This window comes from Jaculus jaculus, chromosome X (assembly GCF_020740685.1).
Source record: "Jaculus jaculus isolate mJacJac1 chromosome X, mJacJac1.mat.Y.cur, whole genome shotgun sequence".
Classification (NCBI taxonomy): Eukaryota; Metazoa; Chordata; class Mammalia; order Rodentia; family Dipodidae; genus Jaculus; species Jaculus jaculus.
In genome coordinates, this window is record NC_059125.1 from 74,515,559 (window position 1) to 74,803,916 (window position 288,358).

Below are 288,358 nucleotides of genomic sequence, written 5' to 3' on the forward strand. Positions count from 1 at the left end.
TATTGTATATGATGTTTTTCTGAGGTGGTAAATGTTGATAGTGGTAACTGCTGGGAAAAGGGTTGGGTGATAAATAGAAGTTTCAATGAGTTCCTAACTCCTAGGAATTACATGACTTTCAACTGCTTCATCTCCCAAATGTATGTAAGTCCAGGTCCTTGCAAATAATTCTAGATGGACAATGAAATTGGTGAAATTAACAAGAAAAGAGAGTCAGAGTGCAAGAGGTAAGGAAAGAAGTGAATAGAATACCAAGATGAATTCTGCAAGTTGAACACAATAACATTAAAGTTATAAACCACACAATGCTAACAAGAGGACATAAATAAAATGAAACACACATTTATGTTCACAAGTATAATAATTAGCAAGTGAGTAATTGTACTTTCCACATTTCCTTAAGAGTAGATTATTACAATAAAGCCATACTGCTGTAAATCTAAATATGAGGGAGTACTCATTGCTGGGCCCTCTTTGAGTTTTCTTACCTTAAATCTCAAGATTATTTTCAAAGAAAATGTGATGTTTGAAGTAATTTTCACAAAGTCAGACAGATGTTTCACTAAAGGTCAGACAGAATGTCACTCTAAAATGTGACTAACCTTTTAATATTTCATTCAAGTTCAAGTAAAAATTTCATATGCCCATGAAGTGAAAGCTCTGAAAGCATCTTTGGAAGACCTTGGGATTGGTCAGGAGCTTTAAAAAATATTGCTATGCCTGGAATGTGCTATATTGCCAACAGGCTCATGTGTTTGAACACTTGGTATCTGGCTGGTGCTGCTGTTTTAGGAGGTTGTGGAAGCTTTGATAAGTGAAACCTAGGTGGCAAATGCAAACTAATGGGGGGTGGACATTGAAGTTTATGTCTATCTTTGCTCTTATCCTCTGCTCTCTCTTTTCTTGTGAACAAGCTGTAAACTTCCACTGACATGAATGTAGACCCAATCACCATTCTTTCCCTATATAATTGTGGATGGCTAGCTTCCAAAACTGAGTCAAAATAAATCCTTCCTCCATTAATTTTTTTCTGTCAGGTATTCTGTCAGAGTGACAAGAAACGTAACTAAGGCAAACATGACTTCATCTGCATATTTCACTTATGGTGCATGCAAATAAAAATACCAATTAACAAGAGCATTTCACAAATCATGCTTTGACCAATCTTTGAGATGAATAGGGCACAAAATTCTAGGCTTGCAAAGACATAACTGTGATCAATTACTCACTATCATCATGCTGGCCTTTTTAAAGGTTGTAGGTAGATGGGGATATCAGATTGGCTACTCTGTCTGGAATGATAGATGAATTGAATCATCCAGACAAGGAAGTTGACAGATTCTTTTTACCTAAGTGGCAGAATTGATCGGTCTTTTGGTAATCAGTAGATTCAGCCTTGTTATAACAGGGCTTCTTTCTTAAAGGAAGTTTATAAAAAAAATTGTTTCAGTTTATGCAGAGAAAGAAGATTTTTAGAGAATATAAGGCCTTACTTTATGCATATACACAATATAAAATTAAATCAGCACCATGACATAATATTAAATTTATAACATTGTATTTTTCAGTATGTGCTATGTATCAATATCAGTTTAAGCATCAATTCTTTAACATGATCACTCCCAAGTCAGCAAGTTGTCAAATTCTAGATCACTGGTGGTTAATATAAAAGAAATTTGATATAACAGTTCAAATAGGCTGGGAGCTACTTTTGTATTAATTAATTAATTAATGAAAGAGAGAGAGATAGAGGAAGAGGTAGATAGAATGGGTACACCAGGGATTCCAGCCACTGCAAATAAACTCCAGATGCATGTGACATCTTGTGCATCTGGCTTATGTGGGTAATGGGGAATCAAACCTGGGTCCTTAGACTTTGCAGGCAAGTGCTTCAACTGGTAAGCTATCTATCTAGCCCTTATTTTTTATTTCCTATTTTTTTGATGTAAGCACAATGGTCTTTTTAAGAGAGAGAGAGAGAGAGAGAGAGAGAGAGCGCGAAATTGGTGCATCAGGGCCTCCAGCCCCTGTAATCAAACTCCAGGCACTTGTGTGTATGTGCAAACTTGCACATTTGTCACCTTGTGTGTCTGGCTTATGTGGGATCTGGGGAGTCACAGGCAAGCAGGTTCACTGCTAATGAGAGCTATTTTAACTCAGGATTCAATCTTCTGAGTCATGCATGCATGTACCACTTCTTATGTTGTTTTATTTCTTTTCATTTTTATTGTTCTATGGTAGAAGAACCCATTGTGTAGCACAAGCTGGACTGAAACTCACTATATGACCCAGGCTGGTATTGAACTAATGACAATCCTCTTGCCTCAGCTTCCCAAGTGCTGGGCTTACAAGAATGAGCCAGAAAATCTGGCTTGAGTCATTTATTTATATTCTTTATTATGATGCAGAGCAAACTCAATATATTATTGCCAACTACCTAACAACTAGAAAGAATATTAAAGTAATATGGTCTAGTTCTTTGAAGATCTAGAAAGTAATATTTACTATGGGATTGATATATAGTTCTCATCTTTCAGTCATGCATCAGTAAAATGAGGAAAATAACATGCATAGCAATATTTTTTTAGAAAACTTTTTCCCCTTTGTTTATTAAATTTTTATTTATTTGTTTGAGAGTGACATACAGAGACAGAGGCAGAGAGAGAGGGCAAAAGGGCATTCCAGGGCCTCCAGCCATTGCAAATTAACTCCAGATGCATGTGCCAACATGGGCATCTGGCTTATGTGGGTCCTGGAGAATTGAGCCATGAACTGGGGACTTTAGGCATCACAGACAAGCTCTTAACCACTAATTCATCTCTCCAACCCAACAATATTTTATCTTACCAGTTATGTACATAATTTTTATTGTTAAATATAGACATACTTTTAAAATAACGTGCCAGTCCAAGCTACACAAAGAGTTCTAGTTATTTCATGAAATCCCTGTCAGAATTCCAATGATAGGTTTTGCAAAAACAGAAACAATTTTAAAATACATGTGGAATCTCAGGAGATCCTTAACTGCCAAAAAGTCAAGAAAGAGAACAAACTTACAGGTTTTCTACCATATATATATATATATATATATATATATATATATACACAATTTATATATATATAAAATTCTGTGTTATCACAAAAATGTCCTAAACAATTTTGTATACCCCTTTTAATACAAATTGCTCTTATGCTTGGGCAATCTGTTTTATTTTAGAGGTGGCAGAGAAAATGTAGGAGATACCCACTTATCAATGGATGCATTGATAGGACAAGATTTGATTACTGCCAACCATAAGAATTTCTACCTCTACCACATCCTCCATGGCCCAAGAAAAAATCCAGAGAAAGTGATGTCATGAATGCTGTTCTTACTGCTAGCCTGACAACCAGCCCCAGGTTGATAGTGATAGACACTTGGAATAGTCAAAACCTATGAAAGCAGAAATCCAGAGACTACAACACATTTAACATTAAAACAGACTGCCAACAGGCCTGCCATGGCTCAGGAAATATTGCAGAAGAGAGGGCAGAAAGATTGTAAGAGTCACAGAATGGATAAGAATATCCTGAGGTTACTCCCTACAGGGACTGACTGAAGCCTTCATGGACCCAGAGTGAATACCATAATCCCACCAAGGAGAACCTCTGTATATCAGGAATTGGGGCAAGGGGATAATAGAATATAACCTGTTATGATTTATATAACAAAACAAAGAACCCAGAAAAAAATCTTACACATTGTGGTGGCTTGGTTCCAGTGTCCCCCATAAACTTAGGTGTCCTGAATGTTAGGTTCCCAGCTGATGCAAGTTTGGGAAAAAATGCCTTCTGGAGGCAGCTTATTGTTGGGGGCAGGCTTATGGATATTATAGCCAGTGTCCCCTTGCCAGTGTTTGGCACACTCTCCTGTTGTGATTGTCCATCTGATGTTGACCCTCTGTGTCATCATTTTCATCTGCCATTATGGAGCTTCCCCTCGAGTCTGTAAGCCAAAATAAAACCTTTTTTTTTTTTTTTTTTTTTTTTTTTTTTTTTTTTTTTTTTTTTACCTAAACATACTTTTGGTCGGGTGATTTCTGCCAGCAATGTGAACCTGGCTGCAACACACATATAGTCTATGATGCAAGAGTGGCAGGACCACATAATTAAGAAAGGTCAGTTTTATTGGAAAAAATGGCATTGGTAAGAGTGGATATACATACATATGAAAAAAATAAATAAATAAAACCTTCACTTCATAGTACATATAAAAAGTGAAAATTAAGATCAGAAACCTAAACAAAATATAGCTAAATAATAAAACTCATAGAGGGAAATGTAGTTGGAAACATAGAGATGAAAGACTGAAGGAGAACATCGATTTGACTGTGCTATCTTGGATATGATACCAGCATCACAGGTTATAGGAGCAAGAGTAGATAGGTGAGACTGCATCAAGCTTAAAAAATATCCTTAAACCAAAAGAAACAATCAAAATTCCATAAAAAGGCAATCTATGGAGGAAGAGGAAAACTTGCAAGTCAGATTAAGGGTTAACATTAAGAATATATAAAAGAACTCACAGCCCTGAAGAGTCTGAGGTGGAGAATCATCAATTTAAGGTCAGCCTGGACTATGTAATGAGTTCCAGGCCAATATAGGCTACAGAATGAGATCTTGGCTCTCTTCTACACCCCACAAAGTACCTTCTATGCCTCAACAAGAAGACCAAATAACTGGAATAGATATTTCCTTAAAGAAGTAAAAATATTCAAGAAGTATATGAAAAGGTGTGTCAAATCACTGGTCATCAAAGAAAAAATGGGGAAAATAAAACATTGTAATGTGATGCCACTTTCCACTCATTAGGATGGGACACAATAAGAAACAGACAACAACTCAAAAGTGTTATATGTGAGAAAAGCTGGAATTCTTGTGTGTTGCTGATAAAAATGTAAAATGGTTGATCCACTAGGGAAAAGTAAATTAGAAGTTCTTTTAAAAAGCCAGAATTACCATAAAGATCCAGATGTTACCCTTCTCTATATATATCCAGATGAATTAAAGACAGATGTTAAAGAAGAATTTGCACACCTATGTTAATTGTGGCATTATTCATAATAACCAAGAGATAGAAATAATTCAAGTATTCATTTACAAATAAGTAGATAAAAGAAATGTGTTATACACATAATGGAATATCTTTTAGTCTTCACAAAGAAGAAAAGCCATGACAATATCAATGACCCTTGAAGGCATTCATGGTATGTGAAATAAACCTAGTACAGAAATATGAATGGGGCAAGAATCCACTAGATGATATATATCAAATACAGTTATATCTCCTTATCTATGGAAAACATATTCCTAGAAACCCAGAAAATGCTTAAAACCTTGCATAGTACCAAGCCCTGTGTACTCTGTAGTCCTGTACATTCATACTAATGGTAAAGCTTAATTTATAAATTAGGCACAAAAGGCTGAGTGTTTATGTTTTTCTATTCAGATAAAGTCTCACCTATGTCGCCCAAGTTGACCTAGAACTTGCTTATGTAGATAAGGATGACCTTGAACTTGTGGCAATCCTACTGAGTGCTAAGATTATAAGGGTGTGCCATCACGTTTGGCTACAAAAAGAGACTAACGTCAATAACTAACAATATAATAGAACACTTATAAAAATATAACAAAATTTCCAAAACCACTACCCATGTACATTATGGTCATTGTGAAGTAAAATAGAGGTTTCTTAAACACAGCAATACCACAACAGTAGTTAGACTGAGTACTAAGACCATTGCAAGTATGTGGGTAGTATGTACAGTGTGAATATGAAAAAATGAAAGAATAATTCACTTTCAGGGCAGAATGTAGTACAGTAGGACAAAACTTCTTCACACAAATCAAAAAGGCACACAGTTTTAAAATCTATACATTGTTTCTGGAATTCACCATTTCCCATTTTGGTCTACAGTTGACTATGGGCAATTGAAACCATGAAAATAAAAACAAAGATAATGGAGAGCTATGACAGTCAAAATTACAAAAGCAGAGTTGAATAGAGTTGCCAAAAAAAGAAGGGAAAACTCAGTTGCTGTTCCATGGGTATAGAGTTTCAGTGCTACAAGATGAAAGATTCTAGAGATTTCTTACATATATAGTTGATGCTGAACTGTATACTTAAAGTGATGAAGAGGAATACATTTTATATTGTATTTTAACCCAAATTTTTAAATATTCTTGAAAGAATGCTCATATAAAATGTTTTTATTAGTGATTAATTAAAACATTTTTACTAGATGTCATGCTGCCCGCTTCCAAAGTCATTTAATTAGCCATTTAAAAGTTCAAATCACATCTTTGCATACATTTCAAAGATATTACATTTTAATATTTAAAATATGACTTAATTGCGACATTTGTCTTAGCAACACGATCTGTGTAAAACTATTTTATTTCTGTAGTTTAAGCTACTGTGGCTAAAGAGCTATAGTGTAGCTCACTCAAATTCCAATTTTTTTTTTTTGAAGAGCAACTTAAACAAGGCTTTATTAGAAAAGAAAGTAAAAGTAGAAAAGTTTCCAAGCTGGAAGGGGTCCAGAAAAAGTAGCCTTCAGAAATCTTTTTAAAAATACTTTGTTTAGCCAGGCATGGTGGCACACACTTGGGAGGCAGAGGTAGGAGGATCTCCGTGAGTTTGAGGCCACTCTGAGACTACATAGCTAATTCCAGGTCAGCCTGAGCCAGAGTGAGACCCTACCTCAAAACACACACACACACACACACACACACACACACACACACACACACACACACCATTTATTTAAGAGTAAGAGAAGTACTCAAGAGAAGGGAGAAGGCAGTGTAGTTAAAGACACTTGCTTGCAAAGCCAGATGCTTCAGTTTGATTCCCAGTATTTATATGCCTGTCTCTTTCTGTCTCTCTCAAATAAATAAGAGTATTGAGAGAGAGAGAGAGAGAGAGAGAGAGAGAGAGAGAGAGAGAGAGAGAGAGAGAGAGAAAGCACACCAGGACCTCCTGCCACTGCCAATGAACTTCAGACACATACACCACTTTTTGCATCTGGCTTTCTGTAGGTCCTGGGGAATCAAATCCAGGTCAGCAGGCTTTACAGGCAAGCATCTTTAATGCCTGAGATGTCTTTCCATCCCTCAAAATTTTTACCTTGAATTCTCACTCTAAGTACTCTTGACTTTCTGTCTCTTGGGGCTCAGGAACAGTTATTTAGGAAGATCTCAGGAAGTTATCAGGAATCTCAATTGCTCTGTTATCACAAGTCAACCCACAGTATTCACCATTTTTTCTTTAAAAGATCACATCATTCATCTAGAATGCTGCCACTATATCACCCTCATCTCCAGGTATATGAGGCAAACTTATAGGGGAAATACTCTTTTTGTTTTTTAATATGAAAAAGTGGAGTCTATTGTTGTCACTATAAAATTGGAGTTTTTTCCCTTCAGAGTATTAACTTGCAAAAGCTATACTTTTATTTTAATGATGCCATTTTCTAAAACAGTACAAGAAACTTGTGTGGAACACCCAGTAGAGCCAGGGATAATGTATAAAATACTACTGTCATTTCTCTTAAGGAGAAATCGTGTGACACCTCCACAACGCTATTATTAATGAGATAATTTGTGTGTGTGTGTGTGTGTGTGTGTGTGTGTGTGTGTGTGTGTAGATTTGTCTACACAAATGTGGAGGCCAGGACATAGAGTGTCCTCCTTTGTTACTCCTCTAAGTTATTCCTTGAGACAGTTTCTCACTGAACACGGACCTGCCATTTTTAGTCAGTCTGGCTGACTAGAGAGCTCAGTTGTCTAATCTCTACTCCCCACAGGTCTGGGGTTACAGGCATCTGTGGACATGCCTACCTGTTTTACTTAGATGTGGAGGAATCAAAGTCAGTGTGAACCAGGCCCTCTTGGGTGCTCAAACTTCCAGAGCAAGTGCCCACTGAGCTATCTCCTTGGCTCCAATGAGGGAAATTTATGAGCTGTCTTAAGTGTTCAGCTAGTTCAGCAAAGTTTTCCTATTGACCTCAATCACTATCCCTTCTGTGATCACAGTACAATAGTGATGCCTTTGTTGAGGCATTGAATTCATTTTGCTTTGCAGTTAATTCTACATCTTTCCCACCTTTAACACTAAATGTTTTAAGAGAATGTCTCATTTAAGTTTATATGCCCCTTGCACAGTATATCATTAATAAGTATTCCCTGAATGAATTAATAAGTGGAAAGTACTTTGTAACACTAAATTAAGAAGCTTCCTGGGTTTTAATCTGACTCATATATGAAATAGAACACTAGCAGTTATATTTAATCAAAATGTTGTGAGGATAGAGTAAGAAGTGAAATCAATAATTGCAATAAGAAAGGTGAGATGTTATTAATACAATTTTTGTTAAAATGGAAACTATTCCAAACTCACCACATTTATTTATTGGACATTATGGTGAAATAAAGATGAATGTGACATTTTCCTTGTATTCTGTGTTTTCAACCATCGTTTTTCATTATTATTTCCCTCAATTATATATTTTTGTCTCTTCCACTGTAATAAAAGTTTTAAAAAAGAAATTTCTGTGGTACTCCAGTGCTGTATTCCCATTAAATATGTGTTGAGTGGATAAAAGAATGGTTGCCAATATGTAATGGAAAATATAAAATCTTTGACAGTGTTCATCAAGCAGCTATTGATTTCTTACTATGTGCAAGACACTGGTGCATGCAAAGGTGAATAGGCAATGGATGACAGAAGACAGTAAACAGAAAGGCCATAGTAGTAATGTTCTGTGGAATCTCTAAGACTTCATGGAGTGGCTGCTTGATTGGGTCTTTGAAATATAGATAGAATGTAAACAAGTAAAGATTCCATGAAAAGATTCTAAGCAAAAGTAGCAGTATGAGGACCAGAGAGATGGCTTAGCAGTTTAGGCACTTGTCTACAAAACCAAAGGACCCAGGTTTGATTCTCCATGAAACATGTAAAGCTAGATGCACAAGGTGGTGCATGCATCTGAAATTTGTTTCCAGTGGCTAGAGGTCCTGGTTCTCTCTCTCTCCCTTGCTCATTCTCTTCATCTTTCATGAATAAATAAATAAAAAAAAAATTTAACGAAGCAGCATGAGCCGAGACATGGAAGGTAAGGAAGTCTAAGTACCCTGTGGAATTCCAGAGTCCAATGTAATTAGAGTATATGACCCAGGGGAAATCAAAATGGATGAGTCCATGCTATGCAGGACTTTGAAGTCAGGAAAATTGAGCCAAACAATACTCTTTTCTGCAGCAAGGGAGCTTTGTCCAATATTGCCAGGAATCAGGGTAGACTTGGTGACTCATTCATCCTTGACACCTCGTGTTCTAACTTTTGAATACTGTTACTAGTTTTGTTATTTCAGCTCAAATTCAAATTGTAACATAAGATGTGGTTTTAAAGGTGGGTGGTATTTATATTTTTTCTGACCCAGTAGAAAATAGTCTTGGTATATTTGGAGAATCTCAGCTTTGGCAGCAGTAGAATATCTGAGGTTAAATAAAAAACAAGCAGTAGATATATTTCCTTCTGTTGACTGCCCTGCCCTTCACACTTCTGACCAATTATTTGCTGATGTTTTACCTTGTTTTATTTTCCATAGAATAGTCCAAATCAAATAGTATCAAACTATGGCTTACAAAATGCAATTGTGATTTGAGCAAATGTCTTCCCAACATCTAAAGATCAGAATAAAGATACAAAGAGGTCATTGAGGTCAGGTTTAGTAGGTTGCACAATTTTAGCAGTAGGAGGGATACCTTCATACAGGGATCAAATATATGAACCCAAGAAATGTTATTTTAGTTGGGAGAGTTCATGAAAGACTGTTTTATTTTCCTCATTTTAGTTTGACTTGAATTTCACATGGCAGCCTATAAAATATTACAGAATACAACTGTTGCTTCACTTCATTATCACTAAGAATGAAAGCATGGGAAAAACAATAAAGTAAATTACTTCCAGCCTAGAGATACAGTTCAGCTTATAGAGGTTTACCTAGCATACTCAAAACCTTGGGTTTGATCCTTTAGTAAAACATAACACTGGTTTGGGTAACCCTCAGCACTTGGGTGATGGAAGGAGTAAAATTTGGAGTTTAATTTTGCCTATGGCTACATAGCCATTTAAATCCAGCCTAGGAACACAAATTCCTGTCTTTAAAAAAAAAGAGTAAAAGAAAAAGTTCAATCTTCCCTTTACAATTACTGGTATAACACTAAATATTTGATATCTAACATTTCATTCATCTAGCCTTTTCATATAACCAGAAAACCTGCTTTACTAAGTATGAACTCATTTCCATATACTGTACTAGGTATAATTTTCTGTTATTCAGGAGATTTATACTAATTTACAGAATAATTATATGCAGTTTATCATGGGTCTATAAAACTGATGTGCTAGCCTATAGAAAGAGCTATCAAAAATTCTTTGACCTTAAGCTGGGTGCGGTGGTGCAATGCCTTTAATCCCAGCACTTGGAGGCAGAGGTAGGATTGCCGTGAATTTGAGGCTACCCTGAGACTCTATAGTGAATTCCAGGTCAGCCTGGGCTAGAGTGAGACCCTACCTTGAAACCCCCCCCCCACAAAAAAAAATCTTTGACCACTTAAAAATATGATGTTTTGCTCTTATTCATTGGTAATTTCCAGTTCAACAAATATATTTTGAAAACAAGTTTTATTGAAGAGCTCTGGTATACATTAGATGAAATATTTCTTTAAATGTTAAGTACAAGAATTTTAGCCATGGACAGAACCTTGTAGTCATATCATTTAAAAGCTCATTTATCTCCCATTCTTACTAAGGAAGGTGAATTGTATTTATTCTTAAACATGTGATGGAATTTTTTACTAGAGAATAGTAGTTGGCTGTAGTATAATATTGCATTTTTAACTGACACAGTGATGGCTAATGATAAGAACATTGAACTTGGAGAAAGAATCCTGAATCCTGAATTTGGCACCTAAAACTTCACAAAACCTTCTCATTTACAGTAATGAATTAAGCAGGCCCCCAAATCAAAGTGTGTGTCTATGATTCCTATATTTTATTTTTATTATTATAATTGACATACAGAAATTTATGAATCACTCATTCTTGAATTTTAAAGTACAATTTGTTTTCATTGATTCTTGCCCCCATTCTTTTCCCCAGTCCCCCTCTGCAGTATATTGGGTACAACACAGACAACCTGGAGTGTATGCTCTGGAAACAGTTGTAACTAGCAATTGTTCCTTAGAGTTCAGTGTTCTTTTTTATTCATTAAGGAGCCAAAATGCTTCTTGTTTGACCTACATAACAAATGCTTGAAAATTTAATTTAATCTTTAATATTCCTTTTTGATGAAAACAACTATTCTAAAGGAATCTAAAGCCTACAGTTTTTTTTAAAAAAGATATTTTTTGGCTTACATAAGACAGCCCATTGTATACTCTTGTGTACTTATAGTTGGAACCAATAGTAATCTGCTTTATAATATGGACATAAGTCATACTATTGAGGTTTATATCTTTTAGTACACTATCCAATATATAGATATGTATACCAATTCATTTTGGCCTTAGATTTGTGTATATCTCAGCAGTAGACATTCAAATATGAAAACATCCAGCCTAACAAGTTGTACACAAAGGTGCAATAGTGGCACTCAGCCTATGTGGGTAACCACTGGCTCAGTGGAAAGGAATCCTTAACTGGAAATGGGAACCCAGTAAGCATCCTATGGTGATCAGGATAATGGACTTCAACAAGAAGCTTCTATTAGTCTTTGGCTAAAAGAGAGGCTACCCCATCATACTCTCTCTAACTTAATTATGCCTATCCCTTTTAACCTATGCTGATCTCACTCTCACCTGTTTTTCTTTTATAGAATGTAGCAAGAACTGAGGACAACCAAACTCTATCAAGAAGACAAGGAAAGATATCGGACTCACTATTAGGAGATGAATCACCCCTTGCACATCAGTCAGGGCCCAAGGAAAACCACAGAGAAACTGGCAAGAGGAGCAAAAGTGCTTCATTCTCAGTGAGCCTGACAACCTGTACCAAGGTGATGATAATAGTCACTGAGGTTACTTAAAACATACCAAAGCATAAATCCGGAAGTTTCTGGAAGATCAACATTAAAGTAGACTTAAAATACACACATCAAAGCTCAGATATAATTTTGCACAAAAGGGAGCATAATTATTCTAAGAGCCACAGGATGGGAGGTAATATCCAGAGGTATTGTCTCCCCACCACACATAATGACTGACTGCTACTCTCACAACTTATAACCCACAACCCCATGGGGATGGGAACATGGAGGAGGGAAATGATACCAACATATGATGTGTCCATACAAAGTTTCTACTTAATAAAAAATACGTTTTAAAAGTCAAACTAAATGTCTTCTGAAAATAGAATCCTTTTCTGTTGAGCAGTTCTTTCTTTTTTTTTTTTTTAAATTTTTTTTTTAAATTTATTTATTTGAGAGCGACAGACACAGAGAGAAAGACAGATAGAGGGAGAGAGAGAGAATGGGCGTGCCAGGGCTTCCAGCCTCTGCAAACGAACTCCAGACGCGTGCGCCCCCTTGTGCATCTGGCTAACGTGGGACCTGGGGAACCGAGCCTCGAACCGGGGTCCTTAGGCTTCACAGGCAAGCGCTTAACCGCTAAGCCATCTCTCCAGCCCAAGCAGTTCTTTCTTAAAATTGAAATATTATTTGTTTTTTCTACTGTTTCACTTTGTTGTTTATACAAAGCATCATGTAACCCAAGCTAGCATCAAACTCTTTGTGTAGCCAAGAGCAGCCTCAACTTTGTGATCCTTGTCATTCCCTTACCAAGTATTAGGATTGCATACAGGCTGGTGCCATCACCACATCTGGCTATTTAGTTTTTAAGACTTTTCCTTAGTAGCTCTATTTTATTCCTGACCAGCTACATTTCCCAGGGAATGTTATTTTCTTTTGATTGCATCAATCTCAGCTATTCATCATATAAGCCAGCCTGGTTTAAAATTTGTTGGTGAAAATACATGTAGCATTGGAAAGAACTGAAGGAATGTGCTTCACATTGAAAAACTTCTCACTAGGGGAGGAAATAAGGCTATACTTATGCTTATTACTGTCAGCTTTTTGCATGGATTGCACATACAAAAGGGAGAAGAGAATTGTGCTGTTTCACTTTAAGAGAGCACAATTTGAATCAACAGGTAGAAGTGACATGAAGTATGATGTTACTTTTTAAGGTAATTCTTTAAGGAATTTCTACACAGTGAATGTCCCATCACCTAAGGTGCTCAGCTAGAAGCTGGAGGATTATGTGCTAGTAATGTCAATAGAGATTTCTTTGTCATTATGAATGTTGGTCTGAAAAAGCTTAAAGTATGTTCTTTCAGACTATAAATATTTTCTTTGGTGAATTTTGTCTCATAGAATCAGTACTTGTGGAATAATATATCATTATTGAAAAACATTTCTTAGTGACTATCATATATAAGGTTCTGCATTTGTTCCAGCTATCTGCTCATTGCTGGGACAAATATCTGACCAGAAACAGCTTAGGAAAGGAAAGGGCTAATTTTAGGTTTACAGATTCCAGGGGAGCTTCATCATGACAGCAGAGGAAGAAGCTGGCTCACTTCAGCATACATGCACAACAAAGAGAGAAAAGCCAAAACTAGCAAGCACAAACAGCCAGAGATCAAGCTGGCTCTCAACACACATAGTAGGGTTGGACTCAAAATCCTCTTCCAGTAGGACTTGGCATGCTAGAGACTCAAGTAGAAAGCTTAATATTTTCATTTCTTTAAAATATTTTATTTATTTGAAAGAGAGGAAGAGGCAAATAGAATGAGAGAATGGGTGCATGGGGACATCTAGCCACTGAAAATGAACTCCAGATGCATGTGCCACCTTGTGCATCTGGCTTACATGGTTATTTGGGAATCAAATCTAGGTCCTTAGGCTTCTCAGATAAATGCCTTAACTGCTAAGCCATCTCTCCAACACAGGATGATTAATATTAATTTATATAAATATAAATATGTATGTATGTATGTATGTATGTATGTATGTATGTATGTATGTATGGTGGAGAACATAGCTTAGGCTAAAAGCTTAACACTCTCCTATCCTTCTAAGAACTTATCAGTCATACCAGTACAGGAAACTAAAAAGATGTGCATTAAAAGATGTAACCAGAGAGAAGTAGATGATATTTTTGACATCTAGGTTCATGTAACAAGGATAGACGGAAGAAGAAAAGGGGACACAGAGAGAGAGAGAGAGAGATAGAGAAGCAAACATCACTGTTTATCAGTGATAGTTTTACTTACTTATTTACTTGGAGACAAGTTATCCTCAAACTTCCAATAATTCTCCTGCCCCTGTCTCCACAATGCTGGGATTATTGGCATTCAGCTATTACACCTAGGGCAGCTGTGACATTTTTATAGTTATCTCACCCATGTAACCTAATTATTATTCTAGCATTTGATACAGCAGCCCATGACACTCCCATTTGTGGATTGCTATTATATATGTGGTGCATGTGCTGTTTATGTGCTTTTATAGGTGTTGTGGGTAGATCTATGTTGGCTTCTATTTTCTTTTTCTCTTTGTAGGGCTGAAGATTACACTCAAGGCCTTGTGCATGCTATGTCAATATTCTACCATACAGCTACATTTCCACCCCATATGTATTACTTTGTATAGAATCTTAATGTCCCTTTCCTTGGGGGCCTATATTTACTATCATTAAGATATGATTCTAGATTTTGTAATGAGTAATAGGTATTGTGGTATAATATAATTCTAATTTTTTTGAAAACTTCAGACAGCTATTGATTCATGAGTGTCTAATTTAGCTTGGGCTCATTTCCATGGCAGTAAGTATATAAGATAGTCATATTTAATAGAAAACTATAAAGCTTGGTGGGAGAGATTGCTTAGAAGTCAAATCACTTGCCTTTGAAGCCTAAGGACCCAGGTTTGACTCCTAATGACCTATGTAAGCCATATGCACAAGGTGACACATGTGTCTAGAGTTTGTTTGCAGTGGCTAGAAGCCCTGGCATGCCCATTCTCCCTTTGTCTACAAGAAAAGAAATTATAAATCTCAAAAATGTAGAAAATATCAGTCTAAATTTGAGATTTTTAAAATTTGCCTCTTTTTATATGCAAAGGTAAAGGCTGACAGACATCAATGAAGTCTTTATTATCATGATGGTCATGAACTATCATGCAACATCAAATCACCGAACACTGGAACTATATATAGTGATCACTTGAAAACTTAATATCAAGTTTCTCTGAGTATGATCTGAGGAAGACTTTTATCACAACCACCTAGGATAATCATATCACTGGGAATAAAGATACAAGAATTTCCAATATAAATTTGGCAAGATTTCTAGGTATGAGGTTCAAGAATTTACATTTTATGCAAACAGCCTCCCTCAATGATTGTCATGTTCTTTTAACATTCAGAATCACTGCTATAAAGATTGTATCAGTAAATTTCTCAAAGTCTCTGGCCTCAAGTTTCTTATCTTTAAAAGTAGGACAAAAAAGTATTATGAGTATAATAGACTATAATAATTTATCAAGCAAGTACTCAGCACTTAATAACTATAATGTATTTGTTAATAAAATCAGAGTGTCTCCTCTCCCCTGTATCTCTTTCTTCTTCTCTCTCACTATCTCTCTCTCTTCCCCCAACTCCTTAGATTTTTTGAGTCAGGGTCTCACTATAATCCAGACCCACCTGGAAGTCACTTTGTAGCCCAGGCTGGCCATGAACTCATGGCAATCATCCTATTTCAGCCTCCATAGAATTGGTATTAAAGGCATCAGCTACTATGATCTGGCAAAAAAAAAAATCTCTTTTTAAAGCCTTTATTCTCATGTGTGTCTTTTCTACCCACTCATTCAGATTTCCTTGTTTTAGTTTCTTTGTAATAAATTTCAAGTGACAATATAAAAACCTGAAATTTCCATTATTATCAGGCATTTAAGATTTTCTTTCCATGACTACCTATCACTGAGACTGAATAAATAAATGGCATAATGATATGGGACTTTTGGCCTAGGGAGGGATTATGCAGCAGATTCCAGGCTGGTGGATCCCAACTTTTGGATCCATATCCTATTTAGCAAAGAATTGAAACAAATGGACTCCAAGAAGGGTAAATAATGATTTATAAGGTTTTTCATAGTGTGGATTAGGATCCAGGTAAAAGGCTAGCTGAAAGACTCAAGCCAGAGGAGAGTATCCCTGCCGCCAGCCCAATTGGAAAGGGAGAAGGGAAAATGGAGAGACCTTCACATAAGAGGAATTTGCAGCCAGAGAATGCTGTGTGCAGCCATCTTGGATGAGACTGGCTCAGCCAAGGGTTCCATTCCTGTCAAAACAGGCAAAAGGGCATCTATGTTTTCTTGGGGTCTTTGTCCTTGGCTGCTTATAAAAATTTTAGTCCTATTCCTCCTTCAATAATATGAAAAATTGGTAGTGACGTGGAACATTGAGTTTCTCTGAAGGCAGTGGAGCCACTCTCAACTCCTGGGTGTGCTTTTAAGTCACAAGTTAGTGTTCTTCATGTTCTGTCACACAAAAGTTTTACTGAGTCCCAGTGGCTTCTAATTTGTTGTCTCATGAATTAAACAAATTAAATCCATGGTGAGGTTTAGAAAAACTTTATAATAGAGCTTAAGAACAGAAAAGAAGGCAGAGCTTCTCTATAGCTGGAGGGGGTCTCCATAAATGGGATACCATTAAACAGGATTTTGAAAAGCAGAAATCTCCTGAGTCAGGATGGATCCCACATGGGTAATCTTCATGGTGACTCAAGTGAGGATTTCTTATAGGAATAGGGTTAATGGGCAGTAGCATGAGTTGGTTGGTCCAGGTCCTTTAGCAGGTGTCCAGGAGCCTTGCAGTCTTAGTTACATCTTTACATCTGGTTTTTAGGAAAGGATAACTCCTCAGTGAAAAAGTGATAAGAAAAATAACCAGATAATCCCTTGTGGTATTTCTTGTCTTCAGCAAGATGGAAGCTGTTGGGTCCTTTTCTTCCCATTAGCTACCTCCTAGTTAAATGCTGCTTCTGTACCTACAGATAGAGTTGCCTCTATCTATAAAGTTATTGATTTCATGCGGTATGATCAATGGTTTTATTTGCAGGTGTTTTATCTGCATATTACAGGTGAAAAAGCTGATTAAATCAAGTTCGAAAATTGCAAGGCTGGCAAGAGGAAGAAGCAGATCTGTGTGTCTGAACATCTTTTTTTAGATGTTTATCAGCTATTTGTATTGTTTTGAGAACTCTCTGTTCAATTCAACACCCAGTTTTTTGAAGGGGTTGATTGATTTATTTTTATGGTTTTATTTTTTGAGTTCTTTATTAATCTAGACATTAAATCTCTGTCAGATGTCTAGCTTGTGAAAAGATTTTCCAATTCTATACGTTGTCTGTTGACTCTGTTGATGGATGATTTAGCTCTACTATAGGCTTTAAGCTTCATGAGATGGACAGTTTATCTTATTATCTGGGCTACTAGGGTCTTATTCAGAAAGTTTTTCCCTATGCCTATTACACAGAGTGTTCTCCATAGTTTTTCCTGTAGTAGATTTAGTGTTTCAGGTCTTATATTGAAATTCTTGATCCAACATTTGGAGTTGATTTTCCTGCAGGGTGAGAGAAGAGGGTCTAGATTCATTCTTCCACATATGGTTATTCAGTTTTTCTAGCAACATTTGTTAAAAATGCCCTTTTCTCAGGTGTGTTTTTGGTCTTTTTGTCAAAGGTTGGGTGGCAATAGTTACTAGAACTTATACTTGATTATTCTATTCTATTACATTTATCTATGCATTGCTATTGTGTCAGTACTATGTTGTTCTTATTAATATGGCTTTGTAGTATATCTTGAAATCAGGTATGGTGATACTACTAGTAGTATTCTTTTTGCTGAGGATATTTTTGGCTATCTGAGTCCTTTTTTGAAGAGGAACCATCCATGTGAATTTTGAGAATGATGGTTCCTTTTGGTTACCTAATTAATTAAATGTTCTAACTTTCTGAGATAAAGAGTTATGATATAGGGCAGAAGTATCCTACAGTGGTGGATAAAGCTTTCCTTTAACATCCTAAAATTATATGTTATTGCTGAGTTTCTGGTAAATCCAAGTGCCATAATTGTGTTACCTCTCACAGTGAGCTGTTTGTCAGGGAGGCCCATGAGGTCCTCAAAACAATGCAGGCTATTGACATAGATATTGGTTACTCACCAGAGCTAAATGGTAATACCCAACTGCTGAAGAGACTGTAGGCTAAGGTCATTGGACAGAAGGAGACCATGCTGGAATTGAGATGGAAGCCATATTCCTGTTGGGGATAAAGGTAACCGAAAGCATGAATAATAAGTGTATTCTGCAAACTACAAAATTAATCAGCCAGGAAAGATATAACCACCAATGAAATGGAGGCACACAGGGTATGGGGGTGATCACTTGTTCTCTGAGTGGATATGAGACATATTCACTGAGAGGAAATTCATACTTGCTACTGAGAAACAAGTCAGAAGCCTATGACTTCACAGGTTTTATACCATAGAGGGAATCTTCTAGTGTTCTTAGGCTAAAACTAGAAGCTATGCTCATCAACACTTCTAAATGTCTATGTATATCCTCTTTGATCCATTCTGGTCCCAGTCATGGATGAAGAATGTGCTTCTTACAGATAACAGTGAATACCTGGGAGATCCAAGATCCATCAGTATGACAAGAAAAGAAAGCAACTGCTTTGCATGAGAAGAATCACCCTATAACAGCTGCTAGGGCCTGGAAACAATACAGAGGAATTAAACAATTAATTATGATTGGTACTCTCATTGCTAGCCTGTGAACCTCAGAGAGAAGGAACAGACACCAAAGAGACTCAAATCTCATCAAAGATGAGTATCAGTGGCTACTGAGAGCTCAACACTAGTGAATACTTATAACACAAACTTCAGGGTTCAAGGAACATTGTTGAAGGTGGGGGGGGGGGGCAGAAAGAATGTAAGAACCATAGGGTTGGAAGGTGTACTCTGAATCCTCCCCTACAGAGATTTACTAGTGGAATGAGGGTGGGGGGAAAGGCATATCATGTATAATCAGATGAAACTAAATTGCAGTACATTTATAATGTTCTTAATAAAAGACAAATAAAATACCTTATATTTTTAAAAAGTAGCAAAAGGGAATATGACAATAAGGCCTAGCATATTTTGATTTTATTACTAGTATGTGAAGAACACTACTATTTGGTTACTGATATTATTGCATTTCAAATGACATTTTCTTGGTTCTATAGCATTCTAAATTTCTGTCCCTACAATCTTTTTTATTTTTTGTTTCTGATTTCTAGTAATCATTTTTATCCAAATAGGTTGTTCTTCTGACAGAACTCAGGGTTTCTTAACTTTATATTCTTGTTCTTTTTTTCTTCAGTTGAAATGTTTGCTAATTATTTGGAAATGGAAGGACACAAAAACTTCTGAGTCCAAGTACAAAAATAAACATATTCATATCTTCATTTAATTTTCCAACTCCTCTATTAGATCTAGTTAAAGAGCATTGAGTATAAAATTGAACTTAACAAAGGCCATGTTTCTTGATCTAGTATGTCAGTGGGGTATGCAAGTCTCCATACAGGGATGACTCAAGTATTTTTAAATAACATATAATTAAAAAGGAAATCCTTAGAAAAGAAAATAAGTGTCCATGACTACACTAGGAGGAAAGATGCATGCAAATATGAGATATTCAGTTAGAAAAACTGTAATGATTTCCATGATAACTAAGTAGGATAATGAACTTCTAGGCAAGATGGTGGCATAGGAGACATGTGAAACTAGCCTAGGGAGAGAAATAAGCAAAAATATAGCAAAATACACTCTTCTTCTGAAAAGTGAAGGTATATTAGTTATTATCAAGCACAGCACCACAGGAGAAACACTACAAAATAAGAAATGTGAGAATAAATACATATGCTTAATAATAACTCTTAATATCAGTGGCCTCACAGCACCAACTAAAAGGCACAGGTTTTCAGATTAGATTAAAAGGCAGGATACTTCTGTTTGTTGCCTCCAAGAAACTCACCTCTCAATAAAAGACAGACACTATCTTAGGGTGAAAGGATGGAAAACAGTATTTCAAGCAAATGGGCCTAAGAAACAAGCAGGTGTTGCTATCCTAATATCTGAGAGGATAGACTTCAAACCAACATTAGTAAGGATAGATAAAGAATGTCACTTTATATTGATCAAAGGAAAAAAAAAATCAAGAGAAAGATATTACAATTCTAAACATATATGCACCAAACATGGGTGCTCTGAATTTCATCAATCAAATGCTATTCAACTTAAAGTTACAGATAATACTATGCACAATTGAAGTGGGTGTCTTCAATACCCCATTCTCATAAATCAACAGTTCATTTCAGCAACAAATAACAAGTGAGACATCTGGATTAAATGATCTCATAGAACAAATGGACCTAACAGATATCTACAGAACATTTCACCCAAATGTTGCAGAAAGCACATTTTTTTCTCAGCAGCACATGGAACATTCTCTAAAATTGGCCATATATTAGGATACAAAGCAAGTCTTTACAAATACAGGAAAACTGAAATAATCCCTTGTCCTCTATATGATCACAATGGAATTAAACTACAAATCAGCAACACAAAAAACTACATAGAATACACAAATTCATGGAGACTAAGCAGTACACTACTGAATGATGAATGGGCCATTGAAGAAGTAAAAAAGGAAATAAAAAAAATCATAGAATCAAATGATAATGAGAACACAACATACAAAACCTTTGGGACACAATGAAGGCAGTTCTAAGAGGGAAATTTATAGCTTTAAGTGCCTATATTAAGGAATTAGAAAGTTAGCAAGTAAACAACTTAATGCTTCACCTTAAGGCCTTGGAAAAAGAACAAGGTCAACCAAAAATCAGTACATATGAAGAAACAGTGAAGATTAGGGCAGAATTAATGAAATAGAAACCTAAATAAATAAATAAATAAAAACAATCCAAAGAATCAAAGAAAAACAAGATTGATTAAACCCTTAGCAAATCTGATCAGAAGAAAGAGAGAAGAGACACAAATTAATAAAATTAGAGATGTAAAAGTCACCATTACAACAGATATCAATGAAATTTAGAAAATCATAAGGACATACTTTAAGAATATATATACTTCTAGGGCTGAAAGTGTGAAAGAAATGGATGATTTCTTTGATTTATATGACCTCCCAAAGTATACCAAGAAGAAATAAACCATTTAAATAGAACTATAAAAAGTGCAGAGATCCAAGCAGTTATAAAACAGTCCCCCAGCTGAAAAAGTCCAGGACCTGCCGGGCGTGGTGGCACACACCTTTAATCCCAGCATTTGGGAGGCAGAGGTAGGTGGATTGCCGTGAGTTCAAGGCCACCCTGAGACTACATAGTGAGTTCCAGGTCAGCCTGGACTAGAGTGAGACCCTACCTCGAAAAACCAAAGAACGCCCCCCCCCAAAAAAAAAGTCCAGGACCAGATGTATTCACTGGTGAATTTTACCAGACTTTTATGGAAGAATTAATACCATTGATTCTCAAACTTTTCCATAAAATAGAAAAGGAAGGGATTCTACCAAACTCCTTCTATGAAGCCAGCATCATGTTCAGACCAAAACCAGACAAAGATAGAACAAAAAAAGAAACTTATCGTCCAATCCCCCTCATGAACAGAGATGCAAAAATTCTTAACAAAGTATTGGTAGACAGAATACAAGGATATATCAAAAAGAATCTTAACCCTGTCCAAGTAGGCTTTATTCCCAAGATGCAGGATGGTTCAATATATGCAAATCAATTCATGTAACATGCTATACGAATGAACTGAAGAACAAAAATCACATGATCATCTCAATAGATGCAGAAGAGGCGTTTGACAAAATCCAACATCCCTTTATGGTAAAAGTCCTACAGAAACTGGGAATAGAAGGAACATATCTCAACAAAATAAAGGCTGTTTATGGCAAACCTACAGCCAACATAATACTAAATGGGGAAAAACTTGAAACTTTTCCACTAAAATCAGTAGTAAGACAGGGGTGCCCACTATCCCCACTTTTATTTAATATAGCGCTGGAAGTCTTAGCTATAGCAATAAGACAAGAGACACTCATAAAAAGGATAAAAATTGAAAAGGAAGAGATCAAATATTTGATTTTGCAGACCATATATACATAAAGAACCCTAAAGAATCTACCAGCAAACTGTTAGAGCTGATAAATACTTTTAACAATGCAGCAGGATACAAAATTAATACACAGAAATCAGTAGCTTTTATATATGCTAACAACAAGCATGCAGAGGATGGAATCTGGAATCACTCCACTCACAATTGCCTCAAATAATATAGTACCTTGGAATAAATCTAACCAAGGAAGTAAAGGAGCTTTATAAAGAAAACTTTAAAACACTGAAGTAAGATATTGCAGAGGACATTAGGAAATGGAAAGGTATCCCATGTTGTTGGATTGGAAGAACCAATATTATGAAAGTGTCAATCTTATAAAAATCAATCTATACATTTAATGTAAACTCTATTAAAATTCAAATGACATTCATTACAGGAATAAAAAAAATCCTAAAATTCATTTGGAAGCACAAAAATCCTCAAATATGCAAAACAATTTTGAGCAACAAAAGTAAGGTGGGTGGTACCACCATACCTGACTTTAAGCTATATTACAAAGTCATAGTAACAAAATCAGCATGGTAGTGGCACACAGACAGACACATAGATCAATGGAACAGAATAGCAGACCAAGATGTAAATCCAGGTTGCTACAGCCATTTGATTTTTGACAAAAATACCAAAAACATGCATTGGAGAAATGTCAGCCTCTTTAATAAATGGTGCTGGGATAATCAGATATCTATATATAGGTGGATGAAAATACACCCTTCTTTCTCTCCATGCACAAAAATTAATTCAAAATGGATCAAAAACCTTAATATCAGACCTGAAACTCTGAAATTGCTAGAGGAAAAGGTTGGGCAAACCCTTTCACATATTGACATAGGAAATGACTTTCTGAGTATGACCCCAATTGCTCAGAAAACAAAACCACTTATCAACCAATGGGATCTCATGAAATTACAAACCTTTTGTACAGCAAAGGCACTGCGAATAGAGCAAATAAACAACTTACACAATGGGAGAAAATCTTTGCCAGCTAAACATGTGACAGAGAATTTATTTCTAGGCTATACAAAAAAAATGAGTAAAAGAAAGGTAGGGAGAGGGTTAATAAAAATTCAGGATATTGTAACTAAGCCATATGATACCCTACTTTTTGAATGAAATATGGAGAAGACACAGACTATTACTAGGAAAATTTCAGTGCCAGATATGGGAGACCTTCCCATGAGTTGTTGGCCAGGCAGGTCTCTGATGCCTCTAAAACATTTTATAGGCTATTTCCAAGGTTCTTGGTTTCCCTCCAGGAATAGATGATATAACCCTGTTGCTGAAGACTCCACATGCCTGTGCTACAAGGTCAAAACTAAGAATTCTAACTGGGGCTGAGCTAAAAACCTCCTCCTTGTAGACCAATTGATGGAGAGCTGGAAAAAACTGCACTGCACGCAGTCCTATGGGAGACAGAAACCATGAGTGGTGAAAACAGTGGACACAGAAATCCTCAAGTTTGGCCAGCCAGGCCAAATGTGCCAACAGGTGCAATAGTAGCATGGCTCTTGTGGGGCAAAACCAGCTGGTCTTTAATTGGAATGGAGGCCTGTTCTATGGAAGGGAGTATTACATGCCTGGTACTAAAAACCTAATCAGAAGCCTATAGCAGGGGAGGTCATGAGCCTTAGGAATATAATGCTTGTCTTGTCTGGCTAAATGAGTATGTTATGCTCACCAAACTGCCCTGTAAGCACTTAATGTTCATGCCCATATATTAATGCTACTCTCACATTTGGTTAGAGAACCTTCTCTTTTCAGATGGAAGTCATTTTGGGATAACTCAGGAGGCACCATGTTTCTGAGAAGTGACAGAGGAGTGCTCAGCACTGAAACATCTCAATCACACCTTCTCAGGGTCAAGGCCCATTGCAGAAGAGGAGGCAGAAGAATGTAAGAGCTGAAGGAAGGGTTAAGAGTGCTTACAATACAATCGTCCAGACAGAAATTGCCCTTGATATCCATGACCTTTCAGTGCCTAGCACTACCTTCACAAGACCCTCATAATAGGAGAAAAAGATTATAACATCAAAATAAGAGACACCAATGGAGGGAGAATATGAAGGAGTGTAGAGTTGTGAAAGGGAAAGTGGGGGAGGGGAGGGAATTATGTTTATTGTTTGGAAGCTGTCAATTGAAAAAAATAGGATGGCGTGGCTCTCTCCTTAGGATCTGCATCTATCTGAAAAAGAGAAGCAGATTCTCCAACAGAGAGTAAGTTAGTTCCAGGACAAATGAAATATGAGGCCAAAAATGAACCCAACATGGCTCAGGGAAATTTTGCGGAAGAGGGGGCGGAAAGAATGTCAGAGCCACATATTGGGTCATGATTTGCAGAGACATTTATCATACCAATAACTGGGGGCTAACTCCACAAGGCTGACCCATATACCTCAACAAAGAGGGGCCAATGGGAAGGGGTAGGTCATGGATGAGCCTAATAATGGTACCAAACTGCCTGTATTTGTTGAATTGAAAACTAATAAAAAAATAAATTTGCATAAAATAAAAAATAGGATGGTCTACCTATTTCAAAACCAGTAATAACTGACTAGAATTCAAATTTCTACAAATAACTTCAAAAATATATTTTATTTTATTATTTTAGAGAGAGCAACAGAGAGAGCAAGAGAGAGAGAGAAGGAGAGACTGAGATTTGGCCACCAGGGCCTCAGCCACTGCAATCAAATGCAGATGCTTGTGCCACCTATTGGACATTTGCAACCTTGCACTTGCCTATTCTTTGTGTGTCTGGATTAAGGCATAAATGGATCTGGGATTTGGAGAGTCAAACATGGGTCCTTAGGCTTCGCAGGCAAGCTTCTTAACCGCTAAGCCTTAAAAATTCATCTGTATACATACATACATTAAACTGCAGGTCATGATTTGTTATTTAAACAGTAAAATGAATTTGTGTATGTACAAGTGTATGCGTGGTACCCATGCATGTGTAAGTGCACACAGGTGGCAATAGAGGAAAATCTCTGGCATTAGACTCAGGAATGCCATCCAGCACTTTTGAGAGAGACATTTACCTGAAACACCAAGTAGGCTGAACTGGCTGGCCAACAAGCCCCATGGATCTGTTTTTCCCCATTGCTGAAATTACAAGTATATGCTTGGTTCTGGGGATCAAATTCAGGTCCTCATGCTTGCAAGGCAAGCAATTTACATAAAGAGACATTTCAAGCCCTGAAATTAATTCTTAAAGAAACAGATTTTTGCTCAGTGGGTTTTATTAATACATGATTATCAAACCCATGTATATTAAGAAATAATATATTAGTGAAAGTGGACAAAATACTATATAACATTGATAACTTATTCATTGAATCATAGTGAACCAAATTCATTCCAATTCCTATAGCATCTTTTTGATAAGAAAGAATAAAAATTAAATTTTAAGGTGGAAAGAAGACCATGGAAGGCACTGATAGTAAGTGCATGTTGCTCTTTGAATGTGATAACTCTGCAAGCAAACATGAGCCTTTAACTGCTGAGGCATCACATTGGCTGAACATAACAAGTCTGTTAGTCAGATAATATGTGTAGATGGAACTCTTCTGAGTTGTTTTAATTGTCCTACATGCTTTAAATTGAAACACCTCTAACAAGGACAAATTTCTTAGATGAGATTTGTCCTTGGTTCTTTTCAGTCTCCTTTTCTGAAAGCATTGATGACATTATTAGCTAACATTTACTGAGTATATACTGTGTTTATAGAACTTTGCAAAGTACTTTATAACAAGTATCATTTTCCTCACAACAACTTTGTGAGGTAGGTATTATCATTGTTTGGTGCATAATGAGACCGGTCAAATAAGTTGTATAACATCACATATCCATAACTCTTATACTTGTTTTTTTTTTTAAATAATTAATTAATTAATTTTCAAGCAGAGAGGAGACAGAGAGACAGACACAGAGAAAGAAAATGGGTATGCCAGGACCTCTAGCCACCGCAAATGAACTCCAGATGTATGGGCCACTTTGTGTAGCTGGATTTACATGGGCACCAGGGAATCGAAGCCAGATAGTTAGGCTTTGCAGACAAGTGCTTTAACTGCTGAGGTATCTCTTCACCCACCCTCCTTTTGAGACAGTCTTCTATAGCCCAGTCTGGCCTCAAACTTGATATGCAACCTCGGATGATCCTGAATTTCTGATCCACCTCCTTCTACATCCCAAAGGCTAGAATTAGACATATATCACCACAACAGGTTTATGCAGTGCAGAGGATTGAACACAGGGCTTTGTTGATGCTAGGTAATGATGCCACTAACTGAACTATTTCTGCAGCTTATTTCATACAATATTTAAGTCTAACACCCAGACTATAATACTATACACATCTTTAGTCCTCTATTCTTTTGAGTCTAAAGTCCTGCTCCTATTTCCATCACTCAGTTACTAGAACTCATTTTGACTAGCTCAAGACTTCTTTGTGGTATGGATTTATCCATCTTTAGCTTGAATCACCTACTATTCTCTCACTTCTCTGGCTCTTGACCCAAGGATGTAGAGAATGCACTTGATAAAGCGAATGTCATTATGGTATGAATGAATGCCCGATAGGCCCATTTGTCTGTGAGTGATGACTGCATTAGAACAAATTGTCCCCAACAATGGAAAACTAAAAATGAACTTTCAACATAGGCACAAAATAGATGAGAATGAATAGGGAAGCTTTCCAGTATCGACTATTTCATTCATTCAAGCAACCTAAAAAACTTACTCTATCATTCCTTGATAGTAAAATTTTGCTTTTTCTTTGATAAAGCTATTGATCTGAATGGAGTTCAAACCTGTGTCCTGGATCTTATAACTACCCAATTTAATCTCACAAACATTATTGATACTAAATTCAATATTATTGGAGACATAAACTTCAATGGTCTCTTAAAAGCTTTAAAGAATTAATAAGCTTCCTGATGAGTTCTGGATGTGTTGTGCTCTGCTTGGAATTACTCCGAGTTGTGTAAAACAGTAGTTTTTCAGACTGTACCATTCCATGAGAGACTCCATTTTTAACTATTTTATTTTAATTAATTTATGCATTTTAGAGAGAGAGAGAGAGAGAAAGAGAAGAGCAGAGCAGAGCAGAGCAGAGCAGAGCAGAGAAGAGAAGAGAAGAGAAGAGAAAGAATGGGCATGCCAGGGCCTCCAGCCATTAGAAATGAACTCCAGATGTGTATGCCCCATTGTGCATCTGGCTAACGTGGGTGCTGGGGAATTGAATCTGGGTCCTTTGGCTTTGTAGGCAAATGCCTTAACTGCTAAGCCATCTCTCCAGCCCTCCATTTTTTAAAATAACAAACATTAATTGGTTTAATTTATGGTAGTTAAAAGTTCCTATACAACATATGCATGACCCAATTGTTAAATAAAACATTTCTGAGGTGAACACACACCCTTACCCAGCTTTTTCACTTAGTTTTAAAGATAGTCAATTCTTCCTCCCCTTGCCCTGCAAGCAATTGTTAATGAAGAGCAGTAAATAGCTAATTGGGTTATAGCATTTTCAACTCCACCCTGAGGTGAAGATTCCAATTACATTCGAGACTTAGGTTCTCTTAATTTTCTCCTAAGGAAAGTTCTTGAATCCATTATTTACAATATTACAACCCTAGCAGATCAGTGTTCACAACTCATCTTTTTCTGCTGTGTCCTCTTTTTTACAGAGAGTGAAAGAGTCAGAAAGAGACAGAGAGACAGAGGAATGATAGAGAACTGGCACACAGGGCCTCAGACACTGTAATGGCACTCTAGACACTTGCCCAACCTGGTGGGCATGAGCAAACTTTCACTTGCTTCACCTTTATGTGTCTGGCTAAGGTGGGATCTGGAGAGTAGAACATGGTCCTTAGGTTTCGCAGGCAAGCACCTTAACCGCTAAGCCATCTCTCCAGCTGAGACACTATTTTATAAGCAGAATTTGACTCCATTTTGATGGTGGAAAATGACTGTGCCTGGGTGGATTCACGGCTGGCACTATCTGTCTGGCTCCACCCACAGGCACATGTTGATGAATGGTTTATTTAAGGAGGTAAAATGAGTGCCAATTGGCCAGGCATGGTGGTACATTCCTTTGATCCCAGCACGTGGCTGGCAGAGGTAGGAGGATGACTGGGAGTTTGAGGCTAGCCTGGAACTACAGGGTGAGTTCCAGGGCAAAAGTTAGAACCTAACTCATGAATAAATAAATAGGAAGTCTCATTCACTGGTGGTGGGAATGTAAGATGGTACAACCACTATGGAAAGCAATATGGAGACTCCTAAAAAGGATCATTATAGAGTTACTAACAGACCCAGTTATTCCCTTACTGGGCATTTACCCTAAAAGCTCCATGCCTCAGTTCAGAGAGATTTGCTCAACCATGTTTATAGCTGTTAAATTCATAATAGCTAAGAGCTGGAATCCATTCATATTTCCATCATTAGATGAATGGATAACCAATATACAGTATATCTACACAATGGAATTCTATAAAGCAGTAAGGGAAAATGATACAATGAAATTTGAATAAAAATTGTGGAACTTGGAATAGAACATTCTCAACAAACACCCAATCACAGAAAGATAATCATCTCATGGTCTTACTCATCTGAGGCTTGTAACTGGAATCTGCCCAAGATGCTGACATACCTAATAAGCATCTTGAGGACTAGACAATAGGGAGGGTGGGGCTGGAGGAGAGGGGGACACAAAACTGGACCCAAATGGCAATGGTACTATAAATTTATACATACCAAAATACAGATTAAATGGTTGAACCTTCATCAGGTCCTTAGAGGGAATACCTGAATCACAGGGCCCTGGAGAGGGTACAATGAAGACTAACATTAATTTCCTGTTTTTTTTTTTCTCTCTCTTCCTCTTCTCTGTCTTCTCTCTATCTATTTTGTATTACCTATTTTTTTCTTCCTTTTTTTCCCCTTGGCATTGGCCTGTAACTCGCACTACCAGCATGTGGTCAACATCCACAATGAGCTCTTGATCAAAGAGACCTACATGGTTTCCCAAAAGAAGACAGATTTCTGTCAGAGTACTTGATGATCCACCAAAGGTTGATGGTAAGACCCTACTGCTGAAGACACCATATGCTGTCAGTATAGAACATGGAGTAAGCTGGCTGGAATCTGGAATATAGTTAGTCCCCAGAGAGTTATCTTATCTAGTGCCAGAAGGTGCTACATGAGTGACTGGGGGAAAATGACCAACATCTGTCCAAGCAACTCTTGGTCTAAGCTACTCAGCAGCAAACAACCTGATGTAATGCTCACACAAGTACACTCGTGGCACATAGCCATGGTGAGTAACCAACTGCTGTTGATTTGGCCAAGCTGATATACTCAGGGGAAAGTAACCCATAGTTGCATCTGGGAAGTTAAGTCAGAACCATATCCAAAAAATGAGCCCGCTCTCCATTATTAAGCCCTCAACAATCATGACTACAAGAGGGACTACACCTACTAAATTCCCTCTAGTAAAATAATAATGGTTAGCCTATTTATCCTGAGCTGACATCCCTTTCTGTTGGAGAATTTTCTTCCCTTTATCAGATGAACACAAATCCTGAGGAGAGCATCACCCATCACACCTCACCAAGGCCCCAATTGAAACCAAGTATAATTGGGGAGATGAACAAGAGTTCTGTTTTCTTGGTGAACCTGGCACCAGTGCAAGGTTGAAGGAGATAGACACAGAGAACATTCAACTCCTACCAAAGCAGATATCCAGAGGCACAGAGGCTCCCAAGACCTCATCACTGAAGTAGACCTAAAACGAACCCATCATGCCTCAGGGAATTTGCAGAAGAGGGGGCAAAAGAGCCACATGTTGAGACATTATGCACAGAGACATTGCCTCTTACCCATAACTGATGGCTAACCCCACAATGCACAAACCACATTCCCCAATGAGAGGGAGGACAGGGAAGAGGCTTATTATGTTACCAACATGTCTGTATACACATTGTGTACATAACTAATAAACAAGATTAAAAACAAATAAAAAGAATGCCACTATATAAATTTAATCAAGATTCATTGGGACTATAGAAACATGTAGGTATATTTAAAAATGGTGACAGTCACATTTGAAAAATAGGACACATTCAGCATCATTTCATTTTTGCTAAATATGTTTGATATAAAGAAGGTATGATTAAAATGCAATATACTAAGGAGGTCATAATCATTATTAGCAGGTGAGGAAATTACAAGTGCCTTCTTTATTTTTATTTATTTATTTATTTGAGGTAGGGTCTTGTTCTAGCCCTTGATGACCTGGAACTCACTCTTGTAGCCTCAAGCTGGCCTTGAACTCACAGTGAGCCTCCTACCTCTGGCTTTCCATCACGCTCAGCACAAGTGGGTTCTTTAATTTCAATAATGAAAATCTATTACTTTTGAGCCAGATATGGTGACACATGTCTGTTATCCCAGCATTTAGGAGGCACTGCTGGGAGGATCATTATAATTTTAAGGCCAGCCTCCCCTGGCCTAAATAAAGAGTTCCGGGACAGCCTATGATATATAACAAGAACCTGCTTCAAACAAACAAACAAACATGCAAAAATCCAAAACTGTAACTTTTATCAAATATATTAACAGAAATATGGAAACTCTTTTAGAATTAGAGGATAAAAAATATAGTCATATGAACATCCATGGACTTGTTTTTTAAACAGACCCATAGTGATCCTTCTTCACTTTTATAAATTCAAATGATTTCACCATCTTATGACAAAGCTTTTTGCAGATCTTAGAAGGACTTAGGTCTTTGGAAGTGCAAATTTTATGTGATTTTTCCCCTTGAAACATTCTTGAAAATGCATCAATTTGAAGAAAAGAAAGCTGGTATGCATTGCTTGAAACTTGTTTTTCCATCCTTTCTTTATTTCCCCACCAGTTAGGTAACATGAGAAGTTTTCATCAGTTTAAGGGGTTAGTAAAGAAGTCATGGCCATATTTCATTTGAAGTAAAAACATGTTCAAGTTGTATCAAAAGATGACAAGTAATGTTAGATGTCACATCAACACCTAAAAATAAAAAATCTGTGGTAAAAATACCATTCTTACAATGGCACTGGAGGGGTAGATAAAGGAGGATAATGTGGGAAGCATATGATCCAAATGCAATATATATGTATAAAATGTCGAAACAAATAAACATTAACATTATTTGGTTATACTGACATAATGTATTTGCTGGTTTTATCACTTAATTATGGTACTGTGGAAAAAGTCATTGTCTGTAATAGAATATTCACTTTATCCCATTGTTTTGGGTGTAGTTTTTTTTCTAAATGTAATTCTTTCAGGATGATAGACATGTGGGCTTGGAAGTCAACCAAATTTTCACTTGGGCTTGCCATGTTCTTCCTCCTTTGACCCCCAACACCTTAGTAATCTCTACATTTTCTTTTTACCAGAACACTATCTGAGAGAGAAATTTCAAAGTTCATTACAAAGACAGAAAAAATGAGCACTGAAAAGAAGAACTAGGTGTCTATTGGAAATCATTTATTGCCTCTATAAAAGTTTAAATAAAAAACCTACAAAAATTCACATTACAATCTGATGTGGTTTTAAGGTGATAGTATGCTTAAGAGGTAGTACCAGTAAAATGCGATGCAGAGTTGCTAAAAGGAATTACTTAGAAAATTAATGCAAAATAAAATTTCAATGAGGAACAATATATACTCAATATACACTATAATGGAACAGTCATAGTTATATTTGCATGAAAATATCACTTTATTCTCTTTTCCCTCTTGGCAAATCTGTTCTTAATAACGGCTTGTTTCAAGCAATGCTATGTCAACTGCAGTTTCACAAGTTAATAGGCGCCTCTGACACAGCTTACATAGCATAGCCTGCTGAAGAGCATGATAGAGTACTGTGTGCCAAGGATAACCCCAACTTCAAAAAGAAATCTACCCATCATTTAGATTAAATGGCACTGGTAACTCTCTCACATGGGCAACACAATTTTATATTTTTTAGGATCTGAATAAAATTCTAATAAATTAAAAAATCCACAATATTTCCAGTATTCTATCACTACCTCACAGAGAAAAGGCAGCAGAAAAATTTCAGGATTTCTTTGAAAGAAAAAAAAAAAAGATCATAAATAATCAGGCTAAGATGAGGGGCTGAATGACCCTCCATTAAAAAGAAACAAAATCAAATTTATAGTCCAGGACTCTTTATTGACCACTTACTTTTTCTCCTATAAATTTATAAGACTATTTAATATCAACAGGCCTCAAAATAGATGTTCCTGTCTGTAGAAATACCCTTGGAAATCTTTTAAAGTTTTGAGAGTATACAAAAATCAGGTGGCTCAGCTGTAGCCTTTTCTTGCTTCAACAGTCACAAATATTTCTATCATTGACTGCAATAGCAATACTGAAGTCTTGCTGTTGATAACTGACCTGACAAAAAAACATCCTCAGTTTCCATAAAGAGGCCAATTTTCTTTTAAAGTTTTCCTTGCATGTGTTAGTTTTCCTATTCTCCAGGGTAATTGCAATTGTCATGTTCTTGTGACTAATTTTAGCTTGACTAAAATGAGAAAGGTACTTTCCTTTTGTAGTTGTTTCATTTGTTTAGCTTGAAGGTAAGTGCTCTCAGATATACATTTTCTGTAAAGAAATTGATTATCTATTCCAAGCTTAAAACATACGCTTAAATGTAGCTAATAAAGAAAAAATGTGAAAATATATGTTCCTTATAATAGTTCCTTATTTCCTCGCTTCAGTATGAGGGATTGAACCTAGTGCTTTGTATGTATGTTAAGTAAGTGTTCTACACTCAGCCTTATAGTTGTTTTTTTTTTTTTAAATACTTGACCCTGACATCTTCAAAACCTATGCTGTATAATTTAAATCTGCCAATTATGATTTTTATCTGAATACAGTTATGTCCTTTGGTTCCTTCTTCGGAATATCTATGCTTTAGTTTGAAAATATTTTAATTCCAACATTGGTAAAGTATATGATTCTGTGACTAAAATATATATTCCAGGATAGAGGAGTCCTGAGTGCACTGTTTTGACTGATAGTTCCTATTTGATTTATTGAAAGTTTAAACAGGGATAAGCGAATAATCTACACTTCCTACCAAAACTTAAGAGAGAGATTCCTTTTACAAATCACATCTATGAGGATCATTAAATCAATTAGAAATTGTAGTTAAATATCTTCTACTAATATCCCTGAAAAAACATTAAAAAGTATTATTTTTTCTGAAAGAGGTTCTCACTATGTAGCCCAACCTGCTTCAGCTTCCCCTGGGATTACCAAAATTAAAACTGGTTTTTATATTTGTTGTATATACTGGGGGACTTCACTTTCATAGAGAAATTGGTGAGAATGATAGTTTTAATCCCAACATCTGAGGTTCTGACACTGATCTTTCCTCTAAATGAAATTTAATTTTTCAGAAAGGTATGCTAAATATTATTTGCAAAGAGCCATATGACTCTCAACTAAAAGGAACATAGCTGAGTACCAAAATGCTTCTGCCAACAAAGAAACCATTAATGTATTGTGGCAGTATTGTCAAGTCAGTTAACAAAATGAAGGCCTATAAAAACTCTTTACTTATATGTATGTAGTGGAGTGATATTTTAGGATGAAAGGCCTTTCTATATTCATAAACTGATATCGCTGAATTCCAAGATAAGAATGGGCTCAAGTGATTGTTTTAAATCTAAAACTTGATGACTAAAACAGGCATCAAGCTAACTCATTACTCTTTCAGGTATGGATAATAATTTAACCATGTAATACAAAACCACACTACCAAATCACAAACACATGACACTGTTAGTGTAGAGAGAAATGAGTATTTTTCCTTTTGCAGGTCTTAGTAATACCATCTGGAAGGGATGATCTGCAAACAGCAGTCTATAGTGTGCTGCCATCTGGTAGCTACTAATAGAACCAATTGGGTACAATGCCCATTTTAGGTATGTATTCATAGAATAGCATCCAGGAAATTCAAAGGACTATGATTTATAACCAAAGTAGTGTAACTCTTTTTGGATATTATCCTTGGCTGATGGCTCTGTACAGGCCTCACATATAAATGAAGTAAATTCTATGGCAAAGCTCAATGACTGGACAAAAAAAATTCTCAATGCTTACCTTAACTTCTGTTTCATAAAATGTAAAAACTGAAAAAAAATATTCTGAAAGATGGGTGATAAAGTTGAAATTTTGTGCAATACTTTATCTAGCTCAGTTACACACATTTACTAGAAAAATGTGAATTTTCAACATTTGTGATTTTCAGTAATGAAGAATTCCCATTCAGACTACTCTTTTATTATATTTTGTTTTTTTGTATTTATGAGTTATTTTATATTATGTTGGTGAACTGAATTTTCCTACTATTTCTCCTTCCTCTGAAAATTTGGGTTAGACAGTAGAAGAATAGCAAAAAATTATAATTACATAGTATTAGTTGCTTAAATCAATGTTTTCAAACATTATCATAAATCAAATTATCATAGGGGTTGAAAAATAAATCCCATTACCCAGCAAGTTAAATATATTTCTAGCTTTGTCTTTTCAATTTTCAGTCCACTTTCCTGAGTAAAAGTATATATGGAAGGTAGGAAACTGAAAGAAGAAGAAAGAAGATCTAATGGCTACAAAAATAAGACTAATCAAGCTTTAGCAACTTAGTAAGAAAAGTTGAAATATTTTTTTGTGTTTCTAGTTAAAACTATTACTAATATTCTTGTGAAAAGCAAACAACAAACTTTCAGAAATCATACATAAGTTTCATAGCTCATTTGCTCAAAATTAAATGTTTTTCCAAGACTTTCTTCTGTTTGAAAAAAAAAGAAAAAGAAAACTTCTCAATGCTTTTAAATGTTACATACATCTTTTTGCATTGTAGCCATTATTTCTTGTCCTTCCTTCACAGAAAATGTCTGTTTAACAATACTTTTTTTTTCCAGTTAAAGATTACTGAGACATTAGAATGTAGTTGTCTTGGAATGCACACCTGTCAGGCAGCCAAAAAAACTACATCACATATCCCCACTCAAATCACAAACTGTCTGAGGCATTTTTCTCTGATAAAGAAGACACACTGAATGAGGTATCATCAGGATCTGGTGAGACATGATTGAAATCCATCTCTTCTAATTCAGGAGGTAAATCTGACAGCAGTGCCTAAGTATAAAAGAAAAAGAAAAAGAGAAAAAAGAAATAAAACACATTTTTGGATTAGTGTGGAGAGATTTTCCTCCATTTTTGTTAATCATTATAAGACCCCCATTTTAATTTACTATTATGGACTTGGAGGGGAAAAACACATGGTTTTTAAGAAGATCTTATATAATACCTTACGTAAATAAGTCTTCATACAATATTATGGAAGGGGCAAAAATATTAGATGCTCAGTGTGGAATATATGGAGCAGAACCTTACACAAAGGGGAAATCAGGAGAGGAATGAACAGTTTTCTTTCTTTCTTTCTTTCTTTTTTTTTTTTTTAATAAGGCCAGGTACATTCACAGTGGTATGGTTTTAGACCCAAGCAACTATTCAGAACCAAGTGCTTTCAAGAGTTTGAGTTAAGTGATGTTTTTATACTAGTGTGGTAGTTTGATTCAGGTGTCCCCCATAAACTTAGGTGTTCTGAATGCTAGGTTCCCAGCTGATGGAGATTTGGGAATTAATGCCTCCTGCAGGGAGTGTATTGTTGGGGGCGGGCTTATGGGCTTTATAGCCAGTTTCCCCATGCCAGTGTTTGGCACACCCTCCTGTTGCTGTGGTCCATCTTATGTTGGCCAGGGGGTGATGTCCACCCTCTTCTCATGCCATCGTTTTCCCCTGCCATCGTGAAGCTTCCCCTCGAGCCTGTAAGCCAAAATAAACCTCTTTTTCCCAGAAGCTACTCTTGGTTGGGTGATTTCTACCAGCAATGCGAACCGGACTGCAACAGTAAAGTGGTACCGAGGAATGGGATTGCTGCAAGACACCTGACTGTGTGGCTTCGGCCTTTTGGAGCTGATTTTCAAGAGGAATGTGGGAGGATTTGAAACCTTGGCCTAAGAGATGCCTTGCAGTGCTGTAAGTACAGCTTGATGGACTATTCTGGTCTGAGCTGAAAGACCTGAAGGCAGTAAGAACTATGGGCTGTGAGGTTTGGCTTATGAGGGTGAGAAAGAGCTTTGCTTGGACTGGGCTAGCAGTTTGTGTGAGAAGCTTGCTCTTATGCCCATGTCCTGAGAAACTGTGCAGGGTTGCTTTGCGTAGAAATGAACTGGTGTGTGCAGAGGGATATGGCACAGAAAGAAAAATCTTTGGGTGAACTGCTGCCCATTCAGCTGCAACTGAGAGATTACAACCTTTGAGACTGGGCTAGCTGACCTGCGCTGGGGCAACAAGAAGAATGTCAACTCTTTTGAAGGGGTCTGAGTGCTCAAGGAGTGTCCTGTTCTTCAAAGTCTGCTTTAATCCCCCCTGGATTAACAAATTGGCACCCTACCTGGTATTGTGGAGTATAAGAAATGCTGGAAAGAGGGTCATTGAGTTTGCAACACGGTCTTGTGTTTTGGAAATGGCCATGGGCATTGTGAAGCAGGTTTGCTGGTTGCCTGCATAGAGACCCCATGGGGCCATGAAGATGAACCGTGGCTTGCAGTGGAGACCCAGTGGAGATGCCGGGACCATGAGATGGCTGCCGAGGAGCTGCCGGCCCCGGTGAAGTTTCCCAGGACTGTGAGTAGCCTAGCTGGAGGGGCGGAATTGGAATGCCAGAGACTTTTTGCTGGTTAGAATTATGGGACTTGAAGATTTGTCACTGGTTTGAGTTGCTGGACTTGAAGCTACAGTTTGATGTTTGCCCTGGTTGTTTTAAATCTTGTATTGGTTGAATGTTTCTTTGCTATGCCCAATGCCATCTATTGCAGTGTGAATATTTATTCTGTGCCATTCTGGGTTTTTTGAGGTTATATTTTGGTATTATGGCTCAGTTAAAAGATCTTGAACTATGGGGATGTATATGAACATCATTGAGATTGATAAAAACTATGGGGACTTTTAAAGTCAGACTGAATGCATTGTATTTTACATCATGTATGGATATCAGTTTATGGGGGCCAGGGGCGGAATGTGGTAGTTTGATTCAGGTGTCCCCCATAAACTTAGGTGTTCTGAATGCTAGGTTCCCAGCTGATGGAGATTTGGGAATTAATGCCTCCTGCAGGGAGTGTATTGTTGGGGGCGGGCTTATGGGCTTTATAGCCAGTTTCCCCATGCCAGTGTTTGGCACACCCTCCTGTTGCTGTGGTCCATCTTATGTTGGCCATGGGGTGATGTCCACCCTCTTCTCATGCCATCGTTTCCCCCTGCCATCGTGAAGCTTCCCCTCGAGCCTGTAAGCCAAAATAAACCTCTTTTTCCCAGAAGCTACTCTTGGTTGGGTGATTTCTACCAGCATGCGAACCGGACTGCAACAACTAGTTTTGAGTGTTCACTGATCACTGCCAAAGGACTTCAATATTGCATTCTTTACTAACATATCAATGCTTAGTTATGCTATCCTTTAGAGAAATTCACATTTCACTGAGGCTATTCTGTTTTTCACTGGAAGAATGAATTTAGCTGTTAGAAATTCTACTAACCTACTTTACTGTTCCAGCAAAGTATAAATATCTGCAAATAAGGATATATTGACTTTTCCTTGTCCTATTTCTGTTCCTTTTATTTGCTTCTCTTGTCTTACTGCTATTTAGATAAGTTTAACAACTTGAAAAGAGCAAGTGATTTTTTTTTTTCCTTTCCTCAGGCTATGCCCATATCTACAGATGGCCAAACATCCACTAGGGCCAGATGAATCTATGCATTTAGCTGTTGTTATGGTATAGCTGCAGGGCTGTAAATTTCCCTCCTGGAGGAATTACAATAAACTAGAATGTTTAACTCAGCTTGTTGTGATCTAATTGTTTCATCTGGTATTGTAGAAGGTGCATTTATACTAGAGAAATAAAAAGAGTTATCAAGTTTTATAAGGCTGATAGTGTTCTTGCTCACTTGACCATCAGAAATTGGAACTAAATGATTGATTTTTTTATGTTCCAAAACTGTGGCTTATCAGGCAATTTTTAGACATCATTACTTGTACTGTGGCCTGTGGGTTTGGTCATAAACAATGTCCAATGGAACAGGAACAGATGAAAGGTGGACAGTACCCAATTAAGGAACAAAAAGACAGAGCATGTTTGAGAATATATAAAATCTTCTGTTGAAATAGTCTTCTCCTATTCATTAAAATAAATGACAGCTATATATCCTATGCCTTGTAGCACAGAAATAAGATTACAACTTTCTCCTATTTCCCAGATTGTATAATAAAAGACTGAAATATTTGAAGCAAAAGTTGTTACTTATTTTACATCATTAAGTTACCCATGAATTCCTTGCTGAAATTGAGTATATTTACAAAATAAAGTAACATAATGGTACTACATGCTTTGTAACTTGCTGGGTTGTAGCAACAAGACAAAACATTTTCTTCTACAACAATGGGCTATTGTTAATTCAGTCTAGGTGCAATGCAGCCCTTGCTGATATCGACTAGAGTATGAGTATTACATCACTGGATACAGTTAACCACTGTTTTGAATATACTACACTAAGGAGAAAAAGAAGTTTAAACTAATACTCATTGAACATGTGCTTAGGGTAGGGAAAGTCAATTACATTAGTAAATGATACTCTAAATTCTAATGGATAGATCCACAAGCTAGAGGAAGCATCATTATTTATTTTTGTCATTGCATGACATGAAGTCATTGACTATTGTTGAAGAAAATTATAATATATGAGGCAGTATAAAACACTGTTGATGGATGGAATCCACTTCAAAATTCTTCTTTAAGTAGCTTATTGAGTTGCAATATTGGGACACTATACAAAATTTTGAATTAGGCCAACTGTTCCAACTGCCTTTCCCAGAAAGACTAAAATGAGCATAACTAACTTACTTTTCTTTTTCTATTTTTTTTTCTTGTGTTAGGGATTGAACTCTGGGCCTTATGCATTGTAAGCAAACACTCTAATGTTGAGCTACAGCCTCAATATTTTGTTACATATTTGTTACACTCCACCAATAACGACTATTTTGGGTATCTGATCAAGATTTTTTCTTCCCAAAAGTTAATTAAAACTTATCCTAAATACACATAATCACTAAACATTTATTATATTCCCATAATTTTTTAAACAAATTCAATAATGGTAATTATTCTTACCTTCCTTGCAAAGTACAGAAATTGGAGTTTAAGAAATTAGTTGATCTCAGATCACATACTGAATTATCATGGTAAAAAAGACCACAAGTAATGACTTAGAAGAGTATGGGCAATATTATTTGTAAGTGTGTGTATGTTTACGCATGTTTGCACATATGTGGGTACATGTTAGTGCAGTTTTACACCTGCTGTGGTAAGCAGGTGATGTTCACCCTCTGCTCAAGCCATGCTTTTCCCTGCCAATATGAAGCTTCTCCTCCAGACTATAAAACAAAATAAATTATTTCTTCCCATCAGCTGTTTTTGGTTGAGTGTTTTGCCCTGCAACACAAAGGCAACTACAAGTAACTACAACAATGTGCATGCATGTAGTGGTCAGATATTTACATCAGGTGTTTTTCTGAACTGCTTACCATTACATTTATTGAGACCGGATCTCCTGCTGATCTGAGAGCTTAGTGATATAGCTAATCTTGTTATCCAGCTGTCCTGAGGATCTACCTGTCTCTGCCTCTCAACCACTGAGATTGCAGGTATATGGTATATGCTGCCATACCCAGCATTTATGTGAGTTCTGAGGGTCTGAACTCAAGTCTTTATGTTTGCATAGTAACTGCTTTATGATCTGGCTGTCACCTCAGGATCAGTAACATTATCTTCATATTGAAATACCTATTTTTTAACAAGAACATCCTTTGGGTAAATTAATGTGTCAGTCTACAAGCATCATACATATTTTTGAAAATTCTTGTTCTTTATTTGACAAAATACTTCACAAACCCTTATCTAATTCAACATATCTAAGTCAAGATTAATGGGAAAAACTGCATTATTTTAAACAATATAAGAAACTAATGACCTAGATATTTATCCAAAGTCAACCTATAACAGAGATACTAGCACATTAATGTCCACTATGGTACAATTTAAAATAAGTAAGTTATGTAACCAATGTAGGTGTCCAATAACAGAGGAACTGAAAAATGTGGTGCATATATACAAAATGAATTTTTTCATGTACAAAGAATGAAGTTACCAGCCTAGATGTCCCTCAATTGATGAGTAGATAATGAAGATATGGCACATTTACACAGTGGAGTTCTACTCAGCAGTAAAGAAAGATGAAGCTATAAAATTTGAAGAAAAATGGATGGATCTGGAAAGGATTATACTTAGTGAGGTAAACCAGCCCCAGAAAGCCAAATGTCACATGTTCTCTCTCATGTGTGGATCCTAGCTACAAATGATTGGACCTCTATGTGAGTAGGAATAAAACTCAGTAGCAGAGGCCAGTAAGCTAGAAAGGAAATATAACAGGAATATAAAGGGAAGGAGGAGGGACTTAATAGGATGGTATTGTATATATGTCAGTAGAAGAACAGATGAATGGGGGTGAAAAGGCCTAAGTGAGGTCAGGGGAAGAGACTGAGTAAAGGAAAGGTGGAGGAAGGGCTAATTAAAATCTAAGAGGATACAAATAAGTCATATAGAAGCCTACTTTTTTCACAATGGAACATTCAGAAGTCATAGATTGTTCCTAGAAAATTTTCAGTGCCAGGGATGGGATACCCTCCAGTGAGTTGTTGGCCAGGGAGGTCCCTGATACCCCCAGAACATTACAGGCCATTGTCGAGGCCCTTGGTTTCCTATCAGGGATTGATTGTAAGACCCTATTGCTGAAGAGTCCACATACTTAGGCTGCAAGGTTACTGAGAACTCCTACTGGAGCTGAGCTGAAAACCTCCTCCATGTAGATCAGCTTACAGAAAGCTGGAAAAAGCCACACGGCATGCAGTTCAATGGGAGAGAGAGAAATCACCAGAGATGATACTCAGCAGTGGATATTGCAAGACTTAAATTGGCCAGCCAGGCCAAATGAGCCAATGGGTGCAACAGTGACATGTCTGTTATGGGGGAAACCAACAACCCTCTAATTTGACTGGAGGCCCACTCCATAGGACATCCCTGATAATGAAAACCTACAACAGGGGTAGTCATGAGCCCTAGGGGTATAATGTCTGCTGGTATCTGGCTAAATGTATATACTATGCTCACCAAACTGCCCAGTAAGCACTTCTTATAATGTTCATACCCATGTATTAATGCTACTCTTACTTTGATTAGAGAACCTTCTCTTTTCTGATGTCAGTGACCTTGGGATGACTCAGAAGGCACCATGGTGCTGAGAAGAACTGACAGAGGAGTGTTCAATACTGAAATATCTCTATCACACCTTCCAAGGCTCAGGGTCCATTGTGGAAGAGGTGGCGGAAAGAATGTAATAGCCAAAGGAAGGGTAGGACTCCTTACAATGTGCTCCTCCAGACACAAAATGGCCTGGATATCCATGACCTCACAGTACCTGACAGTACCCACACAAGACCATCATAATAGGAGGAAAAGATCATGACATCAAAATAAAAGAGAGACTGACTGAGATGGGGAGGGCATATGATAGAGAGTGGAGTTTCAAAGTGGAAAGTGGTGGGAGGGAGCAAATTACCATGGGGTATTGTTTACAATTATGAAAATTGTCAATAAAAAAAAGAAAATGCTGGGTTGGAGAGATAGCTTAGCAGCTAAGGCACTTGCATGCAAAGCCAAGGGACCCACATAAGCCAGGGGACTTAAAAGGGGCTGACCTGTCTGGAGTTTATCTGTAGTGGCTGAAGGCCCTGGGATGCCCATTCTCTCTCTTTCTCTCTGTCTATATCTCCCTCAATAAATAAATAAATAAATTAAATATTTAAAAAGAAAAAAAAAGAATGAAGTTATATCAAAAGCAGGAAAATGGATACAGGAAATAAATATAACAAGTGAACTAAGCCAATTGTAGAAAAAAATCATGCATTTCATGCAACTTTCCCTCAGTTGTGGTTACTATATTTTATATCATGATATATACATATATGCATATAGACATATATATCATATATTTCATTAATTTTTCTCATATGCTGTTCCTAGAGCTTATATCAACAAATGTATATATATATATATATATATATATATATATATATATATATATATATGATGTCATCTTGAAAGTAAAGCTTTCTAAGGGGAAAAAGGAGACCAAGAAGAGGGATGACTAATGAGAAAAGGGAGGGTAGGCATGTATGTGAGGGAGTATATTCAATATATAATATACACATATATGAAACTTAAAAAAAATTTTCTTAAAGCCAGGCGTGGTGGCGCGTGCCTTTAATATCAGCACTCGGAAGGTAGAGGTAGGAGGATTTCTGTGAGTTCGGAGGCCACCCTAAGATTCCATAGCGAATTCTAGGTTAGCCTGGGCTAGAGTGAGACCCTACCTCGAAAATCCAAAAATAAATAAATAAATAAATTTAAAAAAGAAGAAAAGCATTTAAATGGAGGCACTTAGCATGGTAGAAAAAGCTACTCCAGATTAAGGTTATTATAGCAAAATCCAAGCACCAGAGTTGGAATACCTGTCTAAAAGTTGACCCTGAGGCTCTTGATTGCTGTCAAAACAAAACAAGCTATTTCTATTGGTTATCCACAAGAACTATATTATAAGATCCTATTTCTGACACAAACACATGTATTTTGCAGGTATTTTTTTTTCAGAAATAAAGCTGGAATTTAGTTGAACTTGAACCTGAACTCCCAGTAGCTATGTTACCTTGCACAAAATTGGACTCAATAATAAGCTGTCAGGGAGGGGGAAGTGGACCAGGAGGTTGTACAACTTTCTGGGGATATATATAGGCAGCTAATGGTTGCTGATGGAGAGCCATTTTCTTCAGTGCTATAGCCACTGGTAAATTGTCTATGTTCCTATAAATCACTTCCCACTCTTGCTCCTGTGAGAAACCTTAATTAAAATAATTGGTTCACCAAAAACAAAAGAAAAATATGAAAAGAATAAGGAAAAGAGGACATGGAAGTAGGAAGGGAGTAAATTAATCAGTGAGGGTGGGACAAAAGACAGCAATAGGGTAGTGAATATGATCAAAGTTGTAAACATTATACACATGCATACATTACAGACATGTATGAAAATGTCATAATGATACTCATTAATATGTATAATTATTGTGCTAACAAAAACTTTCAAAAGAGACAAATAACAAAATGGTTCTCTTTAATTAGTTAGGATCAAAATCACTACCAGAAATAAACCTCTGAATATGTGCTATTCTCAGATGTCAAGAGACAAAGATAGCTACTAGTTAATTGGCCTTAGAACTGAATTAAAAACAACTGTGCTATGATTTTTCAGACCAGAAACACATTCCAAGTTATTCCTGGACTGGTGTGTGTGTGTGTTTTCTATAGTTACTTAAAAGTTATTGCACTTTTAGGAACATGTTAAAAACTATAATTGTTATTAACTTAAAATCTGAATTCTGTTTCCCTACATACAAATACATTTTCACTTTTTCCTGTTTTGTTTCCTTGTTTTGAGACAGGATTTTTGCGGCATAGTCCAGAATGTCGTTAAACTCGCTATATAGCACAAGATAGCCTTGAATTTACAGCAATCTTTCTGTGTGAGCTTCCCTCCTGCTAGGATTAAATACATACACTATACTGCCTGGTTTATAAACATATTTTCCACAGGTCAGTGTTGGTCAGTTTCATGCAGTTTCTGGGTACATTCATGGTTGAAGGAAAACAATTCAGGATCATGGACACACATAATATACATGTGGGTTTTAACACACTGGGTCAATTCTTTCAGTATAACATTTTTTTGTTTCAGGGTTGGAGAGGTGGCTTAATGGTTAAGGCACTAGCCTGTGAAGCCTCAGGACCCATGTTAAACTCTCCAGATTCCATGGAAGAAGCACAAAGGTGAGGCAAGTGCAAGGTCACAAATGCCCACTAGGTGGCGGAAGCATCTGGAGTTTGAGTCTAGTGGCTGAGGCCCTGGTGCACCAATTCTCTCTCTCTTCCTCTTAAATAAAATGTGTAACAAAAATTGTGGTTCAACATATTAGTAAAATATATATTGACATTTTCTTTCCTTTGAGAATGGGGACAATTTATTATGCAATATTAAGATATTAATCATTTCCCTGAATATATCTCAAAAGTGTTATATTTATAAAGCCCTGCCTCAGTATAAAACATCAATTTTTTGTTATTTTGAGGGGTTTTTTGAATAAAAATGTGAAGTTACTTCCTAAATTACGGTTACCTCAACCTCACATTGCTCATATGGATTTCCTCTGACAAGGAATTAATATGATGGCATATAACCTGTCAGCAAATTTGGTATAGCATTTAGTAATAATGCAGTAATGATGACTATTTTTCAAGCCCAATGATTATGCAGATTTCTCAAGAAAACTTATAGGTGAAAGCATAATTTGTATGCAATCTGTGAACATGTTTTCATACCAACAAACAAAAGGCATTTCATCTCTATTGTGGAGGACTCAATTTTACTTAAATTGAGAAAGGACGTATTGGACTATGGATGGTCACAACAAATTTCATATTTCATTCTGTTTTTCTTGATAAGCAGCATATCACAGGATAAAATATGTCCAAACATTTGTGAGCTCTCCTTGGAGCATGTAGATATAACCAAGACAAAAGGTAAATCAATGCCATTTTCTTTTCATTTGCAAAATGGTTCCATAACATGACCTTCTTATTAAGGACTAGGGTTGCCATATCTCTGCAAACATTTGACAAATTTCTTTCTTTTTTATTTGCTTAGTACTGTGTGTGTGTGTGTGTGTGTGTGTGTGTGTGTGGTGGAATGTATGTGCCCTTTTACCTGGCCTGCAGCAAGGTGTTCTTGCTTGCCTGCAATGGCCAGAGCAGAATGTTGGGTGTCCCACTCCACTGCTCTTTCAGCCAGCGTCTCTTGCTGATCCCAGAGCTTGCCAGGTTTTTGTTTGTTTGTTTGTTTTGTTTTGTTAACAAGCTTTAATGATTCTCTGGCTTCTATTCCCCAATGGAACTAGGGTTATGGACATGCATTGCCAAGTCCAGTTCTTTAATGTGGGTTTTGCAGATTCACATGTGGATTATAAAAGACTTCCTTAGGCCCTAATGCTTGTGCAAGAAGTGTACTTAACTAGTAAGCCATCTCTCCAGGATAGAATTTCTTTAAAATTGATTGTAAGACTTGGTTTCTGTACTTTAGCTTGAAATTAATAGAGCAATCTAATTCATTATTTTGATGTTCTACACAAAATATCTAAACACAGTTTTAAAAAATCATAAAACAATACAACTTCTTTCATGAAATTCCAAACAGGAGTGAAGAACACAAAATATATTAAGAATCCAAATGTGATATGTCATTTTTCAACATGATTCCTGTGGCTTCCTAGATTCTTAGGGGACATACCTGCTGTTGTTCCTTGTCATCAGCTTTCATTGCTAGTATCAGGCTTCTGACAAAAGTCTGGAGTTTAAAGTATTTTTGCTTTTGAATCTCTAGTTCATTTTCAATGAATCTGACTTCTTCATTCTGAAGGAGAAAATGTCAAATCATAAAATTATTCCATGTAAACTTAGGTGTGTGCATCTTTGATATACAATAATATCCTAAAAAGCAAGCATATTATAGGTGAATAAAAATGACCATAAACATATAAAATACAAGAGTAAATTATCTTGTTATTCAAAGTTTGCCTTTTAAGCAAACAATCAGTAGGAAGCAGTGTGTGTGTAAATAAATTCCAGTAAGAGTAAAAATGAGAAACAGTTCTTTTCTTGGAAATAACTCTCCTATATCAAATTTAATTGGCATTTGGATTAAGATTAAGGACAAAGTCCAATTAACCCCAAGAACAATAGAAGATATAATAAAGCAAAATATATTATTCAGAAAGTGTAATACTGAAAAGTAGAAATTATTTTGTATCAAGAAGTGACTGAAATTGTTAAAATTTTAAGTCCTTTGTTGAGCTCCCCACAATTATGTGACAATCAGTTATTTAGAAAATGCCTCCAAATATGCCAGTATATTTTCATATATTTGTATATTTACAACACAGTTTTTCTTCAATATTGTTATTACTTTGGGTAAGAAAGATCACTGAACTAGGATTTAGGAGTTTTCAAGTGCCAGTTCTTCTGATAACTGTGAATTTGGCTAGGCCAATTAAACTCTCTATGACTCCATTCACTGTATAGTAAAATGGACCCACAACTCTTAATCCAAAGCTTAAACTTGTAGTTTTGAGGGTTGCAAGACTCAAAGAAAATAATGTCCATGAATTTGAGGTCACCCTAATACTGAATACAGAAATCCAGGTCAGCCTAGGCTAGAGTGAGATCCTACCTCAAAATACAAAAAAAAAAAAAAAAATAAAAAAGATTATCAATTATCAATTATTAACCCTTACTTCACATCATATACATAATTCAATAATAATAGATCATATAACACAGTATAAAACATAAATTAATACAACTACAGGAAAATGGGAGAAAAATTTTCAAACCTTGGGTAAAGCAAAATTTTATGATACAGGACACAAAAAAGCATGAAACTTAAAAGAAGAAAAACTTCGTTTGCTTTGGTGCATGGAGAGATGGTTCAGTGGATAAGACACTTCCTTATAAAGCCTAATGATCTGGGTTCAATTCCCCAGTGCCCACATAAACCCAGAGGCACAAACTGACACATTCATCTGGAGTTCATTTGCAGTGGCTGGAGGCCCTGGGGCACCCATTCTCTCCCTCTTACTCTTCTCTCTCACTCTCTCCTTGCAAATAAATAAATTAAATATATTTTTTAAACTTGGCTTTTCAATATAGACTGTAAAGAGCTGGGCGTGGTGGCTTATATTCATTGCAACAGCATTTGAAAGCTGGAGGCAAGAGGATCAGAAGTTCAAGGTCATTTTTGGCTACATGTTGATTTTGAGACCACTGTGCGCTTCATGAGACCTTGTCTCAAAAAAAAAAAAAAAAAAACTGAAATGGAAAAAAAATAAATTAAGAAAAGAAACAAAAGGGATTCAAAGTTGGGGCTATAGAGATGGCTTAGCAGTTAGGGTTCATGGCTGGGAAGCTTAAGGACCCAGGTTCAATTCCCCAGTATCTATGTAAACCAGATACACAAGGTGGCGCATGTGTCTGGAGTTCGTTTGCAGTGACTAGAAGCCCTGGTGTGCCCATTCTCCCCCTCTCTCTTCTCTCTATCTGTTTCTGCTCATAAATAGATAAATATTAAAAAATATTAAAGGGTAGCTGGAGAAATGGCACAATAGTTGCTTAGAAATCCTGACTGTCTGGGTTCAAATTCCTAGTACCAAGTAAAGCCAGACACACAAAGTGGCACATGCATCTGGAGTTTGTTTGCAGTGGCAAGAGGCTTTGGTGCATGCACATGTGCACCCCCCCACATTCTCTCTTTCTCTCTTCCTGCCTCTTTCTTTCTGTTTTTCTGTCTCCCAAATAAATAAAATTATTTTTAAAAGATTAAAGAGCTACTCTTGAAAAAATCCTTAAAATACAAACCACATTTGGAAAAAAAATCCAATTAGTACAGAAAAAACAACCTCATCATATACAAAGAACTCTTACAGCCCAGTTATAAAAGTAAAAACAGAATAAAAAGAAGGGACAGACAAAATATCTAATATACACTTCAAGAAAAATGCATGATATAAAGATAGTTAATAAAATTTTTATTATGAAAATATAAATTGAAACCATGGTGAGTCAATATTACTAACATAGTACAATGGCTAAAGTCACATAGATTTATAAGCCCATGTACTGGTGAGAATATAGAGCCATGCTCTTCAGTAATGTCACCACATATTAGATTACACTCAAACCAAACCATGCTCATAAAAGCAACCCTAATTTAACTCAGTGAGTCACGTAAAAATGGCATGAAAGTAGGAAGAGGACTAGGTGAGAAGTTGAAGTTTAGCAAGGGGGCGGGGGGAGAAAAGGCAATGGATATGAATATGATCAAACTGTTAAAATGTATAAAATTGTCAAAGATAAAAGTATTAAAAAATAGATTCCATTAAAAGTCTCATACATTGGGATGGCGGTGTAAAATAATGCAGCCATTTTGGAAAGCATTCTGAGTTTCTTAGGAAATTCAGTAAAGTCTTTCTTAATAATCTGACACTTCGTTACTTACTTACTCAAGAAAATGAAAACTCATATGTCCTGAAGTTATTTATAAATGGATAATCTTTGCAACTTTATTCATAATTATCTCAAAACTGAAATAGTCCAAATTTAATGAATAAATTGTGCTTTGAATGCGAAATATCTTCCATAGGTTCTTGTATATGAAAACTTGGTCCCTAGCTGCTGGTGCTATTTTGGAAAGCTTTGGAACCTTTAGGATGTGGAAGCTTGCTGAAAGTTGGAAGTCACTATTGGCAGGTCTTAAAATTTCATAGCCCAGCTTCACTTCCTGATCTTTCTCTGTTTACTGATTCAAAAGGTAATGTGACCAGCTACCTCATGATCCTGCTGCCCTGCCTTCCCCTATCATGCTGGGCTCTATAAATGTTAGCCAAAATAAAACCTTCCTCAAGTAAGTTGTTTCTTGCCAAGGATTTGATCACAGTTACGAGAAAGGCAGATAATAGAAAAAATGAATAAACAGTTTGTCAAAATTCATCTGATCTTATATTTAAAATGCATTTTGTTGTATGGAAAAATTTTTTTTTGAGGTAGGATTTCACTGTAGCCCAGGCTGACCTGCAATTCACTATGTAGTCTTAGGGTCGCATAGAATTCATAGTGCATGATCCTCCTACCTCTGCCTCTTGGGTGCTAGGATTAAAGGCATGAGCTGCCACACCTGGCTGGGAAGTCTTTATTGTTTGACAATCATATCATAGTACACCAATTAAATACAAAATATATAGTCAGGCATGGTGGTGTGTTCTTGCACTTTCAGCTACAAAGGTTAGTTTTAGGCTAGCCTGTGCTACATAGTAAGGCCATCTGAGAAAAATAAGGGGACTGGTAGTGTAGCTATATGAAAAAGTTCAAGGTTGAAGGCCTGGAATCAGTCCTTAGCATTGAAAATTTAAAACTACAAAACTAAAGCTAGAACTGGGAAGATGCTTCAATGGATATAGTGCTTGTGGTGCAAGTATGAGGACCAGATTTTTGGATTTCCAGCACCGACATAAATTCAGGGCAGGCAAAGGGCCTGTCTATAATACCAAAATCCAGGAGACAGAGAACATCTAGGAAGCTAGCTATTTATACTTGTTGAATTGGAGAGCTATGAGTTCAAGTGTGAGACGTTGCCTCAGTAAATAAGGTGGGGATTCATTGAGGAAGACACCCAAAGTCAGCCTCTGATCATCACACTTAAGAGCACAAACATGTGCACTAACATACATGTATGCCCACATACTGACAAACACACATTCATACCAAACACATATACACATCAAAAAAAGCCCTAAAATAAGCCCAGAGCATGACTCAAAGCAAAAAGAAATACTATTTTGGCATAATGGTGCATGTTTGTAATCCCAGCACTCAGGTGTTTGAATTCATCCTAAGCTACATACCAAAGCTTTGTCCCAAAACTAACACCCCCCCCCAAAAAAAAACCTTAATTCCTACCTGAAGCTTTATATACTAGGGCTGTCAATAGTCTCTCTTTCTCTCACCCTCAACCTTGGATAACCACCATTCCAACTTTTGTATTTGAATTCAATTTTTCTGGATCCTTCCTATAATGAGAACATGCAGTACTTGTCTGCCCCTGGCTCATTCCACTTGTCATAATGTCCAATTCTAGCCATACTTTCACTAATAAAAATATTCATTATTTTTTAAAGCTGCATTTTTATATGGAGAATAGTGTAAAAATGTATATTCCAAAATCATTTTAAAGAACAAATTTCAAAGTTCCTACCATAGAAAATAAGTATGTTAGGTGATGGATATGTTAATTAGGTTGATTATCGTACATTTTATTCAAAATCATAACTTTGTACCTCATGAATATATAAAGCTATAATCTATCAAATTACAATTAAAATAAAATAATGAAAAAATAAAAATAAATAAAAGATTAAACTATCTGCCACCCTTCTTGCCAAAAACTATGAAAGTAGACTGTGAATATTCCAGCTGGAGATCTGATCTCAGGACAGCAGAACTTTTTAAAGCATTTGTTCAAAAAGCTGTATGGAATGCATTAAAATTACTTGATTTGATGGGTATTTTTGTTGTTTCAATTGAGTGGATTCTGTGGTATTAATCACATTCAGTCTATGAGCATGTTTATTGTATCATTTATTTCATCAGCTCAATTTAGATCTTATTTTACACCATAAAACTGCTTCCTTTCCACACCATTTAATAACAAGTAAAACATCTGCACAGGCTAAATTTCTATTTCAAATCACTCTATAAGTTACAAGTATGCATTACTTCAGCCATGTTATGGTTTACTAATTCTTACCCTTTGTTTTTATTAATAGTCATTGTCTCAGCAATAGCATTACTGAAGTGCTAATAAGAAAGTAGGTTTTGCAGTAGTTTTTGTTATTTGGATTTTTTTGAGACAGGAGTTTACATAGCCCAGACTGCTCTCAAACTTGTTATGTAGTCAAGGCTGGCTTTTACCTTCTGATGTTTTTCCCTCAACTTTCCAAGTGCTGGGATTACAGGTATGTGGCACCATACCAGGCAGAAAGTATAGGACATATCTACCATCATTACAGTCTCTTGATTGAATGTACAGTCCCTTGGAGCTGCATTCATAGTGCACTCGAAAACATTTTAAAACATAGTTCATATTTGCGCAAGTCATATCTTTTCATGTGTGCATTCTCTATTTTTTTCATGGAAATATTTCTTTCTTGGTACACAAGAAATGTTTGAATATCATAAACAACTTTAATAAAATTTAATATGTAGATATATTCTTCTTAGAGATGCTTTCTAGATCACAATCAGTAATTTATAGATTTTCTTAAATTAATGGGGGTGTTGGTGTAAGAAAAGGTATGGTAACATCATACAATTCCACAAAACAATACCTATCATATTTTTGTTAAAATCATCCCTATGTTCCCCACAAACTTTGACAATATTTCTCCAAGATGGTTGTTGTACATGTACAAGGTTGTAAGTAGATCAGAGCTTTGATGTATGAGCAGGCTATTAATGTTTACCAAGCCTGAGATCTTGTTTTATGATATAGTTAGTGATTCTTCAGATATTATGTCCATCAATTTGGTTCCTAAGCACTTGGGGTTAGTTAAAACTCATAGAAATATGGATTTCTAGCTATGATTTTCACTAAGAAACTCTACTATGTCCAAATTGTATATTAATAATTATCAAAGCCATTATAGAAAATGTTCTTACAGTTTTCTGCAATAAATCAAAGCTGATACAATATTTTATTCATTTATTTTGAAAGACAAATTAATTAATTTGCTTACTCAGCAAATAATCCAGCCAGGTAATAGAGAGGTGAATAAGGTAAGTTTCTGCCTCTGAGAATGTCATAATGAATATACTGAAGAAATGAATAAGCCGGGCGTGGTGGCGCTCACCTTTAATACCAGCACTTGGGAGGCAGGCGGAGGAGGATCGCCGAGGTTCAAGGCCACCCTGAGAGTACAGAGTGAATTCCAGGTCAGCCTGAGCTACAGTGAGACCCTACTTCGAAAAAGCAAAAAGAAAAAGAAAAAGAAAAAAGAAAAAAGAAATGAATAAAGTATCTCCAATGACAACTCCAACTTCCTAAAAGACAGACCAAATGGCTGAACCTTCACTAGACCCTTACAGGAAACACCTGAACCACAAGACACTGGAGAGGGTAGGATCAAGACTAACCTAAATCTTCTACATCTTCCCTCCCTCCCTTTCTCCCTCTCCCCTCTATCTCTCTCCTCTCTAACTCTTGTATATTAGTTATGTTTTTCCTCAATTTCTTAGTGGGCACTGACCTGTAACCCTCACTTCCAGCTTGGGGCTACCATCCACAATGAGCTCTTGATCAGAGAAACCTACAAGGTTTCCCAAAACAATGACAGACTTCTGTCAGAGTACTTCATGACCCACCAAAGGCCAGTGGTAAGACCCTATTGCTGAAGACTCCATACACAGCTGACAGGTAAAATGGAATGGCATGGCTGGAAGCCAGGAGAGAGCCAGTCCCCAGACAGTCAGCATGTCTAGTGCCAGAAGGTGCTACATGGGCGACTGGGGGAAATGACCAATATCTGTCCAAGCAACTCATTGTCTAACCTAATTAGCAACAAATAACCTGATGTGATGCCCACACAAGTGCAATAGTGGCACACAGCCATGGTGGGGAACCAACTGCTCTTGATTTGGCTAACTGATCCCCTCAGTGGTAGGGACCCATAGCTGGAGCTGGGAAACAAGTCAGAACCATACCCAAACATAAGCCCACTCTCCAATATCAAGCTACCATCAATCATGGGGTACAAGAGGGCCTACACCTATCAAACTCTCTATCAAAAAAATAAATGTTATCTCAATTTTCCAGGTGCGAACTTATTCTCTGTTGGAGAATCTGCTTCTCTTTTTCAGATAGATGCAGATCCTAAGGAGAGAGCTGCCCCAACATACTTCAGAAGGGGCCCGACTGAAACTAAGGACAATTGGCAAAACAAGCAAGAGTGATGTTTTCCTGTGAACCAGACACCAGCACAAGGGGGAAGGAGATCAACACAGAGAAAAATCAACTCCTACCAAATCAGAGAGCCAGAGCCTCAGAGGCCCCCAACACCTCAGCACTGAAGCAGACCAAAAATGAACCCAACATGGCTCAGGGAAATTTTGCTGAAGAGGGGGCGGAAAGAATGTCAGAGTCACATGTTGGGTCATGATTTGCAGAGACATTTATTGTACCAAAAACTGTGGGCTAACTCCACAATGCACGACCCATTTACATCAACAAGGAGGGTCCAATGGGAGGGGATAGATCATAAATGAGTCTAAACAATGGTACCAAACTGCCTGCATTTGCTGAAAAGAAAAATAATAAATTAAATTAAAAAAAAGAACCCACAAAATATACTCTAATTGTGATACTCATGAAATTTGACATTTGCTCAATATATGATTTAATGGAAGTTATAGAATCACTCAAACCGTCATGGCTTCATTTAAAAACAGAATAATGGGAGGCAGAGCTACGAGGATCACTGTGAATTTGAGGCCACTCTGAGACTCCATAGTGAATTCCAGGTCAACCTGAGCTACAGTGAGACCATATTTGAAAAAAAAAAAGATAAATAAATAGAATAAAATATCATAAGTGTGTGTTAAGGGATAAATGAAATAAAGCATATAAGCTTTTAGTCACAGGCATAAGTAAGCTGTGCCCTGAATAGCTCATAATGACTACTAATATACTGCTGAAGGTAGAGAACTAATTTCAATTTTAAAACAAGTAAATAAAAGTAAAATAAGCTATTTTTAAAGACTGCTAAATAATTTATGGATGACACTTATCTGTATAATTTCACTTAAATTTCAAAAACATGCTTGAAATGTTAATTCTAACTAAAACACAGAAACTAATAGCATTTTCAGATGGTGAATTTTATATAAATTTGTTTCTTTTGCTTCTTTGTTTACATCAAAGGTGACTAGCTAAAGGTTTTGAGCAGATATTTACCATACATATTTACAAATATAAGTTAATGTTTACTAAATTGATAAATGTAATTTGATGGTCTACCTTTACCTTGATTTAATTCTGTGCATCCTGTATAAATATAATGTATACATTTATACATTGTTATAAATAGTATATTGATATATACTATTAATAGTGATAATTGAGGCTGTCATTGAAATTAATGAATATACACCACTCATACTTTTCTAGGAAGAACAAAATATAACTGTGAAAAATAGTACAAAGAGAAAAAAAAAAGAAAAAAAGAAATGTATAAAGTATCTCCAATGACAACTCCAGATAACAAAGCCCACAGATGATGAAAATTGAAGCGTTATTAAATAATGATTATAAAAGCACACATTTTTTACATCTGTGAACATTCTTGAGAATTAAAGAAAAAAGTTGATTTAGGGGGTTATGTGTTAAAAGGATATCCTTAATGAGGTAGTGAGTGAATGATTCTTTATTACTGCAGCATTTACCACAATGGAAAATGCTGGCTTACTAAAATACTTAAAGTTCAGTAAAAGTATTCATTGGCATTTCTGGACTGGACACTGTGCTCTGCCCTCCCTGGTCTTTAGCTCCAAACCTTCTGAAATGGATTGCTACCACAGAGGAGAGAGGTCTTGGAAATAATCCTCTGAGTCCTGAGCCCAACTCTATGTGACCTGCTGCAAAGTGCTAAGTGGAGCACACTTAACAGCTGTGCAATCCAGTCCTTTCGCCTGGACTTTCCATAGCCTGTGCCAAATAGTGGCCTCTAGAGACATTTTAATCCTGAGTTGGATATTTAGAAATATTATATGACATGGCCATTTAGGAGATAGTAGCATGATCTCTTCTATTTCATGACTAGCAACATATAATTCTGTTAGTTGGAAATACAGTATATTTTTGTTTAGATGTTTATTTACTTATTTATCTTTTAAAAGACAATGCCTTGCTATGTAGCCCACATTGGCCTTGAAATTGTGGCAATTTTCCTGCCTCAGCTTTCCAACTTCTGGGATTACAGTTACAAAATACCATATCTGGGTGTAAATACAGTTTAAATACAGAATTCTACTGTGTTGTGTGACCATTTAGCAAACAAATTTTAAAACACAATTTCCTTCTGTGTTTATAATATCCAATATTTTAAAGCCTGCCATCTTAAAAAAAAAAACATTTGGAAAACAGAATATGTTGAATGACATAAATCTCAATTATAGTAAAACTGAAAAGATTTGAGAGAAAATGACAGCTGCTTTCTATTCTAGTTAAATAGTGTTTTCTGTTACTATATTAAGATTACGAGTGTCTTCTTTAACACTTAAATGATATCGCACAAGAAAAACTCCTGTATTTTGAAAGGAAGACTATGTGGCTAAAATTTCAGATGGTCCAAAGTAATCTACCAACATAAGATGCTGATTAACAATGGGAGAACATTTATACATCTATACAGAAAGCATATTGACATGCTGAGTGACTATTTGTCAAAATGTAATAAAAACAAAATTATGTATGGAAGTTTGTCAGAGGAAGTCTTTCAGTTTAGTAATAAGGGTCATTAAAAAAGGTCATCTCTATTCATATTAATTCTATATTTTCTTTGGGCATTGTCTTAAAAATTCATATTGGCCGGGCATAGTGTCACAAACCTTTAATCAAAGCATTCCAGAGGCAGAGGTAGGAGTATCACTGTGAGTTCAAGGCCAGCCTGGGACTACAGAGTGAGTTCCAGGTCAGCCTGGGCTAGAGTGAGACCCTACCTCAAAAACAAAGAAACAAAAAAATCTCACAGAACAAACATATTAAGTCTTAAATGTTGTCTTGGAAGAAATTGCAATTCAAAAAAATCCCATTTACTATTTACTATCTATTATTCTTTTTGGAGGCAAGGTCTCATGTTGATAGTATGCCTAGTTTAAAACATCTAGACTCAGTTAATAATGTTTATGCTCCATCCTCCTGAGTAGTGGGGACTCTGGGTGTTTGCAATTTCTTGTAGCCTCTTTACCATTCAAAAAAGAACACTTCCTTTCAAAAGAGTTTGCAATAAATTTCACATTAGCTACTAATATGCATCCCCCCCCCCTCAGTTGTACATCAATACTAAGCCTGCTTCAGCAAATGTTCTGCTTAAAACTATAACCACTAGACCGGCCAACAGCTATTAAAATGTCCAGCATTCTAGCTGATTTTCAAGTTGCCTGAGAAAAATCTGTGCAGAGCTTCAAACTGCTTAATCTATTGGCTAAGAAAGGCAGGCACTGTAAAATTCTGTTTCACTCAATACCTTCTCATAATGAATTCAGAATTTGAAATTACATTTACCTTGTAATCCAGGAGAGAATTTACTTGTTCTACCTCGGAATTACTTATCATGTCACTTTCTTCATCGTCAATAATTTCTATTTTCTGTAACACAGAGAAAATTTTCACAAATATGTATCAGCATATTGACTCAATATTTAGGTTTGGTGATTGAGTGATCTAGGTTACTTGGAATAAATCTGGTAATTGGTCCTTCAGTGTAACACAGTGTGTTTCTGTGCCATCCCTCATACTTTTAATTGATGATTTCTTATGAAATGGGAAAAATCCCTCATTTAAAAAAATTATTTTAAGAATACCCTTAATAAAATACAACCATGTTTAAATAGCGCCCTCCAGTGATTGGGAACTAGCTTTCAGTAAGGGTAGTAAACACATAAATGATAGCAAAAAGTTTCTTTTTATTTATAAGCATGTTTGTGGAGGTCGTAGGAGTTGTCTTTGTGTATCTTGATACAACTAAGGAATCTGGCTCACAAACAGCTTTACAGGGTGTAGGAGAACTCAAATTGGGCCAGTAGGCTTTGCAAACAAGTGCCTTTAACAGCTGAGCTATCTCCCCAGCTCCAAAAAGGGCTTTCTTTTTTGTTTCTACATTCCCTTTTCTTACTTGTAATAAAAATTTTCAGCATGTGGAAAATAGGAAAATAATTTTTTTAAATATTTTATTTTTATTTATTTGCTTGAGAGAGAGAGAGAGGGAGAGAGATACAGAAATAGGCAGGTAGACAGAATGGGTGCGCCAGGGTCTCCAGCCACTGCAAAGGAACTCCAGACGCGTGCGCCCCCTTGTGCATCTGGCTAACGTGGGTCCTGGAGAATCGAGCCTTGAACCGGGGTCCTTAGGCTTCACAGGCAAGCGCTTAACTGCTAAACCATCTCTCCAGCCCTAGGAAAATACATTTTTAAAATTCATATTTTTTTCTTTTTATTCATTTATTTATTTTTATAAAGAAAATATTTTGTATGAATATGTCATGTGTTGGTACCATGTTTTCCCTCCTCCCTGCCTCCCTTCTGCAAGGGGCCCTTCTCAGTGGGGTTGTTGCTATTGCCCATGGGCTAATGGGTAATGCATTGTGGAAGCAGTGGCCAGTTATTGGGGGGGATGCCTCTGGACGTGACTTCCCAACCTGTGGCTCTTAAAATCTTTCCGCCCTCTCTTCTGCAAAATTCCTTGAGCTGTGGTGGGTATGTATTAGGTCTACTTCAGTGATGACCTCTTAGGAGCCTCTGGATTTCTGCTTTGGTATGTGCTGAGCATCCTCAGCATCTGCCTCATTTACCCTGGCACTGCTTGTCAGGCTCACCATAGAAGTAGCACTCTTGCTCATCTCCACACTTTCTCTGTGGTATCCTCTGGGCCTTCACTGAGATGCGAAGGTGGTTTATATGTTAATATTTTATTTTTACTTGTTTATTTATATGCAACAGAAAGGGAGAGAGCAAGAATGAGAGAGAGAGAGAGAGAGAGAGAGAGAGAGAGAGAGAGAGAGAGAGAGAGAGAGAGAGAGGGAGAGAGAGAATGGAGAATGGGCAAGCCATGGTTTCCAGCCACTGCAAACGAACTCCAGATGCATGTGCCACATTGTCCATGTGGCTTATGTGGTTCGTAGAGAATTGAATCTGGGTTCATTGCCTTCATAGGCAAGCACCTTAACCACGAAGCATTCTCTCTAGCCCAAAATTCACATATTTAATGCACTCAATTAGCTAAACAATTAAAAGCTGACATCTATGATGAGTGATGAAAATTACACTGTGATTTATTTTCTTCACTGGACAGTAATAAAGAGAATGAGAACAGGAGAGACAGAGAGTTTAAAGTACCCTTAGTTTTGAAATTAAGATACAAGGCTTGTGAATTATTTTTGCACAGTTGGCTTAATATCTGTCAAAAGAATAAACAAAATAGCTCAATGCTTATGAAAAGAATGACCAAAAATCTCCAACTGGGAGAATGACACAAATTCTTTATTCCTTTCTTTTGCATATAAAGAACATATAAGGGGAAAACATATTCATCCACATCTCTTTATACATTTAAACCCTGCCAACCAAAAAGAAAGTTTTAAAAAGAGAACAGCTAAACTGGATTTAATTACTAGCCAGACTTTGAAAAACAATCACATTAACAGCAGTATGTTAGAAGCAGAATTTGAAATTAGGCTTCCTATCATGCAATATATATATATATATGGTGATTATAAAGTCACAAGCGAACTTGGAATGATCACATTTTATATATTTTTATGAGGATATGGTACCATCATAGAGTTTCTGACCAGGGCTTCTGAGTCAGAAGGACAACTGGAACAAAACTGCTATCACTGCCTAGAAATTAATCTAATGCTTTGTTATCTAATATAACAGCTATAAACGTGAGTCTTAATCATGTTGACTGTCCCTAGACCTCAGACATGATACTTCACTTTTAGATACTCTACCTATTTGGGTTGGTTCTGAGAAAAAAAAAAAAAGGTAGGCATTTAAGGACAGAAGGCACAAAAGGCCACTTTATAGATCTGTGTGTATAAATAGGTCTTATATGTCTGTGTGATTTGTCATCCATGAATAATTGGGGGCACTCAAAAGTTACAGGCAGAAGAGATCAACCTTTAAAAGTTTGGAGTTTGTCTCTGGAAATCAATTGTTCTTGAAAAATTAGGTGCCTAAGTAACTATGAGTCATACCATGCCATGACTTCATTTATTATCTTCAAATGTGTACTTCAGGGGAGATTTAATGCAGAGAAACCCAGACTAAAAGTAATTAGAGGAAAAGAGAGTTCAATTTGTAAATAATTATATATAAAGTTTTATTCTAATTCAAATATGTAATAGAAGGAGTTTATTATTTGTGAGATTTCAATTATAAGCACAATTGACAGATGAAAACAATTATTACTAGGTAACTGTTGAAAACATGACCTTCACTCAAAAATAAAAGCTTATTTTCCAATATGCTTGTTAAATTTCAGTGTTTTGAAGGGTCAAACATGGACTTCAACCAGGACTGAAATAAAAAAAAAAATCAAAAAGTGTGATCCTAAACTCTATATGTAAGGAAAACAATGTTAGATAATATTGATATTTAACAAATATGAGCCAATATGTACAATTTATGCACTCATATTTTTTTAGAGATGAGTTAGAATTGTAGTATGAAAGAAATGTCTGTAATGTAATCCAGAGTAAATTTTAATATCACAGCTACTTTGTAACAGAAAAATCTACTATAAGGGCCAGGCTTTAATGGTAAACAAATACAGCATATCAATTGAAAAGAAAAAAAAAAAGAAATATGATGGTGTTTTTCTTTGTGTCTGACTTTTGTTTAACACTACCTTGAAATTTATATTATTTTAAGGGGTTAAAATATTAAAAAAAAAATACAGCTAAGACAACTGCCAAGGGATCATTACTTTAAGTTTACATTTTCACACAACCCAGTTTAATCCAGAGTCTGCCCTTGCCTCCTATTCAAACTCTTATAATACTGCTTTTCCACATTTACTCCCATTTTGAAGATGATCAATAGAGTCCAATTTATCCAGGAGAACGCAGAAATAAAAGCTTCCTAACACACAGGTATGTTCTAAACAGAGAAATCAGAGTCATAAATCTTTGGATGCAAACACCACAACAATGTTTTCCTTTATGATCTTAGGCTGAACTTCATTTAATTCTGACACCTGTCAAATGAGAAATTTGCTTCTTGCTCAGTGTGTTGAGGAAAAATAACTTGTTATATATAAAATAATATATTTGAACTATGTATTATATTTTATATTTGGATATTTGCTAAGTAAAAATGAGATGTTTTCAATTTATTAAGTACTGAAATATATATTAAATTCATTGGGAAAAGTACTAGTCTGGACTACAAAGTGGAATAAGATTTTATTCTGGAAATTTTGATGTTGTCACCAACTGCCACCATATCCTTGAGACACAATCATCCTCTAATAATGAAGAAATGTCAAAGTGCACATACCACATTATCTGCAGATACTGCATGGTCTTCATCCTTATGAGCCCTTGTTTCATTCAGAACAGCTTCATTGGGCTCTTCTATAGAAAAAAAAAACGTGAAGATTTTATTTCTCATATCTCAAAACTTTATTGAGACTATTTCTTTTGAGATCACTTAGAGTCAATACTGTAAAAACACAAGTGGAAAATTAACATCAAATGTGCTATGATAAGCAATTTTATTCCTAAAAATATAACTGAGTTAATAGAAATCATTTAGGATCTATTACTATCATCACACTGTGAAGTCACTAAAATTAGTAGAATAGTTAATAAAAAGAAAATATTCATGATTTGCTTGAAAATGAAAAAAATACTGGGAAGATGGCTTAGTGGTTATGGCATTTGTCTGCAAATCCTAAGGATCCAAGTTCAAATCCCCAGTACCCATGTAAAGCCAGATGTACAAAGTGGCACATGCATCTGGAGTCTGTTTGCAGTGGCTAGAGGTCCTAGCACATTGATTCATTCTCTCTCCTTGCAAATAGATAAATAAATTAATTAAATACAAAAAGAAAATTTTAAAAAATGAAGGGGACAAAGTCGACTTTGTAGATACACATAGCCTTAATTTTGTAAAAGAAAAAAATACACTTTCATGGAGAGAAAATAAGGTGGCACTATTTATACAGTGTGTTTCTGTTATCTATCTATCTATCTATATATATATATATGATATTGAGACAGTTTCTCTATATAGCACTGGATTATCTGGAGATTACTACATAGACCATAGACCAGGTAGTGCTCCTCAAACTTGCGTTGATCTTCTTGTCTCTGTCTTTTGAGTTGGCATTACAGGCCTGTGATACCAATTCTGAATTGATTGATGTAATAAGACAAAAATGATAAAGTATTTTTAAATCTATGGTATGAAATAATAAATAATGTATTCCTAGTTTTATAAAATGGCAGAAATATTTCATTGGAATTCTTGTACATCTACAAAAAGAAAATATTTGCAAAAACATCTCTTTTCCCCTGTTTTCAAATGGATTGTTTCTGAGGATTATACCGCTTTTTAAAATTCTATTACCAAATATTTTCTACAATGAGCATATGTTTGTATTCTGATCAAATTTAATATTTTAAAACAGAGGAAGAGAAAATATGAATGAACTAAATTATGTTAGAGATAACAGTCTAGAAAAAGCTCTCTGTGCTTAGCTGGGAGGTGGCTGATTCAAGACACAGGATGTTAAACATACAAAACCTTGTGGATTTACATTATTCTCACTCCTATCCCTTAGGAAACCTGGGCAGCAGAGTTTTTCTTTTTGTCACTCTTCTCTTCCAAGCAATGTTATGGCTACTATAAATACTAGAAAAATTACTCAGTTCCTTGGTAAATGACCTTTTATTTCATATTCAAAAGCTGGATGTATAAATATGGGGGGGGATTTAAGAAGAAAATAAGGATAGTCCATAATTAAACTTAAGAGAATGCTAGCATTTTGGTTAAAAGTTTTTTTCTAAATAAATTCAATTTAATTCTTATCCACTGTTTTTTTGTAAATAAATTTTATTTATGTTATAGAATATAAATATGTAGTAAATGGTTACTATGATGAAACAAATTAACACAAACTCGCTCTGTTGTGTACACACACACACACACACACACACACACACACACACACACTTCATCTCATATAGTTTTCCCACCCACTGGGCAATAGTAGCTATCAACAATTAGCAAAATCCTGAAAACAGTGTCCTTAACTATAGTCTTCACGTTCCTCATGGGTACTTTCGATTTATTTATGTTACACATTGTCACATTGTTGTCTTTCACTTATATCTCCCCAAACTCCCCTCCCCATCACAAATATGGAAACTATAATTTTATTCTGTTTTTGAACTTTCTTCCCTGCCATTTGTTACAACATGAATGAACCTGGAGGATGTTATACTAAGTGGAATAAGCCAGAAAGGAAAAAAAAAAAAAAAAGGAAACATTATATGACCCCATTTGTATGTGAAATGTAAGAAAAGTCAATTTAAAATTTTACAAAAGGATGGTTCCTAGAAAGAAGAATCTTTACCTATCCATTATTCAGATGTTTCAATTCCTACATAATAAGCAGCTAAATGAAATGGAAGGAGAGAAAAATTGTCATCAGCTTTTGCTGTAGTTCTGATATTACAACTGGTGGCCTCATCTGCAAGATCATTATCCACACCATTCCTCATAGGATTGCCTTAAATTCCTGTTCTCACTTACATATTACTTTGTACATAGTTTTGCTTTACTGGCAATGTATTTTTGAATGGTTTGATTATTTTAGACAATTTCAATTAGAAATATTTTGAAGCTTCTAAAATAGAAAGGTGTGAAGAGATATGCTTTCTTCTGCTTCTAGACAGCTTAATGTAAAGAAATGTTTGAAAGCTAAACATTCTGTGTGTCCATTAATTATTCAAGAAAAGCACCTTTGCTCATTGGAAAACAAAAAGCAGAATTCCTAATCAGGTAAAACTCTAGAGGGCACTCTATGTGATGGCAATGTTGCTCACACTAAATAACTATATGTCAAATTATCATTCATGTGCACACCCATGGAATAAGAAACAGCTGTAAAAGAGGAATTAATGTAAAATCAATGTTAAAATTTATGCTCTAAACACTTTGCTTATCAATGTAGTGAGAATATTTAAAAGCGCTTAATTATCAATATCTTCTGGTAGACAAAAAACTTGAAATTAAGGAACTCAAGTTATCCACATGTTACTTTTGCTGACATTTGTAGTTGTGGAAAAAAATAAAACTGTATACTTAAAAAAAAAAAACTAGGATAATAACATTGTAGTATCAGAATGTTATCCAGCTGTATATTGTTTACTTTATTGCAAATAATGGTGAACAGTGGTCAATAAATAGTTTTATATTTAAATAAAAACAATCCAACCACACCTATGTTCTCTTCACATCCACTTGGGGAAAAGGAAAGGAAACAGGGGAGGGAAAAGACAGAGGTGCAAGGTGGGAGTTAGAAGTAAAGTTAGAACCTCTGTGCCAGGAAAGGATCTGTCTGCTATTTGGAAACAGAGGACTGTATGTAGAATTGTTGAAAGATTCAGTACTTTTTGTTGTCTCTGGCTAAAGATGCCTCTTACTACAAATTGCAAAAAGAATCTGTATTTTATTTTTATTTTATTTCATTTTTTGTACAAATGCTGAAAGAAAATTCTGAGATTTTCATTTGTTTATTTTTAACATGTAATATATAAACCCTGGTTTAAAGATATTTCCCCATTTAAACATTTAGAAGACACTCTACTCCTGTAAATCAACAGCTGTGTTATAAGGACTCCAAATTACAGCTGTTAGGCTTTTGAAATAGTATAATTGATCTCACTACTCTAATTATTCTGTCTCTACATTTCTAAGAAGTAATTAATGGAAATCTCAAAGTAAACATAATCTAACTACATTTTCATAAATTGTAAGAGAATATGGTTAGCATATTTTAAAGATAGGGCATTCATTTAAGGCAGGTGATGATACAATTAATCATTACAAAAGGTCAAATCAATCAGATTAGTACACTACATCACTGAAATGCAGAAAAGAATAGGATAGAACTTGTAGGAAACTGCAGAGAAAAAGCAACTCCTTTCAGTATTAGAAAACACTTTTCTGAGGCAATTTCTGATGAGAATGAAAAGGTTACCATGCAGCTGTGAAAAATAAGCCACCAAGAGAAATTCAAGGCAATTGTATTTTTCAAGTTTTTATTGATTCATACATTAAATTTTCCCTTTCTTTGTTCTCATTAGGTCTTGATTAGTATGCCAGCTGTCTAGAAAACGCATTATTATATGACAAAGGATACCAGTGGTTTATTAAAAGTGGACCATTAAAATGGACTTTAAAATTAATATTTTATGGGCTGGAGAGATGGCTTAGCGGTTAAGCGCTTGCCTGTGAAGCCTAAGGACCCTGGTTCGAGGCTCGGTTCCCCAGGTCCCACGTTAGCCAGATGCACAAGGGGGCGCACGCGTCTGGAGTTCGTTTGCAGAGGCTGGAAGCCCTGGCGCGCCCATTCTCTCTCTCTCCCTCTATCTGTCTTTCTCTCTGTGTCTGTCGCTCTCAAATAAATAAATTAAAAAAAATTATTAAAAAAAATTAATATTTTATTTTCCCATTAAGTACTTATTTTCTAAAATTCTCTTTCAGGTGGGAAAATATAAGTTATGGAATGAAACTCTACTTACAGGCTTAAGTGCTTTACTTTATCAGGATATTTCTTCAATCTTTCCTGCCCTCTGAGAAAAACACATAAATCCTTGCTTCCCTTTCACTTCCCTCCCAGCTACCTGCTGGACAGCTCTAAAAATCTTGGCAGTGTTATTGGGAATTACCTACAGATTTCCAGGCACATACAATTTAGGAAAGACTAACAGAAGACAAAAACATATTTATAGAACAAAGTATGAACAGAAATCATGAAATACTTCTTTCTTCTTGATGATTTTTAAATCTGCCCCATAGTTCTTCTATACACTTTTATCATTTGCATCAATATTAATGAGAGAGAAAACAGAGGAAGAGAGGGAAGGAAGGAGAGAGAGAGAATTCACACTTGATAATATTTGAAATACTTGGTCTTAACATTTATTGTCCTTCCAATAGTGGCAGTTTTTCTATCCCTTTCATTATTCTAGCTACTATAATCTGCCTGTTTCCCCCATGGGCATGTAGTTAATTGCTTTTGTAACGAACCTGTTTAACACTGATTCAATGGCCTCTCCTTTCTACTCAATTTCTCTGAAATCATTGAAATAATGACTCCTTTCTAAAATTTTTTCTCACTTCTTGGTTTTAGGAATAGCATACTATCATGTTTCCTGGCTTCCAAATGTTCATTCAGTGGCCATTTTTATACCCTAACCTCCAAATCCAAATATTTCCAAAAACATAGTGCCTGTTCACTGTCTTTTCTTATTATTTTTTGAAAGACTTCTTGATTAAACCTCTATTTCCATGCCCTCAGCTTAGGGAATTACCATAGTCTCTGGTCTATAGCTCTCTTCTGAGCTCCAGACCCATATAATCCAAAGCCTTTACATGTATGTCCTGCTATCATCTATAACTCAGCATGTGCAAATTTAATTAATTTTGAGAAGAAAGTTGGGAAAAAGCATAGCTAGCTAAATAATTCCAAAGTTTATCTAGCAGTGCTGGAGAAATGGCTCAGCAGGTAGGAGCATTTCCTATACAAGCTTGAGGACCTGTGGGGGTTTGAGACTGCCCAAGTTCAGTTCCCCAGCACCCATGTAAACACCTGGGCATGAGCATGCATTCCCATAACCATTTTCTTGTAGAAAATAGAGATTATAGAATCACTGGAGGCTCAAAAATCTGAATGATCGAGAAAGACACTTGGCATTCTCTGGCCTCCACATGTACATGCATCTTCCCACATCACACAAATGTTCCACACCGAACATAATATACACATACAAAAATAGTTCTTCTAGAAGAATCAATGTAACACCAAAAAAGCATAATAAGAACCTTACCAGATATTAAGACATTTCAGAAAGCTACAGTTGCAAACAGTCTGATCAGTACAATGTAATCCATCTGCATGTTTGCATGTATTTATCTATCTGTGTATAATTAACTTGACAAAGAAAGTATTTTTAACAATTAGTATTATAATTTTGTCCTCACACTTCAAGCAAGATATGTTTTTTTGAGGAAGGGTCTCACTGTAACCCAGGCTGACCTGGAATTCACAATGTAGTCTCGAAGTGGTAGTGAACTCTCAGTGATATTCCTATCCCTGCCTTGCAAGTACTGAGACTAAAGGTGTACACCACCACTCCCAGATTGATCCAAGGTTTTTATTGGTATCACATTACACTAATAGGCTGTTATAAAGGAAGATGCATTCCATTTATACATATTGAGGTTTAGAAGATAGCAGGGCATACATACAGAACCACTGGAATATAGGTCTGGAACTCAGAAATGGTTAACTATTTTGGAAAAGTAAATTTTAAGTATTTTCCTAATTACGATATTTTTGCCTTTAAGACAAATAAATTATAGATGAAATCTGCATGAAATTATAAAGCTATGGACATATAAAATGGGTTTATTTTCATAACTATAGGACAAGGAAAGACTGTAATTATGACACCATAGTCTGAAAGCATTGATATATTAGAAAACAGGAAGTAACAACAGGAGGTTCAGGAGTAATGAGGAATTTTTTTTTAAATTTTTTGTTACTTTTTATTTACTTATTTGAGAGCGACAGACAGAGAGAGAAAGAGGCAGATAGAGAGAGAGAGAGAATGGTCATGCCAGGGCCTCTGGCCACTGCAAACGAACTCCAGACGCGTGTGGCCCCTTGGGCATCAGGCTAACGTGGGTCCTGGGGAATGGAGCCTCGAACTAGGGTCCTTAGGCTTCATAGGCAAGAGCTTAATGGCTAAGCCATCTCTCCAGCCCTAATGAGGAATTTTTATCCAAATTAACCAACTTCAAAGAAGAACACTCCAATAATATATCTTGTTTTTCTATATTATATTAGTTTGAGTAAGGGTGTTCTTTTCACATGTTAATTTATTTATTTCCCTAATGTAGAAAAGTGGAGTTGTCACTCACCCTGGTTCCCAAGAATTCACCACCTGTGTAGTCTGAGCTGATACCGAATGGCAGAGTCCTCTCAACATATGAACTTTTGAAGTCTCTAGTAATGGATAAAATTATAGAGCTCACAGAAAGACACAGAACTTTTATACTAGCACTAACCCACAATTTGCATAAAAAAGCTACCTCCAAATTTGATTATTGTCCTAATTACTAAATATTATTATGTATTTTATGACCAGTATTTATACTAACATACAATTTATATAGTAGAAACAATGTAGTTCTTAAAACTGACTAATACAGTCAAGTATGGTGGCATATACCTGGAATCCCAGCAATTCATAGGTGGAGGCAAAGGGATCAAGAGTTCAAGACCACCATGGTTACATAATGAATCTGAGGCCATTCCTACCTCAAAAATAAAATCATACACACAAAATTAAGAGGCAAAAAAACCTAGAATTAACATATTGAATTAAGATCAATGAAAAAGGTATTTAAACAATTGAAAATGTGGTGCTGGAGACATTGCTGAGTGGTTATGGTACTTGCTTGTGAAGCATGACAGCCTGGGTTCTATTTCCCAGTATCCACATAAAACTAGATGTGCAAAATGGTGCATGTGTGTGGAGTTTGTTTGCAGTGAAAGGAGGCTCTGGTGTATCCATACTCACTCTCTGTCTGCATCTTTCATTCTGTTTCTTAAATAAATATTTTCTAAGTGAGAAAATGCATGATTAGTGTGCATTGAAGTTTATTTTAGAATGGGACAATGACTAAATATGGTTCTGAAGAAATTTGAGGGATGAAGAGATACACTCAGTGGTTAAGGCACTTGCCTATAAAGTCTAATGATATTCAGTTACCCAGTACCCACATAAAGGCAGATACACAGAGTGGTGCATCTATCTGGAGTTCATTTGCAGCATCTAGAGACCCTGGTATTTTCACTCGTTCTCATTCTCTAATTTTCCCTTTCTAATTTTCTCTCTCTCAATTATTTTCTTTCATTCATTCATTCATTCTTTCGTTCTTTCTTCCTTCCTTCCTTCCTTTCTTTCTTTCTTTCTTTCTTTCTTTCTTTCTTTCTTTCTTTCTTTCTTTCTCCTTCTTTCCTTCTTTTTTGTTCTTTCTTTCTCTCTTTCTTTCCCTGTCCGCTTTCTCTCACCCCGCCCCCCACCCCACACCACTCAGGACTGGAGGTGCACACATTTAGCCTTTAATCCTAGCATACTGGAGGCTGAGATAAGATCCCTCTGAGTTTGAGGCTAGCCTGAAAGTCCAGGTCAGCCTCAATGACAGCGACAGCCTACCTTGAAAAAACAAACAAACAAACAAGCAAAATCTAGGATCAGATTTTTGTGGTGATGACTGCCCAATTCTGCAAAATTTACTTAAAAAGTGTGCATTTACAATAAATGTTATGATACATACAGCAAACATTAATGAAAGTGCTAATAAATCTATATCAGAATGGTTTTTATGCTTGAAGTCAAATGACATATACTTCTCATGTCAAACAGTATTGATTGTATTAATCCACTGATATTAATATCATTTGCATTCTAATTTAGGGAACTACTGAAAGGAATTAATAAATGATCCAGTCTAATTTCCTTCAGTAAGTGAGGATACCAGAGTACATTGAGTTAAATGATTTGCCTAAAGCCAGATAATCAACTAGTAGAAAAGCTGTAAGTTGTATGATTTCTCAGACTAGAAGGCTATTGTTGAGGATATAGCTCAGTGGTAGATCATTTGACTACAGAAGTCTATTGCTCATCACATTATACCATATTCTCTTTGATTATAATGGTGCACACAGGGCTCTAACTTAAAACAATTAGCATTTCAAAAATAACCACTTAGTTATAAATATGGACTGTTGTAATGACTAATATTTTAAGTGTTATCATAGAGGAACACTTCTTGGAATGACTTGGTATGGGAGACTGCTTAGGTGGAAGCATGAAAAACAAATTACTTTTCAAAGTTTTGGTCACATGTTTTGAAAACCCTAGATTTGAAGTGCAGTGTGCTGAAAAGCAAGTAAGACTACATCAAATTTCCTGAGGCTATTATTAGGACATACAACATATAAAGTACCTTGAGAGCTTCCTTCGGACAAACAGATGGAGACTTCATCATTTCTGTCATTATCCTCTCCTACTTCAGGGCCAGCTTCCTCTCCTGGTGTGAGTGCAGACAAAGAACCAGACTCAGGCTGCTCAGAGAAATCAGCAGGACCACCTCTTGGAGGTGGAACTTCAATTCCCATTAAACGATATTTTCTTCTCCGATTCCCAATCCAAGTCTTTGTAAGAGAAATATAAGATAAACTTTTGTAAACAGAAAACTCAGATGTTCTAGGCACTAAAATGACAAATGGATGTAGCATAAATTATGATTTAAAAGAATACATAGGTAAAAAAGTTGAAAATTTTAGGGCAGTAAGCAAAAATGAACACAATTATGTTTTTATTCTAATCTTATTTATTGGCAGAAAGGAAATTTATTTACATATTCAGACTTTTTAGCTACATTCAAGCCATTGCAGATTACCTTTGTTCCTGTTTTTCTTTTGTTTCTGAGGAAAACAGTTCACCAAACCTTTCACAAGATGAATCAGTTCTTTTTCCAAAGCAGCTAGGTACACAACTATAACAATAGTTCACATTTGATGTCTAAGCTTGTTCTTTGAAGCTAAAAATGTGTCCTCTGTTTGGTTCCATAATTAATACATTGGTGTTTTCAGAAGTCTAAATTTTCATTTTAATTGAATTTACAACCAATTAAAATTTTAAAATATGTGCTTGAGGTGGAACCCAATTAGGTAAGTGTACTACCACTGAGCTACATCTTTAGACTTGAAACATTTTTGGTGATAGGGGTGTGTCTTGAGAAATGATATCATTCTGTAACTAGCTCAAGTTAGCAAGAAACTCACAAAAATTCTCTATCTCAGTCTTTTAACTGATGCAATAACAAATGTAAGATATCATGTCCAATTCTTAAACTTTTATATTGAAATAATTCTAGAGTCACAGCAAAATACAGGGGCAAGCTTATGTATTCACTTTCTTCTAACTCATGCTTTCCAAGATGATAGCACAGTAACAAAAAAAAGGCCAGGTATGGTGGCACATATGTGTAATTCTGGTAGGAGGACTGCTGTGAGTTTATGACTATCCAGGGCTCTACAACATGACCCTGTTGAAACAAACTATATGTACATATATATGAAAACATGCTATACCTAGTTGTTTTGGCTATTCCAAAGCTACTATGAAATGACATGTATAGGTTTTAGTGTAGACTTAAGTTTTAATTTCTCTAGAAAAAATTCACAAGTATGTAAATGCATATGATTATATTTTAAGTTTTACAAGAAACTGTCACATTATTTCCCAGTAAAATAGTGCTATTTTATCATTATTAATATATATATATATATATATATACATATATATATATACATATATATAATATACATTTTATTTATTTATTTATTTATGAGAGAGAGAAAGACATGCAGCTAGAAAGAGGCAGACAGTGAGAGAGAGAGAGAGAGAGAGAGAGAGAGAGAGAAAGAGAGAGAGAGAGAGGGAGGGAAAGAATAGCCTTTCCAGGGTCTCCAGCCACTGCAAACAAACTGTAGACACATGTGCTGACTTGTGCATCTGGCTTATGTGTGCACTGGGGAATCAAATCTGGATCCTTAGGCTTCACAAAGAAGTGCCTTGGCAGTTAAAACACCCCTTCCATCTGCCTCTTCATTTTCTAATTGAAGTATGTGATGAAACATATAAGATAGTGTTTTGATAGTGCTTCATATACTCTATATATGAATTATTTGTCAGTATGCACTTAGCAAATATTTAATTCAAGTTTGTAGGTAGGTTGAAATTCTTTTTTAAAAACCATATCTTTTTAATTTTATTTTATTTACTTATTTAAGAGAGAGAGAGAGAGAAAGCAAATAAGAGGATAGGTACACAGGGCCTATACTCTAGCCACTGCAAATGAACTCCAGATATATATGCCACCTTGTGTATGTGGCTTATATAGGTACTGGGGAATTGAATCTGAGTCCTTAGGTTTGCAGGCAAGCACCTTATCTACTAAGTCAGCTCTCCAGCCCGAAGAATTTCTACACTTGGTTTTCTGCAGCAAAACCACAAAACTTTTTAAAATGAAGCATATATTATTTTTAAGTGTGTCTCACACCTTTAATCCCAGCAGTCAGGAAGTTGGGGTAGGACAATTTCCATGAGTTTAAGGCCAGACTGGGCCACAGAATGAGTTCCAGGTCAGCCTGGGCTAGAAAGGGATACTTCCTCATAAAAGGGGACTGCAGATATGGCTCAGTGGTTACAGGTACTTGCTTGCAAAGCCTGATGGCATGCGTTCAGTTCCTCCCTACGCACATAAAGCAGGTTACACAAAGTGGCGCATGCATCTGGAATTTGTTAGTAGTGGCAAGAGGCCCTGGTACACCCTTCTCATTCTCCACCCCCTCTCTCTTTCTTTCCTTGCACATAAGTAAAAATATTTAGAAACCACTCCCCCACAAAAGTGTGTTAATTAAAATGAGCAGTGAAGTTGAAGTATATATAGCAAGAGTGGCAAAAAAATACCCAAGCTATTAATATGAGGAATGAACAAGAGTATATCACTATTGACTTGGCAGACATGAAATACATGAGGGTAAGAGGATTAGATACACAATTCTATATAAAAATTGTATAACTTAAAATTCCTTAAAAATAAAAATTAATGCAATATAAAATAGAATACTTGAACAGCCTTAAAACTACTGATAAAATTTAATTAATCATTAAAAACTGCACCTCAAGAAATCTCTAGGCCCTCAAAGCCTACATCTTGATGGTGAAATACAGCATGTAAAATATTTTAAGACCAAGAATAAAAGAAGATATCCATTTATATATATAGCACTCATATTCAACATAGAAGAGGCTTTTATACATGCAGTAATTAGCTTGGGTAGGAATACCCTGAGTCATGGTCTCCCTGCTATCCCACAGGGACTGAGGCCTTCATGAGCTCACAGTGAATACTATATAATACCTCCTCATGGTAATGGGAGGAGAAGGAAAATGAGGTATACAAATAAGAAAGGAAGATATAAAACTTTCCCTACTTGTATAACATGTAATTGTCTATGGAGAAGATCTCAGGAATTATTCATGCAATAAATGACTTCACCTAGATCTCGGAATACAAATTAATATATATAAATCAATTATTTTTTCTCGATGGTAAAAATGAACATTGTGAATCTCTAATCAAAAAGAAAGGGTACAGTGACAGTGAGAGATAATGGAGAGTAATATGGGGTGCATAATACCAAAATGCAATATGTGTGTGTGTGTGTTTGTGAAAAATGTCAGAAAACAAATTTAAACAATTTAAAAAGTTTACCTCTCTCTCCTCATCCTCTCTCCCTTTGTAGTGCTAAAAATCAATGACTGCATGCAAGGCAAATTGCATTCTTCTGAATGTCATCCCCAGCCCTATTCTATTTTCAACCCCAGAAAAATACCAAATACTTAAGTGAAAATTTAATAAAATAGGCATAGGACTCTAATAATAAAATCTACGATTGATGAAGGAAATCAAAATGATTCTAAATAAATGCTCTATAGTTTTGAATTAGAAGATTTGACATACTAAAGAAGTAAATTTTCTGTCTGTAGGGTGCTGACTTGATTCCCAGTATGATATGAGCTCTCTCCCTCTGAATGGGCTTCATGTCGAATCAGAAGGAAGTTGGTGACTGCCATGGGTTCTGTGCCACTATTGCATAAGTTTGTGCTTCTTGTCCATCTGGTGGATTGTACACTTTGCAGGGTCTCCTGCTTACTTGTGTTGTTGGAGACCATTGTCACATAGTAGATCTCATAGCACGTTCCAGCACCACTATGGTTTATCAGGAGAGGACTGGATTTTTTCTAAGTCCCCACATGGTCTTTCAGTGTCCTGCGATGGCAGCCTGTGGTGTATTTAGCGATAAGGTCTACAGATAGGAAACACAAAACCCCCAGAGAGAAGTCCCCATTGTTCTCTGGACAGGATTTTTGGATATCCTCACCAAAGTGGCTCTCAAAATTATATGAATATCCCTTCCTTAGTCAAAGTAGCCCTCAAAATATTTACAGAGATTACTTGTTCTAACTTGACTAACTTTCCCCATATGAAGAAGACTAGTTTAAAAAGTAGTTTCCTTTCAATTTCCTTTTACATTGTCTCATTGAAAATGGACAGCTAGACTTCAGAAAATAATTGAATAAATGGACCTTCTCATTAAATCTCTATTAAATTGTTATTTATGTATGTAGTTGTACTATTTCCTATGAATATGGATGCTTATCAAATTGTAATATAGAAGCTTTTTTGTGTATGTCCATGGTAAATGCTTATATAAGAATGTGTGTGAGTACATATGTGCTGCATATGGAGGTCAGGGGTCAATGTCATGTGTCTTAATTAATCACTCTCCATCTTATTTTTTGAGACAGTCTCTCAATGAGCCTGGGTACAGTACTTGTATAGACTTCTGGTCAGCTATCCCAGGGATCCTTGGACTTCACCTTCCCCATGCTTTCATTACAATTCCTCATACGAGATATTTATGTGGATGCTGGGGAGGAACTTAGCTCCTCATACTTGTGGGGCAAGCACTTTACTGATTGACCCATCTCCCAAGCCCCTAGAAGATTTTCTTTTACAATAATACTAGCTATTGTGCAAATGATGATATGGGAAAAAAAAAAAGGAAGAAACCACTCTCCCTAGCTTGTTTCTTGTCTCATTTGAATCTTAAAACCTGGGGGAAAGACTTCTTGAACAAAACCCCAGTAGCACAGGATCTTAAACAATCACTCAACCAATGGGATCACATGAAGCTGAAGAGTTTCTTCATAGACAAATATACAACAAGCAAAGCCAATAGATTACCCACAGAATGGGAGAAAATATTTGCTGAAAATCCAACTGACAGAGGCCTAATTTCTAGAGTCTACAAAGAACTCAGAAACCTAAACAATAAAAAGTCAAACAACCCATGCAGACAATGGGGCAAAGTGCTGGACAGGCAGTTCACATAGGAACAAATACAACTGGCAAACACACACTTAAGAAAATGGTCAGGCTGGAGAGATGGCTTAGCGGTTAAGCGCGTGCCTGTGAAGCCTAAGGACCCCGGTTCGAGGCTCGGTTCCCCAGGTCCCATGTTAGCCAGATGCACAAGGGGGCGCACGCATCTGGAGATCGTTTGCAGAGGCTGGAAGCCCTGGCACGCCCATTCTCTCTCTCTCCCTCTGTCTGTCTTTCTCTCTGTGTCTGTCGTTCTCAAATAAATAAATTTTAAAAAAAAAGAAAAAGAAAATGGTCATCATCCCTCATCATCAGGAAAATGCAAATTAAAACAACTATGAGATTCCACCTTACCTCAGTAGCGATAGCAAACTTCAAAAAATCAAATGAAAATAAATGCTGGCGAGGATGTGGAGGTATAGGAACCCTCATTCACTGTGGTAAGAATATAAGATGGTACAACCATTTTGGAAAGCAATATGGAGACTCCTAAAAAAGCTGAGTATAGAGATATCAACAGACCCAGTTATATCCTTACTGGGTATTCACCGTAAAACCTTCAAACCTCAGTCCAGAGAGATTTGCTCAACCATGTTTATAGCAACTCAATTCATAATAGCTAGGAGCTAGAATCAATCCAGATGTCCATCATTAGACAAATGGATAACTAAGATGTGGTATATCTACATGATGGAATTCTACACAGAAGTAAGAAAAAATGAAACAATTAAATTTGAAGAAAAATGGTTGAACGTGGAACAGATTATTCTCAGTGAACTTACCCAATCACAGAAAGCTAATTGCTGCATAGTCTCACTCATCTACAACACCTAACCTGAATCTACCCAAGATGTCAATATAACCAGCAAGCATCTCAAGGACTAGACAATAGGGTGGGTGGCAAGGGAGGGGAGGGCAAGGGAGGCTGTGGGGGACACAAATATGGACCCAAACTGCAATGGTACCATGAGATTCTATATCCTAAATGGCAGACCATATGATTGAACCTTCACAACGCCCTTAGAGGGAACACCCGAGCCATAAGACACTGGAGAGTGTATGATGAAGACTGACCTTAATCTTCTACAGCTTCTCTCTCTTTCTCTCTCTTCTAACTCTTTTACATTACTTATCTTTTTCTTCCTTCTCTTCATGAGCACTGACCTGTATGTAACTCCCAGTACCAGCATGTGACTATCATCCACAATGAGCTTTTGATCAGAGAGTTCAACAAGGTTTCCTAAAAGAATGACTGATTTCTGTCTGAGTACTTGATGACCCACCAAAGGTTAGTGGTAAGACCCTACTGCTTAAGACACCATATGGGGTTGACACATAACATGGAGTGACATGGCTGAAAGCTGGAAGAGAGTCAGTCCCCAGACACTCAGCGTGACTAGTGTCACAAAGTGCTACATGGGAGAATGGGGGGAAAATGACCAGTATCTGTCCAAGCAACTCATGGCCTAACATACTTAGCAGCAAATAAACTTTTGTGATGCTCACACAATGCAATAGTGGTGCACAGCCATGCTGGGAAACCAACTGCTCTTGATTTGGCTATCTGGTCTGCTCAGTGGAACAGAACCCATAACTGGAGCTTGGAAACAAGTCAGAACCATATCCAAACATGAGCCCACTCTCCATTATCAAGCTACTACCAATTGGGGGCTACAAGAGGGCCTACACCTATTAAATTCTCTATAAAAAAATAAGGGTTATCCCATTTATCTGGTACTAACTTTACTTTCCATTGGAGAATCTGCTTCTGTTTATCACATAGATGCAGATCCTAAGGAGAGAACCACCCCATTATACCTCAAAAAGCCCCCAGCTGAAACTAAGAATAATTGGCGTAACAAGCAAGGGTGCTGTTTTCTTGGTGTACCTGGTACTAGCACAAGGGTGATATCCAGATATCCAGAGACACAGAGGCTCCCAAGACCTCATCACTGAAGCAGACCTAAAATGAACCCAACATGCTTCAGTGAAATTTGCAGAAGATGGGGCAGAAAGAATGTTATAGCCACACACTGGGTCAGGATACACAGAGACATTTCCTCCTATCCATAACTGTGTGCTAACTCCACAAGGAGGGACCAGGTGGAAGAGGGAGGACAGGGAAGAGGCTAACAATGGTACAAACTTGGCCATATTCACTGAGTACAAAACTAATTAATTAAAAAAAAAAAACCTGGGGAATAGTAAAGCAGAAACCAAGTTTCTTATATCTTCACTTTTGGTCACATCCTTCTTGAGAGAGGTGAGTGATTGTGGCATGTACAATGACAAAGGCAAAATATGCGATGTGAATATTGGGACATGTTGAGATTTCATTACATATTAAGGTTAAAATCACTTTAAATACTCCACAAAACTAAAAGGGAGTACCTCAGGTGGTGGCATGCACATATAATCATGAGTTGTAGGCCATCCTGGGCTACATAAGGAGATTCTGCCTTAAATAAACACTGTAAAAGGAAATAGAAAATGAATTTATACATTAATTCAGTATCAAACACTTTAATACATTTATGCAAGCTCGGAAGAAAAAAAATCTTAGCAGCTGCTGTGGTATGAATATTAATGTCCTCTCTCCAATTAGTCTGTTGAACTTCTAACCCTCAAGGTGACAGAAATCCCACAGGGCCATTGAGATGACATTAGGTCATGTGGGTCAAACTCTTATGAATGGATGTAGTGCTTTTTTGAAACCAAACCCCAGTGAACTCTTATCCTTTCCACCATGAAAAAACACAACACAATAAAAACAAACAAACACAGCTGTCTAGGAAGGAGACTTATCTCAGACATTAAATCTTCTAGCACCTTGACTTTGAATGTGCAAGCTCTCCAAATTATGGGAAATCTCTTGTGTTGTTGACAAATATGTATTCTGCATTATATTGCTATAGCGACGTTTGATGGTTTGTGGGCCTACCTAACTCAGGAAAGAGATGTTCAGACAACTAGTAAAATATTATTTCATGTGTATTCAAAGAATGTTTGCAGTATAAAAATCAGCTGAGGAAGAAACTTCTTATCAATGTGGGTTTGCAAAGTCAAATCCAGACAGTCTCAATTTTCCAAGTAGTCTTTGTATAAAAAAACTTGAAGAATTCTACAACAATTCCTAGTCCTGGTTTTTCTCCCGAATATTCTTCTTTAAAGTAAATCAGTATCTAGTTATTTATTATAAGCATTTTGTCCAATTCTTTGCTCCAGGTCTTTCTCACCCAAAAACTTCCCTTCTACATTCTAGGTATTAAATATGTAGAAGGCAGTTTTTCTGTATTTCAAATTAAACATCTTTAATTTTGAAATACCAAGTTTTTAAAATCATTTTACATGACCCAATGATAAGTTATTTTATTATGAGGCCTCAGATTACTTGTGTCCAAAAATAACTCTTATGGCTTATGGAATAAAGGTGATGTAATGAAGATTCTCAACGCCTGTAAAATTTTAAGTATATGTCTTATCTTACAAAATTTATATTAAATGTATGCTGTTGAGCTAGAGAGATAGATTCGTGGTTACGGCACTTGCCTGTGAGTCCTAAAGTCCCAGGTTCATTTCCTCAAGACCCATGTAAACCAGATGCACAAGGGGGCAAATGCATCTGGAATTTATTTGCAGAGGCTGGAAGCCCTGGTGTGTCCATTCTATCTGCCTCTTTCTTTCTCTCTCCAATAAATAAAATATTTAAAAAATGTGTGTTGTTGAGGCTAGCCTGGCATACAGTATTTGACATAGAACTTGATTATATTATCTAGTAGTTGTGTATGTGATAAGTAAACAGACAAATAAATATAAACAATTTCTTTTGACCAAGTGTTACAAAGAAAAATAACTTGCTGGATTACTTAACCACATTAACATATTGTAGTGAAGTATTCAGATTTACCTAAATCCTTCAATCTATTGGGGAGGAGAAAAGCAGATTACTAGGTTCTCCTTTAGATATTCTGATTGAGTGGCCTAAGATTTTTAAATAAGTGTCCAAAGTAATTATTATAATAAGGCCTACTCTGGTGCGGTAGAAATGGAAATAATGTTATAATGGGAGCAAAGAGGTCTGGTCTCTAATAACCAATTGGTTGTTAAACTAAATTGGAACACGATCGCTATTATCTATCTATCTATCTATCTATCTATCTATCTATCTATCTATCTAATTAATATGATCAGTGTCTTGGACTCAGATTCAGGGTATTCACTCACTACTACCCCTCTCTCTCCTTTTTGAAACATAGTTTTACTTCTGGTTGGCCTGAAATGTTCTAGATAGATGAGGCTGGCCTTGAACCTACAGTAATCTTTCTATCTCTACCTCCCAAATGATAGGATTTCAAGTATAAGTCACCACACCAGCCTATAAAATGTTATCATTTTTTAACATTTTAACTTTTTTTAGTGCTGGGGTCAAAAACGTAGGGTCTGTGTTGGAGAGATGGCTCAGTGGTTAAATGTCATTGCTTGCAAAGCTTAACAACCCAGGATCAATTCCCCAATACCCACATAAAACCCAATGCACAAAAGGGGTGCATGCATCTGGAATTCGTTGGCAGTTTCTAGAGGCCCTGGCATATCTATTCTCTCTCTCTCCTTCTCTTTCTCCCTTCTGTTTGCAAATAGATAAGTAAATTAAAAAAAATAATAACTCAGGATCTAATTCATAGTAGGCAAGCACTTTATCACTAAGTAATAAACCCAGTCCCTAAAGGGAGTTACATGCATTTTTTTCCCCACTGCTGTGGCTTTGCAAATGGTAGGTAAATCCTGTGCCTCAGCTCCCCACCAACTTTAAATCAATGTCTGTGGGAAATGATAAAAGTCAGTATAATGGATTGCACCAGTACTCCCAACCCTCAAGAGACTGAGGCAAAAGGATCATTCTAAGGTCAATGCCTTTTGAGCAACATAGTGAGTTACAGACCAACCTGAACCATTAAGTGAGATTTTGCATTAAAAAGTAGGTACTATAGAGTCTATCATATAACTGAAACATATCATTTCATTTAAACATACTTCAAATCTAGCCACCATCCTTTGATAATAAAACATGCATTTGTTTTCCATGAAATGTACTTAAATCATTAAAAATGTATTTTAAACATTCAAACATATATTGTTTATACAAGTATTTGGCCACACAGGAATATATTTTGACCATATATATATAAAACCAAACACAAATAGAAAGGGTAGGCATTAAACAGAATGGGAACAAGACAGAGAACTAATATTTTTTGAGGACTTAATGGTGACTTAAACCTTATTTATATATATAGTTTCTTAGAACAGCTCTGTGATATATTATCCCAATTTATGGGTAACTGAAGCCTACAGACTTTACAAGATCTAAACATGGTAATTTGAAAATTCCTTGGGAGAGTTACAGTTTTATTTATTTGTTTATTTATTTTATTTTTTTTTTTTTTAGGTAGGGTCTTACTGTAGCCCAGACTGACCTGGAAGTCACTCTTTAGTCTCAGGCTGGCCTTGAACTCACAGCAATCTTCCTACCTCTGTCTCCCAAGTTCTGGGACTAAAGGCATGTAGGCCACACCAGGCTAGAGTTGCAGTTTTCATATGGTACCTCCAAGAGCTCCGGCACATAATAGGTATTCAGTTCATACATGTTATATGCATAAGTCAGTAAATCAGTGAACAACAGACAATAATCTAAGAATAACATTTCAAGATAAACAGCATGCATATAACTCATAATAAAATCAAAGGAAAAGTATGCCAACTTTTCTTCCTAATCTCAGTTTTCCTTCTGGTCATTTTATTTAATTGTGGTTAACTATGGTATGAAAATATTAATATTTGTCTTGACTTTCAACAGAAAAACCACATTTACATAACTATAATTATAAGATCTAATTATATTATTTATTTCTAGTAATTTCTGTTCAATTTTTATTGTGCCTAATTTAGAAATTAAAGTTTTTTCACAGACATGCATATATAAGGAAAATACAGTATATACGATGTTGGCCACTACCCACTTTCCAGAATGCATGGCAGACCTTGGAATGTGTTTTCCATGAATGAAGTTGGTAAATGAATGTGATGTAACAAAGAGAAAAAAGATCTGATGTTGCCAAATTATACCATAAGTAATGATTAATTAGATATCCTGAGGCAAAATTCTTTTGGGAAATCAGTAATGAGAAGGACTACTGTTCTTATAACATCTACTGAAATCTCAAGAACATATTTATATTTATATAATAAATGTGCTTCTTTAAAGTGATTTACCAAATATTACAGAAAAAGTCATTTGAAAACACAGCATCTGTTCATATTTCCCCCTGCCATGAACATGCTGGAAATTCATTAGTAAAAAATAGTAGAAGGTTCCCCATTTCTCCATCTAGTAGAACTCTTACCTAATTATCTTTCATCTTGAAATTGATGTTTTAAAAAACCTCCATTGAGCTGGGGTATAACACAGTCAGTAGAGCTCTTGTCTATCATGCTGAAGCCCTGGGCTTCATTCCAACACTGATCCCCAACTGTCAGGGTGCATGCCAGTAATTTCAGTGCTTGAAAGGTAGAGGCAGGAGTATCAAAGGTTTAAGATCATCTGTTGCTACAGCTGGAGCTATATGTGATGATCACAACCTCATAGTGCCTAATACTAGCTGCATAAGTAAATATCGTAATAGGAGGGAAAAATGATGACATCAATGTAGAATAAAACAAAGTAGAATAAACTAATTGCAAAGAAGAAATGCATTCAGTGGAGGGTGTATTTGGGAGGGGTTCAATGGGAATAGTGCAAATGTTTATCATCTACACTGATGTACGTTGTCAATAAAATGTTTTTAAAAAATAAGGGGCTGGAGAGATGGCTTAGCAGTTAAGCGCTTGCCTGTGAAACCTAAGGATCCTGGTTCGAGGCTCAGTTCCCCAGGACCCACATTAGTCAGATGCACAAAGGGGCGCACGCATCTGGAGTTCGTTTGCAGTGGCTGGAGACCATGGCGCACCCATTCTCTCTCTCTCTCTCATTAACTGCCTCTTTCTCCCTCTGTCACTCTCAAATAAATAAATAAAAATACACAAAATATTTAAAAAAAAAAAGAAGTAAGCTACCAGCAATCCCACTAAGGGGAGCCCTCAGTGGAGTGGGGACAGGAAGGATGGGTACCAACACCTGGTGTTTCCATACAGTGTTTCAGTGTAAAAAAAAATAATTAAAAAAACCTTAAAAATAAGCAAGGTAGATGTGGTAGTGTGCACCTATAATCTCAGCATTTTTAAGGCTGTAACAAAAAGACTGGCCAAAGTTTGCAACCACCCTGGATTATATAGTCAGTATTAGACCAGCCAGGGCATAGTAGAACTTTGTTTTTAAAAAGTGGGGAGTGGGCTGGAGAGATGGCTTAGCAGTGAAGCGCTTGCCTGTGAAGCCTAAGGACCCCGGTTCAAGGCTCCATTCCCCAGGACCCACGTTAGCCAGATGCACAAGAGGGCGCACGCATCTGGAGTTCGTTTGCAGTGGCTGGAGGCCCTGGCGTGCCCATTCTCTCTCTCTCTCTCTCTCTCTCTCTCTCTCTCTCTCTCTCTCTCTCTCTCTGTTGCTCTCAACTAAATAAAAATGAACAACAATAAAAAGTGGGGAGCTAGAGATATAGCTCAGATTAGTAAAGTGCTTGCTACACAAACATGAGGACCTGATTTCAGATCCCCAGCAGTCACATAAAAGCAGGGTATGGCCATGGAGGCCTATAATCCCAGTGGTGGGTAGAAATGGAGAATGGAAATCCTTAGAGTTTGCTGGTTACTTAATCTAGCCAAATCACTTAGTGGCCAAAGTTCAGTGAGAGCCCTTGTCTCAAAAGATAAGGTGAGCCATGTGTGGTGAATCATGCCTATTATTCCAGCACTCAGGAGTCTGAGGAAGTTGGATTGCCATGGGTTCCAGGTTGGCCTAGGCTACATTGTGACTGCAAGACAGCTTGCAGAGTGAGGTCCTGTCTCAAGAAAATAAAATGGAAAATAAAATAATGTAAGGAGAGTGTGATTGAAGAAGACATTTAGTTTAAACCTTTGGCATCCACATGTACACACATAACAAGCATGTGTCCACATACATATGAACATGCATACACCTACGACACTCTCTCACACACACACAGTCAATACACATACAAAGGCAAAATCCAAAATTTAACACCAAACAAACAAAAAACAAAACTAAGTAACTCATGAACTCATGAATTGCAGGAGACTAAAATAATATGTTGAAAAGGAAAAAAATCATATTGCACTACATAATTTAAAGTTGGGAAATATTTACATAGTAAGAACAATGTTATTAATAATTAAAATGAATTAATGTTAATATTGATTATCATACTAACCAAGACTATGGAAGGACAGAAAGGGAATATGAATGTTAGTATAAAGACCAATGAAAAATCATTTTTAAAATATGTATTCATTTGAAAAAGAGAGAGAGAAAGAGAGAGAATGTTTACACCAGGGCCTCTAGGCACTGTCAATGAACTCCAGATGCATGTGCCTCCTTGTGCATCTGGCTTATTGGGAAGTCAAACCTGGGTCCACAGGCTTTGCAGGCGAGCACTTAAATGCTAAGTCATCTATCCAGCCCAGCAATATTTTTAAATAAATTAGAAATTCATAGTGAAAATTAAATACACAATCTGTAACACAGTAAAATCAAAAAGTATCAATGTGAACAGATAGTTACTCTCTATTTTTATTCTCACTTTTTTCAGAATCATAGCAGTTTTATCTGGTCATCTTATTGTCTAGATTGACTATATTTGTAGCATCCCTTGTCATTTGGATGATCATGTGACCAATCTTTGGTCGGTCTCAAGGAAGTGAAGATCAAATGATTGTTTCTAGACCCTCTCTTTAAAAGAAAGCTACTATACACCCTTTGATATTTCTCCTTCCCTCTTTCTGGTGTACTGCTTGGACCACACAGACCATCCTTCTGGGCCTTTAATATGGGCTGCAACATAAGGGTGGCAGAAGAGAAGATGTGAGACACTAGACTCTGAAGCCTTCCTCCCCTTCCATGATAGGTACAGACAGCATACCAGTTGGACTTACAGATGGAAGTGAAATCACACATGTAAGTCAATGTAACTTTGAGGGTTTTTGTAGCTCACAGTGAGTTCAAATTAAGACAGCACATTCTCCATATATGGAAGTAATTAGAAAATGGAATCATCTAAAAGTAAAAGTGTTTGACTGCAGCTATTGGCAATTATAGGAGGGGAAGAGTGGAAATTATAGGAGGGGAGGAGTGGGGAATGCTCATTTTTAAGGAAATTCTATAGAATATGACTCCCTAAGCTATGAACATGTATAACTTTGACTTTAAAAAATAACTGTGGGTTGAAGAGATGGCTCAGTGGTTAAAGGCACTTTCTTCCAAAGCTTGACGGCCTGGATTCTACTCCCCAGTACCCATGTAAAGCCAGTTGCACAAAGTGGCAAATACAATTACAATTTGTTGCAGGGTCAAAAGGCCATAGTGTGCCTAATCTCTCCATCTATCTATCTATCTATCTATCTATCTATCTATCTATCTATCTATCTATCTATCTGTCTATCTATCTATCTATCTATCATGTATCTATCTATCATCTATCTATCTATCTATCTATCATCTATCTATCTATCTATCTATCATCTATCTATCTATCTATCTATCTATCTATCATCCATCTTTCTATCTATCTTCTATCTATTTCTTTCTCCCTCTGTATGCTTGAAAATAAATAAATAAATAAATAACATATATGAAAAAACAACCATGACAGGGCTGGGGAGATGGCATAGGGTTTACAGGTGTTTGCTTACAAAGCCTTGTGACCTGAGTTCAATTCTACAGTTCCCATGTAAAGTGGTTCATGCATTTGGAGTTTGTTTACAGTGGCAAGGGGTCCTAGTACATCTATTATCTCTGTCTTTGTCACTCTTAGGTAAATAAATACGAACATTTAAGAAAAGAAAAAAAAAAACTCTGACAATACTAAGAATACATGCTCCCCATTTTCCTACACTTGGGTTATACTATGATCACACTCCATTTCCTCTTCAGTCATTTGAATTCTTGTGTTATCCCTCTTGCTAGACTCTAAGCTCCTTAAAATTAGGAAGTGTCTGGTGCATTTCTCTTTCCTTGTTAGTGTACACTAACACATAGCAGCATCCTCATTAAACACAGGATTGAAATTGATTTTCCATCTGGATCCTAACAAGAAAAAAAAAAAAGCAAAGCTCTGAATAGAACAGTAATTATTTTTAGAAGAGTATTTTTTAAGAAAACTTTATCCCATATCTCCATACATTGCTTTCTCTCTGCATGTATGAGAAAATATGTTGTCATCTAGTAGAGCTTTGTGTTTTGAAATTGTTCTTTAGTAGTATTTCCCTCTTGATTTCCTGAGATGATTCTCCAATATGTGCTGAAGCCAACTCATACCTGTTAACAGAGCCAATTGTTAGTTTCTCTTCCAAACTCCAAGCTGAATGAGACATGTAATAAGCTATGGTAGAAATCTTTATACCATGGAAATCAACAAATGAGATAAAATGAAGGTAACATTTTTCTTAAAGAATTGATTATTGAATATTCACAGCACCATCACTATCTACACCTCATATCAACATCTTTCAAATGAAACAGAAACTACTATAACTTTACTTGATTAGCATGATTATTTCATCTATCATTTATTATGTGAATGTGACACATAGACCACAGAACACAATTTTTAAATAATATTATTTAGTTGTAGTTGTAGTATCAAACAAGTTACTTGTTCAATGTGTAAAATTAAGGTATTTTCTATACTTTCACAAAGTAAGCATGAACCAAAACTAATTCCAGAACACCTACAAAATACCAGAGAGAAATCCTATATCCATAAGCAGCCATTTCTTTTTCCAACTCTTAGCAACCACTAACCTATTTTCTGCCCATATATGTGTGTGTAGTATGTGTGGTAGTCACAATAGATTCAGGAATTTATTATAACTTTTAATTAGATCTCCAGCTGCCTGGCTGGAAGAGGTGTTACTAGAGGTAGATCCGAGGGTGTACTCCTAAGATGTGTTTGGGGGATGGATCTGGAATTCCAGACTAAAGGTATGCACAGTGTCTGAGCTCTGCCTGGGGTTCCTAGAGTATAGTTGCTTGTGGTACTTGTGGTCGAACTTCTCTCTGTGTGGACCTGTGAAAGGGTGCCAGCTTCTTCTGCCATTATGGAACTTACACTGGATCTGTAAACTTCAATAAATCCTGTCCATCCCATAAGCTGTGCCTGGTATGGAAGTTCATTCCAACAACATAAAGTTGACTATGACAGTATATCAATACTGCACATTTGAGATATATATATATATATATATATATATATATATATATATATATCAAATAATAACATGTGATATATGTGATATGTTAATTGCTTCTTTCCCTTTGACCAATGTTTTTAAGGCTTATACATCTTGTCACATGTGTCAACATTACCTTATTTTTATGCAGTGATAATATTCAGCTATGTACAAATACCATATTCTGTTTATCCATTTACTTGGAAGACATTTATGTTATTTTAACTGAGGATAATACTGCTTTGCATATCTGTATATAAGTTTTTGGCTAAACATATACCTTGCATTATCATAGCTAAAAGTAGAATTGTTGGCTCATATAACCCTAGGTAAAACTTTTTGAAGACTGTTTTTCAAAGTGGTTAAAACATTTTACATTCTAACTAGTAGTGCATAAGGCCCCAGTTTCTATACATTCTGACCAATACTGTTATTATCTGTTCTTCTTTTATCATAGCTACTATTATAGGTGTTATTTCATTTTATTTTTGATTCCCATTTTTATAACTAGCGACATTACACCTGTTGTCTTAAAGACTCAGCTGGAAATTCCTTTGCCTTTCTACACTTATTTATTTATTTAAGAGAGAAAGAGGGGGAGAGAGAGAAAAAAAATGAATGAATGGACTAGGGCCTCTAGCCACTGGAAACGAACTCCAGCCACATGTGCCCCTTGTGCACCTGGCTAATGTGGGTCCTGAGAAATCGAATCTGGGTCCCTTGGCTTTGCAGGCCAATGCCTTAATCATTAAGCCATCCCTCCAGCCTGGCTATTTATATATTTTTGAGAAATCTTTGTACAGATCCTTTGCCTGTTTGAAAATTGCTTTATTTGTCTTTTCATTATTGAGTTGTTTTATTTATATATTCTGGACATAAGTTATTTATCAAATACATAATTTAAAAAATGTTTCCCATTTTATGGGTCTTTTCACTGCATTAATGGTACTCTATAAAGTATCTCAAACTATTTTGTAAAGCTCTCATTTATGCTGCTCAATAACTACAGCATGAAAATTATTGAGAATGCCTTACCCGAACTATTTCACAGTCAACATTTAACTCAGTTGCAACAGCTTCAATCTTTTCTCTGCAAACAGAGCCCAAGCTGGTCATACCATTGTCCCAGTACTTCTTAAGCATGGCTAAGTCTCGGTCACTGAACTGAGTGCGGTCCTGTAGCTGAAAAATAAATTTTAAAAATTAGTATAATCAATGAAAGCAGTTTTGTAGAGAGGATCACCAGGGTGAGAAGTACCAAGTTAAATTTGATGTATAGTAATATAGCCATGATTCTATGCTGAAGTTTATGCAATAGAGGTATTCTAAACAGAGATATTTGTGCTCTTCTCTTTTTGGCAATCAGCCATCACCCATTTTTCAGTTACAAATTATTGTGATTAAGGGGCATGAATGGAGGATGCAGGAGCTGAAACTAACCTACCTACAGAAAGGACACAAAAGGCTGATATTCTTCACTTGTCAAACAATGGACTTGTGGACTATGATCTAAACCAGGCCTGGGGCAGGTGGGAAACCTACATTCCACAAAACCCTAGTTTCTCTTTCCAAGTGGGGAATATGTAAGATTTTGTCTACCAAAACCTGAGAAATAAACTATCTAAGAGACAACCTAAGGCCCAGATAATAGACCTATTATCCTATCATATGGTAAAATTCACATATGTTTGCCTTTTTCTCTGGTTTCCCATAAATTTTGACATGACCACAGACACAGTGAGGAGTAAGTTAGACTCCCTACCCTTGTTCAGACTACAACTAAATCCACTTTCCTTTAACAATTTGTTTCCTAATTTCTTTGGAATACAAGGAAACTGATAGCAAACTTATGAACCTACATGTCCAGTAAAAATAGCATATACATGTATTTTGCAATTCTTAATTGTGACCCTCTGTTCAGAAAATGTATATTTAAGTTGGTAATATAGATCAGTTGGTAAAATGCTTGCCTAGTATGTATGAAGGCCTGTGTTCAATCCCCAGAACCACATAAGCCAAGTGTGGCAGCTCACACAACTATTCCCAGCACTTGCAAGATGAGGACAGGAAAATCTAGAAGTTCAAGGTCATTCTTTGGCTACATAGAATTAGAGACCAGTGTAGGATACATGACATATTCTAAAAAAAAAAAAAAGGTGGTTACAGAACTATGCAAGTTTATGTGTTTTATAGACAATGGTTGGAAATATATATTTAAATGTTAACAAGTATTAGTCCAACTTATTGATTTAAAATTCTTGTTTATATCTTCTATAATGAACATGTATTGCTTGTGTAATTAAGGCCATTTAAAACTAGGATTTCTGGGCTGGAGAGATGGCTTAGTGGTTAAGCGCTTGCCTGTGAAGCCTAAGGACCCCGGTTCGAGGCTCGGTTCCCCAGGTCCCACGTTAGCCAGATGCACAAGGGGGCGCACGCGTCTGGAGTTCGTTTGCAGAGGCTGGAAGCCCTGGCGTGCCCATTCTCTCTCTCTCCCTCTATCTGTCTTTCTCTCTGTGTCTGTCGCTCTCAAATAAATAAATAATTAATTTAAAAAAACTAGGATTTCTACATTGTTGTCAATTAAAAACAATTCTACTTGTTTCATCCTAAAACACTGTATTTTATCATGGAAATTATAAACCATGAAATGCACAGTTATTTTTCCAATTGATTTATTTGAATAAACACACACATACACACAGTCCAGAAATACCACATGCATTTTTTTTATATTTTGCTGTATGTTTTTGTTATATTTTTATTGACAAGTTCCATAATTATAAAAAATATGTCACAATCATAATCCCCTTCCATCACCATCCTTTTTCCCTCTTCCAAATATCACCTCCACTGAAACCCTTATTATTTATAACTAGTCTCTTTTCTATTTCTATGTAATTATTTGTTTCTCTTCTATTATGCACGTCTTGTGAAGGTAGAGTCAGCCACTGTGAAGTTATGAATAGGCCTTGTGTCTGGAAGATACCATTATAAGCACTTTTCCCTATCCTTTGATTATTGCATACTTTGCACCACTCTTCCACAGTGGTTCTTGAGCCTTGGAGGATATGATAGATATGTCTCATTTAGTAATCAACACAACATTGTAATTTTAGCGCTTTGATGAGATATAGCATTTAATGTTTGTTTTCTTGGCAATAGTCATTCTGATGGAGTGAGATGATGGTATAGTTCCCTTCTAGGTTTTATGACAAACACATGACTGGAAACAGCTTATGGGAGGAAATGTTTATTTCAGACTTAGCATCATAATGCATCAATAGCAGAGAAGTAACAGCCAGCACCAGCAGCATGAGCTTAATCTAAACGCACACCTATGACTCTGACTCCACCTGAAGATCCAACCCCTCCTCCAGCAGGGCTCCACCTCCCAAATGTTCCAAGCTGAGGATTTAGTAGGAAACTTAATCACAAATGAAGGAGACTATGGGGACATTTTACATTCAAACCACCACAGATGGAATCTCAATGTAATTCTGTGTGTGTGTGTAATTTGTTATGATGTGTGTGTTGTGTGCATATGTATGAAACCAATGCATGCACAGTGGCTGACCCTAACTTCACAAGATGTAGACATTTTTCTCCTAATGTTATTGAAACCACCCTGGCAGAAGTGAAGATATTTGAAAGAGAGATACTTGTCATCCTTGCTTTGGCTATCAAACAACTTAAATAACCGACCCTAAAAGAATAAATTTTTCCCACAATCCTGTGCTAGAAGAAGGTAAAGGCTGAAGACTGGGAGCCAGCCAGAGGAAAAAATTGCCTCTCAGAAAGTGACTTCCTAAAGTACTGACAAATTAATGCATATTTCCTGGTTTCCCCCCGCCATCTTTTCTATAAAACATAAAAGTACAGAAAATGTGGAAACTAAGAGTATTTTACACCCATTTTGGTCATATATAAATAAATCCATTTGCCTTTACCACCGTTTGTTTTTTCCTTTACCAATTGGTTTCCTAATTTCCATTAAGAGATTTCAAGTATGGTGGTTCAAATGCAAAATTTCCTCATAGGCGAATGTGTTTGAACACTTACTGCAGCTATTATCAATGTTTGGAAAGGTTGTGGAACCTGAGGAGGTGGAGCCTTGCAAGAAGTGGGTCACTGGGGGTGGGCCTTGAGGTGTTATAGCTCAGCCCCACTTTCTGTGCTGCTAAGTGATGAGCTCTGCTTTATGAATCAGTCTGCCTTATTTTTCTCCCTTGCTGTGAAATAAATAAATTTTCACTTTTGTCCTATAATTGTTTCTGGCCAGGTATTTGTTCACAGCAATAAGAAAGTAATTGATATAGCAAGTTTATCAATTTAAAGTCCCATGGCAATATAATGATTAATTTATAAAACAAATAAGTGAAATGTAGAAGGGTATCATAGTTGTATATAATCATTTATGGATTCAGAAAATTTTCTAATAAGCCTAACCTTTTCTTCTTAGGCTTTTATAAAATCCAATAAAGTATGAACTTTATAAATTGTTCTAATTTGGTGAGGCTTTGAGGCATCCCTAGGAAGTAAATTAGAAATATGATAGAATAATGACTTTCATTTTGTTGATTATGGTATCAGGCAAAGAAAGGTCAAAGGACTCATTCCTTAGAGCAGAATACAAGGCAGAGCTAGGAATAGAACTACCTTTGATTTTTTTTTCCTAAAAGCATTATGTCTATGATGTCTCCAATTACCTCAAGTAGTGGAGGAAAATCTAAAAACGTTATTTAATTAAAAATAAGGGGCTGGCTGGGCATGGTGGAGCACGCCTTTAATCCCAGCACTGGGAGGCAGAGATAGGAGGATCGCCGTTAGTTCGAGGCCACCCTGAGACTGCATACTTAATTCCAGCTCAGTCTGAGCCACAGTGAGACTCTACCTTGAAAAACCAAAATAAATAAATAATAAATAATAAAGTAAAATAAAAAATAAGGGGCTGGAGGGATTGCTTAGTGGTTAAGGCATTTGTCTGCAAAGCTAAAGGACCCTGGCTTGATTCCCCAGGACCTACATTAGCTAGACTCACAAGAGGGAGCACACATCTGGAGTTCATTTCCAGTGGTTGGAAGCCTTGACATGCCCAATCTCTCTCTCCCTCTTTCTCTGTCAAATAATTAAATATTTAAAAAAGTAAGGGCTGCAGAGATAGCTTAGCAGCTAAGGCACTTACCTGTGAAGCCTAACGCCCCTGGTTTGATTCCCCAGTACCCATGTAAGCCAGGTGGCACAAGGTGGTACATGTATCTAGAGTTCATTTGTAGTAGCTAGAGGCCCTGGCATTATCATTCTCTCTCTCTCTCTCTCTCTCTCTTTCTCTCTCTCTCTCTCTCTATCTATCTATCTATCTGACTCTTTGTCACTCATTCTTTCTCTCAAATAAAATATATAAATATATGTATATGTGTGTGTATGTGTGTATGAGTGTTCCAGTCTAGTGTTTGAATGTGTGTTTGTGATGGAAGAAAAAGGCAAGTGGTAGGCACTGAGGAGAGATGAGAGTGGAACAAAGGAAATAAAAAGAAAGAGAAAGGAGAGAGAGAAAGAAAGGAAGTGGGAGAAAGACTGAAAGAGACAGAGTGAGACAGGTTGAGTGAGCCAGTTAAAAGAAAATATTACAAATCATTGCTTGGGGTATAAGGTTACTATAGTATAACTTTGTCCTCTGAACAACATGAGTGAGGCAGGCAAGCATAGGGAATAATTTAGCCACCAGGGATATTGCTTGGCTTGAGAATCAAACATACTATTTTCCTATACAATGTACCCAGCAACCTGTTGGCAACCTGAGACCCCTGCCTATACCAAGCTGAATGTTCACCTGCTCCAGATTCAAATAATGTGCTAGGTTTCCCCCCCAACCTTAGTGACCATTATTAGTGAACAGTTCCTATTCAAATATGTTCTTAGATATATCTGGGATAAGGACATTAGGGATATATCTAACCTGGTTTTGGTGCATGTGAAATTAGGCAAACTGTGGGCTCAAAAAGTTAATTTTTAGGGAGGAAGCCCTAGTTAGTATATTATGCCTGTGTATAACAGAGTATATATATGACTAAAACAAACTGCATCATGAGAAGGAACATGTGCAGTAGAAAAATATATTTTATAACCCAAGCTTGTCAATCAAACTAGAGGACCACCCGCACTAAACCCATAAAAATCTGCCCATCCTTCTTTAAAAATTCTATAAAGAGAAACCCATGCTACTTCTTCGTACCCTTGAATACTCTGCACTGGCATGGTCTACTGCACATTTGCAGTGTGTTTAAATATTTACTATTTTATTGCTCTTAAGAAAATGCCTTTCTGCACAACTACTTGTGTAAGCCTATTATAGGTACCTTCTCATTAGGGGACAAATACCCAACCAGAAGCAGATTATGGGAGGAAAGGGTTTATTTCAGTCTTATAGAATCTAAGGGAAACACCATCAGTAGCAGAAGAAGCTGGCTCACTTCCAAAGATTCACAGGAGAGAAACATCACCAACAAACAGCAAATACTAATAGCCAGAGTTCCAAACTGCTCTGAACACACCTTAGGGCTACACTATAAGATCTGCCCCCAGTAACACTTCCTCCAGCAGGCTGCTGCAGATGTAAGTTGCAAGATTAATCAGAAATACCTCAGGCTATGAAGGACATACATTCACATTCAAACCACCATAGAATGCTTCTTCAATTATTTAAGTAAGACACTAAGAATCAATAAATCCCAGACACTCTTGGTGGTAACATGATCACAAGCATGGAGCTTAGCACCCCTCCTCCAGTCAGCAAATAAATAAACTGATACCCTGATAGCTAAAGATATAGTAATGAAGCTATTAACATTCTGTAGCAGACAGCTTTAGGTTTGCTGAGATGAACTTTTAGATCAGGCACAGTTATGGTGGAAGGGATATTTATTGAAACTTATAGATCCAGGGGAAGTTCCATAATGGCAGAAGATGCTGGCCCACTTTCACAGGTACAAACAGAGAGAGTGAGAAAGAGAGAAGCCAAAAGTCAAAAAACAAAAGCCACACAGTACATTTTAGAAACTCCAGGTGGAACTGGGCACTTTGTATATGTTTAGATTGGAATTTTAAATACATCACCATGCTTTAGGGCTGGACGGTAAGATCCACCCAGTGACACAACCTTCAGCCAGGTGGCTAGAGATGTAAACTATAAACTAATAAATATTGAATATATTGGGGGCCATCTATTTAAACTATCACACACTCCAAAGTAGGATGGGGGAAATGAACAGGACCCTCACTGGAGAATAAAACTAACGTTCCCTCCTGCCTTCCAACTGAATGTATTAGGAAATGCTAAAGCATACAGGAGGTCACAGGTTAACTGAAGTCAGGGTTTCATGTGACAGCTTCAGTGAAGGCCTCCCTTACCCATGATGGGGCGAAGCATCTATGTTTTGCAACTATTTTAGATTTTCCCATGCTCCTATGAAGAATAAACCCAATAAAACTGCTGGCTCACCAAGCTGGACTTGGATGGAATTATTTTCTTTGCTCGGTTTTTGGTGTTCTAGCTGATGAGGAAAAATATTTGTTTACATCTCCCAAGGAAAAGTAACTCAACAGAGGCTCTGCTGCTGTCTACTGGCTAAGATTATACAAGTTGGCCCACATTAAGGCTACCGTTCAAATGCTTCTTAAACATACACTGCTTTTGACATGTCCTTTCTAACTGAAACTTAAACTGGAGCATCTCCTAAATTAAACTAAAGTAACCTTAGAAAATTATATACAAGACATAAACATTACTTAACAAAAAAAAAATGGTTATCATAGTTCATGCACCACTGACCAATAGAAACAAATTTGTTATAAAGGTACAGCCTTTTGAAAAATCAATTTTAATTCTCAGTTTACTACCAATAAGGATCGGTGTATGTCACTGAAGTTAATTATCAGGTAATTTTTTTCCCTACTTAAAAAGCAACCTGGTGTAATACTTATTATAAGTATTACTACTCAATTGCATGTTCCCAATAAATGAATAAGATGACAACCAAGTTTTCTTTAAATAAAAATATACTGTGTATATTACTTGCAACACAAAAATCATATTCATTGCACAATAGATATTGAGCTAAAATTCTCAAAACCATAAAAAATAATGATATAAGAGTCTAGGAAGATACACATAATTCATTATAACAGCCAGCATAAATATTCCCATAAATTTCCATAGCACCAAATTCTCCAGTGTAGGTTTCCCAGCATTACTGTCAGAATGGAAGGAGTAATGAACCGAACACTGAATACACTCAGCCAATTAATTTGTAATTCATTTAGAGAACATCCAAGGCTGATTCATTCTTTAATTGAACTAAATAAAACTTGATTTGATTTGCTAGAAATGTGCTGGGGTCTTAGCATTAGCAATGCTAAAGGTGACCTATTATGACAATGCCTATTAAGTAGAAGCTTATGGGAGAAGAGCAGTTATTTTTAAAGCTCCTAAGAGCATATTTTAACTAAGAAAATAAATAAGGTAATAAAAATCAATTAGTATTAAAACTGCAAATACCCAGTCAGAGAAGGGAAAAAAAGTGGACATTTAAAAGGAGAAGGTAAATTCACCATGAAGGAAATCTGAAATTGAAGTCTTTCTATTGGACTCACAAGTCAACTTTATTTTATGATACATACTGTAGCAGCTTAAACCTTTGGCTTAGGCCAGCAATGGTTTTGTTGATTTTATGTAAAGAGAAGCATTCCAGTAAGCCTGACAATCTTGGAAGTAAATGCTGAGGCTTGGCTCAAGTACGTAGGTAATAGTGTGGCCTTGTTGGTTTCCATCGGAAGGAACATTACAAGCAGAAATATTCTGTACTTTTCATTAGACTCGAGGACAGTTCAGGATATTTCACTCTTTGCTTTCCTTTTAAAAATAACACTAGCTGATAAAACCAATGTAAGGGAGCAGACTTTTCCATTCTTAATATACATACCTTAGTTAAATGTGGAACTGCAACCAGATATGGTGTTACAAGCACTCAGAGTGCTCAGGGGAAGAGGATTAAGGGTTGTGAGCCAGTCTTGGCTGTACACTGAAACCCTGTCTCAAAGAAACAGAACTAGGTCACCCTATCTCTTGAGAACATTTCCCTCAACTCCCTTCTTCAGAATTCCACAGGTATTCACTACACATTATGTATATAACAGTTTACACATAGGATGCAGATAAGAGTCCTGTACTTTAGTTATATGTATATGAAAATGCAGTGAAAGAGTTGAAAGACAGAGTCTCACAAGGCTTCACAAATGTTCCACTGTTGAACCATATCCACAGTCCCTGGTTTTTAATTTTTTTTAATTTATTTGAGAGCGACAAACCTGGTTTTTAAACTACAGTTGGTTTTCTGTATCTGTAGATTTCCACCCATAGATTCACCTGACATGATTTAAAATATATATATAAATATGTTTAATTAAAGAAGTTTTAAAAAGCAAAACTTGAACTGCCAGTGCTGAGTGCTCTGCTGACTCCATTAGCATGATTCTTTGCTGAAGCATCTACTTCTGAGATTACCAGTCTCTCTCTAGCACTCATCTGAGGATTGTTTTTCTGTCTTACTCATATACTATGTAGTTGGGTCCATCATAGTTGTGTCTTTAGTGGACATACAGACTTTTTTTGTTGTCATTATTTCCTAAGCAATGCTACATAAATTTACATAGCATTTGCAATGTATTAGATATTATAAAATGTTATCTAGACATACTTCATGTATGTAGAAGGATGCATGTGTTATATGTGAAAACTGCAATTTTGTATGTGGGAATTCAGCATCTATATGTGGTGACCATAAGGAGTTCGAAAGTCAATGCCCTGCAGATATCAAGGGAAGATTTCATTGTACGAAAAACAAAAACCTTAGGATAAGGAGAGAAATGCATAATGGTCCCTATTTTGCTATTTTCACCAATGAAAGGATTTGACTTTGTAATATTTCCAGTTCAGCACCAATTCTGGTTTTACATATATTGAGTATGGTTAATCACATTTATTTTATTTTTATTTATTTTTTTTAATTTAATTTATTAGTTTTCTTTTCAGTAAATACAGGCAGTTTGGTACCATTATTTAGGCTCATCTGTGATCTACCCCCTCCCATTAGACCCTCCTTGTTATTGAAAATGGGTCGTGCATTGTGGAGTTAGCCCCCAGTTATTAGTATCATAAATGTCTCTGAAAATCATGACCCAACATGTAACTCTGACATTCTTTCCGCCCCCTCTTCCGCAAGATTTCCCTGAGCCATGTTGGGTTCATTTTTGGTCTGCTTCAGTGCTGAGGGGTTAATCACATTTATATTTATGGACCATATTTATATTGATATTTATTGGCTTTCTTCTTTGTTTTTTAACATTGTTTAAACCTACTGGCTAAAATTTTATAAGTCATGTGATAGAGTTACGTTTTATGTAAATAATACATTTTATTGGTATGTGTGCATGTATGTATGGTATCTGAGTGGAGTGGGCAAAAGTTTGGGTGTAGATAGATGTGTATTCTCTTTGTGCACACAGGCAGAGGCCAGAGGAGAAAACTGGATTACCTCCTCTATCACTATTCTACTTTATTTCCTTGAGAGAGAATATCTCATTAAATTTGGAGCTGACATATTTAATTAGTTTTTGTTACTATCTCCAGCAATTTTCCTGTCTTCACTTTCTTCAGGACTAGAGTTATAAATGCATGTGGCCATACACATCTTTTTGTGTGGGTGCTGGCAATCAAACACAGGTCCTCATGCTTGCACAGCAAGTGCTCTTACCTGCTATGTCCTTGCACCATCCTAAGCAATACTTTTAATCCATGCTAATACATTTTTCCTAGTATTATCAATTTAATACATTTTTTATTATTTCAAGGTTTTTTATTTTCTCCATTGTTTTTTAATTTTTTTTGGTTTATTTTTATTTATTTATTTGAAAGCAACAGACAGAGAAGAGGGAGAGAGAGAGAGAGAGAGAGAGAGAGAGAGAGAGAGAGAGAGAGAGAGGGAGAGAATGGGCGCGCCAGGGCTTCCAGCCACTGTGCATCTGGCTAACGTGGGTCCTGGGGAATCAAGCCTCGAACCGGGATCCTTAGGCTTCACAGGCAAGCGCTTAACCACTAAGCCATCTCTCCAGCCCTATTTTCTCAATTTTTATTAACATTTTCAATTATTATAAAAAATATACCATGGTAATACCCTCCCCCCCCACATTTTCCCCTTTGAAATTCCATTCTCCATCATATCCCTTCCCCATCTCAATCAGTCTCCCTTTTATTTTGATATCATGATCTTTTACTCCTCTTATGATGGTCTTGTGTAGATAGTGTCAGGCATGGTGAGGTCATGGATATGCAGGCCAGTTTATGTCTGGAGGGAGCATGTTGTATGGAGTCATACACTTCCTTTGGCTCTTACATTCTTTCCATCACCTCTTCCACATTAGACTCTGAGCCTTGGAAGGTGTGATAGAGATGTTACTCAGTATTCCAGTCACTTCTTTCCAGCACTATGATACCTTCTGGGTCATCCCAAGTTCACTGCCATCTGAAAAGGGAAGATTCTCTACCCAAAGTGAGAGTAGTGTTAATATAAGGGTATAAATATTAAGAGAAGTGTTTACTGGGCAGTTTGATAAGCATAGCATATACACTTATCCAGACATCAGCAGATGTTATACCCCTGGGGCTCATGGCTACCCCTGGTTTAAGTTTTCAGTATCAGGGATGTATTCCTCTCCATTGAGCGGGCCTCCAGTCCAATTGGAGGGCAGTTGGTTCCCACCATGCCAGACATGCCACTATTGCACTTGTTGGCTCATTTGGCCTGGCTGGCCAATTATAAGGCTTGCAGTGTCCACTGTTGAGTATCTTCACTAGTGGTATCTCTTTCTCCCATTGAACTACATGTAGAATGGCTTCTTCCCAGCTCTCTGTCAGCTGGTGTACATGGAGGAGCTTATCAGCTCAGTTCCAGCAGGATTTCTCAGTGGCCTTGCAGTCCAAGTATGTGGAGTCTTCAGCAATAGGGTCTTACCATCTATTCCTGGTGGGAAACCAAGGGCCTTGGCAATGGCCTATAATGTTTTGGGGGCATCAGGGACCTCCTTGGCCAACAACTCACTGGAGGCATCCCATCCCTAGCACTGAAAATTTTCTAATAACGATCTATGGCTCGATGAGAATTTAATACATTTTTTTGAGGCAAACCCAACATACTGGACTTTTCTTTTCTTTTCTTTTTTTTTTTTTTTTTTTTTTTTTGTTTTTTTGAGGACGGGTCTTACTCTAGCCTAGGCTGACCTAGAATTCACTATGGAGTCTCAGAGTGGCCTCAAACTCATGGCAATCCTCTTACCTCTATCTCCCAAGTGCTGGGATTAAAGGCGTGCGCCACCACACCTGGCTCAGACTGGACTTTTTTATGAGAGAGGGAGAGAGAGGAGAATTGGTGGCCAGGGCCTCCAGCCACTGCAGGCGAACTTCAGATTTATGTGCCACCTTGTGCACATGTGTGACCTTGAAAGCTTGTTTCTGGAATCTGGAGAGTTGAACATGAACCCTTAGGCTTTGTAGGCAAGTGCCTTAACTGCTAAGCTATCTCTACTTTTCAATTATATATGATTGTTTGACAATCATTTGCTAGACAGAGATATCATTCGCAGAAGTATTTATTTTTATATAAGTAGTTTATTTCACCTAGACAAATATCCAGAAATTTTATACATGTTGCAGCATGTATTAGAATTTCCATTTCTAAATGGTAAATGATGTTCTACTACATGTAGATACCTACCTGTGGGTATCAACTTTTCATTTATTCATTGACAGATACTGGGTTGTTTCTATCTTTGAGTTATGATTTGGTATGTGCACTATTCAATTTAGATGCATCATAGGAAGGGGCATGCACAGTAAAGAAAAGGCTTTCAATCAAAATAGAGACTGTCGCAAGCCTTGGGAACTGACCCTTTCTTCTTTTGGACTCTAAACAGAAGCCCTAGAAAACAACCAGGGCCCTTGAGTACTGAAATGGGAATTTGGGGATGTCTTTAAGAGCAACAGAGGCTTTACTGCTCTTGGGTGGGAAATGACTCAGGGGTTTGGGTGCTGGACTGTTAAGATGACAGAAAATTTTTACTGAATATGAAAATTTCAGGTCCTTGTCTTCAAAGATTTAGGAAGATTTCACAATGATGATAATTTGAGAAAGAAATAATATAGAATTCCTGCCCAAGAGGACACTAGATCAGGGTACCAGGAAATGGGAAAACCCACATTGAGACTCAGATTGGGATTTGCGATGGATTTGATGGGTCCTATACTAACTAGCCCTGATGCCAGGTTTTCAAATAGGGGATCAGATTTTAATCATCCAGGAAAGGAATTGTCCTTCCTATTTTCTTTTTCTAGTAAAGGGTAACTCCTTTAGGGAAAGATAGATCCAGTGAAGGAGTCACATTTAAGGAAAAAGAAAACTAGGAAGGAAACTCCTTTAGGCAGAAAGAGATAAGCAAAGGCCAAGGCCTTTTATTTCTGACCTCTAGGAAAGTGGAGACTGCAAGAACATTCCTCACTTTCACTTTTGGAGAACCTTGTTACAACTACACTGCCTCAGTACTTTCCCTTCCAGGTGGCTCACTGCCCTTGGCAGTGTACTATCACTTTGCACTTAATAAAGTTTCATTTTGCCTTGCATTTTGTGTGTGCATGTGTTCCAATTCTTTGAATAAGGCACTTAGAACCTGGATATACCCAGAGATCACAGGTAAAATGTACAAATCTTCTCAAGACCTTTCTTTCAATTATTTTTTTGACATAGTCTCAGAAGTAGAATTGCCAGATCATATAATTCAGTTTTTAATTTCCTTATTTTTTCCATGCTGTAAATTGGATCAAAAGCCTCATTCATGTTAAGCACTCTACCGCTAAGATACACCCATTATTTTTACTTTTTTGAAATCTCTATGTTGTTATTGTATAGCAGCAGCACTATTTTACATTTCTATCAACAGTTCACAACGTGAGAAAGCTTAGGGTGACTGGGCCCCATAGTTAAAGCCAGAAGTGTATTTGAGCCTGCCCTTGCATCCTGCACTTTGCTAAAGGTCAGAGAAATTGCTGGCTAAAGGAGTTCCCTAGATCTGTTTTTCCATAAAGTCAACCTGAGTCCCTCCCTAGGTAGGAGTTCCCCTTTCCTAGAATTAAGATTCTAGGAAGGACTAAACCTGAACCTAGAGTTGTGTTTGGTTAGCTCAGCCCTTACTCAGAACCTATAAATGAGCCAGTTTGAATCTGTAGGTAAGCTTTACCCCTTCCTTCCTTCTCATGAGCAGGAGCTTACAGTGCTTGCTCTTCTTCCTTCTCTTAATCTTATAAAGTCTCTAAACTATATACCCTCTGGCTTGTGTATATCAATTCTTTGACTTTATAAGACAATAATCTGGGGACATTTCAAAATTATTGCTGTGTTAGCTTACATTGGGGTATTTTGCAGAGGAATCCCACTTCCTGTTTCATATTTGTGCATTGGTGAGGAACTCTAATGTTCCTGTATAAAAAGCTTATAATTTCCCCATATCCTCTCCAATAGTTGTTATTATTTCTTTTACAGTAGATATCTTAATTGATTTGAGGTGCTATTATATTATAGTTTTGATTTGCAAATCTGTAATGATTACTGTTTGAAAAATTTACACCATTTGTATGTATTTTCTGATAAAACATGTTCACTTATGTCTATTGACCATAGCTTATTTTCATTTTTGGTTACTGAATTGTACACATTTAAAACATATATTCCATGGGCTGGAGAGATGGTTTAGTTTTGCACTTGCCTTCAAAGTCTAAAGACCCAGGTTAGATGTCCCAGTACCCACATAAACCAGATGCACAAGGTGGCACATTCATCTGGAGTTCATTTGCAGTGGCTGGAGGCCCTAGTGTGCCCATTCTCTCTTTTTCTATCTGCTTCTTTCTCTCTCTCAAATAAATAAAATTAAATTAAACATTTTAAAATAAAAAAATATTCCTGATATTAACAATTTTCAACAAGATATATTTTACATTCTGATAATTTCTTGTCCTTACATTTTGGAAATATATTCCAGTCACAATCTGTCACCTTGACTAGACCACGATGTAGCTAGATATTTGATCAAACATTGTACTGAGTGTGATTGTGAAGGTGATTCTTGGTGATATTAACATTTGAGTCAATAGAATGTGTCCAGCAAATTGTCCTTCGTGGTAATCATTAGTCATGCAATTAAAGATCTTAACACAACAAAACCCTAAGTACGATGAAATTCCTCCCATTTGATTTTTAAGTTGAGAGAGTTTTATAATCTAGCCTTTGGATATAATCTAGCCTTACAATAGAGAGATGAGTTTTCTAGTTCTCAGGATGCTGGCTTTGACACTGAGACTTAACACCATTAGTTTTCCTAATTCTAGGATGCTGGATTAGAAAAAACAAGTACAAAACATCAGGTATCCTTGGCTCCAGCTGGCAGATTTGGTGGCCTTTCTGTAAGATTAAAATGCCTTTATAGCATCTAACCAATACAGGACACCTTAATATCAAGCTGTTTACCTTCCTAATTGCATGGTTAACTGGGAACTGTGGCCTGCTGTTGTTACGTGGCATTGAGAATATTGTGCCACATATTGTTAGACTGTGAAAAGATCAATATTCCAAATTCCGGGCTGGAGAGATGGCTTAGTGGTTAAGCGCTCGCCTGTGAAGCCTAAGGACCCCGGTTCGAGGCTCGGTTCCCCAGGTCCCACGTTAGCCAGATGCACAAGGGGGCGCATGCGTCTGGAGTTCGTTTGCAGAGGCTGGAAGCCCTGGCGCGCCCATTCTCTCTCTCTCCCTCTATCTGTCTTTCTCTCTGTCTCTGTTGCTCTCAAATAAATAAATAAATAAAATATTTTAAATATTCCAAATTCCAAACATGCTTACTCCTGAATATTTCTTGTGTACAAAAGTAAAGTAAAAAGAAAAATTGTAAGTTGAACCACCATAAGTAAGAGACCATACTGTCATCTAAATTTGTGTCTCAATGCTCCTCTTCAAGCACAATATGTGAGAACTTGTCAAGTGGTTTCTGTGTCAAAATGAGAAGTGAATTCAGAGCTTTTGCTAATATTGTGCTAGAGCTCAAACATTGACGTACATACCCAGCCTATAGCCATAATTTTTAGTTTAGGCCTTCTTTCTTAAAAAAATATTTTATTTATTTATTTGAGAGAAACAAACTTTAGATTGATGCACCACCTTGTGAATCTGGCTATCTGCCAGGGGAATCAAACCTGTGTCTGTAGACTTCACAGGCATGTATCGTAACCACTGAGAAATTGCTCCAGCCAGTAATCTTTCTTTCTTAAAAGAGTGAATCTGGGCAGGAGAGATGGCTTTGTGGTTAAGGTGCTTGCCTGTGAAGCCTAAGGACCCATGTTTGACTCTCCAGATCCCACATAAGCCAGACACACAAAGAAGGGGCAAGCACAAGATCACACATGCCCGCTAGGTGGCACAAATACCTGAATTCTGATTACAGTGGCTGAGACCCTGCCATGCCAATTTTCTCTCTTTCACATTCTTTCTAAAATAGAAAAAAAAAATTGAAAACTCTTTATTAAAGAGCGAATTAGCTCAGCTATTTGGCTATGGTCAACAGTGAGCTCTACAATTGCATGTGACTTCGTACAGAAATTTGATTTATCTCAAAATCAGTGCCTGTCAAAATCCTCTGCTAAGAGAATATAATATAAACAGAAGAATGCACTGATGAGCAGAAGTGGAATAAAATCCTTTATTATACCTGGGCTTACAGGTATTGAGATTACTAGGTTCTTAAGTTGGAAAAAATGCTGTCTTCACCAGTGCTGATCAGATAGTTCAACAGTTAAAGGTTCTTGTTTGCAAGCCAGCCAGCCTAAGTTCATATCCGAAATCCTAATGCACTTACTAAAATGGATGATGGAACTTTCAGAAGCCAGAAGCTTGCTGGCCACCTAGACTAGTGCATGAGATGTCAAGACAAGAGAGACTCTCTTCAAGAAGGTGGAAGGAGTTAATTAACATACTGACCTTTTCCTCTGACTTCCACATGAATGCCATGTCACATGTTCACCCATACACACATCATACACGTACACACACCATACACATGCATGCATATATATTCATACAAGTAAATAGAATATAGTCTCATCCTCTTTAAGTAGAATTAAGTGTTTTTCTTCTCTAAACTTAGTAGGCAGTAGTGTCAATAAAAATGGAAATTGATCTGGGAATGTACTTCAGTTGGTAGAATGCTTTCTTAGTATGCCCAAATCCCTGGGTTCAATCCTCAGCATTTGACAAACCAGGCTTGGATGTCACATGCCTGCAATCCTAGCAATCAGGAAGTAGAGACAAGTGGATCAGGAGTTTAAGGTCATTCTTGGTTACATAATGAGGTTGAGGCAGGCCTAGCCTACATAAGACACTGTCTAAAAAAAGGAGGGGTACTAAGGTAATGACAAAGAGGGCAAAAATGCTTGTGACGCAAGCATGACTACTTGAGTTTTCATCTTGAAAATCCATACAAAACTAGACCCAGATGGCAAGGGTTTATAATCCCAGCCCTCCTACAGAAAGATGGGAGGGTAGAGACAGGAGAATCTAGTTAGGTCATTGTGGGATAGATAGCCCGTCTTACACAGTGAGGAACAACAAAGAAACCATGTCTCAAAAAATTGGAACGTGAGGACTGACATCCCAAGTAATCTTCTGACCTCTGTATATGCACCATCATGCATGCACCCTTACTCACACACAAACACACACACATACATCGTACAATGAGATTTTTAAGAAAGAAAAGCTGTTCTTTGTATGTGTCCAAGAGCAAGCTCGTAAAAAAATATCCCAAAACATCCCCATCTCTCTCTTTCTCTCCCTCTCTCTCCCCCCCCCCTCTCTCTCTCTGTCTCTCTCTCTCTCTCTCTCTCTCTCACACACACACACAGACACACACACATACGAAACTTCTATTTTCCATCAAGAAATGTTAAAAGATGTATATCTCTTACTTACAATAAGCATCTAATGGGGCTTAAAATTTGTAATAAAAAGTAAGCCGCATTTTTTAAGTGCCAAATAGTTGGAATCTAGAAAATCCTAAATTTGAATCTTAGCTCTGTTATCTTCCTAATTGTGGGCAAGTGACTTAATCTTTGAGGCTTATTTTCTTTATATTACAATGATGAGCTTAATACTATCTTCCTTAGAGCATTTCTAACAGGATTAAATGAGAAATCCTATGCAAAAGAAATTAAGCTCCTAGTTATAGTGGTTTAATAAATGCTATTCTCCTGACACCTACATCTACTACATAGTTGGTTCTATTCTAAATAAGATAAAGGTACAAAATGTTATTAGGGATGAACTTATTTCCAATGAGAAGCATAGATACCTCAGGGGAATAACTGCTCTTTTAGAAAAACCAGTGGTACCTACAAATGCTTGGAAATTTCCCACCATTTTTTGTAAAGGCCATCTCACCTCTCCTACTTTCTTTCACATTTTCAATATTACACATTTGTATACGATCAAAATGGGAGTGTAACTTTCATATTTTCCTATTTACATTTCAGTCACTCCCAGTGTAAAGCACAGGTGTCACTGGGATGATGATTTTCCTTTGTTTTCCCATTTATAAGAACAAAGACCCGTTTGCTCTCCTAGTGCTCTTTCAGTGGCTGCAGTTCAGGTTCACAATTGATATGGCCTGCTGCTGTGTATTCTTTGAGGAATCTTATTTGTTGACTAACCTAGATCTTGGAGACACTCTGCAGTGAAGTTCTGAAGCTGAAGGCGAAGCTGCTGCAGGCCCCCGCAATATGGCATCTTGTCAGCAACCCATTTCTATTACATCTATTGTTAATTCCCTACAGCTTACAGGCTCTGGCTGTTTTACTTAATTTATCATTTAGAAATAGATAAAATAAGAAATAGATGGTGTAGTGGTTTGAATAGAATAGATGGCCCCCAATATATTCAGTTGTTTATTTGTTTGTAGTTTACATCTGCAGCCACCTGGCTGGAGGCAGTGTCACTGGGTGGATCTTAAGGTGTGGTGGTGGGTTTCAAATTTCAGTCTAAAGATATGCAAAGTGTGCCTAGCTGGAGTTTCTGAAGTGTGTTGTGGCTTTTGACCTTTAGGCTTGTACTTTTCTGTCTCTGCTTGGTCCTGTGAAAGCAGGCCAGTTTCTTCTGCCATTATGGAACTTCCCCTGGATTTGTAAGCTTCAATAAATATCCCTTCCTCCATAACTATGCCTGGTCTGGAAGTTTATCTCAGCAAACCTGAATCTGTCTGCTACAGATGGATTAAAAATAAATCAGAATGGAAAACCCACTGTGGTAGCGTGAATGTAAAGGTTCCCATAAAGCCTCAGTGTGTTTTTGATTAACCCTCATATTCAATCCCCAGCTCGTGAGGATCTGAGAGATTGAGCTTTGCTGGAGTTGGTACACTGCTTGGGGAGGACTTTGGGGTGTGATAGCCCAGCTCCCTCTTGCCAAAGGAAGCTCACTCTGACCACTTCCTTCCTTGCTGCCTTGCTCGTGCTATGATTTGTTTCTCTTCCAAACTCTAAGCCTGAAATAAAATGCTTCCTCCCATAGTTTGCTTATGGTGAGGTGTTGTGTCCCAGCAATAAGAAGGTAACACCTATATTGCAATGTAATTTGGAAGAATTAGTTTGTTGATGCAATAGAATGATCCTGAAGATGCCTTGGAAATATATAAATAAAATATTTAAAAAATTATACATCAATAGAGTAAGTATAGGAGCAAATTAAGCAGTTGAGCACTAAGGAAAACTTACATAATATTACATATCTCTCAAAATCTTAATCCAACAACAATAATTACTGTTATATCTTTTTATAAAGCAGATTAGAATGTCATGAATTGGTATTATCCTTATTTAATATGAAATTTTAAGACGTATTTAGGACCTCAGTCACTACAATCAAACTCCAGATGCTGTGTTACCTAGTGGGCATATGCAACCTTGCACTTGCCTCATCTTTGTGACAAATGCTCAACTGTCAATTTTTCATACCTTGAAAGAATGAAACTAAAATTGATAAGGAATTGCAGTTGACTCTGAGCAGCCAAAAACATCTCAGGATAAAAGAGGAATGTTGGAGAACTCATATTTTTTAAAAGGGTCTCATGTAGCCCAGGGGGACCTCATTCTTACTATGTTTCCAAAAATGACCTTAACCCTTTAATCCTCTTCCTTCTACCTCCCACTACCAGATTACAGATGAGCACTACTACACCTGCCTCTGATCATCTGATTATTTAGAATGATGGACAGACCATTAATGGAGAATGCCACCAAAATTAGATAGCTACATACAATAGAATGAAGCTGGATTCCTACCTCATAAATATGTAGAAATTCACTCAAAATTGATCAACACCTAAATGTAAGAGCTAAACTATAAAATTCTTAAAATAATATAAAGTTATGACCTTAAATTTGGTAAAATTGATTCTTAGCTTTGACACCAATAGCAAGGTGACAAAGGAAAACAATCAATTAACTGAATTTTATAAAGATTAAAATAACTGTCTCATAATTTCAGACTTATATTAATGTCATTCACTGCAACATAATATATACATTTCTGAATAGGGTTCCGATAGGTATGGAAAGAGTACTAAGAATTGACATGGGATTGCAAGAAGTTACACTTCTGTACAACAAATGAATCAATTGCCAAAGTGAAAAGCAACACAAAATGGAAAGAAAAATCTTTTCCAGCTATTGTTTCAAAATATTAATCTGCAGAATATATATAAGAATTTTTGAAAAAAGCTAAACATAAGAATAATAGATAATCCAAGCAGTATAGATAGTTCACAAAAGAAAAAGTACTAATAATCAATAAAAATATAAAACTGGGCTAAGGACATGGCTTAATGGTTAAGGTGTGGACCCTAAGGACCCAGGTTCAGTTCTTCAGATCCCATGTAAGCCAAATGCACAATGTGGTGCATTTATCTAGAGTTCATTTGCAGTGGCTAGGGCCCTGGCATGCCCATTCTCTCTCTCTCTCTCTTTCTCCTTTACCTCTGTCTCAAATAAAAATAAATAAAAACAAAAACATAAAGCTTTCAGGGCAATAAATACTCACCCCAGTGAGAATGGCTATTGTAAAGAAAACAAAGAACAACAAATACTCATGAGGATGGGTGATGAAGAGACCTTTATACATTGTATGAACACAAATTTATAGAGTCACTGGAAATCAGTGTGGATTCTTATAAAAGTGGGAATATAATAATTATAAGATCCAACTATACCATTCTTAGGTATATAACTAATATATCTGAAGGTATTAAACTCTATATGCACTAGAGATACTTGTATACCTATGTTTATTGTGATATCATTCACAATAGTCAAGTTATGGAAACAGTCTAGGTACCATATGTGGATGAATAAATAAAGAGAATATCACACACATGTTAGTCCTAAAGAAAAATGAAATTATGCTGTTTGCAGGAAAATGGATGGGACTGGAGGTTGTCATCCTAATTGAAATAAACCAGATTCAGAAAAACAGATATCATATTTTTTTCTCAAATAAAACAAAAAATATGCCAGTAATGTGGAGCTTATTTTGAGTAAAGGAACAGAACCAGTAGAAAACTGAATGAGGACCAACGGATGGTAATTAAGGGGATGAATTTGAAAAAAAAAACAAAAAACTATAATACACACATATGAAATGGTTGATAAAGACCATTATTATTTACACTTAATATATTATGTATGCTAAAAACCCATATTATAATAGAGAAAATTACAAGCTCAAAAGGAAACAAAACACTAGGTCTTGTATTCTGCTTTCTATCCATCATAGGGGTGAAGAGCCTCCACCTGCACTCTCCAGCTGTCAGCTAGGTTCACAGTGTAAGTAGAAATCACCCAACCAAGAGCAGCTTGTAGGAAAAAGAGGTTTATTTTGGCTTATAGCCTCAAGGGGATGCTCCATGATGGCAGGGGAAAACAGTGGCATGAGCAGAGGATGGGCATCACCCCCTGGCCAACATAAGGTGGACAATAGGACAGAAAAGTGTGACAAACACTGCCATAGGCAAGCTAGCTATAACACCCATAAGCCCAGCCCCAACAATACACTCCCTTCAAGAGGTGTTAATTCCCAAATTTCCATCACCTGGAAACCTAGCATTCAGAACACCTAAATTTATGTGGGACACCTAAATCACACTACTACATTCCTCCCCTGGCCCCCCAATAAACTATTAAACATTCATGATGTAAAATGCAATGTGTTAAGTCCAACTTTCAAAGTCCCCATAGTGTCTTATCAATTTCACTAATGTTCATACATCCCCATAGTCCAAGATCTTTTAACTGAGCCATAATACCAAAAAATCACCAAAAAACTGATAATGGCACACTGCAAAAGATGAAATTGGGCATAGCAAAGAAATATTCAACCAATACAAGAATTAAACAGGGCAAACATCAGACTCTAATTCCAAGTCCAACAACTCTAACCAGTGACAAATCTCCAAGACCAGTAATTCTAATGAGCAACAAGTGTCTGGAATTCTAATTCTGCTTCTCCAGCTAGTCTACTCACAGTCCTGGAAAACTTAATCTGGAGCCAGCAGCTTTCCCTAGCAGCCATCTTGTGGTCCTGGTAATGTTTCATCCTCAAGGCCACACGGGGTCTCCATGCATGTATCCAGCAAACCTCCTTCACACTGCCCATGGCCATTTCCAAAACACAAGACCATGTTGCAAACTCAATGGCTCTCTTTTTCAAGTATTTCTTATACTCCACAATACCAGGTAAGATGCCAAATTTGTTAATCCAGGGGTGGAGATAAAGCCATCTTTGAAGAACAGGACACTCCTTGAGCCCTCAGACCCTTTCAAAATAGTCTACATTCTTCCTGTTGCCCCAATGCAGGTCAGCTGGCCCAATTTCAAAGGTTGTAATCTCTCAATTGCAGTTGAACAGGCAGCAGTTCACCAAAAGGTTTCATTTTTTTTTCTGTTCCATATCCCTCTGCTTATACCAGTTCGTTTCTGAACAAAGGAACCCTGTACAACTTCTCAGGATATGGGCATAACAGCAAGTCTCACACAAACTGCTAGCCCAGTCTAAGCAAAGCTCTTGCTCATCTTCATAAACCATACCTCACAGTCCATAGTTCTTACTGCATTCAGGTCTTTCAACTCTAACCAGAATAGTCCATCAAGCTGTACTTACAACACTGCAAGGTATCTCTTAGGCCAAGGTTTCAAATCCTTCCACATTCTTCTTGACAATTAGCTCCAAAAAGCCAAAGCTACACAGTCAGGTGCCTAGCAACAATCCCATTCCTCGGTACCACTTTACTGTTGCAGTCAGGTTTGCATTACTGGTAGAAATCACCTGACCAAAAGCTGCTTGTGGGAAAAAGAGGCTTTTTTTGGCTTACAGATTTGAGGGGAAGTTCCATAATGGCAGGGGAAAATGATGGCATGAGCAGAGGGTGGACATCACCCCCTGGCCAACATACGGTGTACCATAAGAACAGGAGAGTGTGCTATATACTGACAAAAGGGAAACTGGCTATAATACCCATAAGCCTGCCCCCCACAGTACACTACCTCCAGAAGGCTCCAATTCCCAAATCTCTATCAGCTGGGAACCTAGCATTCAGAACACCTAATTTAATGGGGGACACCTGAATCAAACTACCATACAAACTAATGTGACTCTGTTTTGCTGCAAGCCAAAACCATGGTGACATGTGACCATGGAGTTATTTGGCCACATTGTATGTCTTTATTGTTCATTCTTATCAGTCACCGAATGGTACTGGTTGTATGGAAGTGTCACAGTTTATTTATCCACATATTTGCTGTTCCCTGTGTGTGTGTGTGTGTGTGTGTGTGTGTGTGTGTGTGCATGCATATGCCAGCATATGTGCATAGGTATACATGCATGTTGAGGCCAGATGTTGACATTGGACATCTTTTTCAATAACTCTCCACCTTATGTACTGAGGCTGAGTCTCTCCCTTGAAACCAGTGAAACTCCAAAGTATTTTAACTGTGTTTTACTTATTTATTTGAGACAGAAAGAGAGAGAGAGAGAGAATGTGCATAACAGGGCTTCAAGCCATTGGAAATGTATTCTAGACACATGTGCCACCTTGTGCATCTGTCTTATGTTGGTACTGGGGAATCAAACCTGGGTCCTTAGGCTTCGCAGGCAGCACCTTAACTGGGAAGCCATCTCTCCAGTCCCATTTCCACTTTTTGATGGCTATAAATGAAGCTATTGATACTTGCAGTAAGGCTTTGGATTGACATAAATTTTCAAATTAGTTGGGTAAATCTGGAGGAATGCACATGTGCATCATATAGTAAAGCTATCTGAAACTTTTTAAGAAACTGACAAAGTCTTCCAAAATAGCTATGCCATTTTGTTATCATACAGCAATAAATGCAATTTTTTCCTCATCAGTAATTTGGTATTGTTAATATTTTGAATTTAGACTTTCAAATAGGTACATAGATTTGTGAGTGTGCAGAGCACATGCTTGTGGGTGCACGTTTGTGCAGGAACATATGCACATGTGTGTATATTTGTGCAGTGGCTAAAGAACAAACTTGTGTGTTGAAACTTTCAAATTTTAAAAATCTTCAGTTGTAATTTTATTATTTTGAGCTTAAAATGTATTCATGTTCACTTAAGAATGATTTTTTAAAGTCTGGAATGATTTGCTCCAGTATGTCTTTGGGAAAAATTACATTAACTACATCATTTCAATGAATAATTTTAGAATATAATTTATGTTATTGGCATATAGAAAGTGCTAGAGACTGATTAAACTTTTCATCCACCTTAATGTTGAAGCATAAAATAATTCAAAGCTAGAATAAGGAATTTCTGAAATATTGATGCATAAAGTTGCATGGAATTGCTCTTTGCATTTTTATAAGACTTTTAAAAAAATCTCAGGGTTAAGGATATCAGGTTTAAAGATACAGCTTCATGTTATTAACACTTGCCTAGCATTTTCAAGGCCCTGGCTTTGATCCTCAGGAGCATAGAGGTAAACAAGGGCTCAAATTTTTTTTGGCTGTCGTCAAGACAGATTATATACATCATATACATATACATACACACACATACAGATATAATTTGAAATAATGTGGCAAGCGATTATATATGACATAACCAAGGAAACGTGCAGCTGTATCTTGGTAGTTATGTCTCCTTTTTAAGACAGGGAGTTAGACGTGAGGGTACCAAGGAGACTGCAGCTGTATCTTGGTAACTGTCTCCTGACAATTGGAATGCCCCTTTGTGGCTAAATATTCTTGAAACTGCAGTTAGGTTCTTCCCACTATGTTAGAAACCAGGGAGTCAGAGGAATTCTAGTTTCCATTCATGTACAATAATAAAGGGTTTGCATTATGAAAAGATCCTAGATTCATTATTATATTATGCTTTTAAGTTCCCTTTGTGGGCTATACAAGAGGATCATGGGAAGAAATACCTTAAGAGAAAGATCTTCTAATCCACCATGATTTGGCAGGGGGAAAGTGTCAACTTACCCTCATGAATATGTTATCCATCTCATAAATATTTATAGAATCTTCTTAAAAATCCACAACATAGAATGCACTCCTTCAGGTCAGCCTACTCTAATCTCCAGTCTCTTTCAATCTCTCCCTCTTCCTTTCTCTTTAGTGTAATATTTTCTTTGTTTGGTTAAATAATGTCCATTTAAACTGTCTGTGTATTTTGTTGATTCTTTATTCCCTTTGAGGAGAAAGGAGATAAAAATTTAACCAGTAACAGAGTATTGACACATATGTTGTTCAGGCTGATCTCAAACTCCAGAGCTCAACTGATCTTCCCTGTCTCAGCTTCCAAACAGCTAAACTACAGGTATGCACCATCACAACCTGTTACTTGTGAGCCTTGAAACTCTTTTTTTTTTTTAAATGTTACACAATTTTTTTTTCTTTTAATTCTTGTGTGCTATGGATGTCATTTAGGAAAGAAACCACTTATAGCCAATTTGTAAGCAGGTCAAGATAGATTCATTCTTTACAGGGTATGTAACTAAATTTAGGGCTTATCCTTCTCTCTGTATCTGATGCATGTATCTAAGAGTTTCTCTCTCTCTCTCTCACTCTCTCTTTATACAGGTCTCATCAAATAGTTTATGCAAGCCTCAGACTGGAGACCTATCTGCATCAGAGACTGAAGAAGTTATGAGTACACTGATGCCCCTCAAAAAAATTAATTTTAATTTAGCTTTATATATATATATATGTATATATAAAATCAAAGTATTATATATATGCATGTATATGAAACTTTGATTAGATGTAGCCTACTTTCCTCTTTTTCACTCCTCTTTGTTCCACTGTACTCCTCATTTTTGCCATTAGTTCAACAGGAAGGGGACTGGTCCTTAAGCCTTTTCATTGTCCATAACAGAATGATGAGACAACCAATCTTTACATTTTTTTTCTCTAGTCCAGTCTGGAATGGCCTCAAAGTCACACCGATCCTTCTACCTAACTCAGCCTTCCAAGTGCTGGGATTAAAGACATGAGGCACCATGTCTGGGTGAGACTATATGAATTTAGTCACCAGAATCTACCTTATATTGAAAAATGACAATGAGTGAGTAAAAGTCTTTAAATTGTAAGTACGTTAAAATTAGTGTACTGATTTTGTATGGATCTTGGTTTTCATTAAATTAAATATATTATAATGGAAAAGATACATGTACCTTAATGAAGATGTTCTAATTTTCCAATAGCTCACAATTTATACATATTATAATTTTACAATGTACTAATTATATTATATTAAGATTTTATAATAGTACAATTTGTAGACTTGGTCACTAGCCTAAGTGATTGTTTTTCTGGGGTATATGACCAGATAGGCAATATCCTTTAAAAACTATAAATAACTTCTGGGCTTAGGGGAGATAGCCCAGTGGGTAAAGGCACTTATTACTTGCAAAGCCTGGAAGCCTGGGTTCAATTTCCCAGTACCCATGTAAAGCTAGGTTCACAGAGTGTCACATGCATCTGGAGAATTTTTGCAGTGGCAAGAGGCCCTGGTGCAGCCATGCTCTATCTTGCTGTGTCTCTGCTTTCAAATAAATTTTTGAAAAAAATTGTGCAAACTTAGTTATGTGAAATTAATGTAAACTTCCTCAAACTTAAACAAAGTCTGCATACAGGTAGACATTTCAAAAGGTTTATCATGAAAATGTGATGTGCCAAAATTTCATTGCTTCATGTGACACCCAAGTGCAGATGGATGTGCTCTGCACTTAAGTCAGAAGTATGCTAACTTGGTACAAAGTGGGGGGTGGTGAACAGTAAGCTTTTACTTTTTTCTTACTTTAAGGGTTTCACATAGTCCAGGTTTGCCTTGTACTACTATGAAGCTAAGTATGTCCTCCTCCCTCTAACTCTCAAGTGCTATGATTACAGGTGATCACTACTACCCCAGTTTATTTGGTGCTGGTTATCAAACCCAGTGCTTCCTTTTTGGTAGGAAAGCACTTATCAACTGAGCCCCATACCAAGTCCAACAGAGTATTTTTTCATATATATAATGTATGTGTATTTCAAGTCATTGTGCATATGTGTGTTCAGGCCAGAGGTCTAAATTTAACTTAACTTTTAAAATGTTATACTCAGGCTGGAGAGATGGCTTAGCAGTTAAAATGTTTGCCTGCAACAGGATATTCCTACCCATCTTCCACCTTATTTTTGGGGACAGGTTTTCTCACTGAATCTCCAGCTAAGCAATTCAGTTAGACTAGCTGTCCATTGAGACCCATGGATCATCTCCTATCCATTTCTCCAGCACTGAGACTACAGGCACCACACCTGGCTTTTGTATGGGGGTTTGTGATCCAAACACAAATCCTCATGCTTCTGCAACAAGGATTTTTATCAACGGAGACATTGCCCTAGTCTCCAATAGTGTTTTATTTATTTATTTTATTTATTATTATTATTATTTTTTGGTGTGTGTGTGTGTGTGTGTTTGGTATGCTATGTATGGTATTTTACACATGGTAAATGTACATTGGTGGAAACCAACTGCCCTCCAATTGGACTAGAGGCCCGCTCCATGGGGGGACACATGCCTGATACTGAAACCTTAAAACAGGGGTAGTCATGAGCCCTAGGGGTGTAACATCTGCTGATGTCTGGAAAAATGTATATACTATGCTTATCAAACTACCCAGTAGGCACTTCTCTTAATATTTATACCCTTATATTAATGCTACTCTCACTTTGGGTAGAGAATCTTCTCTTTTCAGATGGCAGTGACCTTGGGATGACTCAGAAGGTATCATAGTGCTGGAAACAAGTGACTGGAGTACTGAGTAATATCTTGATCACACCTTCCAAGGCTCATGGTCTAATGTGGAAGAGGTGGTGGAAAGAATGTAAGAGCCAAAGGAAGGGTAGGACTCCTTACAACGTGCTCCGTCCAGACATAAAATGGCCTGGATATCCATGACCTCATAGTGCCTGACACTACCTACACAAGACCATCATAAGAGGAAGAAAAGGTCATGACATCAAAATAAAAGAGAGACTGATTGGGATGGGGAGGGCATATGATGGAGAATGGAATTTCAAAGGGGAAAGTGGTGGGGAGAGGGAGGATATTACCATAGGATATTTTTTATAATCCTGGAAAATGTCAATAAAAATTGAGAAAAAAAAATGTTACCTAATCTTCTTGGAATTCCCCTGGCCCCTGCCCACAAGCTTTGCCCACCAGCATCCTAAGCCTATCAGAAAAATACAGGTGCAGTTACTGCTTAACTTAACCAATCATGTAACCATTCCTCTACTTCTCCCTACTTCTTTGTTCAAATCCTTATAAAAGCTCTGCCCCCTGCTGCTCGGAGCTCTTGTGTGGATCCACTGCGCTGGTGAAGTCAAGAGTCCTAGCTTAAGCCTGAAATAAAGCTCCTTGGTTTTGCATGTGAAAAAATATATATACAGATGCTAAATATAGTATAGAAGCAATACTGAGCCCCTTCTACTTTGAAATTAGAGTAGATGAAATATGTAAATTCTCATTATTAAAGCAAATCTTAGTAGATAAGCATTAAATTATCAAAAATACTTGTGGTGGCTTGAATATGAAATTTCCCTCATAGTTTCATGTGTGTCATTAAGGCTCATACTTCTTCACCAGCTGGTGGAGCCTTTGGAGGTGGACCTTTGAGGTAAGGTGTATGACTGAGGGCAGGCCACTGGGTGTTCATAGCTTGCTCATACTGCTTCTTCCCAGCTTGTGAGCTGTGATGCCTGGAAATCTGTTCCTGTTAATCTTTCCCCGACATAGTGAAGGTTCTCCTTGAAACTCTAAGCCAAAATAAACCCTTTCTTTTCATAAACTGCTTTGGTTGGGTGTTTTGTCCTAGCAACAAGAAGGTAATTATTACAGTCCATATACAAGTAATACATTTTGTTTAATCCTCCCCCTTGAATTCCATAAGAGGTAACAGTAAAGGAATGAAAAAAAAATTGCAAAGATGGAGCATTTGAGTAATGAAATAGTCAAGTATCAACATGTACATTGAAATAAATACTCTTCACTGCTGAGGCATATTTAATACTTTAATCCCCTATTCAAACTTGTGATCCTTCTTATTTTTTCCAAAGTACTTATAACTGTTTAATATTCCATTTGTTTGCTTATTATATTCAATTGCTTACAGTTTGTCTCCTCTTGACTGTAGGGGAAAGTGAGCTGCACATTGTCAGGGATCTTTGTGTGCCTAATATAAGCCGAGCACCTAGAGATCAATGCCTGGAATATAGTAGGAGCTCCACATAAATATTTGTTGGTGGATAATTAAATGAAAAGAGACATTTAGAGGATTTATTGGAAAAAAATTGTAATACATTTCATTCTCAGTTGATGGAAGTGAGATATGAATGATTGTTGAATATTTTTAATTTAATTTAAATTTATTTATTTGAGAGAGAGAGAGACAGGGAGAAAGACAATGGGTATGTCAGGCCCTCTAGCTAGTGCAAATGAACTCCAGACACATGTGCCACCTTGTGAATCTGGGTACTGGGGAATCAAACCCGTGTCCTTTGGCTTTGTTAGCAATGTTGGCAAGCGCCTTAACTGCTAAGCCATCTCTTTAGCTCTGAAGAGTTATTGAAAATGAGTGAAAAGGAGAAAGCAGGAGATTTCATGTTAATTGTTTTTCTTTTAACTGTGTTTATCATCAAAATTTCTTGATTTAAATACTTTAATTTCAGTGGCATGCCTAAAATGTGAGGTATGTGAATTATACAGAATAAAGATAATTAAATATTCTTGCTGAAAATTTATGAGAATTCTTTATTTGCAAAGTGCATAGTATCACTTGTTTTCTCAGTATACACAGACATGAAGTAGGTTGATAATGAAACTCACCCTTACTCCATGGAGGTTCATGTTCAGATACATATTACATCAAAAATTAATGTAAGAATATTACATTTTAATAAATCTTTTTTGAAATATTTATTTATTTGAGGGAGGTAGAGAGAAAATGAGCATGCCAGGGCCTCTTCCCACTGCAAACAAACTCCAGATGCAAGCATCACCTTGTGCAACTAGCTTTGCATGAGTATTGTTGATGTGAACCTAGGCCATCAGGCTTTGTAAGCAAGTGTAACACCGGAGGCTGAGCCATCTCCCCAGCCCTGAATTAAAGTTTTATATGTTGATTTCATATAAACATGAAAAGAATAAAACAAAAATAGATTGCTTATTTTTCTTCTTTCAGGCAACATTCTAAAGAAGAAAAGTAAGAATTTTTAAATCAAGCATCTACCTACCCACATCTATTTTTCAGACAAATTCAATTCTCATGAAAATTGCTATTTGACTTCAAAAGTATAAATACTCAAAATAATTTATTTTCCTTAGAAGTCTTTCATCCTATAGAAGATAAATTTAAAACCCCTGTAAAGCAACTGGGATTTACTTTTTCCAGTTTTTTTATTTTAGATTGTGTGTGTGGCAGGGGTGTAGGCCAGTTGAAACCTAAAAAAAAAAAAAAAAAAAAAAAAAAAAAAAACTATGGACGGGGTGGGAGAGAGGAGACAAAGAAGGTGAGGGAATATGATCAAATTAGGGTATGTTAATGTATTACAAGTTCTCAGACTGGAGAGATGGCTTAGCAGTTAAGGCACATGCCTGTGAAGCTTAAGGACGCCGGTTCAATTCTTCAGGTCCCACGTAAGCCAGATACACATGGTGGCACATGCATCTGGACTTTGTTTGCAGTGGCTAGAGGCCCTGGTGTGCCCATTCTCACTCTCTCGTACTCTCTACTAAATAAATAAATAAAATATTTTTTAAAAATTAACAAAATTTCTCAATTAAAAAAAAAGAATGGATGAAACTGGGCACCATGGCCCAGGTCTACAATCCTAGTACTTGGAAGGTTGAAGATTACTGTGAGTTCAAGGCCATCTTGGGATACATAGTGACTTCCAGCTCTGTCTGGTCTACAATATGAGATACTATCTCAAAGAAAGAAAGAGGAAAAAACAAACAAACAACACCTAAACAGAAATGAGTAAACAAAGCTGCACCTAAAAAGTGATATTAAGCTGACTCAATGATCTTTTAGCCACAGTTTTACTTTGTAATGATTAAAGAACATTTGCTTTTTAGCCATGGTAGATGGTACTGTCCCACTACTTTCACAAAGCCTTAAATTGAGGACTATATTGAAATGCTACTTACCATTACTTGATTTTCACTATTCTTCTATTGTTTCCCTATTTGAAACTATGAATCAGGACCCTGACAGTCTATACATATTTAAAACACTAGGTAATATTATTCATCGTTTATAAAAATATTTTTTCAGGGATGAAGAGATGGCTCAGCAATTAAGGAGCTTACCTGCAATGCATAACCATCTGGGTTTGATTCTCCAGTACTCATTCAAATCCAGATGAACAAAGTGACACATCTTCCTGGAGTTCATCTGCAGCAGCTAGAGACCCTACTACACCCACTGTTCTCATTCTTTCTCTCTCTCTCTCTCTCTCCTCTTACATATAAATTAATCTATTTACAATATTTTTCTGCTCTTGGAGACAATTTGGTATTAAATATCAAATATAATCCATTTTAATAAAGTGTCCTCTAATCCAAAATCATGATATATAAATTTATTTTTAAGTATTTTATGTATTATTTTTGCAAGCAGAGAGACAGAGAGATAAAAATAGAAACAGAATAAGGAGAGGAAGAGAGAGGAGGGAGAGAGAGGCAGAGACAAGAGAGAGAGGCAGAGAGAGTACAGGTTTACCAGGGCCTCTTGCCACTGCAAACAAACTCCAGAGGCATTCACCACTTTGTGCATCAGGTCTTACCTGGTCACTAGGTTTCTGAACCTGGGTGATCAGGGTTTACAAGCAAGTTCCTTTAACCACTGATCTATCTCTCCAGCCCAATGATTGATAAATTTAAAATATATTTAATAACATACCTAGATGTGGTGGCACAAGCCTTTAATCCCAGCACTTGGGAGGCAGAGGTCAGAGGATCACTGTGAGGTTGAGGCCAGCCTGAGATTACCAAATGAGTTCTAGGTCAGCCTGGGCTGCAGTGAAACCTTATCTCAGAAACGAAGAAAGCAATACTTGCTCTACTTATTACAATACATTGTTATAAGGCTCAGAATGAAATATTCTCTGAAGCTGTTACAAGTAAATATATAGGAAATACTTCAGGACTAATGTTCTTTGAATTACTACCCCTCAAAACAAAGACAACAAAATAAAAAGTAACCAATGGTATTAAGTCAATATAAAAGTTCTGGATAACAAATAAACATCATAAAGGGACAGCATAAAATTAGAGTAAATATAGCAAAATATCCCCCAAACACAGGGTTAATAGGGAGAAAATATTAAAGAGCTGAAAAAATTCTACTAATCAAAACAAAACAAGAATAACCCAAACCTACAAGTTATTGGATTTTTAAAGGGGCAAGTGATATATAGATTGACATTTCCCAAAGGTGCCACACAAATGGCCAGCAAACTTCTACATTATCTTGTCTTGGGAAAATGTACAAAATGTCTATTCACTCCAGATAGGGCACTGATTAGAGATCACAGTAAAGTTTATTCCAAAGATTTACTTGGTAAACCACTGAGTTTACTTGGGATACTTATCGAGTATGTGTGAAGGCCTATTTAGAGATGTGTGAGTGACCAGGAAACAGCTTCATTACTGCATAGTCCCACATCAATATAGATGATGACCTCATGAAAGCTACATTATGCAGATTGCCCTTGACTTAACCTCCTACTTTCTAAATACTCTAATATCTCCCATGACCACCTGTAGCTGGAGTGGGGGGACAGAAAGGAGTAATAGCAGGGATTCTGTATGAGGGTCCTTAATTCTCCCCTCTTCCATCCCAGGGGAGCACCAATAGCTCCATTTCTATTATCACAGACCTGACTATCACTGTACTGTTCTATTCAGTGACCATGGTTACTGAGACAAGGGGATATCTACTCTAAGAAGGGGGATCATGTTATGGCCAGAGGCTAAAGCTAAACTATCACACAATTATATGAAAAAATGTTTGATATCACCAATCTTTAAGGAAATGTACTTCAAAACCATAGTCATGCTGGAAAATAGTTTGAATGTTTTCTTAATAAACTAAAAATACAATGATCATATAACCCAGCATTATCACTATTGAGTTAATATCCAACAAAACGAATCAGTATGACAAAGAGATCTGCAGCCCTATTTAGTTGAAACTCTATTCACAGTAATCAAGAAGTCAATTTAGGTGTCCATCAATGCATGGTTGGATAAAGAAATTTCTATTCAGTCATATAAGAATGATGTCCTGTTATTTTCAGCAACATGGATAAGTCTGGAAGATATTACATTAAGTGAACAAAACCGTGGCAGAAAGCTAAAAATATGAATACTCTCTCTCCTATGTGGAAACGATAACATCAATTCTTTTTTTTTTAATTATTTATTTATTTACTTGAGAGTGACAGACACAGAGAGAAAGACAGATAGAGGGAGAGAGAGAGAATGAGCATGCCAGGGCTTCCAGCCTCTGCAAACGAACTCCAGCCATGCACCCCCTTGCGCATCTGGCTAATGTGGGACCTGGGGAACCGAGCCTCGAACCGGGGTCCTTAGGCTTCACAGGCAAACGCTTAACCGCTAAGCCATCTCTCCAGCCCGATAACATCAATTCTATCCATAGGAGTAGCATAGAGATTGCTAGAGTGTGACCTCTAACCCCCACTTCCAGCTTGGAGCTACCATCCACAATGAGCTTTTGATCAGAGAAACCTACAAGGTTTCCCAAAACAATGACAGACTTCTGTCAGAGTACTTGATGACCCACCAAAGGCCAGTGGTAAGACCCTATTGCTGAAGACTCCATAGCAGCTGACAGGTAAAATGGAATGGCATGGCTGGAAGCCAGGAGAGAGTCAGTCCCCAGACAGTCAGCGTGTCTAGTGCCAGAAGGTGCTACATGGGCGACTGGGGGAAATGACCAATATCTGTCCAAGCAACTCATTGTCTAACCTAATTAGCAACAAATAACCTGATGTGATGCCCACACAAGTGCAATAGTGGCACACGGCCATGGTGGGGAACCAATTGCTCTAGATTTGGCTAACTGATCCCCTCAGTGGTAGGGACCCATAGCTGGAGCTGGGAAACAAGTCAGAACCATACCCAAACATAAGCCCACTCTCCAATATCAAGCTACTATCAATCATGGGGTACAAGAGGGCCTACACCTATCAAACTCTCTATCAAAAAAGTAAGTGGTATCTCAATTTTCCAGGTGCTAACTTACTCTACGTTGGAGAATCTGCTTCTCTTTTTCAGATAGATGCAGATCCTAAGGAGAGAGCTGCCCCAACATACCTCAAAAGGGGCCCGACTGAAACTAAGGACAATTGGTGAAACAAGCAAGGGTGATGTTTTCCTGATGAACTGGATACCAGCACAAGGGGGAAGGAGACCAACACAGAGCAAAATCAACTCCTGCCAAATCAGAGAGCCAGAGCCTCAGAGACCCCCAACACCTCAGCACTGAAGCAGACCAAAAATGAACCCAACATGGCTCAGGGAAATTTTGCGGAAGAGGGAGCAGAAAGAATGTCAGAGTCACATGTTGGGTCATGATATGCAGAGACATTTATCGTACCAATAACTGGGGGCTAACTCCACAATGCACGACCCATTTACATCAACAAGGAGGGTCCATGGGAGGGGGTAGATCATGGATGAGCCTAAACAATGGTACCAAACTGCCTGTATATGCTGAAAAGAAAACTAATAAATTAAATTAAAAAAAAAAAGAGTAGGGAGGAAAGGGACAGTGAGACATTATCATTTTCCAAGTCCCAGTTATATGAGGTAGCTTCTGGTGTTCTTCATTATAGTTAATGATAATTTTTTTGCAAATTCAAAATAGCCAGAAAAGAGAATTTAGACTGCACTTGTAACAAAGAAATGACAAATGTCTGAAGTGTTAAATAAGCTGATTATACTAACTTGGTTATTATTAATTATATATGTGCATCAAAATACTCTGTGAACAAAAAATACTACAAGCATGTATAAGTCAGAGTCAAAAATTAGAAATAAAAAAATGTTACATTCTGAAAATAACAAGTATTGAAGAACCATGGTAAAAGTTGAGTATCATAAACAGTTTGTTACAAGAAAAAAAGATGCTATCCAGGGCTGGAGGGATGGCTTAGTGGTTAAGGTGTTTGCCTGCAAATCCAAAGGACCCAGGTTCTATTCCCCAGGACCTATGTTAGCACATCTAGAGTTCAATTGCAGTGGCTGGAGGCCCTGGCACCCCCTCCCTCTCTCTTTCTCAGTCAAATAATAAATAAATAAATAAATAAATAAATAAATAAATAAATAAAATATTTTTACCCTCTCTCTTTCTCAGTCAAATAATAAATAAATAAATAAATAAATAAATAAATAAAATATTTTTTAAATTGCTATCTAGTTGAATACAATCAATAAGTTCTGTAGTCCATACAATATCCATTTTTTGTGTGGTTAACATATGAAATAAAGGCAAATGAAATCCTCATTTCTTATGTACTAATGATTAAAGCACTACTTCTCAGTTCCAAGTGCAAGCTTACAACCTTTCTAAAGGATGGGTGGAGAGTACAAATATTTTAGCTTTAACTAAGGGCATTATGATTAAATTCTCCAAATAGTAGACCATAGAGGGGTCTGGAAGGCTACTAGTGCCAAGACACTCGCTCCTTCCTATTTTGCTTGTAGTTCCTCAAACTATCATCCAGAAAGAGACCTCTATCTGGGTGGCTGTGATTGGAAATGCTAACAATTAGTTCCTATTTTCCACAGTCCTGCAACCAGTCTTCCTGTGCTCCAAGAGGTACCAGTGTGAACTTGCATTTGCTCAACTCAGAAAACTAAGCCCTACCTCAGCAGATCTCATTCTAGAAGTTTGTAGAATTTAAAAATCCAAACTTATTTTTGTATTTCCCTATCCCCAGGAATGGTAGCTGCTTCCTACATTTGCATTTTTGATAGGGTTTCACTATGAAAGCCCTGGCTAACCTGGAATTCTGAAAGCTGCTATGAAGACCACACTGGCCTCCAGCTAACAGTGGTACAACATAGAGAGAGACAGGGAAAAGAGAGAGAGAAAGAGAGAGAGAGAGAGACAGAGAAAGAGGGAGAGAGAGAGAAAGGGCAAGCACCAGGGTCTCTAGCCACTGCAAACAAACTCTAGTGGCATGCACTACTTTAAGAATCTGGCTTTATATGGGTACTGGGGAGACAAATTCTGGTCATTAGGATTTGCAACCAAGCAGCTTAACCACTGAGCAATCTCTCCAGAACAATTTTTCATTTTAAATGTTTTCAATCCTCTGAAATATGTCTGAAGTATTTTTTATTGACAACATCTATAATTTTAAACAATATCCAATGGTGATGTCCTCCCTCCCTTAACTTTCCTCTTTGAAACTCCACTCTCTATCATATCCCCTCCCCCTCTCAATCAGTCTCTCTTTTATTTTGATGTATTTCTTAAGTACTTGTTTTCTTGCTCAGAACCTTAATTTTATAGACCAAGCATTTAACAATCATTCCACAAAGATAACCTGTTAGAATGATGTGAATAATCAGTGACTTTTATAGGTATGGACTGAATGCTACAAACAAGGTTTATAATGACAGCGGGAGATATAAATATTTTTAAAAAATCAACTACTATTGACAACATGGATTTCAGGTACATAGTTAGACTTAAATATGTTACATGTTGGCACTCAATAAACAGGCTGTAATGTTTATTCTTGCTGGGTGTGTATAAAGACTATAGTCAATAAAATGACTAGCATTACACTGAATGGAAAAATGAACAGAATGTTTTCTCTATAAAATATGGAAGAAAACAATGATTTTATTTTCCCTCATTTCATTCAACATATTTATGGAAGTCCTGGCAGAATAATCATACAAGATAATGTAATCAAAGGAATCCAAATTTAAGAAAAGACATGCAATGTAACTAATTTAAAATGGCATGATTTTATATACAGAAAAACCCTAAATGTCCCATAAAAATGCAAAAGAAAAAATATAAGTAAATCTAGCAAAATTAAATTATGCTAAAAGTGGAATGTATGTCATTTAATGTCGATCAACATATATTCCATCAATTGTGATTCAGCTATATGATTGAATTAACTATAGAAAACGTAGGCTACCTTATGAGTTGCCTGCGAGTGTTTTTTTTTTAAAGCAGAGAAAGACCTGCCCACATATAACTTAGCGTGTTGATTAATATATTTTAATTAAAGTTACATTTGTAGTATAAATAAAGTTAATGATCTTAAAATATATGTTCTTTGAGAAAATTCAGTCTTATAAAGGCTGTTTTGCTAGCTTTATATGAATCATAAGTATTAATGACATTTCACCTAACAACATGAGAGTAAACCTATTGTTTCAAATAAAAGATTACTTACTGCTCTTTTTCTAGAACACCCTGTAATCCAAGGCACAGTAAGGTTTCCTGAAATCTGTGAAAACAACAAATGTAGCATTAACATCATGTGGAATGTTGATCAACACCAAAAATATTCATAAACAGTATCAAGATAAGTCTGCAATCAGAATATATTCAAGAAAGAAAGAACCTAAATGCTACACAAGATCTCCACCTCCAGCTCCTAACCCATTTCTTTTTTTTTTTTAAAGTATAACTTTTTATTTATTTATTTATTTGAGAGTGACAGACACAGAGAGAAAGACAGATAGAGGGAAAGAGAGAGAATGGGCACGCCAGGGCTTCCAGCCTCTGCAAACGAACTCCAGACGCATGTGCCCCCTTGTGCATCTGGCTAACGTGGGACCTGGGGAACCGAGCCTCGAACCGGGGTCCTTAGGCTTCACAGGCAAGCACTTAACCGCTAAGCCATCTCTCCAGCCCCCCATTTCTTTTTTGAAGTAGTGTCTCACTGTAACAAGTCTGAGTTGGAACTCATTCTGTAGCCTAGACTAGCCTTGAATTTAGGATGATCCACATGTGCTGGGATTATAGATGTGAGGCATCAAGCTATTTTATTTCTGTCTTTCTTTTACAATCTATGTTTTCATGTAGCCCTGAGCTAGCCTACAACTCACTATATAGCTGCAAGTGACCTTGAACTCCTGGTAAGTATTAGGATTACAGCAATGTGCCACTACACCAGGCCTTTTAAAACATATGTTTTACTTATTTATTTATTGGAGAGAGAGAGAGAGAGAGAGAGAGAGAGGGGCAGAGAGAAAATGGGCACACCAGAGCCTCTAGCCACTGCAAACAAACTCCAGATAAATGTGCCACTTTGTAAATCTGGCTTACATGGGTCCTGGGGAATCAAACCTAGGTCCGTAGGCTTTGCAGGCAAGCTCCTTCATTACTAAGACATCTCTCCAGCCCCCCCTGCCGTGTTTTAAACATTCTTTCCTAATCAATTTAAAGGGCTTTTATGGGAAAAAACCTAGAAATTGTACAATAGTCCCCTTGATGATCAAGAAAGTTATTAGGGCATTATATAGGACATATAAGACTTTACAATTTTTAGGGATCTGAAGATTTTTGAAGTATAAAATTATTTAAATAAAAATTAATGATTTGTGGAACTGGTGAAAAGGTATACATATTATAGAATAAGACATTTATAAATAAAGCATCATCAAAAACCAAGAGATGACACTGTAATGAAAGATGTATGCTATAAATTAAACATATTATTTACACTTACTTTGAAAACTCAGCACCAGCCAATACAATCATTACTATGGGTGTTTTCTTAATATGAATCTTAATACATACAGTGCAAATCTCTGAAACCTAGCTTTAGAGCCTTATTTAATGTCTATCCTCTATGGCCTCTAGCCTTTATTACAAAATGGTACAATGTAGATTTATTTATAAGACTGATGATTCAAAGGAATGGTCTTTTGTATAAATTATGTATGAGTGCAAAACATATCATCTATACATAAGCCTCTCAAAAAGGAATGTGTCCAATAAAGTCTGTTCTTTGTGAGTTATATTTCAGTGTTTGATGTTGATAAAGAAGCAATGCAATATTGCAACCTTGAATAGATATATTTTGTAGTGTACACAAGTATCTCATATTTCTGTAAATGTTTGCTAACAGCTTCCCAAAAATGTTGAAAGATTTTGACTTTTACAAGTGGAGAAGAAAAGTAATCATAGTGAAAAATTTACTCATTTCAACATTTTCTCATCTAACTTTGTGTGCATATCTTTTATAAAATCCCACTCAATAGAATGACTAATGTTATAGTCAACAACTGTTTACTTCAAGTGTACTTTTTAATTCCTTGTGCTTCTAATAAAACTCGGGAACAGCTAGTCAGAGCAGCAGAATTTTCTGACTTTTTAAAGAGGCAGTATCTCAGTCCAATCCAGGCTGATATTGAAGTCACTCTATAGCCCAAGATGGCCTCAAACTCATGGTGATCCTCCTACCACAACATCTTGAGTTCTGGGATTACAGGTATGAGATACCACAATCAACTTAGAATTGAAAAACTCTTACTAGAGATAAATGTTTTTCCCAACTCTGAGAGGTTTTGTTTAATATAATATTGAAGACTCACTAGAACATATAAAATACAATAGTAGTAAAGAAGTACTCCAATGAGAAGGGCAATACATTTCTCATTTAAATGACCCTTTAAACATTTTGGTTTGGAAAATTACAAAATGAAAATCTCCAAGAAGACAAGCCTGATTAAAGACAAATTTTAGAACTTACACAGCAAAATGGGTGATGTATTTTGCAAAGTAGATAATTTTAAAAAGTTATAAACTCATTACAATGATAGTCATTACTGAAATCATTTGGGGAATTTGGAACTGTCAGCTCATGCCTCATGAAGAGATTGTCTCATTACTTCACACATCTCACACTGTAACTGAAAAATACAGCCCAGATTGAACATTCATATTATTCACTAGCGTGGCTCAGAATAAATTTTACTTTCCAAAATCAAATTTTCCCTAAAATGATGATGATTTGTCATGACTAAATGCATTTAAAAGATTCCTAAAGCAATAGTAAGACAACTTCAAAACTTTTTTGCATATTGAACATTATTAAAATAAGTATATATAGCTTTCCAAGGTAACTAATTTAAATTCTGTTCAAATGTCTATCATGTATCTCTTGTATATGAGGTATCATTTCATTTGTTATAGGAAATAAAAAAGATAGATAAAATATAATTTCCTGGATGACAAGGAGTATGATTTGAAAGGAAGAGATAAGACAGATACATGAAGGACTTTAATACAAAGAAAGTTATAATAAATGTTATAATGGATGTCTAGTAAATGAAGTGTAATAGTTCAAATATGGCAAAATTACACCCACTTGTGAACCAATATCTCAGCTGAACATTAAAAATGACTAGAATTTTGATGGGCATAAATCAAAAAGAGACATTCCAGGGAAAAAGAATACCATAACCATCTTGGAATAAAAGAATAGGATGTGTCCACAAATCTGTAATCCCAGTATTTGGGTGGTGGAAGCAGGGGGATTCAGAATTCAAGCTCATGCTCATAATTAGTTTAAGGCCACAGTGGGATACATAAGACCCTGTCTCAAAAAAGAAGATTGAAGTGTTTTGAGTATGGCCACTTTATTATTAATTATTATTATTATTATTTGCTTTTTAAAATATTTTCTATTATGAGAGAAGGAGAAAGAGAGAGAGAAAGAATATAAAAGAATAGGCACCCTAGGGGCTCTTGCTGCTACAAAGAAACTCCAAACACATGAACTACTTTGTGTGTTTTGGCTTCACGTGGGTTCTGGTTACTGAACGCAAGTGGGCAGGCTTTGAAAGCAAGTGTAGCAAGCATCTTTAATCACTGAGACATCTCTCCAGCCCTATGATCACTTTAAACTACTATAAAGGTAGGATTGAGTCACTTTGCAAAATCTAGGACTGCCACATATGCTTAGATATAGTTCTGTCAAAACCATGGAGTTATCAGAGGTTCTCAAATAGATGTGTTATGTGAACATAATTGCGTTTTTATACATTAGGAAACTTAGTATGTCTATGTGTGTATAATGGATTGAAGAAGTACAAAAGGCAGTCTGGGCTTGAAACTAGGATAGGGAAAGTAGGAAATAAGATAATAAATGTCAAAACAGACAGAAAAAGATAGGTCTTATGTATGAGACATAAGATAGTTAAGCAGATAGGAAATAATGGAAATAGGTTTGTTAAAAATATTTTATTTTATTAATTTATTTGAGAGTGAGAGACAGTGAGAAAGAGAAGGGAATGAGAATAAATGGGCACACTTGGACCTCTAAGACACTGCAAATGAACTCCAGACCTATGTGCCACTTTGTGTACCTGGCTTACATGGGTCCTAGGGAACCGAACCTGGGTCCTTAGGCTTTCCAGGTAGGCACCTTAGCTGGTGAGCCATCTCTCCAGCCCAGGAACAGCTTTTCTATTTTAATGGCCACTAATAATATGTTTTGTTGTTTGTCCAAAAATGTTAGCACTGACAAATGGTTTGTAAATGCAATCTAGTTCTCAAATCCCTGCTAGAGACTTGAAGGGGTAAAAGTGGAACCTCTTTTATATGCATTAGAACATCTTCCCTTTTTGCTTAAAAAACACATTGTTTTCAGTCGAAATAATATATTCATTCTCTTAATCCAAAGTTTTTACCCCATTCAATATTCACATGGATAGTACCACACTTGGCCTTTTGTTGAATTTCAGAAAAGCATAGCAAGTGATTAATGAACCAAAATTAATTCAAACAATCAACAAATAGTTATTGACTACCTATCACATTCCCTGTAGCACTTTCTATGCTGTACACATCATAATTGAAAAACTATTTAGGGCATTTTGCACTGAGAAACTGTAGTGACTGATAGGTACTGATTCTCAGCTAGTACCAAAACAACTGATGGAAAGCTAAAGCACTAATTTATGACTGCCTTACTGTTGAACTTTGTTGGGAGATCCAGTTATCACCTGGCTGTTTCAGTTCTTCAAATTCAATTTAATAAAATGCTAATTGGGGCTGGAGAGATGGCTTAGCGGTTAAGTGCTTGCCTATGAAGCCTAAGGACCCCGGTTCAAGGCTCAGTTCCCCAGGTCCCACGTTAGCCAGATGCACAAGGGGGCGCACGCGTCTGGAGTTCGTTTGCAGAGGCTGGAAGCCCTGGCTCGCCCATTCTCTCTCTCTCCCTCTATCTGTCTTTCTCTGTGTGTCTGTCGCTCTCAAATAAATAAATTAAAAAAAATTAAAAATAAAAATAAAAAAATAAAATGCTAATTGATAAAATTCAATTATCCAAGCTCACATAAATATAGCATATTTTAGCTAATAGATTTCAAGACTCATTAATTGATCAGAACTTTTAAGATAGGGTATTATTATGTGTATATAATTCTTTATGATAAATATTTTTGAAATAAAATCAATGTGCATATATATAATCCTTATGTGAATATTACAACACAGTCAAAGGTAGGATCTAATTTTTTAAAAGAAACATAAAAATCACATTAAAAATACCTTAAATTGACCTGCACAAAAATGAGCCCTTAACCTTCCATCATGCAGGTAAGGAGGGATTTAAGAAGCCCAGTCCCTCCCTGAGGAGTTATAGGTAGCTGATAACGGCTGAGGGGGAGACATTTTCTTTATCTGGTTACCTACCAGTGGGTGTTAAAAAATAAAATTGGAATTTCAGTATTTTTAAAGAAAAATTTTAAGGTATTCAAACATAACAAAACAAACCTGATTTTATTCCTGATTCTTAAGACACTGGTTGTAAAATAATGAAACAATACAAATTAATATGTGGAGAGATTGTTGTCTGATACAAAGGCACTGGGTGATAAACAAATTATAAATTTGAATCTTGTGAAATTATGACCTTTAGAATATTTCAAAACAGTATCAAATTTTGATCACAAAAGGCTGACCCTTGAGAAAATATAAAAAAAATCTTTACTGGGCTGGAGAGATGGCTTAGCGGTTAAGCGCTTGCCTGTGAAGCCTAAGGACCCCGGTTCGAGGCTCGGTTCCCCATGTCCCACGTTAGCCAGATGCACAAGGGGGCACACGTGTCTGGAGTTCGTTTGCAGAAGCTGGAAGCCCTGGCGCGCCCGTTCTCTCTCTCTCCCTCTATCTGTCTTCTCTCTGTGTCTGTCACTCTCAAATAAATAAATAAATAAATAAATAAATATTTAAAAAAAATCTTTACTAATTTCAGAAAAAAATGGCAATTGTTAGCATTAATTCCTTAATATTTTTTCTAACTAAAATAAACTCATTTATAACATATTCTGAGATGAGTTTTGAGCATCAGATATCCTAGGCAGCAAGACAACTCAAGAAATGGAAAGAGACTGAAGTCATGTCATATGTATTCCCAATGGATTGAGATAAAGCTAGAAATCAATAATGACAGAAAGTAGAAGACTTATAATTATTTGGAATTTAAAACAACGTACACCTAAACACAAATAAATCAAAGAAGAAATAAAATATGAGACAAAAAAAGGATAAGTTCAACATGCCAAAACTTAAGGGATTCAGCCAAAGAACTTATTGCCAGATGTGAATATTCAAAAGAAGGAAATTACAAGTTCACATGTTAATGGATTTTGATGTGGGGCCTTTGGGACTCAATTACCAATAGATGAAAGATGGTGGGTGGGACTTCCTGTGGTTTTAAGAGGAATATTGGAAGCTTAAGTAAGCATACAAGTTAGCACTGCCTCATGGTGATGTCCTGTGCAATATTATAAGGGGCTGGTGTACTGTTTCCAGTTGCTGATCAGATTTTTATGCCATGTTCTCAGATCTACCAGCCTCCCGAGGTCTTCCTGAGTCAAATTCATGTCCTTTTTCTGATAAATTATGTAAGTCTCAAAGTTTTCTCATAGCAACAAAAAAAGAACTTATACAATTCTAAAAGAGAAGTTCATGACAATAAATGAGTGTATTAAGAATAAAAATCTCAAATTAAACCTAAAGTTATCATAATGAAGGAAATAAAAAATAGAGGAGAAATAGATGAAGAAGAGAAAAAAATAGTAGAATAGAACAAAACCAAGTTGTTTCTTTTAAAAAGATAGAATTGATAAATCTTTGATAGACTAAACAAGAAAAAGAGTGGACCAAAGAAATTATAAATGGAAGAGGAGATATTACAACTTATACAATAAAAATATAAAAGAGCATCATATGTATGTTACTATAAATCATATATAATGAGAAACTGGTTAATCTGGAAGGAACTGATCAATTTCTAGACACAATCAACCTTCTATGACACAAGTATGAAGAAAAGGGAAATGTGAACAGACTGAAGAGTAAAGAGACTAAAACAATACTGCAATATCTTCCAATAAGAATGCAATGAGCTAAAATTCCAATGTGATTAACAAAAAGCTAATTTTGTCTATTAAAATAAGCAAAACAAAACAAATAGAATCAAGAAACATCTTCATCATCATAAATTATGAGTAAAATATGAATAAAATTATAAAACAATTCCATTTAAGCTAGCATGAAAAGCGTAATGCACTTTTGAATAAACTTAAAACAGGTGCAAGCTTGACTATTGAGAATACCTTTTGAAAGAAAATAAATAAAGGGTCTGGAGAAATGGCTTAGTAGTTAAGGTGCTTGCCCTTGAAGCCTAAGGACACAGGTTATTTTATCCTAAGGACCCAGGTTCTCTCCTCCAGTACCCACATAAACCAGATCCAAAAAGTAGCACATGCATCTAGAGTTTGTTTGCAGTGCCTAGAAGCCATGGTGTGCCCATTCTCCCTCTATCTGCCTTTTTCTCTCTCTCTCTAATAAATGAATAAAATAAAATACTTTAAAAAAAAATTAAGAATCTTGGGTTGGAGAAATGGCTTAGCGGTTAAGCGCTTGCCTGTGAAGCCTAAGGACCCCGGTTCGAGGCTCGGTTCCCCAGGTCCCATGTTAGCCAGATGCACAAGGGGGCGCACGCGTCTGGAGTTCGTTTGCAGAGGCTGGAAGCCCTGGTGCGCCCATTCTCTCTCTCCCTCTATCTGTCTTTCTCTCTGTGTCTGTCACTCTCAAATAAATAAATAAATAAAATTAAGAATCTTGTAAGATCGTGTTCCTGGATTAGAAGACATAATATAAACATTATATAAAGAAATAATAATAATAATAAATAATAAATAGTAATATAAATAATAAACATTAAAACACAGCACAACATTGGTAGACCAAAAACATATGCTAATTTAGAAAATCCAGTAACGAGGTTTTCTTTTATTTTTCTTCCTCCTTACTTCCTGTCTTTCTTTCTTTCTTTTTTGAGGTAGGGTCTTCCTCTAGCCCAGGCTGACCTGGAATTTACTATGTAGTTTCAGGGTAACCTTGAACTCAAGATCTTCCTGTCTCATCCTCCCAAGTGCTGTGATTAAAAGCATGTGCCACCACAATCGGCTAAGATTTTCTTAATATAAGTACCAAGAACAAGTAAATACACAGAGACAGAAAGTAGGTTACTGATTGCTGGAATAGAAACTGTGTTATGTTGCTGGATGTGGTATTTTTTGAGATAATAAAATTTTATAAAATTATAGTGGTGTTTTCACAATTCTATAAAAATATTAAAACCCACTAAATTTGTATTTTAGTGTTGAATCAAGTGTATTTATAAATTTCTATAGTAAACTTTATAACCTGTGAACTGCACCTCAATAAATTTTTTTGAAAATGATCTGTGCTGACTCCATCCATTCAGCAGATTACTATTACTTGAGTATTTTTCTAAGAATTATTTTGACCAAGTCTTTCAATCTTTCTGGTTATCACTTTTGTCAAGTAAAAATATCATTTATTTTCATGTACTATGAATGACAACTTAAAGTTTCTATGATGATCAAACTTTCATATTTATTTTAAATTGTTTAAAGTCCACATGTACTGACAGAAGTTAGAGAAAACTATCATAGTACACTTACTTCATGAATGAGTATGCATTACACTTATAACATGGTGTTTTGGTATTTTTTTTTAACATCACTATGTAGCACAGACTGACCTTGAACTCACAGCACTCCTCCTATCTCAGTCTTCTGAGTGCTGCAATTACAGGCATGCATCACCATGCCCATCTTAACCATTTAGTGTTTTGTAGAATTTCAACATTTTGTACTAATTCTTCTAGATAGCTTGGAACTAATGATTCTATCCTCTAGAAAGAGGATATTAGCTTGAAGATAACTGGTGTATTTGAGAGCAGAGGCGATATCTCAATACATATTTCCAGGATCAGAAACTTAAGAGAAGTTTGCTTGCATACTTGATTTCATAGGTAGAAATATTTTCAACATGTCCCATAGGTACTATATAGTAATGATCCAAGAGTTGGTAAGAGCTTCATCAGAACCATGAAGTTTAACTTCCATAGATTCTACTTAATACTGAATCACATCTAATTAAAGAAAAGTGGGGAAGCTGGAGAGATAGTTTAGTCATTAAGGAACTTGCCTTTGAAGCCTAAGGACCTAGATTCGACTCCCCAGAACCCATGTAAGCCAGATGCACATGGCAGTACATGCATTTGGAGTTCATTTGCAGTGGCTAGAGGCACTAGTTTGCCCAATTTCTCTCTCTCTCTCTCTCATTCTCTCACTCTCTCTTTCTCTCTAATAAATAAATAAAATAAAATAGTAAAAAAGAAAAGTGGGGCAAAGAGAGGTGGCAAGAGTTCTCTGAAAACAATATTCACCTGTTTGTCACTGGTAGTTTGCAAGAAGGACTCTGGTATTATATGCTTAGGAATACATGAGGTTTTAATTTTTATGGTGAGAATGAGAGCTAACTTCTCTTTTCTCAGTCAGTACTAAATAGTATTTCTTCCTCAATTATAGACTCTCAAATATTTCATTTCATCTAGAATATCAGAGTTTTATTAACTTTCCAATTATTAGTTCATATGTATGGAAAGGCTTATTTTTATTTACTGTTTTTCTTAAAATATGTAGACACTTATTATATAGCACAGGCTAGCCTGGGCCTCACGTTTGGTAGGCCATCAACAAATGGCAAATGTATTACCATTGTTACAATTAAGAAGTTCACTGCTGGGAATGGTGGCACATGGTTGTAATCCCAGGATTTGGGAAGCAGAGGCAGGAGGAAATTTCTTAGAGTGGCGATATATTGCCTTAGGCAATGTTCTGAGTTAAGATAATGTCACACTGAGAAGACATTATTTAAAGCACACCTAGGACTTGAATAGATGGAATACTAAAGAAATAACACTTGTTTATTGCAAGAATGAAAGATTGTGTTGTTCTGTCTTAACATTTTACAAAAAAACATTGATTAATGCTTGACTTAAATTTTTTAAATAGCCATTTTTTGAGAAAGCTGTTGGTTAAGTTATTACAGCCTCTCAGTTCTTAGCCACTGGCATCTAGAGCAATGATTAACTTGCATGGCTATCTACCCAAAGAAGGCAATTGGATACATGGTGAATTTAATCCTATTATAGATATGGATAATGTTATGCTTCCCATAAAGCTACCAGGTTTTGAACATGCAAATTTTAAATGTCAGAGAACTTCAAAGTATGAATTATGACCCACATCCTAATATAACTGGCTACAAACATAAATTTTATAACTGTATTTTTAACACCCGCCCCTCAAAAAAAAGCAATGGGGATGAGGGTTGTGGACTTCAACGACAAACTCCCTTTTGTCTTTTCCCAAAAGAGAGGCTGCACACATCAAAATAAATCAACTCCTACCAAATCAGAGAGCCAGAGCCTCAGAGGCCCCCAACACCTCAGCACTGAAGCAGACCAAAAATGAACCCAACATGGCTCAGGGAAATCTTGCGGAAGAGGGGGCGGAAAGAATGTCAGAGTTACATGTTGGGTCATGATTTTCAGAGACATTTATCATACTAATAACTGGGGGCTAACTCCACAATGCACGAACCATTTTCAATAATAAGGAGGGTCTAATGGGAGGGGGTAGATCACAGATGAGCCTAAATAATGGTACCAAACTGCCTGTATTTACTGAAAAGAAAACTAATAAATTAAATTTAAAAAAAAAGTCTCTTAAATAATAATCCTTATCCCCTCTAACACATGTTGTTCTCATTTTCCAATGGTGAATCTCTTTTTCTTTCACAGAAGAAAACAAAAAGAAAACCGGCGATGACCAATATCTACCCATATAAGAAAAGATAGCTGACTTCCTATCAGGAGATGATACCACAGAGGAATTTGGAGAGTTAAGCAAGAGTGCTGATCTCACAGAAGGCCTGACAACCTGTGCCACAGTGATGACATTAGACACTGAGGACACTCAAAATGTATCAAAGCAGAAATCCAGATGGGGCTGAAAGCTTAACACTAAAGCCAACTTTTACCACACCCACCAAGGCTCAGGGAAGATTGCAGAAGAGGAGGAAGAAAGATTGTAAGAAGCAGAGTTGAAGTGAATATCCAGAGACATTGTTCTCCCCTACTCCCTTACAATGAGTGACAGCTGCTCTCACAACTCATAAACCACAAGTCCATGGTGAAAACCAGCATCCCACTGAGGAAGGACCTCAGCGGAATGGTGGCAGGGAGGAGGGTACTAACACATGATTTGTCCATACAAAGTTTCTTCTTTAAAATAACTTTATACCTTACCTGGTAATTGTTTTGGCTTTGTGATAACCTCAATTGGTTTGATGATGCAAAATGAGGAGAAAAATTACCCCGTGATGCATTTGAATTACTGTATATTGTACTAGATGCTGTATGTAATGAGGTCCGTGGTGTCAGATGGTAGTCTCTATTCTGATACAGTACATTATCTGACAAATCTCTAATATTCACCATTTGTGAATTTGGTAGGTTTCTTCCTGGTCCAGGCAATGTTGAACTTTGGTTTTCAGCTCGAAGGGAACTGCCACTTTCATAAAACCTTGAGTAGCTTGTGATCTGTGCTCCCATCGATGCCAACTCTTCCTCCCTGGCATATTCATCCTCTGCATTGCCAGTCTCCATTGCAATGGACAAACAAGTCCCTTCTGCAGAGCTAGGCTTCTGTGTGGTATTTCCTCCCAGAATTCTCTGAGGGTAATCACTGACTGCCAATGAAAACACTTCACGAATTTCTAAGTTTTGTGTTCTACAGTAAGGGTCTCTAATAGTTGACTTTTGCCCACATAAGTTATGTGATGCCAGTCCTGTATGTTCAGGCTTATAGGACTTCTGAATCCCAGCTGGTTCAATTTTGCAAGGTCTGTGGCACACAGATGGCTTTTGAGGTACTGTCATTTCAGAAGCATGAACTGGAGAGCTCCCGTAGTTTTTTTTTGTGTGATTGTACACTGAGTTTCCAGTATTTAGTACACTTGTCTGTCTTGACAAAATAATTGTTTTTTCTCCTAGGAGCAGAGATGCATTTTTACAGTGTGCTACCTGTCTTTGAACAGGCATGTGCAACTGAAACTCAGTGTCATTTTTACTGGCTGCTTTCTGAAAAGGGTTTTTCTGTGCTTCTGTAATTTGTGTATTTGTATGTTTGCTTGCCCCTTGTCTATTTGAAGAAGTTGCTGGACTATATATACCAGTTACAATGACATCATTATTGGCTGAACTCCAAGAAGACTGTTGACTTGAGGGGTGAGCAATATTAACTGCATTTCTGACTGTAATGTCTGGACCTGCCAATGAAGTACCAGAAACAGTTCCTGTTGTTCCTGATTCAGAGTTCTTACTACTCATTTTTCTTCGCTTATTGCCAACCCACGTCTGAAAGGATAAAAAACAATATTAAAAAAAATTATACCAAGCCTAGATAAACACATTTTTAAGTGATACATTATATTGTTGTCATGTAACTAAATTTTACACAAAGTTAAAAGAAAAGATAAAGTAAAAGGATAGTACTAGAGCAAAGATTTACCCACAAAATATGTGAACACTTTAAAAGCAGATAGTGTCACTGTTACTCTCTGCCAAAAGACCCATCCAATTACTGCTTATCAAGAATTATAAAGATGTTTAAGAATTCCAAAAATGTTTACATCTTTTAGACATTAAATGCATTTCTAGAAATACATCTTAAAATGTAAAAGCCAACATAGACAAAGATAAAACTAATGATATCCTTTCATATTTATTTGTAATAGCAAAAACTGAAAGCATACAAAACATACGATCATTAATATCATTCAAAAATAGTCATTGTGGGCTAAGAAGAAGGTTCAGCAATTAAAGCCACTTGCTTGCAAAGCCTGCTGGCCCAGGTCAATTTTCCAGCATCCACATTAAGACAGATTCAAAGTGGCACATGTATTTGGTGATAGTCTAACATCCATTTGCAGTGGCAAGAGAAACTGCTGTGTCTGTAAAAAGAGATATGTGCAAACACACACACACATAAATAAGTGAAATTAAAAAACAATAACACAAATTTTTTAAAAAAAGAAAAATGGGGATGGGAGGGTGGCTTAGAGATTCAAGGCTCTTGCTTACAAAGGCTACAGGTCTGTGATCAATTCTCAAGCCACCCACATAAGCCTAAATCAAAAAGTGGTACAAGTGCTTATTTACAGTGACAAGATTCTCTTGTGCATGTACACACATGCGCGCGCGCGCGCACACACACACACACACACACACAAACACAAATAGAGAAGAAAGAAACAAACAAACAAAGAAGGAAAGAGAGAAACAAAGAAAGAAGAAAGAAAATGCTTATTGTATATTCAAGTATACATTCACATTCTTCAGGCTTAATGACTTCTGTTGTATAGGTATATATTGTAATGGTCAATTTCATATTGTTTAAATTATGTTCTGAAATATTCGTTAGCATAAACTGGGTTGTAATACACATCATTGCATATTCATCTTTCTGTTGGCGGTTCATTAGAATGAAATTTGCTAGGATCTGCTATTTTCCAAGTACCTTTCAACATATGAAAATTCTGTTCTCCTCCAACCCCTAGTTTGTATTTTTTATAGTTTATACTACTCTGGATGTTAATAAAAGGTAAGTGATTGCTACTTTGATTGAATTGTTTATGGTTACTATTGTACTTTGATAGAACTAATCATGCATGCATTGCCTTTACCTATTTTTTTTTGTAATATTGTGGCATTTGTCTTTTTAACTGATTTGTAAGACTAATTTTCTACTAAAAAAGAGGTCTTTGTCACGCAATGTATTTTTTGGTCTGTCTTTAATTTATAGTAGTCATTTTCTTGTTTATACTTTTTTCTACTCAACAAATTTTATACAATGAATATGCATTACTTCCACCAACCAAAAATTACTAATAAAGATAATATTAGAGGTTGACATTTAGGATTTGATTATAGAATATAATTCTTCTATATTTGTAATTTATTGTAATTATCTTAGGATCATTACCTTGAATCATGGCTCTTCTTAAACTACACATTAAGAAATATTGGATTCCAAATGTGATTATGGAACTTTATATTCCAAAATGAATATTATATGATAAACTGCAAAAATACACTAATCTATTAAAAATTAAACAGAAAAAATGAGTAAATAAAGATATTAAATAAACTAGTTTGCATAAACAGTGCAGGGTTTAATTGTTTAAGTTCTATAATGTTCCTTTGAAAACTATGTACGTTATATGATTTTTTTCTAGGTACAGTCTCACTCTATTCCAGGCTGACCGGGAATTCACTATATAGTCTCAGGATGGTCTTGAATTCACAGTGATCCACCTACCTCTGCCTCCCTAGTGCTGGGATTAAAGGTGTGTGCCAACAGGCCCAGGTTAAATTATATGACATTTAATGTTTATATTATGCACAATTAGATATAACATCAATGTTGCAATAATACTGTAAATACAAGGTAGCATTATTGAATCCTTTATTACATACTCTTTATTTATGTTAGCTCCTTTGTAAGGTGCTGTTTTTCTAACTGTAAAAATGAGGAAACTGAGGCACAAATAGCACAGGAAAGGAAGTCCTCCCAGCAATTAGCAAAAAGACAGTCAATTCTTCTTGAACTCAAAATACATTCCTCTTCCATTACTCCATGCAACGTGACTAGAAATTCTTGAACTATTGGTCATTGTTACATATTTTAGCTTTTGAATTATTTTTACTCATAAAGAAAATGTATCACAAACTATGATGCTTTTTTGCTTCACATGGCATAGTAGGAATTTAAAACACACCGGTTTAATTGTTTGAAAAGTAGAAACAGGAGTTAAAAGCCAAAGAATGCATAAATGTAAATATTACAGTTGACAATGGCAAAAAGCTAAATGTAATGTCTTTGGATAAATATAATATCCAAATAGGTGAATTCCATAAATATTCATAATGTTTCCTGGTATGGATTTTCATGTTAAAATGCGTAGGAAGGGGCTGGAGAGATGGCGTAGCGGTTAAGCGCTTGCCTGTGAAGCCTAAGGACCCCAGTTCATGGCTCGGTTCCCCAGGTCCCACGTTAGCCAGATGCACAAGGGGGCGCACGCGTCTGGAGTTCGTTTGCAGAGGCTGGAAGCCCTGGCGTGCCCATTCTCTCTCTCTCCCTCTGTCTTTCTCTCTGTGTCTGTCACTCTCAAATAAAGAAATAAAAAATTTAAAAAAATGCGTAGGAAGAATGATGTATTGATAAATTACATAAACCATGTAAGTATTACCTTTAAAAATGTCAGTTGAAAGCATAGAAAATTGGAAAAAATTGAATTCATGAACTAGTATAAAAGGAGGGTTTCTCTCTGGACCATATTTCAAAAACTGCCACAATGTATTATGTTTACATCATTACCAGCCTTACCTCAGAAAATTTAAGTGTTATCTTAGTGCATTTCAAATTTATGGCTTACTTGAGTATTTTTATTGCTTATACATATTAGATATTACCCCAAGTATACTATGCTAGTTACATTATGTATAAAACAAAAAGTGAAATGGAGTAGAATATTGTGTACATATTGAAATTCAGCCAACTAGCAACCCTATTTACCTAGAACACAGCCAAAACAGAAAGTGTACTTCAGTATTTTGGTGGTATATCACCTTATAGGCCACTTTCTCTGATTTATAGGTATTTTGAACATATCTGCTATCTTTTTTTTTTTAACCACAAATTAGAAATAAACATACAAAATAGCCAGGCATAGTGTCACACACCATTAATCACAGCATTCTGGAGGCAGGGGTAAGAGGACTGACTCTGTGAGTTCAACGTCAGGCTGGGACTATAGAGTGAATTCCAGGTCAGTTTGGGCTAGTTTGAGAACCTACCTCAAAAAGAAAACAAAAAAGCAATAAGAAAACAAACAAATAAACAAAAAAAAACCTCAGAAGGCAGAAGGGGAATTGGTTGTGATAAACGTTGCTAATGGAAAGTACTCCAATAGTACTTAAAGTATAAATGTGCTCTAAACATTGCTCTTTCAACAGGAAAAAATAGAGCTAGATGTGGTGGCACACACCTTTTATGCCATCAATCAGGAGGCTGGGGTAGAAGGATCACGGGGAGTTCAAGGGCAATCTGGAGTACAGAGTCAGTTTCCCCTCAGCTTGGGCAAAAGTGAGACCCTGCCTCAGATAAAAACAAAACTCAATAAATAATAAATAAGAAGAAAAAGAAAGGATGGAGTAGCCACTGAAGGGGAATGAACTGTATTTGTGTGTGTGTGTGTGTGTGTGTGTGTGTGTGTGTGTGTGTGTGAGAGAGAGAGAGAGAGAGAGAGAGAGAGAGAGAGAGAGAGAGAGAGAGAGTCGGTGGAAGCAGTGAAATTAGAGTCTTAACTCTCTGACTGCATTTGCTATTCTTTTCTTTCTTCTCCACACCGATTTGGTGGTAGGACAATTTCTATCCATTTCTGTTTCATTCATTTCTAAAAGTTTTAGGATTATGGGTATTATGAATGACAAAAAAGGGAAAGGAGGGGAGTAGTTAGTTACAGATGAACAGGAGGAAGAATGTGTGGAGATGAAGAAGATTAACCTGGAAGAAGAAATAGAGAGCCCTGAGGGAATTACAAGGTTAATCTTGAGAATTGCTTGTGTCAAAGGGAAAACTGAAGGTATGAATGACACTTTTAAAGAATTACTTTATGTTTTTTGGAATGGATAAGAAGGTATTAAGTTCATTGGTTTGCCTTCCCAGCTGGGACTTATTGACAATGTAAGTTCTGGAGGAAGTACTGGCAGAGAAATGTCTAGATCCCGTACTTCAATTTGAGTAGAAACAGCATCAAAGATTTCAGCACAGTAGAAGCTTTGTAAAATCTTAAACTCTTGTAGAGTCTTGTTTAACTATGATCCCTGAATCTCAGTGGTTACCAAGAACGTGTTTTGTAACTGCTGTATATAGCATACTTTGGTGGATTTGATCAGGGGGATAATGTCAAACCAGACTTAGCAGTGAAGAAAAAGCAGGTGGAGATAAAATGGTGAAGCTGAGAAATAAGATGGAGCTGATCCATTTGAATGACATGAGGAGGGGGAAGATAAGAAGGAAGACAGGGCATTTTCAGAAATTGGAGAGGGAGAAGAAATTCTATGTTGAGTTAGATTGAGAGGCAGATGAGTAGATATTTCTAAGATCAGATTCCCTACAGAAGATAGCATGTAAATGTACACAGGAAAAGTATAGTTTGACTATTTTTGCCTTACCACTCCAATTAGGCTTGACTGGCTTGTTAATGATCATAATATACATAGATAATATTTTTCATTACCTGGCCTGTGAAATTCCCTAGCAATGTATTTAGTATCTTAATATTTCTCATTTGTGCTCACTGTATTAGACATTTTTAGCCCATAATTAGAACATGTTTGGGGGCTGAGAAGAGGGTTTAGTGGTTAAAAGAACTTGTTTGCAATTCCTGACACCCCACATTTGATTCCTCCATACCCATATAAAGCCAGATGCACAAAGTTGCACATGTGTCTGTAATTATTTTGCAGTGACAGTAGGTTCTGGAACACCCACTGGCATTACATTTATCCCTGTGTCTCTATCCCTCTCTCTGCATGCAAATTAGTAAATAAAATATAAAAGACATAAATCATGATCACTTCTACAAAGGTGTATTTTGGTAAATTACATTTAACAGGTTTTAAAAACATAAAGTTATAAAGTAATTGAAATTACAATCCACTGTAACATGAAATGACAATGGTCTCTTGAAAAATAGTATTCTTTAGGAGATCCAGAAATCCTTAACTTGAAGGTAATTTGGGGCAGTGTTAAGGGTGCTTAGGAGTTTTGTCATGGTTAAGCTGGAATGTAACAGCAATAACTAAGGTTCTATACAGTGGTATAGTTTATGGATTTGGGGATGATATATTCAGTAATATGTTCATGGATGTTTTGGTGGCTGAAAATACTTTTTTTTTTTAAAGCTTGCTTTCTTTTGTTCATTTTTTTTATTTATTTATTTGAGAGCGACAGACATAGAGAGAAAGACAGATAGAGGGAGAGAGAGAATGGGCGCGCCAGGGCCTCCAGCCACTGCAAACGAACTCCAGACGCGTGCGCCCCCTTGTGCATCTGGCTAACGTGGGACCTGGGGAACCGAGCCTCGAACCGGGGTCCTTAGGCCTCACAGGCAAGCACTTAACCACTATGCCATCTCTCCAGCCCTGAAAATACTTCTTATTTTTAATATTTCATTTATTTATTTATATATTTGAGAGAGAAAGTTAGAGAGAGATAAAGGCAGATAAACAGAAAGACAATGGGCATACCAGGGCCTCTAGCCACTGCATGTCCCACCTTGTACATCTGGCTTTATGTTAATACTGGAGACTAGTACCTGGATCCTTTGGCTTTGCTGTCAAGCTCCTTAACTACTAAGCCATCTCTCCAGCCCTGTTTTTTTTATTTTTTGAGACAAGATAGTGCTATATTAACCTTTGGTGACCTGGAACTTTCAGTGTAGACTAGGTTGCCTACTAACCTGTAGTTATCCTGGACTGACTCTACTTCTCAGGTACTAGGGTTAGAGATGTGTAAGGTAAGAGTTTTTTCTATTCCTTCCTCCCTCCATTCTCCCCCTCACCTCCTCTCTGTTCCCTCTTCCTTCCTTCATTTCTTAATTTCTGTCCCCATCTCTCTCCTTCCCCCTCTCTCTCTTCTTTCCAACCTTTCTCCCTCCATCCCATTTCTTTCTTTCTTCCCTTTCTTCTTTTTTTCTTTTTCTTCTTCTTCCTCTCTCTCTCTCTGAATGACATTGAAACTAGAGCCTCGCAATTGCTAGGCAAGGGCTCTAACGTTAAGCTGTATCCCTGTCCAAGAATATATTTTTTAAAATCTTACAAAAGTCCAGAGATATGCCTTCTTGCTTCATTCCTCTCCTCCATTCCAAAAATAATATTGGCAATCTTGTGAATACCCAAGAATCATTTTGTTATATACTTCCATAACAGTTTTTGATCTGAGTTTTAATACAATTTTATGCAAGAAACATTGGAAATGTTTCTTCATTGACATCATGTAGCAGAAAGAAGTAGCAACATTGGCATTTATTTCTAAGAAGTGAAAATGACTGCTGCTGATATTTAAAGATACATTCAGGACAAATTTTTAAGTTGGCTTCCAAAATTATTTTCATATTACCTCTGTGAAATATTTATATCGCTGAGTGGAAACATAAATTATTTTTCCTATATTTTTGAACCATTATCAGGATATGGCATTCAATTAGAAAACAGTAGGCAATTGGAAGAATAGTGGAATGAAATAAATATTAGAATTGAAATTTATTTGCAGGTGGATAACTATTAAAATAAGAAAAATTTGGAAGAGGTGTATGTCTTTGTTTATATGACTACTAAATAAAATACAGTGAATAGACAACCACATCTACTTTTTTGTCATGGAGGATCCATGCTCAAGACATTATTTTTAAATCTTGGCTATTTAATTTCTTCCTGTTATGCATATTTGTAAATTTTTAAAGGTTAGTATCAGCAAAGTTTTTAAAGTTATGCTTCTTTACTGGGTTACATTTAAATATTGTAATTACTTTTTAAATTATTTTTTGCATGTGTGTGTGTGTGTGTGTGTGCGTGCCCACAATGCACACACACACACACACACACACACACACACACACATCAGGACTTGCAGCTGCAATAAAATGCCTATCTAGCTTTCTGTGGGTGACCTGGGAATTGAACTGAGCTCTCAGGCTTGGAAAATAAGGGCTTTTAACTGCTGAGCTATCTCCCCAGACCCTTGTCATTGTTTTTAAACTCTAATTTTTTTGTTTGTAATTATATATATATATATATATATATATATATATATATATACTGCTTTATTACTTGAGATAGAGAGAAAGAATGGATGCACCAAAGGCCACATGCCACTGTAAATAGATTCCAGATGCTTGTGCCACTTTGTGCATCTGGCTTTATGTGGGTACTGGGAAATCAAACCCAGACTATCAAACTTTGCAAGCAAGCTCCTTTAACCACTGAATAATCTCTCCAGTCCCTTGTTTACTTTTTGAAACTGGATCTCATGTTGCCTTCAAACTCACTTTACAGCCAAGGTTGATAGTGAACTTCTGATCCCCTTGCTTTGACCTCCCAAATCCTGGGATTACAGATTACTCCACTGCATCTGGCTAGGTATAGTGTTTTAAAATTACACACACACACACACACACACACACACACATACATGAAGTTTTTGTAAGGAAATTAAAAAATATGACAACTTACTGAAATACGACTCTTTGGATAAATTTAGTGGGAAGAAGTTGGAATCTCCTAAATACTAAAATTTTTCTTCTAAAGTTATTTGAAATGTCTTCATTAGTAGCTAAGTTTCTCATTGGACACTATTATAGAATATAAAACTTTTTTTTTCTTTTGGTGCTTTATTTTTGCTTTGAAACAGGGTCTTATATAGTCCAGAATGGCCTCAAATTACTGTATAGCTAAGAATGACTCTACATCTCAATTGTGGAGATTACAAGGCACAACCCATCATGGGCAACATTCTTATAAAATATGTTTCTTTCAATCATCTTCTTATACAATCAAAATTCCAGTTCGCCCATGGTATATGTGCTTAATATATAGTATGTGTGTGGTGTATGTATATACAGTGTATGTGTGTGTATTTGCAGACATGGGTGTGCCTATGCACACTTGGGCAGAGGCCACAGGAGAAGGTTCAGTGCCCTTTATATTGCATAATCTCTCTCTGAACCTGGAGGTATGGTTATTGTTCAGAATGGCTCATGAATGAGCAATAGATTCTCCAGCCCCAAATTTCAGTTTTCTTTTTTGGCTTAAGAGCAATAATCAGAGCCACAATATAACTTTTCAGCTTGTTAAGCATTATGTATATTTTCATGAAAATAAGGATGAGTTATATAGAAGTTTGAGAACCTCCTGCTTTAATGTTCTTTGTAAGGAAGTGGGTATTATCTTTAAAACTCTGAAGCTAATGCTTTTCTGAAACTTTTAATTTGGCTTTTTAAAGGCAAGAGCTTGTTATGTAGATCAGGTTAGCCTTAAATTTATAGGGATTATCCTACTCTGCTTCCCCAGTGCTGGGGATACCAGGTACCACTTTATTCAACTGTATGTTGAATAAAGTCATTGCAATGCTAAAAACAAATATTTAAAATATAGCAATTCTCATCCAAGAAAAAAGAAAAGCTAAATTAATATAGGAAATCATTAAACGGCAGTCTGAGTTTTCTTAATAAAGGAGAATATAACCCTTACATACTTTATCAAGTTGTGAATATTATTATTTCATTGCACATTATAACAAATGGTTTCTTCGAAGAAATTCTTGAGCCAGAAAGTTAAGAGTTTAATTATTTTCTATGTTATATACTGGAGAAAATTACAAAAGTATATACATCAAAAATATGTGCACCTATGTTGAATATATATATATAACTTTAATTGTACCCAGACACTGAATTCAACCTTACCCAAAGTTCTTCAGGAGTAAGATCTAAAATTACCAGCACTTATCAAATTTAAATATACCCATAGTAAATGTCTCACTAGTCAATAAGGAAAAGAAAAATAGGTCAGCCAAAAATAGTGAATGAGAATTTAGAGTGAGGAATTATCTAACTTACTGCATATGAAAAAAAGTAAGATATTTGAGCCATCAGTATTTGGTGATCATAAAATTAACTTCTGTGCTCTATTAGAAATTCAATCTCTGAAGTTTTCTTTTTTCCAACTCAGTATTTTTTAATATGCTCAGCATCCTATCACCATTACCAACAATAAATTCTTGGGCAATTTGTTTATTAATTTTTAAGGTGAGCATAACATAACAGTTGTCATTCATGTCATTTCCATAATACGTGTTCAAAATTTCTTCTCTGCTTTTGATACCTCATTCTTTGTTTTTATTTTCTTTTTCCCTTACCCTATTATATATATTTATTTTTCTTGGTTGTTTTACCATTTAAGTTCTTTTTACATAGGGATCAAATACATAATGTAGCCGGGCGTGGTGGTACACGCCTTTAATCCCAGCACTCGGGAGGCAGAGGTAGGAGGATTGCCATGAGTTCAAGGCCACCCTGAGATGACAGAGTTAATTCCAGGTCAGCCTGGACCAGAGTGAGACCCTACCTCGAAAAACCGAAAAACCAAAAAAAAAAAAAAATTCATAATATAATGAAACTTGAATTCTTTTGAGGAAAATCACAATACATTGAAAATAATAAACAAAGGCCTCCTTGAATGGAACACATAAACCTAGCAATCTGCAAAGAGGGGTTATATTTGGATATGTTTCAAAAACTTATTTTCCACTGAATGGAAAAACAATCAAACTCTGTTGAGACATAGGTTAGATATACAGAATTTGTGTGCAATTGATACTTTTCTGGGGCTAAAATAATTAATCTGCTTATCACAACATATAACATTATACTACTATACTTGTTGTTTTGTTTTTACACTTTGTCGAGTATAAATATAAGTACCTATATCTCCATAATCTCAAAATCAAACACACTCAAGTGCAATGAAAGGAAAAAATTGTAATAACAAATTTGAATTTACTACAATGTAGCTACCTGGAAAGGGTCTTTATGGTAATCGTAAAAGGAAAAAAAATCCAATGGAATTATCGTAAAAAGGAAAAAAGAGTTTATAATTATAAAATGCAATCATATCAACTTGAAATCTTTATATTACTTTTTCCAATGCAACTGAAAATTTTTCCTTGATGTTTAGTAAGGGTAACTTTAAATACTTTATTTAGAGCTATCAATCAGCAATTTTTCTAGTTCTTTAACAAATATATATGATAGTTAATCTCAGAAAATAAGCAACAAATATGGATACTTTACCAAAGAACTCATGGCATAATTTCCTATTTGAAAGTGAATTGATTAGTTTTTAAGAAACAGTTCTGAAATAATTCTGCTTGTCAAAAGTCTTTTTTATTTTATTTTTTTATCTCTAGGCTCTTTGAAGGTACATGGAATAGCAAAAGAATGATAAAAGGATATACTTTTTCCTTCCCAAATTAACCTACTAAATGCTATGTATGAGAAAGTTGTTAATCTTTGTGTCATTAAGCTTTCACACCAGGTTGACTTGTAGGATGTTTAAATAAATTTGAATGGGCCAATGCAGTCAAAAAAATCCATCACTAGCTCTGTTAGATTTATCCCTTGCCCCCTCTCTATCACCTTCTCATTGTCTTTCAGGAGTGTATAGGAGCTTGGAGTTTTACAGCTGAATAAGTATGGCTGTTAATTTCCTCCCCTGGGCTTCCCTGTCTCTTCTTTGCTACGCATTAAAATGCAAGCATTTTGTTTAGAAGGAAAATATACATTCACAAAACACATTAGAGTTTCCTAAAAAGATAAAAATCACAAGCATCTGAGAAAAAGTTGTAAATAAAACAACAAAAGGCTAAGTACTTGTAATTCTCTCAGAAAATCTTTGTTTTGCTATCATTATGGAGGCTGTATCTAGATTTAATGAAAGTTTCAAGACAGCATAAGATCAACAATTAATCTTACAGGTATTTGTTCAAAGAACTTGGATATTTAAAAGAAATGCTTATATTGCAAAGGTCTTAGTGTTGTGAAGGTATTGATAGAAATAAATTATACTAAATGTTTATCTGTATTTGTACACCAGGGAAATGAAGCTGTTTATATAGATAAGACTTCATACCCTGAATAGTTTTTCTCATATTATGCAAATATCACTTGTAATAAAAAGCTATAAATTCAAGTGTAAGACCTCAATACTTACCCTGACTACACTGAAGTCCAGCTTAGTCTCCTGTGCACACTGTAATATGAGCTGAAAGCAATTTTTACTTTGATTTGTCATTCCATTTTCATAATAACGCTGTAAAATCCTTTGTTGTTCTACAGTAAATACAGAACGTAGATTCATCTAAAAATAAAAGAAGATACTCTGAAAATTGGGATAAAAATTTTGTATGTGTAGAATTTGTACACTTCTGGTTTGTTATACCATCTTAGTACTTTCAAGCTGCACAATTTCCTTAAATGAATTAATCTTCCATAATGGGCAATAATTTGTGTGCTAAAAGGAGACAGCTTCTTTCTGGAAAAAAAAAATGTATGCAATAAAAACACTTAATGAATTTGCTCAGGAAAGCACCAAAGCATTTTGAGCTTCAAAGTGAAAAAATAGAAAACAAAAAATAAAGAGAAAAGGGGGAAATATCTTATCTGGTTAGTGTCAGTACATCAGGGGAAAAAGTTTCTTTCACTGAAATAAACATTTATGGCTACTAAAGCCAGAGATGGTGGTAGCCATACGTGGTGAATTATCAACAGGGGTGCTCACTGTTCTTTGTCAAGGGAGGCATCTGGCATATGTCTTCGCAGTCAGAAGCAGTGCTCTGGAACAAAAGGTTGCTTTTATTTCCCTCATTATGGGATAAAGGGATTATTTTTATTATTAAAACAAAACATCTCTTTTTTGGTATTTGTTTGTTTGTTTGAGACAGGATCTCATCTATCCCAGTCTGGCCTCCAACTCCTGATCCTTCTACTTCTGTCTCCTAAATTCTGGGATTACAAGTGTGCACAACCACACTCAGCTTGACAAAATATTTCTTTAAAGGGTTAAAAATAAACAAAAAGCATTAGTGAATGTTAAAGTGCCTTGACTTTATACAGTACTAACCAAAATAATTATTTAATATCTATGGTATGTAAATAAAATCAAAAATAAGTACAATTTACTAAACTATGTAGAAACTATGTGCTTTTTAATTAAATTGACACCACCAATAATTAAACAAGATTATAAAGTTTATAAAGCTGTTTATTTTTCCTACCCTTAGGTAAGGTCTTTAATATCAAGAGCAAAACTCTGTATTTCACAAATATCGCAGGATTTTTTTAAGATTAAATTTATAGTGGTGCATTTTTATGAATAACACTTGTAATTTGATTTAGGGAATTTCAAGTTCTTGCTGAAACCTGTCACATTGAAAGCATTATTCTTAAAAGTTGACAGACAGGAATTCTCTTCCAAGGAAAGTGTCTCTTTGAAATCAGAGGAACACAACAAAGCACCATATGCCAAACTAAACATATTTTCTAGTATGTAGTATATTAAAACAACCTAGCACATCAATATGGAAATGAAAAGTAATTTCTGTTCCTTTGAGTACTTTGAAAAATTAATGAACTGAATTAAGAAATTAAGGTTTCATATAACCATATCCCGAAACTTCATTTGTATACCTGACCTGTCAAGAGATCTGATTAGAAAAAAATGCAGAAGAGGGCACAGGAAAATGAGAGTAGAATTTCTCTTGAAAACTTTTAGAAACAACTAACTTGGTAGAGGAGGTTCAGTAATCTGGAAGTCAAATTTCTCCTCTGCAACCTGATCAAATATTCACCGATATTTAGGCCAGAAGTTAGGGATTGTGTTCATCAAAGCAACTTTTACTATCATGGCGCCACCTTTCGTAGTACTTCCTAAATGGTTCCACAATAATGAGATTTAGAAGATGGAAGTCAAATACCTGAACTACCCCATCAGGTGTGTATTTAGAAACAAAGTACTTTGAGATAGATGTGAGAGTGGCACACTTTCAATTTGTGAATATATAAGCAGGTCCATGGCTCCTGGCTTTCCTCTTCTTCATGGTTGTACATATTGTAGAAAGCCTAGACTGTAAGATATAGGTGTTCACTAAGTGTGAGCATACCTGTCCTCATAGTATATAGCAGACAATTTTTTACTGGCTGGCTACAGCCATGACATTTCCCAAAACATGCTATGACTCTTAAAAAGCACAACAGGCCCTGCCTCACAGATAACCACTAGTCAAATGTAGATGAATGAGTATTAAACAGAATCTGCAGTCCTAATAATATGCAATGCCAAGGACTTTTTAATTTTCCCCTTACATTCAATAGCAGCAGCAAAAATGTCACACTGCTCAAGAGAGTAACTATTTTTCGATTACATTATATCAACTCATTATTTACCACAACTAAATCTGTGCAAGGTGTCATTGTATTTATCTATCCTAGCTATCTTTGCCTATATTAACTGACTTCGTAGACAAATTTGTTAGCCATCTAGAATTTTTTTCTTACTTTTAAAGTTGAATTCTCATTTTTGTGGAAGATAAAACCACATGCCATTGGTGCCATGGAAACAACAAGATTTCTTCTCCTAGTACTCTGTGTGTCATACTACCCATGCTGCACATGACAGCATATAGGAATAAGATGACCTGAGTACTACTTCAGATGCACTGTTATATGGGGAATCAATTTCCTTGAGCATCCTTTTCCTTGTATCTAAAATGCTAAATTATATAGCTTGTTTTTCCAGCAATCTTAGTTGCTACACAATAAGAATATATGTATTCATTTTTTCCAAATTCAAAAGTATGTAATATTTATATGGATATATTTTTTTTTAGCATAAATGGATCCTTAAGTTTATCTATTATTTTCTAGGTTGGAATTTCTGAAGTTTCCCTCTGGGTTAGGAGTCAGTATTTTAATTAGGACAGTAAGCCACTGATAAAGGTAAATTATGCTCACTTTATCCTATTAAAGCAAGCAGAGTAATGAGTAAAAGTATTAAATTTGTTTAGAAGTATGTAATGCCTACAGCTTCTAGGAATGACTACTTCCTTAGTATTCCAGCTAGTCAACACCATATATTCACATGCTAATATTTCAGATAAATTTTGAAATCATACTGTTCTTATATATTTGATGTTATTCTTAAATGTAGCTCGAGGCTTTAATAATTTCCTAGCTGGTTAAGTAATTTGAAAAGTACCACCCACCCCAAAGTTACAAATATTCATTCTTTGAAAGCATGAAATTGCAATCTATTCAAGTCTAACACATTCTTGAGGTTTTTGTCTACAAAGTGTGAAACTGAGAATAATGCAACATCATAACTATATCATAATCCCAAACGACATATCTGTATTAACAATACCCCTTTTAGCTATTATCATGCGATTTTAAATTGGCATTCAGTAAAATTTACACATTTTTATTATTTTTACAATATTTTTATTTGAGGCAGAGAAAGAGGCAGATAGAGTGACTATAGGTGTACCAGGGCTTCCTGCCACTGTAAACTGACTCTAGATGCATGTGCCACTTTGTGCATCTGGCTTTATGTGGTTACTGGGGAATTGAACCCAGGCAGTCAGGCTTCGTAAGCAAGTGTCTTTAACCACTGAGCAATCTCTCCAACTCCTTCCTTGACATTTTTTGGTTTAAAGACTTTTAATTACTCCTGTATTTGGTTTTGGTACTAGGATAATGAGTTAGGAAGGGATGCTTGCTTCTGAAACAGATTATATAGAATTGATATCTTTTTTCCTTAAATCTTTGTTTAAAATCAACAATACAAACTATAGAGTTTTCACCATTATATAATCTTATACTATAGATCATACTTCTATATTACTCAAGTTATCTTATCTTGAGTGAGTTTTGGTACTTTGTGTCTTTCAAAAACTTGATCCATTTCAACTAAGTTGCTGAATTCTAAGGTGTGAAGTTGCTTATTACACTTCCTCATCATTAATAACTACACAGTCTATGGTGATTTATCTTTTTCCTTTTTGAGATTGGTAATTTGTTTCTTCTTTGAACTTGTCAAGAAACTTATCACATATTGATGTGAAAGTAAAGCTTTTAGTCTCACTGATTTTTGTCCACAACTTTTATGTCTAAATTTTCATTGATTTCTATTCTTAGGTTTAATATTCCCTCTATTATGGTTTGTTTGTATTTAATTTACTCTTTTACATTTTCTGAAGATTGGAGTCACACTGATGATTTGAGAGCTGTTTTATTTTTCAAATGAAAACATTTGACCTCATGTTTTTTTTTTCTTGAAGTAGGATTTTACATTAGTGCTGGCTGACCTGGAATTCACTACTTAGTCTCAGGGTGGCCTCAAACTCATGGCGATCCTCCTCCTTGGCCTCCCAAGTACTGGGATTAAAGGTGTGCACCACCATCCCTGGCTCATGATTTTTTTTAAATAGTGATATTGCTGAATTCTGAAAGCTTTATTAGAGATCTTAATTTTCATTCAGTTAAAAGTCTTTTTGAATTCACCTTATTGTTTAATTAAAATAATTGTTTCCCAGATATGGGTTTTCTGGTATACATTTCCACATTAGGTTGTTTCTGATTATAGAATATAGTTTGTATGATTTCAATTATTTAAAAATTTGAAAGTTTGTTCTATGCCCTATTATATAGTTTCTTTTGATCAGTGTTCCATGTACATTTTGAGGGAATATATTCTATTGTTAGGTAAAAAGCCCTAGCAGTTAGATTATGTTGGTATATAGTGTTGTTTGGCCTTTCTTTATCCATAGTGATTTTCTGACAAATTGTTCTAGAAATTCCTAAAAGAATTATAAATGCTCAAGTATAATTATATATTTGTATATTTCTGTCTTCATTTTTGTTAGTTTTAGCTTATGAATCTTGAGCTCTTGCTATACACATTGAGCATTGTTACATTTTGGTTGTAGTGATTTTATATATTTCATATATACTCTAATATTAACATTTATTTTGTTTATGTATTTGAGAGACATATACATACACAGAGAGAGAGAGCACACACCAGGGCCTCCAACAACCTCAAAAAATGCCAGATGCATGTACCACCTTGTGCATCTGGCTTACATGGGTACTTGGAGATTAAACCTGGGTCCTTAGGATTCACAGGCAAGTGCCTTTGTCTCTAAGTCATCATTCCCACCCAGCGTTTATTCTTTTTCTTTCTTCATGCATGAAATTCTAAGTTTTCCTGTGGTATCATTTATGCTCAACCTAAACACCTCACTTTACCACTGTAGAGCAGATCTGCTGATGAAAGATCTTTTTCTTTACATCTTGGAATATCTTTATTTCATAATTATTCCTGATATATTTTCACTAGCTGTAGAATTTAAGGCTGGCAGTACTTCAACTTTTCAAAAGTTATCATTTAATTTAATTTATTATTTATTTTTTGGTGTCTTTGGTCTCTATAATTTCTCATGTGAAATCTGTAAATTTTCAAATCTATTATCTTTGATTATCAGCTGCTTGGTTATGATGTATCTAAGCTTGATTTTCTTTGTCTATCTTGTTTTAAACTCCTTAATCTTTTTGAAATTGTAAATCTGTCTCTTTAACCAAATTTGGGGATTTTCATCCATTATTGTATTGAAATAAAATATTGTACATCAATTTCCTTCTATGCCAATTTTCTCTGGTCTTTGTTATATCTTTGTATCAAATTGAATCATTTATTTGTACTTATTTATCTGAAAGTTCACTTTTTCTTCCCATCATCATTACCATTGTGATATATAGCCAATATTTAAACTTTAAAAATCAATTATAGATTTTTTTCAGCCATAGCTTTTTAAAAAATTTTTATTTATTTATTTATTTATTTATTTATTTATTTATTTGAGAGTGACAGACACAGAGAGAAAGACAGATAGAGGGAAAGAGAGAGAATGGGCGCGCCAGGGCTTCCAGCCTCTGCAAATGAACTCCAGATGCGTGCACCCCCTTGTACATCTGGCTAACGTGGGACCTGGGAAACCAAGCCTCAAACCGGGGTCCTTAGGCTTCACAGGCAAGTGCTTAACTGCTAAGCCATCTCTCCAGCCCTCAGCCCTAACATTTAATCTGATACTATATTCTCAATTTTATCATTCTCCTCGAACACTTCTAATACTTTATTCTTTTCAGGTTGTTTATTTTAAAAATATTTTTATTTATTCTGTTGAATGAGAGACAGAGAGAAAGAGAGAATGGGTGCACACCAGAGCCTTCTGCTCTTACAAATGTACTCAATATGCATGTGCCACATTGTGTCTTTGGCTTTACGTGGGTATTTGGGGAATCAAACCCAGGCCCTTGGGCTTTGCAAGCAAGTTTCTTTAATCTCTGAGCAATCTCTCCAACCCTCAGGTGTTTATTTTTATGGAAAATAACGTAGTGAAAACAGCTGCTTCAAAACTTTAGTTATATCTTGATTTTCTAGGTAATATTGGTTCTGATAATTCTTATTAAGGCTGCAATTCTGAGCCAAAGGGTCACTTTTATCTCTTATAAAAAGCCTCTTCTCCTGGTCATCTGTGCCACTGACTTTACACCCACAGGGGTGTTCTGGCAGGAGGGGCCCCTCTTCTGGGTCCATTTACCCTCCAAAAGTTAAAAATGGGGGATTTATATCCCATAAAAGGCTCTCCAAGAAATATCCTTCATCATGCCTTGTTTGTCCTAAAGTTTTTAACCCTTGATACTCAGGGAAATTCAGCTGATGATCGCTTTTGGCACACAAATACAAAAAATACCTTTGCCAAAGCCATGTGGAAAGATCCTTTAACCTTAAAATGGAATGGCCCAGACCCAGTACTCATTTAGGGCCGAGGATCAGTATGCTTGTCTGACACCAAAGAAAATGCTGTGAGATGGCTGCCAGAGTGACTTGTAAAACAAGCTGATGATCCTCCAGTGACATCTCACATATCCAGGGAAGAAACACTTCCCTGAGAGAATCTCCTTTTTACACTAACAGGACAAAACTGGAAGGACCTCTACTTATCTTAATCCTCTTACTCACAATTGGACCCGTTATTATAAATAAAATCATGTCTTTTGTACGTCAACAGATTAAAGCCATTAAGATGCAGCCTTTACAGGTCCATTATCACAGACTGGAGCTGGCGGATCAAGGTGTTGCCACTAAAGACCTACCACCTGCAATTGTCACTCTCCCTTGATCTTACATTCTGTACTCATTTACTATACTGCTGTCCTCTACACCTCTGCTATCACGGTGGTCTACCTGTCATGACCAAATAGCTACCCCTCCTACAGGAGCTGCATGAGGATCCAGACCTATGCATGTCGGCTCAAAATGAAGTGAGTGTGATATGGGCACCAACATGGGTGTGAGACAAAGCACTGCAGGGGAAGGGCCTTATCTGACCACTTCTGGATTCCCTGAGAGGTATACCTGGCTTGCATGGAGATTGGTACCATAACCATTATCACTAAGGCCGTGCCTCACTCTCCAGCCTCATAGGCACTGCCTCCCCTCCCCAAAAGGTACCAAAGGCCAAAGATTGTGGGAAAAAGACATCCCTCGGGAGGAGTCGGGTCCCTACTCCCCCAGTTGGTTAATGCCCACCACTGCAAAGTGGGCCTTCCCCTCTTTTTGTATAAAAGAAGGGAGGAGATGTTGGGAGCTATGAATCAAACCTTGGCCATGTTAACAGAAACCTCCATATAGCAAGTTAAGTTTCTACTTCCTCACCTAATATTCAACTACCAAGGGATTGTACGCTTGGCTAAATACTCCCCCATGCTGTCGGTAGCTGATGAAGAAACAAAGGCATTGCAGTCCACCACTGAATAGCGGGCCTCCCCCTCTTTTGTATTAAAGAAGGGAGGAGATGTCGGGAGCCATAGAGCAAAAACCTCTCCATTTGCCTGGGCCTGCTCATAAGCTGACTCATTACTCAGAAAGCTGGTCCATCCAGCTTTCTGTTAGGTACTTCTGGAACGTCGGTCAGCAAACTGCTTACAAAATTTTATCTTTTGCAAAAGGCCAGTTTATGGTCAGGATGTGAAGCCTGGTGCAGTCAGGATGTTAAGCCATTGGGGCAAGACACGATGAACACCTGATTACATCCCCTCTAGGTTTCCTGACAAGTCCAAAGCCCTAAATCATGTCAGCCAGCTTATTCCCCCACCACTTCTTCCCCTATATAACCACTGTGTAAAAAATAAAGACTCTGAGGCCTTGACAAACATCTAGCATGGTCTCCTTCTTGTGTCTGTTTGCCTTTTCTCATTCAGGTTAATTTCCCCTCAGGCCCTTGTTCAACTCCCCGCTGGCTGGGGCAACATATTATTTCTTCAGCAGCAGGGTCTTCCCACTAAACTTTAGTGGGTCATCAAGTACTCTGACAGAAATCTGTCCTTCTATTATTAAACCTTGTAGGTCTCTCTGATCAAAAGCTCAGTGTAGATGATAGCCACATGCTGTTACTGGGAGTTACAGGTCAGTGCACACTAAGAGAAGGAGGAAAAAGATAATTAATATAAAAGAGTGAGAGAGAAGAGAGAGAGAGTGAGGAGTTGTAGAAGATAGATTATGGCCAGCCACTCATTTTACACTCTCCAGTGCCTTGTGACTCAAGTGTTCCCTCAAAGGTCCTGGTGAAGGTTCAACTATGTGGTCTGTCTTTTAGGATGTAGAATTTTATGATACCATTACCGTTTGGGTCTCGATTTGTGTCAACCACCCCCTCCTTTGCCCTCCCCTCCATCTCCACCCACCCTATTGTCTAGTACTCCAGATGTTTTCTGGGTATGTCGCCATCTTGGATAGATTCAGTTTAGGCACTGTAGATAAGTGAGACTATGTGGTGACTATCTTTCTGTGATTGGGAAAGTTCACTGAGAATGATCTGTTCCATGTTCAAACATTTTTCTTCAAATTTCAATGTGCCATTTTTTTCCTACTGCTGTGTAAAATTCCATCATGTAGATATACCGCATCTTAGTTATCTGTTCTTCTAGTGATGGACATCTGGGTTGATTCAAGCTCTTAACTATTATGAATTGAGCAGCTATAAGCATGGTTGAGCAAAATTAAACAGGTATAAACATGGTTGAGCAAATCTCTCTGAACTGAGGCTTGAAGGTTTTAGGTTACATGCCCAGTAAGGGAATAACTGTGTCTGTTGGTAACTCTATAGTCAACTTTTTTAGGAGTCTTCATATTGCTTCCCAAAGTGGTCGTGCCATCTTACATTCCCACCAACAGTGGATGAGAGTTCCTATTTTTCCATATCCTCTCCAGCATTTATTTTCATTTGAGTTTTTGATGTTTTCTATCCTTACTGGAGTAAGGTGGAATCTCATAGTTGTTTTAATTTGTATTTTCCTGATGATTAGGGATGATGAACATTTTCTTAAGTGTATGTTTGCCAGTTGTATTTCTTCCTCTGTGTACTGCCTGTCCAGCTCTTTGCCCCATTTTTTGAGTGGGTTGTTTGACTTTTTATTCATTAGGTTTTTGAGGTCTTTGTAGATTCTAGACATTAGGCCTCTGTCATTTGGATATTCAGCAAATATTTTCCCCCATTCTGTGGGTAATTTATTGGCTTTGCTTATTGTGTGTTTGTCTGTGAATAAACTCTTGAGCTTCATGTGATCACACTGTTTGACTGACTGTTTAAGATCATGTGCTACTGGGGTTTTGTTTAGGAAGTCCTTTTGCATTCCTATATCATGGAAAGTTCTTCCTATATATTTTCCAGTAGTAACCGAGTTTCTGGTCTTATATTGAGGTCTTTGGACTGAGTGTTGTGCATGGTGAGATGTGTGGATCAAATTTTAATTTATTGCATGTGGTTATCCAGTTTGTCCAGCACCATTTGTTGAAGATGCTGCCTTTTTTCCAGCCTAATATTGTTAGGGCCTTTGTCAAATATGAAGTAGTAGTAGTTGCTTTATCTAACGTCCGGGTCCTCAATTCTTTTCCATTGGTCTATAGTCCTGTTTTTTATGCCAGTACCACCATGTTATTTTTATTACTATGGCTTTGTAATATAGCTTTAGATCAGCTATGGTGACAACTTCAGATGTATTTCTTTTTTTTAATTTTTTTTAAATTTAATTGTTTATTTATTTGAGAGCGACAGACACAGACAGAAAGACAGATAGAGGGAGAGAGAGAGAATGGGCACGCCAGGGCTTCCAGCCTCTGCAAACGAACTCCATACGCATGCGCACCCTTGTGCATCTGGCTAATGTGGGACCTGGGGCACCGAGCCTCCAACCGGGGTCCTTAGGCTTCACAGGCAAGCGCTTAACCACTAAGCCATCTCTTCAGCCTGCAGAGGTATTTCTTTTGCTGAGGATATGTTTGGATATGTGAGGCCTTCTGTCTTCCCAATTGAAATTTGAGATCATTTTTTTCTATCTCTGGAGAATACTGTTGGGATTTTAATTGGAATTGCATTAAATCTGTAAATTGCCTTTGGTAGGATTGCCATCTTCACCTTGTTAATTCTGCCTATCCAGGAGCATGGGAGGTCTTGCTGTTTTCTCAAGTCCTCCTCAATTTCTTTTTTGAGTGCTTTTTTTTCATTGTATAGATCTTTCACTTCCTTAGTTAAGGTTATTCCAAGGTATTTTTTTTGGGGGGGGTTGGTATTGAAAATGGGACCATGTCCCTTATTTCTTTCTCTGCATCTTTGTCATTTGTATATAGAAAGGCTACTGAATTTTGTGCATTGATTTTGTATCCTGCTACTTTGCTGAAGGAGTTAATCACATTAAAGACTTTTGGGATGGACTCTCTTGGGTCTCTTACTTAGAATCATATTATCTGCAAATAGAGCTCACTTAACTTCTTTCACAAATTGTATCCCTTTTATTTCCTTCTCCTGTCTTATTGCTTGAGCTAGAACTTCCAGTACTATATTGAAGAGCAGAGGTGAGAGTGGACACCACTTTCTTGTTCCTGATCTCAATGGGAATTCCTCCAGTCTTTCTCCTTTAAGTATTATTTGGGTTTAAGATCTTTGTCTATAGCTTTTATTATGTTAAGATATTAACCAACCATGCCAATTCTCTCCAATATTTTTTTTCTTCAATGTTTTGATCATGAAGTGAAGTTGTATTTTGTGAAAGGCTTTTTCTGCATCAATCAAAATTATCATGTGGTTTTTATGTTTAACCGTGTTTATGTGGTGTATTACATGGACAGATCTCCATATGTTGAACCACCCCTGCATTCCTGGGATGAATCCCACTTGATCAAGTTGGATTTTAACGCTTTTAATGCGTTGTGGGATTGGGTTTGCAGGATTTTGTTCAGGATTTTTGCATCTAAGTTCATAAGGGAAATAGGCCTCTAGTTTTCTTTTCTTGTGGCATATCTGCCTGGTTTTGGAATAAGGATGATGCTAGCTTCATAGAAGGTATTGGGGGAGCTTTCCCTGTTCTCCAATTGTGTGGCACACTTTGAGAAAGATTGGTTTGAGTTCTTCCATGAAGGTTTGATAGAATTCAGCTGAGAAGCCATTTGGTCCAGTACTCTTTTGGGGGGAGGTTTTTTTTTAATTACTTTTTTCAATCTCAGTGAGTATGATAGGTTTGTTTAAGAGATTAATCTGCTATGAGTTTAGCTTTGGTAGATGGTATGTGTCCAGGAATTTTCCTATTTATCCATATTATCCAGTTTTGTGGAGTAGAGGTTTTTGAAATAAGTCCTGATGATTCTCCCAATTTAACTTATGTCTGTTTTGATCTCTCCTTTCTCATTTCTAATTTCATTAATTTGAAGCATCTCTCTTTTTTTTTTTTAATTTTGCTTCATCAAATTGGCCAGTGGTTTGTCAATCTTGTTTATTTTTTCAAAGATCCAGCTCTCTGTTTTGTCAATTTTCTTAATTGTTTTCTTAGCTTCCAATTCATTAATTTCTTCTCTGATATTAAATATTTCTTTCCATCTGGAGTTTTTTGGGTTGGATTCTTGTGCTTTTCCAGTGCCTTTTGGTGGATGGTTAGGTTATTGATTTGGATCTTTCTGTCTTTGTTATGAGGGCATTTAGTGCTATGAATTTTTCCCTGAGGACCACCTTCATTGTGTCCAATATATTTTGGTACAATGTGTTCTCATGAACATTCATTTCTTGAAATTCCACAATTTTATTTTTTATTTAGTCCACTATCCATTTATTGTTCAAAAGTGTGCTGTTCACTTTCCAGGAGCTGATGGGACTCTTGGTGGGTCTTTCATTGTTATTTTCTAGCAATATAGCACTGTGATCTGATATCATGCAGGGAATTATGTCAATCTTCCTAAATATATGGAGGCAGGCTTTGTGACCCAGTATATGATCTATTTTAGAGAATGTTCCATGGGATGATGAGAAGAATGTGTAGTCTGTGAATTTGGGATGGAATGTTCTGTAGATGTCTGTTAGATCTAAGTATTCTGTGGTTTTGTTGAGCTCTCTTACTTCCTGTTGAGTTTCTGTTTGGATGATTTGTCTATTACTGATAATGGTGTATTGAAGTCCCCATCTATGATGGTGTTAGTGGTTATTTCTGTTTTATTGTCAAGTAGGTTTTTTTTTTTTTATGAACTGTGGTGCTCCTGACTTTGGTGCATAAAGATTTATGATTGTGATATCCTCTTGATGGATCATTCCCTTGATAAGTAAAAAGTGACCTTTTTGTCTTTTTTGGTTATTTTTGGTTTGAAGTCTATTTTAACCGATATTAATATAGCTATGCCTGCTTGTTTCTTATACCCATTTGCTTGGAATATTGTTTTCCACCCTTTTTGATTGAGATTGTCTATCTTCAATGGTGAGGTGGGTTTCTTATAGACAACTGATTGAGGGGCCTAATTTTCTGACCCATCCTGTTAGCTTGTGTCTCATGATGGGTGAATTAATGTTATTCATATTTAGGGTAATGTATGTGAGATTCGATTTGTTCCCTGCCATATTGTGTTTGTACATGTGGTTTGGTGTTTTCATGGAGTTTGAAGTTTTTTGTGTCTTCTCTGTGTTTGGTTATTGTGATCTGCTTCTTATAGGCACTTGAGTTTGATTATTTGATTCTTCTGTGTGGAGAATTTCCTGAAATACTCTCTGTAGGTTTGGTTTTGTGTTCATATAATTGTAAAGCTAAGTTTTGCCATGGAAAGTTTTTTACCATCTGTTATGAGGAATACTTTTTGGGGGTAGAGTAGTTTGGGTTGGAAACTATCTTCAAGCAAGGCAATCAGTAAATCCATTTTTTCCCCCTCTGCACCCTCTATTGGAGATTGATCTCCCCTAAAAGACCCAGTGAACCCTTAAAGCCTTTCTTTCATGGGGAGATTCAATGAAGTTAGGTGGTTGCCCTCTTGAACAGATGTCCAGCCCATGACTTAAAATATATATGTATATATGCCATTCAAATCTCTTGCCACTGCAAATGATCTACAAATTCATGTGCCCGCTACTTTGTGCCTCTGGTTTTACATGGGTATTGGGAAATCTAACAAGGGATGACAGATTTTGAAACAAAGCACCTTTAACCACTGAGCCATTACTTCAGTTCCAGATCATACAAAACTGTAAGGAATTTTATTCCAAGTCATATGAAGCATATACTTGTGTGACTTGGTGAAAACTAATACTTTGAGACTGATATTAGTGATTGAGAATGCAAAAAGGAAAACAAGTTTAAAAGCCCAGAAGAATCACTTTCCTTTCTCAGAATCTCTTATAAATGAAAATAAAAATGACTATATTTCAGGATAAATTATTATCTCAAAAATTTTGAGGTAAATGAGATATATTAATAATATATCACAAGCATTTTTCTTTTAGTGTTTACATTTTCTTGACCATAACAATGCAAGGTACATATGTAATTGTGCACTGTCTGGTTGCCCTGAATAATTTGCAGTGAAGATATTTGAAATTTTTTAAATTATCACTATATTTTATTTTTATGATATCTTGGGAAATGAGTCATTCTGGAAACCTCAAATATATACTGATACAAGCAATAAAATTTATGTCTGTTATCAGGGAATGGTGCACATTCCTTTAATCCCAGCACTTGGGAGGCAGAGGTAGGAGGATCACCATGAGTTCGAGGCCACCCTGAGACTACATAGTGAATTCCAGGTCAGCCTGAGCTGTAGTGAGATCCTACCTCAAAAATATTTTAAATGGAAACACTTCTTCTCTACAGTATGTAGTCCCCTAATTTTTTGAGCATGCAGTATGAAAAACAATTATTTTATAAGATTGTGTCATGATGATACAAATGATATGGTGATATAGTATTTGTATAAAAGTCTTTATCCCCTCATTAAAAGACGTCATTCTTATATCTGCTTTTTGTAGTTTTTCTCCTACTCCTGGTTATATGCTGTCATTTGTTGTGCAGCTCCATTTTGATGGTCTATTTCTGGATTTTGGTGTTATTCATTGATTTACTTCCCATCTGATGAAAGACTAGAGATTTTACAGAAAAGCCCAAGAAGCTCATCATTTGGGCTTCACCATGTAGCTTTGAATCATTTATTTTCCTTATGGTTCAAGATGAAGTTCATATGGTAGTTAAATGGATTTTTAATTTTGCACCCTATGAACTGAGGAGTAGTAGAATAGAAAGTTCCATTAACATCAGTCCCTCTGATGACTAAATGTGGTGGTACACAGTTTTAAATCCAACACTCAGGAGTTAGTTTCGTGTTACTGAATAAATACCTGACTAGAAACACCTTACGGGAGAAAAGGAGTTTATTTGAGGCTTAAAGAATCCAGAAGGGAAGTTCCATCAATGGTGGAAGAAGCTGGCTCACTTCTAAAGATACAACCACAGGAATCCTAGCTACAGATGTTTGGGTGCCTGTGTGTGAAGGAAAAAGCTTAGTAGCAGAGGCCAGTAAGCTAGAAAAGAGATATAAAGGAAGGGAGGGGGTACTTAATAGGATGGCATTGTATATATGTAAGTAGAAGAATAGATTCATGGGGGTTAAAAGGCCCAAGGTGAGGTCAGGGGAAGTGTTGGAGTAAAGGAAAGGTGGAGGGATGGCTAACCAAAATCTAAGAGGATATAAATAAACCATATGAATCCTACTTTTTTGGACAATGGAACACTCAGGAGACATTGATTGTTGCTAGAAAATTTTCAGTGCCAGGGATGGGATATCTTCCAGTAAGTTGCTTTCCAGGGAGGTCCCTGATATCTCCAAAACATTACAGGCCATTGCTGAGGCCCTTGGTTTCCCACCAGGAATAGATGGTAAGACCCTATTGCTGAAGACTCCACATACTTGGGCTGCACAGCCACTGAGAAATACTGCTGGAACTGAGCTCATAACCTCCTCCATGTAGATCAGCTGACAGAAAAGCTGGAAGAAACCATTCTGCATGTAGGACAATGGGAGAAAGAGAAATCACCAGTGAACATACTAAACAGTGGACACTGCAAGCCTCATATTTGGCCAGCCAGGCCAAATGAGCCAATGGGTGTAATAGTGGCATGTCTATCATGGTTGAAACCAACTGTCTTCTAATTGGACTGGAGGCCTGCTCCATGGAAGGGAATACATCCCTGATACTGAAAACTTAAAACAGGGGTAGCCATATGCCCTAGGGGTATAATGCCTGCTTCTGTCTGGCTAAATGTTTATACTATGCTTATCAAACTGCCCAGTAAACACTTCTCTTAATGTCCATACCCTTATATTAATGCTACTCTCACTTTGGGTAGAGAATCTTCTCTTTTCAGATGGCAGTGACCTTGGGACGACTCAGAAGGTATCATGGTGCTAGAAGGAAATGACTGCAGTGCTCAGTACTGCAATATCTCTATCACAAAGTTCCAAAGTTCAGGGGCTAATTCAGAGGAGGTGGCAGAAAGAATGTAAGGGCCAAATGAAGGGTAGGACTCCTTACAATGTGCTCCCTCCAGACACAATGGCCTGGATATCCATGACCTCACAATGCCTGACACTACCTACCCAATACCATCATAAGGGGAGGAAAAGATCATGACATCAAAATAAAAGAGAGACTGATTGAGAATGGCAGGGGATATAATGGATAATGGCATTTCAAAGGGGAAAGTGGGGGGTTATTACCATGGGATTTTTTTTTTATAATCATGGAAGTTGTTAATAAAGAGAGAAAAAAGAAAACAAGAACAGCAAGCACCAACAGCCAGGAAACACCAACAGCAAGAGCTCAAAATGATTTTTTCACACTTTGGGGTTGGACTAACAGATTCACCTCCAGTTACATACCTCTTCCCCAAAAAGGGTTACATCAGCTGGAGACTCCAGTTGCAAGATCAATCTCAATCAAAAATTCCTGATTCTAGCTGGGTGTGGTGGCACATGCTTTTAATCCCAGCACTAGGGAGGCAGAGGTAGGAGGATCGCTGTGAGTTCAAGGCCACCCTGAGACTACAGAATGAATTCCAGGTCAGCCTGAGCTAGAGTGAGACCTTACCTCAAAAAAAAAAAATCCTGATTCTATGGGGCCACACACTCAAACTACCAGCGCTGGTGAGTTTAAAGTCAGCCTAGGTTCCATAATGAGACCAAATTTCATGTTAGCATATGATTGTGAATTATAATTTATAACACCAAATATTTCATAAACAAAACAATTGAAATATGTGATGAAATATTAAACTGATTTTAACAATACAGAAGAAGTAGTGTTGGGGTTGAGAGAAGGATAAAGTTCAAAGTTGTAGAGGGTTTTTATTTTTGGGAAAAGGTCTTTTGTAGCATAAGCTGGACTCTAACTAGCTATACAATTGAGAATGGTCTTGAACTTCTGATGCTGCTGCCTCCAACTCCCCAGTGCTGGAATTATAGGTCTGTGCCACCATACTCAGTTTTATGCAGTATGTGGAAATATCACACCCATGGCTTTGTGAATGATAGTCAACCACTCTACCTAGTGAGACATTTCACAGACCCATGTAGTATAGTTTGGAGAATCTGGAGTATTCTACTCTTAGATTATTTTATCAGTTTTAGTATACCATTGATAAAGAAAAGAAGCCAGTAGACCAAGTTCACCACTGCTAATTTTACAGAGGAATTGTTTTATTCTCGAATGTCTGCATAAAATGCAGGCAAGTCTTCTCTTTCTGAGTCAATTACAGAGGACAAAGAATATGGAAGAGGGAAAATTTATTTAGCTCATTTAATATACACTATGTACTCCACGAACACATGAAGCAAATTTTCATCCTTTTTATTTTTCCAGCTTCCAGAAAAATAACTGGGGACATAATAAGGACTCAAATGAGCTGTAGTGTATCTACTCCAACATCTACTTTCTTAATATTTTTTTATGAATTTTATATTACAGGGTGATTACCCTTAACCTGAAAACTTGAATTTCCCCAAATTCTGAAACGTTTTAGGTGCCAACATGATATCCAAATTAAAAATTCCTAATCTGAACTTGAGTAACAAGTTGCAGTTAAAACACAGGTGCATTAAAATACTAAAAATTACCTTCAGGCTATATGTAAAAGGAATATAGGAAACATAAGAGAATTTGGTTTTACCCTTGGTTCTCATTCCCAAAATAGCACAATTAGTATATGTAAATGTTTTTTAAATACAGAAGTAAACTCATAAATCAGAAGTACCTATGGTCTCAACTGATGTCAAATACTTAATGAACAATACTTAACCTGTATTATGTTTTATGTTTGTTTTGTTTTATTTTCCAAGACCGTTTGTTGGTATGTAGCCCTTAATGGCCTAGATCTCACTCTGTTGACAAGGCTGGCTTTCAAATAATGAGTCAGGCATCTTCCTGTCTCTGCCTCCCAAGTGATGGGATTACAAGTGTACACCACGACAATTGTCTATTTCTTTTTCTAAAAAGAACACTAATGAAGCAGTTTCGGTCTGATGATTTCATGAAAGGAAAAAAAAAAGTGAAATTTAAACTCATTTGATTAAACGCATACAGTAAATTATTGTATTTGCTCCAAAAGGGATATTGGTTATTTTTATCTTTCAAAAATTTGGTCCAATTATTTTAACTTGCTGAGTCTTAATAATGTCAATACTTTTAAAGTACATGTTTTAGCATCTTTAAGACCTGTTGTTGTGATGCCCTCTCCCTTATTCTTCATTTGGACAAGGTTTTTTCATTTCTTTGGCTATATAGATGTTTTTCAGAATTTTTGCATTCTTTTTTTTTAATTTTTTATTTATTTATTTGAGAGTGACAGACACAGAGAGAAAGACAGGTAGAGGGAGAGAGAGAGAATGGGCGTGCCAGGGCTTCCAGCCTCTGCAAACGAACTCCAGACGCGTGCGCCCCCTTGTGCATCTGGCTAACGTGGGACCTGGGGAACCGAGCCTCGAACCGGGGTCCTTAGGCTTCACAGGCACGCGCTTAACCGCTAAGCCATCTCTCCGGCCCAATTTTTGCATTCTTAATTGTGTTTTTCTGTTTTCTATTTCATTTAACTCTTCCATTAATTATTTCTTTCTTTAACCTTGTATTGGGACTATTTTTCTCCTACTTTGGTTTGTCAAAATAATGCTTAAGTAATACGTTTTCAAGCTTTCAATTTGTCTACTATATATGTTTTAATGCTATTATTTATTTTTTAAGCATAAATGTAAGTGATTCCCAGTTACTTTAAAATTTTGCCATATAATTTTCACTAACAATTAAGCACTTTCTAATTTCCATAGTGATTTTTTCTTTGAACTATTGATTACTTACAAATATGTTGTTTAGTGTTTGAGTATTTGGTGATTTCCTAGACAGTTCTCTAGTTATTCTTAGTTTCATAGCATTATAACTAGAGAACATCCTTTCTACTATTTTGAATTTTAAATTTGATAGCTTAATGTCTCCAAATATAATCCTTGTAGATAAAACTACTGTGTGTGCCTTGGAATAATGTGCATTATTCTGTCACTCCATGGATTGTACTAGTTAATTATGATAAATTGGTTGGGAGAGACATTAAGTCTTAAAACTGTTACAGGTTATGTATGTATGAATGTGTGTGTGTATGTCTGGGGAGAGAGAATAGTTTGGTTGCAAAGTTTTATATCTCCTATTCCTTATATTTTTTTGAAAATTTTTATTTATTTATTTAAGAATGACAGAGAGAAAGAGGCAGATAGAGAGAGGGAGAGAGAGAGAGAATGGGCACGCCAGGGCCTTCAGCCACTGCAAATGAACTCCAGATGCATGTGGGTCCTGAGGAGTTGAGCCTCAAACAGGGGTCCTTAGGCTTCACAGGAAAGTGTTTAACCACCAAGCCATCTCTCCAGCCCCTATTCCTTATTTTATACCATACCTAGAAGAAAAATTTCCAGTATGTAAGATGCTTTTTAGGAGTTAGGACAAATTTCCCTAAGTTCACCATCTAGTGGTAAGTAGGTAATACTGTATATTCACACACAGGCATATAGTGTAGAAACACTACACAAACATATGTATTTAATTAACTAAAGGGTGAAAACATAAATTTATTCACCACAGAGAAAAAGGAAATATTGTAAACTATTGATAAGCCTTTAAATGAAGAGAGGCATTATATAAAACAGCATTAAAGTTCCTCAAAATTTAAAATAGTGCTATCATATTTTTTCCAATATCGTTACTGAGCATATATCCAAAGGAACTGAGTTTTGCAAGGTAAAGAGATCTGCATTTCTATGTTCAATGTGCCATTATTCACAATAGCCAAGTTATATTGAAATCAATTCAAATGTCTATGATGGTGACTAAATAAAGGAAGTATGTTATGGATACCCACTAACACATTATTTAACAATATCTAAGAAGAAAATCTTATCATTTGCAACAACATGGATGAAAATAGAGGGTATTTTGCTAAGTGAAACAAGCCAGATATAGGAAAACAAACTCTGCATTATCATGCTTGTGGTGGTTTGATTCAGGTGTCCCCCATAAACTTAGGTGTTCTGAATGCTAGGTTCCCAGCTGATGGAGATTTGGGAATTAATGCCTCCTGGAGGGAGTGTATTGTTGGGGGCGGGCTTATGGGCTTTATACCAGTTTCCCCATGCCAGTGTTTGGCACACCCTCCTGTTGCTGTGTCCCACCTTATGTTGGCCAGGGGGTGATGTCCATCCTCTGCTCATGTCATCATTTTCCCCTGCCATCGTGGAGCTTCCCCTCAAGCCTGTAAGCCAAAATAAAACTCTTTTTCCCAGAAGCTGCTCTTGGTTGGGTGATTTCTACCAGCAATGTGAACCAGACTGCAACAGTAAAGTGGTACCGAGGAGTGGGGTTGCTGCTAGACACCTGACTGTGTGGCTTTGGTCTTTTGGAGCTGATTTTCAAGAGGAATGTGGCAGGATTTGAAACCTTGGCCTAAGAGATGCTTTGCAGTGCTGTAAGTTCAGCTTGATGAATTAGATTATGACTTCACAAACCAAAAGTTAACAATTTCTGAAGTAGGTAGAATTATGCCCTCTCCGCTTCTCACATATGTTTGTGTTCTAATTCCTAAAAACTGTGGTTGTTAGGTTATATGGGGAAAAAATGTTAATCAAGATTGCTGGTAGAATTAATGTTCCTAATCAGGTAACCATAAAATAAGATTGTTACGTATTATCTGATCAGGATCATACAATCGCAGAGTCCTTAGTCATGCAGGTAGAGGCAGATAAGCTAGCATTAGAGTGATACAATGTGAGAAGCTTTCAGATATTGCTTATTCTAAAGATTGAAGAAGGCCATAAGACAATGTGGGTATTCTCTAGAATTTCAAAGAGGCAAGGAAATGGATTCTTCTCTTGAGATTCTAGGAAAGAGCTTATGAACTGATTTTACCCCATGAGACCCATTTGATATTTCTGACTGCCACAAACATAAACATCTATTATCACAGCTTTTTGAGATAAAGTATTGTTTTATAGCCCACACTCAGTTAAACTTGTGATTCTTCTGCCTCAGCCTCCCAAGTGCTGAGGTTATAGGATAACCCACAATACTTGGCCAAATTTATGTTATCTTAACCAGTAATTGTGTGGTAAATTGTTCCAACAGTGACCAGAAAACCTTAAAAAAAAACTGTTTTATTTCTTTTTGCCATGATAGTGACTGTGCCCTAGTATGTATTTCTGTGACACTTTGATGACAAATCAAGTTAATTAGGATAAATGTCATTTCAATGTTGAGGCCATTCCCAAATTCATAAATGTTACCTATAACATAGCTGTAGCTATTCTTCCAATAACAATGTTGACTCCACAACGGAGCAAAGCTAATCTATGTTAGTCAGAAAAAAAACACTATAGTTACACATGTGTGAAAGTGAAATAAAAAAAAGCAAATTCAGTTTTATCTAGGACTATCAGCTTGTAAAAGTCAAGGCTGCTCAGGAAAGAAAGATTTCACTTTTATCAGTGTTTCTAAGAGATTAATGTGCATATAGACATACTGAGGATCTCACTAAAATGCAAATGATGATTCAGTTGTCTGGAAGAGAGCCAGAGATTTGCAGTTTATAAACACCTCTCAGGAGATTTCTATGCTGTCACTCCATAGAAAAATTTTGAATATCAAAAATTTAGTAGATACAAATGCACCAAACACAAGCAGAATAGTAAATTGCTTCCACAACACGTTCACAAATAAATTTTAAGAATGAATCTTACATTATTACTAGCTAAATTATAAAAACCTTCAAACTTACCTCCAGATTCTTTTAACCATTTATCAGTGATAAACTCAAAAGCCTAAACAATAAAAAGTCAAACAACCCACTCACAAAATGGGGCAAAGAAGTGGGCAGGGAGTTCTCAGAGGAAGAAATACAAATGGCAAATACACACTTAAGAAAAAGGGCATCATGCCTACTCATCAGGGAAATGCAAATTAAAACAACTTCCACCTATAATTAAAACAAATTCCACCTATAGCAAACATTAAAAATCAAATGAAAATAAATGCTGGTGAGGATATGGAGAAATAGGAACCCCCATCCACTGTTGGTGGGAATGTAAGATGGTACAAACACTTTGGAAAGCAATATGGAGACTCCTAAGATGGTTAACTATAGAGTTGCCACAAGACCCCGTTATTCCATTAATGGGCATTTATCCTAAAAAACTCCATGCATTTGTTCAGAGAGATTTACTCAACCATATTTATAGCTGCTCAATTCTTAACAACTAAGAGCTGGAATCAACCCAGATGTCCATCATTAGACGAATGAATAACCAAGATGTGGTATAGCTACATAATGGAATTGTACAGAGCAATAAGGAAAAAAAAATGACACATTAAAATTTGAAGAAAAATGATAGAACCCGGAACAGATCATTCTCAGTGAACTCAACTGATCACAAAAAAATAATCACCACATAGTCTCACTCATCTACGGCTCCTAACCTGAATCTACCTGAAATGCTGAAAATACCCTATAAGCATCTCAAGGACCAGACAATAGGGTGGGTGGGGAGGGAGGGGAGGTTAATGGTGGCCATGGGGGCCACAAAACTGGACCCAATTGGCAATGGTATCACAAAATTCTGCATCCTAAAAGACAAACTAGATGGTTGAACCTTCATCAGGCCCTTAGAGGGAATACCTAAATCACAATGCCCTGGAGAGAATATGATGAAAATTGACCTTAATCTTTTCTGTTTCCCCCACACCCTGTTCCTCTTCTCTAAGTTCTCTGTATTTCTTTTATGTTACTATCTTGGGCTGGAGAGATGGCTTAGCGGTTAAGCACTTGCCTGTGAAGCCTATGGACCCCGGTTCGAGGCTCGGTTCCCAGGTTCCACGTTAGCCAGATGCACAAGGGGGCGCATGGCTGGAGTTCGTTTGCAGAGGCTGGAAGCCCTGGCATGCTCATTCTCTCTCTCTCCCTCTATCTGTCTTTCTCTCTCTGTGTGTTGCTCTTAAATAAATAAATAAATAAATAAATAAATAAATAAATAAAGTATTTATATTACTATCTTTTTTTTCCCTTCTCTTCTTGGATGCTGACCTGTAATTCCCAGTACCAGAATGTGGCTAACATCCACAATGAGCATTGATCAGAGAGGCCTACAAGGTTTCCCAAAAGAAGATAGATTTCTGTCAGAGTACTTGATGACCCACCAAAGGTTAGTGGTAAGATCCTACTGCTGAAGACACAATATGCTGTTGGTAGGTAACATGGAGCGACCTGGATGGAATCTGGAAGAGTGTCAGTTCCCAGAGAGTTAGCTCATCTATTGCCAGAAGGTGCTACATGAGCGACTGGGGGAAAATGACCAACATCTGTCCAAGAAACTCATAATCTAAACTATTCAGTAGCAAACAACATGACATGATGCTCACCTAAGTACAATAGTGGTGCACAGCCACGTTGGGAAACCAACTGCTCTTGATTTGGTTAATTGATCTGCTCAGTGGAACATAACACGTAACTGGAGCTGGGAAACAAGTCAGAACCATATCCAAAATGAGCCTGCTCTCCAGTATCAAGCTCCCACCAATCATGGGCTACAAGAGGACCTACACATATTAAATTCTCTCTAAAAATTCAAAGGTTATCCCATTTATCTGGTACTAACTTCATTCGACATTGGAAAATTTGCTTCTCTTTTTCAGATGGATGTAGATTCTAACAAACAAACCAGCCCATCATACCTCAAAAGGTCACCAGCTGAAACTAAGAATAATTGGTGAAACAAGCAAGGGTGCTATTTTCTTGATGAACCTGGTTCCAGCACAAGAGTGAAGGAGACAGACACAGAGAACAATCACCTCCTACCAAATCAGATATCCAGAGACACAGAGGCTCCCAATACCTCATCATTGAAGCAGATTTACAATGAACCCAACATGACTCAGGGAAATTCGTGGAAGAAGGGGTTGAAAGAATGTTAGTGCCACACATTGGGTCATTATGTAGAGAGACATTGCCTCTTACCCATAACTGATGGCTATCCCCACAATGCACAACCCATATTCCCCAAGGAGAAGGATCCCTGAGGAAAGGGGAGTACAGGGAGGAGGCTAAAAATGGTGCCAACATGACTGTATACACTGTGTACATAATTAATAAAAAAAGGATGGAGGTTCTAAACAAAATGATAGAATGATACTTTAATAACTAACATATATGTTCAAAAACATCTCATCATACACTTGACTTAGAATAGAGGCTTAGTCAAGGCTAAGAAGTCAAATACCTAATGTAATACTAACCACTAACACAGAAAACATTATTTTAGGTTTACTTATTTACTTATGAGAGACACACACACACACACACACACACACACACCCAGAGAGAGAGAGAGAGAGAGAGAGAGAGAGAGGGAGGGAGAGGGAGAGGGAGAGAGAATGGGCCTCCCAAGGCCTCTAGCCACTACAGATGAACTCCAGACACATTCATCACCTGTGCATCTGGCTTTATGTGGGTACTGGTAAATAGAACCTGGGTCCTTTGGCTTTGCTGACAAGTGTCTTAAACACTAAGCCATCTCTCCAGCCAAGAAGACATTTATTATTCCACATTTCCCAGTGCCCCAGGTCTCTTCCAGCCATTACTCTTTCAAGATTTCCAAACAAAAAGTTGTTGGTATAGGAAAGAATGCAGCTAGTTTGAAGAAGGGTCTCACACAATTACATTCTCAAATGGTGCACCTATTCCTATCCATAATACTGATAACAGTAGATGTAGCTAACCAAATAAGTAGGGATTCAAGCAATAAATTAGTGCAGAAGAAAACATATAGTCTTACAATATACTGGTTTATAAATCTTACTGAGGAAATGTTTTCAACACTGGTTGGTTTGACATTAGGAAAGGATATGGGTCTATGTATCTCATTCCCTTTGAAGCCAGTGAAGGTTGCCACAATGCTCTCTTTCCCCTAAACCTCAGATATTTTTGGACGTCTTTTTTTGTGGGGGGCTGCTTCAAGGTAGGGTCTCACTCTAGCCCAGGCTGACCTGGAATTCACTATGTAGTCTCAGGGTTACATTGAACTCACGGTTGTTGGGCCTTGAGGGCCAGGTCATGAGGCCTAGTGGAACTTCCTGAGCCTAGCTAAAGTTTAGTGATCTGCCTCTTGCCAGCTAGGACTCAGCCTAAAGGCTCCTTGCCTGCTACTTGCGTGCAGGAGTTGGAATTATCATTTCAATAGTCACAGTTTACTATTGGCCCTTTAATAACTAACATATATGCTATGCTAACATCTGGGAGGAACCAGCGGGATTGGTCCCTCCTCTGCACTACCTACCCACCAGGGAGGAGCCTGGTCTCTGGGGCCTAATGTGGGGCTCTGGGAACCCACCAGACTAGTGGCCCATGAGAGGCATTCATTGAGGAGGTCAATCGTGTGCAGGTGAGCGTACCCTCATAAGTTATGAGGCAGTCTTCATATTTAATGGGCTAAACTTTGCTTCAAAAACCTGTACTTGTTTGTCAACATCTCTTCATTCTCTTTCTCTTTCCTTTCACTTTCAGTTCGCAGGCAAGCTGCATCTGCAGCTTTTGTTTACCTATCTTCTGGATCCTTGTGGTTGTGTTGTACTTGTGTGTCTGTGGTTTGCTATTGCCCAGATTTTATGGACATTTCTCTCTCAATTTTATAATATGGGACAATTTATCTCTAAATCCAACCCTGCCTTAGAATCTCTCAGAGCACTCCTAAAGACTAGAGGGCTTAATTTGACCGATAATCAGGCTTGACAGAACTGGGATTGCCTTCTTAAGCTGGTGCCATGGCTGCCGGAAGAAAATCTCTTTGATTGGGACACGTGCAATAAGGTAGAGTCCCTTGTTTGTCGGGCACATGTGGAGAAGGGTCAAATACCCCCCTCAGGGGTCCTCCCTACGATCTCGCCCTTCAAGGACTGCTTCCCTCCAAGGCCAACCAAACAAACAAAAGAAAGAGAAAAAAGACAGTATACAGCCTGATCCGGCTACTCCTCCTGGAGATACAACTTTAAAAACCCCAGAAAAGGGTACATCTTTATACCCTTCACTTGAACCCTTTGAGAGTGCTCTCTGGCCTTCCAGGGAACCTCCTACATCGACGAACCCTTTCTGGAACCTCTCAGCCCCTGATTCATATTTGGCTGCCAAGCTGCCAAAAAACAAAGCTACTTTTTTTATTTCCCATCAATCTAAATCCTGAGGGCAATCGCCCTGCTGCCTGATATCCGTGGGAAGCTCAGGACCTTAAGGAGCTTTAAAAGGCCATCTTGGAGGATGGACCCAACTCTCCTTGGGCTGAGATCCTATTACAGGGACTTGCCCATAAACCTTGTACAACCCAAGAATAGACAAATCTAGTCTGGGCTGTCTTGTCGGGTCCCCTGTACATTAAGTGATGTGCCTTTTTAAAAGATGAGTGCCATACACAGGCAGAACAAAACCAAAGTCAACAGACGCCTGTGCTGATAACTTTGGGGATGCTTTCTGGTACCTCTGATCAATATGCTACAGGCACTCAACAGGCGGCTATCCCTGACCCATATAGGGACCAGGTAAGGGCACTGGGCTCAGCAGCATGGAAAAGGCTTGATGAGGGACCCTTTAAAACCCCCTTATGGATATTACTCAGAAACCATCTGAGGACTTGGCTACATTTATAGATAGAGTGGAAAAAAGCCTCCAAAGAAAATTTCCCCCAGGTGCATTATGGGATCAGTTTACTAGAATGTTGGTCTGGGATGGGATGATGGCTGATCACCGCCTTGCCTGTGTGGGTCTCAAGGACAACTCCATGAGTAGCTGGATTGTAGCCACCAAGGATGTTGGCACTATCTCCCATCAGGCTAGGGCCATGGCTGTCACCCTTCAGGAAAATAACCACAGAGATTTGGCCACTATGATCTGCACATTACAGTTAAATCCTAAAAAATCAACATGTTTCAGGTACAGGAACGAGGGCATAAATCAGGAATCGTCCTGGACAAGATTAAGAGGCTCTAGGAAGACATGGGGAGGAGGCGGCGGGACCTCCAGAACAGCCCACTGTGGACGGGCTTACATGGCTTCTTACCGTACCTCCTCCCTTATCTTAGGCCCCTCCTTCCCCTCCTCCTTATCCTCATTGTCAGGCCTTGTGTAATTAACAAAATTACACAATTCATTCACCAATGGCTAGAGGCAATAAAATTCCATCAGGTAGAGATACATTACCACAGGCTGGCAACTCAGGAATTAAGTTCCTCATATGACCCACTGCCACCTCCTCTGCCCTCCATGTGTCCAATGACGGGTAAGATCTCAGACTGACTGAGACAACCTAAGACAGGCCATGGAGTGGGTTCTCAGCAAGCTAAACACCTGGTACCCAGTGATGGGTAAGATCCCTAGAGGGGGACAATTTAAGACAGGGGCCATGGTGACTAATGACCTTACAAAAACAAAAGGGGGAGATGTTGGGCCTTGAGAGGCCCAGGCGTGAGGCCTAGTGGAATGTTCTGAGCCTAGCTAATGTTTGGTGATCTGCCTCTGGCCAGCTAGGACTCAGCAAGATGCCTAATGGCTTCTTGCCTGATACTTCCGCACAGGAGTTGGAATTATCATTTCAATAGTCACAGTTTACTATTGATCCTTACCTTTCCCCCATCCTAGAATCCCCAACTTCATTCCCAACATTATGTAGGCAACTGCTTGTAACAATAAAGTGAGTTCCTGCTTCGACAAGACTCCCGACTCAGTGTGGTTTTTCTCCGGTGACTAGGAGAGGTTCTGAGTTGTATGACGTTCATCCTTCTCCTCAACCCCTTGGGAGGAACCAGCGGGCCTGGTCCCTCCTCAGCACAACCTACCCACCAGGGAGGAGCCCAGCACATGGTGATCCTCCTACCTCTGCCTCCTGAGTGCTGGGATTAAAGGCATGCACCACCATGCTTGGCACTACCCTCAGATATATTTCTTGAGGTCACAGATAAATGTTTTTGTATGTGTCCTTAACCTTTTGCATTTTTATTTTTTTCTCAGCATTAAGATTTTTGTAACATATAAAAAATATCTGAGGTTAGTGCCAAGCATGGTGGTGCATGTCTTTAATCCCAGTGCAAAAATTTGGGGGAAATGAAAATAGATTCTATTCCACCTCCCTGACTTATAACCTATCAGCTTAGCAGTCAAGTTCTAAGAGTTAAGAATTATTTCCTGCATTTCCAAGCTCTGCCATTTCCCAGTTGTGTGACCCTGCACAATAACCATGCCCAAATACTTGTCTGCACGGAAACAAAATGTCTATTAAGGGTATGTAAATCACATATTTGCAAGGCTGTGTTAAATACTTTAAACTAAATTGTCTTCAATTCCAAGGAAAGAGAAGCTAAGGAGACTTTTCCTGATATTATTGTCACACTGACAAATAAGAGATTTAAATATAAGCATTAACTCAAGTAGAGATGAATCAAATTTTGAAATAATAGGAGATCTAGGAGCAGGATAGCTACTATGGTAGATTTTTAGAGATGGCAGATGTAAAATTCAGTAATTTATTTACTGTTGTATATCCTGTTGCAGTAACCCTGATTGCATGATCCAACACAGGCAGTGGTTCTATTAGTTGTGCCTAGGACGACTGTACATACATGTTTCACCTCTGGTCTTTACATTTGTTTTTAAGACTGGAAAGGTTTCAGGGTGTCAGTGTCAGTTTCTAAACATGTTAAAAGTTTCCACCTGAGTGAGTGTGTATGTGTGTGTGTGTGTGTGTGTGTGTGTGTTGCTAGGGAACAAAGGGTCTCATTTTACTAGGCTAGTGCTCTGCTGTGCACTACATCTCTAACCATTGTACTCTCAGCACCTTTCTTAAATAGATTTAATCTGTCTAGAATTATCATCTCTTGCTTCAAAACCAGTGTGCCTAACTATAATGTATTCTTTGTGACACCACCTATTTAGCTGACTCCACCTCAAAAAATGAAAACCAACAATTTAAAATTTTGATCCTATTGGGGATTTTATTGTTTAAAAATATAATACTCTCTATATAAAACAATTTTAAAATCAGAAATAATTAAATATTTATTTATTTGACCGAGAAAGGGGGGGGGGGAGAGAGAGAATGGATGCACCAGAGCCTCCAGCCACTGCAAAGGAACTCCAGATGTGTGCACGCCCTTGTGCATCTGAGCATCAAGACTAAAGAGTATTTGAGAAAATACTTAACATAAATGTTACTATATATGATTTCATCAGGCTTAGAAATGGCTGACTCTGTAGAAGTCAAAGGTTTCATGAAAAATAGTACAGCATAAACACACACACACACACACACACATACACACAGAGAGAGAGACAGAGAGAGAGAGAGAGAGAGAGAGAGAGAGACCACTGAGCTAGCATTCTGAAGACATAGATACTAGCTATATCTCTACTAAAAACCTATTATATTACTTAAGCAGAATTTGATGATCAAGAGTCAAACATATCTACATTTGAGTCCTAACTATGACCACTGAGTCTTAGCCATATGGTAAGTCAATAAAGGTGAGCCTCTGTTTTCTCATAAAAAAAAAAAAATTCTTTATAGGCAAGCAAAGAGAGATAGAATAAAGAGAGAGAGAATGGGCATACCAGGGACTCCAGTCACTGAAAACTACAGATGCATGTCCCACTTTGTGCATCTGGTTTTATATGGGTACTGGGGAATTGAACCCAGGTTGTTAGGCTTTGCAGGCAAGTGCCTTAACCACTGAGCAATCCCTCTAGCCCTGTTTTCTCATTCTTTAAGTGTGAAAGGATTAGAAATAATTAGAAAATGTGTCCCAGACATGTTATAATGTTGAAATGTGGTAATGTTTATAAAGATGTTAGCTCAATGCCTTTGCCTCTGAGACATAGACTCCCCATACATAAAATGAGAAAACTGGCTTATCACTCGACAATCCATTCTAGTTCAAACTCTGCAACCTAAATAAAGCCAAACAAGCAATGTTTTCCTATCTTTTACATAGGGATTATAACTTTAAAGGACAAATTCCGCATCCTCATCTTTTATTTTAATCTTTTAATATGTACAGAATATTCTTAAACATCACATTCTTTTTAGTTACTTAACTGAATCATTTTGTTTACTGGTGGGCATGTAAATGTCTAAGAAAATCATATTAATTACTATATGAGCTGGCTACATGCTAAACAGCTTTGCAGGGACTCACATAATTTACATAATAAGAGAAAATGTCAAGGTGAAAGGATTTTCCCTCATAATAAATACCACTCAGAGTTCACTTACATTAATCTATGACAATGACTTTCAAATCTACAAATTAAAATATCCTTCCAGACTGTTTTCTGCCCATATTCCCAAACCACAAACCTTCAAATAATGAGTGAAGAGACAGCTATAGAATCCTCTATATTAAACTATGATTCCATTACTATTCAAGTAAAGCTTGAGCTCTGTAGAACAATAAAGATTGAAGCCCAAGGGTTAAGTAAGTGACAACCAATATATGTAATAACAATTATGGCAATTTTGATGATTAGTTGTGATTCAAGTGACATGCAAATGAAAACTATTAAGGGAAGTCAAAGTAAAACAGCAATTGAAGGTATAATAAAATTTTTAAAAAGTGACTGAGTGGATATCAAGAGAAGATCCATGATGCAATGTCATCAAGGAGAAGCCTAGAGCAATAGGATATTTCTAAATGGCATATTTCAAACTAAGAAAATTACAATGATGTTATGATCTGATGTTATGGCCCCTGGTCTTGTTTATGAGGACCTGTTATGTTTGGAAGCCACACACTGTACAAAATTCTCCATCATATGTTCTCCCTGACTTATAATCAGATATGCTTATTCACTGAAATAACTGTTCTCTGACCCATGATGAGTAAGTATCCACATGTGTTTCTATAGCAATATTACATTGCACCCCAGGGAATTGTTTTATAGAAACAAAAAGAATTTAGATGTTTATAGTTGCTTTGATTAGTCAACCAGGCACTATGAGTAGATGAAAAAGAAGTGAATGGCATGTTCCCAATCCTTAAAGAAAGGTATGAAATCCAGTTATGTGGTCCAGTACAAAAACAACACACACACACATTGGTGTGAGAATTCTAGGAAGGTGATCTACATAAACACTGGGTTAAACTTAGAAGGCACTAATGCAGAGGAATAACTGGAACAAACCTTGCAAAGTAAGTCAGATTTGAATTATGTAGAAGGAAAGGTGCAAGGTAACCTAGGTGAAGAAGAGGGCAATAGTCTAAGAAGAAAGGTTATGAAAGTAGATTATACAAGGAACGTGAAGGAAAGGAATGCCCTAAAGAATAAAGTAAAATTAGTAAAGAAGTATTAGTTGATAAGTAGTCTTGTGGAATGTATTAAGGATGGAGCACAAGTGAAGGAACACTTGCAGGAATCTCCTTTTCTGATTGGAGGGGTACTAATGAGAGTTCAGATTATACATGAAATGAAAGAAAATGACCAAGGTTTGAAAAGTTCTTAGTTGTAAAAACTGGAGAAAAATCCAGATTGTCCTGTGAAATACGAATCTGATCACACTGTGAAATTATAACCATACTAAGCAATTTATCCACCAATGACAGATAGTTTGGGCCTCAAAATTGCTGAGTAGCACAGTTCCTCTCAATAAGGGGATGCTGGGCAAGGTCCTGTATAATAGGTTTTTGACTCAGGTGATACTAGCAGGAAGGACAGCACCAACCGTGAAACAGGAGCTAAAGATTTATGGGCCGAGAAATGATGAAGAAAAGACAAGTAAAATTTATTTCTGAGTCGCCACAACAGACTTCAAAGAGGCTCTCTAAAGTTTAAATATTCAACATTACTGAATGTCATCTGAAAACAGAGTTCCTTGAAGGTTCAAAGTTAAATTCCTCAGAATATCGCCTTGCACCCATTTCAGTTTCTTATCTGTAAACTTTCTATTCCACAAATTCAACTTCTTTCTATCACCTCAAACCTTAATATTTGGAGATTAAGGATTTGCTTTCTCAAATTTATTAGACCCACTCTGTTGCTGGTGCACTCATCATGCCAGATTCAAAGTAAATGGCAAATCCTTCCCCATCAACTCACACTGGAACATCCTAAGGCCAACTCCCTAACCTCTCTCAAAATCAGTCCAAGCAAAGCTCAGCCCCACCCCCTCCAGGGAAACAGAAAAAGCGCCTGCGCAAACCTCCACCCCTATTCTCCTGGTTGTGGGCCTCCCCCTCCAATCCCCCCCCCCCCCCGCCAGATGCTTATGCGCAGGCGCAGAGCTCTAGGTGCGTTTGAGTTAACGCTGTGAGAAATCTACTGTCCAGTGAAATGTAGAAGTGATAGAATTCAACCCGGTCCTTTCTTGGAAAGCAGAGGCGCCTGTTCTCCTTTACTACCCGGCCCAAGTGCATTCCAGACATCTCCCTCCGCGGGAGCCAGGTCCTGCGCTCTATGGCAATGCCCATGGTATCCCCATCCTCAGCTCCTTTCTAACCTCACGTTCCAGCCAGTCTTTGCTCGGAAGGCTAAAGCAGTTGGCTCCCCAGAAACCGCGCTAATTTGTTGGCTGCTTCTTTAGGCCACAGAACCTACGAGCCCCCTATTGGACATAGCATTATCCCTGTGACTTGAAAGCCTCCTTCGCCCTTCACACCCACCCAGGTTTGGCGCCTACCTCGGGCGTGGTGCGGTCACAGAAGAGATCAGAGGATCCAAGATCAGGCCAGTAACTGGGGCAGGAGAATTCCGCGAGATTTTTCGTGGGTCTCCACTGCCGCCTCAGACAATGAAATCAGCGGGTCCTATCATCAATTCTCATCATGATCGTGACGTCACGAAAGACAGCGGCCAATGGGAGCCCGAGATCAGCTCCGGACAGTCCCTGGCCTCAGCCCAGAACCCAAGAGTGAGGAGGAGGGAGGAGAGATGGCTTCCCTTAGTGGAATGCCTCTTCCAAGCACTTACCAGCTGTATCTATGGTCGGGCCTTTCTAATTCTCTCCTTTAATAGCTGTGAACATTCAGCATCCCCATAACTACAGTAGTTTCTTGACAGTCAATTTGAACAGGTGTTACCTGTTCTTCCAACTTCAGATTTGGTTTCAGAAAAATTGCACCATTGTCATTGCCAAATCAAATCATAATATATGGGGTCAATTGACATATATGTGCAGGCAGTTTTGTTTAAATTAGGAAGATTCCCAAGTACCCTTTGTAACTTTTCAGTAACAGAAAATATAGTCATATATGACTGATTGGCTGTGGTGACTAAAACAAGAAAAGATGGGCTCCATCCAACTAGTCTCAATGCCTGTTCTGCCAGAATTTATTTTGTTGATCATCATTACAGGTTAGAAAAAAAAAATGAATGTCCGTCTACATGTTTATTATTCAGTACTCACTTATCCATTCCTCAAATTTACTAGATGCCATGAGAGCCCTAGAATTTTTGGTTGTTGCTGTATAAGAATTTGCAACACCATTTGGAAGATAGAATTAGCCCGCAATAATTCCCAACATTAAAATAAAGTACTGATCATGTGCTCAGTCATGAACTATATATAAGAGCAACATTATTTTTTGAATGGAGGCATGTGTAAATGCGAAACATGGAGAATTATTCTGTTACAACTGTGGTTTGAAAGATATTTAAGAGGCCTATTAAAGCAGCTGTCTTAAAGAGGAAAGAATAGACAAAGGCAGCATCATGTAAATAGAAATAAAACTAGTTTTCAATAATGGGCATGTGTTGAATAGTTGAAGATTGGATACACTGGTAATAAAAGCTTTTAAAAATAGGCAGAAAACTTGATTCAATTAAAAGCCACTGAAAGCTTTAGTTCAAGAAACCTCAATCTTTTTCAGCCTCTACAGAGAGCTTTCATGAATTTTTCAAAAATCAGATTATGCCCAGCTCCAGATTGCTCAATGGTTTCTATTCTCATATACTACAAAATGCAAATTCTTATGTTTCCCAGACACTAAATTAGCTGGGCTTGTCATTATTCTGAAATTACTTCCTGTCACTTGTCACCAATTTATTCTCCAATTACACCAGCATTCTCTCCATTTCTCACACAAGTAAAGCTCACACTCATATTACAAACCTTGTACCATTGTGCCCTTTTACCCTTTAATGATTCATCTCCTTACTAGATTGAATTCTCTAGTCCAATGTAGCCTCTTGGAAGATATTTTCCTTACTTAAAATTGTGACCTTGTTAACACTCCCTATATTTGTGTTTTGTTTTACTTCATAGCACCTATAACCAATTGCTTTCTGTACTTCTTAATTATTACAAAGTCAGGTTCATGGGGGCAAGGATTTATTTTCCAGGCTGCTTTATTACTTGACATCTAGAAAAGGCATCAACACAAGGTAGAATAAATAGGTAAATACTTTTATTTCTGTAGTACAGGAGATGGAATCCAGGACCTTGAACATGCTAGGCAAACACTCTGACACTGAACTACATCCCCAGCCTAGTAAGTATTTCTTGAATAAATGAATGAAAGCAAATGATTCAAGTCATTTTTTTTTAGTTTTTTTTTTTGTTTGTTTTTTTAAGGTAGGGTTTCACTCTAGTCCAGGATGACCTGGAATTCATTATGTAGTCTCAGGGTGGCGTAGAACTCAAGGCAATCCTCCTACCTCTGCCTTCCGAGTGCTAGGATTAAAGGTGTGTGCCACCATACCTGGATTAAATAAAATTTTTAATCAGATTAGGAGTATGGGATTAGGAGAAACCAATTCCTTACAGAGGTAACATAGTTATTTGTTGAATGTAGGAGAGATCAGTATGTGAAAAGCAGGAATAAAAATAAATATTGGAATGTCAGACAATTGAAAGAAGGGAGAATAAGAATGAAGATCACATGTTATAAAATAATCTAGATGTGACTAAGTATTTATCAAATATTTGGTATATATTTGAAACCATGGTAATGAGAGACAAAAACGCTTACTCTTAAAAAGGTTAGGACCCAATTGAAAAAAGAAAATGTATGTCAAACCAAGTACTCAATTTACTTTATCACTGTTATTTTCCACTCATTATATAACTAAGCCAGTTACACGGAAAGCTCTTCCTTAAAAATGTGGCCCAAAGCTGCATGCTCTGTGTGCCCTCATTTACTATTATCTCAAAGTCACTAACACCTCTACTTTGAATTATTGCAAAAGCACAGTATGTTGTTTCCTGTTGTCTATTATCTATTTTCTATTTCTTTTGAGATAGAGTATCTCATAGCTCATGCTCATTGTGTAACTGAGCATAACTTCAAATTACTGATCCTCCTGCCTCTACTTCCCAAGTGCTAGAACTAAGATCAGTGTCTGACATTACCTTCTACTCATATTCATATTTTTTTGTAATTATTATGAGAGAGAGAAAGGGAGAGAGGGAGAGAAAATTGGTGTGTCAGGGCCTCCAGTCAGTGCAATTGAACTCCAGATGTGTGTGCCATCCTGTGCACATGTGCAACCTGCACAGTTGTGTCACCTTGTGTGGCTGGCTTATGTGGGATCTGGAGAGTCAAAAATGGGTCCTTAGGCTTTAACCACGAAGCCATCTTTCCAACCCCAATTTCAATATTTTATCTTAAAGTCAAACAAAATATCCTTTAAAAGATGTAAACCAAATAAAATCACTCTCTAACTGAAAGAGAGTCAGATGAATCCAATTGAATTGAAAATAATCTCAAGCTTTTGCTATGACATGTAGATAGAGCATGTATTATTCCTTTCCTGGTTTACTATGCTTTACCAGCACACACACACACACACACACACACACACATACACACAACCTTTCCCCTTTTCAGGAAAGTCTGTTCTTCAGAGATGCTGAACTTGTTTTGCCCTGATATCTTTACCAACAAACCTATGTAGAATACCACGCTTTTATGGTAAATTTTGATTGTATTAATGAGGCTTATTTTGGGTATGTCGTGGGGGGGGGGTGCTTAAATGAGGAAGGCAAGATCTATCCTGAATGTGGTCAGATCATGCCACGGGCTAGGGTCAGAAATAAAACATTTTTCACTTAAAATTGGGTTAAGTTCACTGGAAGAACTGAGTTTAATCCAAACTGAGTGATATCCTCTCTTTGTTTTTGCAGACAGTGTCTTGCTCTGCAAACCAAACTAGCCAGGAATGTACTATGTATTCCAGGTTGGCCTTGAAATAATGGCAATCTTCGGTCTTCCCAAAGCTGGTATTCTAGGAATGTGCTATAACACCTGAAGTGGTGTTCCTTTTAAATGATACCAACTGAAAGAATGAAGGAAATAATTGTGGAAGGAAAGCTGAATGCTAAATTTCTGTCTTCAGCAGAATTCAATTATCTGCTACTGCTGCAATCTTAAGATTTAAGTTGTTAAAGAGGTACCAACTGTAAGAACATTCCTCATTCTACTTTGACCAGTTCTAGTCAACCTCATAGAGAAGAAACAGAAATGATTAGCATAACCTCTCTTCTTCTAGTGGTTTTCAAAATCATTCTCTTTTTTATGAGCATATATTAACTGTCCATAATAATGGGATTCATTATGACATCTTCATACTTCTGAAGGTTTTGTTTCATAACTTTTATAGCACAACACTGAATTACTATTCTGTGTTTCACTTTTTTCTTCATTTTATGAAAAATGTATTAGTGAGACTTAATTGTATACCTAGTACATTCCTAAAATGAATTTCAGAGCTGGTATTTAGATGTGATGCTACTAATATCCTATTCTCTACTTAAACTAAGACAATGATTTTCAACATGATTACCTTACAGCAGCAGCAGCAGCAGCAGCAGTCTCACTTGAGAAGTTGTTAAAATGTTAACTCTTGGGTTTCTACTGTAGATTTAGACATTTGTGTTCTAGCAAGACTTTTAAGAGTATTTTTGCATTGTGTTTGTTTACTTGTTTGCTTCTTGAAACAAGGTCTTACTATGTAGCCAAGGCTGGCTTGGAACTGGCTATATATCTCAGGATTGTCTCAACTCTCCATCCTCTTGTCTCACCTTTCTGAGTGTTGAGAATACAAATATGTCCCAGTACACCTAGCCCCACTAGAAAATTAGCATGTAAGATAAAGGTTGAGAATAACTGCATTATACTGTAACTATAAGGAGTAATAATAAACACAATTTATACCATAAGCATTTAACTTCTATTCTATTATGTGCCAGCAACATTTCATTTATTTAATTTTTGTCCTAAAATATTCATAGTATGGCTGAAGAAATGGCTCAGTGGGGGAAAAATAAAACCTGCCGACCAAGCTTGTGTACCTGAGTACAAATTCCCAGAACTCACATAAAAAGCAGATCTCTTTAGTAATAACATCTATAATCCCAGCATGGTTACCCCCAGAAGGGGGTCAGAGACTGGATAATGGGCCACACACAGGTCAACTAGCCTGGTAAATGCATCAGTGAACAGTTGGAGACCCAGCTTCAAGCAAGACAAAAAAAAAAAAAAAAAAAGCCAGGTTTGATTCCCCAATACCCATGCAAGCCAGGCACATTTGTCTGTAGTTTGTTTGCAGTAATGATAATCCCTGGCACAATAATTCTCTCTCTTTCTCTCTCTCTCTCTCTCTCTCTCTCTCTCTCTCTCTCTCTCTCTCTCTCTCTCTCTCTCTCTCTCTGTCTCTCTCCCTCATTTTCTCTTGAATAAATAAATTATGATAAAGGAATTTCCTACAGATTATCAGCAAACATTTCAGAATGAGTACATTCTATGTGAATGACTCTCTTGTTGAATTACTTGACATTATGTACAAATTGAACTATCCATTCACAAGAGTGTTGAGTATAGAGAAATTGTCTGGAAAGGAACTGGTTGTTTGTTAAGTACTACAAAGTATGAGCCATCCAAGAATGCTCCAAATCATCACCTATTCTGCATAAATATATCAGGTTAGTACCCATAACTTAATCTGAAGGTTGAAGTATTCCTACAGGAACTAAAGGATTTGAATACTTAAAGGAAACAGTGATCCTCTTTTAAAATAAAAGAGATAGATTGAAAATACCTTTGGCTAGAAACCAAAATATATCTTAAGAAGTACACAGACACTTTATGATTCCTTTGGGTAAGAAAAAATATAGAAAATCCTACTTGTGCTAAATGAATGTATGGGAGTGGTAAAATCTAGAGACCAAAAATAAAACAAAAGTAACTGCTATGGATCTAAACTAGCACCTTGCACAAGCTAGACAAGAGAAAATTGCTATACCAATGATCTACTCCCCTGTTTTCTTGGGACAAGATGTATCTGTGTAGCCCAGGTTGGCTCTTAAACTCTCAATCCTCCTTTCTCCACCTCCCAAATACTAGGATTATAGGCCTGTGTCATCTCAAAAAGCTAAAAATGAATTTTTGAAGGTGAAAAATTGCTTGACAAATTTTAGGAAAAAAGCACACTGAACTCCAAATATTAAATGTTGGAATGTATTTTAGGAAAAATTGAGAAAAACTATCATATCTTTTGCTTATGGGTAAGGGAACAACACAGGAAGTACAAAGTGAATTCCCTAATGTTGCTGAGTCAACAGTTTACTAAAATTATATTCTTTTGATCAAATAGATTTCATGATCATTTTAAAAAGACTATTAACAACCAAATAATTTCCAACTTTTAAGTAGTTAGGGGAAACCATAAGAGGTCATACATGTGGCCATAGTCAGAGCACACAAGGTTATGGATCAAGAAGTGTTCTGGCTGGGTTATAGAAATTAAGACCGAGTTAAAGAAAATAAGCATCAGTAAGTAGGTAAATTATTGAGACAAAAGCATTAGGATTTAAACTGGCAGGCAAATGTTAGGTAGTCATAAATACTAAGGTAAAGACAGAAAGAAGAGTGTCAGAGACCAAAAAGTATAAATGCAGGCCAGGACTGTCTGACATATCAATCAAGAAAGTGAGTGGTGATGACTCAAGACAAATTTCAAACATGGTGAAATCATAGACATTTACATAAAGAAAAGAAATTGTGTAAGTAAAAAATGACATATTGATACCAAGGTATATCTGGATGAGAAAGGAAACTAGTCAGATTTGGGCTAAAGGTATAATATTCCTAATGTGGCCAGACTTGTCCTTGGAGGTGGGAACAAGTAATCAATAACACCTGGCTGCAATGAAATGTATGTGGGCAGAAATCTAATATCTTCTGGTAGTCAGATTCCAGCAACAAAACCCAGAGGAAAACAATGAAGTGTTTTGAATATCTTGTTAGAGTTCAAAAGATAAAATATTTCTTTTAAAGTTGATTGAGTACCATTGTTTCCATTACAGTAGATTTTCTAAATGATATATAGCGAAAATAGTTGGCAATGAAATTTGCATAAATTTTTTTTCAGATCTTTGAATAACATTATTTTACTACTAGTTCTATTGTCCAAACTGTGTGGAAATGTTATGTAGTCATTTTATGAACCTGACTTATAAAACATAGTTTAATTATTTCCTTCAATAAAAATTTTCTTCAGCTTCAGAGTATGGAGCCATATTGTCTTGTATAAATAAATAACCCTTTGTTGATCACTGTAATTGAGTTCCATTTTATCATCCCAATTTGTTTGGCAGCAGAATAAGCAGGAAAGGAATTATAATGAGTTGGTTTGAGCTGTGAGGCAATATAATTAATCTTTCCCCAAGTGGAATGATACATGAGATGCTTCTATAGGTTCTAAAACTAAATCTACACTGTTAATAACATAGATTTCTTATGAGGATTCAGAAATTATTATGACAAGAGTAATTATAATGTTTAACAGATTCAGTTGGTAATTTATACACCTTTGTTTACAGTAACCCTCTTCAATTTTTATCCTTTGTTGCCAAGGCTTTAATATCTTATGTCACAATTTGATAAGTGCAGTTCTTTACATCTTTAAAACTTGGAAAATCTGCCACTTTGGCTAAATTGCTACTCCGATTTGCCTTACATAGTAAATATTTTTTAAATTATTTTTGAGAGGGAGAGGGAGGGGAAGAGATAGATAATGGCACACCAGGGCCTGCAGGTGCTACAAATGGACTCCAGATATATGCACCACATTGTGTATCTGGTTTATGTGGGTCCTGGGGAATCGGACCTGGGTCCTTTGTCTTTGCAGGCAGGTGTCTTAGCTGCTAAGCCATCTCTCCAGCCCCATATTAAGTATTAATGCCATTTTTATCCCTCATTTCAAATTTTCGACAGTACTGGGGATAAAATCCAGCTACTCATCACACACTAAGTAAGTGTTCTACTACTGAGATACATCCCCAACTATGTAGTCCTTCTTTCTACACTTCAAGGAGTTTTATCCAAAGACACTTTTTAATAGTAAAAGAAAGCACATTACATATTAGTCTTTCTTGGAATAAGGTGTAGAAATTGAAATAGAGTAATGTTGACAGTTGTGTGCTTGAGCCTGCTAACACTTGCTCAGGAGTATTGATTATGAATATTTCTTCCCAACTTTAATTCCAGTAACCTCACAGTAGTATACTCAATGATGGTTGGGACAATAACATAAAAATCAGTAAATATAGCAGTAGAGATGGCTTAACGTTTAAGGTGCTTGTCTACAAAGCCAAAGGACCTAGGTTTGATTCCCCAGGACCCATGTAAGTACAAAGATGTGTACAGAGTTTGTTTGCAGTTGCTGGAGGCAATGTCACATCCATTCTCTCTCTCTTTCTCTCTCTCTCTCCCTCTCTCAAATGAATAAACAAAAAAGTAAAATAAAATATTAAAAAAGATCAGCAAGTAGTACAAATGATGACCTGCCTTTCACAAAACAGTCAGTTGTTAACTATTTACCAGCACACCACTGAGCATATGGGATAGCAGATTGTGAGGACAGAGTATAGAAGTATTGAAGCTAAACGGAATGAAATAGTTAACTTTAACTAAATATTATTAAAATATGAGGTACAAATGAAAAAGAGTATATGTTTGGAAGGATCAAAAAGATTTCACTGGGTTTATGTCATATAAGTAACTTTTAAAACTTTACTAATAGACTCAAAAATTAATTGAATCAAATGTACACATTTGGAGTACTGCTACTAAGTAGCTAAGCTATTGGTAGTAATAATTATTTATATTTCTATAAGTTCTATTTATGTCTTATAAAAAGAATCAAAAACATTCCTGAATATTATAAATTCAGGACTAGTAAGTATATCTTTTACTTTATTTTTAGTTGGCATACTGAGATTTAAGTATCCATCATTCTGGCATTGTGTGTATATGTTTTTTTTTTTTTTTTAATTTTTAGAGACAGTGAGAGAGAGAGAAAGAGAGAGAGAGACAGAGAGAGAGAGAAAATTGGCCAGGGCTTCAACCTCTGCAATTGAACTCCAGATACTTGCACAACCTAGTGGGCATGTGTGACCTTGCCTCACCTTTATGTATCTGGCTTACATGGGATCTGGAGGGTCGAACATAGGTCCTTAGGCTTCTCAGGCAAGTGCCTTAACCACTAACCCATCTCTCCAGCCCAGGCATCCAGGTATATCTTTAAAAAAATGATTTATTTATTTGCAAGGAAAGACAGATGTGAGAGGGAGAGAGAGAGAGTGAGTGAGAGGTAGAATGAGAATGGGTGTGCCAGGGCCTGTAGCCACTGCCAACGAACTTCAGATTCATGTGTCACTTTGTATGCCTCACTTTAGGTAAGTATTTGGTAATTGAAACCCAGGTTGTTAGGCTTTGCTGGCAAGTGCCTTAACCACTGAGCCATCTCTCCAGTCTTGTGGGTATTTCTTTTAATAAAGTTGATTTGAGTTATTAATGGCAGAAAATATTGATCAAAAGTGTTTTAAATCTCAGTTGATCATGGCAAGTGGGGCAGGGTTCTGCCACCAAATTTAAAGCAATTTATTTTCAGTGTAGGAAGGAGGTTCAGAAACAGAATGTTGGAATTCACACAATATGTGTAATATGGAACTGAAAGCAGTCTTAACCAAAAGTAGGTGTTAATATTTTAAGTGTGCATGATAATGTCCTTTTGGTCCTCATGGATTAGATTTGTCTACAGATCAGTGTCTTCTTTTACTGAGACTATTATAAATATTCTGAACAAGCTCATCAGGATATAGTAGCCAATGCTCTAAAACTTTAAGACAGTCTTTATCTGGACAAGGGAAGCATTCATATTTCAAAATTCTGTAGAAACCCAGTCTATATAATTTACAGTTACTGAACATACAAGGATGCAAAGTTTCTAAGTAAACATGTTCCTAAGCATCTCCTCTGTAATATGTTTAATCTGTGTATGTCATAAGCAAATAATTATGAAGAATCACCCTGCATGAATAATTTAGCGTAAGGTTACAAAATAAAAGCTATGAAGTCAAATATGTTAAACCTGAGTTTAATTGTTAAATTTGCACAATATTGAGTACTATAATGTATATATTCACCTGCATAATCTCACTTAATTTTCATAATTCATAAAGTAGGAAGTTAATTTTGTTTCAAAGTAGGAACAGGAATATTAATAATAATTCTGACAATAAAGGCAAAATTAGTAAATATTTCATATAAATGACTTTACTTAGCATTAGTTTTGGATAGACACAAAGAATTTATACTTTTTATGCTTATTGCTTACAAAAGGCATTTTTTCCTATTTAGAATGTACTTAATTTCTCCTTTTCTTTACTTTTTAAAATATTTTATTTATTTGAAAGTGGGCGTGGTGACACATCTTTAATCCCAGCAGTTGGGAGGCAGAGGTACAAAGATCACTGTGAGTTCTAAGCCACACTGAGAATACAGAGTGGATTCCAGGTCAGCCTAGACTAGAGTGAGCCCCTACCTAGAAAAAGCTACACACACACACACACACACACACACACACACACACACACATACACACACACATATATAATTGAAACCTGGCTTTCAATTACCTAGTACCTACCTAAAATGAGGCATACAAAGTGGCACATGAATCTGGAGTTCCTTTGCAGTGGCTAGAGGCCCTGGCACACCCATTCTCATTATACCTCTCACTTACTCTCTCTCTCCCTCTCCTCTTACACCTGTCTTTCCTTGCAGAGAGAGAGAGAGAGATTTAATAAAGAGAGGGATGCACCCAAGTCAAGATGTATTTTGTCCATCTTGTCATTTGGACATTTGGATATTTGAGGTCCTAAGCAATTGAACTCTTAAGTGCCTCTCAAATGTGGTATGCTTTTCATCTCTTTGACAAACATTAAATTTGTAGGGTGAAACAAATTTTTAATGTATGTATATAAGGACATTTAGAAAGGTTAATGCATAGAATAGCCTGAAGTTTGGTTGAGCACATTACTGATAGCATAAGAATGCTAGCACAAAACAGGCAAAGTTCCCTACAAGTGAGGAAAAAATTAAAATTCATATGCAAGTTGGGCTGAAGAGATGACTTAGTGGTTAAGGTGCTTGCTGGCAAAGCCAAGAGACCCAGATCCAATTACCCAGTATCCATGTAAAGCCAAATGCACAAGGTGGCATATATGTCTGGAGTTTGTTTGCAGTGGCTGAAGTCCCTGGCTCTCCCAATTTGTCTCTTTCTTTAGCCTCTCATTCTCTCTCTCTCTCTCAAATGAATAAATAAAATTAAGAAAAATGTATGCAAGTAGATTAACTATGCTTCTTTTAAGTATCTGGAAATGCAAACTTATTTAGTAATTAAATTATTTAGCTTTAAATTACACATTCTATGTGTGTAGACTTTATTTATCTGAACTACATCATTACAATTTTACAAAAAAATCATGTTTTAACAAGAGATAAAAGACAAGGATATTTTGGGACTTCAAACATGTGTTAAGGAATATCTAGAAAAAAGAACAATTTATATGAAATAATGACTAAAAATAAATTAAAATTTAGAAAAGTGCTGAGGTACTGGGAGTGAATTACTAACGGGAATTACAAACTTTCATCTTACATGTAATTGCTGAAATACAACAATTTGCTTAAGGGACATGAAGTTATCTATCTCTTAACAGTAGTTATATCTAATAATTTAAAATTTCCAGTGCATATAAAAGCATTAATGTGGGCTGGAGAGATGGCTTAGCGGTTAAGCGCTTGCCTGTGAAGCCTAAGGACCCTGGTTCGAGGCTCGGTTCCCCAGGTCCCACGTTAGCCAGATGCACAAGGGGGCGCACGCGTCTGGAGTTTGTTTGCAGAGGCTGGAGGCCCTGGCGCGCCCATTCTCTCTCCCTCTATCTGTCTTTCTCTCTGTGTCTGTTGCTCTCAAATAAATAATAAAAAAAAATTAAAAAAAGCATTAATGTTGGAAGCACATTCTTCTTAGAGGAATTACATACTTAAATTTCTAAACCACCACACAAAACTACTACCCACCAGGAATTTAAAAAGGAATTACCACTATATTATAGATGTGACAAAGTTAACACTCTAAAAGTAATAATTTATGCCTATAATTTAAAAATGTAAATGAAATGAGTAAATGGTGAAAAGGATAAATTTTTCAAACTTAAATCAGAAATAAATAGAAACCTTATTAGTAATATGAGCATTAATATAATTGGGTAAGTTATCTTTTTTTCACAAAGAAAATATCAAGTTTATGGAAATGATGTGGCAATTTCTAGACAAAATGTGCAGCATTGTGTGCTGTGGTTGTATAAGTAGTATTAGTGATATGTAGCATATGCATATGCATGTACTCCACACACATATGTGTGAAGACCAGAGAAGAATTTCTTTCCTTGGGATGCAGTGTCTCATTCAACCAAGAGCTGCTTTCAGTCAGTGATCCCAATCATTCTCTGGTCTCCACCCAACAGATATGTGTGGCCACACCTAGACTTTGTCTTTTTGAATGTGACTTATAGGAAGGTAAACTTGTGGATCTCTGCCTGAAATGCCTTCATTTTTAAGCATTTGAGCCATCTTGTCAGCCCCTGGAAAATATATTTAAAATAAATAATTTTATTACATAAATTCTATTATTGACTAGGAAAAAGATGAAACATTACTCAACTCATTTTAAGGAAATAATACATCAATGATACAGAACAAAACAGTATGAATAAATGTGAAATAGTACTACTAAATATCAAAACAAATTTCCTGAACAAATTGTAAAGAGTACGGCAATAGATAAATATAATAATATGTCATGACCACTTGGGTGTACACATAGAAGGCAAAATATTCCTATTATTAGAATATTGAATAATGCAATTGAGAGAATTATCAAATTGTAGAGAAAACTCATAAAATCTATCTTCATAGATAAAGAATGATAGATTTCAACATTCATTAATGAGCAACAGCATACATTTAGTAGAGAAACAATAGGAGTAAATTTTCTTAATCTCATTGTACATATATGGCAAAAACCACTACATAGGATTTTATATTTCATGATGTAACATTGAGAGTGTCATCTTTGTTATCAAGATAAACAAATATATACTGTCATCATTTCTGGTCAACAATTTGCTTAAATCTCAGGACAGTAAAACAAGAATAGAAGAAAAACTATAAGGTTTAAAGGAAGAAAATAAGCTCCTAGATTTATAAGTATTACAATTGTCTACATAGGAAGTAAAAACGGACAAGTTTTTAGAATTACCACATGAGCTTAATATGTTTCTCTATTAAAAGTCAATTGTAGTTTCATATGCAAGCTCCAAAATTAAAAATAAGATCAAAAGGTTCTTATCTATATGTACCTATGTATTTAAGGATAAATATAAGGCAATATATGCAAATTTCTTTCACTAGGGAAAACTATCAAATAAAAAATAATGGAAGTCTATTCAGCAGTATGAAAAAATAAAATTTTGAAGATTGTAGGAAAATAAATCAACCTGGAAAAAGAATCCTATTAAGTGACCCAAACTCAACAAGACCCAAATCACATGTTCTCTGATAAGCATGTCTTAGCTTATAAGATATATAAATATTTATGTTAAGGAGGAAATGTGGATAAAACCTATATAAGTACAGCTGGAGCCAAAAGTGAGTACAAAGGGGCTGGAGTGATGGCTTTGCAATTAAATCATTTGTTTGCAAAGCCAAAGGACCTTGGTTTGATTCCCCAGGAACCACTTAAGCCTGACGCACAATGGGACCAAGCATCTGGAGTTTGTTTGCAGTGGCTAGAGCCCTGGTGCGCCCATTCTCTCTCTGTCACTTTCTGTCTGCCTGTTTGCTTCTCTCTCCCTCTCTATCTCCCTCTTTCCCCATGCCAAATAAATACATAAATAAATAAAAATAAAATATTTTTTTTTAAGTCTGTACAAGCCGGGAGTGGTGGCAGAGGTAGGAGGATCACTGTGAGTTCGAGGCCACACTGAGAATGCAGAGTGAATTCCAGGTCAGCTTGATCTAGAGTGACACCCTACCTCAAAAAACCAAAAAAAGTAAAAAAAAAGTGAGTACAAAGAAATGATGGGGAAGAAAGGTGAGGAAGGGCAAAAGGACACAGGTGATATGCAAACCAAAGGGGTGAAGATACTGGAAGAAGGGATATTGAGGGTGAGGGTGGAGGGGGAGTGAGGAGAAGAGAGAGGAGGAGAATCAATAAAAACAAACTGTATTTGAAAATGCCAGAATGAATGACACCTAAATCTCTGTGTGCTTACTATTTTTTTTTAATTACACTAAGTTAAAAAAAAAATACCAAAGCTAGGTGTGGTGGTCCATGTCTATCATCCCAACACCAACTAAGGAGACTGAAGCAGGCAGACTGTCATAAGTTCTAGGATAGCTAGAGCTACCTAAGGAAGTTCAGGACAAGTTGGGCTAAGGAATAAGGCCCAGTCTCAAAAATCAATCCTATAAGTTAGAATATGGATACTGTGTTTTAAGGGAAAAAATAATTTTTAAAAGGTCAATGTGAATAAACCAATTTGTTAATTTTGATAAAATGCAAAACAATCTACAAAAGGTGACTCAAGAATAAGGATAAAATTTTAATAGAACTATATTTAGTAAGAAGATTGTATCAGTAATACATTAAATCATAACAAAACAAAAAATCCTCCCAACCAAGAAATCTTAGAACAAAATTTCATCACTGGTGAAATTTACCAGGTACTTGAAGAATAATTAAGACTGGAGAGATGGCTTAGCTGTTCAGGTGCTTGCCTGAAAAGCCAAAGGACCGAGGTTCGATTTCCCAGGAACCATGTAAGGCAGATGCACAAGGTGGCATATGAGTCTGGAGTTCATTTGCAGTGGCTGGAGGCCCTGGGGGTGCCCATTCTCTCTCTCTTTCTCTGTCCTTCTCTTCCTCCCTCCCCTTCTCATGAATAAATAAAAATAAAAACTAAAAGCAATAAAGGAGAATTAAAACAATTTCTTTCAAGGGTTTCTAGAAATTTGAAGGGGAAGTATCATTTTATAATTTATTCAAAGATGCAGATAAACAAAGACCTTATAAGAACATAACAGAACAATCTTTGTTATGAAAATTGGTTCAAAATGCCTCAATGAACTACTAGCAAATAAATTCAGTACCACATTAACAAGAGTATGTTGTGGTCCCTAGAGGAACAGAACCTATAATATTATATGTATATATGTATGTTTACATCATCCAGCAATGTTTGGATAAATGAAAAATGAACACACAACACAAAATATGTTTTAAAGGAGGGTCAGGGGATTCCCTGGAGAAAGAACCCCATACTGACTGTATTTGCAGCATTTATTTAAGATTCATCATCCGGCTGTAAAGATGGCTTAGTGGCTAAGCGCTTGCCTGTGAAGCCTAAGGACCCCAGTTTGAGGCTCGCTTCCCCAGGACCCATGTTATCCAAATGCACAAGGGGGCGTATGTGTCTTGAGTTCGTTTGCAGTGGCTGGAGGCCCTGGCGCACCCATTATTTCTCTCTGTCTGCCTCTTTCTTTCTCTGTCTGTTGCTCGCAAATAAATAAATAAAAATAAAAATAAACAAAAACTTAAAAAATAAAAAAAGAAAACTATGGGGAGCTCAAGCCAAATTGAAAGAATGCTTATAATTACTGACTTATGACAAATCACAAGTTGATTGACTCCTGTATGTCCTGAGAGAACACAAGTTGCTTGCCTTGTGATTATCAGTTTAGATCATTTATGAGTTGTTTGGTTCATGATCACTTTTATTAGGAAATTTTATAGAAGCACTGAGATCCTGTCTTTAAGTACTCCACCCAAGGTGCACAGCCTTCAATGAACTCATGCTTAGCTTGTGCAAAGGTTACCCTGTTGTGAATTAGCTTGATGCTCACATCTCTCCAACTTAGTTTGATATTCACATATGTATATATGTACATTGTATGTATGTATCTCTGTATGTATGCATATTTATATTATACAATAGGGGCTGTGTAGTCCAATATCCATCTGTCCATCTGCATGCTGGAGATGCAGAGAACTTGGTAGCTGCTGAGTCCATGAAGCTGAATACCTAAGCACTTCCAATGTGGTGCTAAGAGCTTATAAATTCCCTGGAATTCACTTTTATTGAGTCCACATTGGAAGGATGAAGAAGCTGGAGGAGTTCAATGGCAGAATCAATAGCGATAGATGTACTTTCTCATGAATACGCAGAGGCAGGCTGTTGTATACTGCTTTATCTTGGTCTTTGGTATTGCTGAGTCTCCCATGTGAAAGTATCACTCACTTTGAGCACAATTCTTCCCTACTCAGTCTTATCTGGAAACATCCTCAGTGACATACCCAGAGGTGTACCTCTGAAGTAATTATAAATCCTATCAAGGTGACAATCAAGGATCCTCTCTCAAACTTCTAGATCCAATAAATAAATGTAATAATTTTGCAGACAACATCAACACCTAGTGCAATGAAATTTTATCTATTGAAATTTAATAATTTGTAAAATAAAGTATAAAATGTTATATTTAAAACATCACTCAAAAGCTATTCATTCTTTGCTATATAATGAGTTTAATGTCATCCTGAGCTACAGGAGCTCCTGTCAAAGTGATGAAAGAAAGAAAACAGATACCCTCAAATACCAAAACACAGTGAAATATTGGGTCACTCCATAGCATTGACAAAAATATAAGTCTGGCAACAAGTGATAAGAAAGAGTCAATAAGAACTCTCACAGACTAGTGTCAGGAATATAAAATGAGACAAATCTTTAAAACAATAAATTTATAGTAAAAAACAATAAAGGGATGAGTGAAATGCAAGAGCAGTAGGTAGAATCAATTGTATAGTGATGCTTTCTTTAAAAATTTGCATAAAATTAAATTGTTGGGCTCTGAAAGGCCCAAGCATGAGGCCTAGTGGGACTTCCTGAGCCTAGCTAAAGTTTGGCAACCTGTGTCTGGCCAGCTATGACTCAGCAAGACGCCTAATGGCTTCTGGCCTGTTACCTCCATGCCGGTAATTGCCATTTCAATAGTTAAAGTTTACTATTGGCCCTTACCTCTTCCCCCATCCTAAAATCCCCGCCTTTGTCCCCAACATGATATAGGCAACTGCTCAGAGTAATAAAGCGAGTTGTTTCTGCGAGTTCCTGCATCGAAAAGACTTCCGACTCAGTGTGGTTTTTCTCTGGTGGCCAGGAGAGGTTTCTGAGTCCTCCGACATTCATCATCCTCCTTCAACCCCTAGGGAAGAACCAGTAGGCCTGGTCCTTCCCTCAGCACTACCTGAGCGGGAAGGAGCCCCACATCAAATGATCAATTATTTTTTTCTCTGGTGTATTTCACTACTTAAAAAGCAAAAATCTGCCTGGCATTGTAGTGCACGCCTTTAATCCCAGCATGTGGGAGGCAGAGGTAGGAGGATCACTGTGAGTTTAAGGCCACTCTGAGACTACATAGTGAATTCCAGGTCAGCCTGGGCGAGTGAGATCCTACCTCGAACCCCCCCCCCAAAAAAAAAGCAAAAATCAAGTTGGAGCAGTAGCTCAGTGCATAAAATACATTCCATACAAGAGTGCATACCTGAGTTTGGATTCCCAGAAACATCACAAAATTAGAGGCTGTAGCACTAACAGCTATAATCCCAGATGGCCTAGGATAGTAAGGGAGGTAGAGACAGGAGATTGACACAAACTTGCAGGTGAGCTACTGTAGTGATCACAGTGGTAAACAATGAAATGAGAGACTGCCTCAAACAAGGTGGAAGGTGATGAATAACAGTCATAGTTGTCCCTGAAGTCCACATGTGCATGCACACAAACTCTCTCATGCACAGATGAATTGGTAAAGTCATTGAGGCAACATATGAATATTAGACTTTCAGCAAACACTTATAATGTGACTTAACTTCAGATATTGAGGAAAAAGGGCTAGATTTATATATATAATTTATTTTCTTTATTTAAGAGAGAGAGAGGCAGATATATAGAGAGAATGGGTGTGACTGGGATCCAGCCACTGCAAACAAATTGCAGACACATGTGCCCCCTTGTGCATCTGGCTTATGTGGGACCTGGGGAGTCAAACCAGGGTCCTTTGGCTTTGCAGGTAAATGCCTTAACCATTAAGCCATCTCTCCAGCCTTAGATTAATATTTTTCAAAATATAGATACTCTAATTTTTAATTAATTTATTTATTATTAGATATATAGTTTTTATCAATTCCAATGATGTTCAAATATCCCCATAATCCAAGATCTTTCAACTGAGCCATAATACCAAAAGATCCCCTTAAAACCCATAATGGCACAGAATAAACATTCACACTGCAAAAGATGGCATTGGGCACAGCAAAGAAATACTCAAACTACATGATTTAAGCAGGGCAAACACAAAACTCTGTAGCTCGAAGTCCAGCAACTCTTGTTAGTGACAAATCTCCAAGTCCAGTAATTCTAAACAGCAACAAGTCTCAGGTATTCCAATTCCACCCCTCCAGCTAGGCTACTCAAAGCCCTGGAAAATTTCATACCGGTCAGCAGCTTTCCTGAGCAGCCATCCTATGATCCCAGCATCTCCATTGCAATCCACAATTTATCCTCACAGCTCCATCAGGTCTCCATGCAGGCATCCAGCAAACCTGCTTCACACTGCCCATGGCTGTTTCTTAAACACAAAATCATGTTGCAAACTCAATGACCCTCTCTTATCTGCATTTTTATACTCTATAATACCAGATAGAGTGCCAATTTGTTAATCCAGGGAGGGATAAAGCAGACTTTGAAGAACAGGACACTTCTTGAGCACTCAGGCCCCTCCAATGGAGTCTACATTCTTCCTGTTGCCCCAGTGCATGTCAGCTAGCCCAGTCTCAAAGGTTGTAATCTCTCAATTGTAGCTGAATGGGCAACAGTTTACCCAAAGATTTTTATGTCCATGCCATATCCCTTTGCTTACTCCAGTTCATTTCTACACAAAGCAACACTACACAACTTTTCAGGACACAGGCATAAGAGTAACCTTCTCACACAAACTGCTAGCCCAGTCCAAGAAAAGCTCTTACGCTCATAAGCCAAACCTCATAGACCATAGTCCTTCTTGCATTTTGGTCCTGCACCTCAGACCAGAATAGCCCATCAAGCTGTACTTACAGAACTGCAAGACATCTCTTTGGCCAAAGTTTCAACTCCTTACACATTCCTCTTGAAAATCACCTTCCAAAGGCCAAAGCCACACAGTCAAGTGTCTAGAAGCAATCCCACTCCTCGGTACCACCTTACTGTAGCACTGAGGTTCACAGTTCTGGTAGACATCATCCAATCAAGAACAGTTTGTGGGAAAAAAGAGGTTTATTTTGATTAACATGCTCAAGTAGATGCTCCACGATGGCAGGGAAAACAATGGCATGAGCAGAGGCTGGACATCACCCCCTGGCCAACATAAGGTGGACCACAGCAACAGGAGGGTGTGCCAAACACTGGCATGGAGAAACTGGCTATAACACCCATAAGCCCACCCCCAAAATACACTCCCTCCAGGAGACATTAATTCCCAAATCTCCATCATCTGGGAACCTAGCATTTAGAACACCTAAGTTTATGGGGGACATCTGAATCAAACCATCATACTATCCTTACTGGGGTAAAGTGGAATCTCATAGTTGTTTTAATTTGCACTCCCCCAATGTTTAGGCATGTTAAACATTTTCTTAAGTGTGTGTTAGCCATTGGTAATCCCTTCTCTGATAACTCCCTGTTTAGCTTTCTGCCCCACTTATGGAGTGGTTTGTTTGATTTTTTTATTGTTTAGATTTTTTGAGTTCTTTGTAGACTAGATATTAGTCTTCTGTTAGTGGTATAGCTGGCAAGGATTTTCTCCCATTCTGTGGATAATTTATTTGCTCTGCTTATAATATGTTTGTCTGTGCAAAATATTTTTAACTTAAAGAGAGCCCATGGGTTGAGTATTCCTTTAATTTCTGTGGACACTGGGGTTTTGTTCAGGAAGTCTTTTCCTAGTCCTATATCATATAGTATGCTTCCTATTTTTTCTTCCAGAAGGTGAAGTGTTTCAGGTCTTATAATGAGGTCTTTAATCCATTTGGACTTGATTTTTGAGTATGGCGAAATGAGTGGGTCTACTTTCATTTTTCTACATATGGTTGTCCAATTTGTCCAATATTATTTGTTGAAGATGTTGTCTTTTCTCCAGTCTACACTATTGGCACCTTTGTCAAAGATCAAGCAGCTGTAGTTGATTGCCCTAAGGTCTGGGTCTTCCATTCTGTTCCATTTGTCTATGTTTCTGTTTTTTGTGTTTTTTTTTTAATTTAATTTATTTATTTGAGAGAGAGAGAGAGAGAAAGAGGCAAATAAAGAGAGAGAGAGAGAGAATGGGTGTTCTAGGGCCTCTAGCCACTGCAAACGAACTCCAGATGTGTGCACCCCCTTGTGCATCTGGTTAAAGTGGGTCCTGGGGAGTCGAACCTCACAAGAACCAGGGTCTTTAGGCTTCACAGGCAAGCGCTTAACTGCTAAGGCATCTCTCCGGCCCTGTGTCTCTGTTTTTATTTCAGTATCATGCTGTTTTTGTCCCTATGGCTTTGTAGTATAGCTTTAGATCAGGTATGGTGATACCACCAGAGGTGTTTCTTTTGCTAAGGATATGTTTGGATATCCGAGACCCACTGCCATTCCATATAAATTCTGAGATCATTTCTTCAGTCTCAGTAAAGAATGATGCTGGTATTTTTATTGGTATTGCATTATATCTTTATATTGATTTTGGTAGAATTGTCATTTTCACAATATTAACTCTACCTATCCAGGAACATGTGAGGTCCTACCATCTTCTTAAGTCCTCCTCTATTTCTGTCTTGAGTGTTTTTATATTTCATTATATAGTCCCTTCATATCCTTTGTTGGTGTTATTCCAAAGTATTTAATTTTTTGTTGTTATTGAAAATAAGACAGTATTATTGATTGCTTTCTCTGTATATTTTTCCATTGAATATAGAAAAGCTACTGATTTCTATGCATTGATTTTGTATCCTGGCACTTTGCTGAAGTAATTTTTCACCTTTAGAAGTTTTGGGATAGATATCTTCAGGTCACTTATATATAGGATCATGTCATCGACAAATAGGGCTAACTTAACTTCTTCCCTTCCAATTTGAATCCCTCTTATTTCTTTCTCCTGTCTTATTGCTTTGGCTAGTACTTCTAGTACCATGTTGAAGAGCAGAGCAGTGCTGAGAGTGGCTACCCCTGTCTTGTTATTGGTCTCAGTGGCAACTCCTTGAGATTTTCCCCATTAAGAATTATTTGAGCTTTAGGGACTTTATATTTTTTAATTTCATTTATAGAATTTTATTTCATTTATCTAAGAAAAGACTTGAAATAAATGTAGCAACATTTTAGCACTTTCTTACTTCTTGGTGGTATATGCCTGTTTTATTCACATGTCATTCCATTTTTTTTAAAATATTCAATCTTTTTAAATGGTTCAACATGTATGAATGAATAAAAGAATAAAAGTGAAAAGCAACATGCCAGTTTTCTGTCTTTAGTCAAGAGATGGGTTATATTAGAAAGTGCAAAACAATTGAAGTTGAAATTTTCTGCAACAGGACACTGCTGTCTAATCATGTACAAGTTGGAACAAGGATTTTCATCCACATCATAAATTACGGGTTTTCTTTGTAAGGTTTTCAAAACCTTACAAAATATTTTCAGGGAGAGATAGAAGATTGTAGTGAAAAAGTGAATCTGTCTTATTGAACTTTCAGCCAAGAAGATACCTTGTGATGATTTGTCTCTGCCCTACATATACCTAGGTCTGCCTCAGGCATTTCTCAACATGCTCAGTTTCACTTTGTTCAGTCAAAGATAGGGATTATGAAGAAGGATTAGCACATGGAGAGGCCTGCTGATATGCTCATCTTGAAATATATATATGTAATGCATTATGCATATAAAATGCATCTTGCCTATACAATAATTTAGAAACTTGTATAAAAACAGGCTATGTCACAGTCACATTAGGCCCCATGCTTTGCAGGGCAACAACCCATGGCAACTCACTCATCTGCTTTGGCTGCTCCAGTGTGCATTACCCACCTCCTCAACCCACTTCACACAGACATTAACTGGCCCTTCTAGGAATTTGAGCACAGTGCCATCACATAGAGTAATTGTGTGAGAGGCAATAGCTAAGACTTTGCAACAGACTGTGACCATCTTTTACAGAAGTGCCAGCAAAGCATTGTACAAGAAATTTCATTTTTATTCCCCACTGTGCCTAATTATAAATGGTTAGAATAATTAAACATGCCACAAATGCATGGCCAGAATCTTAGCAGTAGGCAATTCTCTGTCTGGCCTAGGATTAAGTAACTGACATTTCCTATCTTTAATTTCTATAAATTAAACATGGTCCTTATCCATGGAGGCTTTATATTTGATAACTCCCATGGGTTTAGGATCTGATCTATATATACATTACCTAAGTATGCCCAGTGGTAAATGTCCGGGTGGCTCTTTTGCCTGCTTGTTGAATGGGAGTACCTTTTATTGCAAACTAAGTTCAATTATAGGTATAAGAAAAGAAACAAATGAATATAGTTAGGATATGGCTAAGAGTAATACAAAGTTTACATTTTCCTTTTTTGGCTTTAGGAACTTTATATATAGCCTATTCTTTCCAGGGTTTTTTTTTTTTTGTTTGTTTGTTTGTTTTGTTTTGTTTTTCGAGGTAGGGTCTCACTCTAGCCCAGGCTGACCTGGAATTCACTATGGAGTCTCAGGGTGGCCTCGAACTCACAGCGATCCTCCTACCTACCTCTGCCTCCCGAGTGCTGGGATTAAAGACGTGCGCCACCACGCCCCGCTTCTTTCCAGTGTTTTGATCATGAAGTGGTGGTGTATTTTGTCAAAGGTCTTGTCTGCATCATTTGAGATGATCATGTGGTTCATATGGTTCAGTTTATTTATGTGGTGTATTACATTGACTGATTTACATATGTTAAACCATCCCTGAATCCCTGGGATGAAGCCTACTTGATCAAGGTGGATAATGCTTTTGAGGTGTTGCTGATTTTGGTTTGCAAGGATTTTGTTCAGGATCTTTGCATCTAAGTTCATTATGGATATAGGCGTATAATTTTCTTTCCTTGTTGCATCTCTTTCTGGTTTTCGTATTAGGGTGATGCTAGTTTTGTGAAAGGAGTTAGGGAGGATTCCCTTGACTCTGATTATGCAGAATAGCTTGAGAAAAGTTGGTTTCAGTTCTTGCATGAATGTTTCATAGAATTCAGCTGAAAAGCCATCCAGCTCTGGACTTTTCTTTTGTGGGAGGGCTTTGATTATTTTTCTATCTCCGTGGATGTGATAGGTTTGCTTAGGAGATTAATCTGCTCTGAGTTTAGTTTGGGTAGGTGGTATGTGTCTAAGAATTAATCCATTTCTTCCAGATTATTTAATTTTGTGGAGTAGAGGTTTTGTAAGTATGCCCTGATGATTTTTCCAATTTCATTGATGTCTATATGATCTTTCCTTTTTCATTTCTGATTTTTTTTTTTAATTTGAGACTTCTCTTTTTTGTGCTTGATCACTTTGGCCAGGGTTTTGTCAATCTTTTTATTTTTTCAAAGAACTAGCTCTTTGTTTCATTGATTTTAAAAATTGCTTTCCTAGTTTCTAATTCATTAATTTCTCTTCCAATCTTGAGTATTTCTTTCTGTCTGGAGTTCCTGGGGTTGGATTCTTCTTGTTTTTCTAGCACCTTTAGGTAGACAGTCAGGTTATTGATTTGTAATCTCTCTATGTAATGAAGCCATTTAGGTCTATGAATTTTCCCCTTATGACTGCCTTTATTGAGCCCCGTAAGTTTTGGTTGGTTGTGTTTTCATTATCATTCAAACCTACAAATTTTGCAATTTCTTTTTTATATTTTTTCCATGGCCCATTCATTGCTTAAAAGTGTGCTGTTTAGTGTGCAGGAGTTGGTGGCATTCTTGATGTGCATCTTGTTGTTAATTTCTAGCTTTAGTGTTGTGACCTGACATGGTGCAGGAAGTTACTTCAATTTTCCTAACATTATTAAGGTATGCTCCGACTATGATGCCATTGGTATTTCTTTCTATTTTATTCTCAAGTAGATTTTGTTTCATAAAGTATGGTGTCCATGTGTTTGAGGCATAAATATATATGATTGTGATGTGCTCATGTTGGATCATTTCCTTGATGTGTAAGAAATGGCCTTCTTTGTTCTTTTTTATTACTTTTGGTTTGAAGTCTATTTTATTAATAGATATTAATGTAGCAACACCCGCTTAGTTTTTTAATTTCCATTTGCCTGGGACATCATTTTCTAACCTTTCACACTGAGGACATGTCTACTTTTAGTGGTGAGGTGGGTTTCTTGAAGACAGAGGGTAGAAGGGTCCAGTCTTTTGATACTGATAGTCTGTGTCTTTTGGCGGGTGAGTTAAGACCATTAATATTTAAGGTAATTAATGTGAGGTTTGAATTAATCCCTGACATGATGAAGTATTTTATGGGGTTGGGTGCTTCCTTGTGTTATGTATTGTTTTGAGCTTGGTCTGTTTTGGTCATTGTGATCTTCTTCTTGTTGGCTCCTGAGTTTGGTTGTTTGACTGTTTTGTGTGGAATATGTCCTCAAGCATTCTCTGTAGGTTTGGCTTTGTGTTCATACAATTATAGACTTGACTTTTCCATGGAAAGTTTTTCTTTAACCATCTATTATGAGGGATACTTTTGCTGTGTATAGTTACTTGGGTTGGAAGCCATAGTTTTTCAGAATTTGAAGTGTTCCATTCCAGGCCCTTCTAGCTTTCAGGGTTTCCATTGAGAAATCTGATGTTATTCTAATGGGATTACCTTTGCATGTTGTGAATTGCTTCTCTCTTGCTGCTTTTCATACTCTCTCTTTGTATCTGTTGTTAAGGGTTTTAACTATGATGTGCCTTGGAGAGTTTTTCTTTTGTCCTGCCTGTTTGGTGTTCTGTGGGCTACTTGTATCTGGGTGCGCTGCTATTTTGCCAGATTTGGAAAATGTGCTTCAATAATTTTGTTATGTTTTCTATGCCTCTGGTCTGGATTTTTACTATTTTAGGTATACCCATGATCCAGATGTTAGGTCATTTTAGAGTGTCCCACATTTCCCTCGTATTCTGTTCACTCCAATTTTTGAACTAAGCAAAGTTTTTTGCCTCCCTATCAATTTCTTCTGTCCTATCTTCAACATCAGAGGTTCTTTCCTCCCCATGAGTAACTCTGTTGGTGAGTGGTCCTAGAGAAGTTTTCATAAATTCTAGTTGATTTTTGTCCTTTTTTTATTGTGATGTTTTGTATAGTATCCACCTCTTTTTGAGATATGATTTCAATTTGAATTCTGATTTTCTTGATGCATATTGTAGTTCATTATTGCATTTGATCAAGTCTTCATTAAGCTTACTCAAGTGGTTGTTGAGGTCTTCCATTTCTTGACTTACCTTCAATTTATTCATATCTCTTTGGAGGGTTCTAACATTTTCTTCCATCAAGTTAAGCCTGCTGTCAAAAGCTGAAAGCTCTAGGAGATGACTCTGTTCAATTTCTTTGATACTATTTTTGGTTCTTTGATCATTTACTTCAAGTTCAGTGATTTTTTTTTTTTTTTTGGTATCAGGATCTCATTTGTGAATGAATTTCTGTTGATTTCTTTATGGTTTCATTGGAGGTTTCATAGTAGGACTAGGCATCCTTGGTGGCGATCTCTCAGTTTTCTGACTTTCATTGGCTTTTTTGCATTGTTGTCTACCCATTTTAGGAAGACTCTTCATTTTGTTGAGGAGGAAGCAAGTTTGTGTCCTTTGGCCCATTCACCCTTTGACTTTAGTGAACAGGGATGTTGGTTCTTAGTGTCCAGTAAAGATACCAGAGCAAAAGGCCTGATCCCACAGCTCACACAGGTGTCAGTCATCCACAAGCAAGGCACAATGAGACCTACCAGGACCAGGGGACTAGGAGGATTAAGGGAACAGGGATCTGCCCTACTTCATGCTGAGCCCTCCAGGACATGGACCAGTGCAGGCAACCTAGACTGTGGAGGTATTAGGAGCCCACACACTAACCATGCAGGAAACTCAGACCCAGGCTGTGGAGGGGACCACAAATGGGTCTAGCCTACTCACTCCAGACCTCTTAGCAGGCGTACACACTGATGGTGCAGCAAACTCTAATGGTTTTTATAGTAAGTCAATTATTAGAAGTAAAGCCAGTATCACTGTCTAGATTATGAAATATTTAACTATGTTTTAATATAATTGATTACCTATTTCCTTGGATGTTTAAATCTATCAACTGAATCATTAAAAATACACTAAATGTTATAATGGAACCCATAATTTTGCATGTCAACTAAATGAAAGGAATTTCCTAAACCTAATGGTAGGTATGTGTCATAAGCTCCACCTGAAGGAAACATGAAATAATTTAGAAATGTAAATCCTTAGGGTATTCTGGTTTATACTTTATTTAAGTAATTTATTTATTTGCAAGCAGAGACAGAGAGAAAAGAGAGAGAGAAAGAAAAAGAGTAGGAGCACCAGGGACTCTAGCACTGCAAATAACCCTCCAGATCCATGTGCCACTTTGTGCATCTTGTTTTATATGGGTACTTGTTGGGCCTTGAGAGGCCCAGACATGAGGCCTAGTGGAACTTCCTGAGCCTAGCTAAAGTTTGGCGACCTGTCTCTGGCCAACTATTACTCAGCAGGAAGCATAATGGACTCAGGCCTGCTACTTCTGCATAGGAAGTTGGAGTTCTCTCGCGTGCGTTTAGAACCAATCATCTCAAAAGTTGCAGTATGCTATTGGCCCTTACATCTCACTCCATCCTAAAATCCCCACCCTCGTTCTCAAAGCTACATAAGCACCTGCCTTTTATAATAAAGTGAGTTCCTGCTTTGACAAGATTCCCGGCTTGGTGGTTTGTTGCTGACCTTCGAAACCCACCCTCCTCCTCAACCCCTTGGGAGGAACCCAGGGGCCTGGTCCTTCCTCAGCACTACCTGCTGGGGATTCCAAATGGGATCATTCGGATTTTCAGGCAAGTGTTTTAGCTGCTGAGACATCTCTTCAGCCCTGTTCTGGTTTTTATTGTTGCCAGATTCACTAAAGCATAAGCAGTTGCTATAGATGAAATAAGTATATTTTGTTTCCTTTGACAATTTATATTTTCAAATTTTACATTTATTTCTTTTTATTTTGGTGCTTTGAGGTAGGATCTTGCTGTAGCCCAGGCTAACGTGGAATTCACTATTTAGTCTCAGGCTGGCCTTGAATTGATAGCACTCCTCCTACCACAGCTTCTGGAGTGCTAGGATTAACATAATGCAAGACCACACCTGGCTTACTTAGCTCTTTCATATAATTATACTTTTGAGTCTGAGTACATAAGGTAGAAATTAAAGTCTCTTTATGAAATAGTTGTGATAATGGCATTTCTCGAATAACTGTCCATCTTTTTCCTACATGTTGTTTTAACACTTTTTAAAATCTATGGCTGGGATTCTTAATATTTTATTTTATTTTTGAACTTTCTATTGAAAACGTCCATAAATATAGACAATATATACAATATACCATGATCATAATGCCCTTCCACCACTCCCCCTTTTCCTCTACCAAATGTCCCTTTCACTGAATCCCCTTTCCTTTCCAATTAGTATCCTATTTTAATGCCATCATTTTCCCCTCCTATTATGCAGGACTTGCTTATGTAGCATAAGTCACTGGAATGTCATGAATATCAAGGTCACTTTGTTTCTGGGAGACAGCATTGTTAACAGTGGACCTTTTCCTTTAGCTGTTACATCCTTTCTACCACCACTTCAGCAATGGTCACTGATCCTTGGAGGTTGTGATAAAGATGTCTCACTTAGTGGTGACCACCTCACTACCATTTCTTCTCAGCACTTTAGCTATTTTTGAATCACTCCAGTGGTCACTGCCACCATAAAATAGAAGCTCACTGACCAAAAGTGAGAGTAAAATTAATATTTCAGCATAAACACAAGTGTTCATAGGGCAGTTTGGTGATTATAAATTTATCTACTTGGCAATACAACAGTAGTAGTTTTGCCCTTAGGGCTTATGTCCTCCCCAACCATAGGCTTTTAACTAGGTTTTCAGTAGCAGACATGAATTCCTTCTCATGGAGTGGGCCTCACTTCCAATCAGAGAGCAATAGGTTTCCCTCAAAACAAACATGCCATCATGATACTAGTTGGTACATTTCACCTGGCTGGCCAGCCTTAAAACTTGTAGGGTCCGGTGCTTGTTAAGATTGTGGATGAATTTTCTCCTCCTAATGGCTTAGTGCTGCATGGCTTTTTCCAGCATCCTAACTAGTTTGTTTTTATAGTTTTCTTTTGGTCTTGCATTAATTCTTTTAAGTGGATAATATATTTGTAGTTTGATAAGTCTAACAGGAATATCAGAGGTGCCAATTGGTTTATCTCAGGTCTACTAGCTCATTAGTAATATAGCCCAGGTTATAATTCAAGGGGCCTAACTCATATGCAGATTATTTTACTTTATCACTATCAGAAATGATCACACATTTCAAAGTATTTGGAATAGATCACATTTCAATCCATTTATAAGCTTATAACTATAGATAGTAGTCTTCACATTTTAATAACTTAAATCACTAAAATACATTTATTTATATTTACTAAACTCAACAAAAACAATGTGGAAACAATATAGTCAATTAATATCCAATTCCCAAATAAAAGATGCTTACTGACATTAGAACTTATTTTTTTGAATTCTACCTTTATTCAACTCTGATACTATTACTGCATATGTAATGAAACTCATAACAGAAAGATTCAATATCTTGTATTTACACATTTAAATGTCGTTTGGTTCTGAGATGATGATGCTAGATAAAGATATTGTAGAGATTCATGTTACATAGGCCAATGGCACTGAAAATTGATCTCAACCATTTTGTTGTTATGGATTTTGATATATAACACAGAGGTCATATGGAATTGGGTTTTAAAATAGGACATTCTCATTTTAGGGAAAAACATATTTTTTTGCCTATGATGTCTAAAACTGAAGTCTGAGAACCACATAGGTGTGATGATTTTCCTGCGCTGACTCACAGTAAGAATGCTATTATCAGGGAATGCATTGTTGTGGTCACTGCAGAGCAAAGGTCTGCGAAAGAAAATTCAATTTCCATTTCTGCCCTGTTCTCATAGAAGCATGACACTTTTTCTTATGTTCTCATTTACACATGAAGGCAACAGATACAGACTTAACTTCTTATATAAAAGACCGCGAGGTTTTTCTCAGTTACTAACACCTTTTTCTTTTTTCTAATTTCTCTCACTATTTCCTTGGAAGCCACAGAAGTGTTTCATCGCACCCAACACCATGAGCATAATTCTGCCAGCAATTTTATTTAACATAAGCTATCTCTAGGCATTGACATTTGAGTCCTGTACACATATACAGGTTTAAACCATAAGATTGACTGAAAACTTAGAAGAAATATAACTTTTAATAGAAAGGAAAACATGCTTTGGAGTTAAGCATTCAATCTTACTCTTGAAATGAAATCAATTAAAAGGCAATGCAATTAACTAGATCCTAAAAGGATCTTCCATGAAACATTTACATAGCCACTTTTTATTAAACAAAATATGCTTTTAAACTTTTAATCTAATATCTGGTCCATTATTGAAAATGTCACTTACTTTAAAGCCATTTTGATTTCTTTTTCTCATGTAAGAAAGTATGGTCATACCCTGGTGCAGACACTAATGAATACTTGTTAGAGATGGCAGCTGTTATATTTCATGTTATATAAATGCAAGTTCTTATTATTTCTTCTCCTAAAACATAAAACCAGTGATTACATTTAGAAGCAGATAATTTTCCACAGGTTTTACAAAAACTTTCTTTTAAAATCATTGATGTTTTCATAAAAGAAAAACAAAATACTTGGACTGGAGAGATGGCATAGTGGTTAAGGCATTTGCCTACAAATCATAAAGACCCCACTTTGATATTCCCCAGGAACCACATAAGCCAGGTGAACAAGGGGGCACATACATCTGGAGTTCATTTTCAGTGGCTGGAGGCCCTGGCAAGCCCATTATCTCCATCACTATCTCTCTCTCTCTTTTTCTCTCTCTCATTTTTGCCTCTTTAAAAAAATTATAAAATTTGGGCAGGACAGATGGTATAGTGGTTAACACACTTTCTTGCAAAACCAAAGGACCCAGGTTTGATCCTCCAGGATCCACATAAGACAGATGCAAAAGGTGGTGCATGTGTCTAGAGCTCATTTGCACTGGCTGGAGGGCCTGTCACATTCTCTTTCCCTCTTCCTCTTTCTCTCTTTTAAATAAACAAATAAAAGTAAAATAAAACCATAAGACTCTACACATGTCATAGAAATAACAGAATTTACCTTTGTAGCATAGAGGCAAACATGTTATGAAATGACATTATCTTTACCTTCTTCTAGTTTCCTACATAAAGTCATACATATAGTCCTACATAAAGTGTCCATCTAGGAAAGTATTTTATAAAGCTTTTTATTGTCATTAGTTGTAATAATAATAACCACAGTTGTTTCTTCTTTCACACTGTGGCTTATTGTCTTATTCTATAGATATACACTTCCAATTTATTTCTGAATATATATTGGCACCTCAAATTTAACACATCAAAAATGGAATTCTTTTTTCATGTTTATCTTTGTCTGCATCCATAAACCTATTAAGGGAATTGCTACCTTCACAGGAATCTAGAACTACTCTACACTATATTCATTTTCCACTATTGAAATAGTTGTAAAGTCCTTTTGACTATAGATACTACAGTGTTCCTAACTGTCTTCAATGCCATTAATTTCTTTCTTAATATGGTAACCACAGGGCTGGGGAGGTGGCTCAATGGATAGAGCACTTGACTGAAGAAAAAGTTCAATCTAAAACTAAGGCCATACTTATACATACATACTCTGACAGTAAGGTTTCTTTACTATGTGCAGCATAAAGCCCATGTTCCATATTGTTCAATACTTAACACTATAAAAGCCCTACATAATCTGTTCTTCATCTACCTATTAGTTTCCCTCATTTAAATATTCTATTTGAACACCCACATATTTTACACTCAATCTATATCACACAGCACATCAAGATTAAATAAGCCTTCATTCCAGACATGTCAATTTATATTGTATTCCCATCCTATTGTGCTCTCATAGTGCTCTGTACTACAGTAACGTGTTTGGTAGTTTAATATGTTCCTTTTGGTCATCAGCACAATGAACTATGTGACAATGTATTTTCTGTGAAATCCTGCTTGAGACTTTGGGTATTTAAAATAGCCTAATGAACACAATGAAGATGAAGTCCTTTAGGGTTTATAAGCTATATTCTTATTGAATGTTGTAACTCAAAAAACTATTTATCCAAAGCAAAGTAGTTAAATTCCTCAATGATGTTTTATAGAGCTACATGTGAATAAATATATCCAATATTCAAAATGTGGATTGCATGTAAGAAAGACATAGAAATATTTTTGTATTCTCAGCTATAACAGCTTATCAATTTCTGTTTTTGATAGTTTGCATATATGAACATTTTTCCTTCTACCTTGCAAATCCTGGAGAACAGAGAATATATCTTATTTATGTGATTGTGTGCTGCATTTTTCTTCATATAGATATCATATCTGAAATGATTTGAAGTAATAATTAAAATATAATATTAAATTTCTCCTTGAATTCTTAACTCTAGGTTTTTAGATTTTAAGATAATTTACTAAGTATTATTCAAGTTATTTCAGATATGATTTCTCACATGCATCTATCTTCACATCTAAAATTCAAGAATCATTTCTATACAGTAGAGAAATATATTTACACAAGATATAGGGTTAATCCATTTTAGAATGATGGCTGGATGACTTGGTGCTTTGGATTACCCAGCTATCCATTCCTTTCTGTTAAGCAGGTTAATATAAAATGAAGGATTTGGAGCCCTTATCTGTAGCATTCTGGTACTGCCTAAAAAAGCAATGGTCCATGCATAATTGAAAGTTTTAGGAAAAATTCATAATCTGTGCCTCAAGAATAATTAATAAATACCTCCCAAATAGTATCTTTTGTTGGATGCACATTTTAAAAATGTGGAGGATTTTTTTTTTCATATTTGTTTTCGGGTAATATACACTTTAGGAATATTGGTTTGTTCTTTTGGTTTTATTGATAACAGAGACTATCAAATACAGTATGAAGAAAATAATGCACATTCATAGTCTCCCAGAATACATTCATGAGCAGCATTATGCTAGCTTCTTTCCAATGTTGCAGCAGAGATATACTAAGCCTACCTGAAACTTGAATGCATGAATGAATATCCAGCCATATAACAGGAACACCAATTTTCTAAACCTATTTTTCCTTAAGCCACCTCAAGCTTGATGCTTACATTAAAATCACACTGATAAGAACAGTTTAACATAGCAAAATAATAAATAGGAAACGGAAAGATGACATAAGTTTTAAATAAGTATCTGTTTTAAGTCAAGGGATGGGAGAGTAGTTCAATGGTAGAATGCTTGTTGTAAATCTGCCAGTCTCTGGCTTCCCTTCTCAGCGCCAGAATTTACTGAAAGTAATGTTAACATTTGCCTTTAAAAATAAATTCTGAGGGCTGGAGAGATGGTTTAACTGTTAAGCGCTTGCCTGTGAAGCCTAAGGACCCCGGTTCGAGGCTCAGTTCCCCAGGTCCCACGTTAGCGAGATGCACAAGGGAGCGCACGCGTCTGGAGTTCGTTTGCAGAGGCTGGAAGCCCTGGCGCACCCATTCTCTCTCTTTCCCTCTATCTGTCTTTCTCTCTGTGTCTGTCGCTCTCAAATAAATAAATAGATAATTAAAAAAATAAATTCTGAAAGTTGTAATTTCATTTTAGCATTTTAAATGTGTACTTATGTAGTAGAAATGATTGTATTACTACAATTTGTTTTATATGATAATCATTTACTTATTTGTAAATAAAGTCTTAAGATTTACAACTAACATCAAATTATGTAATAGTAAATCACTTACATGATGATTATTTTTATTAGATGTAACACATGATTCCATATAGATATTATGAATTAAAAATGCTTTGTAATAGATTTCATGTGAAGAAACATTTTATGTCAAATATGAGAAAAATATTTTAGGCTAAGTATCTGAAATATAAATCAATTGCCTTTTTCAAATACGGAGTCCTAAAGCAAATAACAGGGAAGGTCTGACAAATATTCTCACTTTTTTCTCCATTTGCCTTTCTAGTTCTGAAAAATCACCTTTTCATTTGAAGCCCTAACTTAATAGCCTTTCCTGAAATTCTGCAGCTAACACTGATTTTTCTCTGTTTCCTGAACTTGTATTGTACTAGAACAAGCACCACACAATATTGCACTTAATTGTTATAATAGTTTCATGAGTCAGTCTTCACAACTAGATTGTAAGCTCTTTAACTACAGAAATCATGTCTTACATTTCTTTCTTTTTCCTGACGCGAAATTGGATAATTGTTGATTAATAAATGTAGCCCTCAATTTTCTCCTTTAAGAACGTTTCCACTCCTCTCATCTGATGCTGCTTAAGAAAGGTTAGCCTCTTCCAAAAAAAAATTACTTATGTGCTCAGCAATAACTTGTAGTATTAAAGCAAGATAACTAGAACCTCAAGGGCATGCAGATAGTTATTTTATATGGTGCATTGGAATATGCCTTCTGAAATAAGTTTGTAAAATTGGGACATTTTGTATTGAGAAATTATCCAGCAACATGTTTTGGGTAGCTATGACAGATTAGATAAAAAAAAATGATGTACAAGTCTTCTGCCCAATAAATCAGATAATTTATTCACAGCACTATGGTAGTTGCTTCACACAATATGGTTTTCTTTTCATCCATGTTATAATAATGACTGAATCATGTTCAGTTTAGAGGTAAATAAACCGAGGCTTAGAGAAGTCAGGTCAATTGTCCAATGTGTAGTAACAAAATGCAGCCCATGTTTGTTTATCTTAAATGCCTGAGATTATAATTTTATAGGAGTACGATCATAGGAAGAAATTCATGTAATGTGGTGAGTGGTATACTAATGTGTATCTTATCATTACATGTTATTAGCTGTTATGAAATGTCAGATGTATTTACCTCTCTCTGGTAGCCATCATAATATGTGACATTCAGAAGGCATATTCCAATGCATCCTATAAAAATAAGTGTCTGTATGCCCTTGAGGTGGTAATTATCTTGCTTTATATACATACATATATATATATATATATATATATATATATATATATATATATATACACACATATATATATTGCTTTATATATATGTATATATGCACATATATTTGAACATATAAACAAAAATTAAAACGAATATATTATGATAAATATATGCAAAATAGGAAGGAACATGCATCACAAATGATATGGGTACACAGGAGAGTAAAAGGTAATATTGCTATGGAAAAATGAGGCAAAATTTTCCAGAGTCACAGAGAAAATATTTCTAAGCTTTCAGAATTTCAGTAATCACAGTTATTTTATATTTTATGAGTAATGGTTTGATTGAGTCTCCTGATAAACTGCAAATTCTATGATTTCAGACATTATGCCCAATTTTCTTCATCACAATACTATCACAGTTCATGGCACGTATGAGATAATTAGAACCATTTATTGAATGACTAGATAAGTGTGTACTGTAACATTTGAGTTTTGTTGTGAATGAAGAATAGAATGGTCCAATGTGGGGAAAAAAAAAGGAGAAATAGATCCACAAGAAGATATAAGACAATGAAGTTCTATAATGATTGAATGAACTCAAATAACTATTTGAAAAGTTGCCATCCTGAATCTAAAGGAACTAAATAGTATTCTTAATAGATAAAAAAAATACTAAATATGAAAGAATCTAGGTTTTAAAAATCATTCTTATTCTTATTTATTTATATGAGAGAAAGAAGCAGATAGGGGGAGAGAAGAGAATGGGAGCACTAGGGCCTCCAGCCATTGCAGACAAACTCTAGATAATACAGCACCTTGTGCATCTGGCTTATGTGTGTCCTGGGGAATCAAATCTGTATACTTTGGCTTTGCAGACAAGCTCCTTAACCACTAAGAAAACTCTCCAGCACAGAATTTAGGTTTTATTTGCAAGATTTTGTCTTGCTATGGATAAGATTTTGAAGCAAACCTGTGACAATTGGTAGCTTTGCAAAGCGCTGAGAAGAATGTTTCATCAAGTACTTTCAGACCAGAGTATGATATTTATACCTCCCATAATAGTGACTGGCAGCCATCAAAACATATACATGAATGCATTTTAAAATAGCAACATATCCCTTTCACAGAAGTTGACACCAAAAATAAACATGGAGCATCAAGGTAATGAAGTAGCTAAATGATAATAAAGATAATAACAAAACTTTTACAAATTTATTTATTTATTTATTTATTTTACTTTTAAAACATGGAGTGACATGGCTGGAAGCTGGAAGAGATTCAGTCCCCAGACAGTCAGTACATCTAGTGCCAGAAGGTGCTACATGGGTGACTGGGGGAAAATGACCAATATCTGTCCAAGAAACTCATGTTCTAACCTACTTAGCAGCAAATAACCTGTTGTGTTGCTCACAGAATGCAATAGTGGCACACAGCCATGGTGGGGAAACAACTGCTCTTGATTTGGCTAACTGATCCACTCAGTGGAAAGGAACCCATAGGTAGATCTGGGAAAAAAGTCAGAAACATATCCAAAAATGAGCTTGCTCTCCATTATCAAGCTACCACCAATTGTGGGCTACAAGAGGGCCTACACCTATTAAATTCTCTATAAAAAATAAGGGTCATCCCATTTATCTGGTGTTAACCTTACTCTCTGTTGAAGAATCTGTTTCTCTTTTTCAGATAGACACAGATCCTAAGGAGAGAACCACCCCATCATACCTCCAAAGGACCCCAGCTGAAACTAAGAATAATTGGCAAAACAAGCAAGGGTGCTTTTTTCTTGGTGAATCTGGTACCAGCACAAGGGTGAAGGAGATTGACACTGAGAACAATCAACTCCTACCAAATCAGATATCCAGAGACACAGAGGCTCCCAAGACCTCATCGCTGAAGCAGATCTATCATGAACCCAACATGGATCAGGGAAATTTGCTGAAGAGGGGCCAAAAAGAATGTGAGAGCCACATGTTGGGTCATGATACACAGAAACATATTCTGCTACCCATAACTGAGCTAACTCCACAATGCATGACCCATATACCTCAACAAGTAGGGTCCATGGGGAGGGGGAAGAACAGGAAGGAGGCTAACAATGGTACCAACATGACTGTATTCACTGAGCACAAAACTAATTAATAAATAACTTAATTAATAATTAATTATTAAGTAATTAATCAATAAATTGAGAGAGAGATACACAATTAGGCAGGGAAAGAGAGAGAATGGGAGTGACAGGACCTCCAGCCACTGCAAACCAACTCCAGATGAGTGTGCCCCCTTGTGTATCTGGCTTATGTCAGTCGTGGGGAATCAAACCTGTGTCCTTTGGCCATGCAGACAAGCACCTTAATGGATAAGCCATCTCTCCAACCAGGCAAACTTATTTAATAATAATAATAATAAATTCATGTAGGCTGGGCATGGTGGCACATACATTTAATCCCAGCACGTGGGAGGCAGAGGTGGGAGGATCACTGTGAGTTCGAGGCTACCCTGAGACTACAGCCTGAGCTAGAGTGAGACTGTACCTCAAAAAAACAAAAAGAAAAAACTGTGTATGGGCTGGAGAGAAAGCAACTGAGGAAAAAAAAAAATACCAATTCTGAAATCTCAATCCATATTCTCAACATTGTCTGGCATTGATGGAAAATAAGTCCTATTGGTCACCTAAACAGTGCAAGACTTACTTGTTCCAACAAGTCTTTTCTGACTTTAAATTTCAGTGATCACTACCTCCAAAGATATATTGCAACTCTCAATATATCTACCACATTTTTAGTTCTTGCTGTCTTTTGTATTTCAAAAGAATATACTAGTGTATGTCTATGAATAGACCATAAGCTCCCAGATGGCAATAATTGGTTTTTAAGATTCTCCTGCGAGAGGCCAACTCCTAATAGATTGTTAATCACATTTTGACTAGATGTTCCATAAACATTTACTCCAAGACTGAAGCTTATCTAATTCATTATTAAAGAGCCATACCAATAGCTCATTGACATGCCTGTAAGGCTTGGGAGAATTGTTGCAACCCGTGGTGTACTCAGAGATTTTTACTATGAATAAGAAGTGAAGTGGCTAGTTTAAGCCTCTAAGTATAAAATCAATGTAAGTGACGTTTTTGCTAGCTGTGAGTGGCTTTCAATGATTCCACAATAACCCGATTTAGGAGGACAAGCCAGAAAACTCAAGAAGAGGTGGGAAGAAAAGTAATGTCTTCGTAATACTGGTGACACAAGAGGAAGTTAAGTACAATTACCCTCACCACTGGCTTAGTTATGCATAACCACTAAATCACAGCATGACCAATGTGGATAAAGTTTTCATTGTGGATAAGAATAAATATGGGCAGATTATTTTTATACAGGTGGGTGCATAGTCATTTAAACAAATACTGTAGGAATATGTTTTGAAATGTAGATATATCTTTTCTTTCTTATAGATTCTAACAAAGTACATACCATAATACCATATTAGGGCACATTTTTTAATCATGTATATTAATTGGAACTAGAAAAAGGACTTCAGCATAAGCACCTTTAATTGCTGCCCCGCAGCTATAGTTGCTCTAAACTCCAATTGTTTTAAATAAGTGAGCTTCATGGAGTGTGATGGTTCTGAATTCTGTCAAAGTAAAACCATAAAAAGATTCTACTAAGACATCATCTTGCATTTCAAAATTTTAACTTCTCTACAGGGCTGGCATACAAATTTATTCTGACATGATGAGCTTTGTAATAAGTGAAGTACACATTATAACCATCTGGAGAAACAAACATTCGTTATTAACTTTTAGTTCCCCAAGAAGTATTTTTGTTAGGTACCATGAAAATAGGTAAATTTTTGAAATAGTTCTGAAATAAAAAAAATAATTAGAAGTAGTGTTGCTGTCAATCTGTATCCTTAGATAAAATGATAGTTATTACTAAGAAAACTACAAAATGAGAGGACATTTTATCACAATCAATAAAATTATCTTCAGTCTGATGTAGAATTATCAATTAGTTTCTCTGAATCTCATGAACATCCAAATGTCCCTGCCTTTTGATTGTTCTATATACTTCTACTAATATAAGAGAAAACAAGAAGTCATAGCTTCGTATTGGCACTTTGGGTGATTTGAAGATTGCACTGAGATGACAACAATGAAACCACTTGTAAATTACGTTAGAATAGTTGTATCCATGTAAGAAAAATAATAATGAGTTTAAACCTGTCAAAATTGGAAACGAATATAAAAAGCTACAGTTAAATTCTTTTCCCACATGAAAAATTTACAAATGCTTCCATTTAATTTTTACTTCATAATTCCATATGTCATGCTAAAAGTCTCCATAATTAGAAAGATCAAAACACTCATGTGAAGAATAATAAATAAATAAATCACCTATATTTGAAAACCAAAGAGTTTTTTTATCCATTTTAACACGTGTCTAATTAGGCACAGAATTCATGTCTTTGCCTTTTGTTTAGCCAAGGGTAAGATAGCACTGAGTTATTTCAATATAAATTCAGATCTCCAGGATCAGAGTAGGCCTATTTACTTCCTGGTACTTTTCCAAGGATGTTTAAATCTCATGGTAATTTAAAAATGAATGATGCTTTGTTGTGGTCTGAGTGAAGTCCATCACCATAGCTTTTAGAACAGTTGACTCTACATTTAGTTCATCCCTAGAGTCATGATAGACAGTTAAGAACATCCTACTTCCTCATCCATTTCAGTAGAATTTAGGCAGTTAAGACATAGGGTATAATAGGTATAATGACATTGGGAGAGAACCCAGATTTCTAGAGCACTAATTGCTGAATTCTGACTTCTCCACTATACCAAATTCACCAGAGAAAACAGTTGTGTGTGGGAGTTAGTATGTGCAGTGTATTTTGCATTGCAAAGATGCACACATGGTTAGAGGCCAGAGAAGGATATCATATGTATTCTTCTGTGTATCTTCCTTATTTCTTTGATCTAGAGTCTCCTATTAAGCATGGAACTCCTCATATTTCAGTTAGGCTGGCCAGGAAGCCCCAGGGATCATCCTGTCTCTGTTCCTTTCAGGGTTGAAGTTAATAGCATACATGACCACACACCTTTTTACATGGATGCCTGGTACTGACCTCAGTTCCTCATAATTGAGCAGCAAGCACTCTTATCCACTGACCCATCCCTTTGGCCTTGAGTAAAAACTTTTAACACAAATATTTCAGAATCGTATTTTTAATGTGACTAAAATTCTCCCACATGTCCTAGTACCTCATTTTGTTGATGCTTAGGCAGAAACTTAGCATAGCTACTTTACTTGCCAGATTTTTGATATTTTAGATTTGACATTGTTGTCTTGATATCTCCTCTAGACTTCTGAGTGGGTGATAATAACTGTGATATCTTTATTGTTTCCTTACAAGAAACATGCCAGCATTTAAACTCACTAGGCTGGAATCCATAGAGAATTTTCTCTCATTTGAACAGGAAATCAGATGGTCAATTAGGGATGAGATGGCAATTTTCCAGGTCTCTATATATTTTTTCACTTGTTCAATCACTAATTATTTATAATCTTCTACGTTATAGGCACTTTTCTAGGTACCAAAGACACAGACAGCATCTTTGTGCTGAAGTAGATTATATTAGAGTAGAATAAGCAAGTGATAAAGTAAACATGAACAGAATAAATGCTATGGAAGTTTGGAGACTGCTACATTACATAGGGTATGTAGAACGATCTTTCTCTAGAAGTTACATTTTAACTGGGGCATGAATTATAAGAAGGTAACAGAGCCAGAGAGATGGGTTAGCAGTTAAAGCACTTGCCCTGAAGCCTAAGGACACATGCTTGACTCTCCAGATCCCTTGTAAACCAGATGCACAATGATGAGGCAAGCACAATGTCACACATGACCACTAGGTGGCTGTGCCTCCCCCCGTGCACCAATTCTCCCCCCACACTTGTTTGCTCTTGTTCTCTCTAAAAGAAAAAAAAAAAAGAAAAGATAAAATGAAGGCACTAATCATATGTAAGACTCTGATAGTACATAACTTAATGGGTTAGAAATAATAAACTTCACTTGTTTCAAAACATACAAAAATGTAAAAACAGTGTACAGAGAACAGTGAGCAAAAGAAAAAGATACAGAGGGCTGACATCAAAAGTTCTATCGTGGAGGGCTGGAGAGATGGCTTAGTGGTTAAGCGCTTGCCTGTGAAGCCTAAGGACCCGGGTTGGAGGCTCGGTTCCCCAGGTCCCAAGTTAGCCAGATGCACAAGGGGGCGCAAGCGTCTGGAGTTCGTTTGCAGAGGCTGGAAGCCCTGGCGCGCCCATTCTCTCTCTCTCCCTCTATCTGTCTTTCTCTCTGTGTATGTCGCTCTCAAATAAATAAATTAAAAATTAAAAAAGAAAGAGTTCTATCGTGGAAATGTTAAATTTGGATATCAATTCCATGTGAAGTGGAGATATAAATTGTACAGTAGATAGTGCACTTAGAGTTGAAGGACTAGAGGAGATACAGGTTGGAAATATTAACTGTGTAGCCATCAAAATGATATTTTGAAGATCTGGAACTATATGAGATCAACTAGAAAAGGTATAGCTAAAAAAGAGTTTCTCATTTTTTTCTACCATTTCAGTGGTCACTGCCTTACTTTTCATCAGATTTTCAATCTCCTGGGTTCTGGCTCACCACCCTAATTTTTTTTTTTTTTTTTTTGCTTCTTGATACTTTGATAACAAACATATCTTTATTAATTTCACTCACTGAACTAAGACTTTTACTATGACTCATGACTCACTTAGACTTACCTTATGAAGTATTCAGGTGTGGGCTTAGATATTTTGTATCAACTGTCAGTATTTTCTCTGCTCCCAGCCACTTCCTTTAAATTTAGAGCCAGCTACCTAAGCTCTACAGGAGAATTTCCAATTCACACACCAATAAAGGTACTATGGAAGTAGACAGTAACTAGTAACTATATGGAAGCATGAGTGTGTGAAACACAAGACTGTAACAACAGGAAGCCATATGGTCCTTTAAGGCTCTTGATCAATGGGCTTACCTGACAATAACATCATTGTTTTAATTATCTGGACTTGTGAACCCTATAACAAATATAATTACTCAAATGCTTCATCATTAATGAATATATTCTGCTTTTGTTCATGCAATATTGATTAGATGCTAGTAAAGACAAAAAATTATCAATGTACAAGTGGAAGCAAGGTTGCCATTCATACCCACCACCAGCTTTCCACATTTTAGAGAAGATACTATATCCACAGACATACAAAATGATGCATATCAATGCCTTTTTCCTTTTATTTTAACCTGTAACACATCAGACAACTTAGAATTAGCCATTGTTGTCCATGCATTGAGGCATATAATCTCAAGGAAGAAAAAAAAAACTCTAAGTATAAAAAATGCTTTGTTAATAAAGATTTTGTTTGGTTGTAATTTAGCATTTTATACGTATGTGTAAGAAGAAATTAGGTATGTCAAAACCATGAAACTATTTCCACTACACTTCTGTCCTATTAAATGGAGGTAAGTGACTGAATTATTACACACTAGATAAAATTAGGCTGAGAGCATTATATATGAATTTCTGAACAAAAATTTGGAAGAAGTCATAGTAGAAAACATTCAAATCTACATTCATGAGTATTCCACAGAATATTGTTTTCCTCATAAATAGACAACCACCACAGTGACCTGAAAATAGTCTTCAGCTACATTTTTTTCATTAAATTATGAAATGTTGGAGCTGGAAGGAATCACAGAAGTTGTATTCTGAGATAGAAAGAGCCATCTTCAAGGTAATTAGCTTTTAAAATAGAACAACCGTTTTTATTTTATTTTATTTGGTTTTAGATCTCTACTCTAAATTCTCTCCACTCTACTCTATTGTCTCAGTACTAAGAAATAAAGGAAAATATATTTTTTTGTGATGAACTTCCATTACTACTTTTGCAAACACTAAGAAATTAAATTTCTTACTTGTACATAACAAATGCATGGATATTCAATCCTTATTAGCCAGTATTGTTCAACAGATGATATATTATGTCATAGAGTACATGGTGTAATATATTTACTAAAACATGTGGAAATGGTGTAGTAGGTTTTAACTTAAATTGGCAGTTATCCATGGATACATGATATAAGCACTTTTAAAAGAGTGAAATGTGGTGTGTAAATATGTATGTAATGGTTTCCTTTATGTTATTCTCTTTTGTCATTTTGGTTTTGAGTATAGGACCTACAAAGAGATGCTGGATTCTGATTCTAGAAAAGCTTGTACTGGATCCTGATTATAGAAGACCTTCATAACAGGAGGAAAAGATGATGATATGAAAATAAAAGAGAGACTGATTTTCAATCTTTCAGAGGGAAGGGATATTATGGAAAGGGAAGTTGTGAAGGGAAAAATGAGGGGAGGGAATTATCATGATTTATTGACTATAATTATGGAAGTTGGCAATAATAATAAAAAAGCTAAGGCAATAGACCTTTATTACTTGTTACTCAAGACTTATCTGGAAGCATTGTAGTAGTATCTGGTAATCATGTTCTTCTGATCATTGGTGACCCTGATCTTTAAGAGCCCACATCCAGACCTACAAAGAATCTTCCAATCTGTTCTAGCCCTCTGGTATCATCTGCCCACCATATATCTCACTTAAGAAGATCCATTTTTTGAAAAGATGATGTATATAAAATCCATTTATGGGGTGGGGGACTACAAACTGAACCTAGGCTCTTGTGCTATTGTTCTTCCACTAGTCTAAAACTTCAGCCCCTTTTAAACTTTATTTTGAGACAGTCTTGCTAAGTTGATATGGCTGCCTTGAACTTGAAATCCTTCTGTCTCAGCCTACTAAATAACTGGAATTTCAGGTGTGCACTACTATGCCTGGAAAAAATATAATTTTATATTCCTATATTTTTATAACAGAATATATTAACTGTATAAAGTAAGCAAGCAATGTATTTTGATAATATTCACTATTGCCTCTTATATTCTCTCTCTTTTCTCCTTTTTCCACTTCCATGCCTCTAATAATTCTCCTTTTATAATTGTCAGTCTCTTACTAAATTCAAAATATGACAGAAAACATTGATACTTGTCTTTGTGAGTCTTTCTTAATCAATTTAGCACAATGCACTTCGGTTTCATCTTGTATATGGCATAATTTTATTCTTTTATGGCTAAGTAAAATCTTACCTTTAAACTGATATTTAATCCAAAGGTGATTATTTCTATTAACAGTATTTTCAAGTTCCCCAAACATGAGAAGATATTTTTATGACTCTTATTCTTTCCCTTTCACTATCTCTCTGGCAGCATATAGAATAACCAAATTCAGTTGATTCTTCCTTCAAAGTCAACCTTGAATTCTCTGTTCCCTGGGTTACAGTTTTAAATCAGTTCATGAGTAGATTACAGTAACAGTTTCCTAAATGATATTTTCTTTTTTTTTTTGAGGTACTGTTTCACTCTAGTCCAGGCTGACCTGGAATTCACTATGTAGTCTCAGGCTTGCCTCAAACTCATGGGGCTCCTTCTACCTCTGCCTCCCAAGTGCTGGGATTAAAGGCAGGTGACACCATGCCCAGCTCCTAAGTGGTCTCTTCATCACTGTGATATTAGATGTAATCTTCCCTGCTTTCCATGTCAGCTGCTTTACACACACTTGGCTTTCAGCAAATTACTTTCAAGAAATAATGACTTAGGTCTGGGGATATGGTTCAGTGCCACACAAGTGTGAAGAATGGAGTTCAGATCCCCAGGACCATGCTGGACAGATGTGGGGGCCTACTTAAAGTCTCAGAACTCTGGAAGCTGAGGCGCGACATTTCTATGGGAAACTGGATACCAAGATTTAGTGAATCAGTGAGCCCTTAGTTTGGAGAGAGACAGTGCCTCAGTAAATAAAGAGAAGAGCAATTGAGAGAAACACAGGCATCAACCTCTGGTCTCCGCATGCATGTATACACACATGCATATGCACACATATGAGGCCATGAATTTGGGCATGGACACACATGTGAACATGAATAGACTTGTGCATGCACTTCACAAACACACACACATATGAAAAAAGAAATAACAATTTATTCAATCCTTCTTCAAAACCTATGCTGAGTGCCAGTGGAATTTTAGAGCCCTCCAAAGGGAGTCCCGTCTTATTTCTCCCCAGCAAATACTTCTACTCTAATAATGTTTGTCTCACTGAATGCACAATATAAACTCCTAACATTCCTTTATCCCCTCTGGAATCACCTTCTATTGCCCTTATAACTAGTGCAGTTTTATACCTTCACAATTTGTGTTTATCAGAAAAAGGAAGTTATTTGTTCTTAGGTCAGAGTTGTGTAAGGAAAATTGTTAGCAGAAGTTGTAACATAATAGGTACTCAAAATGATAGTGCACTTTTAGTATCACTTTATCAAGTTTAGCATAAGGTTCAGCACATAGTAGAGATACAGCATGTTTTCACTGAACTGGACATAGAGAACCATAGAAAATCACAAGCTATTTCCATATCATTGCTAATTGTGCTGCTGCAAATGGTAAGAGGTATATTTGCTAGGCTGTTTGCTAAAAGAGAAGGTGGAAGAATGATGGGAAAAGGCAAAGCTCTGGGCTACACGCCTAATGTGCTACAATGAGCAGCTGGCTTCAATTCATTAAGATTGGGTAGGCAGGGATAAGATAATAGAAAACAGAAGATTGTTTTATGAAAATAAATAAGGATTTATTATATTTAGTTTCCTTTTGTTCAAGTATAAAACAGCTGATTATTGATTATTAAAGTGTAATGCAAGAAATCCTCCCCATCTCTGTCAGACACATAGAAGTTGGATTTTCTTTATAGTAGAAGATATAACACAAGATATCTTTACATTTGCAAAGGACCAGGAGCCAAGAGAAAGAAATTATCTCTAGTAAGAGTAAATGTGAATGACTGGAAGACTGGATTATAATTCCTTGACCATTAATGGAAGCTCCAGTCATATGAAAAAGAGAGAGAGGGAGAGAAGAGAGAGAGTACAGAGAGAGACAGACAGCAAAAAAGGTCTTCCTTGATGATAAATGTAGTAATTTCTGGGCAATTTTCTCTATGGTTGGGGTTTATGAATAATTGCAAGTATCTCAAAGAGACATAATTATGCCTCTTCAGGTCATTTCATATGGTTATTAGTATAGCACTTTATGGATATTGAAAAGAATAGTTAATTATCATCATCATCTTCATTTAAATGCATGACAGAATTTTTTTATTATTTTCTAAGTGCTTTCCATATATTCAGATTCAAAGAACTCCTACTTCATTTATTAACATTTACATCATGTACATTTTTATGTACATCTTCTGTAGTTTTGGCACCACTTTGTAAAGTGGGGAGAATAGACCAGTTATACATATTTTCACAGTCAGAAATTTGTAGGATTAGAGAAAGTAGGACTTTCCAGAACTACATGGAATGTCAGTGACAGAGCTGAAATTAAAATATTTGATTTATAACCACAGACCAGACCTTACTCTATAATTTTAGAGTACTAACTTCAGTTAAGTACTTAAAAATACCTTTTCATTAATTACTGACACTTGATATTCAATGTGTCGAAAAATAAATTCAATTCATTCCAAGACACCAGACTTACATTACCATTCGCACAACCATTCTCCTGTTTTCCTAGGCTGATAACCTAACCATTTTTTATAAAAAATGTTTTTATTCATTTGTTTGAGAATGGGAGGGAGAGAAAGACACACCCACCACACACACACACACAGAGAGAGAGAGAGACAGAGACAGAGACAGAGACAGAGACAGAGAGAAAGAGAGAGAGATGATTATGAGTACACCAGGGTCTCTTGCCATTTCAAATGAACTTCAGACACATGTACTGCTTTGCTAATCTGGATTTAAATGAGTAATGGGGAATTTAACCTGGGCTGACAGGCTTTGCCAGCAAGCACCTTTAACCAGTGAGACATCTCTCCAGCCAACATCAATTTAATTTTGATTCCTGTCTTTAACTGTATGCCATATTTAGTCTAAATCTTGATGAGTCTTCATCCACCTATATCAAAGTGGTCATTTTCTCCCTTAAGACACCATTTTTTTCATCTATTCAACTAGGGAATAAAACCTAGATTCCATGTAGCTCCTAGATAACAGTAGCTGGCACTTTCATATTCAAAAATTGTACGGAAATGTTAGTGTTCATTGTTTCATTTGGCATGATTACTTTCATTATTCATTAATTCAACAAGTTCCTTAAGTTAGGAAAATGTGGATTAGTATATAAAATTTCACTTATTAGCTTGGAATCATGGGAGAAAACTTCAGGGTATGATGATAGGCTTTCTTTTAATATTGCTTTTTACTCTTCTTTTTTCATTTATCTTTACAAGACCAGTTACGGTGAATATTGAAGAATTTATTTATTAAAAACAAACATGGGCATGAGATGGCTCAGTGGCTAAGGTGCTTGCCTGCAAAGCCAAAGGTCCCAGGTTCAATTCCCCAGGACCCATATAAGCTAGATGCACAAGTAGGTGTATGCATCTGGAGTTTGTTTGCAGGGGCTGAAGGTCCTGATGAGCCCATTCTAGTTCTCTTTCTCTCTCCCTATCTATTTTTTTCTCTCAAATAAATAAAAACAGAATAATAAAAAAAAAATCATAGCTGGGTGTGGTGGCTCACGCCTTTAATTCCCCCACTAGGGAGGCAAAGGAAGGTGGATCACCTTGAGTTCAAGGCCATCCTGAGACTGAAGAGTCTCTAGCCTGGACTAGAGTGAGACCTTACCTCGAAAGAAAATGCATTTCTTCAAGACATATTTATCAAGAACATCAAAACCCAATTGGTAAGACAGATATAGTCTTTGTTTACATATATCTTAAAATGTTGGTCAGTTGTCTGAAGGAGTAAAACAGTGACTTCTGACATACTCCAACAGTTATTTAGTATGCAGTTTTTTTGCGTTAGAACCATTGAAACACTTGAAACATGGATTCCTGGGCCTCATAATAAACTTCCTGAGAAAAATATCTGGTAATGAGATCTAGGACACTCAAGTTTTAACAAGAGTACCTAAGATTATTTTTCTGTACACTGTAGATTGAGAATTCTTCTACAGTATGGACTAGTCTTAAATTTTCATCTAATCACTAGCCTTTATTTCCTACCATTTTCAGTGAGCATATTGTGCTTAAGATAAAAACTTTTAAAACAATTTAAGACAATTCAGCCATCTGTATGAGTTACAATGTCAAGTTAACAGATATCTGTGTAGCAGTATGAGTAGCTTAAGGAATGCTTCTTGAATGTATTGACTCAAAGCTACTTTTTGAAGGACAAGATGACAATAGTTTACCAGAGGAAATATTCCAAAAATATAGCACAGATTCTCTTTAAAAAAAAAACAAACAACAAAACAAACAAAAAAAAAAACAGAGATAAGAAGTAAAAAAAAAAAAATCAGAGGATTAATGAAGCTAATCTGGTCAAAGCAGAGAGTTATATTCTGGAAACCTAACAGGGATAGGATTACATAACAATGTATGGTATTATTCATAAAACTGAGAGGGTTTCATATGATTTAAAAGTTAATTGATACATGTCTTTGATCAAGGGTGGGTAGGTTATGAAAATAAAGTTTGGGGAAGATTTTTGGGTAGTGTTATGAAGACTGAAAAGTGTCATAAGAGGAGACTAGACAGATTTCTGATAGAATTATATAAACATACACACACACATCTATAAATGACTTAATTATATCTAAAGCAATTAATGTGAAAATTGCATTGAATAAGGACAATAATACTCACTGATAATATTTTATAAATGGAGGCTCTGTGTTGCACTGTTGTCCTTATATTTTTTTTCCTAACCTCTCTTAGTTGGCATAGCTTTCTGAGTTTTCACTAAAGGATAGTAACGTTAAGTGGGTATATAGCTCTTTCAGATACATGATGATGGGATTGATCATGTCTAAGCATTGATCATATTTAAGGATTGGTCCCTTTGTTATATTTTGTCTCTATATTAAAAATTGATTAGTAATAGCCATTTGTTTTTGGTAAATATCAGCACCATCCCCAAGAGTTGCTTGATTAATTATCTGTTTTTGAGTTATGAGTTTATATAAACAAAGGTGCTAAGTACTATTATCCTATACTTTGGGATATGGTAGTATGATGGGGAAAATTCTTCATTGGGATTTCAATCATTGTTTGATAAAAAAGTTTATAATGGACATGGTGTCTAGTAAGTGTAGTCAACTAGTGTCACAATTATAGATGTTAATCAAAAGGTACAATTCATTCTGTTAGAAAGTCATACCAAAAATTTACAGCTTTTTTGCTCTATATGCTCTGTTTTAAAGTAATATACTTTCTCAACCCTGCATTGTCTTCATTAAATAGTACTCTTATTGTCACGTTGGAGTTTCTGGACCTTATCTTTAAAAGAAATTGGAAAAGATACTGGATTTTATCATATTGTACATATAACATTATAATGGCCTCACTTGGGTATTGACATTCTCCATATATTTAGATGAACAACAATAAACCTATGAGGACAAAGACCATAAGAAGAATGAGATGTTACCAACCCAACTAAATTTAGCCAAAGAACAAAAATGAAACTGTAGTCCATTTTATTCATTTCTAGAAATAATGCCTCTCCTACATCAAAAAGAATAATCAATAAAGAAGGAGTCACAAAAAAAACATTCCTCCCAAGGGGCATAGGTAAAATATTATAATTTCTGCCAAGGAGAATATTATTTTCACACATTTTTTTTACAGAAAAGAAATGCATTTAACAAACACAATAAAATGTACTTTATGGATTTAGCCTTTGCCAAATATCAATCCAAGTTATAAAATAGAGTGTTCACTTTTTAGCAGTAACAGCTTACAATGAGATATAAGCTGAATGCCTGGTTCTCTGTCCTATATATTTCCCCATGATGACTCATCACCTCATGTCAGAGACAAGGCTGAGGCTATCTGCCTAATTCCTATGCCATGGTTGGACTTATTTAGGGGAATGGTAGTTCAAATCTATCTCTGTATTCTTTCACTTTCGCTCTCTTACTCTCACACATATATGCACTTAATTGTGTGTACACACAAACACACACAAGGAGAGAAACATGTAAAAACACATGGATGCACACACAAACAAAAACACACTGAAATTCCTCCACACAACACCAAATTATTGACAAGATATATCTTGAAAATGTGAATGGTTTTGATATATTGTGTATAGGTTTCTAGAAAACTACATCTGAAATCATACATATAAAACAGGTTAAAACATTATTCTCCCATAATGACAAAATTCATTTTGACAGCCTGTCTAGTGCTGGAAAGCACTACATGACTTACTGGGGGAAAGTGACCAACAATGGTCTGACCAACCAAGTGTTTAAGTTATTTAGAAGCAAACACCTGAGAAGATGTACATTATATACAAGTGCAATAGTGGCACACAGCCTTTGTGAGTAACCAATATCTTTCTGATTGGCTAAGATCTATTCAGGGAAAGGAACCCATATCTAGATGTGGGAACCAGGATAGAATCCTACAGAGACAAAGATTATGCTCTCAAAAGTCCCACTGACAGTATTTGGCTAAAAGAAGGGCAACATCCATCAAATTCCCCATAAATTAATAAAACTTATCCCATTTAATCTGTGCTGACTTCACTCTCCATTGGCGAATCTGTTTTTCTTTTTCTGAACATAGAAAGACCCCAAAAGATTAATTACCACTTCCACCTCAGCCACACCCCAGCTGAAACCACAGAGGAATTGGGGAGTTGAGAAAGAATGCAGATTCCATGGTGAGCCTGACAATAAGCCACAGGATGAAGGAGAAAGAAACTGAGGATATTCAACACCTACCAAAGCAGAGATCTAATGGCTCCTAAGAGCTCATCACTGAAGTAGACATTAAACTCAACCACCAAGGCAAAGGGAATTTTGGGAAGACGGTGGAAAGATTGTAAGAGCCACAGGCTGGGACATTATGTCCAAAGGCATTCCCTGCCCCCAACTGACTGCTGCTCCCACAACTCCATGGAGAATACCTGCAACCCCACTGAGGAGGGCCTCCAGCAGAAGGGGGCAGGGACTATGGAAAGGATAGTACTAACTCATGATGTATCCATTCTAAGTATGTCCATAATAAATAAATAAAATCATTTTTGATTACATATTTGCCCTTCCTTCTTTCCAGTTTCACTAGGTAATCCATTTCAATGTACAAGAGCAAAAAGCAGGTCCTGTAAACATTACTGATATAACTGTGCAATCTGTTAAAATATTTTGGATGAACTGATTCTGCCCTTGTTGACTCACCCATTGAGAAGTTGTTATTCCCCAAACAATGAATTCTATATTTCATACCTTGGGAAATTGAGCTCAACAATTTTGTATCAAAAGCCTTCAATGTTCTAAGCAATATCGTGACATTGTGTGCTTGTGAGCGTGCAAAGTGGGAACAAGGGGAAAGAGTGGGTTTCTCGAGGACAAAATAAACGAATTCTATTTAGCCTCAATATACTTTCAGACTTCTGAGAGAGGAAAAGATATTGTAGTTTCACAGAATTCAAAATAAATTTTAATAAAAGAACAAGGAAATAATGTACTAGATATTCTAGACATTTTCCTCACACTAAAGACTCATCTTAATATTATATCTGGTAAATTTAAAGCCAAAGAAATCCAAATAGCAGTGACTCAAATTTATTGATTCTGTGAAATTTCTTGCCATTTTTGGTAAATGCATAAAATGAAGACAAAAATGGTAATGTAAAAATAAAAACAAGGAGCTGGATACATTGCTCAGTGGTTAAAACACTTCTCTGCAATGCTTTATAACCAGTGTTCAATTCCCTACTGCTCACTTAAAGCCAGATGCATAGCCAGTCATGCAAGTGGAGTTCATTTGCAATGGCTGGAGGCTCTGGCACACCCATTCTCTCTCTTTCTGTCATCTACTTGCACATAAATAAGATAATAAAATAAATAAGTAAAACAAAAACTGTTTTCAAAGGAGGAAATAGGGATTCAGGCATGGTGGCTCACACCTTTAATCCCAGCACTTGGGAGGGAGAGGTAGGAGTATCAACATGAGTTTAAGGCCACCTGAGACTACTTAGTGAATTCCAGGTCACCTGGACTAGATAGAGACCCTACCTTGAAAAACCAAAATAAATAAATAAATAAATGGAGGTAATTGGTGCCAAAAAGGAAATCTTCCATGTCTGCACCTTGTTCTTACTAACAGTGTTTAATTTGGCCCTCCTCACCTATAATTCCCAGAAAGCTTTGTGAGGGAAAACATTCATCATGAAGCAACAGTAACCAAAACTTTTATACTCTGTTCAATAGGATTCATTTGTCAAAAGTCTAAATCAATCAATCTAGCAGTCTGTATACTGTGTCACTACAATGAGCTAGAAGCATAAAATTCCAGATGTCAAAATTATCAGCTTTGTGGGACTGGAAAGATGGCTCAGTGGACAAAAGTGCTTGCTTGTAAAGCCTGATAAACTTATTTCAATTCCCCAGTTTCCACATAAAGCCAGGTGCACAAAGCGACACATCCTTCTGGAGTTAATTTGTACCACAGGAGACACTGGCATGCCCATTTTCTTTTTTTTCTCTCTCATAAGAAAAAAAAAAATATATATATATTTAAATCAGCTTTTGTGGGCTAAAATGGCCCTCAGTGGTTAAAGTCATCAGTTTTCAAAGACTGCCAGGTAGATTCAATTTCCAAACCACCTATATAAGCTAGAACCAAAGAGTCGTACAACCATCTATGATTGTTTGTAGTGGTAAGAGACCCTGGCATGCCTACACATACACACACACACTTATTGAAACCAGCTTTGTGACACAGCTCTACCCCTTCAAGGTATTTGCCCAAAGGACTTCCTCAACATACGAGAGAGACACTTGCACAACTCTATTTACTGCAGATCTCTTTACAATACTCAGATGAAATAATCAGCCTAGGTGCTACTCTCATTCAAAGATAAATAGATAAATAAAATATGGTTATAGGCAAGGGAGTTTTATTCAGCCATAAATAAGAATTCAATTATATTATTTGCAAGAAAAGAATTGCAATTAGAGATCATATTAAGTTACAGTCAGACAAAGACACGTATTGCATATTTTCATTTGTGGCTCCTAGAGTACTTTTGTGTGGGGGGTGTTCATGCCTGTGTGTATGAATGTTATGTGTGTAGAAACATATGTTTAACATGTTTGTGTGTGGGAACATATGTATAACCTATTTGTGGAGGCTAGAGAACAACCTCGGGTTTCATTTTTCATGCATTCTATCCATCGTTTTGGGGACTGGTTCTCTCATTGGTCTGAGTCTCACCAATTATCCTGGAACAGCTGGCCAGTGAATGCCAAGAAATTTTCTCTTTGCCTTCCTAGCATCGGAATTGCAACCACACATCACCAGGCCCCAGTACTTTACATATATACTGGGACCAACTCAGGTCCAAGGCAAGCACTATCCACTGAGCAACTGAACCATATCCCAAACCTCCTAAGTGTGTGTGTTTGTGTGTGTTGCGGTTACCTTTTCACTGCTGGGATAAACACCCAACCAAAACCAGCTCAGGGAAGGAAAGAGAGTTTATATTAGGCTTACAGATTCCAGGGGAGGCTTCATCATGAGGGAGGAAGTTTGTTCATTCCATTATACATCCATAGCAGAGAGTCAGCATGAACAGTAAAAGCTCAAGCTGCCTCTCTACACCACTAATAAGTTTGGACTCATTGACATACCTCCTCCAGTAGGGCTCTACCTGCTGAAGACTAAGTATGAATCTTAATCAAAATTCCTAAGGTTATATGGGTGTGTGTGTGTCTGTATTCAACCACCACAGTGTATGTATATTTATATATATGTATATATCTGTGTTTGCAGTGTATGCATTTACATATAATGCATATGCACACACACACACACACACACACACACACACACACACACACATATATATATATGTATGTATGTATGTATATATGACTTGAGTTTTAGCAGTAGTGAGACTTAGGCATGAGAGGATACTAACAAATGACAGGGGGAAAGGAGAGAAGAACAAAACAAAAGGGAATGACAGAGGTGTATATGGTTAAAGTACATAATATGCTTGAAATAAGTTATCTATATGAAATTCAATACTCTATACAATTTGTAGACATTAATAAAAATATCAAAAGACAAGCAGCTTTGTATTCTTGGACATAACACATCATTGTTCTATGCCTTATTAACTTGTCAGTTGATTATGAATGTTGAACTATAGAATCTTTTGAGACCCTTCAAGTCCACCTGATGTATGGTTCTAATTTTAAAGTAGTCACTGGGCAGAAAAACTTTACCATTAACTATAAAATCAGTATAATATTTCACACTTTCATATATATCCTGGCTTTTGAGGATCACTAAAACTGAGAGGTAGGTAAAGCAGATCTTGTCACATTCATTTTCAATCTCAGAATGCTTAAAGTTCTTTTTAGTAACACTAGTTAGTAAGTGATTGAATAGTAGTTTAAAGTTAAATGTGACCCAGATACTTCCCATAACACTATACAATTAATTGCTTTCTCATAACACAAGTACTTCTCAGAGGCAAAGAAATCAGATTTACTTTCATGTAGATGACATTTGATATTTAGCTGGCTTGACAAAGACCAGATCTCATCTAAGTGTAAGACCAACATTGCAGGTGCCTGCTCAACAGATCATATATGTCTTAAATTCAACATGTTAAAAGCTGGATGCATTCAGTAATAGATTTTATTTATCTATTTATTTATTTATTGTTTATTGTTTATTTATTTATTTGAGAACGTCAGAGAGAGAGAATGGGTGCATCAAGGCCTCCAGCCACTGCAAGCAAATTCCAGATGCATGTGCCATGTTGTGCATCTGGCTTATGTGGGTGCTGGGGAATTGAGCCTTGATCTGGGGTCCTTAGGCTTCACAGGCAAGTGCTTAACTACCAAGTCATCTCTTTAGGCCACCGATTTTTTAATTGGAATTTTTATATATAATATAATGCATTTTGACCTTATTCTTCTCCAATTATTCTCTCTTATTCCCTCATTTTCCACCAAAATACTTCTTCCCCACATCCTATTTTATTTATTTATTTATTTGTTTGTTTGTTTGTTTATTCATTTATTCATTTGTTTTTTGAGCTAGCGTCTCACTCTAGCTCAGGCTGACCTGGAATTCACTATGTAATTTCAGGGTGGCCTTGAACTCATGGCAATCCTCCTACCTCTGCCTCCTGAGTGCTAGGATTAATGGTGTGCACTACCACGCCTGGCATCCCACATCCTACTTTAATACCATGTTTTTGTTTTATTTTGGTTGTTTTTGACCCTCTGAATTAATTTAGTATTGCTTGCATGAACATGCATGGCAAGTTATTCACTGGGGAATGGGCAACTTACCAGTGGCTACATTCCTGAAAAACATAAATTCACTCTCTTTCTGCAACTACTAGCTGCCATTAGTTACTGTGGGAAGAGGTGATTCTTATGAACCTTTTCTCCATCCACAGTGAAATATTGACATGGCCAATCTTATGCAGGAAGTCATAATTGCTGTGAATTCACGAGTGATATGACTATATCGTATCCAAAAGAAAACATACCATAGCCCTCTTCCCCATCTCCCTGCTCATACATTCTTAATGTTCCCTCTTTAGTAAGATTTTCTGAGCCTTGGAAGACATGGTTTAGACATACTGTTTAAGGATGAGCACACACTAAAACACCTATTCTTAGCAATTTTGCTAGGTATGTATCTCTGCATTAACCTCTGACCTTTGCAAAAAGACTTTTGTGACCAAGACTTTGAGCAATACTAATCTACAGGAGCAAAAAGATATTTAGTAGAAAATTTCACATGTTGTGTATTTAACAAATAGTCTGTTCCCCCTTTGGACCTATGTCCAAAGCCTCAAGCTTTTGGACAGGTGTTGCAGTCAGGTTCACATTGCTGGTAGAAATCACCCAACCAAGAGCAGCTTGTGGTGAAAAAATAGGTTTATTATATTTTTTTACAGGCATGAGGGGGAAGCTCCATGATGACAGGGAAAATGATGGCATTAGCAGAGGGTATTGTCAACCTGACCAACGTCAGGTTGACAACATAAACAGGAGAGTATGCCAAACACTGGGGATACTGGCTATAATGCCTATAAGCCCACCCATAACAATTAACACTGCCTCCAGGAGGCATTAATTCCCCAACTTTCATCAGCTGGGAACCCAGCATTCAGAACACCAAAGTTTATAGGGGATCACCTGAATCAATCCCCCACAACAGGTCTCCATTGTGAGGCTTGAATTCCCTCCCATGGAGTGTGCATCAAAACCAATTAGAAAGCAGTAGGTTGCCCCCATAACAGTTGTGATACTATTGCACCCGTGGTCACCTCTTTCCTGCCAGGTTAGTTATAAAGTGCACTTTATTCACAGCTGGGTAAGACTGTTGATGACCTTTCTCCCCTAGCAACCTGCATAGCAACTTTAAGATGTATGCAAGCAAGCCAGCAGGGAGAAGGCTTCCTGCTTAATTCTAGCTGTTTTTTTTTTTTTTTTTTTTTTTTTTTTTTTTTTTTTTTTTTTTGTCCAGCAACTTAGCACTGTCTTCAACAATAGGGCTAAAGAAAAATTTATGGCTGTGGAGATTGCTTAGCTGTTAAAGCACTACTTGTAAAGCCTATTGACCATGGTTCAATTCCACAGTACCCACATAAAGCCAGATGCACAAATTGGCACAGACATCTGGACTTCGTTTGCAGCAGCTAGAGGCCCTGGTGTTCTCTCTTGCTGTTTTCCTTTCTGTGTCTCTTTCTCTCTCTCTTCCTGATTTCAAATGAATAAAATATTTTGTTCAATAGGTGTAGGTCCTCTTGTGCCCCATGATTGATGGTAACTTGATATTGGAGGCACATGTTGGGTCATGATATGCAGAGACATTTATCATACCAATAACTGTGGGCTAACCCCACAATGCACGACCCATATACCTCAACAAGGAGGGGCCAATGGGGAGGGGTAGGTCATGGATGAGCCTAATAATGGTACCAAACAGCCTGTACTTGCACAATAGAAAACTAATAAAAATATTTTGTTCAAGGAGATAATTTAATAACTTATTTATTAAAAGGCTAAAAAATGTTCAAGCTCATTTGATAACCTAATTATTAAAAGAAAGTTTAAAATGTTCATACTCATTGACCCTAAAATTTAATATTAGAAATTTGTCCTAAGAAAATGAGGACAATGAATAATGCTGTATAATGTATGAGGGGATTAATTCAAACAATTCAGAAATATAAAAGATAAAAAAGTAACTAATTGTAGGAAGTTAATCATAGTATATGGATACATTACAACAGGCATTTTAAATAATTTCAAGAGATATTTAGTAATAAAGTATATATATTAAAAATCTTTAAAATATATAAACTTAAACTGTTTAGTAAATGGCTATCCTGTTTTCACTGTCCTTATTCTATGATTTATTTATCTACTTTTATTTTTATTTTATTTGCTTTTGTTTTTTACCTTTATTAGTTATGTACATACTCAGTGTGTAAACAGCAATGTTGGTACATCATTCACCTCCTCCCTGTCCCCCCCTTCTGAAGGGACCCTCCTCATTGGGGATTTCTGGGTTAGCCATCAGTTATGGGGAAGAGGCAATGTCTCTGTGCATAACGTCCCAACTTGAGGCTCTAACATTTTTTTCCGCCCCCTCTTCCATGAATTTCCCTGAGCCATGTTGGGTTCACTTTAGGTCTGCTTCAGTGATGAGGTCTTGGGAGCCTCTGTGTCTCTGGATGTCTGGTTTGGTAGGAGTTGATTGTTCTCTGTGTCTATCTCCTTCACCCTTGTGCTGGTACCAGGTTCACCAAGATAACAGCACTCTTGCTCATTTCCCCAATTACTCTATGGGTTCAGGTCGGGTGGCAGAAAGGGGGAAGGAGGGGTGAATAATTGCTTTGTTTGCTCTCCTGGGTCCCAGTAGCCTGCAGGAAGTGCAGTAGGACCTGGTTTGCATAAGGCAGGGGTGTGGGTAAAGCTAGCCTGCTGACGTGGGTCCACTTAGCCTGCGGTAAGTGCAGGAGATAACTGGTGGCACGTGGGAGGCGGATGGAACTGCTGCATGAGGGGAATGGGGGACTGGTGGGCTACCCTAGAACATGAGAATCAGCGGATTCCCAACTTTGCTCCTCAATGCCCTCCCACTGGTGGTCTACTAGTGCAAACCCCTAAAAACCCCAAAGAACCCCAAAGAACTTGCTTTTCCTTCCCCACGAGGTGAGGCGTGATTAGGTAGATTACATCTTGATCACAAGTCCCCCAAATAAGATATTTTTTAAAAATTTAAATTTTGCTGGGCATGGTGGTGCATGCCTTTAACCCAGCACTAGGGAGGCAGAGGTAGGAGGATTGCAGTGAGTTCGAAGTCAGCCTGAGACTACATAGTGAATTCCAGGTCAGTGTGGGCCAGAATGAGATCCTAACTTGAAAAACCACCCCTCCCCCAAATTAAAATTTTATTCTTGTAGTGGTTTGAATGTACGGCAATATAACCTCAGTGATTTTTTTTTTTGATTAAAATTGAGCTTGCAACATGAGTCTTCAGGCAGGCAGAGCCTTAGTGAGAGGAGGTATGTCACTGGGGAAGTTCTTGTGTTTAGAGTAGTTTGAGCTCTGGCTGTGCTTGCTGGCTGTTTGATGAGGTCTCTCTGCTTGGATCTATGGAAGTGAGCCTGCTTCTTCTGCCATTGATGGCATTTCCCACGGATTCTGTGATCCTGAAATAAATACTTTTCTCCCATAAGCTTCTTCTGCTAAGATTTTTGTCCATCTATGAGAAGTAACTGCAACAATCTTTGTGTTCAATATATATGTGTGTGTGTGTGTGTGTGTGTGTGTGTGTGTGTGTGTGTATGTATGTATATATGGCTTTACTTTTTTCATTCTTTCTTTTCTTATTTTAAAGTTAAGAACACAATTTGCACAGCTATATCACGCGTTGGTACCATCTTTGCCCCCCTCCCTGTCCCCATCCTGCAGGGGCCCTCCTCAGTGGGGTTATTGGTATTCTTCATTGGGTTGTGGGTTATGCCTTGTGGGAGCAGCGGTTATCGTGGGGAGGGAGGCAATGCCTCAGGGCATGACATTTCAACCTGTGGCTCTAACCACCCCTCTTCTGCAAAATTCCCTGAGCCTTGGTGAGTGTGTTTTAAGTGTGCTTCAGTGTTGAACTATGAGGAGCCTCTGGGTTTCTGCTTTGGTATGTGTTGAGTATCCTCAGTGCCTGCATCCTTCACCCTGGCTAAGGTATTTACTGTTGGTAAGCAACATGTAAGGAGCGTGGCAGATATTATATACCTGGAAAAAAAATGGAGGTTATTTCTAAAATCAATTTATCTCACCAGCTAGGTGAACTAAAGACATTTGAAAATCCATTAAAATAGTTTGGAGTAGGGTAGCTAATTTAAAATTTTCTGTTTAAGAGTCATGTGTTCAATTTTGTTCACCATCAAATTGAAAGAGATACAAATGAGGATGATGTGTTTTAGATAATATTGAATTGAAAATTCTAAGCTTGTACAAAACCCCAGGCAGCCTTGATGTTCGATTATCATACTTATATGTTCCCTTTCTCTGTAAATTATTTTACATCATTACTGGTATCTTTTGTACAGTGAATTTTGACATTTGAATAATGCAAAATGTCTGAATATTTCGAGCTATAAAATATGTAAGTGTAGAGGAGGTAAACACATGTCATTTGCAGGTTATTTTCTGGACCAATCTGATGCATACAGTTGAGGGGATTATTATATGCCATCATTTCTATGAATTTAATTAGCACTATAAATTCCTGAGAACACAGACCTCATCATCTCTATATTTTAAACTATGTATACTGAAACATCACAAACCTCATCCACTCAAGTGCCTAAGCAACATATGCATTCAATCTGTATGCACTGGGGAAAACAGGCCTCTTCATAATTCTGTCCCTGACCATAGCACTGGCTCTAATTTTAATCAGTTCCCACCGGATTCTTGCATCTATGGATACGCATAACTCACTGATTCTGGCACGTATTAGCATGTCTCTAAGAAGTACAAAAGTACAACATGTAGCTGATTATCAAACCTCATCTGTTTTTCACAAAATTTTAAGAGAGAATAAATCCCCCTTCATTTACAGATACTCTGTAGGTTTACAACAGTTTACAATCTGAAGAATTAGATGGAATATAAATAATAAGGATTAAGTATACACAATGCTACTTCTAAATTGTTTATTTCATCTCCAGAAACTACTTTCAATCTCAGTTTAAATAACACAATATGGTTCCCTTCACAAGTACATCATAGGCTAACAACATATATCCAAAATATGTTATACTGTGCAAGCCACTGTCAAAAGAGTTGCTTTATTTTCAATACAGAATGTACATACAGAATTGTTTTTTTTTTAAGAAACCTGGTTCGTGTTTTTGTTATACCTCATCTATTTAGCACCTCTTTTCTAGTTACAAGAGTAAATATTTTCCAAAAACAGAAAATATGTTAAAGCATAAGAGTGCAGTGATTAAAAATAATTTGCAGTAATACTACTGAGAAATAAACTTTAATGTTTTTGCTTATTTCTATATATCCATAGTTATATTTATAACTACATCTGTGTACCTACTCCAAAATATAATCATAGTTTGAATGCTTTGAAGCCTTTATTTTAGCTTAGTACTTGGTTGTACCACTTTTCCCATCTGGATTTATATTCTCCTACCATGTGCTTTTAATCACACTACATCTCACTTCCATATGGGCTTGCTATAATTTACCTAAATAATTTTTTATTGCCTGATATTTTGGTCCTAATAAACCTGTATTATAAATAATATAATATTGTAAATCTTTATTCATTAATTTTTGCATACATCTTGATTATTTCATGAGTACATGCTAGGGGAGGAATTGCTAGGTGATAGATGAATGTATCTTAAGACTTTACATTTTTTGACAAAATATAAATGGCCTTGATATGTTTAGATTTTTCTACAGAAAAGGAATATAAGAGTTTTATAATGTAAGGAAATAGCTAACCATATTACGCAAATATTTATTTTCTGGTTGCTACATATTTCACATAATGAAACATCTGCACACAATTGCATTTATTTCTATCTAGCCATTATTTGTGCAGAAAATAAGGGTTGCAAAATACTTATTTTTTGTTAAAGTCAGAACATTTCAAGGAAGCACAACCTGAACCCAGCTATCCTGAAATGAGAGCAGAAAAAGCAAAGCACCAAGTGATTTTCCATCAGCATAGTTGAGCTCTTTAGAGTATGTGTACCACAGACATGCCATGAAAATGAAAGTGTAGTGGGAGTAAAAATGATGAGGTCCATTCAACAAATCTATTCCTAGTATCTACTTTGTATAAAGTATTAGATAATCATCCTGCATTTTATATGCATAAAGTATGGGAGATTCATGCAAGGTCATAATAGAAAGACAGAGGCTCTGTTTGTAAGGACTGTTGGAAAATGGAAATTGGTAGGGGATGTAACAAAGCCATCTTAACTAAAGAAAACAAGTCAAATGAAAAATATAAAGTTAACACTTGGATTTTTATAATCATAATCAAAGATTATTCTAGTAACTATTTTATCATCATTTACTCATTTCCTAATACAGGAAGGCCTACACAAAATTGTGCTTTAATATGACAGAAAATATTCATGCGTTTATAATAGAAAAAGAGAACATATTGAAATCAAACTTGACTCCCATGTTCCATAGTAAAAACATCTTTCTAGAAAGAAGATTTAAAAATCATATAATTTTAGAGGGATAGAACTGAGAAAGGGGCTACCAAATTCTTAGAAAACATTTGTGTGATAGGTATTTTAAAGTTTGCATTGATGATTTGAGTATCTTTTCTATTACTATCACTTTTCTGAGTTCTGTAGAAGGATATAAGGAAAGATGTCTGATGTTATAAAATAGAGAACAACATTATGTCTTACCTGATGAAAAATAGCAATAATGGATAATTTATATTGGCTGCTTATTACATGTGTAAGGTCTCTAGGGAAACAAGAAGCAAAAAATTACTTTTCTTAAATTAAGCATAAAAGGGTAGTTTATATACTGTCAATTCAAAAAGATCAGAGCAATAAACTTGATTCTTTCATCAGAAGCACTTTTGAGATCATAGACATTGGAAACTGCCACAAGAATTTCTACCTCCAATAATTGACATGGTACGCATGGTGCCACTGATCATTACCAGAATCATTTCTGGATGACTTCAATATTGTCACATTATTAATGCCCATTCAAATTGTAAAGTTGATGATTCTGATGAGCAGAGGTTGAGTATTTTAACAGCCTACTTGCAAGGGAGGTGAGTAAGGGATTCTCTGGTATTTTCTAATAGAAGCTGAATGGATGGAAATGATTTATGCCTTTTATTTTTTTTAACTTTATTTTTATTTATTTGAGAGAGAGGTAGAGAAAGGGAAAGAGAAAATTGGTGTGACAGGGTCTCCAGCCACTGCAAATAAATTCCTGACGCATGCCCCCCCATTGTGCATCTGGCTTACGTGGGTCCTGGGGAATCGGACCTGAGCCCTTTGGCTTTGCAGGAAAACACCTTAACTGCTAAGCCATCTCTCCAGCCCCGATTGATGCCTTTTAAAGGGCAAGTTTGTCTAAGCATAAGCAGATGCTCAAGATACTAGGCAATTACAAAGATCTAATTTTCTAATATTCTGTAACAATTATGTTCTAATTGTTGGGATAATACACCTGACTAGAAGCAGTTCATGGAAGCAAAGGGTTTATTTCCAGCTTACAATTTTGAGATGAAGTTTCATCACAGCAGGGAAAACACAGCAGTGTAAAATAATAGTAAGTACTTTCATCTGTATTTTTATTTTAAGGAATTATAAACACAGAGACTTTAAATGAGCAGTAAATCACTGACCTAGTATTTGAATATTTTCTTCTTGTTTCTTTATTATTATTACTATTATCAACATATTTTGTATGTGTAAATCATGTGTTGCCATCCTCTTTTCCCTTATCCTTGCCCCCATTCTACTGGGGACCCTCCTCAGTGGGGTTGCAGGTATTCCCTATGGGATTGTGGGTTATGCATTGTGGGAGCAGCAGTCAGTCATTTCTGTGGGAATGGAATGCCTCTAGGCATGATGTCTCAACATGTAGCTCTTAAAATCTTTCTGCCCCCTCTTCCTCAAAATTCCCTGAGGGGTGGTGGGTGAATTTTAAGTAGACTTTACTGATGGGCTCTTAGGAGCCTCTGGATCTCTGCTTAGGTAAGTGTTGAGTATCCTCAGAGTCTATCTCCTTTACCCTGGTGCTGATTATTAGGTTCATCATCTTGCTTATCTCCCCAATTCTTCTGTGGTTTCAGAATGGCTTGGCTAAAGTGCAAGGCATAGTTTATCTCATTGTGTCTCACTACCTTCAGAAAAAGAAGAGATTCTCCAACAGAGAGTGAAGTCCACATAGTTTAAATGGGATGAACGTTATTAAATTAGGAAGAAATTGATGTATTTAACCCCTTTTTATACAAAGACTAGTGAGACCTTGAGAGTGGAGAGTATAAGCTTTGTCTTCATAGGATTATGATCTGGTTCCCAATTCCAGATATAGGTTACTTTATACTGAACAGATCTCTTAGCCAACCAGGAAGCTATTGCTTACCCAACAAGGTTATGTGCCACTATTGCACTGGTGTGTACATCTTCTCTGGTTGTTTGGTTCTTAGTAGCTTAGGCCTCTGGTTTCTCAAACTGTTGCTGGCCACTTTCCCCCAGTAGCTCATGTAGCATTTTCCAGTAGTATATGGGCTGTCTGGGGACTGGGTCTGTTCCAAATTCCAGCCAGGCCTCTCCATGCTTTCTGTTGGTAGCATAAGGTGTCTCCAACAACACTGTCTTACTTTTTCTCAGGTGGGTAATCAAGTGCTTTGACAGAATCCTGTATTGTTTTGAGGAAATTGTAGGTCTCTCTGATCAACAGCTTATTTTGGGTAGCAACCAATTCCTGATACTGGGAGTTACAGGCCAGAGACAAAAAAAAAAAAAAAAATCTTTTAAGCTTAGGCATCATCCCAGCCACTTACTCCTGTTGAGGGATATGACTTTTAGTTTATCGCCAAGGATAGAAGTTTCTATGGTACCAATTCATTTTGGATTTAGTTTTGTGTTTGTTTTCTCCAATCTCCTCTTCCCCTCCCCCTAAACTCTTTCATCCCTATTTTTCTTGACCGTGAGTTGCCTATCAGGTATGTCAGCAACTCAAGCTGGTTATGAGCTACAGATAAGTGAGACCATATGACATTTGTCTTTCTGTGATTGTGTGAGTTTGCTGAGCATGATCTGTTCCAAGTCTGTTCATTTTTCAACAAATTTCATTGTATCATTCCTTCTTACTGCTGAGTAGAATTCCACTGTGTAAATGTACCACGACCTCATTATCTATTTATCCAATGATGGACATCTAGGTTGCTTTCAGTTCTTGGCTATTCTGAATTGAGCAGCTATAAACATGTTTGAGCAAATATCTCTAATGAAGCATGGGGCATTTGGGATAAATGCCAAGTAAAGGAATAACCGGGTCTGTTGGTAATTCTATGTTCATTTTTTTAGGAATCTCCATATTGATTTACATAGTGCTTATACAGGTTTTCATTCCCACCATTCTCTCCAAAATTTGTTGTTAGATTTTTAAATTTTTTTTAAAAAATTATTTATTTATTTGAGAGAGGCAGACAGACAGAGAGAGGGAGAGAGGATGTGCACACCAGGGACTCCAGCCACTGCAAACAAATTCCAGAATGCTTGTACCACTTTGGGCATCTGGCTTACGTGGGTGCTGGGGAATTGAGCCTTAAACCGGTATCCTTAATCTTCACAGGCAAGTGCTTAACTACTAATCCATCTCTACAACCCTGTTGTTAGATTTTTAATGATTGCCATCCTTAAGGTGGAATATCATATTTGTTTTAATTTGCATTTCTCTAGTGGTTAGGGGTGTTGAACATTTTCTTAAATGTGTTTTAGTCATTTGTATTTTTTTCCTCTGAGAACTCCCTGTTCAGTTCTCGGCCCATTTTTGGAGTGGGTTGTTTGATTTTTTTCATTGTTTAGTTTTTTGAGTTCTTTGTAGAGCCTAGATATTAGGCTTCTATAGATGGTACAGCTGGTGAAGATTTTCTCACATTCAATGGATGATCTATTGGCTCATCTTAGGGTATGTTTGTCTGTGCAAAAGCTTTTAGGGATTTCCTGAACAAAACCCCAGTAACTCAGGAAATTAAACAATCAATCAAACATTGGGATCTCAGAAAGCTAAAAAGCTTTTTCACAGACAAACAATGAGCAGAGCCAATAGATTTTCCACAGAATTGGAGAAAATCTTTTCCAGATACACATCAGACAGAGGCCTAATTTCTAGAACTCAAAAAACTATAAAGTTCTGTCATCTGTATATGATGTGGCTTTTGTAATCATAAATGCACAGAAGCTGTCAATACTTGCACTTGTTGGTCCTGTCAACATTCCATCATTGGTAGTGGAGGAGCTGTTAAGGTCCTAACCCTCTCTGAGGAGCTATTGAAACTTAATGGGTTTCACTGGGGTAGCGGAAGTCATTTTCCTCAGTTGGGTAGCCACTGGTAACTTGCCCAAAGCCTAGTAATTAACACCTCATCCAAGCTATTTAAAATCAGTAGGTCACAAAAATGACATTAAAGGAGGAGGAAGACTAGTTAGGAAGAAGAAGGATTTCAGCAAGAGTGGAAGAGGGACAAAAGAGGGTAATTGACGATGAATGTGATCTAAATATGTTGCATACATTTATAGAATTACCAAAATATATAATAACCTCACATAAAAAGACAAGTAAGTGATGATGTGTAGATGATGAGTAGGCTTCAGCTAGGTAGATGACTCAGTACATAAAGTTCTTGCCATGCTATCATGAGGAACTAAGTTCAGATTTCCAACACCCATGTAAAAGCAAAACATGGTGATATGCACCAATAGTCCCAGTACTAGAAGTTAGAGACAGGAAGATCTCCAGGACTTGGTGGCTAACTAATCTAGCTATCAGTAGGCACCAGCTTTAGAAATAGACTATATCTCAAAATAATGTGGAGAACAATTGAGGAAGACACTAAATATTATTGTCTATCTTCCATGTGCACATGACTGTTATCCCTGCACACATATATCCAGATGTACAAATAAACATACATGCACATCACACACTTAACACATAAAAAGGAGTAAGTAGGCTTAATTTCTGCCGTACACACCCTTTTGGAGAAATGTATTCTCATTTTAGATAAATGTTTGTTTTTTTTGTAATTGAGTAGAAACTTTGTATGGATACATGAAGTGTTGGTACCATCATTCCCCTCCTCCCTGCCCCCATTCTAGTGAGGGCCCTCCTCAGTGAGATTTCAGATATTCACCATGGGGTTATGAGTTGTGAGAGCAGCAGTCAATCACTATGGGTGGGGGGCAATGTCTCTAGATACTCCTTACCACCATGTAGCTCTTAAAATCTTTCTGCATCCTTTTCCACAAAATTCCCTGAGCCTTGGTGGGTTTGTTTTAAGTCTACATTAGTGTTTAGATCTCAGCAACTTCTGGATTTCTGCTTTGGTATGTTTTGAGTATCCTCAATGTCCATCACAATGCTCATTTTAATAAGTAAAATAGATTGTTTTAGTCAGATTGATTTGGGTTGATTTTAGAAAGTGCTATAGAATTTCCTTACAAAGTAGAAAAATTCAACATTCATCAGAAAACAAATATAAGCCATTAATAGTTAAAATAATCTTAAGCAAAAATAACAATGATTGAGATACAATAATATATAATTTCAACAGATATTACAGAGCCATAGTAACAAAAATTCAGTATGGCAGTGGTATAAAAATAGAAAAAAATTAAAGAGAATAAATATCCAGAAATTAATTCACATGATTACAGTCATATATTCTCAAAAGAGGTTTCAAAAACATACATTAGTGAAAAAACAGCTTCTTCATCCAATTGTTCTGGAAATATTGACACCCATATGTAAAATAATTAAACCAAATTCCTATCTTTTACCATGCACAAAAGTTAATACAAAATGGATTGGCTATTTTAATGTAAGATGTGAAACTATATCCACCAGGGGAAAATACTTCAAGATGTAGGCATAGAAAATGGCTTTCTTAATATGGCTCCAATAGTTCAGGTACTGGAAAGAATATTAAGTTCATGGTATCATATGAAATTAAATTTTATACTTAGCAAGATAATCAGTAAAGAAAGAGCTTATGGAATGGGAGATTTTTGACATCTATTCATCTGACAAAGGATTAATATCCAAAATACATAGATAATTCAAAATATTAAACATGGAAAAAGCAAATAAAAGTAAATAAAGGGACAAATGAATTTAGCACACACAGTGCTCAATGGAAAAGTACAAATGACCAATATATATATGAAAAAATGATCAACCTCTGTAGCCATAAGGAAATGGAAAGCAAAGCAACATTGAGATTCCACCTCATCTCTATCAGATTGGCTGTTTTTAAGAAAATTAACAACAAATGCTGGGGAAGATAATGGAGGAATTAGAAATCTTTAGACACTGTTGTTGGTAATGCAATATAAATTAATGCAAGTATGATGGAAGTCAGTATGGATGTTACTCAAAAAGCAAACCAACAAATCTGAAAAGAACAAAACAATTACAGTTAGAACTACCATATTATCTAGCTATACCACTAGACCACAGTTGGCTATATACTCGAATGACTCAGTGTCAAAATACAACAAAGATATTTGTGCATTCATGTTCATTGCAACACTAATCACAATAGCAAAATAATCTAAACCAGCACATAGACCGACACCTGTCTACCCATGTTAGTATTAACACCATCTGTCATTGCCAAGTTATGGAGTCATCCTAGGTGCCTAACACCAACATTAACCAACTGGTGTATTTATGTCCCCACAATAACTGCAATGTTCCAAGCTTACCAACATTTTCATTAGGAGAATGAAAGATGACAAAATAAGTGAGATAATGAGACAGATGAAGGACTGACTACCTTGAAAGAGGAGGGTCTTCACTATCAAATTACAGTGGGTTTATATAAGAAAGTTCTCAAAATGTAAAAAAATAAGTCTTTCAGATGATCTATTTAAAAATAAGAAAATTGCTAGTAATTAAAAATGAATATATGATTAGGAAAATGTTGGTTACATACAAGGTATTACAGAAAATATAGTCAATATTAATCAAATAGGAGGAAAGATGAGTCAACATGCCTTCAATCCTTGGAGTTTAGGTAAGTGCAATTCAGGTCAGTCCATTAACAGAAATAAGGAAAATGTCAGTGGAATAGGCTGGGGATGAGAGAACATAATGGAATTATTTTTAACAGTTTGAGTTAGAAACACCAATTAATATGTTAAGGTGGAAATGCCTAAAAAAGCATGTGGATGTTAGATCAGATTAATTAGGAAAAAACAACTAGCTAATGTTTTATATACTTCAGGTAATCTTACTTCTTAATCCATATAAAAGAAACCAATCTATAGCCATGATGCCCAACTTTAACATTCATGAGACAATCCAGTAATGGTGATGTCTTTGACTTTTTTTTTCTTTTTTTTAAATTTAATTTATTAGTTTTCTTTTCAGTAAATACAGGCAGTTTGGTACCATTATTTAGGCTCATCTGTGATCTACCCCCTCCCATTAGACCCTCCTTGTTAATGAAAATGGGTCGTGCATTGTGGAGTTAGCCCCCAGTTATTAGTATGATAAATGTCTCTGCAAATCATGACCCAACATGTGACTCTGACATTCTTTCTGCCTCCTCTTCCGCAAAATTTCCCTGAGCCATGTTTGGTTCATTTTTGGTCTGCTTCAGTGCTGAGGTGTTGGGGGCCTCTGAGGCTCTGGCTCTCTGATTTGATAGGAGTTGATTTTTCTCTGCGTTGGTCTCCTTCCCCTTTGTGCTGGTATCTGGTTCACAGGAAAACATCACCCTTGCTTATTTCGCCAGTTGTCTTTGACTTTTGAGATCTTCAAATTGCAAGCATATTATATTATTGTTTTTAATTTAAGATAGTATTTGACTTATTTTTATTCATAATTTATCTTTAATATTCAGGGATGTTATTCATTTAGTCATTATTATGTTTATACTAATCTCTAAACAGGAAGTCAGCTAATTCCAGACACCTGAATATAAACAGGAGTTTTGTAGATAAATTCATGTTTCTACCTGTATATGTGTAATAAGTCTCTATGTATGTATGTATGTATGTATCTATCTATCTATCTACCTATCTATGTATCATCTATATATCTATCTATCACATGTATATAATGTAAAACTTTGTGAACAATATCATTTGGGAAGCATAATAAAAATTACAGATTATTATCACCATTTCTAGAAACTTAAAAGCTAGGACAATATGAAAAAAGAAGATAAAACAAGATGGATATAACGTTTTAAGTATTTTATTTTTATTTATTAAGTTGTGAGAGAGAGGAGAGAGAGAGAGAGAGAGATGGAGAGGGAGAAAATGGGTATGTCAGGCCTCCAGTTGCTGCAATTGAACTCCAGATTCATGCACCACCTAGTGCATCTGGCTTATGTGGGTCCTGGGAATCCAAGCTGGGTCCTTTGGATTTGCAGGCAAATGCCTGAACTGCTAAGCCATTTCTTTAGCCTGGATCTAACTTTTTAATTTCTCTGAGGAAACTGAGAAGGATGCTTAAGTGAGGTAATAATGAATAAGTGTGGAGGGGCATGGAAACAGGAAGGACAAAGACAGTACTTAAAGAGGTAGCTTAAGAGGTGTCATACAGTTTTCCAGATATGTATAACTTCAATGTTTGATTATTCTAGTAGTATATATTTCTACTCTCTCTCTCTCTCTCTCTCTCTCTCTCTCTCTTTCTCTCTCTCTCTCTCGTACAAAGAGCAACCTTGGGCACATTTTATTAAAAATAATATTACTCCTACTCCTATATCTCCAAACTTCAATGTATAACTCCAAATTCTACCATGATCTTCCCAGCTCAACAATCCCTGAAACTGGAGGACAGACATAATCTCAACCTACAGACTTGAGCCAAGATAAGCCTGAACAAGGACATAAATCTTCTCCCTAAAGAAACATTTTAGTTTATCATTTTAGAAGGGTTTTTTTTTTTTTTTTTTTTTTTTTTTTTTGGCTGTGACTTTGTGTCTTGGTAGGAAATTCCATGACACCAAAAGCTCAAAGAGGGCTGGAGATATGGCTTAGTGGTTAAGCGCTTGCCTGTGAAGCCTAAGGACCCCGGTTCAAGGCTCGATTCCCAGGACCCAGGTTAGCCAGATGTACAAGGGGGCACACATATCTGGAATTCGTCTGCAGTGACTGGAAGCCCTGGCGTGCCCATTCTCTCTCTCTCTCTCTCTCTCTACCTCATTCGCTGTTGCTCTCAAATAAATAAATAAAAAACAAACCAAAAAATTTTTTAAAAAAGCTCAAATATGGGCTGGAGAGATGGCTTAGCAGTTAAGCGCTTGCCTGTGAAGCCTAAGGACCCCGGTTCGAGGCTCGGTTCCCCAGGTCCCACGTTAGCCAGATGCACAAGGGGGTGCACTGCGTCTGGAGTTCATTTGCAGAGGCTGGAAGCCCTGGCACGCCCATTCTCTCTCTCTCCCTCTATCTGTCTTTCTCTCTGTGTCTGTCGCTCTCAAATAAATAAATAAAATAAAATTTAAAAGCTCAAATATTTTTTCCTTTAACATTCCACCTTCCATGAACTAAGAGTTTAGTTATCCTCTTACTATTATATCTCATTTTATAGACTAAGATTTTGCCCTACTCTCCTCTTGAGGAATGTTCTGGCTTGGTAGCCTGTGGTCACATGTTCTCTATTGAATCTCGGTGACACTGAATACATATAATGCTTCTTTGTGTTTTGAAAATTAACTAGTTGTTGAAATATCCCCAGTTTCCATGTTACTTAGTCTGGGTTATATTGTCTAATAATTCAATGTAGCATACATTATTTTACTGGAAAAAGAAACTTTTCTTATTATTTCATGAAAGAATATAAAGAAGTCAGTTTATAGGCATTTACCTAGGATTGCAGAAAAAAAAAGGTCTCTTGGTCAGCTGAACATTACTGAGTCACCTCAGTTGTAAATAATTCTCTCAGTTGAGTATTGAAATACATTAAGAATTTTTTTGTTATTTTGTTAGATAACAATGTGGTAACTATTTCTTTTAAATCACCAAGCAATAATCACTAAAATTCACATGATGAGATGTTTTGGAATAGTTAACATGATGTCTCAGATTTGTTTTAAAATACTCTGGAGAAAATAGCTAAATGTGAGTCAGTGCAGCTGGATGGGAAAATGAAATAAGATTGGCAAAATGTTAAAAGTTTTAATTAGGCCAGGAAGGGTGGTGAATGCCTTTTTCTCCCAGCACTCAAGAGGCACAGGTAGGAATTTCAGGTCAGTCTGGGTACAGTGAAATCCTAACTGGAAAAAAATAATGTTGCAATTAGGTGATTTATGCATGGAAGTTTACCACTCCATTCTACTTTCATATGTATTCTTCCATTTTCCATTATAAAAATTTAAGAGTATCATAAAGAAACATATATATGTATACATACATATGCAGCTATTAATGGATTCATGTACACATGTGTGTATAAATGTATATAGATATAAAAGATCAGAATTTGCTATCCTTGCGGCATAGTTTTGTGACCTATCAAAACGTTGTTTAATATTACTAAAACTTCATTGAGACAACTAGGAAAAGGGAATGATGAAAATATTTTTACCTATTTTGTACATTGTTGTTCATCTGTCTGTCATCTGTTTATCTACCATCTATCTATCTACCTATAACATTTTATTTCCTTCCTTTACTCCTCTTTTATCCTTCTTCTTCTGTATCTGTCATTTGTCTACTTATATATCAAATATCAAGCTACCTGTTTATTATTTATCTATTTTTTCATGTATCTTATCAAATATATGCATGTCAGGGCTGGAGAAATGGCCTAGTGGTTAAGCACTTGCCTGTGAAGCCTAAGGACCCCAGTTTGAGGCTCGATTCCCCAGGACTCACGTTAGCCAGATGTACAAGGGGGCGCAGGCTTCTGGAGTTCCTTTGCAGTGGCTGGAAGCCCTGGCGTGCCCATTCTCTCTCTCTCTCTCTCTCTCTCTCTCTCTCTCTCTCTCTCTCTCTCTCTCTCTCTATCTGACTCTTTCTCTCTGTCTCTGTTGTTCTCAAATAAATAAAAATTTAAAAATATATATATATGCATGTAAGTGTGTGTATATCATCTATCTAACCATCTATCACCACTAAGAAGCCTTTAGAATTGTCTGGCAGTCTTATTATTGCCTGAATACTTGCATAAATCTTATAATTGCCATGTGACTAAGCAGCCTTTCTTATGTAATTTTCCGCAGAAGTATCTTTACATTCATGTTGTATTAGGCATTAGTCATGCAGAATTGGTCCTTAAGTTCCATAGAAAACCAACTTCTATTATTTTGTATATGGAAATTAAGACTTAGAAAGATAAAAATGCATATAATGAATGGAAATTATACTAATATTATATATTGTTTAGACACATTATTTTTATTTTAAATTTTTCTAACTCAGGCATAATACTGTATTAAATCTTTAAGTTGATTTGCTTGACCTGTCCATTAGTTGGATACAAAAGGAATTAGGAAACATAACAAGACAATCATTAGCTTTCAAAATGCCAACAATTAACTGGAAAATTGCTTAATTAAAAAAAAAAGTCCTGTTGCTTTCATTTTAACCTTTATTCTGAAAACAGATTTCAATCTACCTTCTTGTTCAAAAATGTTTTGATCGTATAATACCACATTTCACTGAAGATAAGATTTAAACTGGAAATCATCTAACACATGAATATACACAGATACACACATACACATCATTCTTTGTGGGGAAAAGGTGTCTATTCAAGTACATTTTTCAAACATCCGCCTCAACATTTTCTTTCTCAAGTTGAAATTATGAAGCATTTATTAACTTAATGAAATATAGGCAAAGTACAAGTGGACTAATCACCCAGAATCCCTTTAACTATACACAGTTCACAAGAAGCTCACAATGGATTTTTAGTACTATGAACCTTATCTACTTTTGTATAAAAGAAAATCATGTGACTACAAACATATGATAGTAGATAAACCATACAATTAAAGAAGATAGACAGGAGGTCACACAATTATTTTATCTCCTCCTATTCAAAATAGAATGAATATTTATCTCTGAATATAATAAGGTAAGATACAGGTGAAACTGTGAATGGACCAAAATAATAGCTATGATAGTACTGTGATGATTTATATTAGGAAGGTTCTTAATATAATGAAAATAGAAATTGAACACAGTGAATTTCAACAACCTGCCCCTTTATAATGAGCTATGCAGACAGAAAGGGATAGGAATATATATATATATACATTTAATCCAACCTTATAAAGAAGAACTTGAAGCGCAAGCAGTTGCAATGTCTTAAATAAAATAAGAGGAGAAGTATCAAAACCATGATTAGAATTTAACTTTCCTCAATATTTGACACTTCTAAGACTGAGAATCAGTACTAAATGGAGATTGAGAACTTGCCCTCAAAATTCTTGAATCTGTATCTCCTTTCTTAGCTGCATAAATATATGTAAATTCATAAACATTTCTGGGATATGTTTTTTCTTTATTTCCTTTTCACAAAATTAAAATATCAGAGGCACTTTGCTGCTAGAAAGGGATGTCAGCTACTATTATTAAAGTATTTTAACCACGATTGTTATGTAAATCTTAGAAAAATTCAATACCAGTCTTCTGAGTCATTGTTAGAGTTTTAAAAAGGAAGCCCTGTAAGTATAGATCAATGGTGTCAGGATAATTTTAATTAACTAATATGTCCATGCACAAACCTTAATTTGAATTTTGTAAAAAGCCACAAAATCTATAGTCATGTGCTCCATTACTCATAACTTCACTCCTGAGTACATCAAGGTTGAAGTAGTAAGTTTGCCAAGAAAACCAAAGATGGTCTTCAAAGAACACATCAATTAGGAAATTGTGTAAGGCTGATGCACGGAAAGGGGAAGCCAAACTGAGTTTTCAAATGTGGATGGTAATAAAACCCATTACTTTGAATTTAATGGTTTTTAAAGTTCCCTGCATGCAAATAGGCAAATAAACTTGAGTCAAGTAAATCGTTGTCAAGAGCATTTGAAATCAGAGCTGAAGGTAGGGGGTGACAGTATGATAATATCTGTGGCTATTTTGAAGTGACACTCTTGTTTTGTTTTAGTTTGAGGACAAAAGTTAGAAGACCATCTGAACTCTAAGTTGTTGCCCAAGTTAAGGATTTAATCTAGACATCTTGTTTTTTAAATTTTTACCAAATGTTTTCTTCTACTAAGAAACTTACTTAGCTCTTACTTTACACTTATTTCGTGAGAATAATAACATTACCTACATTTGAGATTGTAGTGGATATTAAGAAGATACAACCGGGGACTAGAGATGGCTAAGTAGTTAAGGAGCTTGTTTGAAATGCCTAATGAAACAGTTTTGATTCCCTAGTACCCACATACAAGTCAAATGCAAAAAATGGTGCATGCATCTGTACTTAATTTGTAATGGTTTGAGGCCCTAGCTCAGCCATTCTCTCTCTCTTTCTTTTCCTCTTCTTGCAAATAACTAAATAAATTATTTTTAAAAAGAAGATAACACACATATTTATTTGCAAGAGTGTTAGGCACATCTTAAGTGCTTGCAAAATATCAACTGCCATTCTTATATTCCTGTCTAGAACACTCCATAAATCTTGCTGGCAGTGAATGTAGGCCTCAAAATCTTACCTTGTCATTAATTCATTGTATTATTGAATAAATATATATGTACCTTTCTTGTTTAGAATATTATATTTTATAGGAAGTTGTTCAGGCATTGAAAAATTAAATTTATACAAGATAAATAAATTCTAAGGAACTACTAGGAAATATATGGTTCATAGTTGCCAATACTATAATGTATACTTACAAATTTGTTATGAGTGCACATCTCATGTTAACTCTCCTTACCACCCCAAAACAAAGGGAGAAAAGAGGATTTTTTGAGACTATATGTATATTTATTACCTTTATACTAATGGTAGTGTCATGAGTGTATGCATATATTCAAATTATATGAAACAGTTACATTCTCATTGTTAGAAAAAAAACACACCTGGCTGGAAGCAGATCAGGAGAGGAAAGTGTTTATTTCAGGTTTATATATGTTTTAATTATTTATTTTATTTATTTGAGAAAGAGAGAGAGAGAGGAAGAGGCAGAGAGGGAGAGAAATAATGGGTGTGCTAGGGCCTTCAGCCCCTCCAAACAAACTCCAGATACTAGAGTCACCTTGTGCACCTGACTTACATGGGTCCCGGGGAATCAAAACCTGAGTCCTTCGGCTTTGTAGGCAAGTGATTAAGTCTTTTCTCCAACCCAGGCTTATGTTTTCTTTTTAATAAAATATTTTTATTTGTTTTCAAGCAGAGAGAGAGAGAGAGAGAGAGAGAGAGAGAGAGAGAGACAGAGAGAGAGACAGAGACAGAGAGACAGAGAGAGAGAGAATTGTGGACTTGCCAGGGCCTCCAACCACTGCAAATGAGGATACATGTGCCACTTTGTATATCTGGCTTTATATGGGTACAGGGGAACCAAACCTGAGTCATTAGGTTTTGCAGGCAAGTGCCTTAAGCACTTGGCAATCTTGCCAGCCGTGATCTTGCTTACAATTCTGAGAGTAAATCTCATCATGGTAAAGAAAGCTGGCTCACTCCATTACACATCCACAGCAGGGAGAAACAGGGAACCAGCACTGAACATTCAGTGGGTTAGACTAACTCCAAAGTTCCCACTAGCAACATACCTCCAGCAAGGCTCTACCTCCAAAAGGATCCACCAGCTGAGACCTAAGTAGAAAGCTTAATCACAGCACTTGAGGATATGGAGGACATTTTAATTCAAATCACTGCATTGTGTGGATTAAATAAACATTAAACATTAACAATCAAGTATATAAATATTTGGTATGTTTAATGTTAATTATGTTTTAATAAATGTGGTTAAAATGTTTAATAACACTTGAAAAACCACATTATACTATTAGCTAATTGAATCAAGTGCTTGATAAAATTTAATCTAACTGAATTTACTGTTATTCAACTTATATTTCTTCATCTTTTCCCACACAGATAGTATGAGAGACTCTAAAAAATATTCTACTAACTACAGATGCAATTGTGGACAATATTAGCTAAGGAAATAACATAATTTAATGATTTTTACTAAATTTGAATCTAGCCTGTCATTGTCTAGCCATGTAGCCTCAGAAAATTGCTTTTTCAGTTGGATTTTGTTCTCTATGCTTGTGTCTTTACCTATCAAATGGATTTAATCACATACTACGAGTTAATAGTATAATAATATTTAATGATAAGATGTAATAATATAATAATATGAGCTTGATAATTCAATTCTAAAACTGTTACATATACACATGAAGTTCTAATCAAGTTGCATAGCACACAGTGAGTGTTGCTACTATTTAATCTCTCAAGTGGATACCATGAGTACTTCCTAAGTTATTTATGTAAGATAAATCCAATGATACATAAAATCATCTGACATATAGCTAGAATTCCACTATCTAATCTTTTCTTCCTTCCTTCCCTGGATTGCTTTCCTTCCCTTCTTTCATGACAATTCTTACAGCCCAATTGCTCCAGTGAATAATTGGCATAGAATAACTCAGTAAACCAAAAATAACCCTCCTCCACATCACTGTCTATTCTGTGCCATCTTTCATATAGTTCATATAGTTATGTTTTTTTTGTAATGCCCATAATCTACCCAGAGGATCCAAGTTAACTAACAGATTTTTTTATAATATTGTAGCATTGCAGAAGTTAACTAAAATTCTTACTCATTGTAGATTGTTCACAATAATAGGCATTGACTTGGTGATGAAAGTAAATGCTCTCAATTAGCCAGGCTTCTGTGTGTATTTCCTTTGTAAGAAACACTTTCCTATTCCTCATGGACATGATATATAAGTTAGCCTATACAACAACTTTGCACAAGTCTCTCCTATTGCACTGTTTCTTTGCCCAAAGATTCAGTCTGTGGCGACTAAGCTGAATATAGAAGGAAATAAATGTATTTTCATAGATTAAGTAGCATGGTTTATTTCTGCTTCTTTTGTTGTTAAGCAGATTCCTATAGATAAGTCAATTCTCATTTCTGGGTCCAATTTATTCAGAATTGAAATGAGTGTTATTTGGATCATTTATAATTTTAATATTTATTATATAATATTATGTGAGATGTCATCCCCTATTCTATTGATCTGATAGTATTAAGAACATAACACATTTGCACAGGCATGTTATCCTTTCTAGCAAAAGGTCTACTACACACATAATTTAATATTTTCCTCACAACTAAACTCTAAGATATATAAGGCTCAGAAAAATAAACATAGCATATACAGGTTAAATGACTAGCTAACAGCCATACAACATATTAATGGCAGAGCAAACATAGGGAACACAGGTTTCCTAACTTCTAACCCAGTGTAACCACACAGAAAGATGAATTACTGTAATATGGCTTTGTGCTGCAAGAAACTCCACTTAAAAAATCTTATCACCTGTAACTTCATTACTTTTAAGGTAACTTATCTTCATTAGTTTTAAGCGTACAGAGCTGTCACTTTCTTCAAGTATTTTTTCCCCAAGTACAAAACTTCCTATATACCACAGAGTCTAATAAACATCATCTGGCCAGCATTATAATGGATAATATACTCCCAAGAGCTGGTGACTATATTGGCGTAGTTAATAATACCCATGCTGTGAAGACATTTTCCCCTCACCTATTTTATTCTAGTTGGCTTAGAAGTAGATAGACACTTCAAATGGATGCACCTCTGAGACAGGTATGCTGACAGCTGTCTACTTTTAACACTATTTAACTGGATTTAGCGATTTGTAGATTCACCATTTAGAGTTACATTTCAAACTAAGAAGGAAGTCAAAAAAGAATACCTAAACAACAAAAATGATAATTAAAAGCTTACATTCTTTATTCTCCCTTCTAGGAAGGCTGATTATATTTTGTTCAAATCTTCACCAAATTGTAAGTTAGAAGAAGACTGCAAGAGGCATACACATTGATACCCAAACTGACAGCTGACAGTTTGACAGAGAAGAAATTGTAGAAAAGCCATATAAAGTCCAGAAACAAAATGCACAGAGAATAGCAATCTCAATTCATTTAGTATAGGAGGTATCAATCAGCCCCATCTCCCACTACTATCCAGGGGCATCATTGTAACAGTACACTATTCACATTCTGAATCATGTCATAATCTTAAAAAGTATACACAAAAGGTTATAAGTAATAGATTTTGTTCTTTCTATAAGTGGCCTGGGGTGATCTGTAAAAATGGTTTGTAGCCGTTTTTTTTCTCAATTTTTATTAACATTTTCCATGATTATAAAAAAAGCATCCCATGGTAATACCCTCCCCTCCACTTTCCCCTTTGAAATTCCATTCTCCATCATATCCCCTCCCCATCTCAATCAGTCTCTCTTTTATTTTGATGTCATGGTCTTTTCCTCCTCTTATGATGGTCTTGCATATGTAATGTCAGGCACTATGAGGTCATGGATATCGAGGCCATTTTATGTCTTGAGGGAGCACATTGTACGGAGTCCTACCCTTCCTTTGGCTCTTACATTCTTTCTGCCACCTCTTCCACATTACACTCTGAGCCTTGGAAGGTGTGATTGAGATGTTACTCAGTACTCCAGTCACTTCTTTCCAGCACTATGATACCTTCTGGGTCATCCCAAAGTCACTGCCATCTGAAAAGAGAAGATTCTCTACCCAAAGTGAGAGTAGCATTAATATAAGGGTATAAATATTAAGAGAAGTGCTTACTGGGCAGTTTGATAAGCATACTATATACATTTTTTCCAGACAACAGCAGATGTTACACCCCTAGGGCTCATGACTAACTCTGTTTTAAGTTTTCAGTATCAGGGATGTGTTTCCCCCCATGGAGCATGCCTCCAGTCCGATTGGAGGGCAGTTGGTTTCCACCATGACAGACATGCCACTATTGTACCCCTTGGCTCATTTGGCCTGGCTGGCCAATTATAAGGCTTGCAGTGTCCACTGTTGAGTATCTTCACTGGTGGTATCTCTTTCTCCCATTGAACTACCTGTAGAATGGCTTCTTCCAGCTTTGTGTCAGCTGGTATACATGGAGGAGATTATCAGCTCAGTTCCAGCAATATTTATTAGTGGCCTTGCAGCCCAAGTATGTGAAGTCTTCAGCAATAGGGTCTTACCATCTATTTCTGGTGGGAAACCAAGGGCCTCGACAATGGCCTGTAATGTTTTGGGGGCATCAGGGACCTCCTTGGCCAACAACTCACTGGAGGTATCCCATACCTGACATTGAAAAATTTCTAGCAACAATCTATGGCTCCTGAGTGTTCCATTGTCTGAAACCAGAGGATGGTTTGTAGCCTTTTGATCCTTAAAATCCCACAAAAACTTGCATATCAAGAAATTTGAATCTCATTGTTTAAGATCCCCTGTGAAATTTCCCAGGTTGTTCAGTGCATGGATATTCTAAAAACCATCACTTATTTGAAATATGTCACTTTAAAGAAGCCCTCTTTACAGTATAATAGTGAAGTTGGTAGGTAGAGGGTCAGTAGACCTCCCCTGAAATAGTTCTGAAGTTCTGGTGCATATGCTTACAAATAAAGAGTTAGGATCTGGAGAGATGGCTCAGCACTTCTCTGCAAAACCTAAGGACCCATATTTGACTCCCCAGAACCCACATAACCCAGATGCATGTGGTGGCACACGTGTCTTGAGTTTGTTTGTAGTGGCCAGAGGCCCTGGCCTGCCCATTCTCTCTCTCTCTCTCTCTCTCTCTCTCTCTAAAACAAATAAACAAAATACTTAATTAATTACAAAGACCAGAGATCCATGCAGAAGTTATGGGTTCACATGTAGACTCTTATCATTGAACACATCCAGGTAGACCAAACATGTAAGTTATAGTGCATATTGATAGCAGTTACCTTTTTTTGCAGGGACAAAACAACAAATCAGAAACAGCTTATGGGAGAAAATGATTTATTTCTGCTTATTGCCTCTACATAAAGTTTCATCACGGCAGGGAAAACATGGCTTGGATGTTAAAGCCGGGTGTCACACCTTATCACAGTAGCAGGAAGATCAGAGTTTGATGTGAACTAGTTTTAAACACTCAGTGAGGTATATTACCCCCAAGGCCAGAATATGTACCTCCTCCAACAAGATTCCATTTCACATATACCTTACAACTTTCCCAAATTGCCACCACCTGAGGTCTAAGAAGGGGAGTTTCAAACACTGGAGGCTGTGAGAAACCACAACATATAAGCTCTCTGCAACACTGAGGTTACCCTTAATGGAAAGAAACATACTGTTCCTAAGAGAGAAGATGTTGCCCAGAAGAAAATATATCCTAGGAGAAACTGAGGAAACAAAAACATGTGGCACTTGGATAAATTTAGCACAAAATAAATACAAATACAAATTAAAACTCATACCTTTATTTCACTGCTTATGAAGATTGTTTGCATATGCATATGAATATACTAAGAATTGATGATGTACTCAAATCCAACATTTTAATTTGACAAACATGAAAATGAACACATTAGTAGGATATTTCTCTTACAATCTCTGTGTAATTTAGCCTATTCAAAATGAAGAAGGTAGGGCTATGTTATTTTTCAGAAGCAATGTTTGGGAAATAAACTTCAATTATCTGAAAAACCATGCTGATTGGAATGACTCATTCCTGAAGGTTCTTCCTACCCTAACTTATACAGCAAATTAGTCAGCATGCGTGATTATTTTTTTCTCTAACTTGGCCATCACAAACAGAAAATTGCCTACAATGATATATCTCCTAAAGTGGCCCTCAATTAAAGTCTTTCTGGGCATGGGAACATCTTAGAGCATTTTAGGCAATGAGGTATCAAATGCTGAGCTGGCTGTAAATCCCTTTGTGCAAAAAAGAATGTTTGGGATCACAATTGCAACATCACAAAAATACCAACATACCCCAAGAATTAATACTATCTTACTAACTTGTCAATATATGAATGGAATTTTTAAATGCCATATTAACTATAAAATGTTATGCCCTAAAGTATTACAAAAAGCTATTTGTTCTTCCAGCTTAAAAATATGACTATGCATTAATCTATATTATTGCTATTCAGACTATCTACCAATGGCCAATAATTTGAGGACAGAAGATTACAAATCTCTCTTCATGTCTAACATTTCTGCCATTGGATCTGGGATTCTGTTTGGACATATCTGCAGCCAAACTGAGATGATCTCACCTACCACATTAAAAAACCAGCTCTACGAATGGACCCCAAGCAGCACAAATTAGAAGAAAGACAAGCAAACACAAATAAATGAAAGACATCATAGCAAATAGTCACTTTATACAGGTATGCCAGAAAGATCTTACCAACATACTACCTCCTGATGGTTAAGTCTCAATGCAAATTGGGCAAAATGAAGAAACAAATCAATATGTCTTCCCAAAGAAGTATCCATATCATCACAGATGATCACAATGAGAGCTACTTAGAGGAAACCCTAGACAACTCAAAAGAATGATTATAAATATGTACATAGTTGGGCATGGTGGCACACACCTTTAAGCCCAGCACATGGGAGGAAAAGGTTGGTGGATTGTCCATGAGTTCAAGCCCGCCCCCCCTCGCCAAGACTACATAGTGAAATCCAGGGAGGCCTGGGCTATAGCAAGACCCTATGTTAAAAAACAAGAAAATTGTAAAAGAACAGGGCTAAACATGTATATGAAATTCTGAGTAAATTAAAGCAAAAGAACAAATAAGCCCCTAAATGAATTACAAGAGAAAACACACACACACACACACACACACACACACACACACACACACACACACACACAGAGAGAGAGAGAGAGAGAGAGAGAGAGAGAGTGAGAAAGAGAGCCCAGCTAAATGAAATGATGAAATCAAACCAGAATATGAAAATGGAATTCAATAAAGGGATAGAAATCCTGATAGAAAAAACAAAGTAAATGAAACTGAAGAATGAAAAATACAATAATTCAAGTAAAATACTCCTTGGGTTGCTTCATTAGTAGAATGTATCAAGTTGAAGACAAGGCCATCAGACATTGATAACAAGGAGAATAAATTGGATAATACAGGCAAAACCAATGAGAGGTTCCAAAAATCATATAAATGGAACATGAGTAACATTTGGAACACCATAAAAAAGAATAAATTTTCAAATACTGGGTATAGAAAAATAACTTTAAAACAATGACCTAGAAATAATTTTTCAATAAAATTATAGAAAAAAAAATCCCAAATCTAGCAAGAGATGTCCATCTATTTAAAAGAAGCTTACAGGGCTGGAGAGATGGCTTAGCGGTTAAGCGCTTGCCTGTGAAGCCTAAGGACCCTGGTTCGAGGCTCTATTCCCCAGGACCCACGTTAGCCAGATGCACAAGGGGGCGCACGCGTCTGGAGTTCGTTTGCAGTGGCTGGAAGCCCTGGTGTGCCCATTTAAAAAAAAATAAAAATAAAATAAATAAATAAATAAAAGAAGCTTACAGAGCACCAAACAGTTAAAACCAGAAAAGTTAACACCTAATGCCCTCTATACATAAACAGAACAAAGAAAGGGCACTAAAACCATAAGAGAGAAACACCAAGTTACATGTAAAGGCAGTATCATATTGATAACAGCTTGATTTTCAACTGAAAGACTAAGAGCCAGAAAGACATGGGATGATGATATATTTCAAGTATTGAAAGACCATAGCTCTCAACTCAAATTACTATACTCCATATAATTATCTTTCTAATAGTAGGATAAAGAAAAACTTTCCATGTTAACAGTAGACTAAAGGAAATTATAACCATTATTCTAGATATACCTTATACATTTAAGAGGTTACTGTGGAGAGGACATAATAAATCAATGCTAGAAGAGTTGACAAACAAATGAAGAGTAGAAAAAAACAACACAAAATAAAGTAACATGGATTACTTCATAGTTTTCAATAATAATTCTTAATAATAATGGTCTCAATTCCCCAATCAAAAGACACACACTAACCAAGTGGATCAGAGAGCTATTTTTGCTATGTATGAGAAACTCAACTCCCTGTCACAGACCCACGATGCCTTAAGACAAAATCTTGGAAGGCAGTATTACAAGCAAATGGCACCAGAAAATGAGCATATACTGATATTCTAATGTCTGGCAATTAGAATTCAAACCAAAATTAATCAGAAGAGATAAAGAAAATCACTAAAAATAGATCAAGTGAACAATTCACCAAGAAGACATTATGATTATAAACATATGCATGTTAAACACATTTGAACCCAATTTCATAAAATACAATAAAAAGTCAGAGATAAATTCCTGCACTGTACTAAAGGGTGACTTCAATACCACAGTCTCACCAATATACAGGTCACCTTGACAAAAATAGGTAGATAAATAATGCACTTAATTGACACCATAGATCAAATGGATCTATCAGATATGTATAAAACATTTCATCAAAGCATTACATATAACATATTCTTCTCAGGAGCCCATGGAATTTCTCTAAAATAAAGTACATATTAGGACACAATGCAAGTCTCACAAGTATAGGAAAATTGCAATTACTTCTATATTCTGTTAAACCACATTGCAATGAATTTATAAATTAGTAAAATTAAAACTACACAAACTCATGGAGATTAAAAATGCAAAATTGAATAATGAATTTTTATTGAAAAAAATGAAGAAGGCATTTCAAAAGTTCCTAGAAATAAATGAACAAAGAAACCCAACATACTCTAATTTATGGGACATGATAGAGTCATATGAGGGATGTTTATCCAAGTGTCCATGTTTGTAAAAACAGATCACAAAAAATATTTTAAGGATATACCCAAAGGTCTTAGGACAAACAATAACAAACTAAACAAAAAAGTAGACAAAAATAGTTAAGATCAGAGCAAAAAAAAAAAAAAAGAAATAGAAGCCGGGCGTGGTGACGCACGCCTTTAATCCCAGCACTCGGGAGGCAGAGGTAGGAGGATCACCATGAGTTCGAGGCCACCCTGAGACTCCATAGTGAATTCCAGGTCAGCCTGGGCTAGAGTGAGACCCTACCTCAAAAAAAAAAAAAATGAAATAGGAACAAATAAGAAAAAGAATGAATAGAAAAGAGTTAATTCATTGAAAATATTTTTAAAAAAGGTCTGGGGAAGATGACTAAGCAGGTAAAATCATATATACCTAGATATTCCCCTATTCCTTTTAGATTTTCTATTGTTTTGCAATAGAGGTTGTTAAAATATGTTGTGATTTCTCAGTTTCATTGGTACAAATTTCTCCTTTTCCATTTGGGCTTTCTTTTACTTTTTGCTAATTTGAGAGAATTTTGTCAATCTTGTTTATCTTTTTTTAAAAATTTATTTGTAAACAGACTGCAGAGAAAGAGAGAGAGAGGAACAGAAAGAGAACACAGAGAGAGAGAGACTATAGGTACCACAGGGCATCTTTGCCTCTGCAAATGAACTGCAAATACTTGTTGCACTTTGTGCATCTGGCTTTACATGGGTATTTGGAAATTAAAGCTGGGCAGGATGGCATGGCTGGAAGCTGGGAGAGAGCCAGTTCCCAGACAGTCTGAATGTCTAGTGCCAGAAGGTGCTGCATGGGAGACTGGGAAAAATGACCAATATCTGTCCAAGCAACTCATGGACTAACCTACTGAACAGGAAATACTTGTCATGATGCTCACACAAGTGCAATAGTGGCACACAACCATGGTGGGGAACCAACTGCTCTTGATTTGGCTAACTGATCCCCTCAGTGGTACTATACCCATAGCTGGATCTGGAAAACAAGTCAGAAACATATCCAAAAATAAGCCTGTTCTCCATTAACAAGCTGCCACCAATTGTGGGCTACAAGAGAGCCTACACCTATTAAATTCTCTATAAAAAAGTAAGGGTTATCTCATTTGTCCTGGTGCTAACTTACTCTCTGTTGGAGAATCTGCTACTCTTTTTCAGATAGATGTGGATCCTAAGGACAGAGCCACTCCATCATACCTCAAAAGGGCCCTGGCTGAAACTAAGTATAATTTATAAAACAAGCAAGCGTGCTGTTTTACTGATGAATCGGATACCAGCACAAGGGGGAAGGAGATAAACACAGTGAACAATCAACTCCTACCAAATCAGAAAGCCAGAGCCTTAGAGGCCACTAACACATCATCACTGAAGCAGACCAAAAATGAACCCAACATGGCCCAGGGAAATTTTGCGAAAGAGGGGGCGGAAAGAATGTTAGAGCCACATGTTGGGTCATGATATGCAGAGACATTTATGGTACCCATAACTGTGGGCTAACTCCACAATGCACGACCCATATACCTCAACAATGAGGGGCCAGGGGTTAGGGATGAGCCTAACAATGATACCAAATAGACTGTTAACATGGATGAGCCTAACAATGATACCAAGTAGACTGTATTTGCTGAGTACAAAACTAATTAATAAAAAATAAAAACCTTTGCAGGCAGGCTTTATATGAAAGTGACTTTAACTGCTTGGCCATGTTACCCAGACATATTATTTAAACAGGTTTATAATGAGTAACGAGAGAAAATGGTTAAGGTAAAAAATGAAACTTCAAGCCAATAAGCAGTCGCCATACAAACAGATTCATTAAGAATTCTGCCAAATACAGTAAGCAATGTTTCTGAAGTTATTTTTAGTACTTTATTTCATTTATTTATGAGAGAGAGAGACAGACAAACACAGAGAGAGAGGGGGAGAGATTGGGAGGCAGATAGAGTGAATGTTCATTCCAACGCCTCTAGCCCCTGCAAACAAACACCAGACACATGTGCCACCTTGTGCTTTTGGCTTACATTGGATTTGGGGGAATAGAACCTGGGTGGTTAGGCTTCACAGGCAAATGCTTTAAATACTAAGCCATCTCTACAGCCCTCAATTTATTTTATAAAATATAAAATGAAGGAATTCTGTCTAACTCCTTTTGTGAGGCTAGTATTACACTAGTAGCAAAACCAGAGATACAACACAAAAGAATACTATAGACCAATATCCCTAATGAACATAGCTGAAAAATTCTCAACAAAATACTAGCAAACAAAATTCATGAACATATGAGAGAGGTCATTCACCCCAATCATATTGGATTTCTTTATTCCAGTGATGCGGGGATAGTTGAATATACATAAAGCAACACATTACATAAACAGACTGAAGGGCAGGCATTACATAATCATCTCAATGCAGAAAGACCTTTAATAACTTCATCTATTCTTTTTAAAGCCCTGAAGATACTAGGAATGGGGATAACTTATCTCAATATAGTAAAGGCTATATATGATAAACTTATAGTTGCTACCATCCTAAATGGAGAAATTCTTGTGATATTACCACCAAATTCTGGAACAAGAGACATTTTATGTAGTGGTTTATGCATGGTAGGACTCATGTGCTTTTGTAAAACATCCTTCACCTGTGCCCGTGCAGACAATCCTAATAAACTCAGAAAATCCCAAACTTTCTCTCTCTCTCTCTCTCTCTCTCTCTCTCTCTCTCTCTCTCTCTCTCTCTCTCTCTTGCACACACACACACAGAAAGAGAGAGAGACATACAACTAGAAGTGGGGCTAGTTTAGAAGAAGAAGGGGTATAGCAGAAGAAGAATGGAAAGTAGGTCAAGTAAAGGTAATGGGAGGGGCTTATGATAAAAATAAAATATATACATGTTTAAAATTGTCAATAAAAAGGATTATTATGAATTTAGTATTTGAATATATATAAGTAAGTATACTGTATGAGTATCACTTGAAAAAAATGAAAAGTTCTATACAAAGTCATGGTGTATTTTTTTTTTTTTTTTGGATAATGGGATACCCAGAAGACATAAATCGTTACTATAAAATTTTCAATGCCAGGGTGGGATACTTTCCTGTGAGTTGTTTGCCGAGAAGTTCCCTAATGCCTCCAAAACATTACAGGTCATTGCCAAGGCTCTTGTTTTCCTACCAGAATGAGATGGTTAGACACTTGCTGAAGTCTTCACATACTTGGGCTGTAATGTCACTAAGAAATCAAGCTGGAGCTAAGGTGAAAACCTCCTCCCTGTGGACCAGTTGACAGATAACTGGGAAAAAAAAAACAAAAAACATTATGCTGCATGAAGCACTATGGGAGAGACAAGGTAAACAGCAGTAAATATTACAAGCCTTAAGATTGGCCAGCCAGGCAAAATGTGCCAACTGGTGCAATAGTGGCATGTCTGTTATGGAAGAATCCAACCACTCTCAAATTGGACCAGAGACCCTCTCCATGGGAGGGAATATATGTCTTGTACTGAAAACCTACTCAAAAGCCTATGGTAGAAGTCATGAGCCCTAGAGGAATAAAGCCTGCTATTGCCTAGCTAAATGCATATATTATGCTCACCAAACTGCCTGTAAGCAGTCTTCTTAATGCTTATACCCATATGTTAATGCTACTCTCACTTTTGGTTAGAGAATCTTCTCTTTTCAGATGTCAGTGAACACTGGGATGACTCAAAAGTCACCATACTGCTGAAAAGAAATGACAATGGAGTGTTCAAGACTGAGATCTTTCACACCTTCATGGCTCAGAGGCACTGTGGAAAAGGTGCAGAAAGAATGTAAGAGCCAAAGGAAGGGTAGGACTCCTCAGAATGCAATCTTCCCTTCACAAATTGGTCTGGATATCTATGACCTTGCAGGGCCTACCACTACCTACACAAGATCTTCATAATAGGAGAAATAAAAAAGGATGACATCAAAATAAAAGAGAGACTAATTGAGAGGGAAAGGGGATATGATGGAGGATGTATTTATGAGGCAGGAAATGGGGGTGAAGAGGGAATTATCATGACTTAGTTTTTATAATTATGGAAGCTGTCAATAAAAATGTTTAAAAAAAGAGTTTTAGAGGGAGGGCTTTTTTTCATTACTACAGAATAATTCTTCATGTGATATATCTTGCATTTTTTAAATATTTGTTCATTTATTTATTTATTTATTTGAGAGCAACAGACACAGAGAGAAAGACAGATAGAGGGAGAGAGAAAGAATGGGCATGCCAGGGCTTCCAGCCACTGCAAACGAACTCCAGACGCGTGCGCCCCCTTGTGCATCTGGCTAACGTGGGACCTGGGGAATCGAGCCCGGGGTCCTTAGGCTTCATAGGCGAGCACTTAACTGCTAAGCCATCTCTCCAGCCCATATTTTGCACTTTTTATCTACAAATTCTAAATCCAATATTTACAATTTCAACCTAGATTCCTACATCTTAATTTGTGCATTTTTGAATTATAATGATCATTTAGATTACTGTTTTCCAACATTATGTCTGACACCAATTAAATGATTGTACTTATATAAGCATCTTTAATTTGGATTACAACCTGTTTTTAACAAAGATTAAATAACTAGAAAGTGATTTTTCTATTGTGCTCTTAGTGTGAAGAAAGATTCTAGAATCAATTTTGATGAGAAAGCCTCAGACAGGTTTGTACCTAGAGAGCCATAAGTTTGAATTGTTCCAAGGGACCTATACTTTGATATTTCTAGGAGTCTGATAGTGAAGTGGAAACTCATTGTAAAGACATTGAAAATAGATTAGCTTTTGGATATAATATTGATGCTCTAATTTTTGGGAGTGTTACTAAGTACACGTATCATAGGAAACCAGTGTGGCTAATTGTGTTCATTATTGGTTTGGTACAAAAATAATTAACATAGATGTACACATGCGTGAGTGCACACACACAATCAGATGTGGCTTATTATGAGGCTACCTCATAATAGAGTACTGCACTCCCTTCCCTTTCATTCATTCCTTCCCTTTTTCCCTTGTCCTCTTTTCTCCTTTCCTCTTCTCTAGGTTCTTGTCATCTCTATTCTTATTTAGTAGCAATGAGAAAGTATTATCACTGAAACTGTTAGTCAAGCAAGATACCTCAGCATACCTTGCATAAAAGGTGATTTTTTTCTGTATTTTTGCTTGCATTCTCTGTTTCTATATAATTTTCTGATTTGGCTTCTTGGTCAGAAGAACAGTATATTTTGTTGATTTTAGTCACTTGTGAGTGCACTCTGAATATTCACGTGCTATGTAATACAGTAGTTTCCCTTAAGCCTGATTAAATGGGGCTGATTGAGCGTTACAGTAAGCATGCTGCCAGAATCTGCTTAGCAAGAATTACGGTTAGAATTGAATACTTCAGTAGACAAACACAGGCAAGTCTGTATACTTCTTTTTGTACTGAATGATATATTAGTTTTATGTTTGTGTGGCTTTCTGTCTCTCAGATTAGATGGTTTTCACCCTTTCAAATCAGATGATTTCATGTGGTTAGAAAGTATGCATATATGCAGCACTTGTGGAGAGTTCAGTCAAGATCTGAGGAATGCTGATGAGGTCTGACAAAAAGAAAAACTCATGCTAATTTGAGTAACCCTAGCTAATTATCCTTCTCCCCCCACCCTTTGGCTGGTGTGTATTTGTTTTACAATACCTATGTTTCAGGGCAACCATGATTAAAGTGGGAAACACAGTATTTGTTCTGTGTAAGGACTGTGGTACAAATAATAGAGCCTACCTTTTCTATAAGAATATTTTCACTAGGGGAATTCCTGAAAACTTAGAAACTGTTATCTGACTGTATATCTGTGCCTCATACAATGCAAGTAAGAAGACACAAAACCTTTTGTTATGATATGTATACACTAAGTGCAAGTTTTAAAAATATTTTACTATTTTTATTTATTTTTTTGAGAGAGAGATAAAGAAATAGGCAGGTAGAGAGCAGTGAGAGCGAATGGGTGCACCAGGGTCTGCAGCCACTGCAAACAAACTCCACATGTTTGTGCATCTGGCTTACGTGGGTCCTGGGGAGTTGAACCTGGGTCCCTTAGCTTTGCAGTAGGTGCAAGCTTTTTTGAGTATTGATATTTACCTACATATTTAATATAATGTATTTGTGAAGATACATAAATTAAATTGTAATTGGTTTTACTGTGACATTTTAAGGCATCTATATCTATATCTATATCTATAACTATATCTACATCTATCTATCTATCTATCTATCTATCTATCTATCTATCTATCTATATTGTCCTTCATTCATATTATAAGCACACGTTTTTAAGAGGATCAAATATTATGTATTTTACCAGACATCCGCTCTACATTTAAAAATGAGGTCCAAAAATGACATTTGGGAAGAGATTTGAAATAAACAACAGTATTTTATACTAATTTTGATTACTTACTGTTTTTGCTGTGGAGTGTTAAGTTCTTTGACTTTTGTAATGAAGCATGAATAAACTGTTAACATATATGTTACACTAAGAATTTTTTATAAGTCTAAAACTGTGAGGGGAAAATTTAGCTGACTCAGGGGATGGTGAATTTTAAATATGCATGATGCATGACAAAAATCAATCATTGTAGCATTAATTTTATTTATTTTGAACAAATACGAATATAAAAATAGGTAACAATGAAATCAATGGTCTGCTATTCTTGACAAATGAAAATGCTATAATTTGTTTCCAGAGCAGTGTGGTTGTCAACTTAATACTAGAAAGCAAATTACCCCAAGATTCAAATCTCAAGATGAGCTTTTGTATAACTAGATAGATGATAGTTACCTTAGTATGTATACCCAGACAGAAACTAGCCTTTGTCAAAAGATGAGATGTGTAAAATGCCAAAAGGTTGTCAACATCTCTCATTTTAAAAATTGTAGAGGGGAATGATCAAAAAGAGAATTTATGATGACAGTAAGTATAAGTCAAAGTTTAGAGTGATAAAATTGAGTTGAAAAATTAAATAACACTTGCTGCTACTGAAAAAAATGCACTGACATCTTTGAGGCAAATATAATTAAATTTTAGTGAATAAATTTTTCTGTTATTTAGACTAATATATGTCTCTGGTTTTAGTTTGCTAATTCACAAAATAGTTTATTAACATTCAGTTAGTGTTTTCATCTTATTATTCTTCAATTGTACATTTTTGTAACATAGATAATGGAAAATTATTGAGCAGTCTAGAACTCCTGGGATTTTCAATGCACTAACATGTTTATTGCAAGTCATATATTAAATAGAACCATTTGATATCATCTTACTGTAGCAGCCATTAGATTTGTAAATATCAGTGAAAGCATAAATGCATAGTCAATATTTTGTTACGAAATTTATATTCCCCCACTGGGACCTGTAACTACCTTGAGAGCCTCTATAGGTAAGCCAGGATATAATTACCACTTGAAATCATGTCAACCATCATATTTTAAAATCTAAGACTACAGTGCAAATTTTTAATTCCAAGGAATGAAAAGGTTCAAACAATATCATAGTACTTTATTATTATTATAATTATTAATATTATTATTACTATTATTATTTAGTTAGCAGAAGGGCAGTTAGTTTAGAAATAACTTTCCTGCTATTTTCCTGATTAGTGCCACTTTACTGCTTGTATTTGACAGATGGCTATTTCATTACTAATCAAGATGAAACTCTGGAGTACCCCTCTCATTCAGATGATATCTCCTGTTTCCAAAGGAATTGCTTTGGACTGACCAGTGGCTAGAATTTTCCTTTTAAAAATATTGCAATGCCAAGTTCTAATTAGGAGTGTTCATTTGCTATGCTATGACATATTATAGCTGCTCCTTTGAGTTTATTTATTTAAGGTTTACAGTTCAACTGTAATTTTCTAGAATGTCATGAATATGGAACAAGAAATACAATTCTGGGTTTCAGAGTGGTGAATTCTAGCATTCAGTCTGGTATTTGATTTTCAAAATCTGGTTGCTCTAAATGTATAGTGTAGTTGAAGTTTGATTAGTAAATGGGAATGCTAGAGGAGCAAAAATAAAATAGATACTACAATTTTAGATGGAGATGGTGTATATGGTGAAGTGATTATTAAAATGGCTGGATTTGTAGTCTTTATTTTATAACAGTAGGGTTATAATTTTGAAATAGATAAAATTTGGGTGATTGCATAATGATTTATCAGCATGTCAGAAAAAATATGTCATTTTGTAGTAATGGTAATATTTTCCTCATAATATAGGAACTGAGATTGTGAAGGGACATTTCCTTAGGGAGGGTTAATCCAAATGGTTTTAATAGACCACATCATGTTCTATCCCTAATACACAGTGACAACTGAAAAAATCAACAGGTATTTATTAAGTGTTTACCATGTGCCAGGTACACATTGGAATAAAACTGCATGTGTTATATTTTGTTCAATTGCTATTTAATTGTTTAAATAAAGGCTACAGTTAAATGTTAAGCCTCTTTAGAAAGTGCATTTACTCTGAGAAGAAATGTCTATATGTGGTCAAGGTAATTTTTACATACTGAATATAAAGTACCTATCATAAAAAGGAAATACATTTAATAAGTAGTTACAGAATTTTATTTATATTGTTGTTAACAACATCAAACTCAGGTTAGGGATTAATTATATAGTTTCTGGTTTATCCAAATTATTGCTTTACTCCCATTTGCCCCCTATTTTATTCTCCCTTTCTCCTCCATGAACCTTGTGCAGAAAACAGTAATACTTTCTAGATTCTATTTTGCTATGTATTAGACTTCACTGGGAAATATCATAAAGTCAAAATATAACCTATTATATGAATGACATCAAATAATGGGTGTGCATGTGTGTGTGGGAATGTGTGTGTGTGTGAATGCATACACAGAAAGAATATGGAGGTCAGAGGACAACTTCAAGTGTCATTTCTCACTTTCCATGTTTGAGGCAGGGTCTTCCATTTATTTCATTGTTTACTGCTGCATTTATTAGACTAGATGGGCCATAAGCTTCAATGCAATTTTGTCTCTTGTCTCCCTTTACACCATAGGTTTACTGAGATTACAGATGCTAGGCTACACCATACAACCTTACTTGGGTTCTATAGACCTGAACTCAGTCCCTTAAACTCATATGGGAAGCACTTTATGTACTTAGCCATCTTATCAGCCTTCAAATCACTGTGGTTATAATTTCAACGTGACTCAATATTTTATAAATACATAACTAAGTAAGAAAAGAAGATGAAATAGTGTATTTTGCTTCCATATAGAGCTGTGATTTGTTTTTACATTTAACACTATGGTTTTAAATGTGCAGGCTGGTTGAAGACTACTAACTTGGGAAATATAGTAGAACACAAACAAAATAGACACTAATATTTCAGATGACGTCTCTGCTGTATACAGTGAAGAGAATGTTAAATAAGCTTCTTGGTAACATTAAAGGTGCTCATCATGGTAATATATAAACCACTTTTGTATATGCATGGGATTATGTGGGACTATCATCAACAGGTAGGTTTGAATTGTTTCTTTTTTTTTTAACATGTAAGTGAAAATAGAGGAATTTAAAATCTAACTACTTAAATTTGTTTCTGTTGCTGAGAATTTGGTTTGGACTAAAGAAAGCAGAAAAATATAGCATGTAGGCAATAAAAATAGGAAGAGTATAACAAAAAGATGCTGGTAAACACCATTTGTGTGGATGAGGTATCAGCTGATAGTGGGACATATTGCCTTTTAAATGAAGCATATGCTACTGCCTAGGACTAACTCTTAAAAATTTAGGAACTCTCTTATATGAATGAATATTTCAAAGTGGTATGAATATTTCAAAACTGAATACTTCAGTAAATTTTGACATGTTATGTTATAAAACTCTATTAAGTGGCTATACTGACTTTTTGAAATTAACCATTTCATATTATAAAGTTAAAAATTAGGCAGATGCATTTTAATTTTTTTTAAAGTTTTTTATTAGTGTACAAAAAAATCAAAGTCCATAATGGTATTTTTCAAATGAAATTTGTGTTTTTTTTAATGTTTTTGGTAAATTTGTCCACCTCATTGCATATTACACTAAGCTTCATGAGGAGAAGTGAGAGCAAACAGAATCCAAGAGAAGTCAGACTATTATTATACAATTGTGATAGAAGGCCGGGGGTGGTGGTGCATGCCTTTAATCCCAGCACTCAGGAGGCAGAGATAGGAGTATCACCATGAGTTCGATGCCACCCTGAGATTGCATAATGAATTCCAGGTCAGCCTGGACCAGAGTGAGACACTACCTCAAAAAAAAAAAAAAAAATTGTGATAGCAATCCACATGCAGTTGAAACTTCACTATTTATTTTTGTGGCTGGCTTGATATTATGTTGAGTAATTATTGGAAAATATGTTGTGTTTTGATATTTACAGTTTCCACAGATGTCCATAGAGAGTATAATTGCAATATACTTAAGGAACATAGATGATTTAGGTTTTAAGTGTATAAGGTTTATTCATATATCAATTATACACTGCAGGGCTGGAGAGATGGCTTAGCAGTTGAGCACTTGCCTGTGAAGCCTAAGGACCCCAGTTCGAGGCTTGGTTCCCCAGGTCCCACGTTAGCCAGATGCACAAGGGGGCGCACGCGTCTGGAGTTCGTTTGCAGAGGCTGGAAGCCCTGGCGCGCCCATTCTCTCTCTCTCCCTCTATCTGTCTTTCTCTCTGTGTCTGTCGCTCTCAAATAAATAAATAAATAAATTATACACTGCAGTCATAGAAAACAGGGTTAATTTGCCAGAGATTATGTTAATAAAGGAAATTCTCAAATATTTAAAGGAATAGCAGTAATACTTTATGGAGACAAAGAGAGAGAAGAGTGGTGCACATATATAATTTTTCTCCTGTCATGATACCACTTAACCTTGTGGTTAATACTCCAAATACCCTTTGGACATTATAAATTATTGTGATTGTCATGATTCTATCATGAGTAGTTTCTGGTTTCTAAAAATCACATACCATATTTGGTCAACATCAGTGGGGATTAATCTGTCTTTACATTAAGTCTCTGAAGGTTTAGCCTGTGTATGAACTTCCCTGCCAATTCTAGATGAGAGCATTTGTGATTATTCTGTTTATTTTTATTGGAATTTTTCCTGTAGTGCTAGAGGTTGAAGCCAGAGCATATCATAAGCCTGGCAAGTACTCTACCACTGAGATGTACCTCTATCACTTTGGTTCTTTTTAACAGCAACTCATTGCAATTCTGACAGGTACATCCATTTCAGTAATTAACCAAAAGCTTTGTCAGTCTATTTAGTATGAAAATAATAAAATAAAAACCCAACTACTCTCTCCTACTATCAGAAGTTATTTTTATGACAGAAAAAAAATCAAACACTAGGAATGTAAACTTACTTGGAGACTGTAGGTAAACTGAAATGCAGGTTTTCTTCATCTATACTCTTGATGCTGTTACAAATCCTGCTACCTAGTGCTTAGGAGACCAAGCTAAAGTGGGGAAAGAAAGGAGAAAGGATAACTTCAGGTAGGTGTGCAAGATAGGCAAGGAGTTTTAAAAATGTTTATTGAATATTTTAGTAATTGAATAGCTTAAAGCAAATGTTTCATTTTTAAAGATGAATCTGAAGTTAGGTTTTTTTTATTATTTAGCAATGCAAATGAAAAAAAATAAGAGAATAATTCTACTTTGAAAATAACATCCAAATGAAAGACCTCTGTTAATATTTTATTGCTATATATTATCAACATGATTAACAATTTCTTTTTGGATTGTGAAATTTTGTTTAGAGATTGGAGAGATAGCAATGTTGGTAAAGTATTTGCCATGCAAGTGTGAATACCTGAGTTTAATACCCAATAACCATGTAAAATGTCATATGTGGTGGTGCATGCCTGTAATTACAGTGCTGGTATGGTAGAGACAGGAGCATCCCTTTGGGCTTGCTGGCCAGTCACTTTAGCCAGATTTTGAGCTCCAGATCATTGGGGTGCCTTGTTTCAAAGCAGGTTGATGATGTTCATAAGGATGGCAGTTAGGTTGTCCACTGGACTCCGCATGTATGTGCACACACATGAACTTGCACTCATACACATGCTTACACATGAACATGCATACACAGAAAAAAGTGAAGTTCTGTTTGCTCTTCATCACTTCATCATTTTAAAGAATTATACTAAAATTTCTTTATAAATTTTAGAACTATAGTAATCTCTAAAATTTTCTATAATTGCTAATATTTGTTATTTATTTGTGCTTGCACATGTTCATGAGTGTTGCACAGGTGTTCATGTGTGAGTGTGTGCACATGTGTGCCATAGTAAGGGAATGGGGGTCAGAGGACAACTTTAAGGTTGGTCTTTGCCTGTTCACATCATTTGAGGCAGGTTTTCTCAATATGAATTTTTGTTCTGCTGTCCTTTACTGAGCTGACTTTGAGCTTTTGGGACATTCTCATGTCTTTTCCTCCCATATCTCCATCAGCATTAGAGTGCTTGGATCACAGAAGCCTGCTAGGGATTTTGGAGTTTAACCTGAGACTTCAGGATCAAACTCAGGCACCCCAACTTGAGCAGCGAGCACCTTTTTCCATTGAGTCATCTTTCCTGCCCCATTAGTTGCTATTTTAACAGGTAGAATGTTACTTTTTATGCTCTAAATACAATGATCTTACATTTTCTTTATTCAAATTTTTAAAGTTGTTTATTTATTTCCAAGAAGGGAGAGAGAGAGAGAGAGAGAGAGAGAGAGAGAGAGAGAGAGAGAGAGAGAGAGAGGAAATGAATATAGGTGTATCAGGGCCGTCATCTTTGCAAATGAACTCCAGAAGAATATACCATTTTATGCATCTAGCTTTATGTGGGTATTGGGGAATCAAACGTAAGTCATTAGGCTTTGTAGGCAAGCGCCTTAACCTTGAAACCATCTCTCCAGCCCAGCTTACCTTTTCTTATTTCTTGAATGATTTTAAAACCAGGCTAATCTGGACAGATTTACATAATACTCTAATATCTTTTGACATAATTTAACTGGAAAATATCACAAGGCATAATTTCTAAAATAGACTAGGATGTTGTGCCTCAGTTTTGAACTCCACGAAAAATATTAGTGGTTAATTTGAAAATATATATAACAACACTGATATGTCTCTTTTGGTTTTGAATACTTTTCATGCTATTTGATAATCTTGTGACCAAATTAGCTTGATAAAGAGACAATATGAACTAATTTAGTGGAAAGGAGAAGAGGTTCACCAAATATTGTATAGCTGTCTAGATTTTTAAACTTTGAACAAATGTACTGTCGTTTCACCCTTTGATTGCATTTGTAATGGCCCATGGATAGTTTAACACTTTAAAGTAAATTATTAGCAGTTGGGTGTTTATTGGGAATTAATTTTCTTGATTTAATCAATGTCTAGATCTAGATAAGATGAGTATTTGAAGCAATGCAAGGAGAAATGAGTGGGCTGAGGGCAGGAATTTGTCAGCAAAAGTCAACTGAAATTTTTTTTATTTGTATAGCTATATTTGACTAAATTCATATATTTATGCTTTGTTGAAGTCATAATGTTAAAGCAAGACCTGATTTCAATCTATGCTAAAAGAGTTACCCTTTCAAATTTTATTTATTTATTTATGATATACTGATTTAGTTATAAGGAAAAGTTAAGGCACTCTCAAGGGTGAGAGAGGCAATGTTTTCAAAGAAAGTTGTGGAGGAAAAACACTTTCAAGTGGTGAGAATAAACATTGACCAAAGGTAGCACTGTGTCAACCTATATTTCTAAGCATATGTTATACTAATTTCTTAAAGTACCTTGAACAGAATATTCTTGAGGTGTGTTTTCCTACCCAACTGACAGACCCATTTGGATTAGCTTTTAAGAGGGGAAATGTCATGCCCTTGTTTACTGGTAAGCCCCTGCTACATAGTAATATTATGATCATTCAGGAACTTTAGAATACCATGTTTCAACCCAGGTTCAGAGATACAACTCATATGCCATTCTTTTGACCAGTAATCAAATTCTTCTGTTTTAGTTTCTGGTTCCACAAGATTCTAAATATGATGGAGGATCTCATCTCCAGTGATCTTTCAGACTGCTAATGTATGACTAGTAGCCTAAAAATCCTCTCTCTTTCAGCAAGACTTGAGACCCTAAAATCATTATGAAATGGATGTCAAGTTAATTTGGCTACTCTGGCATAGAAGAGTAGGGTCTCCACTCATGCTCACTTTTAGGTCTTCCAGGACAATCAAAGAGACCCAGATAGGAGGTACAGCATTACAAGACTATTTGAGGATGTAGTGACTGTAAACAAGCAGAGATGGTATAAAACAGTACTTAAGTTCACAAGGTCAAAGACTAAAAGGACCACTGCTAGGATTATAATAGGTGTATCCATAAAAATCTGGACATCTTATTCCAAAGCTCTTCACAATAAGGATGGTTGTATATAACATCATGTGAGACTGATTTTGTAGCTCTTGGCACACAATCATGGCAGGAATAGAATTATTAGGGATAAGCATGCAATACTTAATCTCAGTTAAATGATTTCTTCTCATCATATACATGGAATACAAATGGAAGACAGATGATTATACAAAATAGAAGACACTTCAGGTCCAGTTATTTGGAAACATAAGTCAATGTTAGCAGGGTAATTTATAACAATTAAAAGCTAGCCAGAACCAAGCACAGACAGTAAGTCATGTTTTTTTTTTTTTTGGAACTATGAACAAACAGTAAAAATACTACTTATCTCATAATTGGAACAGTTTGTTAAGGTCACTTATGTGCTTTACTAAGAAGTTGTTCCTCAGTACAGGATTTGACTGAGGAGTTATGATTCTATCTGGTATTTCTTGAGATCTTCATATCTGTAAGAAAAGATTAAAAGGCAGGAAGATGGACTCCCTGCAAGATGTAATTAGTATCTGTTCTCCCTTTTTGAACAGAGGGTTATCTTGTTTTCCAATAGATTAGACAGTCTCTGTATACCAGGTTTTTTGGTAGCATGCTGGAATTCATTGAGTCTAGAGGCAAATTTGCTCAAAGACTGGGTTTCATTTAGTATTTGAATCCTATCTAAATATAGAAAAAATGTTCCCCAAAAAACACCTCAAAAGAGCTTGACCTGAGGATTGAATGAGGGACTACAGGAATTTTAAGAAGCCATATTGGTAATATTACACAAGGTAAGATGAGTCAATTGGCAGAGCTTTTTAATGGGTGACTTTATGTTCTGATGAGCATTGTAGTAGTTGTTTCTCATTACCGGTACAGAACATCTGATGGGATACAACATATAAGAGATTACTTTGGCTTAAACTTCCCAGGGGGGAAAGTTTCTATCATGAATGGGGGAAAGCATAAAGGAGAAGACAACCAGTGTCACATTGCTACATGAGCAGGGAGGAAGCAGAGAGAAGGCACTAAGTGTGGCACCTAAGGCTCAGTTATAATATCCCAAGGCCTCTCCTCATTGGCACACTTCCTATAGCTCTACGTTCAAAGGCTCTAAAACCTTTCCAAACAGTGTCACTAACTGGTGATTAAGTATTCAAACATGATGCTTTGGGGAACATTTTACATTTAAACCACCACTGCAGGTTATACCTTTTTGCAATAGGAATGACTATAATATCAAATTCTAATAAGTTAGCTGCCCAATACCCAAATAGAGTTTGAGGCCAGTTGTTTAGAATATAACATAAAAACAGAACAAGATGCCACACTATCAAGGAGATAAAAAAGATTCTATCTGCTACTTAGGTATATTTTTTTAATTTATTTTTATTTTTTTAATTGTTTTTAATTAATTTATTTGAGAGCGACAGACACAGAGAGAAAGACAGATAGAGGGAGAGAGAGAGAATGGGCATGCCAGGGCTTCCAGCCTCTGCAAATGAACTCCAGATGTGTGCTCCCCCTTGTGCATCTGGCTAATGTGGGACCTGGGAAACCAAGCCCTACTTAGGTATACTTGAGGCTCTATCCTAGCATGGTCAAGTCAGAGGCTAAGTGGAGTTGTGGGAATCCTCACTCTAGGGGTATTTAAGTCTGGGGGTCTTTCCCTTCTGAAGGCTATAAGATCTTTAGTGTTTTTCTTGCAATATTGAAGGAGGAGTCTTAGCAGGACACTATATTGAGGATTTTTTTTTTTCTTCCAATGACATGTTAACAGTCTATTTCCTCTGGAAGAGGAGCCAATGGACAGCATAAATCATACTGTTTGGCAGCAAGAAGTTCTGCATACTATTGGTTGTCTCTTTCTCCCAGTTTTATAATACTTTGATACTTTTGCTCTTCTTTTAGCTTCCTGTAATAGAAAATGGAATTTGTTATATTTAGTATGCCATCAGTTGTAATATTGGGTCCTAATGGAAATTTTTGTCATTTCCTTCTGATATCAATAACATACTGAGTAAGTTTTCTGTCCAAGTTAAGTATCTGGTCTTCAAGGGAAGGTGGTTCTGCTATAGTGTTCTTTGGCATGCCTGCTTTATGACATTCTAAAAAGACAATAGTGTTTTCATTAGGCCCTGGTCAATAATTATCAGATATTTAGCATTCCTTTTCAAAATATAACTTAAAATGCCTGTTTATAATATTTATACAAAGCCAAACTAGCATCATTATCTTAAGGGGTTAATTAAATTTGTCTTGAAGGATACATTGGAGAAGGGGAACAAATAGGAATCAAAGTAGAGTTGCTCTTCTAGAATAAACATTAAAAATATTAGGAGTGTTTTCTTTTCTCTCATGGGCCCAGAAATCAGGTGTAGAAACTCCTGTACAACTCCACAGTCATCTTTGTCAATGACAATAAGTTCTATAATGCTTCCTGGGAATTGGGTATGACAGAATACACCAAATTCAGGAATTGCTCTATTCAACATCAGCAGGGACAAAATTTCACTTCCATTCATTTAGTACATAGTAAAGGTATGATTGCCTTTCTCAGATATAGAGTAGATTTCCTTTCTATAGTGATCTGGAAGGGATCTAGTTAGGAAAAAACTCAAAAGAAAGAGAAATTTTTGTTGGCTGAAATGTGTCATTACTAACATCCTCATTGGTATCGGTAAGCTTTCTTCAGGACCTAGTTTGTATATTACACGAAATAAATTCCTCCAAAAACAGAAGAACTCATAATTTGGGATCTGATATTACCTTTTCTAGTCCAACATGAGAAACATATTGACCTTACACAGGGCAATAGGTATCCTTGGAAAGTATTATATAAGTGTATTTATGTCCCTTTTGAAAAAAATAACACCTAAATTAGGTTAGCGTATGTGGCAAGAGACAGAAGTATAAGTGAAACAACTTGAGGCATGTTTTCCAATCATAAAAAAAGTAAGTGAGATTTTGTAGGTAGGTCCAGAAGTGTATATACCATGGGAAGTTGTAAGATGAAAAAAGCAAGGAAGTCTATGATCTCAACCCAAGAGAGGGACACCAATGCCTTACCAGAATGAAGATAAAAAAAAAAAAATCTGATTGAAACTTGGCAGAACACCAAAAGATGTTACTGACACTTTTCTCTGGTTTCCCCTTGGGTATCTGGTTCTTGTGATTTCTGTCAAAAGAATTCAGATGAGATACCAGAGCATAATATATGAAATAGGTGAAGGTAAAGTAGTAGCACTCTCAAGGGTAAGCAATGATCACAGGGACTCTTTGAATTTCAAATAACATTTAATTTTTTTTCTTCTATATTAGTTCCTTTTTTAAAATTTTTATTTATTTATTTATTTGAGAGTGACAGACACAGAGAAAAAGACAGATAGAGGGAGAGAGAGAATGGGCACGCCAGGGCTTCTAGCCTCTGCAAACGAACTCCAGATGCGTGCGCCCCCTTGTGCATCTGGCTAACGTGGGACCTGGGGAACCGAGATTCGAACCAGGGTCCTTAGGCTTCACAGGCAAGCGCTTAACCGCTAAGCCATCTCTCCAGCCCTATATTAGTTCCTTTTAACAGTCAACTGAGAAACTTATTATTTCAATTCTACCAAAAGTTAATAACTAAATAAGTATAAATAAATCTAAATATAAAAATGTGGAACAAAAAGCCTCAACTATCCAAAGTAATGACAGAAGACAGTGGTATTTGTGGCATATAAAAATATATAGATTGTTTAGTTATGCTATTTTTCCAATCAGAGTTAATTGATTACATTAGAATTATAACACTGGTATTCTACTTTCTAAGAAGACCTGGCTTATAGTATCAGGCTCACAGGAACATTAGAGAATGATATGAAATAACCAAGTTCCTCCTTAGATAAATAATGAAAACAACTTCTCAAAAAGTCAGTTTCCCTTTATATCAAATAGGGACAAATAACCATGACTATCTTGTAGTACTTTTGTGTGACTTAAATGAGATCAATTAAACAAAGTCTTTAAGCATCTGTATTTTTATGAGATTAGTTATGAGGTTTAGCACTGACAATAGAAACAGCCCCTTGAAGACAGGGAAGTACAGTATCTTCTGGATGTTTGGAAGCTGACCTAGAGGCCAAGGTATTAGAGATAACTTTGTAATTTAGTTGAAGATAATATGGCATTCTGGATAGAAATTAGAGGGATTTAATCCTGAAAGTCAGAGCACTAGTGTTTCTACTAGGTCTAGCATGGTTAACAATTTTGAGCCTAAAAAAATACAATACACTTTGTTCAACTGTGCCCCATTTGGGAATGCCTTCGGATATGCCAAGTTGATTCTGATTGACACCAATAATTATCTGCAGAGAAACTAGAAAAAAGACATTTTCTTAAATAACTACTCATATATGAACACTTCTTTCACATAACAAATGGAACTTATTTTTCATTAGTATTATTCCTTGAGCTCTATATTCCTAATAAGTGATTCAGAGATAGACATTGAAATAAAATAAATACATTCACTTGGTAAACTAACTAGGCTGCATTGATCCTGCTCAGGTCAATTACATTGGGATAAATGCCTTTCCTTACCATGTAATTCCGTGATTTCAAAGTGACTCATAAAGGAGGAATGGTTTGGGAGGGAGCAGAGATATCAGTGACGTGAGTGGAGCTCATTAGCATTCCAATCACATAGGCCTCTTGTGACTCCTTTTCATTTTATTTTTCTTTTCATTAAATCAGCTACTTCCTTTGTATTTTTACAGCATGGTGAACTACTGTTTTTAAACACTGATTTATTTATATTGTGGGTATATAATAAAAATATAGGAATATGATAACCTTGTCATGTGTGCTGAACTCAGAAATCCTTGGGTCTAAGGTGTTTTTCTTCAAAACTCTGTTTGAATTTTTCTATAGAAAGTTATATTTTAGAATTCTAAAACCTATAGCATGGCAGTACATCCAAATTTCTTAACTAAGGACAGAAATAATGATTTAACCCAGTAGAAAAATGAGACTCAGGGGTTGTATAATGCCTTTCATGGGAGGAAGGATAGGTAGGGAGAGAGAGAATTAACATATTCTTGGGTGCATGAGTACTTTTCTTTAAGTTTTCACCACACATTTCTTATTACCCAATTAGAGAAACAAATGAGGTTTTCACTGTTCTAGTTTTAAAAAGCTGTGTGTATTGGCTGGGCATGGTGGCACAGACCTTTAATCCCAGGACTCGGGAGGTAGAGGTAAGAGTATTATCATGAGTTCCAGGCTAACCTGAGATGACATAGTGAATTCCAGGTCAGCTAGAGTGAGACCCTACCTAAAAAAAAAAAAAAAAAAAAAAAAGCTGTGTAAAACTTGAGAATGGATATCAAAGTCCTAATGCTTTATGTCAGTTGTCAGTTGTGTCCCTGGAATAATGTCAAGTGTGATACAAAGTCCAATGCATAGTCATGTTTAAAAGTTAAAGTTCTGGGATTAAAGGCACCAGCACTCAAGAGGCAGAGGATCACTGTAAGTTCGAGGCCACCCTGAGACTATATAGTTATCTCCAGGTTAGCCTGGACCAGAGTGAGCCCCAACCTCAAAAAAACAAACAAAAACAAAAACAAACAAACAAAAAAAGCTAAAGTGAGTCCTCAGATTTTAGTACACTCATTTTTCCCTTTTTCCCTATTTTTCATTTCTTCCTTTTTACCACTTCCTTTGCTATATTCTTTCTCTCAAAAGAAAATTGAAATGATACTATAATTTGGGACAGTCCTATTGCAGAACTGTGGTCAGTTACATTGTCAAGTTCTCTCTGAAAATGGTATTTTTGGCCAAGTACTAGTACTGTTAAATGTTAAATGGTCTTAAAAACCACACACAAGGTTGTCAGTATAAAAACCTGACAATGACAAGAAAGGGAGTGGGGGAAGGATGAAAGAACATATATGATATGCACACAGAAGGAAGGGATAAAAAGGGGAAGCAGGAGGGGTGGAAGAAGGAGAAAGGGTAATCAGCTAAAACAAATTTTATTTGAAAATGCTAGAATGATACCTAAAACTCTGTATGTTAACTAAAAGATAAATTGCACAAAAAAGACCATGAGGAACAATCTGCACTTATCTGTGTGTTTGTCTCTCTTCTCTAATGAGGCAAATTAAGGTATTGTACATGAGAGAAAAGATTCAGTGTTGATCACTCTTTTCTAAATGTCCCCTTTCCATTGCTTCTTTGCACAAAGACAAGAAAAATATTAGAGATTGTCCTTGTCAGCTTTTTGAAATGAAATATAAAGTTCTTCTTTCTCAGCCTCCTAATATCATGAAGAAAAAATAAGCACATAGTTTAAAAGAAAATAGATTTTATCTTTTCTTTGTGTACTATTTCTAAATAAAATAACACTTTATCTTATATTTACTCTACAAAGCAGAAAAATTATCACAATGATCTAAAAGCAGCACTTTGTGGTGTTATTGGTCCCATTTTGCAAATGAAATAATTTAGGCCCAGAACTATTAGATGACTTGTGCAAGGAAATTAAGCAGACATAGGGATAAAGAGAAAAAGTGAGATGCTCAAATGATGGGGATAATTTAGCATGGTCTGAAGCTTGAGAAGCTTTACTTTGTCCATGCCACAGGTAGGCTGGTATGGGATTCTTAGTATCCTATCTAATGTGGGGCATCTGAATGTAGACTGTATCACACACCTAGGGAAAACAATGTTGAAATGAATTAATTTAAATCTATCCACTTGCAAAAAAGAATATTTGGAAACATCTCATTTGAAGAAACAGATGGACTAACATGCTTTTTAAATTTTTACTTTAAGCCGGGCGTGGTGGCGCACGCCTTTAATCCCAGCACCCGGGAGGCAGAGGTAGGAGGATCGCCATGAGTTCAAGGCCACCCTGAGACTACAGAGTTAATTCCAGGTCAGCCTGGACCAGAGTGAGACCCTACCTCGAAAAACCAAAAAAAAAAAAAATAAATAAATAAAAAAAAATAAATTTTTACTTTAAAAGAAACTTTCCACCAACATGTTCCCATTTCCTAGGTCCCACCTACCTATCATAACCTGGAAACCATCATTCTACTCTTCACTTCCTTTTATATAAATACAACTTAAAATGATTTAATTATTCGTAAGCAGAGAGAATGACAGAGAGAGACCGAGAAAAAAAATGGGCATGCCAGGGTCTCTAGTCACTGCAAATGAACTCCAGATGTATGTGCCACTTTGTGCATCTAGCTGTTCATGGGTACTGGGGAACTGAACCCTGATCATTAGGCTTTGCAGGTAAGTGCCTTAGCTGCTGAGCAATCTCTCCAGCCTCTAAATTGAACTTTTTAAAAAATCCACATGTGGGCTGGAGAGATGGCTTAGCGGTTAAGTGCTTCCCTGTGAAGCCTAAGGACCCTGGTTCGAGGCTCGGTTCCCCAGGTCCAACGTGAGCCAGATGCACAAGGGGGCGCACACGTCTGGAGTTCGTTTGCAGAGGCTGGAAGCCCTGGAGCGCCCATTCTCTCTCTCTCCCTCTATCGGTCTTTCTCTCTGTGTCTGTCGCTCTCAAATAAATAAATAAATAAATAAATAAATAAATAAATAAATAAATAAATAAAATCCACATGTTAGTAAGATTAAGTAGTGTTTATTATTTGTGTATCTGGTTTGCTTTATTTAGTATGTTGGCCCATCTATGTTGTTACTAATGAGAGAAATTACTTTATTTAAAAGGTACAATTATACAAATAGACATATATATATTTCTATGGATTAAAACCTCAGTTGATTTTATGTCATGGCTATTATAAATAATGCTGCAATGAATATGAGACTAGATATTTATTTGACATATAAATCTCATATCCGTTCAATATATCCCCAGAAGTTGGATTGTTTCATGCTGTTTTGATTAACAGCTTTGTGGTATAATTATTTTTAAAATTTATTTTGAGACAAAGCCTCACACTGTAGTCTAGGCTGGCCTGAAAATCATTGCAATACTTCTTTAGCTTTACCTCACTGTGGCATGGACCATCATGCCTGGTTGTCATATAATTTAAGTCAGGTACGTTGATACTGTAGGTTTGTTCTGAAGTTACATTCTTGGTCAAGACAAATTCAGCTTTTAAGATAGATAAATGTGCTACTATTAAGATTCTAAAAAAATTTACTGGCTCCAAGCTCACATGCTTGGTGTTTCTGAAGTTATTATAGCTACTAAGCTATTTCTTTGGAGCAAAAGATATATTGATATTGTAGTCAGTTTTCTTTTCTGTGTAACTATTTTTGTGATGGTGAAAACACTATCATCCCATGTCATTTAGTCACTAAAGATCTTAGGAACTTTCTTTACAAATAGATGGCAGTTTATTTTTACAGGATTGAAATTGACAGAATAAGTGTTCCACAGAGCTCTATGTACCACCTTCAAAGCATTTTGAGTATTTGCTATTTTGGCAATAATCCTTCTTAATTAAGTTTTTTTCAGTGTGCTCTTTGAAGAAGAGGACTATTTGGCTTGTTTAATAGCCAAAACATTTACTGAGGAAAGAAACCAGAATACACGCCATTCTTCTTTTGAAGAATTTTTCCCAAGGTTTAAAAGAGCAAAAACATTTTGGTAGTGGCTTTGGCTAAACTATAAAGTAAGACAAGTTTGCCCGACTGCCCATATTTCTTCTCAGATAGTATCTGAGATGCTGTACCTTCCTGATATCTTTTTTCCCTTAACCACTTATTACTCTGAAACTTTAATGTACTCTGACTCAATCTCTTGACTATAGAATTTCAAAATCATCAATCTGTTGCTAATGAACACAAATAAGGTTCAAGCCTTTATCCTCTAGAATTTTTAGATTAGAGTACTACCCCAAGGGAAGAAGGGGAAATATCACTCATTATTCCTGACTTATAACTACTAGGGAGTTTGAGAGATGTTGTAGATTTCCCATTACCCTCAAAATACTGTCATAGAGATGTCTGTTGTCTGCATATGTACTGAAAATTGTGGTAGCGAATTTAAAAGCTAATAAGGTTAATGTGATAGATGGAAAGTTGGAGATGTAGCTTAAATTAATATTACTGGATTCAAAATATGAAATAGTCTACATTTAGCCACATAGTATTGAGTCCTAGAATCTGTGGCATATAGACCTTTTCCACAATGTTTCTCACAGGGCTAATTTATGTAGTACTGGTATTTACCAGTAAATGTACAGGACATTATATACTGAAATTTCAGTCCAGTTCTCTTGGAAGGGACAAGAACTTCAATTCCTATACTTAGAATTTTCACATAAAATTTGATCCATTTTCCCTGTTTCTTTCCATCCTTTCAATATTACAAAACTCAATCCTCTTTATTCCTACACCTCTTCTCACACCTCCCATATCTGCCTTTCTGCTACCATATCTATTATTTATTGTGTCCTATGATGAACAAATCTTTTCATAACTGTCAGCATGCAAAGAATCTGGAACCAGATAGCTTGGGCTCAATTTCTAAAACAAACTTAAGAGTGTTTTCCATTTTCTAGTTTTCAAATCACAAATTTGTGCCTTTACTTTTGTGATTAATGTAAAGATGTTAAAGGTTTATTCTCTGAGGCTGCTGAGAAAAATTCAGTGGTTAAGAGTACTTGCTTGAAAATTATGTCTGCTTAGGTTCTATTCCCTAGTACCTATGTAAAGCCAGATGCACAAAATAGTGCATTTTTCTGGAGTTTGTTTCTCTCTTTCTCTTTCATAAATAAATAAAATTTTATCATTCATTTTATTTATTTATTTGAGAGAAAGGAAGAGAGAGAGATAAAGACAGAAAGAGTGTGACTATGTAGCACCTATTGCTACTACATCCCAATTCCAGATGTGTCCATCACTTTGTGCATCTGGCTTTATGTAGGCATTGGGGAATCAACCCTGGGCCATCAGAACTTACAAGCAAGCACCTTTAACCACTGAAAAAATTTCACCAACCCAAATAAATATATATATTTAAAAGTTTTACTCCCAATCTCTGTTCTCATAATAGAGTTTGTGTGTGTGCACACATGTGTGTGCCCCAACTATTTAGAATATTATTAAATGGATCAATGTAGTTAATGAATGCTAAGAGAATTTTATATTTGTATGTTGGTTTTTGTTTTATCTTTCTTAAGATAGTAACACTTTTCTTTCTTAGAAAAAAACATGTTGGATTAAAATTATTTAAAGAGTGTCAAAATGGGATATGGGGGTACATAGCTTGAATTACCAGCTCTTGAGAGGATGAGGAAGGAAGATCTTGAGTTCTAGGCCAGCTTGGGTTATAATAGTAGGATCTTGTCAATAAAACTGAAAAAAAAGTTTCCAATATACTTCTTAGTGAGAGTTCACTGAA

At 36.4% G+C, this 288,358-nt stretch overlaps 1 protein-coding gene across 2 annotated transcripts; it reads right to left on the reverse strand.

Moving 5' to 3' along the window:
- Nucleotides 1–35,281: 35,281 nt before the first annotated feature.
- Hdx (highly divergent homeobox) lies at nt 35,282–180,254 on the reverse strand. 2 transcript variants are annotated; one of them, XM_004669600.2, is made up of 10 exons: nt 180,196–180,254; nt 147,763–147,909; nt 135,175–136,284; nt 123,922–123,975; nt 86,754–86,900; nt 69,309–69,516; nt 60,555–60,631; nt 56,559–56,642; nt 45,963–46,085; nt 35,282–35,537 (listed from the first exon to the last, which is right to left on the reverse strand). In XM_004669600.2, exons 2-10 carry the CDS (start codon nt 147,907–147,909, stop codon nt 35,412–35,414), a joined length of 2,076 nt encoding a protein of 691 aa, XP_004669657.1. In that variant the 5' UTR covers nt 180,196–180,254; the 3' UTR covers nt 35,282–35,411. The 2 variants fall into 2 exon arrangements, with proteins under 2 accessions (XP_004669657.1, XP_044996729.1); XM_045140794.1 differs by lacking the exon at nt 147,763–147,909 and having other exon boundaries at nt 180,196–180,251.
- Between the last annotated feature and the right edge of the window lie 108,104 nt (nt 180,255–288,358).

What these genes read in the sequence shown, in the direction of transcription:
- Hdx (XM_004669600.2), bottom strand. Translation starts at nt 147,909, where the DNA reads ATGAATCTACGTTCTGTATTTACTGTAGAACAACAAAGGATTTTACAG. An exon ending in AAAGCCAAAACAATTACCAG is followed by an intron (nt 123,976 to 135,174) that starts GTAAGGTATAAA and finishes TTGTTTTCACAG; the next exon opens with ATTTCAGGAAACCTTACTGT. An exon ending in GGTGTTCTAGAAAAAGAGCA is followed by an intron (nt 86,901 to 123,921) that starts GTAAGTAATCTT and finishes TTTATTTTTCAG; the next exon opens with CTACAGGACCGCACTCAGTT.